This window comes from Sminthopsis crassicaudata, chromosome 4 (genome assembly GCF_048593235.1).
Source record: "Sminthopsis crassicaudata isolate SCR6 chromosome 4, ASM4859323v1, whole genome shotgun sequence".
Taxonomy (NCBI): domain Eukaryota; kingdom Metazoa; phylum Chordata; class Mammalia; order Dasyuromorphia; family Dasyuridae; genus Sminthopsis; species Sminthopsis crassicaudata.
In genome coordinates, this window is record NC_133620.1 from 365,485,359 (window position 1) to 365,768,662 (window position 283,304).

At 39.4% G+C, this 283,304-nt stretch overlaps 6 protein-coding genes, 1 long non-coding RNA gene, 7 other non-coding genes and 1 pseudogene across 39 annotated transcripts in view; 8 read left to right on the top strand and 7 right to left on the bottom strand.

Moving 5' to 3' along the window:
• Window positions 1–5,985: 5,985 nt before the first annotated feature.
• On the bottom strand, window positions 5,986–11,279 carry SUPT4H1 (SPT4 homolog, DSIF elongation factor subunit). The gene is made up of 5 exons (XM_074261910.1): window positions 10,752–11,279; window positions 8,854–8,960; window positions 6,871–6,926; window positions 6,568–6,621; window positions 5,986–6,348 (listed from the first exon to the last, which is right to left on the bottom strand). Exons 1-5 carry the CDS (start codon window positions 10,818–10,820, stop codon window positions 6,281–6,283), a joined length of 354 nt encoding a protein of 117 aa, XP_074118011.1. The 5' UTR covers window positions 10,821–11,279; the 3' UTR covers window positions 5,986–6,280.
• LOC141539315 (uncharacterized) lies at window positions 10,270–20,361 on the top strand. The gene is made up of 2 exons (XR_012481257.1): window positions 10,270–10,318; window positions 19,790–20,361. It is a non-coding gene; the product is annotated as an uncharacterized LOC141539315 (long non-coding RNA).
• On the bottom strand, window positions 12,381–101,262 carry RNF43 (ring finger protein 43). 8 transcript variants are annotated; one of them, XM_074261905.1, is made up of 11 exons: window positions 100,878–101,262; window positions 100,646–100,711; window positions 98,848–99,294; window positions 23,284–23,406; window positions 19,084–19,158; window positions 18,795–18,926; window positions 18,043–18,144; window positions 17,462–17,623; window positions 17,049–17,151; window positions 15,543–16,886; window positions 12,381–13,900 (listed from the first exon to the last, which is right to left on the bottom strand). In XM_074261905.1, the coding sequence occupies exons 3-11, from the start codon at window positions 99,097–99,099 to the stop codon at window positions 13,857–13,859; spliced, it is 2,337 nt and encodes a 778-aa protein (XP_074118006.1). In that variant the 5' UTR covers window positions 99,100–99,294; window positions 100,646–100,711; window positions 100,878–101,262; the 3' UTR covers window positions 12,381–13,856. The 8 variants fall into 8 exon arrangements, with proteins under 8 accessions (XP_074118006.1, XP_074118004.1, XP_074118007.1 ...); XM_074261903.1 differs by having other exon boundaries at window positions 98,848–99,370; XM_074261906.1 differs by having other exon boundaries at window positions 98,848–99,033; window positions 100,878–101,261.
• Window positions 101,263–103,532: 2,270 nt separating this feature from the next.
• Window positions 103,533–139,843, bottom strand: HSF5 (heat shock transcription factor 5). 2 transcript variants are annotated; one of them, XM_074261911.1, is made up of 7 exons: window positions 139,156–139,843; window positions 132,387–132,761; window positions 119,184–119,281; window positions 116,220–116,753; window positions 114,248–114,425; window positions 110,628–110,683; window positions 103,533–105,899 (listed from the first exon to the last, which is right to left on the bottom strand). In XM_074261911.1, the coding sequence occupies exons 1-7, from the start codon at window positions 139,793–139,795 to the stop codon at window positions 105,837–105,839; spliced, it is 1,944 nt and encodes a 647-aa protein (XP_074118012.1). In that variant the 5' UTR covers window positions 139,796–139,843; the 3' UTR covers window positions 103,533–105,836. The 2 variants fall into 2 exon arrangements, with proteins under 2 accessions (XP_074118012.1, XP_074118013.1); XM_074261912.1 differs by lacking the exon at window positions 110,628–110,683.
• Window positions 139,844–140,918: 1,075 nt separating this feature from the next.
• Window positions 140,919–166,219, bottom strand: MTMR4 (myotubularin related protein 4). 5 transcript variants are annotated; one of them, XM_074261917.1, is made up of 19 exons: window positions 166,109–166,219; window positions 164,840–164,878; window positions 160,720–160,809; window positions 159,892–160,008; window positions 159,447–159,529; window positions 158,304–158,464; window positions 158,076–158,172; window positions 157,423–157,536; window positions 156,668–156,864; window positions 156,317–156,445; window positions 155,522–155,633; window positions 154,673–154,868; window positions 154,217–154,402; window positions 153,940–154,110; window positions 153,652–153,806; window positions 144,131–145,547; window positions 143,753–143,863; window positions 143,449–143,537; window positions 140,919–143,325 (listed from the first exon to the last, which is right to left on the bottom strand). In XM_074261917.1, exons 2-19 carry the CDS (start codon window positions 164,840–164,842, stop codon window positions 143,148–143,150), a joined length of 3,606 nt encoding a protein of 1,201 aa, XP_074118018.1. In that variant the 5' UTR covers window positions 164,843–164,878; window positions 166,109–166,219; the 3' UTR covers window positions 140,919–143,147. The 5 variants fall into 5 exon arrangements, with proteins under 5 accessions (XP_074118018.1, XP_074118019.1, XP_074118016.1 ...); XM_074261918.1 differs by lacking the exon at window positions 166,109–166,219 and adding an exon at window positions 165,725–165,976; XM_074261915.1 differs by lacking the exon at window positions 166,109–166,219 and adding an exon at window positions 165,343–165,976.
• Window positions 166,220–167,704: 1,485 nt separating this feature from the next.
• SEPTIN4 (septin 4) lies at window positions 167,705–211,270 on the bottom strand. 14 transcript variants are annotated; one of them, XM_074261923.1, is made up of 12 exons: window positions 209,617–211,211; window positions 178,550–178,834; window positions 178,123–178,174; window positions 177,549–177,635; window positions 176,897–177,020; window positions 170,352–170,486; window positions 170,100–170,217; window positions 169,887–169,988; window positions 169,072–169,168; window positions 168,797–168,959; window positions 168,500–168,599; window positions 167,705–167,917 (listed from the first exon to the last, which is right to left on the bottom strand). In XM_074261923.1, the coding sequence occupies exons 1-12, from the start codon at window positions 209,650–209,652 to the stop codon at window positions 167,864–167,866; spliced, it is 1,353 nt and encodes a 450-aa protein (XP_074118024.1). In that variant the 5' UTR covers window positions 209,653–211,211; the 3' UTR covers window positions 167,705–167,863. The 14 variants fall into 14 exon arrangements, 7 of the variants coding, with proteins under 7 accessions (XP_074118024.1, XP_074118022.1, XP_074118027.1 ...); XM_074261921.1 differs by having other exon boundaries at window positions 178,123–178,216; XM_074261926.1 differs by lacking the exon at window positions 209,617–211,211 and adding an exon at window positions 189,867–190,247 and having other exon boundaries at window positions 178,123–178,216.
• Window positions 211,271–220,303: 9,033 nt separating this feature from the next.
• LOC141541949 (small nucleolar RNA U3) lies at window positions 220,304–220,520 on the top strand. Its single transcript, XR_012481966.1, has one exon. It is a non-coding gene; the product is annotated as a small nucleolar RNA U3 (small nucleolar RNA).
• Window positions 220,521–224,320: 3,800 nt separating this feature from the next.
• On the top strand, window positions 224,321–224,537 carry LOC141541948 (small nucleolar RNA U3). The gene has a single exon (XR_012481965.1). It is a non-coding gene; the product is annotated as a small nucleolar RNA U3 (small nucleolar RNA).
• A 5,384-nt stretch (window positions 224,538–229,921) lies between these two features.
• LOC141541950 (small nucleolar RNA U3) lies at window positions 229,922–230,122 on the top strand (annotated as a pseudogene).
• Window positions 230,123–239,115: 8,993 nt separating this feature from the next.
• LOC141541940 (small nucleolar RNA U3) lies at window positions 239,116–239,332 on the top strand. The gene has a single exon (XR_012481958.1). It is a non-coding gene; the product is annotated as a small nucleolar RNA U3 (small nucleolar RNA).
• A 3,317-nt stretch (window positions 239,333–242,649) lies between these two features.
• On the top strand, window positions 242,650–242,866 carry LOC141541941 (small nucleolar RNA U3). Its single transcript, XR_012481959.1, has one exon. It is a non-coding gene; the product is annotated as a small nucleolar RNA U3 (small nucleolar RNA).
• A 3,317-nt stretch (window positions 242,867–246,183) lies between these two features.
• Window positions 246,184–246,400, top strand: LOC141541943 (small nucleolar RNA U3). The gene has a single exon (XR_012481960.1). It is a non-coding gene; the product is annotated as a small nucleolar RNA U3 (small nucleolar RNA).
• Window positions 246,401–258,453: 12,053 nt separating this feature from the next.
• On the bottom strand, window positions 258,454–258,670 carry LOC141541936 (small nucleolar RNA U3). The gene has a single exon (XR_012481954.1). It is a non-coding gene; the product is annotated as a small nucleolar RNA U3 (small nucleolar RNA).
• A 3,523-nt stretch (window positions 258,671–262,193) lies between these two features.
• Window positions 262,194–262,410, bottom strand: LOC141541946 (small nucleolar RNA U3). The gene has a single exon (XR_012481963.1). It is a non-coding gene; the product is annotated as a small nucleolar RNA U3 (small nucleolar RNA).
• An 11,440-nt stretch (window positions 262,411–273,850) lies between these two features.
• The window catches only part of SUMF2 (sulfatase modifying factor 2), a 10,649-nt gene continuing 1,195 nt past the window's right edge, over window positions 273,851–283,304 (top strand). Inside the window, exons 1-8 of the mRNA XM_074261944.1 lie at window positions 273,851–274,212; window positions 277,570–277,726; window positions 279,636–279,750; window positions 280,339–280,383; window positions 281,088–281,238; window positions 282,144–282,199; window positions 282,444–282,528; window positions 282,731–282,881. Of these exons, the coding sequence (XP_074118045.1) occupies window positions 274,137–274,212; window positions 277,570–277,726; window positions 279,636–279,750; window positions 280,339–280,383; window positions 281,088–281,238; window positions 282,144–282,199; window positions 282,444–282,528; window positions 282,731–282,881 (836 nt within the window). The 5' untranslated portion in view covers window positions 273,851–274,136. The remainder of the gene's footprint in view (window positions 274,213–277,569; window positions 277,727–279,635; window positions 279,751–280,338; window positions 280,384–281,087; window positions 281,239–282,143; window positions 282,200–282,443; window positions 282,529–282,730; window positions 282,882–283,304) is intronic.

Genomic DNA, 283,304 nt, shown 5'->3' on the forward strand with positions numbered 1-283,304 from the left:
TCTGAAGGAATCTTTTAGCTCTTGATCATATGACCAAGAATTGTGTTTTATTGTGCAACATGATAATTGTAGAAATATGTATAGAATTGCACATGTTTAATATATTGGATTATTTGCCATCTAGTGGAGGGTGTAGGGGAAGGGAGGGAGAAAAAAAATTTGAAACACAAGATTTTGCAAGAGTAAATGTTGAAAACTATCAATGCATATGTTTTGAAAATAAAAAGATTTTTTTAAAATTGTGTTTTACATTATGTGATGATCGACTTTCATAGCCTTAGCTCTTCTCAACAACACCTAAGACAATTCCAAAAGTCTCATGATGGAAAATACAACCAGAGAAAGAACTGTGGAATCTGAATGGAGATCAAAGCAAATTATTTTTCGCTTTTTTTTTTTTTTATGGGTTTTCCCTTTTGTTCTGATTCTTCTTTCACAACATGACTAATGTTTAATATGATTACATATTTATAACATATCAGATTGCTTGTTGTCTAGGGGAGAGGGGGAGGAGCAGGAAAGGAGGGAGGGAGAAAAAATTTGGAATTCAAAATCTTATAAAAAAGTGAAGGGTCAAAACTCTCTTTACATATGTAATTGGAAAAAGTAAAATGCTATTGTGGAAAGAGATCAAGAATTGTGTTTTACCTTAATGAACTTTAGCCCAAGCTATGGATAAGTTGCCTGTTATAAAGCATCACGCATGCTTTCTTATACACCATGCAGTTGCAGCTGTGGAGACTAGCTAAGAGAAAGTCAGTGTGCAATGCAACAGGAAGAACAACAGACATACGTTCAGAGGGCCTGTGTCCAAATTCTAGTGCTTGCTACAACCCATGTGATCTTTAAGAGTTTTTTAGCAGGAGAGAAGCAAGTGGAATCATGTCAAGAGGAAAACAACCTGGAAATTGCTTGCTGACCTGTATAAATGAGGCAGGTGGACCTTGTAATCTCTTGAGCGCTAAAATCCTTTTCTCATAAGAACAGAGCAGCCATTGGTCACTGAGACCATGGACCTAGAAATGTTTTGACCTTCTGCTTCCCATTATTTCTGGTGCTCCCAGAGGCCAACATGTGCTAACCCTTTGCTCACTCATCAGCTGCAAATCTCTCCCCCGGGATGGCAGGTTGCTACCTCTGGACAGAATTCTGCACCATGTGGCCTGGGAGCTCCCTTGAGTGGGCCAGGACCGAATGATGGTGGAAGATACCGAAGACTAGAGGTAGTGGTAAGTGGGTCTCCCCCACCCTACAGAGCTCTAGGAGAGAACCCTCAAAGCAATACTAAAACCATACAGGCCATGAAAGGGAGTGGGGAGAAAGGCTGCTGGAAAAGGAAGACAGCAGGCAAGAGGAAGAGAGATTGTAGTATAATGGAAAGAGAGCATTGGCTCTCCATGATCAGAGAGGTTACTTCTCTGTACCTTAGTTTATCTATAAAGTGAAAAAGATAACAAGGTTGCTTTAAATTATGTGATCCCTCAAATCCAAGAGTCCCATGGTTTAGGCAGGCAGAAAATGAGAAAAAGGTAGCAATGAAATTAAACTGTGGACTATGGCAAAACGGGCGGCCTCTAGGTTCACAATGGGAAAATGGCCAGGAAGGCAAAGAACGAACTTGGTTAGCTAAAGGTAGGCCAGAAACATGGGACTGCAGTCTCCTGCACTTTAATCTCCCAGTTCAACTTCTATAGGCCAGGGGGAGGTGATGGATGGGGTCTCAGGGGCTAGTCCCCTTTTACCCAGACCTCAGAGCTGCAGTGCAGCGCCTGGCCCCCCATCGGGGAGGGTGGGAGAGGAAGTGGTTTGTCTCTCTGGGTGCACAGAGACTCCAGCTTGGCCAGAGCGGGGGGGCCGGGGAACAAAAAGTAAAAGGTCCTGCAGCCTAGAGCCCCCCCCCCCCACCCCTGGCAGGGTCGACTTTGAGGAAGGCAAAAGGCGAGGGAGGGCAGCAGTCCACTAACCCCATAGGGAAGAGTGGTCTCCCCCCCTCCCCTCCCCCCAGGTTGCTCACATCGTGTGGCTTTCGCTTCCTGCAGGGCTGACAGTTACTGCCCCGACACGGCACCAGGCTGAAGCAACCCAGAATGTGGTTATTTTGGGGAGGCCTCCGTGCTCCACTGTGAGCTACTCTTCTTGCCTTTCCCGCCACCTTCCACCCTCACTCCCCCCTCAATATTTCCATTTTCTGGGTCAAACATACATCTTAGAAGAGTATTTGTAGCTGGGGCTTTCCAAGGGGTTTTTGAGAAAGACAGAGAAAGCTGTTCACTCTCATTCAGCATCTGCCTCGTCCCTCCCCACCCTTTTTGCCCAAATAGCTAAGCATTGGCTGACAATCAGTTCATCTGGGAGAATTTAAATTTTCTATCTTCCTAGCTCTCTCCTAGCACCCACTTTCTTTGTTAACTGTAGTTCACAACCCCATATGGGATTTTGTAAATGATTATGGGGGGCCCCCATAATCAATTATCAGTACACGTTTGATTTATATACTTATTTTATATACCTACATACCCAGGGTTACATTAAAAATTTCTAGAGCAAAAAGAAAATGGAAATTATTTTCCATTAATTAGAAACTAGTAGAAAAAGTTTAAGAATTCCTGCCCTAGAAGACTTTGGCACATAAGCTCTTCTCAAATGGTTTTTAATTACTCCCAACTCTGTGGGAAAAAAACCTTTTCATCACTTTTAATTTCCTTCACACAGCTTTGGCTTTAAAAAAATGTTACATGTAAAAAAAATTTTAATAATCATTTTTCCAAATTCTTTGTCCCTCCTGTCCCTTCCCCAAGCCACTGATTGTATTGATTGTATATGTGAAGTCATACAAAAACATTTTCACATCAGCTGTTGCAAAAGAAAACATAAGAAAAATGCCTGAAACAAAAATGAGTTTGAAAAGTACCCCTTCGATCTGCATTCAGTTCACCAGTTATCTCTCTGAAGGCAAGTACTACTTTTCATTGTAAGCCCCTTTGAAATTGTCTTGAAACATCAGCCATTTTTGAGTGTCTTGAAGGCAAGAACTGTCTATGATTGTATCCCTGGAGCCTGGCATAGTGCTTTACAAGTCGATACTTGAAGATTTGCTCAGTTGAAGAGTGACTGTAGTTAAGACTTCTGTATCCTGGAAGGCTATTATGGGATCTGGGAAGCTACTGGAGTGTTTGCTTTCATAAACTCAAGGAGGGAGGGAGTGGTTTTTCAGTAGTGCCCAATTCTCTGTGATCCCAATTCGGGGTTTTCTTGGCAGAGATAGTAAAGTGGTTTGCCATTTCCTATAGATGAGGAACTGAGGCAAATAGGATTAAGTGACTTGTGCAGGGTCACACAGCTGATGAATGAGGCCAGATTTGTATGCAAGTAGATTAAGCCTTTCTGACTCCAGGCCTGGCACTGTTCCACTGCGCCACCTAGCTACCCCTTAGGGAGAGAATTTTAAAATTCAGCAAATTGTGCCAGTAAAGAGTGGGGGATATGAGACTATTTGAAGCAGTCACGCGTGTCAATTGTTGCCATTTTGATATTTTAACTCCAGTAAAACATTCAGCTTAACTCAGTTTAATAGGGGTACCTATTATAGATTGGAGGTCTTATATATTTAAAACTCACTTTTAAAAATATTAACTTTAAATTGATATTCTTAGTACATCACCTCTATTTCCCAGTATATATATTCCCAGGATCAGATCTCTATAGGCAGAAAGGATTATCCTCAGTGGCCTGGTCCACATGTGGAGAGATCCAGAGACCCAGAGCTCATTGACACTGTCACACAGGGATTACCCCTCTCCCCCAACTCATTCCAAAGAGTCATCCCAAAAAGGAGAAGGAAAAAAATTCAATAATTTATACATTTTAAAACAGTCTGGCATTATATGGAAAGGTTCACAATCATAGTCCTAAAGGACACAGGCAGCAGGGTTTCCAATCCCTTCTTTTTCACAGAATTCAGGCATTCTGTTGTTTTCCCATTTACATTCTAACCATTTTGCAGTTTTCTCATTTTTCAGTGCTTTGCTATGTATAATATTCAGTTTGTGTCCCAACTTGTTAAACCATTTCATAATTGATAGACATGCTTTTCCAGTTTTTTGCTACTACAAAAAGGTGCTGCTAGAAATATTTTGGAATATATGTAGGGGCATTTCTTTTTATCACTGGTCTAAACTGCTTTCCAGAAACTCATAGTTCCACTAGCAGTGTACATGTTTTCTAGAACTCATTTTTAAAACCGATACTGATATGATTAAATTCATTGAATTTATCTTTGAATTCATAGTAACTTTTTGTCATGTTTTCTTTTTGCCTTTAAAAAGGAGTTCTTATTCCAGAAGTTTAATCACATTACTAGAGTAGATTCTAATCTTCTCAGTCCTTAGTGAACTTTATGGAACAGGTGCCATCTGGGTCAAGACCTTCCCCAATTATGAGAATTAACACATCTGGGTCTTTTTGACACATCAGGCTCTCAGAGCATTACCTGCATAAGAAGGCAAACTGACTCATTAGCAACCCCAAGTGGCCAAAAGGGAACACATCTGTGCAGCCCTTACTAGATAAGGCCTCTGGAAGTTATTGTTTCACCAATCCAAGGCCCTTGAATTGTAAGACTTGAACAACGGTTGACATTAGCTGAAGTATTCTAATAGGAAAAGGGAATAGGAGACCAACAGGTTGGAATCTGCATGTAGAAAACCAAATGGTCAGGAGCTAACAGTCTATTCAATCCTAAAATGAGACGGCTAACAAGACCAGCAGGTGGTAATGACTGGTTTAAAGCTGCAAGGAAATAAGTATTGTGTAGCTATAAAATGATGAAAGGAAATGAATGCTAAGGTCTAATTTTTCTATATGGGAAGAGCTATACTAATGTGACAATCATTCCCTAACTTCTGGCTCACCCTGCTTATGGGCAGGAATAGCTTCCTAGGAAAGTCAGATGGGCCTGGATTAAGCTGTTTAATATGGGAACCCTTCAATAGCAGGGAAACCGGTTTACCAAATTATAGCCTTGATCACACATAAGTTAGTTATGGGGGTCTTGGAAAATATCCTAGCTCTACAATAGATATTAGTTATAATATTCTATAAACTGTCTAATTTTAATTTTTTCCCTCATAGCTAGTAAAAGCTGGCTTGAGGAAACTGAGAAAAGAGGGGGGTTTGGTCAGATGACAAGGCAAGGGTTGATAAGAATTGGGAATTAACTTTCCCATAAGGATGATTCCTAAGAATTTTTCTGAATTGCCAATTTGAATTACTGAGATCAAAGTATAGCAGATAAAAATGGAAAGCTACTTGATTTAAGGTGCCATTCAGACCAATTGCAAGTTACTATTATTACCAATTGCAGGTTATACCCTTATTACTACTACTGATAGGAATGAAATGGTAATTTTAGAGCTGAGAACATCAAGATTATATCATTTTTACAAATAAAGAACTGAGGCTTAGAAGTATTAAAAATGATTTATACAAGGTCTTACCAACTGTAACAGATGTGAACCTGGCTCTCTGGGGAGAATATGCAAAAAAGGGGGGGGCAGGGGAGGGGTGGTGGTGGTGGAAATAGTGTTTAAAAAAAAAAAAAAAAGAGAAGGCAGCAATCAGTAACCCAGTAACCCCCTTCTCCCAATATCCTTTAAGTATCACTTGACACTTAAATCATAGGCTTTCACTGTTGTTTTAGACTTAGGTAGTAGATTAATCCCTATCATTGGAATTCTTAGGATAAGGGCCAAAAACATGGCCATAAATAAATCAGTAGGAAAAGCAGGGCTATAAATAGTTTCTAATGAGGTGAAACCCCTCAAAAAAAAACAACAACCCCATATTGAATATGAAGATGCCAAATAGACAGCAGCCATTTAGAAGGCCCTGACAAACTGAAAACATCCTAACAAAATTAAGAATGTGGGCCTTGTTCATAGTTGAATAAAAAGAGGTCTGAACCAAAGAACTGAGCAAGAAGGGTCCTTCTGACTGAAACAGTTCACATTTATTATTATCCTCTGACCCACACATGATGGAATAAATAGTATACCCTGCCTAGACATTTCCAAAATCTTATGAATCCAACCCTCTCTCAACAACCCAGAATCCAATGTTCCTGCAATCACCCATATTATTGCTCTTGGTATCTCTCAAATGCTGAAGAATGGAGGTAGGCAGGAAAATGAGTAGTATTCTTTCAGTTCTCCAGGCCAAAAACAAAAAAACACTTCAGCCTGATAGGGCTTTGAGCAAAGAGGGTTGGACGTCATTGGGCTCACTAGGTCTTTATTGCTGTGTCTCTGGATTTGTAAACCACACCTCGGCTCTTCAGTTCCCGAACAATTCCTGCAATAAGAGAAAGCTCTGTGAGAAAGATATAGAAAGACACAGAACAAGAAAGCAAGAATATTTCAGCTATCAGATGAAGAATAGAGGACATAGAGAGGGGTCAGGCTCTAGGCAAACTCATCAAAGGTCATTATTGAGAATTACAAGTACAAATCCAGGTGGATGCTTGATGAACACCCAAGAGATGACACCCTAGGGAGAAAGGAGACAGCATACCTTGAGGCAGACGGCCAGTGACAGACACTGCATAAACTCCAGGCTTGAAGGTACCTAAAAAGAGATCAAAGGAGATGGTGAGAATATATAAGGCCAGCAGAAGAGCACAGGTTACTAATGAAGAGAGCTCTAGAACTCTATTCTGTTCTGAAGGAAAAGATGCTTCCTATACTTTTCCCCAATCTAACCTCACTGTCCTCCTGTCAAAACTCAGAAGCAAGACCAACAATGGAACCGTTTGCTCTTTGTAAACAGGAGTAGAGGAAAAAAACATTGTAAAGAGTAAGACAAGATGATACTTACTAACTCGCTGCCATTTAGAGACCCAGCTGTCTTCCGGACTCATCATCGCAATGATCCTGTAAATGAGAAGGGTATCCTGAGTTTCTCTTTGATAGACCAAAAAAAAAAAAAAAAAAAGATCCAAGGAAAATTTTTGAGGATTGAGGCTGGTCACTTCCAACTATCCAAGTCACTACCTTCACTGGTACCAGAAACACTATATTAACTCTTAATCCCAAGATCCTTTAGGGCAGGGGTTCTTAATCTTTTTTGTATCATAGCAGTCTATGAAGCCAATAGACCACCCCTTCTCCAACCTTCTTAGGATAATGATTTTAAATGAATAAAATAAATTACACACATAGTTATCAAAACATTTTTTAAAAGTTTACAAGCCCAGGTTGAAAACCTTTTTTGCCCTAGGGAACCGGTGTGATTCTTAGAGACGGATGACCAGTGTAGTAGTCAAGTCATGGCTAATAAATATGACCACTAAGCCTAGAGTTTCAGAAGGAAACTGTCCATAGTGCCCCCTATTTATATATCAACAGAATCATACAAATTGGAAAGCTTAGAGTCTCTTCACTCTTCTTTCTATTCATCCTGCGCATTCCAGCCTTATTTTTTCCTAAAGCACACATTAAATAACTCCATGCTGTTGTTCAAAAATTTCCAATGTTTCCCAATGAACCACACAAGACAAGTATACAAACTGACACCAGTCTACTTTAGTAGCCTTAGCTCATCTTACTTCAGCTTCATCTTCTTTACAAGTACCCTACAATCCTATCAAGTAGAACAATATAGCATCCCTAAAATATATCTTTATTCATCATCTTGCTTCTGGAAGCATAAAATACATGCTTCCTCTTTCCACCGCTCAATCTATTTTCTCCACTCAATTTTTCCCTGTTGACATCTTTCAAGGGCCTAGCTTCTCTACAGAACCTTTCCTCATGACTCCAGCTGGATATGATACTTGCCCTTTGAGGAAGAACTTATGAGTGTACCCCACAAGGCCTAGCAGTATCTTGCTTATAGTACAGAATACTGTATAGGGAAAGAAGGAAAGAAAACTGGATTAGAGATCAAGAGCCCTGACACTAGATATGTGAACTTGGGTAGGTCACTAAATCTCCCTGGGCCCGAGTTTCTTCATCTATAAAAGAAAGTGCACTAAATTAGAGGAATCTATTAGGTGTTTAATAGCTTTTTTTTTTTTTTTTTTTTTTTTTTTTGGTATGAGTTATTAAATGAGGACTATCTAGACCAAGAGTTTTTATCTAGAATACAAAGCCTCTAAAGGATCCCTGGGTACCTTTCACATATGATGAGGAAAAAAATGCATCTTTATTTTCATTATTCTCTAACTGGATTTTAATTTTCCTCTCAATTATTGAAAAAGAAAAAAAAAAGTTAAAAGACTGGTCTAGATCATGAGAAAGCTGGTGAAGAGAGTTAGGATAAAAAGTTAGGGAAATTGTTCAGATGAAATAATCCTAGGAAAAAAAAAATGACAAACGAGTAGTAAAGAATATAAATATCATTTGTAAACACGAAAGGATAAACTGTGGACTTGTCAACTACCATAGTTAAATCTTTTAACACAGAAGAGGTAGTTTCATCCTGGATAAACAGTTAGCCAGAGTTCTGCCCCATATGAAAACCAAAAAGCTTCTTCTGGAAAGCTTAGTCCTCTGCTCTTTGGCCTAGACAGGCTTACTTATTTCGTAGTCTTGAATACCAGCTGGGTATATAGTGAAATTATTACAGTTCTATTTGGGGGAGGGGAACCAAAGGGAGAACACTTTTACAGAGCACTTTCACCAAAAATGAGAAAGCAATAACCCTTCCTATGTCATATCTCAGATTCCTTCTGAGACTATCTATGACTTCTCTCTTTCACTAATATAAACTTGGATCCTAGTGACTTTAACTATCAGCTGATAAGTATGGGAGAAGGCAGAGAAACTACATTTGAAAGAATGCACCGAAGCTACTTACCCATCAAAAGAAGAACTTGTGCAGTCATATACCATCTCTCGATTACCTTTCATCTGTAGATATGAGTCACAATTATCACAGCCATCATACTCAAATTGGTCTATAGTCTAAAAAAATATGAAAAGGAAGCAAAGTTAGTAGATTTTCTTTCTCCCACTATTATTCCCAGGCAATATGGGCTCTGGATCCAATTCTCCAAATCTTTCTCACAACTTCAATGCTGCTTTTAATACCTGTTCCTTCATTCCCCAGGCCCAACTTAAATGGCACTCAGACTCTCTTTCCTTAATTTATATCATTTCATCCTCCACCCTCCACCCCTGTGTTCTTCAAATCTAATCCTCTTCTAAACACACCCTTTCCCCCCTCTATCACAATCTCCATCTGGATCCTTCTTTTTCATTCCTTTTCCTAGTTTCTTCATTAGCTCCAAGTACAGTAATTCAATATTCTAGCCCCCTTTCCTACCCTTCTATTTCTCATGTCTCCATATATTACTTTTCACTCTTAGTTCATTCTATACAACAAAACTAGACCATTCTATATATCCCAGTGGTCTTAGCCCGTTCCCAAGTCTGAAATCTCCATTTTACCCAATGAATTCACACCTGTCTTCTGAAACACAACTCAACTGACAAAACCCCCTCTTAAAACTTTTTGATCCTACTCTTCAGAGCTGAGGTTCCTGTTTGTACTTGTCTAATGCACTTATCATATAACCTGTGAATTCTAAGCTTCTTGTGTTTTTGTTTCTCCCACTAGACTGTAAATTGCATGAAAGGAATTATGCTTTTGCCCAATCTTTACATCTGCCCCAGGACAGTGGTTTGCCCCTAATGATTTAGTTTAACTGAACTCTGATTACATTCAATTTAACAAATATTTATGAATATCTTACATGTTTAAGTAGCTTTCCTAGGCACTGGGAATATGAAAATAAAATGAACAAAGACCTCATATTCTGCTTTCAAAGAACTCACATTCCTTTAGCATCCCCGGGGGCCAAGACTGGCTGTGTGCAAAGGCTGGGGGAGATGCGGCTCCCTGTCCCAGGACGGGCGGGCTTCAGTATGGATTTCCCCAGAATGTAAGTATGTATTGGGGGTGAGAGGAGGAGGAGTGCGTGTGGGGTCAGTTCTGGGGCGGGGGTGAATAAGGCGCGATGGTGAAGGGTTTGAAATACCAAAAAGTTAAGTTTGTATCTGAATTTAAGGGAAGTAGCTGTAAAGTTTCTTGAGTAGGGAAGAGAAGTGATTGGACCCTTGCTTTAGGTATATCTCCATTTCCAAAACCCATCAATCTTTCCCAAGGGTGGTCTTCTCTTCCTAAAGATCCCGTTACAGAAGGCATTGCCCTCCTCAGTCCCTCGGGCTGGCAACGCCCACCCCCAGTCCGCTGCTCCGGCTGCGCTTCCTCAGACACCGGTTACTACACGGGGGCATCCCTCCTCACCTCGGGCTGGACGGTGAGAACCCCCCACTCCCGCCTAGCTTCCTCTCCGCGGTCAGTGTCACACTAGATAAAGGCCGGTGACTGTCACCTCCATTCCCCTGTGGACATTCCCAGCCCTCCACCCCGACCGCGTCCCCTCCTACTCCCCCCACCCGCGGATAGGGGCCTCTCGGGGTATCGTCCCTGGCGGTCCCTCACCTCTGCCTCCCGGCCCCCTCCCCGCCGAGCCCTCCCTCTCGCCGACTCCCCTTGGCTGGTGATCTGTGGCCTTTATGCTGCCAGCTGCTCAGCACGCTGTGACACACAGTGGACGATACGCTGCCGCATTGAATTACGAAAGCTTTTTCGTGTCGGGGTAAGGAAACGTTTTCTCCTTCCCTTGGTTCCTTCTCTCCCTTCGCGCCCCCATCCCCTCAATAAACACCCTCCAAACCCCGAGCCGGTACCTTGACCAAAGAACAAAGAAGACAAGCTCGCAGATGTCGCAAATCCTTGGGAACGGTCTCTAACGCCATCGCTGTCTCCGGGAGCCACAAATACTTCACCAACCACCACCGAAAACGATTCTCAGTCTAGGTCTCATACTGCACCGGAAGTATTCTCCCGGCCCACTCCAAAGGACTTCCGGTGAGGGCGTGCCCCCAGACAGGAACTTCCGCTCGTTTCTTTCGCCCCCCCTCTGATTGCCTCGAGATGGTCTCTCCCGCCTAGAGGGCGGGGCCAAGTTAACACCTGGCTCGAGGCCTGCGCCAAGCCTGCCTGGGTTGGGCGCGCGGGGGCGAGTTGGGCTTCTGAGGCGGTCTGAAATCTCGTGGGGCCAGAGCGCGCGGGAGACGCAGCTGCTCCGTCTTCCTCAGGAAACGGAACCCGCCTTCTTTGCGCCGAATCTCCCGCCGGCCCCGCCCCTGTGCCCTGGCTTTAGGTCCCGAGGGAGACCTACACTGGTTTTGACTTCCAAGTCGATAACCGCGTGAGATTCTCATGTTTATAAATTCAGACTTTGAGACGTGGGACAACAATGGACTTTTAAACGAAGTGTGAGCTCACAGGAGTTTACACGTCGCGTTAGCACCCAGAGCCGAGAATGCCAATAGCGCCACCTCCTGGCAGGGCTGTCGGGAGGAAACCAAAGTCTCGCATACAGAGGAGCAATTTGGGAAGCGTTCAACTCTCCAGCACCTCTCCTGGCATTTACTTCCGTGTCCGTTATTTGTGGACTGTCCCAACGTGTCCAGTCTCCAGACCCTGTAAGTGTCGAGGTATCCGCCCCAGTCGCCCCCGTGACACGAGACGTGTCCTCGTCCCCTCCCCCCTTGGGCTATGGGAACCTCGGCGGCCGCCCCTTCCAGGAATAGTTCTCTACCTGGCTTTCCATGACTTGGCCCTCCCAATTCTCGTCTTCTTGAACCTTATTACGCGAATGTCCTGGTCCAGAAACCCTTCTCTAGATGGGATGCATTTTCACTGTCTCCTAGACTTGGGATGGCCTCATTTCCCCCAGTCTCAGCTAAAATCCCACCGTAAGTAGGAACCTTCCTTTATGGTTTCAGATCCCTCTTCCCATGTATACGTACAGCAGTCGGTCACCCCTCGCCTACAATGTGGCCCCGCCTTTGAGCACAGCCCCAGACAGTTAGGAGCCCCTATATACCCGTTGAAGTACATCTTGCTGTGAAATAACCAGTTAATAAATTATACTTCTCCAGGGCATAAATAGATGTACCTTTGCCCCATAAATTATTCAGACCCTATCCTTAAAACCACACTAAATTAGACGTTTTTAAATTTATAACTCACATTTGAAAAGACCTTACATCCAATTATCTCATTTGTAGCAAAATGCCAGAAAGTCTCAACCCCCTGTCCTAATTGATTTCACAATTCAGAAAGCAACTTAATTTTATTTGCCCAAAGGTAAATTGTGACTGAACCCTCAATCCAAAGGGGATTGATTCATAATAAATTCCTGCAAGCAACTCTACATCCTTTCCTAGCTCCCCCTCCATCGTCCCAGACATAAATTTCTGTTGATGGCCCTGATGACGTTACAAAACAAAAACACAAAATCAGACCTGTTATGTGGATAAATATATTAGTAAATAAATACATTTCTCAACATAGTGCCTGATTCAAGCATCTTTCTGTGTCTGGTGCAGATATAAATAACCATGTGGGTTCTGAGATGCTGCTTCTCCCCACCAATTTAGAAAGCCATAGTCTTTCCATTGAAAGTTATTCCTGCTTCCTCCACATTCCCATTCCAAAAAGGGGTAGTACCTGAGGAGAGGGGTACAAGATTTAAATTACCTCAAAGTGCCCCCACCATAACTTTTTGTCCTATTTCTACTCTTCCTTTCATACCTTCCCTACAAGTGCTGTGATTTACATTGAAGAGCTGACCTTCATGTCTTGTAGCCTCATGGATGCTATGCGTTTTGTTTTGCTCCAGTTTTGATCTCCTCCCTGTTCCTGGGAGTCATCCCTTTTCTATTTTCTCACTGTCCACTTGATGAATTCGCTCTTTTCTCCCTAGACCAGATTCTTTATGCCACCTATAGGGACAAAGGAGGGGGCAGGGAAATTCGGGGAAGATAGCTACCATGAGACACCTTTACAAGTATCGTCATTGATTTAGAAATGGAAGGAACCTTAGGGATCCTGCAGCACAAATCCTGCCTGATTTTATAGATGACAAAACAGGGCAAGGATGGTTAAGTGACTTCCCCCGGTTCAGTGCCAGAATCCCTTCTGCAACGGTGGGAGTGGAAGATTATAAAGGTCATGTTGAGGACTAGCTTTGTCAGGCCCCTCAAGACCCTATGAATCCACCCTAGGGACAATGACTAATTTAGGGAACATAATGTTAAATCCAGGACTTATCCAGTGACTTAATAATAGTGGATACCACAGATAAAGGAAGAGGTGGACAATTCGCTACATGTGTATAAGGATCCTCTCAATCCCAGTTGTCCCTTGGATAAGTGTATAATTCCCTTTTCCTCCTTCTCAAATAAAAACAATGAGCAGAAATTAATTGGGGGAGGGAGGGTTTACAGCCAAAGAGGGAAAAGGTCACATATCTCTTTGGATCCATAACTGTAACTGGGCTAATCCACACTACTACAGTGTACTCTAGGGCTTTGAATGAAGGTGGGGAATCTATAATCTTTAGTGGGCTGTAGATAAATAGCCCAGAAGTTACCCCTCAACGTGTCTGCCTTCTGGAGGTTTAATCTGAAAGAGAGTCAAGCTCATCAAAGCAGCAGCTGGGAAGTCCTGGTAGGCAGTGACTCGCTTATGCTGTGGATCTCAAGCCATCATTCCAGAGCCAAGAGCAGGAAACAAAACCAGGGAGATGGAAGAGTACTCTCAACACCATCATCCTTTTCCCCTCCACTAACACTTGTTTCAGTACAGCCAAAGAAAGGGTGTTTACTGAGTCCCTTTCTTCTCTTCAAGGGGGAGGGAAGCAGGGATTTGGAGCTGGGCTAGGTGCCAAGTCATCCAGGGCACATTGTTTTTAGAGGCCTTGAGCTGGAGCCTGTCCCATCTCACACTGCCTGTTCACACAGCTCTTCAATCTCCTCTTCTGGACCTGTATTCAGAGAAAAGGGAAAGGAGTATAAATCTCTGGAAGAAATTCCAAAAGACTGTTTTCCATGACTTCCCAGAAGACAAGACAGCAAGGCCAGGAAGCATCAAGACAGAAACTGAAACGGATGTGTAAAAGGGTGGGCAGAGAACCAAGGGAAATCTCAGGTGGGATTCAAAAAAAAGAAGATTCGTTTTCCTATTGACAGCAAAGAAAACAAGTACATGCCAGTGCCTAAAATAAATCAGTACAAGCATAACAAAAATCAATAAGCATTATATTCTTCCACTTCCTAGGCTGCCTTGTTGTCTTAGGACTCTAAGCCCAGGCTGAGTGTGGGAGGGAGCCCTCTAAGTCAGTTAACAGCTTAATGCCTTAGTCCAGGTATTTAAACTTGGGAGAAATAGCTAGGAGGAGAAATATCAGGGAGGGACTGACTTGGGAAAACAATTTTTGCGAAGCTCAATTAAAAAATTAAACCACCTTTTGCCATCTGATGATAGTGAAGAGAGATGAGGTCCCTTTTGGGACAAGTTGGATCTAGCTAATAAAACTATTGAGAGGGGATAAATAGGCCCATATTGTTTCCTTAATCTTGAAAAGAAATCCAACAAGGCAAGGGTCACACACACACACAGGCACTGTACTGGGGATACAAAAACAAAGAATGAAATGATTCCAATTTTAAAGGAGCTTACATTCTAACAGAAGACAAGTATATAACTATATATAGGATAAACAAAGAGAATAATATACAAAATAACTTAATACATAGTTGTTTAGGAGAGAGGGTACTAAAATTAGGGTAATGATGAAGTTTCATTCAGGTGAAAATGGTATTTAAGCCAAATTTTGAAGGAAGACAAGGAGTTTGAGGCAGAGCTGAGGATTAAGGACATTTCAGAAAGAAAAACATAACTACTAAGGAATAGAGATGAGAAATGGGATGTTTAGTTGGATCAGGGAGTGATATATGAAGCTAGAAAGATAGGTTGGAACTCAAGTTGTGTTCTCTTTCCTAAAATGTGTATATGTATTTATTTACATGTTATCTCTTCTAAAAACCAAAACTGTTCATTTTCAGTTGTATTCAACTTTTCATGACGCCATTTGAGTTTTTCTTGGCAGAGTTATATCCTTTTCTGGTTCATTTTACATATAAGGACACTTAGGCAAATAGGGCTAAGTGATTTGCTTAGCATCACAGAGCTAAGTGTCTGAGGCTGGATTTGAACTAGGAAAGGTAAGTCTTCCTGATTGCACGTCCAGCACTTTATCTACTACTAAAAACCAAATGCAAAAAGAATGATTTTTATCAAATTCAAGGACTGTGAGTAATCGGGGCAAAAACCAAATACAAAAAGAATGATCTTTATCTACTACTATCATCCAACTGCTGCTTCCCTAAAAAAATATAGGTACAAATTGTCTTGTGTGTGTCATCTCCTCTAAGATGTTATATATTGTGTGTATATGTTATCTCCTCTAAAACAATGTAAAGCTTCTTCAGAGCAGGAATTATTTTTTGTTTACTTTTGTAATTCTAGTACAGAGCACTTTGCCTGAAATAACAGAACACATTTAATATTTGTTGAGAGATCTATTCTCTTCTCTTTCCTACCATTCAATCTTCTAGGACACTCACCGGGCTGGGCTGTTAGTGCCTGGCAATGTGGGTAAGGACATGGCCTGTCATCCGGGACACCAGGATTCCATTCAGTGGGTCTTTCCTCAGGTGGACAAGGACTCAGTGGGTGACAATGTGTGAGGCACAGCCATACAGGCTGTGAGCTTGAATAACAGGGTCCTGAAGTATCTGATAGCAGCCTTGTTTCCAGGCCCAGAGGTCCAGGGATTAATGGGTGGGCTTCTCGAGGCCAGGGGTATGTTAAGCTAGAATCATGATGGGGAAGGACTTGCAAGTTAGGGATCACAGGAACATCCTGGGGTTGGGTGATAGAGATTGGCTCGGGGAGTCCCCTTCGTCTCCTTTGCTGGTGTCGTGTCAAGACAGCAGATCTCTGTAATCCTAAAGGGTTAGAAAGGTGAGCAGGGCTGGCACCAGAGTTTTCTTCAGGGCCATAGTGTAACTCTGTGAGGCCCTGAGTCCTTGGATAAGAGAGCTGCCTAGATGGGGATGGGGGAATAGATTTGGGGACTTTTTGAATAAGAGGTAGTGGCTCTGATTGGGGTTCTGTCCGGGAAGCTGTAAGCCTGACCTGGGATAATCCATTTTCTGGACTAGCTTTCCTGCCATGCCACTGGAAGCGTTTTTTGTAATGATGGTGCCGGTGCTTATGGTAATGGATGTGACTAGACATCTGGACATCTGATTTTGGCACCACTGAGTCCAGAGAGCGGGGCCGATAACCTATGCTGGGCTGTACCTCCTCCCGAGTCTCACCCTCAGGGCTACAGTATACCAAAGGGTCAAAGTCACTAAGGGAACTTCGGAAGGTAGAGCTGCTGCCATGGATGCCCTGAAGGCTAATGTCTGTGCAATTGACCACTGAGTCACTGGAAGAACCGTGGCAGGGCCCAGAACTAGAGTCACTGGCTGGTCCATCTGCCAGATAACCACTTCTCTCTGTACGATAGCTCTCCCCTGATCCACTGCTGTCATGTGGCCTTGACCGTCGTGGGGAAGCTGAGCAAGCTGATGGATGCTGCATAGAACAGGCTCCAAGGTGGCCCAGTCTCCAGCTAGCAGCATGGGGATGCGGAGGAGCCGCTAAGCGAGGCTGAGTGCATGCATGTCCAAGTCGCAAGGTTCTGGGTGGGCGATGAGGCCAAGAACCATGCTCCATGGAGGCTAAGAAGGGGCCAGGTCGAGGGACTTGGGCTACTGGAGTCTGTGAAATGCCCTGCAAGTATGCGGCGGGGAGATGATAGTGGGCATGACCAGGATGTTGGCGAATGAGATGGAGTCTTCTTCCAGGTTCTTGGTATGGACGTGAGGGCCTTGAGGACTGAGAAAATCGATCTCCCTCTAGAAAAAGAGAAGAACTTTAAGATTTGGTACTACTTACTTAGTTTAGGGGAATAAGGACTTCATCTCCTATACCTTCTCTCCCTCCTGGGTTCTAAGCCTAGTCAACCTTCCCCAAAACAAGTCTTTTCTATAGGGAACTTCTTGGTTCAAATAGCCTACCTATGATGTTGAACATGCAGAGTGGGCAGGTCTGGTGCTGATGTAGCCAAGGGTCCACACAAGTACGGTGGAATTCATGGCGACAGGAAATAACCCGTAGCTCCTGAATGGAATCAAGACCCAAAAGGATATAAAGTCACAAAAATATGAAGAGCCCAACCCAGAATCTCACCTTTCCACCTTAACTTCTTGCTATCCTTTCTACTACTCCCCCTAAAAAAAGAAAATGGACAACCACAGAACCTTGGGGCTTCTTCCCCAACTTCCACCATTTGGAGAGAGGAAGGAAGAACAGAAAAAGTCAATATAATCCTACCACAATGCATCATATGAAAGGTTTTCCCTACACAGATTCCCATGAAATTCTAGTCCTTCCTCAAGTAAAGTTGGGGAACTAGGGCCACCTTCCTCACCTGCCCATCTGTAAACTCTTCTAAGCAGATTGCACAGATGGGTGCAGAACTGCAGTTGCTCCCCGAATCAGACCACTGGGATTGGAGTTGTCGGCAGTTAGTCTTGTACCTTCGAGTAGCCAACTGGCTGATAGCCCAAGCTGTTCTTTGTTGCAAGGGCTCCTGAAAAGAGAACTATGGGCTTAAGAAACATAGGTATTAACTGCCCCATCAATCCCAGGACTATCGTCCATTATCTAGTTCCAGTAGCTTCTAGGACCTAATGCTGTTTTTTTTCACCCAAGAGCCCCCCCAATTGAAACCTAAACTATGATTAATTCACCACCACATTGTACTTGCAGTTACTTCTTTTTAAATCCCTCTTCATCTGTTCCTGTCTACCATACACATTCACACTGCTCATAACAGCAAATCTTCACTTCTCCAAAGGGACTGAGCTCAATGAGAGAAGTTTAAATAGTGAGTTGAGGGATTGGATTATGAACAACAAAAGCAGTTTAACCTGAACTGGAAATACTATTCATTCTACATTTGTTGCTCCCCACCACCACCAAAAATTTGTCGCTCCCCACCAATCTCACCGGCCTGTGGCGAGGGCGGCATCGGATCCGCAGCACAGAAGCAAGAATGACCACAAAAATGATGCCCACCACAGTGAGGAGTATCCACACGTCATAATCTGGCTATATAGGAGGCAGATGAGAGAGGGGAGATAACAAAAAATTTACACATTCAATTTGGGGACCCAGAAGATCATCACTACCCATTTTCACCACTGGTTCTTCCAATTGATTAACTTTGGATTGGCAAGAGGGTGTGGGTGTGGGTGTCTCTCTTCCTAGGGATATTTACCTAATGGGAAGGAGATGGAAACTATTCAGCTTTGGAGAATAAGAAAAATTATCCTTTGGAAAAGTCACAGTAAAGTACAAACGAAATGAGTCCTGATTGACTTGCACTGTGGCATGACCAAAAAACAAATAAACAAAAAACCTCACTGGGAATCAAGAAATCTAAATTCTAATCCTAGGTCTGATAGTAATTGTATGGCCTCATGAGCAAGGCTCAGAGAAGGGAAATGACTGGACCAAGATCATAAAATGAACCAACAGCAGCAAGAAGCTAAAAAGCCAGGGCTCCTGTCTCTTGAGCTGTCTTGCTATCTTTCAGTGATCATACAAAACGTAAGATCAGGGATATCATTCAAGAAAGTCACACAACAGTCCTGACCCTTCTATGTTCCTCAAAGAGGAACAATTGACAAATATCCTGGCAGAGAAAAAGCCCATTCCCAGAGATAAAGGTAGAAGATGTAGAAACACAGGACTCTCACCCAAGCTGGGGGCTCCTTCAGCTCAATTCGCACATGGGCCTTTTGGTTCTTATACACAAACTCCATCAACTTCTCAGCATCCTTGTCCCAAATCAATACCACTGGCCACCTCAGTCCCAGAGGCTGCTGCAGCTGAATGAAATAAAACATTGTCAATCATCTTGTACCTCCTCCTCAGGCCTCCCTCAAGTTCAGGGCCACACCTAGTCTCTACTAACCCTTCCCTCAAGAGGTCATGAATCTCCTTTTACTCCCTCTATCTCCCTAAAGTACCTAAAGGTGTCAGTACCTGTTCAGCAGCTGCACGGTCCTCAGTGATGTCAAAGAGGACAGCACTTGCTCCTCTTTCACCTGCCATTCGGGCCTAAAAGAGACACAAGCAATAAAGTCAGGATTCCCAAAAGGAGATCCCTTTCAGTATCTGGGCTCCAGGCACTTTCTCTGGCTGTCCTCCATGTCTTGAATGCTCTCTTTTTCCCTGTTGTTATTGTTGTTCAGTCATTTTCAGTCACATCTAACTCTGTGACATCACTTGGGGTTTTCTTGGCAAAGAGCCTGGAATGGTTTGTCATTTCCTTCTTTAGATCATTTTACAGATGAAGAAATTGAGGCAAACAGGGCTAAATGATTTACCTGGGTCACACAGCTAGTGTCTGAGGCCAGATATGAACTCATGAAATTAAACTTAAAATCCCATCTTCTACAGGAATCCTTCTCTAACCCCTCTTAATTCCAGTGCTTTCCCTCAATTAATTTCCTATTTCTCTTGTAAACAGCTTGCTTTATGAAAATTGTTTGCATGTTGTCACCCCCAATCAGATTATGAGCTCCTTGATGGCAAGACACTGTATTTTGCCTGATTTTGTATCCTTTGTAACTTCACACACAAGAAGTCCTCAAGATCTAGGCCCCATAGCAACACTGCTTCCTCAAAGGAGTATTCTCATACAAGTTCCTGAAGCAGAAGTAACTTGCTGTTTCTCTCTCTTTTCCAGGGAATGAAATTTGGGATATTCGGGCTCTTGAGAGCCAACTTCTCCTTGAGAGCAGAGCCCAGGTCCTAATTTTTTTAAGTGGTACTTTGAGAACCTAGGACAACTTTGCTTTCCTTTTCCCTCCTATGATCCTACAACAGTCCACCTTAAAAGACTCTCTCTTCTTCCACATATTCACCTGTCTCCCTTACACATACACTACTTGACCTTGGAACTCTGCCAGGCCTGTGAGCCCTTTCCTTGGCTTCAATTCAAGATAACTTAAAGGAGTCTACATTCTTAGCTCTGTCCCCTAACCCTTGTCAGATGGTAACATCAGAAGACAAGGAGAAAGGCAAATTGAGAAGACATTTCTACCCAAGCACAGACGGAAGATAATGATGAAAGGAAACTCATTTTCTTAACATAAAAAAGACAAAGAGGAAGAGAAAGAATAATACAACTAAACCTGCCCAGTACATGGAAGTTTTTTTGATGGGGATATAGAGAGGGGGAGGAATGTGTAGAGTATTGCCAGGGTGAATGTAACAGTTCCCAACTCCTCCCACTTTAGTAAATGGCTCTTTCAGTCACTACTAGCCAGTTTATATTCTAGAACAAATAATTTTATCTCAATGATAATATCTTAGTTCCATGGATTCCTTGGATCAATTGCCTTACAGGAGTTGTTAGCTATGTGGTCTGAGGTTTCCTTAGCAGCAGGGAAGGAGTTAACCTAAATGTAAGAGGTGGTGGCAGGAAGAGAAGCAAAGTATGGGGCTAGAATTTACTTAGACTTTTTTTTTCTTCCAGCTCTTTGATCTCTGTGTCCCAGGAAGAGCCTGTCAGGGCAGGTCTCTTGCCAGGCAGGCTCCACCAGGCTTTCCTCTCCCCTTAGGGGGGCCCCATTAGTGCCAGCAGCCTCTGGGCAAAGAAGCTTAGGGGTAAGGGGAGGGGGATACCTAGGCAATACCCTCCAGGACAAGAAAGAGTATAAGGAAGAAGGCATCTTTTCAATCTCACCTACTCATTCCTCCCAAGACAAAATTCTCGCCTATGGCCCCGTCCCAATTCCTCCCTCCCAAGACAAGGGCTCAGAAAGTCAATAGCCTGGAAAGTCACAAAATGCTACAAGAAGGGTATAAAGACTTAATTTAGTTCAGCCCACTGCCTCTAGGCACTAAAGTATTTTTGCAAAAAGGAAAATCTCCAGATTTCAAAATCTTCCCAGGAAGGAGATTCCTTAGGTATTCCTGGCAGATCTCCCTCATTTCAGTTAATCTATAACTCCAAAATTTAGCTTGGATCAGTCTAAGGATCTAATCAACCTTAAGGGAAGGGAAGAATGGGCTAGCTGGAGTAATATAGATAGACCAAGGACCAGCAGCTAGGGAAAAATGAGAAATTCCATTAGGAACACTATGACTCTAGGGCATATTAAAGGAATGGGGGAATCAGTCAAGAACTAAACCTACCCAGATTTCTGTCCTCAGACTACTTAGGAATAAACAGGCTTGAGGAGTCATCTTATAGGTCTAAAAAACAAGATTCCTGGGTCCTGCATTTCCTGTCATTACCCTCAAGATGAGATTCCATCTAGGCTGTATGGACTAGGCAATAGATGAAGGTATACTAGGATAGAACTACACAAGGGGGAAGGCATAGTCTTCTAAAGATTTCCTTACCATCCCCACCCTTCTTTTTGAAGGGTTGGGGTAAAGAACAGTAGAAAGTAATTATTGCAACGTTCAAACGTCCCAGCCCATTACAGCCCATAATTACAAAGTAGTAAAAAACGATCAAAGAGACTAGGATGTTTGCCAAGAGGCAAAAACAAACAGGACTTTCAGGTAGTGGATTCTCCAGGCCTAGGTTTAAGGAAAAATGCCAGTTTTGGTGACAGATGGCAGCAAGTGACTGGCGTTTGTGGATGCATAAAGCAATCAATTTCCACATCCTCCCAAAAGTGCCCAAGCAATCTCCTTCGTTTCTTCTAGAGAGAACTAGAATGAAGTCATTAAAGACCTCAGAGAAGTGAGGGATAGGGGAAGAGAAGGGAAAGAATGAATCCTCTAAAGAGGCATTATGGGAATGGAAGTTAAAAAATTAAAATCCAGGGGGCAGCTAGGTGGCTCAGTGGATAGAGCACCATTCTTGAATTCAGGAGGACCTGAGTTCAAATCCAGTCTCAGACACTTAACACTTCCTAGCTGTGTGCCCTTGGGGGCAAGTCATTTAACCCCAGCCTCAGGGAAAAAAAATTAAAATGCAGATTCATAGGTCTTCATCAAGATGGAAGATAATTTTGCTTTCACACACTAATTTTAGTGACAGCTTCTCCAGAAAAAGTACAATTAGAGCCCAGCCCACCAAAGTAGCATCTAAGAGAGTTGCTTGGCAACCTCCAGCATTATTTAGTGACCAGACCAAGGAACAGCACAGAAGATGTTTCAACAGCACAGAACAGAACTGGCCATTGGGCCAGTTCCTTTGTTTCTTTACTTTTACAAATGCAAAAGTATAAAACTCCTTTATTTCTGAGGAAGTATACTGCATTCACCTTGTAGCAGATTAACAGCACTCCACCAAAATATTATTACTTCTCTTTTACCCCATGATTCTGCCCAACTTATCTTGCTACTACATCACTTTTCGCACAAACTATAATGTCTCAGACTCTACAATGTTATCCCTCTACAATGCACTTTGGGTCTTGACTAACTTTACAAACTATTAACAACTGAATATAACCTAAAAAACTTAGTCCTAAATCCCACTTTAAACCCTACTGGTCACTTATCAGTCTTCTGGGCCCGGCTGGGCTAGGCATGGACAATACATGAAGTAGATTTTGATTCCTAAAGATTTTTTAAAACCCCATTAGCAATCAGTCTTTTCCTCTAAATTACTATAGCATTTTAATTACATGGTTCTTGTTGTATAATATTTGTCTTAGTTACTTGTAAAATTTTATTATTTCACTTACTAGATTATAAACCTCTATATGAAAGTGCCTATTTTACACCTTTTTGTATTTCTAGAATACCCTGTATGTAGCAGGTGCTAAAAATTAGTTTCCTAAGTTAGTGAATTATAGTCTGAAATTTTTCAATATGAAAAACAAGATACTAAGAGATGATGCTTCCAGCAAGCAATCTGTAAATCTGTAAATAAATATCAATTACTGTTATGATGATGATGATAACGATGATGGTTCTAAGCAAGGAGAGGGTGAGGATCCAATATGAAATCATGTCTCATCTTTGGCAGTTCTATGGAAAGAAACATGGAGCTCTCTCTCAGAAAACAGATCAATGAATGGCTACCTCTTAATTCCAGCTATGGGATAAGTTTAGCAGAAATTCTTGAGCAGGAAAAAGGGGAAAGTGGCTGACTGAATTAATGGAAGATAATGATTTCTGGAGATCTAGGTGATGTGATTCTCTCAAAACTAGGAAAATTCCAAGCACATTGTTTATGTTATAGCCCTTGTGCTGTCTGGATCATAACTTTACCTTGCTGGCCAATGATAGACAGGGACGGGGGGCTCTCCTTGGACTCTCCAGCTTGACAATGCTTATGAAACCAGGTTCCAGATTGTCATCGTCACTGGCATTGCATAGGTAAAGAGGATGGGACTGCAGGAACAAAAAGACAAATAATTTAGGGAAGTTTTGACAGTCATTAGGAAGAAACATGAATTTCAAATCCTTTGATCTTATAACCCTCCCTTACCCTCGGGAGTCTGAAGTCTTGAAGGAGCTTTGTTTATATTCTTTGTAAGCAGTGTGAACACTCTGATAAAAAGAACTGTCATTCTGATGATGGTGTGATCTGGGATTTGGAAGCAAATGAATGGAAAAGGAGAAAAGCACCAATGATAGGGGTTAGGTAAGGAGTCAATGGCAAAGCATTTTTACCTCAAGAACTCTCTTTGTTCTTTAATATCTCTCTCTCTCTCTCTCTCTCTCTCTCTCTCTCTCTCTCTCTCTCTCTCTCTCTCTCTCTCTGTCTCTCTCTCTCTCTCTCTCTCTCTCTCTCTCTCTCTCTCTCTCTCTCTCTCTCTCTCTCTGTCTCTGTCTCTCTCTCTCTCTCTCTATGCCTAAATCGTGTTGGAAATGGATTTTCTTTTCACTGGTCTCAAGAAATCCACTAGCAGTTACCTGTCCCTCATCTGCCAAGGGTTTTTGTACTTCTCTGCTTCCTTGACACATCTATGGGGTAATAATAACTAAGGTTAATGAACTGACCTGGATCCAACATACCTGCCTGGAAAAATTCCAGACAACTGCCCATCCAATGCAAAGAGCCTTTAAGCCTTAGGAGTCATCTAGAAGGTGCAATGGATAAGAGTACTTGCTGGGTCTGGAATCACCTGCAGATACTTACTAGCTAAGTTAAGATATTTAACATCAGTTTCTTCAACTGTAAACTACAAAACATGAAAATCAAGAAAGACAATAGGCACTTAATGCCTGTTTCCTTCCTTACTTCCTAAGAAAGACAAACTACAACACACAATTTGCTCTGGGCCATGCAGAGCTGTTCCTAGGCTATAGGAAACTGGGTCCAGGCCTTGTATCATGAAGGATGCTAGTGGCAATGGGCAGTGACTGAATCAGAGTCAGTAAAGAATATGGCTTTGCTGGTGGAGAAAAAAGACCCTTAAACATCTCCCCTATCACTAAGACAATCTGAACACACAGTATGACCTAGAAGTGTTTTATATCCTAAATAGCCAAAACATGGAGCTGGCTCTTAGCAAGAAATGGAGGCATTGTAGATAGTTATTCATACTTTCACACTCTCTAGAATTATCTTCGATAAGAAAAAGTTTCCTAAGCTCTGGGCAACCCTCAAATTTATGAGGATGATAATAATGACAAGCATTTGATAGTCCTTTTTATTTTCCAAAGAACTCTCCAGCTCTTAGCATCCTCACAGTGTAATATAGGATAAAAGGGACTTTAATTTTGACCCTCAGCATTTAGAAGCTAGAGAAAAGCTAGTATCTTTGCTCCTTTTAGGAAAATAAGCTGACTCAGGGAGACTGAAGGAGGTTGATGGTAGTAATGACGTGATACTGTACCAGCAGAGATATTCCTCAAGGAAAGCCAACTCCTCTGTGAGGAATATGACTCAGTGGTAAAACAGATCAGTCAGGACTCCTCACTCCCTGTGGCCTGGGAGCGCCAGCTGAGTTTGGGGTGTGAGACGCTAGGGCAGAACCCCCCTCAAGATTCTGGTGGTTGATTCCCTGAGGCGAACAAGTAAGATGGTACTAAACCTGCCACAGCTTGTATCAGCAGAGAATAGCCACTGGGCACTTAAGGTTCAGATTTAGATTTGAGGATGGTGTATGAAGAGCCTGCCCTCCAGCAAAAAACTAGGGTTTATGAAGCAAAGGCAAGACAAAAGACATTAGGTAGGGGACTAGAATCTTATATGATTAAGCAGATTCACTGACTACAGCAGGAAATATGGACCTTTACCAACATCTTTTAACAATTCATACATTTATCTGGCAGAATCTTCTAGATGAGTCAATTCCTAGATGGAATCCTGTATATTTGGAGAATAAAACAGGGCCTTAGTTTTTAATCCTTAGTAGCTGAGGAAACATACAGTGTTAGAGGAAAAGCATATCACAGATTTTTTAACATAAAGCAAATATATGACAGGAATCTCCTGGGTACACAATGAAAAGGACTCCCAGGAAGAAAAAACCCAAGTGTTTTTTCTTCTTTGTGCCCCAAGGTCTCTAAATAATGAAGATGCAAACATGATTTCCACATTGGGCAATCTGTCCTCCCAATGACACCAAAACACAGCCAAGAAAAATGACAGGGGGAAGTGAAGTTGGCAGAATGGGCTCTAGTCATCAGGGCAGGATGGGGGCCAAAAATACCTTTCCATTTTCAAAGACTAGAAAGAGCTTTTGGAACTCTATGGACTAAAGATTCCTCTGATGGATCATTTAAAAGGTCATAAAGGTTAGGAAGCCACCAATTTCCAGAGCTTGTCAGAACACACAAGTTAAGAGGGGCTCAACTAGTGGTAATGGGAAGGACTTGGCTCAAATACAGCTCCCACAGCCTATTTAACTACTCAAATGCTATAGTTCCCCTTTGTCCTATGCTTTTTCTTTGTTCTTTTCAGGCTCAGGTCTGTACTCTTTCATTTGTTTGGTTGCTCCTTTAACTCACTTTCTGTCCTATTCTCCTTAGTAGCTCAGGAACCTACCTCCATAAGGCTTTTTCTGTTACTTGAACCAATCACTCATCCCTCCATGGCTAACGTTATTATCATAAATATATGGTGAATACATATAATTCACAAAATTATCTGGGACATCTCATTAGCTATGGTGACTTCCCAAGAGGCTCACCCCTCTTATTAAACCCCACTAAACAAGTTCTTCCAGTTAGCTTGCCAATTTCTTCTCATCATGTGATCCTGTTACCTCCTCACAAAAGGGTACTCCTGGACTCAGCTGAACCCCAACCCTAATACTGATCTTATTTTGGTCTTACAGCCCAGTCCCTTCTCCAGACATCCTCTTAAAAGGGATTCTCCAAAGTCTTATCCTTTTCTCCCCCATTTTTTGCAATAATCTAATAGTTCTCTAATTTCAACAGAGATATTCATGTGGGCCTCAAAAAGGTGAGTTTACTACCTACCACAATTATTCTGCTATAATCACAAACATTAGCTTTTCATCAAAGGAACTTTTCTATTTTTCTCTTCTCAGAATTTGTATTGTCACTACTCTAAACTTCCATTACTTAAACTTAGAGCTGCTTGCCTTCTATCAATTAGGAAAACACACCAAAACCAAAGACAAGTCCTGCATCAAGGCAGTTAAGAAACAAACTCTCTTCCAATAACAACAAAATAATTCTGAGCAATAAACAAGAAAGTCAGTCAAAACTAGTGACTTCATTTAGTCTTTTGCTTAAGAGTTTAATCCTCCCTATTTACCTGGCATACCACCTGAAAGTCACTGGAAAGTCTACACTTCAAATAAGTAAGCTGTTATAATTTACTCTTGTTACATTAAAATTTATATTAATAAGCTGGGAGAGCTAATCCTAGCACTACATCTGACTCTTAATATATTATAGTCTTCATTTTCACAATTTAAACATAGAAGGAAATATAATTCCAAGCAGGAGTGGCAGGTAAAAGAGAAGAAAATTTAGGATTTCTATACAATTTGATAAATTCATATACTTGCTAGGCAGTCATGTGGGATGTAAAAATGCAGTAGTAATAAAATGATATGCCAGAGCCCAATAGGGAATAAGGTAACACAATGGAAGGTGGGATACAAAGAACATATTTCAAGGCCTTGCAATAATATAGGCACTCAACAAGTATTGTTGAAAAAAATGACATGCTTATTTATCACATCATATTCTAGAAGACACTGGGGAAGAGCTAACAGAACTAGGTTCAGTAATCCTAAAACCTGTTATTATAGAATCATAAAATTCTACAGAGCTAGGAGGGGCCCTAGAGATCATCTAAGCCAACACCCTATTTTTACAGACAAGGAAATTTAAGTCCTAAGAGGTGAAAATACCCAAATAGCTAAATGGCAGTCAGACTAGGACTAGGGTTCTTAAGAGGGGAACTGTGAACTAAAAAAAAAAAAAAATTAACTGTAATTCAATATAATTGGTTTCCTTTTAATTGTATATATTTTATTTCATGCATTTTAAATCATTATTCTGAGAAGAGGTCCATTATTGGACTGCTTCCAGGTTAAGTAGCTCTGATCTTTTAAGATTCCAGATTCAATATTTTCTCCCACCATACCATTCATTCTATTGCCATACAAAGAAATGGGTGAAAGGGGAAAAAAGACATGTGCAGGTATTTATTAATCTATCCTATCCTGATTTATCCTAGTATTCCTTATCAGAACTTTTAAAATCATAAGCAGGTTCACTTTCTCCTAAGACTCACTCATGCCTTATGGTTTTTTTCTTCCTAAGTAGCCTCAGTTACCCACCCCACCCAGAAATTCTCTCATCTATTCCCCTAGCCACAACAAAGGTAGCCTGACCCAGAAGCAGTGCTTAAGAGATACTTTCCTAGTATGTAGACTGGAGTTAGAAAGATCAAGTTATTTCCTGAAATCAGGGGGCACAGAAGCTGTGGTCCTATAAGCTACCATCAAGTCTCCTCTCCTCTGAGGCTTTATTTGCTATTTGTTTAAGTTTTCTCAATTCATTCATTATCTTTCATGGACAATGTCCCCAAGCTTTGCCACAAAACCATTTGTCTTTGTTTTTTGTTTGTTTTTGCTACCCCACACTCCACCAGACTCCTTTCTTTGGGTTCTCTAAAGGATGGCACAGGTTCCAAGAGAAAACTAAATTCCCTCAAGCAAAGAGGAAGTAAATAGGAAGTGGTAGTAAGGGCTACCAGTCTGGGTTTGTTTTGAAATCAGCTGAAAAACCAGGTCACACAACTTTGAAAATAGAGAAAGTATATATTAAGAATGTAATCTACTCCGGACAGAATAAGTACCCGAATGTATTCCCAAATGAACAGGTATTTTCTCGGGTCAGCCGAAATTGTGCCCTATAAACTGCTACTTGTTCAAAAATAGTAGTAATAATATTCACAGGAAGTCCATCCGATTCTACCATATATATTTATGTTAAATATTTTTGGAAGGATGGTTCCAAACTAAGCTCCCAAGTCCTCAGGATCATGAAAATCTGAGAAGAGCCACTAGCAATTTATATGAGAAATCTTCCACCAGCCAAGGTATTATGTGTCATCCAAACTTTTATCTAGCCAGATAACTCTTCCAGATAGATGAGCAATGAATCCATTTCTCTCATTGAGCTTAATCTGAAAAGTCAAGTCATCTTTAGGCCCCTCATCTGGATGGACATTATTTCAAAGAGTTAATCTAATAATCTAATAAGGTTGAGGCTCTGAAGTCACATCCCAGAGTGTGGCACTGCCAGCATTAACATAAACTCCATACTTCTCAAAAGAAAGCTTTGGGTTGGGCCCTTTTGAGATACAAAGTTCAATTACTCTTACCATAAGGAGACAGTTAATTGGGTTTCTACACTTAATCAAATGTATTGTATTTGCAAATATCCCTGAAAACACTTAACGTTTTATAGACTCTCATAAAAAGAATGAAGGATATTTTGAAATTTTTTGAGATAAAAGTCTCTCATGTTTGCAGTTGTTCTTTAAAAATAAAACAAAAAGGTCTCTTTCCAAAGAGATCAAAATAAAAAGAAAAGGACCTTTATGTATAAAAATATTTATGGTAGCTCTTATGGCAAAGAATTGGAAATTGAAGAAAAGCCTACCAATTGGGGAATGGCTAAACAAGCTGTGGTATATGATTGTAATGGAATATTACTTAGAATGATGATATCTAAGAAATAATAGGATTGTTTCAGAAAAATCTAGAAAGATTTATATGAACTAATTCAAAGTATAGTTAGTGAGCAGAAACTTGAAAACACTTGGAAAAACATAGTAACGAAAATATTGAAATGATGATTAACAACTAATATAATGATTCAAGACAATCCAAAAGACTCACAATGAATAATACTGTCTATAACCCAAGAGATAGCTGATGGACTCTGACCAAAGCGTAATTTTTCACTTATTTTATCTTGATTTTTTTCCAATGTAGCTAACATGAAAATATATTATGACTTCACATGTGTAACTGATGTCAAATTGCCTTCTTAATGGGGGGAAGAGAGACTAGAGGGAGGGGGAGAGTGTTATCTCTCCTATCAGAGAGGTGATGCACTTAAAATGCAAAGTAAGGCAGGCATTTTTGGATGTAAGGAATTAATTTTGCTAAAAACAAACAAACATTTGTAATGAGGGTTTTTGTTCATTTGGTGGCAGGAAGAGTTGAGAGGGAAGGAGATATATTTTTTGTAAAAACAATACAATTAAAAATACTTTTAGAAATGCAATAAAAATAAATGTAACTCAAAAATATTTATGACTACCATTTACAGAAAGAACATCAGAATAGTTAAAATTCAAGGCTGTGAAATCATAAAGACTAAGTTTGGTCCTAACAAAAGACAAAGCTCTTCTATGCAATGTGAAAGACTACATGTAACAACTCAATTTTCCCCCTATTTTGGTTATTTATACTAAACCATTTTCCTTCTTTTTCATTCTGTTAGATGATATGGTTCTCTTGGAAGAGAAGGATGTATTGGCCAATGTAGTTGATATGAAAACAAAGAAAAATATATTTTAAGATATTTGGGTTAAGGTACTAACATTTTAAAACCAAGAAATAAAATCAATCTACTCTGTGATTAAGGAGCAAAAGGAATGAAACCTCAGTCACATTATTTATCTAACTATAATATCTAGCCTATCAACTTACAACCAATAACTTTCAGGCATCCCGTAGTTGGTTTTGGTCCATTTTTGAAGAAGACCAGCAGTATCACAGGTGATGAATTGCATAAGAATTGGATTTAAGCGAGGCATAGTTGTGCAAAGTCATCAGGCTCACTCTCTTCTACAATCAACAAAATCCTGTGGCAGGACAAAAGTCAGGACAACTGGGGAAAATTCCAGATACAGGGGATGACCTGGATGTCTCTGATGCCAAAAGTCAGCCATCTTTGAAGCCAGTGGAACAACTGTTTTCATCTGCCCATTCTGCAAATCTTCACATGCTTGGGGCAGACATCTCCCAAACTAACCTACAGATTTTAATTATTCCATTGTATATATTGTTCATTCTGTATCATCATCTCACTTAAAGTGTGAAGTATCAGGATGGCCTTAGGAATTCTGGGTTTAACTTTGGTTCTGTCCATAATACTGCCTATCTAATGTGTAGCTTTGGCTGCATAGGATTGTAAAAACATCTATTTAGCCAATTTCTCTTCCTAGTAACCTAGTTAACAGTGATGGGACTGGGAATCAAAGGACAGCAGATTTAGACCTAACAGGGCCAGCAAAGGAGATAGAGTGTAAGACAGATGGGGAAAGACACTACCACTTCAATGAATTCCATGTTAGCCCAAAGGAAGACTTGAGTTGATTTTAAAAGCCAGTTACTCAATGTTTACATCCATTCATTAAGACTGGGCAGTGGACCTCAAGATACTGAGTTCAAATGCAGTTCAAAACTCGCAACTTAGCTGAATTTCATTATTCCCAAAGGATTCATTAACTGTTCATGGAATGTCCCATTCATTAAATTCATAAGTAAATGCAGACCACAATGCTAATTAGCTATCTGACAAGATAGAATCTCATCTTCACAATAAACTTTTTCCCCTGAGGCAACTGGGGTTAAGTGACTTGCCCAGGGTCACACAGCTAGGAAGTATTTGTGTCAGAGACCAAATTTGAACCCAGGTCTTCCTAACTTCAGGGCTGGTGCTCTATCCACTGCACTACCTAGCTGCCCCTCACAATAAACTTCTGAAGTTGAATCAATCCACAAGCAATATTTATTAAATGCCTACAACTGTGTTACAGGTATTGGAGACTGAAAAGATAAAAATAAAAATTCCTAATTTTGAGAATTTACATTCTAATATTGGGGAAGCATACATACAGTAAGCAAACACAAAATGCATACAAAGGAACTGGGGGAGGAAGGGAAGGGAAGGGGAAGGGAAAGGGGAAGGGAAAGGGGAAGGGAAAGGGGAAGGGGAAGAGAAAGGGGAAGGGAAGGGGAAGAGAAAGGGGAAGAGAAAGGGGAAGGGGAAGGGGAAGGGAAAGGGGAAGAGGAAGGGAAAAGGGAAGGGAAAGGGGAAGGGGAAGGGGAGGGGAAGGGAAAGGGGAAGGGGAAGAGGAAAGGGAAGGGGAAGGGAAGGGGAAGGGAAAAGGAAGGGAAAGGGAAGGGGAAGGGAAAGGGAAGGGGAAAAGGAAGGGGAAAGGGAAGGGGAAAGGGAAGGGAAAGGGAAAGGGAAAGGGAAAGGGAAAGGGAAAGGGAAAGGGAAAGGGAAGGAAGGAAGGAAGGAAGGAAGGAAGGAAGGAAGGAAGGAAGGAAGGAAGGAAGGAAGGAAGGAAGGAAGGAAGGAAGGAAGGAAGGAAGGAAGGAAGGGCCTCAATTAGGAAGCAACACTTGCAATGAGTTTTGAAAGGAGCTGGGCATTTAAGAGGTGGAATTGAGCACAAAGAGAGGAAAAAGAATGATAAATATGAGTAACAATCACTAAGCCCCTTTAGTAGTAAAATATAATTTGTGAGGAAAAGTAATGTGTGATGAGCATAGAACAATAATATTTTAAACCTAGAGCAGCTTTGTAAACAATGCAATGATAATGGAACATACGTACAGCATATATATATATATATATATGTACATATATATATATATATATGTACATATATATGTACATATATATATATATATGTACATATATATATATATATATACTTATAGATGTTAACTTTTCAAATTTAGACATTAAGTGCAGCACACAAATTTGTGATGCTAACAGTAATTTGTTAAAATCTCTTTTTTGGTGTTGTGACTCACTAGTGATTTAGTTGGCAAGCCAAAAGGCCACTTCAAGTCAAAGGTATGTTCAAACTATTTCAGATTATATTATCTCCTTACCCATTTTTATGTACTATGAATTTTTTATTTCCTAGCTGCTCAAACCCCCTTGTTTTTCTTGCTAGGCACAGATGGGAAAAAGTTCTGATAAAGAAGGAAGAATCTTTGCTATATTATCAAGTTGGCTCTGCTGAATAACAGTTCCTGTTTGTTTTTGTCAGGAGACTGAGGAGGTGCCTCCCCTACCTAGACTGAGTAGGTGAAGGAAGTACTTAAATCAGGGAGGGAAGCCAAATTCCTGGGTTGGGAAGCCACAGGTCAATGAGGATCAATGGCGGTACTTCTGATTTATACACTGTATCAAGGTACAAAGCAGCATTGCCCTTTGCCCTTGTCCCTTATTTCTGTAATGCTAATAGAGTCTATCTTCCTAAACTAAAACTATTATTTAGCATTGACACAGCATTTTTATATTAGCAAAGTGTTTTATAATTATTTATTAGCTATTACCCACTCCTCCCACCCCACCTAAATCCTCATATCAAACCATCTCAGATTAATTAAAATAGATTGTTTAAAGAGACTAAGCAACTGGATTACCTAAATGTTCAGAATTTCAAGCCCAGGATTTATCCTACTAATTAAACTAATAGAGATTTTCAAGTCAAATAAGTAATAAACAAAAAGTAGAGGAAAAGCAAAATCATTTACATTACAGATAACTTCTCTATTAAAAAAAATCACAGATTTTTCATACAAATGTTATTTCTATTTCTGAAAATAAAATATGTTTGAGCTTCATACAAGTAAAAAAAAAAATGCTGAAACATATATATTTTTTAAACAAACAACTCCCTTCAGTGAAGAATAATGGACATAAGCAGACCAGCTAAAACAAAACCACAAAAGATATAGGTCCTATACCTAAGTCAACAGATCAGATGGTTAAGGAAAGAAAATTAGAACAATCACTTCAAATACATCCCAAATTCTCCTCAAATTTTTCTCCTTCCTTTGATCCCATAAAACTGCTCATTCTCCTTTTCAACACGCCTATCTGATAGAGTGTTTCCTTATATCTTTTGTTCTTCCTTTTTTATCCTAAACACAATTACAAAATAGTTTCTTCATCTTCTAAGTTTGCCTGTCCCTTGGCCATCAACTACCATTCTACATCCATCAACTGCCACCATTCTCCTAAATTCTCGTCCTACATTTTCAACCACTTACTGAATAGTGTCTCAGATTCAATGTGTCCAAAATTGAATTTATCTTGCTACTTAAATCAGCTCTCCATTAACTTCTCCATTTCTTTTCATGGCACTACTACATATTCTCTCTTCTTTTATAACCAAATCACTTACTAATTTTTGTCACTTTTACCTCTACAATTTTAAAAATAATTTTAAATTCTCACAATGACTCATCCATCTGTTCACTTTTTTTTCTCATTTCAGTTCTACCACTCTAATTCAAAAGCCTATCTTATTTCATTTTTTTAATAATTTTCTAAACATTCTCTGCCTGGTATTTTTTCTTCCTGCACACCTGCCAAATAGCTTGCTGATCGAGTTATTAGAATTGCTTAAAACTACTGAAGATTTTAATCCCCCCCCCCTTTTTTTTTTTGCTGAGGCATTTGGGATTAAATAACTTAATAATAATAATAATATATGAACTTAATAATAAGTATATGAAGACACATTTGAACTCAGGTCCTCCTGACTTCTGGGTTGGTGATCTATCCACTATACCAACTAGTTATTTCTTAACAAATTAAACCCAATCTCCTTAGCTTCACATCCAAAGAACTTTATAATTAAAGCTTTACTACCTGTTGTTCTTCCTACATGCTCCAGTCAAACCAGGCAACAGTTTTTTTTTTTTTTTTGGTTTGTTTGTTTTTAAATCTAGGCTTTTTAGTCTGTTATTCCTTCAACTTGGAGGAGCTTTCTCCCCTTATCTAATTCTGCCAATTGTAGTGTTATCTATCACTTTTAAATTTTTCATTTGTTTTCTTTCTTGAAGAATCCCAAACCTCTCCCCTCAACATTCTAAAAAATGAAAACTAAAATATTGACAAGAAATATAATCTAGCAAAACAAATTTCCATAGTGGCCATGTCCAGAAATAAATTTCTTATTCCACATTTTAAGTCCATCACCTCTCTAGTATCTCCTATTTATCTTTCAAAAATCAGCTCAAGTGCATGACTTCCAAATTATTTCACATGTTTTATATTGTTCTTTTAGGGGAAGAAAAAAATCTTTCCATGGGATTGTAAGTTTCTTGTGGGCAGAGTCTCTTTCATTTTTATATCTCACATAGCACTTACTTTTTTATTTCAAAACCAACTCTCTAGCCACTTTTGTAGAATACTTCCTATCTACCTGTGACAAACTGGTTGGATGATGTTGAGTCACAAACTTTCAATAAGTACTCAGGCAATCCCCTAAAACTACAAACAAGCCCGGAGTTGTGATAAGTATCTGTCATCCCAGTTACCAGGTTAATTCTGATATCTCAAGTTCTGAAGTTCTGAAATGCAGTGTGCCCATCTGATTGGCTCTTAAATAGATGTGATTGCTCAGGTCAAAAAAGGAGCAATAGCAGGACAGGGCCATAGAAGGGCTCATGCTTTATTTCTAGCTTTGGCAAATTAGATTGTTTAAAACACACACACACACACCCTTATAATACAGTGCTTTTCAATACTGGTATAGGAAGTCTTCAAGAAGAGCTCCTTATGATGATGAAACTACAAATCTGATTTAGCTCCACCACTACCACCCCATAAAAATATGTAGTTGTTAAACAAATGAATGAAAATACCTTGAGCTCATCAGGGTTTTTCAGAAGTCTCTTTGATGGGATACTTAGTCCCCAATGAGCTCATTTCTGGAAGAAAATTACAAGAATTTATGTTTTTAAAAATGAACCAATTCAAATTCAGCCAATAAGAACTGCCCTTGTGTGGAACATTATAGCTACTTATGATTATTGATTAGTTGATATTCTTATTTAGTTTGTCCTCACAGAAGTAGGAAAGAAAATTCAAATTGAGATCATACATCTAGAATTGGAAGAGAATGACTAATTCAACCCTTTCATTTTATGAGGAGGAAACTGGACCAAAACAGGGTTAGTGACATATTGGAGAGTCACATTTTCAGAAGCAAGATTTAAACCTAGGTCCTCTGACTCCCCAGTCACTTCTCTTTCTGCTGTACCACACTGCCTCCACACCATTTTTGAAGCTCATAAGTTTTGAGCCAGGCTAAGCTAAGATACTTTGGCCAACTTTCACCTAATAATGCATTTATTTCTCTTTTGGCCCAGTTGGTAAAAAGGTAATAAGCACATGACATCATCTACTAGAGTGACTTGAACCCAAGGTAGTCTCATAGTGCCATATAATGTGGCACCAAGTTTCTGAATCACTTACCACAAGTACAAACATTTGCCCAGATCCAATAAAAATTATTCTATCTGCCACTGCTATTGACATAGTATGTTTAAGCCTTCTTCATTTCCCCTTTGCTTCTTTTTGATGTTATTTTTGGGGAAAGGGAGTGAGGGAAGGGAGAAAGTGGTTGAGTTTGTACAGATTTCTGTACATTTATACGAATAATTTAATCAGGACAGTATCTTTACAAGTTCTACCTCAAAAAGTAATCTAGAATCATAAATCTGGAGCTAGAAGATACACAGGAAGTCATTTTCCCTACAACACAAGGTTGCTAAAGTTGCTTCCTTATCATGCATGCATTCTCTATCCTTTCTCCATCAACAGATTGTTCCCTCTGTCAACCCCACTCTTTCACTTATTTCAATCTGTCTCTTTCTGTTTCTTTCTCACTCTGCTCCCTATCCTCTCTTCTTCCCTCCCTCCCCCCTCTCCCTTCTTTCTTTTAGCTCATTTCCATCTGATCCCTCCTTCTCAGTCTGCTTTTTGGAATCTTCTCCCAGATCGTTCTAATCTTTTGCTGAATCTATTCCTAGATCTTCCAACTTTAGATGACTCTCAGAGTGCTTCTGTTCTGGGACCTTTTTTTTTGCTTCATTATGTTATCTTATCAGTTCCCATGGACTTAATTACCATTCTCAAATCATCTTATCCTGTCCCAATCTCACATCACCAAATGCAGTTGTCCCGTAAACCTCTTAAAACTCAGTATCCAAAACAGAACTCATTTATCTTTCTCCCAAATCCTCCCTCTTCTAATGACCCTGGTTACTATGGAGGACAATACTATCTTCCACATTCCTTAGTGTCATAACTTGGATATCATCCTGGACTCCTCACTCTCACTACCTCCCACCCCCATCTCAGCTGTTGTCAAGGCTTATCTTATTCACCACCACTTTAGTACTAAGTCCTCATCACATTTTAATTACTATAATAGCCTACTGGTGAATCAGCCAGCCTCAAGTCTCTCCCCACTTCACTCACTCACTTCATTCAGCCTCTAAAATAATTTCCCTAAAATGCAAGTCTGATTATGTTATTCCTCCTATTCAACAAACTCCATTGACTTCCTTTTCCCTGTTTCTCATTCCAAGCCCCTCCTATCCTACCCTTCCAGTTTCCTTATACTTTACTCTTCAACATGTACTCTTTAAATCCAGGGGCACTTACCTCTTGGCTTACCATTTCTCAGTTGGGCACTCTTTCTGGCTGAAACCTATGCTTAGAATCTGCTCCCTTCTTCCCTCCAACTACTGAGCTCCTTGGCTTCCTTTAAGTCCCAAATTAGATCTTTTTAAAGAGTCTCTCCTTCTACTGGAAGTCTTGCCTAACCCCTCTGAATTTCAATGATTCCCCAATACTTTATCTGTTTGCATGTTGTCTCTTTCATTATATTGTAACAACCATAAGAACAACGATTATCTTTTGCCTCTCTTTGTATTACAATAGTACCTGGTACACAGTAGATGCTAAAATTTTTATTGACTTGGTATATCACAAATTATCACTTATCTTTTAGTGTGTGGTGGCAAGAAATACAGAATCACCTGAGGTGGCATATAGATATGCTGCACAGACATACATTCCCAGGGACTAATTAGTGAAGGTCCCGAAGGAGGGCAATTAATCATCATTAATAATAATAATTTCCATTTACATAGATAGCACCTACCAGGGTACTAAATACTTTGTAACTATTATCTCATTTGATCTTCACGATCTTGTGAGTTAGGTGCTCTTATTATTCTTATTTTATATTTGAAGAAACTGTAAAGTGACTTGTCCAAGGTCTCACAGCTAATATTATCTGAAGTTGTCTTCAACTCAGGTTTTCCTGACTCTAGGCCTAGCACTCTAATCAGTATACCATCTACCTGCCTACCTTTAGGCTTTGCCCACCAAATTTTGCTGAACATACACTATAATTCCAGATGGTGGTATGGGAGATATCAAAATAGTCACTTTACTGAGGGAAATTAGCTTTGTTAAAAAAAAAGACAAAAAAAAAAAAAAATACAGAGAAAGCAGAGAGGTGAACTGAGCTTGAAAAGTTGACTAAGATTTTGTAGAGGAGGAACAATTTAAGCTGGATCTTGAATTCAATGCAAACAAACAAATCAAATGTTATATTCAAGGCACTGGACAAAATTCATATGAATATGAAGATAAAAAATTTAAAAATCCTAGCTCTTGAAGCATTTAAAGTCTACTGAGGTTTGACATAGATAAGGAAGAGATAAAGAAGAAGTAGAACATCACAAGAAAAGAAATAGTGGCAGGAATGATTATGACACACAGAGAAACAACAAAGACTAGCTTACTTTAAAAGTGGGATTTATATTGGAGGGATGAGGGAGATAAACTTAAAAGGGACGATAAAGCCAGCTCACAAAGGATTTTAAAGATCAGGGTAAAAAATTAAGCCGATGAATGGTACTATTGGATTATCTGAAAGCCTCCCCCACATACATACACACACAAGAATTTGGATACCATTTTTCAAGAAATCATAAAGAAAAAAGATACCCAGGTTTCTTAGAACCAGAGGGCAAAACGAACACAATAATAATTCACTGACCAACTCAAAGATAACTCAAAATAAAAATTTCCAGTTAACATTACAACCAAACTCTAGAAAGTTCTAAAAAAAAAAAAAAAAAATTTATAAACTTTTAGAATCAGAAAAAAAAAAAAATCAAGAATTAAGAAGTCACAATCAGGATTATACAAGATTTAGTAGCAGTGAAATAAAATAGTGGCAAGCTTGGAACACTATTATTACAGAAAGCAAAGGATATCTGCTTACAAACAAAATTAAAATTAACTTACTTAGTAAAACTAAGTATAATGCTTTGGGAGAAAAATGGACCTTTAATGAAACAGAGCATTTTCAAGAATTCCTGATGAAGCTGTTTTTCAATACAAATACTGGAGTTAAGAGAAATATAAAAAGCTAAATATGAATGAAAAAATCATAAGGGACTATACTATTTACATTTTAATATGGGGATGTTATGTCCCTTCAGAAATGAATCATCATTAGGGTTCACACAGAGAAAGAGTGTTTTGGTTTGTTTTTTACATTTCAATCATTAAAAAAGGGAAGAGACAAGGAATACATTGGAAGGAAGAGAAAAAGTGTAGAAAATTATTTAACATAATTTGGGTATACCAAGTAGAATAAAGACCAGGGAAAACAGGTGAAAGAACTTCAATTTCATCTGAACTGGTTAAAAGAGGGGAAAATACACATAGCTGGGTGCAGAAATATATTATGCTTAACAACAGGAAGTAAAGCAGCAGGAGGGAGTAAGAGGGAAGGTAGATTAAAGTGGGAAATAATTGTAAGAAAAACAAACTCTTAACCACCTAAAGAAACAGGAATTTAAGAGAAAATAAAGCATGAGAATTTGTGATGGGGCTCAGAATGAAGAAAAGGTCACCTGTCAGATTGGCTAAGATGACAGGAACAAATAATGATGAATGTTGAAGGGGATGTGGGAAAACTGGCATACTGATGCATTGTTGATGGAGTTGTGAAAGAATCCAACCATTCTGGAGAGCAATCTGAAATTATGCCCCAAAAGTTATCAAACTGTGCATACCCTTTGATCCAGCAGTGCTCCTACTTGGCTTATATCCCAAAGAAATACTAAAGAAGGGAAAGGGACCTGTATGTTCCAAAATGTTTGTGGCAACCCTTTTTGTAGTGGCTAAAAACTGGAAAATGAATGGATGCCCATCATTGGAGAATGGGTGGGTAAATTGTGGTATATGAATGTTATGGAATATTATTTTTCTGTAAGAAGTGACCAACAGGATGAAGTAAAATGAGCAGAGTCAGGAGATCATTATACACTTCAACAACAATACTGTATGAGGATGTATTCTGATGGAAGTGGATATCTTTGACAAAGAGAAGATCTAATTCAGTTCCAATTGATCAATAATGGACAGAATCAGCTACACCCAGAGAAACAACACTGGGAAATGAGTGTAAACTGTTTGCATTTTTGTTTTTATTCCCAGATTATTTTTACCTTTCTTATAAATTAAGAGTCAATTCTCTATATATTTTGGAAATGAGGCCTTTACTGGAACCTTTAACTGTAAAAAATCAAACGAGATCTTAAATTAATATATATATCTCGTTCTTTATACCTAAATCATTGACCAATTTTGAGCTTATCTTGGTATATGGTGTTAAGTGTGGGTCCATGTCTAATTTCTGCCATTTCCAATTTTCCCAGCACTTTTTGTCAGATAATCTTATCCCAAAAGTTGTGATTGACAATTTTGTTTTGTGAACCTAACCTATTCCACTGATCAACTAATCTATTTCTTAGCCAATACCAAATAAATGGTTTTGGTGATTGCTGCTTTATAATATAGTTTTAGATCAGGTACAGCTAGACCACCTTCATTTGATTTTTACCTTCTGAATCCAATTCTTCCTGTGCAAAAAGAAATTCGGTTCTGCACATATATATTGTATCTAGGATATACTATAACATATCTAACATGTACAAGACTGCCTGCCATCTAGGGGAAGGAGTGGAGGGAAGGAAGGGAAAAATCAGAACAGAAGTGAGTGCAAGGGATAATGTTGTAAAAAATTACCCATGCATATGTACTATCAAAAAAAAAGTTATAATTATAAATTTAAAAATATTTTTAAAGAGATAAAGAAGCAAAAAAAAGAAAGAAAGAAAAAAGATAGCTTACCATGAGACCTTTTCAAATCCCTTTCACCTCTAAAATTCAGTGATTCTATTCTACACAAATAGAATATTCTTACAAATAGCCAGTTACCTAAGTGCCATGAACAAGTAAAAAGATAAAGTAACACAAATTCAGTTACTTTATGTATTGTATGCTTTTGACAGGGCAACAGGGAAATGTTCATGAGACTACTATAATGTAATATGATTATGAGGCAGAGACAAGTAATTTTCTTAACAGAAGCAGCTAACTCGTACTGTATAGTAAGACCAAATAAATAAAAGAAAAATTAAGCTATCAGAATCTAGGTTTCCAAATTTTCAGGTTATAATTTTTAGCTTCATTAATCTAAACTGACTCCTGGGCCGGGCTCAGATTCAGTAAAGAAAATGATCAGGGAAAAAGGGTTAACCCCACATTCCAAAAAGACAAAGTAGAAGAGAAGATGCCATATCAAATTGTATTTCTTCTTTTTCTCCACTCCACCCCCACCTGTAACTAAATAAAGAAAGTGAAAAGCACAGGCTCAAACAATTAGTGAGCAAATTCACTACATCACATTGGATAGTTCAAATTTTTCTGGAGATGATATCTCATGGCTCTATCATATTACTTCAGTTGAAGGAAGGAAGGTTAGTTACTCTTTGGTCCCTTATCTTGTCATGTCCTTCCTCATTCTTACAATTTTAAAAATTGGTCTACTAATACCTGAAAAAGATTCCACACCTTTATCCCAAACCTTGCTTATTGAAATCCTTCATAAGATCATAGGCTTAGATTTGGAAGGGATCATCATTAAAGTCATATAGTCCATTAAAACTCTTCCATTTTAAAACTGAAGAAATTGAGGACCAGAGAGATTAAATTACTTGTCTACTGTGTCACAGACGTATTAATTGGCAGAGTTGGGATTAGATTCTTCCTTGCTTTCAAAGCCCAGCCCAGGTGCCACAAGAAACTTTCAATGAGCTCTCCTAATAGAAGGAAATCTCAAATGACTCACGCCATTGTATTTGTTATATTCTAATTTTGTGTGATAATTACTGGTGTAGCAGCAATATGGTAGAGCAGAAAAAAGTTCTGATTGTAAGCAAGTCACTTGCATGTTTCTAAGCCTGTTTCCTCACTTATAAAAATGAGATACTGTCTGTATCAAACAATTGGTATGAAAAAGATCTGGGGATTTTAGGTACAAGCTTAATAATAATAATAATATCAACAGGGTCATGGGTCACAAAGCATACTAAAAATGCTCAAATTTCATTCTTAGGAGCAATGTTCAAAATCATATTGTCCTGGTCAGATCACATATGGAATATTCTCTTCAATTCTAGGCCCATTTTTACAAAGGATATTCATATCCTAGAACATGTTTAAAGAATGGTGAGATATCTGAAACCATGAGATGTCAGGAGCAACTGAAGGAAATGAGTATGTTTAATTTGGAGGAAATTCTTATGTGTTGTGAAGGGTAGGGGAGGATACTGATAGCTGCCTTACAAGTATATAAAGAGCTATCAGAGAGAACAAAAAGTAAGTCTTGGCTGGTTTCAACCAAGAAGAGAAAACCAGTTTTTGGTGGGAGGGAAAGAGAAAAGAGGGGAAGAAGAAAGTTGCAGAGACAGCTGATCTAGGAAAAACTACCTAATAAAATTTGCAATTTGTGTTGTCAAAAAATATTCTTAACAGGGTTTAGAGCAAGTTTTCTCAGTCTTCATCCTATTTGAACCCTATGCACCGTAAGTCTACTCCCTCTCCCTCTTATAGAATGTGTTTTTTTTTCTTTATTTTTCTCTCTCTCCCTCTCTCCCTCCCTCCCTCTGTAATCTTCTACCTTCTCAATTAGCAATGCCTAGTTATGTTCTGGCTCCATCCCAGACACCAAAGAACAAAGCTGCTCAGGACAGTTATCTATGTAACTTTGCAATCTTCAGATCATTAAAATATAAAGGGAAAGTTTAGACAAAGTTCAACAAGTATGAATATATTATGACTCTCATGGCAACTTAGTGAAAAATGAGTTTACATTTATTTGGATGACAGTTTAACAATTATAAAGCACTTTTACATCACTATCTTATTTGGTCCTGTGACATAGTATTACTCCTCTACTATCTACTATATTGCAGAAAGAGTTTATTAAGCCAAGGTCATAATGCTACAGAAATGGGACATGATTCCACATTTTATGACCTGCCCAGTGTTCTGTCCACTCCTCACACATACCTAAAAGTGGTAATAAAAAGTAAATAGAAACCAACAAGCATAGGAAAAAGGGTGGGGGAAAGCCAGCTTGTTTTTATGTCAAAAATAATAATCTTTCCCTCACTACCCTGTAACTCAAAATGCTCTCTCTTCTTACCTAGTATAACACCCATACCACTTGGGACTTATTATTCCTAGTTATCTTTTCTATATATGAAGATCTTAACTACTCAACTGAACTTCGACTAGAAGCTTTATTTTAAGGTTAAGAATCATGCCTTGTACTTAATTGTATCATCTATACCTATGACAATACTTTGCTCATAGTTAGTGGTCACAAATACCTGGTGACTGATTGATAAGCTGATGGGAAACAAGGGATATACTATACTGAATCAAAAGGCAGAGAAGAGTTTGGGGCTGAAGAATTTAGGGGGAATTGTACAGTTAAAAACTTTTTACAATATGGTTATAAATAAGAAAATGAAACAGCCCTGAAAAGAAATTTTTAATTGCTGAAGAGTATCTTTTTCTTAAAGAGTTTATTCCTTGTGGACTTTTTCAGCCTCCACCAGGTGCAGAACAAAAGCAAAGTAATGATTTAGTTATTGCTGCAATGTTAAAGGTTTAAAGGTCAGGCATTCAAAGCAGGGATCCATTGTATGGCCCCAACATAGCTAGGGCTCTGGCAACTCTACACAGAGCACTATACTTCCAATCACCACAGTAGGGGCCAGTGCCCGGACGCCTGGCTTCTGAGCAAGTGAGATGAAAGACTTCTTCTAATGTAATAACTGACGGCCTCTCCAGTGCCGTTTGAACTGTTTACAGACCGAGTTAACGATTACAGGCAATGTGTATCTTGGCTGGGTGCCAGAAATTCTTACCCACCCGTCAGATATTATCAAAGAGCCCTTCCATGCCTGGCTGGAGTCCTTCCAAAGCACCTCACAGAGATGCCGACACAAAAGGAGTGTTCAGAATGTGCTCTCTCATTCTCTCTCCTGAGACTTGAGCAAAAAAGTCATAGTATCAGCCTGAAGTAAGATGCTGTTAGGCCTAAATTTCCAGGACTGCTCAGAGCTTGATCAGGGTCAGGGTTAGGCCATGGTCAAGGTCAAAATGACTAAATTCCTTTCAAAATTGTTCAGGAGGTGTGGTTAAAAGCTTTTCTTCATGGCTGGCAGTTTAAGAATGATTGGATAGACACTTAAATCCCTATAGGATGAAACTGAAATTTATATGCTGTTAAGGCCTAAGAACAGCAGGACTAGAACTGATTTAAAGTTATTGGGGAGAATAAATTTTCCCCAAAAGTACAAAGTAACATCTTTATTAATTTGATGGGATAGTATAATTTCAATGTAACCCAAGATTAGGATTCTGTTCTTTCAAAATGGGAAAAAAGGATGAAGCCACTTTAAAGCAATACTTATGGTAACAAAAACTGTATTCTGAGCAGCAAGTTTAACAAATCTCGTAGGTATTTCACTTAAAATGATATAATGCCAGGTGTTCCAACAGAAGATAATAGAGACTGTTTATGATTTAGTCACTAGATTCATACTGGTCTCTTCATACATTTTTAAGTGTTACAAATGGCAGTACCTGTGATTTAAGATTTACAGAACATTTAAAAATTTAGAAATTAGTTACATTCCTATATCCACACTAAAACTTACCTCCTTCATCCGGTAATTTTGCTTCTTTGCTTCCACATGCCCAATGGTATACCATGTAACTTATCACAAAACATTCTCTATAATACAATTTGAGGTCCTTTATCCATGCCTGAATATAATTATCATAATTACATTGTATGTCCTTTAATTTCCCTTTCAGTCTGTAATGGATGTGGTCTTCTTAAATCTCCTGTCCTAACCTGCTGTATATATAATATTGTTGTTATAACCCTGACTATTGAGGGAAAAAAGAACTTCATCACTTTGAGGAGAAGTTGAATAGTTTGAATAAAGTATGGGTAGAAGGCTAACTCATTTGATTTTTTGAGATTCACTATAATGTTTTAAACTCTCAACAAAATACACCACAGCAAAGGTATAAGATAAATTTCTACAACATTCTCAATAGCTACTGGATTAAGTGCTGCAAGACAGCTTTAAAAAAAAAAAAATCAGTCCCATTTTGCTGGATTCCTATCTACTTCGAAAGATGCCTTCTTGGCAGGGGAAAAAAAATTAAAGGTTCAACTTTATAGGCCAACTTGGCCTTCATAACTTGAACTGACATTTCAGTCAAGCTAACATCTAATAAAGGAATATTTAGAGCATCACTAATCATTAGATTAATCAGATTTCTAAAGGTAAAATTTCCTTAAAGTAGATAAACATCAAGTGATGATTTAATTCTACAGTTAAGCATAATTCCCTATACGCTGGTCCTGTGCTTTTTAATTTTCGAAAAGAGAAGTAAAGAAATTTTATTTCTCCAACTATATAGATGTTAAATGGAGCAACAACAAAAAAGAAATATATCTGAAATAAAAAAAAAAAAACTTAGAGATGATTTAGAAAGCCATGTGGGTAATGGGAAAACCCAACTAAATAGAAATTCAGTGTGTAATATTGCAAAGACCAGTCCCTGATATGAAATACATAATAGTAGCAAGCATATTTACATAGCATATTCAAGATTACACATGAAATACTGTACACTGCTTGCAACCCTTACTTTATAAGAGATAAAACCAGGAGAAGTTCAAAGGAGGTCAACAAAAAGATATAAGGACTTAAGAAGATGATTCACAAGGAAGGGCAAGGGCCACCTAGATGACTACTTATGAGGTTAATAACAACAGGAAGGAAATAGGTGCAATAATTTTCTTTCCAGTAGGTATACACTTCCAGCATATGCTTTTTAAAATATACTCATGCTATCTCTTTCAACTTCAGAACTCTTAAGGAATAGCTCACATTTCTCTTTCAAATTCAATCCCAACTTCAAGACAATAACTATGTATGTGGCACTGTCTAAATAAAGTGTCAAGCATACTCTTAGAAAGCAAAATGATTCAACCAAAAGGAAAGCATCTGTTGAGCAAGCAAGGATATTAAGGAGAAAGCAAAGTTCTTTATTTATTTTCCATCTGTTGAATGGAAAAACTATTATTATGTGGAAAAACATTATATGTGATACTACTTTCTCCTTCAAGAGATTACCACTACAAATCTCTCTTTGCTTTTTGGTGGTAACTAATAAATCCTAAACAGAGAAAACTTAAGGAATGACTTCCAGACACTCAAATGATCAGTCATAATCAGCCAAAGGCTGTGAAAAGTATATTATTAATATTTGTCAAGAACATGATTCTAAGTCCCCTAGATTTAGGCATTCAAACCTCAAATTATTTCAGATTAGGACTTAACCCTTTGGTCAGGTACATCCAAAAACATTTGCCAGAAAAAAAAAATCTCTCTTTTGAATTTGTGATGGACAGATCAATGCTGTGTCTCTTGACCTAGTGAAACCAATTTTGGTTTCTTGTCAAATGAATGTGTCTCAATATTGAAATCAGAAGGTCATGAAATCAAAGAGCTAGATATTGCTCTTTTGGGAGAAAAATACTACTTTCAGATACTACCAAATTCAATGAAGAAAAGCTATGACTAGATTCCAAACCTGAGAGAAAGAAAAACAGTTCTCTAGATGATGCAAACATGGTTGTTCAAAAAAAAAAACTTTCCAAACAACCTATAGTAAGGTATCTTAAATAATCAACATGTTACGATAAAATAAAGATCAGGAAAAAAAACCAAAACTGTTGCAATTTTTTATTTTCTGCCATTTTCTATATTTGGTAAATTTCTCCAAACTCCAAGCTTTCATTTTAAAGAGGGGAAAAGGGATTTTTTTTTTTTTTTTTGGATATAAAGCTACAGCTGTCAACATGCCTGTAACCTGGAATGATGTTACCTGTAATAGCAGCCCAGCAGAAAAATGTCTCGAAATGAACAATAGCAACAGTACAACGACCTATTCAACAATATAATGATTATTTCATGTATGTATTAAATGCAGACTGTGAGCCTAGTAAAGTGCACAGCAAAGTGTACCTTTCCAAGTCATCAGAATCAAATTGTTAACTATTATGGTATAATCTACCATAACAAAGTAAGAGGAACAAGTCACACTCCACTTCCCCAAAAGAACTTTTAAGGTGAGAAAAGAAAGCAAGGGATATATTTCTTGAATGACAGAAACAGAAAATGAGAAAAATAAACAGGAGAAATGACTGAGATTAAAAGTTTTTTTGAACAGATCAACAAAAACACAGATAACAAGAGTAACAAATAACACACTGATCAGAGACATGCAAATTAAGACAACTCTGAGATACCACTACACACCTGTCAGATTGGCTAAGATGACAGGAACAAATAATGATGAATGTTGGAGGGGATGTGGGAAGACTGGGACACTAATGCATTGTTGGTGGAGTTGTGAAAGAATCCAACCATTCTGGAGAGTAATTTGGAACTATGCCCAAAAAGTTATCAAACTGTGCATACCCTTTGATCCAGCATTGCTGCTATTGGGCTTATATCCCAAAGAAATACTGAGCAGGGGAAAGGGACCTGTATGTGCCAAAATGTTTGTGGCAGCTCTTTTCGTAGTAGCTAGAAACTGGAAGATGAATGGATGTCCATCAATTGGAGAATGGTTGGGTAAATTATGGTATATGAAGGTTATGGAATATTATTGCTCTGTAAGAAATGACCAGCAGGAGGAATACAGAGAGGCTTGGAGAGACTTACATCAACTGATGCTGTGTGAAATGAATAGAATTAGAAGATCGCTGAACACTTCAATGTTGTATGAAGATGTGTTCTGATGGAAGTGGATATCTTCAACATGGAGAAGATCCAACTCACTTCCAATGATCAATGATGGACAGAGACAACTGCACCCAGAGAAGGAACACTGAGAAGTTAATGTAAACTGTCAGAACTACTTGTCTATCTACCCAGGTTACTTATACCTTCGGAATCTAATATTTAATGTGCAACAAGAAAATGGTATTTACACACATGTATTGTATCTAGGTTATATTGTAACACATGTAAAATTTATGGGATTGCCTGTCATCAGGGGGAGGGGGTGGAGGGAGGGAGGGGATAATTTGGAAAAATGAAAACAAGTGATAGTTATAAAAAAAATTACTCATGCATATATAATGTCAAAAAAATTTTTATAAATAAATAAAATTTAAACAAACAAAAAACAAAAAACAAACAACAACAACAACAAAAAAATAACACACTGAGAAAGAGAAAACATAGAGGAAATAGAAGCAGGTCAAACCCAACATGTTAAGTTTGAATTGGCAAAGAACATCAAGAAAATCAGCTGGAACCAAATATTCACAGAAAGAAAAGTCAATTGATTTTATTCTAGTCTCCTAAATTATAAGAACTAAAACCATGTGTGGAAGAGGAGACTTCTGACACTAGCCTGTGTGACCTTGGGCATTTAACTGGGCCCCAGTGTTCTTATCTGTAAAATGAAGCAGTTGTATCAGATGGCTTTTTCAGTCCTTTCTGGCTTTATCTAGATTTGATCCTGTGATCTCAGGTGTAGTTCCATTAGAAATTATCATATAACATCATAAGCAGGATTTGAGGCACAGTCATAAATCCAGAATTCACAAGGAATGTTTTTTTGCAAAAGAATATACCAATTTAGGCTCATAGTATTTTGAAATGGAAAAGATCTCAGAGAATATATAGTCCAACCTCCATTCACAAACTAGAGATAAAAGACTAGGAGTATACAGATTAAATTTGTACTAACTTGCAAGCTCAAGGATGAAACAAACTCTTGATTCCTATCAATCCAGAAAGGTTCCAAGCATGGGTCTGTGACTAAATTATATGTTTGTTGTCCAAGAACTAACTAATTTAGCCTTTTGTTTAATTTGAAGTAACAAGAAAATTCTTGTATTTTTAATATCTTTGAAAATATTCCTAAAATGCATTAGTTTGCTTATTTTTTTCCCCTTTTGGTCTTTATAAGCACAACGTGTTCTAAATATTTTTTTGACAAATCAAACTCACAGTTTACCACAGTCATCATTATCAGTATCAATTACTGAACAATAAATACTAAAATGTAGAAGACAGGATTTAATCCTCATTAACACCAGACATACCTCAATGGATCTGGGATCTCATGGACATGAAATCTTCCTTCAATCAGAAACAGGTCACTGTCCAACAGTTGCCATGGCTAAAGAATTAATCGTCCAGTGACTAACCCACAAGTGATGACTTTATATCAGATGAAATTGATTATTCGACAACAGAGTTTATCAATGAAACCATATTTGAAACTCCTCTTCAGCATAGTAAAACCTGCCAATATTTATAGTTTTGTAGCATAGTCTATGAAAATCCAGGGTCACTATTACTGACCTATCATAGTAAGTCATTAGAATGATTTTGTGGTAGGATTTTAGAAAAAAGTCCTGGAAAAAAATTTTAAACCTTAATGTTATCTTTTCATTTACCATTTTTTCACAAAAGTAAATACATTAAATAATTCTGTTCAATGAAGTCTTTCCTATAAAACATCAGTAGGGAGAAATGGACAAAAAAGTTAAGCTGTGACTAAACTTAAGTACCTAGTCACAAAGTACCCCCTTCAAGAAAAATCAAATATTTTAAGATAACACCTGATCTGCTTGCTTTGAGCACACTGTCAGAAAATTCCAAGACTGAGGACGTACAATGGATGTAGATGCTTGGCCATCTCCCTTTCTTAACACCCACTATTTAGTATCTAGAGACTTTGGCCAATAGCCTCAATAAATATATAAAGATATTGAGCACTAAAGGTCAAAAAAAAAAAAAAAAAAAAAAAAGAGGGAGAGGGAGAAAGAATACATCAAACATGCCGCTAGAAAGCTCTGGTTGAGCAACTGACCTCAAATATCACATGTCAGGCTTTCCTTTCTAATGATAACAAGGAGACTGTGTTTACCTGATAGCCTTCATTCCAAAAGAACTTGAAATGCTTTGGAGATATTCACTCATCTTCACAAGGTCTCAAAATAAAATATTTTTACTCTCATTTAATAGGACCAGACATTTTTGCTCCGATTTTATGGAAGGGAATGTAGTTTCCTAAAATCACAAGGATGATATAAGGTGATATAAGACCTGGATCCAAAATCTTGTGAATTCCAATTGTGTTAAACTATTCTCTAACTACTAAGGATTGAAAAAAATATTTGAATTTGCTTTAAAAAGGTTTATTTTGTTTATAATAATTATAATGAGGAACAGATGATATGAAAGATATGCAAGACATCGAAATCTCCAGGCAACCTAATAATAAATACCTCTTTCATTCGCCTTTCTTGCATTAAAATGAACTGCATACAAATTCCTCATGCTACCAGTATATCTAAACCACTGAAATAGTTCCAAAATAGGTCTCACTATCACATAGACTCACTATGGTGGCAACATGAACCTGGGTTCTCAAAAGTTACAGCATCAGAGCATAAACTGATAGATCCTACGAAACTAGAAAGGTTTCTAGAATGGACTGATTAAACATCTCTTGTCTAAGATCCTGTCTTTAGCTAGTTATATCCAAAAGACTCACCACCAACATTAATTGCAGGGTGATAATTTAGACAAAGCAGTTTTCAAACAAATACGAATTTCAGAGGAATTGTGCCCTGATTTGGTGAAATGACTAAGATTCTTGAAGTATTAATAAAACAGGCTTTACTATCATTTTAGCTCAGTGATATTCAAGCTTTAAATTGGGCAACAAAGTTATGAGGATGTCTAGAATTCCACAATACACTCAACAATGACTTGGCAATAGAGCAGCTACAAGACAAATTTACAGATTTTAAAAAACAAGAATGGTGTTTCATATGGCATAATATGGCACAGAAGCCTTCAGAAATCAAAAGCTGAAAAAAATTAAAGAGAAATTTTTTAGTCAGTGATTACTCCCAATGACCATGGAAAACTGTTGATTTAAAGGTCTAAAAAAACAAATAATTCACTTCATAAACAAGTAATCCTTGGGTTCTGTCACAACTCCACAATGTCCACATTGTTATTCATTCCTTTTAGCATCCTATGCTATCTATTTAAATAACCTTTTAAAAGAGGTGCTGCCGGTGCTGGACCCTCCAACATCTTTCCCCACTGCTACATAAAAACATAAATAATACTTAGTTTAAACATTTTAGGGAAAAGTCCTAATAGTCTGACAAACTCAACTTTCCTAACACTTCCTTAAATGACCACCCAAAATAAAGCACACCGTTTCAAGTAATGAGATCAAAAGAACCCAAATCTAATTCAAAGATCCTTTCAATTTCATCATTACATCATTTTATATGAGCATTACAAAAGTATGTATGTGGCTAGCTATATCATCACTGGACAGATATTTTGAACATTTTAAATTCAACAGACTGTTTTAGGAATTCAATTCTCAAGACACCAGCCCACCAGTTACAGAATAATTGAGTGATTTGGATTGAAGGAATAGAAAAAGAGATATCCATGAATGAGTAAGTCATCAGAGAAGAGCTGGGAATTATATCTGGTGACCCTTGAGGGCTCTTAAACTTTAGAGAAAAGAGAAGGAAAAAGAACCAATATACAATACAAAAGAACAATATATAATAGACAAGTCTTAGAAACCCTTTGAGGTGGTCTGTTACTACAGATATTTGCCTGGCCTATTTTGCAGCAGTTGTATAATCCTTGATTTCAATAAATTTCAAATGCAGAATTATTAAAAGAGGGACTGTGAGATTAAAAATTGCATTAAGAAGTTGTATGATACTTTATTACAAAATTGCTTTTAACAATATACCCTTAACAAAAGTCTTGAAATTTTAAAAGTTGCATTCTCCAGATTTTATAAAATGGTTGTCTTTACAAAAAGGGCATCTATTAATAAATGAAAGAAACAGAATTAAAATTTCTGTAACTGGGGATTCCAGGTCTTTAGATATATTCAGCCACATTTTTGGTGCTAAGTATAACGGCATCAAAATTTGGTTTTGGGCAGAGTTTGGCTAAGAAAGCGAATCAGACTGCTGGCAGAATGTGTAAGGCAGGTGCAGTCATAAAGACTTGACTTTTGATTTCATTGTCTCTGCCAGGACAGGTGGTTTGGTAGAAGCATGGACTTCTGCCAGGAACCTTTGATTCTTTAGAGAATTAAAAAAGATAATAGTAAAGTTGGAAACATAATGCTAAATTCCATACACTGAAGATTAATATTGCAAAAAAAAAAAAGTGGATGTTTTAAAGCCACGGTTCCTTTAAGAAAACTTAGTACAAATACACCTCAAATTAGGAGGGAAAATAGGCAAGAAAATTTGGTTGTAAGTTGGATTGTTCTTTCTAGCTTAATTACTCTGATATAAACAAGAGGAAAAACCCTCCATCTGAACCCTTGAACTTTCCCCTCTGTGCCATTAAAGTTCATAGGCTCATAGATGAAAAGGACCTTAGACATCCTCCAATACAACTCCTCTTTTTACAGGTAAAGATACTGAGGCCTTGGGGAAGTTATGTCTAGATATCAACAAACTTGTAACCTAATATCTACAGAAGAATAATGTTAACAAGTTAGCATTGCTGTGAGGAATGAGAATCTTTGGCAGCTCTTACTTATTTGACATTTAAATCCTTAACTTTAAGGTTAACTTTGTTGGAAAAATTGCTATATTTAGTGCTTTGGGAGTTTATGTAAAGCCATGATAGAACTGCCTTTAATTAAAAAAATGTATTGTAGCATATCACAAAGATACAACAAAGATTATATCTGGTATTTGGGACATATATTAGGACACAGATGATTGAAATAATCTTAACATACCAAATCGATGTTATACGTCTTTCAATATTAGCCTACCTAATAAAATTCCAAACTGTGAATGCAAAGCCTCCCATAATCTGGCTGTGACATTAGTTCATACTACACTCTCCCTTCACATTATAGTTAAACTGGATTGTTTTATCTGCTCCCTATTCATATTTTGTTGCCCATCCTTAGAATAGATGCACAACTACAATGGACATCTATTAAAGGTACAGAACTTCAAAGTTGGAAGGAACTTCAGAGACTATCCATCTAAACCATGCTGTACCTGCAAAAAGCATGCCCTCTAATGTATTTGAAAAGTGATTAATTCATCCACTGCTTAGAGACCACCAAAAAGGGAATTTCACTGAAGTTGAGCTAAGAGCTCAGAATGGCTTCTATTTGGCAGGGGAAAGGGAGAAAAACAGACATCCTAGAAAATCTGTTCAAGCAGATTACCTCTTCAGATCACCTGTTAGCTTCTAATCCAAGCAAGTAAGTATCTAACATATATAAAGCATCATTCTAAGAAGTGGAGCTAAAATAAAAAGGGAGGGGGGGGAACCAAGCACTCTGATACAAATAAAATTATTTGCATGAACTCTGAGGAGAGAAGCAATACTAATAAATCAAGAAAGGCACTTGGCACATGAGCTAAACCTTGAAGGAAACTAGAGATTCTAAGAGCCAGAGATGAAATAAACATGAGGAAATAGTCTGTGTAAAAGATAAAGATGGAATGCTGCTGAATCCAGGAACACCAAGCAGGACATTTTGGCTGTAATGGAGCACTTATGAAGGAGAGTAAGATGAAATAAATTCTTAAAGGGTTAGCTGGAGTCAAGATGTAAAAAAGCTTGAATTGACAAATGGAGGAATATTTTATTCTAGAGACAAGAAGGAGCCACTGTAAAGTTCTTGAGTATGGAATTATATGATCATACCTATCTATGCTTTAGAAAGATTATTTCTGATACCTCTGTAGAGAGTGGATTATAATGAACAAAGGCTGAATGCAGGAAGACAAAATAGGGAGTTATTAGAATAATCAAAGCAAGAAGTCAGGTCCTAAACTAGGGGGGTAGCTATGGATGGGGAAAGAAAGAAATGTGCAAGATGCTGTAGAGATAGACTCAAATGAGATATGGCAATTCATATGATGGATGAAAAAAAGAGGACAAAATCAATAACAACACTGGGATTACAAACATGAGGGAATTAAAGGGCAGTGGTAGAATTTGGGGAAAGAGGAAAATAATAACTTTGGTTCTAAACATTTCAGAGATTAAGATAAACTTATAGATTATTCCTCTGGAGATGTTTCAACACAGAGATGGTTTTAGAGCAATGGAGTTCAGAGACTCTAGGACTGGATACAAAGATAAGGGAGTCATTTACACCCAGTAACTATGAACACATATGAAACTATGAGAGCACTGGGATTGGTGAAGAGTCAAAAGAAGGTCCATGGTAAAACTTGAGTGAAACCCAAAGTGATGAAGTGGGATATCAATGATCTTGCAAAGAATAATAAGAAAAAAGAATGATTAGACCAATAAAGAGAAAAGATATAGAAAAGAGTAGTATCACAAAAGATTGTGGGAGATTATTTTAGAAGGAAGATGGGGCCAACAGGGATTATGGGGGTTGGAAAAAAGATTACTATATTTGGTCAATAAGTTAGCAAGCACCTACTGTGGGCCAAAAATTATACCAAGTTATGGGCATACAAAGGAAAAAAAGGAGCCCTAACTTCAAGGAGCTTATATTCTAATGTGACAGACAACATGTAAATAATAATAATACATATATGAGATATATAAAATATAAACAAAAAGTAATCTCAAAGTAAAGACATTAGCAATAAAGGGGCCTATATAATACCTCCTATAGAAGGTGGGATTTGAGTTGATTCTGGAAAAGATGGTGGAAGTAAAAAAGGAACTCATTCTAGGCTTGGGAGACAACACACACAGAAAAAGAGATACAGTATTATAAGAGACATAGGATAATATATTCAAGAAGAAGAGCAAAAAGGCCTTTATTAGCTAGACAGATTGGATTAATGAATGCTGAGAAAATAGTTTTCAGTTGAATGGTGATATCAAAAATGGGAGTGAAATGAGTAAAAGCAGTGGAACCATAGAACAAAGAAATTCCTCATCTTTACTAATTACCTTGCTGATTAAGTACTAATTGGACAAGGGATGGATGGCCCAAGGATTCTAGAAAGGGAAAGTGTTCTATTGGGGGACTGTGGGATAACTTTTTTACTATCACCCATCTCTTCCCTCAGCCACCACCATCCCTGTTGCAGTGCAGATGGAATACTGGTATTTCTCTCTCTCTTCCCATAGATATCTGACTTGGGCACAAAAACAATGAAAATAGCAAACAGGAACCAGGCTAAATGGATGTATGCCCATGTAAAAAAAAAAAAATAGGAACAGTAATTTTTTTTAAATTACATATACATTTTCTTCCATCAGCAAAAATTCATCTTCCCTTACTTATCCCCTCTTAACCCCCCCAACCAAAAATGAAGGAAAAACAAAATTCCTGTTACAAACATGTATAACTTAAGGAAAACAAATTTTCCATTGGCAATATCCAAAAAAAAATGTGCTTTCTTTTGCATTATGAATCCTTCACCTTTTTAACCAGGAGGTAGATGGCAAGATTTATTATTAGTACATGTTACATGTGTGTTCCACAACAATCTGGATAAATGAGATTTATTAAGGAATAAGGAAGTCAAGATATTCAACACAACACACATACATACACACATCTGAGATAATAAAATTCAGGCCACAGAGATGAAGGTAACTATGCTTCTTTTGTGCTTGGCTCAAATAATTTGAAGGTTTTCTTCTTTTTACCTGCCAAGACCAGAGTTCAGACCCTCTGGGTTCTGAGGTTTTCCTTTATAAGAGGAAATGATATCACCAATACCTCAGCGACTTAGGGAATGAAGAGAATGTGGTCACCTACATTTGGCAAAATCATCAGTGGCCTCAGGACCCAGAACATATCCTACTTCCCAAGAACTGAAATATGGACGTTAAAAACTTTCTTGCTTCAACTTTTAAAAATGTTTCCTTTTTATTCCTTAACGTAAAATACTAATAAAAAGTAATGAACTCAACAACAACGAACAAGTCAAAAACAAATAAAATTCAAATCCCGTTCAGAAAGGACTATGCAATCATTTGGATCAACAGAAAAAAGACAAAAAGATATCTTGTCCCAATTAGGGCCTTGGTCAAATTAAGTTTCTTTCTTGGCTCTGGAATGGATGTATTATTGTGGAAGCTTTATAATGTTGCAAGTTTGCATTCAGAACAGGTTCTAATCACTCATACAATCCCTTAGACCCTTTTCAAGTATCTTTTGATGTCTAACAACTGAGGATGGAATCTGAGTATCAAACAATTTCTTTGGTTGGAAGAAAAAAAGTTTGTAGGGTGTGAACATCAGGGGAAAGGAAAAGGTTTTTCTTAAGTGCAAAATAGTTGGAAACCCCCTGGGGGAAAAAATCTGTTTCACTCTTTGAGAGAAATAGACCTGCCTGTACAAGCTATTGCTATGAAGAGCCTGTTAGAAAGAGCTTTTATGTATACTGTATGGCCCCAAAGCAACAACACTGTGAGCCATTCTCTTTTCTTTGCTAGAGGAAGTTTTCCAAGTCTCATGCACAATGCAGAAAAAGTCATGGTTTAATAACAAGATATAACTGCTAATCATATGGCCCCACTGTCACTCCTCCCTGATAATTCCAGATACCTACTTGCCTTAGGACTAAAGCTTTATCCTGTCTGGTCCCATTAGCAGAGAAATCTCTGAAACCTTACTGCAATTCAGATTATTTTCTCAAATATATGACATTTCTTAAGAGTCCATACTGACTCCATGCTCCCTTTTCAAAAGAACCTAGAGAACAGAACACGATCAACTCTTTATTCCCTACAAAATTTTGAGAACTCACCTTCTCTGACAGCTTCTAAGCCTCCTTCTAAGACCTTCTCTGGTCTCTTGATAGCCTTGTTCCTCTTAAATTATTCTTCATTTTCATCATGACCTCCAAACCTTTCATTCCTCCAGTTTTCTCTGGCCAAAATCTTTCCTCTATTATCTTCATCTTTGGTTAACAGACAATTGACAGAATTACAAAATTGAAGTTTCTTCTGTGACCTATTAAATGCTATATTCTTTTCTTAGTCATTATCCCACTTGACACTTCTACAGCATTTAACACTGCTGACCCATCCTCTTCCTCCTTTTCATAACACTAGAACCCTTGTGTCTACCCTCATTTGAAAATTTCTTTTCAGTCTCTTTTCCAGGATCTCCACCCTTCTCTCACCCACTAAATATGAACACTCTCTCAAAGCTCTATCTTGGACTATTCTAAAGTCTCTATTTATAGTCTTAATTTTAATGATCATAGTAATAGCTATTAATAGCTAATATTTATATAGCACTTTAAGGTTTACAAAAAGTCTTACAAATGTTATCTCATTTTTTCATCATAATAATCCTGTTTAAACAATGCTATTATTCCCATTCTACAGATGAGGAAACTGAGGCAAAAATAGAGGTTAAGTGACTTGCTCAGAGTCACATTTGCCCAGGTAAGTGCCTGAGGCTTAAGTCAAACTCAGACCCACTACTCTGTCCATTATGCCATTAAAGTTTGATCTATTGATACCCATGGGATCAAGCAATCAAGTCTATCAGGCTTTTAAGTCCCAGTCTTTGAGGATATAAAGAAAAATAAATAAATAAAACAGACCTTGCCCATAAGCACCATTTTATTAAGGTGATATTTACTTATTATATGAAAAAATGTGATTTATGAATATATGAAATAAATACAAGGCAAAGGGTAAGAAAAAAAACTAACAACAAATAGGAAATAAGGAACAGGCTTCATGTAGAAAATTGACTGTGCTCTGACAATGAAACAAACTCAGGATTCTTAGAAGCAGAGGTAAGGAGGGAAGGCTTTTCAGGACTGGAGAGACAACCTGTGCAAAGACATGGAGTAGTACATGGCAGGTCATGTGTGAAGATCAGCACAAGCCAGAATATGAGAGGAGTAATTGTATAACGAAAATCAGAAAGTTGGAACCAGATTGTGAAGGATTTTAAAAGCCAAACAGAGTTTGTATTTGATTTTGGAGGAAATTAATTACTATTCACTGAAGAGAATGGTGACATACTTATATCTATGCTTCAGAAATATCAATTTGACATATGTGTATAATAGTATAGATTAAAGAAAGGAGAGATTTAAGGCAAAAGAATTGTTTTTTTGTTTTTTTTTTTTAAGCAGTCCAAGCAAGAAGTGATAAGGGTCTAAACTAGAGTAATGGCCATGTCAGTATAGAAGAGATGGATGTGAAAGATGTAGTGGAGGTAGAAATGCCAAAATAGACAAAATTACTATGATAGCAGTATCTAATGCCATAAAGTAATCAAGAAAGATGAGAACTGAGAAAAAGCCATCAGATTTGATAATTAAAAGATCACTCGTAATTTTGAAGAGGGTTGTTTTCAGACATAGTTCCTTCTCTGAGTATGGATAGAATTTTTTATCTAAGTCTTTCAAAGTACTCGTGGATGACTGTACTAGTAAGATAATTATTTAGTAATTTAATTGGGATGGAATTACATAAATTAGCTAAGTAAAACTTTTTTAATGTTATATTGGCTTTTTTACCTATTGAATTGACTATATATAATATAAAAAGTAATTTATGTTTAGATTCATATAAGTGGCTATGTTTGGCAGGTATACTTTATATTTTATACTGTCTAGTTATTTGAATACTGAATAATATTGCTGACAATTATTTCCTTATTTTTCTCTTTTGATTCAATTTATTTTAACTTTCTCTGACACCGTGATTAGTATCCCACATAATTTTCTCTCTCTCTTTCCCTCCCTCCCTCCCTCCCTTCCTCCCCCTGAGGCAAATGGGGATAAGTAACTTGCCCAGGGTCATACAGCTAAGAAGTGTAAAGACCGACTTAGCACCCTAGATATCTTAGAATCAACTGGAGTCAGGATAAGCAAAAGTCCTTGGTCTTTATGGGTAGAAGTGAATTGGATGGACACAGGATCTCCACCACTTCTCCGCTTCATGTATTGCTAAAAAGTGACACTGGCTAGTCTTACTCTACCCCCTAGTACCTCCTACAATTTTCTGTATACACCAAATATCGAGCCAGCACAAAATAGTGGGAAGGGCCAGTTTCCAAGCATATGCTAATCGAGTATTGTCCAATTAGCCTGAAGTGCTCAGTTGTCTGACCTCAGTACATCAACTCAAAAGTTTTTCAGCCCTTTACAAGTTAGTGTTAAGTGTCTGAAGCCACAATTGAACTCAGGTCCTCCTGACTTCAGGATTGGTGCTCTATCCACTGTGCCATCTAGTTACCCCTATCTCTCTTTTTCATTTATTTTGAAATTTTTTTTATTTTCAATATGCATATGCAAAATTTTTCAACATTGACCCTTGCACAGCCTTGTATTACAGATTTTCCTATTCTTCCCCCCATCCTCTCCCTTAGATGGCAAGCAATCCAATATATGTTACACATGTTAAAATATATGTTAAATCCAATATGTGTAAACATATTTATAAAATTCTCTTGCTGCACAAGAAAAATTAGATCAAAAAGAAAAGTAAATGAGTAAGAAAACAAAATGTAAGCAAACAGCAACAAAAAAGAGTGTGAATGTTATGTTGTGATACACATTCAGTTCCCACCATCCTCTCTCTGGGTGTAGATGGCTTTCTTCATCACAAAATCATTGGCACTGGCATCAATCATCTCATTGTTGAAAAGAGTCACATTCATCAGAATTGATCGTCCTATAATCTTGCTGTTGCCGTGTACAATGATCTCATGGTTCTGCTCATCTCACTTCCCATCAGTCCCTAAAATCATCCTTCTGATTATTTCTTATAGAACAATTAATATTCCATAATACTCATATACCATAACTTATTCAGCCATTCTCCCAATGATGGGCAGGCATCAACTCAGTTTCCAGTTTGTCATTACAAGAAGGGCTGCCACAAACATTTTTGCACATGTGAGTGCCTTTCCCTCCTTTAAGATCTCTTTGGGATACAAGCCCAGTTATGTCTCACTTTTAAAGCATTTTCTGAAAGCAACACATTGTTGAATTCATATTTTTAATTTTTCAATTTCTATTTTATGGAATACATATTACTCCTTCCCATTTTTCCTCACTCCTCTTCTTATCCTATTTATTACTCTACCTCTCCTCATTTCTCTCCTTTACTTTTTTTTATTTAAAAATTATTTAAAACAAATACAAAATACAAAATAAAATAGAAAAAGATAGAAATGGGGGGAGGAAAGAAACCATTGTCATGTGCCCACCAAAATACCAGGGAAGATTCAAAATATGTAATAATACATTTCCATTTCAAGAAAGCATATATAATAATAGAAGACATATTTATGTGGTTATTCTTCTGTTCTCTATTGTGTACTTTATACTTAATTCTTTTTTAACCTCTTTCATCACTTCCCCCAAGCAGGCTTTAATTAAGCATGCATATATTTGTGTGTGTGTGTATATATATATATATATATATTTCTACATGTATATATACACACATACATATTTCTATATACCCACGTACATACATATCACACATATAAATATACATATACACATAGACAGGCATGCCTCTAAACCAATTATTAATATGGCTGACAGTGTAAATTCTTTCTTGACTGAATATTTGTTTGATTTTGTGAAGTCCAGTCTAGCTCCCAGGAGGCCTCAGAATTAGTCAGAGTCAGGATAAGCAAAAGTTCTGGTCTTTAGGAGGAGAAGTGAAGGAGATGGACAAAGCTGCCAAGGATCCTTTCTTGATTCTAGAGTTCAGAATCTCCACACTTTTCTCCTCCTCCTCCTGAGGTCAAGTGAAGTTCTCTCACCTCTCTCACTCAACCCCCTAATCCTTCCCTATAATTCTCCTAACCCCAAGCATTGAGCTAGCATTAACTATGAGAAGAGAAATTCCAAACATGGTAATAGTTATTGTCCGATAATTAGCCTCAAGTGCTGGGTTGTCTGATTCAAGTGCACTTATTCAGAGTTTCAGCTCTTTACATGATTTTATATAAAATCAATTACTAGTTTTACTTTTTCCTAATAAAATTCTACTTCTGATCTTTGTGTTTGTATGTACCTCAATTCCTATCTCTGCTACTTTTGTTCTACTAGTTTTAACTTTATTATCTAATATTAATCTCTCCCTCATCATCCCACTCCTTTAATCTACACACTTTTCTATAACCCACCTTATCTTCTTCATAGATTTTGGAAGATGTTATACTCTTCATAGTGTATGTATCATTCCCCATTAACCCATTCCTGATGCAAGTATATTTTCAAAACTACCAGGCCTCCTCCCCTTTGGAATGCCTAAGTATTGGTTCTTCCTTTGCAACTTATTCTATAACATAATTATTTCTTTTATCTTTTCCTAATGGTTTTGCTTCTTAAGACTTAGATATCTAAATTTATATTTTCTTTGCACAGCATTATGAAAATATGGATATATGTTTAGAAGAATTTCAATGTTTAACCTATATTGGATTGCTTGCTGCCTTGGTGAGGAGACAAGAGAAAAATTTGGAACACAAGGTTTTGCAAAAGTAAATGTTGAAAACTGTCATAGCATCTATTAGGAAACATAAAATACTATTAAAACCTGAGGGAAAATTGTCAGATCATACTCAGTTCTTCTCTTTCTTTTGGACTACACAATTAATGGTGTCAATATCTTAAGACAAATGGTTTATAATGCCACATATAAAATAAGTTTTTCTTTGTTGAGCAAGTCCCTTGAAATTAAGAGTCTTTGATTTTGGCTCTTATATGTTAAAATTTTCTATTGAATTCAGGACAAGTTGAAAGTCAACTTTTTTTCATTCAATATATTTAATTTTGTTGGATATGATTATTTTTGGCCATAGGTCTAGTTATTTTGATTGTTCCAGGACCTTCAGTGTTTTACTGTAATTACTGATAAATCCTGTATAATTCTAATTGTAGTTCTAGCATATTTTAACGTGGGGTTTTTTGGTTTGTTTCTTGTAGACTGTTCACATTCTTTTCTATTTTTTCTTTTTTTATATTTTGTTATTTCTTGGTCTTTTATATCTTCACTGGCTTCTTTTTGCTCAATTCTAATTTTCAAAGAATCACCTTTTTTCTTTAAGACTGGATCTTCTTTTCTATTCTACTTGGTTTACTTCCCCCCACCCCACAATTTTGTTTTTCTTGGATGTTTTTTTTTTGTTTGTTTGTTTTTTAGTTTTTCCTCAATCTATCTCATTTGATTTTTAAAATCTTTTTGAGTTCTATAATTTCTTTCTAGACAGGTAGCCATTTAACATTACTCTTTGGGATAGGAGAGACTTTTTTTTCCTTTAACTTCAATATCCTTCTCTGAAGATAAAGACCAATATTCCCCTAATCCCATAGCAAGTATTTATGATTTGATTTGTTCTCTGTCTGCTTTTTTTTTTTAATAAGAACTTTTTTGTGTAATCATCTCTAATCCTGGGCTGAAGATGATGAAGAGAATGGTACCTCTGGCTTAAAACTCCAAACCAAGAAATTAGGTGCCCCACTGCTTTTATACTCACTTGGTGATGCTCCCAAGGCCAAGTCTCAGCAGCATATTTGGGTATGGCATGCCTTAACCCAAGTTGCTTAGGTTGTCCTGTGGTACAGGCCAAAGCTACCTCCTAATCCAGCTAACATCCTCCCCACCCCATTTCCCTCTTGCTGTTTTTTATGTTAACCTGGAGGTGTCTACACTTCACACAGATTATTAAATCCCTGTCCTAGGGTCTTCAGATCTCTGGTTGTTCCATTTCTGCCCCAATCTTGTTTGTTTTTCATCAGTCTTTGTTTGCCCTGAGGCACAATTTTTTTTTTTTTTTTTTTTTTTTTTTTTGGTGGGGGAAATCTGGGGAGCTTGGAATTTTTTTTTTTTTTTTTTTTGCTGAGGCAATTAGGGTTAAGTGACTTGCCCAGGGTCACACAGGAAGTGTTAAGTATCTGAGGTCACATTTGAACTCAGGTCCTCCTGTCTTCAGGACTGGTGCTTTATCCACTGTGCCACCTAGCTGCCCTGTACTTGGAATTTTCTGACCTACTCTGCCAGAATCCTCCCCCTTCTCTACTCTACTTCTGCTACCTTGCCTTTTATTTCTTAACTTAAACATTTATTTAAAAGCCCCTCCCTTATTCTCTGCTCCTACTTGATATTTCTTTTGGAACTTTTAATAATAAGACTTTCATATTATATATATATATACACACACATACACACACACACACACACACACACACATATTCATTACTTCTTTAGCCCAATCCTGATGAAAATACTAGACTCCCCCATACACACATTAGTTTGTTTTATATCAATTTTTTTCTTTTATGACTCATTTATGAGATTACTTTTTGTCTCCCAAAAGGTTTTTTGAGAAATACGATGGCACTCTGCTCAGTTGAAGCCTTTTTTTCAAACTATACAAATAATGACAACAATCATAATACTGCTAATCTTTTCACACATAAGTTAAAAAAAAAGTGACCTTACTAAATCTCTTATAATTCATCCTTAATGTTTACCTTATATTTTTCCTGGATGTTACATGCCAAATTTTCCCTGCTGTTCTTGTCACAAATACCTGAAATATTATTAAATGTCCATTTTTTTTTCCAATTCAGGATTATACTTTGCTGGGTAAATTACCCTTGGTTATAACTCCAGCTCTTTAGATCTACAAAATATAGTATTCCAAGCCCTACAGTCCTTCATAGTAGTAGCTAGTAGGAGCTATCTTCACTGTAGCTCCACGATCTTTTAGTTTTGTTTTTTTTTTTCTTTTTCTTGTTGCTTCCAGTATTTTCTCCTTAACCTGGGATCTCTTCCTTGTGGTATATTTTTTCCTATTTTTTGTCTTCTTGTTTCAGAACTTCAAGGCAATTTTTCCTTGATAATTTCATCACAATTTTCAGATAATCTGATTATTCTTGTATTATTTCTCCTCAATCTGTTTTCCAAATTAGGTATTTCACATTTTTTTCCATTTTTAAAAATTCCTTCTTAGTGTCTTAGAATGCCATTAGTCAGTATCCCCTTTGCCCAATCTTGTGCTCAAGGAATTATTTTCTTAAGCTTTTGATTCTCTATTTCATGTTGGTTGGCTTTTTTCGTAATTTTCTTGAATTGCTCTTTTTTTCCCCTAATTTTTCCTGTTTTACTTGATTTTTAAAGTCGAGAACTCTTTTTGTGTGTGTGTTTGGGACTATTTAATGTTTCTTAATGAAAAAGGCTTTAATTTTCCTCTGAATATGAACCCAGGTTTTTGCTATCCTGTAGTAACTAACTATAGTATTCTTCTTTCCTTGCCCATTATTTTTCCTTTATTTTGTTTTTAGCAGTTATCAGTGTAATCAAGTCCTAATACAAACATATATTCCCTTGCCTCCTTCCAAAACCAACAGCTGTCCTCTCTGCCCTTGAACTGAAACCAGGGACTCAACTCTACTTTCCCCGTGGCTGTTGCCCAAAGCCAAAAAGGGTTCCTGCTCCTCATTAGTATACTCACCAGGTGTGTGCTAGCTTCTCCCAGCTGCTACAGCCTGGAACTGTCTGGTCAGCACAGCTGTGCATATCCTCCCATAACAATGGAATCTTCTCCCATTTAGTTGTCAGTCCAGACCCCCCACCCTGTTTGTGAGATGAGATGAAAGTTCTAAGGTAGAGGCTGCCTCCCAGTCCCAGCTGACCTCAGGGCTTATTGTTTGCAGTTTCTGAAGAGTTGACCTGGAGGTGTTTGTACTTCATGGCCTTAGAAACCTGTGCCCTAGAAGGTCATGTCTTCCCTAAGACCTTTTTAAGTTAGGGGCAGCTAGGTGACGCAGTGGATAGAGCACCAGCCTTGAATTCAGGAGGACCCGAGTTCAAATCTGGTCTCAGACACTTCATACTTCCTAGCTGTGTGACCCTGGGCAAGTCACTTAACCTCAGCCTCAGGGGAAAAAAAAAAAAAAAAATCTTTTGTCTTAGGAGAATAATAGCTTTATCCCAACTTCTGTTCTTTTCCCCTGCTCTACATTCACTCTGAGACCATATTCTGTCTTTCTGTGGAAAAGATTTGGAGAGTGAAAACTTTTCTGACCTATGCTGCTATCCTCCCCAGAACAAAACCCTTTCCAAAATGAGGATTTTTTTTTTTAATGTAAAAGACATGTATATGTCTGAGAACAGTGAAGGAGGCAAGATTGAAAATTATAGATTTGGGATTATGGAGGGGACAATCTGGAGAAAATAGAAGAAAATGAAATCAAGGGTGCATGTAAAGAGGTTTGCCACCGCCACTTCTTCAAATGAGACAGAAGTGAGGGAAAAGATAGTGGAGGAAAACATCTAAATGTTGCAAGATGGGGATAAGAGAAAGAAAGAGGAGCTCTCAGCCAATGGCTTTATTTTTTTTTTTCAGTGAAGTCTGAGAAAAGGTTTTCAGCTAAGAGATTTGAAAAAGAGTTCCAGGAGAGAGTAAAAATAGAATGGCCACTATAGAGGAGGAGGGAAAAAAATCAATTAAGAACGTGCAAAAAGGTTGCCTTGGAACAGCTGAGAATATAATAAATTTATATTAGACTTAGTAAACTCAGTCAGCATAGTTTCATGACTTTCTTTACCTTCATTCAGCAGCACATGAGTTAAGAGTGAAGAAGATGGATGGTAGGAGTAATGGGGTTTAGCAAGATATGTGATAATGCATGGGATTCAGGTATCGAGAATGTCATAAAAAGTTAAGCTAAAGAAGAAAACAGGGCAAGCAGTAGGGAGAGGATGGCCTGGAAAAGAACTGAGGAATGGAGGGATTGGGGTTATGAAGGAACAGTATTTAGGGTGAATAATAGTGCTAAGGATCAAAGGGCAGTGGGAAAGATGGAACAATAAAAAATTATTAGATAATGAAATTTCAGAATTAATATGGAAGTAGAACACGTAAGGATAATAGTAAGTTCAACAGTGTGGCTCTCTATATATGACCATGTAATTAAGGGACAGTGTAGGGGTAGGTCATAGGAATTGAGAAGACTGAAGAACTTGAAAATTAGAATATTTTAAGTCCACTAATAAGAGCTTAGAAGTTGAGGAGAAAAGACTATATAACCTGGGCATTAGATTCACTGGGTAAGAAAGGAAAATACTCGCTGGTAGTTAATAAAATAATAGCTACCAGGATCTGGATTTGATGACAAATTTGAGTAACATGAATTGCAAAGGAGGAGAGACTGTGGAGTGGTGTGGTAGGGATCAGAGTAACATCTCAATTCTCCCACCATGAGTTGTGTGTTTAGTGTAGTCACTGGTTTAAATTCTTTTTTTTTTTTTAATTCATTTTTCCAAATTATCTCCTCCCTCCCTCCACTCCCTCCCCCCCCTCCATGGCAGGTAATCCCATACATTTTACATGTGTTACAATATAACCTAGATACAATATATGTGTGTAAATACCATTTTCTTGTTGCACATTAATTATTAGCTTCCGAAGGTATAAGTAACCTGGGTAGATAGACAGTAGTGCTAACAAACTGGTTTAAATTCTTAAGTGTTATCCTCTACTCTTCACTTTCATTCAAGACACATTCTTTGAAATACTTATTCTATGACCAAAGCATATGTCTTAGCAATGCAATGACTTAAAAAATATAAATTGGTGCCAAATTTAAATTCTTTATATTGTATACTTAACATTTTTCAATAAATATCCTCCATTCATTTCCAATAATAATATTATCAAAAGCAGTCCTATCTCATTAAGGCAGTACACTGAAATCTTTTGTTAGTAGCAAGAATGAGATAGAATTTATTTTCAACATTATCTTTGGAAATATGGTTCAATGTTTTGCGTTCTAACAATTTTAACACTACTGCACATAAGTAAATTATATTGAAATAAATGTGGTACATTACAGAATATCAAGAAAATTTTTAAATATTTTTTTAAATTAAAAAATTATCCCAAGCAGCTATACTGGCTGCAGTCCCTTTATATTTCCCCATGAACAAAATTTCACCAAATAAAGCCCTCAATATATAACTGCATAGCTAGGTAAATTTATTTTAAATTTTAAATTTATTGAATCCGTTTGTCACAAGTGAAGTGTTTCATCTTCATTCTTTGGGTCTTAAATTTTATCAATGAGCCGATTAGTGTCTTTCAAATTTGTTTTCCCAAGAATGTGAAAAGTACTTCTATTTCTACAAAATCTCTTTCTTCTATCCTTTGCTTTTCTCTCATAGAATCATTACCCTAAGTTCAGAACCTTATCACCTGATGTCAAATTACTAACCTGGTAATAATTGGTTTTCTCCATGCCTCAAGTCCTTCACACAGTTGGTGACTTAACCAATGTGTAGGTCTGACTATGTTAGTCCCCCTCACACAATAAACTTCAGTAGCTCCTTCTTGGCTCTAAGATCAAATATAAGTTCCTTTTTTGTTCTTATAAGCTGGCCCCACACTATCTTTCCAGCCTTATTTGCTTGCTTTCCAACATTCTACCACCCAATCAAAATGTCTTTCCTAATGTTTCTCATGCTCTTACTAGAAGCACAAATTAAAACACACAAACATGAATAAAAGAATTAAGGTGTGATACTACTGTTTAAGACCTATCACATAAAGAAAGAGGAATAGATTTATGCTGAAAATTTTAAATAAGACACTTTTGCTTGGTGCTTCTATATCATCTATGGTGAATACACAAGAGAAATGTGACTTTGCTGAGATACAGTTATATTCACTGACTATTAGGACCTTTTATGTGACCATCTATCTTCCAATTTAATTTCAATTTAATTTAATTCAATTTCTTTTTTTTTTTTCTTTTTTCTTTTGCTGAGGCAATTGGGATTAAGTGACTTGACCAAGGTTACACAGTAAGTGTTAAATGAATGAGACCACATTTGAACTCAGGTCCTTCTGACCTCAGGGCTGGTGCGCTATCCAATGTATTATCTAGCTGTCCCTAAAAGCCTCTTTTTAAAAATGAAATTTACCTTTCTGATTGGCCATACTAATTAAAATAAATGAATTGCTAACCATGAACAGAGAATTTTCTAAAATAATGAAGTATAATTAATCAAATTGTTCCTAAAAGCATGAAAGTTTTTGTACTGATAAATATATTGATTAATTTATTAATCTCATTTCTTTAAAATATTTTGGGCATATTTATAATGTACATAACATATTAGTACAACATATATTTGTTAATATATTTTATAATTATAAAACGTACCCCAAATTTTAGACTTTTTTCATCATGCACTTTCTATCAGTAAACTTTTTGAGTACATGTCCTTAATATATGTATGTTTAAGCATTTGCACTTTCTGTTGTTAAACGTTTGCTTGCATTTTTGTTTTTCTTCCCAAGTTATTTTTACCTTCTTTCTAAATCCAATTTTTCTTGTGCAACAAATTAACTGTACAAATATGTATACATATATTATATTTAACATATACTTTTAACATGTTTAACATACGTGGGACTGCCTGCCATCTAGGAGAGGGGGGGTGGAGGGAAGGAGGGGAAAAGTTGGAACAAATGTTGCAAGGGTCAATGTTGAAAAATTACCTATGCATATATTTTGTCAATAAAAAGCTATAATAAAAAATATGTTTATGAATTACATGCATTATAGAACTACCATAGTCATTATCCAAGATACACAGAAATACAGAATAAACAATGCTTTCCAAATGTTTTTATTTTAGTGGTACAAAAATCCTTTTGGCTTTCATTAAAACTATTAAAAACTCTTGGTAAAAGCAGTTTGACAATATATGCTTCATGTTTTTCAAATACTGGTTAAACAATATACAGACATAAATATAGATACAATGACATAGTGACTTGAAGGTCTGACTCTTAATTCAGTTTCTTTTCATTATTTGGTTTTTAAAGTCATGTATGGGAAAGATACCTTACATGGAGAATCAAATGCAAGAAGTATATTATTGGTTCTTTTTACTAAAATAGTATACTCATTTTTTTTCAACAGTAAATACCCGCTTTTCCAAAGGTTTTTTGTTTAAACAAGTAATTTCTACCCTCTTGGCTATTCTTACAAACCAATCACAAAATGTACTAGTTTTTACATCTTTAAGGAGTTCAAAATTTTTCATTTAAAAGACAAACTGGTTAGAAAATTGTGTTTCCAGATTTTTAGTGTGTAGATAAATATATCTATATGTGACATACTGACAACAAAAGGTTGAGTACTTTTAAGTTTTAAAAAATTATTTTTATATTCATTTGTAATCTACATCTCCTATTGCCCCTTCCAACTGAACAAAAAAAGAAAAAAAATCATAAATGTGCGTAATGGCATATCTTATGTTACTCTGCATTTTAAGTTTATCACTTCTCAGGCAGCAATCAAGTGATACATTTAATCTTCTGAACTTCATCACCATGTGGGTTCTAAAGTCTTTCAAAGACGTTTTTCTCTATGCTGTTATCATATAAATTGTTTTCCTAGTTCTGCTTCTGATGATACACTGTCCTTTTTAATCACTGATTGTTCTTTCATTCACTCATTCCAACAAACTCAATGGTTGAAACATGGGAGCTGAGATACTCCTTGCTTCCCCCACAGCCACTTCCAGGATTTCCCTTGATCACCATCATTCAGTAACTTGTCTGAGATTCAACACTGCATATATGCCCCTCAATCAAAATTCTGTTAACTTGTCTATCCTTCTCTCCAGGACTCTCCCTTTCTTTCCTCAATGAATTCAGTGTCTGGTTTACAGTGTCTGGTTTACAATCTTTCCTCCCAACTTTTCTCTCATACACATGATGCTCATACAAATACATTGCCTTTGTAATTTGCTCAGCTAACTCATTTCACTCATGTGACCCTCTCTTCCACCCCATCTTCAGATACACATGAAGATGGTCATTCACCCCCTCAATCTTGGCATCACCCACAAATGTACCATTTCCATGTTCTCAAACTTTGAGATTCCCTTAACTCACATTAATTTACTTAATTCACCACTGCCACTCACCTCTTCCTCTGCCTTGAAACCCTAAATCCTATTTTTCAGTCTCACTGTGACCTTATTTGGAAGTATCACACCTTAATTTTTCTATTCATATTATTGTTCTATAAGAAATGACCAACAGGAGAAATACAGAGAGGCAAGGGGAGAGACTTACATCAACTGATGCTGAGTGAAACGAGCAGAACCAGAAGATCATTATACACTTCAACAATGATATTGTACGAGGATGTATGCTGATGGAAGTGGATTTCTTCAACATAGAGAAGAGCTAATCCAATTCCAATTGATTAATGATGGACAGAACCAGCTACATCCAGAAAAGGAACACTGGGAAATGAATGTAAACTGTTATTTTTACCTTCTGAATCCAATTCTTCCTGTGCAACAAAAAATTCGGTTCTACACACATATATTGTATCTAGAATATACTGTAATATATTTAACATATATAAGACTGCTTGCCATCTGGGGGAGGGGGTTGGGGGAGGAAGGGAAAAAATCTGAATAGAAGTAAGTGCAAGGGATAATGTTGTAAAAAATTACCCATGCATATGTACTGTCAAAAAAATGTTATAATTATAAAATAAAATAAAATTTAAAAAAAATTTTTTTTCTATTCATGTTTGGGTATTTTAAATTTGTGCTTCTAGTAAGAGAAACATTAGGAAAGACATTTTGATTGGGTGGTAGAATGCTGGAAAGATAGTGTGGCGCCAGCTTGTAAAGGACAAAAAGGAATTTATATTTGATCTTAAGAGTTAAGAAGGAGCTACTGAAGTTTATTGTGTAAGGGGACTAACATGGACTAAACTCTACATTAGGAAAGTCACCAATTGTGTGGAGGATTGATTGGAGTTGGGAGAGATCTGAGGCATGGAAAAGACAAATCTTCAGGATTTTCTACTTTTCAGTCATCTGAATGCTTCCTGAAAAAAGAAAAGCTTTTCATTTGGTGGTCTTCTTGCATCTATCAATATTTGCCTAATACAACCACCCCAAAAGTGCAGTTTGAAGTTTTAATAAACTTTAAACAACTACAAAGCTTTGGGGACATCTCGTATTATCAATTTGGTGCAAAAGTGTCTTTCATCCAAATAAGTTAAAAGCTACTAGAGAATATGGTCCATGAATTATATTTCTTGGTTATCTATGGGTAAATTATCAGTCAGTAAGCTACATAATAAAGCTGGGAAGAGAAGAGCATCATCACCTGGAAATTAGGAAAGCCAAAAGCTTTGTAGCAAAAATGAGGCAAAAATACATATAACTGTATGACATATCTTATGTGCTTATTCCACAGTTCATTCCTATTGTCTCATTTTCAATCTTTCCTTCTCTTCTCCCTATATATTCAGATTTTCCCTCCCTCTCATGAAAATAGAACCACTTGTACAACAACAACAACCAAAAACAAAACAAACAAACAAAAAAAAACTTCTTCAATAATGTGTTGCTTCTTCTATAATCTATACTCTTCATTACTAAACCATAAAGAGTCTATGGCATTTATTCTATAATACTCCCCACCTACCCCAACTACACTATTCATAATCTTTTGCATTACAGCATTGATTCCTAAAACTCTTTCCAAAGTCACTAAGAATATTTTTAATATTCAAATCCAAATTTTTTTTTCTCAGTTCTCATTATCCATCCTGGCCTTTTTCTACTACATTTAACTCAATTGCCTGTCCTCTCCATTTTCTATTTTCTCTCAGCATGCATAACTCCTCTCTTCTGTTCTACTCTGCTTGCTTGCTGATCTTCCAGCTCCTTAAGTATAGGTGACACTCAAGACTCTGTCCTAGGCCCCTTTCTCTCTCTTTGAATGCTCAATCCACTCCCACTGCTATAACAATCAGTTTGGTCCAGATGACTTAAATCTACAATCTACTTAAATCAGATTTAGTCTCTCATGAGCTTCAATTTCAAATTTCCCATCTGGATGTCCAAGGGCGCTTCAAACTCAGTATGTCCAAAATTTATCCTCTCTTCTAAAAACTCCATTTCTCCTTAACTTACCTATTTTACAATCTCAGACACTTTTATTCTTTCTACTTTCTTACAACCAGATTAAAATCAGTTGCCAAGTCCTATTTACTAATCCAACTTCTAAAATATCTCTCCTTACTATGCCCAAAAAGTTATCAAACTGTGCATACCCTTTGATCCAGCATTGCTGCTATTGGGCTTATATCCCAAAGAAATACTGAGGAGGGGAAAGGGACCTGTATGTGCCAAAGTGTTTGTGGCAGCTCTTTTCACAGAGGCTAGAAACTGGAAGATGAATGGACGTCCATCAATTGGAGAATGGTTTGGTAAATTATGGTATATGAAGGTTATGGAATACTATTGCTCTGTAAGAAATGACCAGCAGGAGGAATACAGAGAGGCTTGGAGAGACTTACATCAACTGATGCTGAGTGAAATGAACAGAACCAGAAGATCACTGTACACTTCAACAACAATGCTGTATGAAGATGTATTCTGATGGAAGTGGATATCTTCAACATAAAGAAGATCCAACAAACTTCCAGTTGATCAATGATGGACAGAAATAGCTACACCCAAAGAAGGAACACTGGGAAGTGAATGTAAACTGTTAGCACTACTGTCTATCTACCCAGGTTACTTATACCTTTGGAATCTAATACTTAACGTGCAATAAGAAAATTGGATTTACACCCATATATTGTATCTAGGTTATACTGTAGCACATGTAAAATGTATAGGATTGCCTGTCATCTAGGGGAGGGGAGTAGAGGGAGGGAGGGGAAAATTTGGAAAAATGAATACAAGGGATAATGCTATAAAAAAAAATTACTCATGCATATATACTGTCAAAAAAATTTTATAATTATAAAATTAAAAAAATAATAATTAAAAAAAATATCTCTCCTTGTCTCCCTCCATTCACACTGCTACCAGCTTGTTTAGGTCCTTTTAGGTCCCATATCCTTTGCTACATTTTATACTTTCCATATTGCATTTTCACTTGATAATCTCATCAGCTCCTAAAGGTATTAATAATTATCATTTCCATGCAGATGGCTCCCAGATGTATATATCCAACCCTTATCTTATTCCTGAGCTTCAATCCTACCATCGTCTTTTAGACATTTCAAACTCAGTATGGCACAGACCTCATTATCTTTTCTCCCAAACATTCCCCTCTACTGAATTTTCCTATTTCTGTCCAATGCACTACCATTCTTCCAAGTGTGTTACCTCAGCATTATTACTGCACACATCTAACCAACTGCCAAGTCTTCTCCTTTCTACTTCCAAAACATCTGGCAATCTGATCCTTTTTCGCTACTCATAGAGCTATTATCTTTAATTCAGAACAATTAAGGGTCATCATCTCTTGCCTGGACTATCTTAATGGCCTCCTAATTGATCAACCAATTTTATTCCTTTGCTCTACAACGCATTCTTGACACAGATGTCTATGCTATTCCCTTACTCAACAAGCTCTAAAACCTCTGGGATAGAAAATATAAATGCTTGGCATTTAAAGTCATTTACAACTTGGTTCCAACCTATCTTTCCAATCTCATTAACAATTTAACTCCCTATTCCTTTATTTTGTGGTCCAGGCAAACTGTCCTTCAAACACAACTCTCTTTTCTGTTTTCTTGCTTTGTACTGCTCATGGTTCAATTTCCTAATATACCTTCCTTTCACTCAGCTGCCAAAATAATGGTCCTAATGAATAGTTTCTAATCATGTCACTTTTCTGCTCAAAAATTTTCAGTAGTCTTGACTATGGGATGAAATAGAAATTCCTTAGTTTGTATTTATGCACCTTTGTAATCCAATTCCAACTTGTTTTTCCAAGTTAATTGCAACATTTTTCTCTTCACATATTTATATGATCAGACCAAATTAGACTCCTAGCTATTTCTCAATCCTGTTCTCTCTTACTTCCATTCATTCTCTATTCCCACAATGTACTCCTTTCTTTTTTCATCTCTGTCTGCTGAAATCTTTTTTTTTTTTAAACATTTAGCTGAGGCACTACTATTTTACATGGGACTTTCTCTGATCCTGCAATCAGATGTGATCTCTCCTTATGTCTCATAACATTTTACAGACTATTTTATATAAGCATTACATGTTAAATGCAGTTGTTTTATTCTTTAATTTTCAAAATTATTCACCTTATTTAAAGTCTTGAATTAGAGCCTTGTTCCAAACAGCTGGAGAATTTTCATTGGATTATTTCAAGGATAAGCTTTCTTTTTTCTTTTTCTTTTTTATTCCTTCCCTATTTTTTTTTAAAGGAAGATTTCCAGATTTCAAAGTATTGTGGAAAAGGATAATATTATCATAAGTGCTCAATGTCTTTGTTTCTTTGTGTCTATAGCCTAGTATTGGGACATCAGCCTCTTTGGGGAGGCTTTTAGCTAAGTTGGGGCAGCTCAGTAACTCAAGGACTGGAGTCAGAAAGATGTGGGTTCAAATTTGGCCCCAGACACTTACTAGCTGTGAGACCTTGGGCAAGTCACTTTCCTCTCTTTGCCTCAGTTTCTTCATCTATAATATGATCTGGAGAAGGAAATGGCAAAATCATTCTAATGTCTTTGTCAAGAAAACCCCAAATGGAGTTATGAAGAGTCAGTCATAACTGAAACAACTGAACAACCATAACAATCTTCACAATTAGACAAAGTTCCTTATAAGCAAGGACTGTGTTCTCTTTCATCTCTGTATCTAGCAAAGTGTTTTATACTTTTAAAAAGATCCTAATAAATGTTAATTAATTTGAAATAAATATCTTAGCTCTATAATCTTTACTTAGTTTTTAAGTTAACAGTTAAGGAGGTCGTAAATCACACCCTAAACATTCAATCCTAATCTTCCTTTTATCTCTTATAACAGAAAGTAACTAAATTTATCTCTTACTGATCTTCTCTTCTCCCTTTCTCTTATTCCCTTCCCCCACCCCAAGAGTTCAAACCCTTCTAACCTTCTACCTGATCTATTTTGAAATTGATTTGCTTGTCTCTTGTCTCTACCCTCTCCAATTTGTCCCTCACAACTGCCAAATAATCTTACCAATGCACAGACCAGATCATGCCATTTCCCTGCTCAAAAGCCTTCAGTAATTCCATATTGCTTCTTGGATAAAATATAAATTCTTTTAGATAGGTATTTAACATTCTCCACAACTTATCTATAACTTACCTTTCAGACAATTCAACCTACTCCCCCCCCCCTTACATACTCAACATTCCAGAAAAACTAAATGACTTACTACTACTGCCTGATCTTGTTTAACTCTCTCCAGCTTCTATGTTCATAGAGATGGGCCCCTGTCTCTGGAATGTACTCCTTCTACATCGTTATTTGTTGAAATCTTTTTCTTCAAAATTAATATTAGGTGCTACCTCCCCATAAATCCATTCTGGACCCTTTAGAGGGAGAGTGAACTCTCTCCAAAATTTTTTGTAGCATTCTTCCTGAATATTTACTCTTAATACATTTTACCTTTGATCATATTTATCAATAACAAGCCTTAATTCCACTTCCACATCCCCATGTTAGACGGTACACTCCTTAAGAGCAGGGACATATCTTTTTTTTTCAAATCAGAAGGCATCTCAGATGTCATATAGTCCAAGCTATAGCTGAAAAAGAATCCTCTTTACAACATATCCGATTAAAAAATAGTCACTCAAATTTTTCTTGACATCAAACCTTAATTTGTCTCTTTGCAACATTCTACCATATTTCTATCCCCTCTGAATTTAAGTAGATCAAGCCTAATCTCTTTCCCAGGACACTCCTCTTCAAATGTTTAGTTATTCAGTTATGTCTGATTCTTCAAATAAACTCATGGATCATACTGGAATTATATTGGAAAAGATAGATACTGGAGGGGTTTGTCATTTCCTTCTCTAGTGGATTAACTGATAGTGGTCAGGGTCACACAGCTAGTTATCAGGTGGGATTTGAACTCAGATCTTTCTGACTCCGGGGCCAGCTCTCTATCCCACTGAGTCACCTAGCTGAATCTTCCTCTTCAAATACTGGGAGAATAACTATCTTACTACTCCCCAAACCCCACTACCAAGTTTTCTTTTTCCTAGGCTAAACATCCCCAGCTCCTTCAAATAATCTTCATATAGAATGAACTTGAAACTCTTCTTTACCCTGGTTGTTCCCTCCTCTGAACTCTCTTCAATTTATCAATATTCTTCTTAAATTGTGGTGTCCAAAACTGAACAAAATATTCTAGATATGGTCTGACTATACTAGAGTACAAAGGGACAATAACTTCATTATTCTTCAAATAAATGTCTCAGCCTTAGAGAGTTGCATCACACTGATAACTCACACTGAGCCTGAAGTATATTAAAATCTCCAAAGCTTTTTCAGAAAACTACTAACTGTTAACTTCTCCCCCATCCACCAACCAGTGAAGCTAATTTTTTTGAGTTCAAGCATAAGTTATTAACACTTAGTAGTAGAGAATTTAAACTAATTAGATTTAATTTACTAGCCTAGTCATGATCTTTTTTGAATTCAGATTCTGTCGTCCAGTCTTACCCTCTCAGCTTGTGTTATCTGGAAATACAGTAAGAATGCCATTGTTTGGAACAATAACCTTAGCAAAGTTGCAGAATTTAAAATACATATAGATCAACATTTTTATATATTACCAACAAAATCATGGAGGAAGAGACATAAATTCTATTTAAAATAATGGCAGAGTATTCTAGAATACTTGGAAGTTTATCTACACACATGCACACATGAACTATATGAATACAAATACAAAACACTCTTAATGGAACCATAAATCTGTTCATCTTGCATTCTTAAAGAAAACCAATGATATCACAACAGTAATGTCTTCACTTGTGCATGAATTAGATTTAAGTTAGGCAGAGATGGGCAAAACCTATTAGCCTCACTCTAGAAACTGGTGAAATACTAATAGCTCAGTGGTTGGCCAATATAATTAAAATGACAGTGCAATCTAAATCAATTTCTATCAAAGGATTACTTTATAGAGCTAGAAAAATAATGAAAAATCCATATGGAAGAACAAAAGGTGAAGAATCTCAAGTGGAGAGGCAGCTAGCTGGCACAGTGAATACAGCACCAGGCTTCAAGTCAGGAAGATCTGAGTTTAAGACAACACCTACAAGCTGGGTGACTCTGGGCAAGTCACTTAAATCCAATTGCCTCACCCCCCAAAAAAAAATCAAATGGAAAAAAAAAAGGGGAAAGAAATGACCTTAGCAATACCAGGTTATCAAACTATACTACAAAGCTATGATCATCAAAATAATTTGGTACTAAGAAGTAAAAAAATCATTTAGTGAAATAAATTTGTACATAAAACCTTGAGATAAATAAATCACCATTTTGCAAAAACTACTAGGTAAACAGTCAGGCAGAAGCTAGGTATAGGCAAACATCTCATACTATGCCAAAATTAATACTAAATGATTTAAAAATAAAGAGTAACATTGTAAACAAATTAAAAAACAAAATATATCTATCAGCCAGGCAAAAATATTCATGAACAAACATGGAACTGACAGAAATCACAGAAGATAAAATGGATCATTTTGATCATATAAAATTTTAAAGTTTTTGAATCAAAAAAAAAAAAATCAAACCAAACTACAATTAAAAGAAAAACAGTTAAATGGGAGAAAATCTTTAAAGCTTCTCTGATGGAGGTCTCATTTCTAAGATTCAAATTTATAAGACTAAGAGTCATTCAACAATTGATGAATGGTCAAAGGATACAGATCTGAAGAAATCAAAGATATCAATAGCCATATTTAAAGAAAATTCAAACCAGTAATAATTAAATGTAAGTTAAAGCAAATATAAAGCCTTATCCATCAATTTGGCAAAGATAACCAAAAAAGACATAATTGCACTACTCCAGGAGTTATTCAATTGGTCTAGTCATTCTAGAAGTAATTTAGAACTGAGCCCAAAAGACTATTAATCTGTGACTCTCTGACCCAGCAATAGCACTACTACCTTTAGTTGCACTTTATTGCTTAACACACACACACACACACACACACAGATTTACAGGAATTTTTTTCTTTTCCAAGAAGGCAGAAGGAAGTGAGAGAGAAAACAGATTTTTTCTAGTTGAAAGAAATTTGATTTATTTTAAAAGAAAATAATTCTATTTCTTATACCTTCATCCATGTCACTAAAAAAATAATAATCATCAATAACACATAGCAAATGCAAATACCTCAAGCAACAGCATCAAGAATCAGCAAGTTATCCAGTTCTTAACATAAGCCCATGTCTTCCTATCACTTCCAACACTGGTAAGATGAGAGACTTTTATATACTGCCTTGAGAAAATCTAGGTATACTAGGTCTATTCTATTCCCTTAATAAATCAATTTAGTAACCCTATCCAAAAAGGAAAGAGAAGGTATTTATGTCATCACTTGGTTTTGCAGAAACTATCTTGGCTCTCTTTGTAATCACAGTTTCCTTTTTCTAGAGTATCATAGTATCATATCATAGTATATTCTGCAATTTTCCTAGAAAAATGAAATTATGTTCACTAGCTTCTAGTCATTTTTTTTAATCAGGATAGCACTTAACTTTCTCCATGCCTACAATACTACTTCAGTTCCCCATAGTCTTTCTGAGATCACTAACAGTGGGCTCAGTAATATCAATTCTTTCAAAATACTCAAGGATAAAGTTTGTGATAGGTAAGAAATTCATCAAGGATAGCTAGGTACTTTCTCTTTTAATCCCCTTACTCAGTTATTTTCACTGTCTTTTCCAGTCTAGTTATCATTCTTCTTGACAGAAAATTTCTTTAATATGATAGACCTGCTCTGCCTTGTCCATTCTATTGTCATATAACTTGCTCCTAAAATGGCTGAGTGCATTGGGTATCCATATTGATTTCTTTACACTTCCCTTTTTCATTTTCATTGAAGTTGGTTTCATAGGGGCGCCAGAATTTCATTCTTCAGAGTTTCCCAACTCTCCTGGGCAGATTCCTTCAAGAACAGGGGTTTTTATTAATCTTTCTGAATGTCATATAACTATAAAAGCCTTTCTCAGAATGTTTTTAAATGCACAAAAAAATTCATTGCATTACAAAAGAAATTATATTGAAATGCTATTATGGAAACATTAAAAACAAAAATGAAACCTTTTCCTTAGACAATTTTAGTCCATTGGATCCTACTTAGTGTTCCTCTAAACCTTAAACTGAAGGTGTATGTCACTCTATGCAGAGTTTTCCTCTCTACTGAAAATTCTGGCAGTATTTATTTTTCCCCAAGGTTTCCATAATTTCTATCTTAAGACCAAATTCCTCCTTGATGGTAAGAATAAAATTTCCCTTTGATGATTCTTCTATCTTTTGAAGGATAAAGTTATTATTTAGACAAGTCAAGAATGTCTTAATCGTTTTGTTTTTGGAAAAGAGAAAGTTCAGAAAGATGAGGAATTGCGTGACTTTCTAGATTAAGTGCAAAAGTTGAGGTAAGAAAGAGCTGGGTTCATATTCCAGCTCACTTGCTAGCTGGATAACTTGGGAAGTCATTTAACTTCTTTCAGTCTTACTTTTCTCATCTGTAAAATGGACATAATCATAACTGTATTAAATTACCTCACAAAGTGGCTGTTAGGATCAAATGAAATAGTATGTGTAATCTGAGTTTTTAATTATCATCATGCCCAGATAATAATGTTGTGACATTTCCCAAACTCATATATTTACTTTTTCTCGCAATGATCTATGAGAGTCTAAATTCAAGAATATCAAAGAAATAAAAATAAATACTAAGTAAATAATGAATGAATGGGGTTTAGAAGTACCAGATCTAAAAGTATATTATAAGGCACTAATTATCAAATTTTATATTAAGAAATAGAAAGGTAGATTAGTGGAAGAGTAGACACAGTAGTAAATAATAATAGTAATTGTGTCTGACAAATGTAAAGATTTAATCCTTTGGGATAAGAATTTATTATTTGGTAACATCTGTTGGGAAATACTAGAAAAGAGTCTGGCAGAAATTTTGTATAAACACAAGGTCTTGCACCATTTACCAAGATATGGTCAAAATGAAAACAAGACTTAGACATGAAGGGAGCTATCTCTAATAATATAATAAATATAATAATCCTTTTCTCTGGGAGCAGATTTCTTGGGAGGCTTCTGGAGCTCCAGCCAGAGCGAAGGTAGAATCTCGAATCCTTTTCCTGAATCCTGGCTCTGGATCTCCTTCAGCTTTCCTGAAATTCTCCTGGGAAGTCTTGTCCTTATCCCAATCCAGATAATAATATAATAAAAATAATAATAAGAAAATTAAGAAGAGGAAACACATTACTATCAGACTTATGTATAAGAGAATAATTTATATGTCAACAAAAGATTGAGGGTATTGTGAGATGTAAAATGGATAATTTTGATTACAATGAATTAAAAAGGCTTTGTCCAAATCAAACCAATGTAGCCAAAATTAGAAGGAAAGCAGAAAATTGTGTGTGTGTGGGGGGGGGGAGGATTTAGACAGTTTCTCAGATTAAAGTCTCATATTTCAAAAATATAGAGAATTCTGTCAAATTAAGATGGGTATGAGTCATTTACTCAACTGATATATGGTCAAAAGATATGAAAATATAGTTTTTCAGTGAAGAAATCAAAACTATGCAGTCACATTAAAAATACTCTAAGTCATTATTCATTAGAGAAATGCAAACCAAAACAATATGTTCTTATATGTTCTAAAATATCTATAGCAGCTCTTTGAGATGGCAAAAAGCTGGAAATTGAGGGGATAACCATCAACTGGGGAATACCTGAATTAGTTATTGTCTATAATTGTGATAAAAAGCCACTGCATTATAAGAAATGATGAGCTAATTGATTTTTAGAAAAACATGGAAAGACTAGCATGCAGTAACAAAGAGTGAAATGAATAGAAACAAGACAACATTGTACAGTCAAAGCAATGTTGTTTTAATAACAATTTTAAATGACAAGTAACTTTGAAAATTATCCTCAAATCTATAAACAATATATTAAAGAAAATGCTATCCATCTCCAAAGAACTCATAAACAGATATATATGTATGTATGTAAGTATGTCTTGTCCCCCAACCCCATAAACTTATTTATTCTGTTTCTTTTGAATTAGATATACTGATTCAGTCCACAGTCAAGGTATGAATTCTATCCCACTGAATCTCTGGGAACCTGTGAAGTTATTTGTCTACTTGAATTAATTTCTTTGACTTGGGTGTGGCATAATTTTGAATATTTTTGTATAAATATTTTAAAGTCTTGGGCAGGCAAGAGAAGCTAAGGACAAAAAAAAAGTTTCAAGTTTAGTTGCTTTCCATTTACCAAGTTTTATTTGCTTTCAGCTCTACTCTTCCCCAGTAGAATCAAAGAGAATCAAAGAATGTTGAATGAGGGTCATTGCATGGGCAGATGGGAGCATGAGAACGTACTGAAATACTATAAGAAATAATGAGAAGGCTGATTTCAGAAAAGCCTATAAAGACTTATATGAACTGATGCTAAGTGAGCAGAGCCAGGAGAACACTGTACACAACAAGAAGAAGATTATGTGATACTATGATGGACTTAGCTCTTCTCAGCAATGCAGTGATCTAAGACAATTCCAATAGACTTCGATAGAAAATGCCATCCACATCCCGAGAGCACTATGGACACAAAATACTATTTTCACCTTTTTTTTTTCTTGTGACTTTTTCCTTTGTTCTGATTTTTCTTTCACAACATGACAAGTGTGGAAATGTGTTTAAAATGATTGTATATACATAACCTGTATCACATTGCTTACTTTCTTGGGGAGGCGGGGAGAGAGAAAAAACTGTAATTCAAAATCTTAGAGAAATGAATGTTGAAAAATAAAATACAATAGAAAATTTTTTAAAACCCATTGATTTAGTGGCCAAACTTGGATGGGAACTTAATAAAAGAGCATTCTACTCAAGAACAGGGTCCTAGGAATCTATGATTGACTCTGATGTGAATAAAAGTACAGAAAAGCATGTTTATCAAATTCAGTAGAAGTAAATGTCAAGTTTTAGACATGGACTTGAAAAATCAATTTTGTAAATAAAGGATAGAAAAAACAAATTCCATTCAAAATAAATACAGTATCTGTATGAGGATGTATTCTGATGGAAGTGGAAATCTTCAACATAAAGAAGATCCAACTCACTTCCAGTTGATCAATGATGGACAGAGGTAGATACACCCAGAGAAGAAACACTGGGAGGGGAATGTAAATTGTTAGTACTACAATCTGTCTGCCCAGGTTGCATGTACCTTCGGATTCTAATGTTTATTGTGCAACAAGAAAATGATATTCACACACATGTATTGTACTTAGACTATATTGTAACACATGTAAAATGTATGGTATTGCCTGTCGTCGGGGGGAGGGAATAGAGGGAGGGGGGGTAATTTGGAAAAATGAATACAAGGGATAATATTATAAAATATATATATATATATATATATAAAATAAAAAAATAAATAAATAAATACAGTATCTATTCAAGGTATATCCATGAGACTATACAAGACAATACTCTTGGTATAAGACAGACCTAAATAAGTATAGTAACATTAATGTAGTAACATTAAAAACCAATATAATGAAGATGAAAATATTTTATCAATTGATTCTGTGCTGTACTAAAATTCCAAAAGATGATGCTATAGAACTATTTTTAAAAGTTATAGCAAAATTCATTCTGTTGCTGTGATTCAGTCTTTCTGCATTTTCAACTCTTTGTGATCCCATGTCAGGTCTTTTTATTTTCCATTACCTTCCAGAATGTATATTAAAGAACAAAAGATTCTCAAATATCAAAGATAATAATAAAAAAGTAGAAAGGTAAAAAAGGACTCTATCAGTACCTGAAAGCTATACTACAAAACAGAAATTCTTAAAATGTAATATAGGGTGGAGGGGAGGGGAAGAAAGAGAGAGAAAAGTTTTGAAAGAGGAAAGGATCAAGCCTAAAATCAATCTGTGGAATACATCAGGTATACAAGATATAAAACCTAACACAGTACACCCCAAAATACCATAGTACTTTGGGTTTAAATCCAAAGACCTACCTTCCTGGAGATAGGTCTCTCACTCTTCCAAAAATTTCTGGTAAAATGGTCAGCAGAATGGGAGAAATGAGGTTTAAACCAACTTTTCATTAGCAAATCATAGGAGCAAGGAATAAAAATTACCTTTCACATCTATGCATGGGAAAGAGTTCATAACAACACAAATGATAAAGACAAAACGGACAATTTTTATTCTGTAAAATTCAAAAGGCTTTACAGAAATCTTATGTAATATAAATTAGAGTGTAAACAAATATCTTGTAGGAAAATCTTTGCAGCAAATTTCTATCAAAAAATATTCAATTCCAGGATAGATAAGGGACTAATTTATAAGATTATTTTATAATTTATAATTTATAAGATTAAGAGATAATCCCTACTGAGGGTGGATCATAACATAGCATTTTCATTCTTTTTGTTGTAGTTTGCTTAAATTTTATTTTCTTTCTTGTTTTTTTTCTTTTTTTAACTTTTTGATCTGATTTTTCTTGTTCAGCAAGATACTTTATATAAAAATATAAGCATATATTGGATTTAATGTATATTTCTACCACATTTAACATATATTGGATTACATACCATCTAGGGGAGGAGATAAGGGGAAGGGAAATAAAATTGGAACACAAGGTTTTTCAAGGGTCAATGTTGAAAAATTATCTTTGCATATGTTTTGGAAATAAAAAACTTCGGGGCAACTAGGTGGCGCAGTGGATAGAGCACCAGCCTTGAATTCAGGAGGACCAGAGTTCAAATGTGGTCTCAGACACTTAACACTTCCTAGCTGTGTGATCCTGGGCAAGTCACTTAACCCCAGCCTCGGGGAAAAAAAGAAAAAAAAGAAAAGAAAAAACTTCAATAAAAAAAAAAATGGGGGGGGGGGAAGAGAAGAGATAATCCCTAATAGATAAATGGCCAAAGAATATGAACAAGTTAATTTTCAATGCAAGAAATCTAATTTATCAACAATCATAAAAAACATACTTTAAATCACTGATAAGAGGAATAAAAATTAAATTAACTTTTGAGGCTCCTCCTCATAATGATCATACTGACAAAAATGACACAAGTGGCAAATATTGGAGGGGCTGTGGGAAAAAAAAAGGCACATCAAGTGTACTGTTGGTGGAGCTGTGAATTAGTCCAGCTGTTATAGAAAGCATTTTGGAACTCTGCCCAGAAACTTACCAAATACATGTCTGCCTTTTTTTACTTCATTCTATCACAACTAGGCCCATATATCAAAAAAAGCAAAGAAGGAAGACAAGTGTACGAACAAAAATGTTTAAGGTAGCTCTTTTGATGATGCCTTAAACTGGAAACTAAGATGTTCAATTGAAGAATAGTAAACCAAATTATGATATATGAATGTAACGAAAAAACAACTTCTATGAGAAATGATGAAAATTTTTAGAGAAAATTAGGAAGACCTTTTTGAAATGATGCAGAACAAAATGAGCATCATTTCATCACTAACAATTCATACAATAACAATATTATATCTACAAAGTTGAGAAAAACTTGAAAGACTTTTGATGGATGCTAAGAAAAATTCAGAGTGCAAAAGAAGAATGATTTAAACAAGCCACTAATCTCCTGACAAAGGTGATGAAGTTAAAAGCATGGGAGGTTTTTGTTTTGTTTTTTTTTGTTTTTTTGTTTTTTGCTAGACTATGTACTAGATATTGAGGAATTTTTTTTAATTTTGAGTTTATTAATTATGAGTAATTATTTAAAACCTGGTATTTGAAAAATAAAAATGACAATCATTCAAAAAGGAAGGAATTTCATTATAATAAAAAATTTAAGAGTTTCACAAGAGTGTTGAGACATAATTTTTGTTTCTGAAAAAAAAAATGTCAAGTATATGACAAGAAAGTAGAAATAGAGAGCAATTCGTCTTTAAAAAACTGGTTTTTTTAAAAATGAACTGTAAGCTTAATATGAGTCAGATTACATTAAGAAGAAGCATAGCTTCCATGAACTAGGATATTATGATTTCTATATATTCTGCTCTAGTTAGAGAACACATCTACAGTATGATATTCAACTCTGGGCACCAAAGTTTTTAAAAAAGCAATGATAGAAGAGATTCAGAGAAAGAAATCAGGTTAGTAAAGGGGCTTGATTGAGTCCATCTTACAGGAGAATGAGGTGAAAAAGGCTAGAAATAGTCTGAAAAAGACAAACCTTGAGGGGAATGATAACCATCTTCAGTATTTGAAAGACTCTCACTAGGGATTAAAATTTGTTCTGTTTAGTTCCCAGGATCAATGGGTAGAAAATAGAAAGTAGAAAATTTAGACTTGATAACAATAGAATCTTCCTAATAATTGGAATCAATAAAAGTTGGTTCCAAATCTCAGAAGGTGATAGTTTTACCCTCACTAAATGTCTTTAAGCAGAAATTGGATAAGTGTATTACATTTGTTGAAATATTACATAAAGATTTCTTTTCCCAGAAAGGATTAGCCTTTAAATTTTAAAATCATATGACTCTATGAAATACTATACAAAGAAGTTCTATGTATTATGATTATTTAAACAATCAGAAGCTCTTGGGCAAGTAAGATAGAGGAGAACTTTTAAGAATATCAATTTGGCAGCTGGATAAAGGATAGGTTGTAAAAAACATAGTAAATGATAAGGTACCCATCAGGAAGCCATTTAGAATAGTCTACATGAGAAGTTATGATAGTCTGAACTAAGGGTATGAGTGATCATCAGAGGACAGATATGAAGATTTTTTTAATAAATAATGAATTACTAGAATTTGGCAATTAGTTGAATAAGGATTAGGAGGACCTATATGAACTGAAGACATAAAGAGGATTAGGAGGATTTATATGAATTGAAGACATAAGGATGATTCCTAGGATATGAACCTGGGTGGCTGGAAACCTGGTGGTACCTTCAACAGAAATAGGTAAGTTACGAAGAAACACATTATTTAGTGAAAAAGATGATTTACATTTTAAACATGTTAAGTTTGATATGCTTATGAGACAATTAAGTGGAGCTAATGGAGCTGTTCAGGAGGCAGTCAGTGATGATAGATTGAGGGTTGGGATAAGCAAACTGGGAAGTCACCTGCAAAAAGATGATATTGTAAAACCAAGAGACACTGATACAGGGAAGAAAAAAGCATATAAAAACTCTTGGAATTTTAATTCAGGCAAAAAAAAATTAGATCCTTAGATCCTTACTTGGTGATGGGGGGGGGGAAGTTATGAAAAACAAGCTCTTACTAAAGTTCTTGCTATATGGGCTACATTGATTTTTATTTAAAAGACACTAAAATAAATAAATAAATAAAAGACACTGAAACCAGTCATGAATTTAAATGGTCCACAAGGACTAAAATTCAAACCACTGATGTAGATTCCTAATTGCTCTAGAAGTCAGGGAATCTCAAGCATGACATACACTGTTGACCATATAAGTATGCCACCATGGCAAGTGCAGGGGCAGGGGAGATGTACCCAAACAAATCAATTTTGTATCCTTGCTGAATATCCTTTCTGTTCAAATTTATTTCTGTTAAGTGTTAGATATGAATTTTAAAATTTAATAAATCTCTTAAATAAACTGTTAGATGGTTTATTATCTATTTTCTTGCTCTGGCTTCTCTGTCATAGCCTTGAACTGTGAGTAAGTTGCCTCACTCCACCAGTGGTAGTTCCCTTTCTTCCTACTTCCCTCCCAAGGCATATTCACAGTAAGTAGAAATCACCTTGTTTTGAAGTCTGTAGAATGATCCACTTAACAAAAAGCAAGAACTATCTGTAGAAAATAACCATAATGAGAATAAATACAAGGCAAGGAACCAACAATTGGAAGAATCCAGAAAAGTTTTTTATAGGTGGTAGTACTGGAGCTGCATCTTAATAGGTAGAGAGGAGGATGGAGGGATTTTTACCTATGGAAGACAACCTAAGATGGCAGCTGGAATGTAGAGTAAGAGTAACAGAAGAAGAAATTGTGTAAAATTTGACTGAAAGGATAGGTTGGAGTAAAATTGTAAAGGCCTCTAAAAGGTAAACACATAAGTTTACACATCTGATTCTATGTGCAATACCAACCTATTGTAGTTGAATCTGTGCTTAGCAAAAATCATTCTTTTAGTGACTGAAATTGGGACAGACTTTAAGGCTGGAAATCCTAGTAAGAAGTCTATTGAAATCAATTAGGCAAGAGATGATGAAAGCCTTGAACCAAGACTGTAGTTACAGAAATTGGATCTTAAGAGATATAATGAAGGTAGAAATGGCAATGTTTTCTAACTGATTGAAGGGAAAGTATAAAGAAAAGGTAGAAGAAATGCATACATGAAGAGCAAGAAAAAATGATAATAGCTTCAATAGAAACAGGAAAGTTTAGAAATGGAGAGGATTTGGGGAAGATAGATAATCTATTTTGGACATATTGCATTTGAGATACCTATTGGCTGTTCACTGCAAAATAATCACTAGGAAGTTGGTGATGTAGGACTAGAGCTCAAAAGCAAGAAAATTGGAATAAATATGCCTGGTAATCATATGCATAAAAATGAAAATTTTAAACAGGAGTTTGAAAAGAGACTTAAGAAGAAATGAGTAGAAAGACTATAGAGAGGAATAAGGGACACAGGGACAAAATCTTGGGAAGTACATTTATGAAGTGTTGATTCTCTTCTTAAAGAAAAACCAACAAAGGAAAATAAAAAAGAATAGTTAAGACAAAAATCCAGACATGAAACAATACCCAGAAGGAGAAGATGATGAAAAGTATCAAACAGAGCAGATAGATCAAGAAGGATGAATGCTAAAAACAAAACAAACAAACAAACAAACAAAAAAACCATCATCAGCTTTGGTAATTCAGAGATCATTGACAACTTTAGGGAGAGGAGTTTTTTTCCACTCAAGGGAAAGCAATTTACCAGTCTCATACTATCAAATTATTAGTCAAACAACAAAACTCAATACTGGCAATTAGTTTAAAAACAATATACAAATTTACTGCTAGTAGAATTGAAAACTTATAGAATCTTTTTGGAGCACAATTTGGAAACACAAAGTTAAAGGTACAAAAATAACCACATCCTTTTTCAATGCAACAATTCTAATACAGAGAATACAGCCCCAAAGTATTTCAAGCACAAATTAAAACAAGTAATCTTTTTTAACAGCAGATTTTTTTATAGCAGAATCACTTAAAATTACAAAAACCTGGGCACAACCTTATTATCTGACAAGTTAACAATGGTTAAATAAATTTATGAATTAATGGAATACTACAAAGCAATTTAAACTGATGAGTATTAGGAATACAAAAAAAAAAATACTTTTATTAATACAAAGTAGGGAGGGAGTGGAACAGAACCAGAACAGAAGAAACTTGAATGGAAATTAAGAAAAAAAATCTTGATGGCAAACCTGAAAAATCATGATGACATTCATGCTTTGAATGAATTTATATGTAAATAGATATTAAGTTTAATTAGCTATTGTGTATTCAATATTACATAATTAGTATTTTTAAAATTAAGGAAACTCCACAAATTTTCATCATCCAAATAGGACCTTAGTTATTAAACAACACTTACTGAACCAGCTATAAGGTATTAACCGGGAGCACTCTAAGATATACTCATTTTAACTTAGAAAACTGTTTCCCCCCACTAAAAGAGGATTAATTATGTATAATGGAAATAACTCCAGCCAAAATAATAATATTGTATGATCAATGTTATTCATATAAATATGAACTATCCACAGACTCTTCCTTTCCAGTGCTTAGTTTCTAAATTTGTAAAAGTCAAACCACAGAATATTTGGACTGATGAGTTTCTTATTGTGCTAAATGTTCTGAATGTATACGCACTATGTCTAATCACATTTATCTTACTGTATTATTCCAAGGTCAAATGTGAAATGATTACATTTTTTCAGTATTCCATTAATTTAGATAAATAGAAAGTTGATTATTTCAAATACTTGAAAGTATAAAAGGAGTTCAATCACAAAATCCCTAATTTTCTATTTTAAAAAATTAACCTAATTGCCAATGCTTCTTGATCAATTTCAATATAATTTTATCTATTAATTAAAAACTGATCAAAATTAATCAGGGGAAAATTAATAAAATTGAATGTAACAATGAATCAAAAGGGCCATACTGTAATTAGATGCTGATCTATTAATGTCTTCAATTATGAAAGAGATAAAAATATTATATTTTAATATGAATGGTTATCTAAAATTAAGTATTCTAGAACCTATAATCTTCAGAAATTCTGGGGCCTATAATTCCTTTCTAATGTGTCATGTACAAAGTCAAATAAGTGAAGTAACATTCTACCTATCTCCAGAACAATTAGAATTGTGTCATATTAGAACTGGAAGGGAAACATTATTATTTTGTCTGATAACTCCATCTCTCTGAAGTAAGCGGAAACTGAAACGCAAAAGGTTTAAATAACTAGAACAAGATCATATTTCTAATTTGTGGCAAAATCCGGGTGATTCTGACTCTTAATTCAGTGCTCCTTTCATTATATCACTATGCTTTGCCTAGTGGAATTTAATTTAAAAGGTCTCATTTCCACTCAGGGTTATATATCAAGTAGAAATATGATAGGATAAGGGAGTATTAAATTACAGAAAAAATTTGGAGACATACATAGATAATTCCAAATAAATGGAAACTTTTCTAAGGTCATAAACCACCACTGTCCTTAGCTACAACTGCTTTTACATATATCTGCAGACTTGATCATCAATGTTAAAAGTGATTTTTGATATGCTGTCCTTAACCTCAGTAACTATTTTACCCTGCAACTGTTTTATACTTAACCATACTATTTTAGTAATTTTTAAAGAAATACTCTTCTAGCTAGTAAGTACTTATGAGTATAGGTATACACTTCTTTATGGGAATGGGTGGTGTGACTATAGTTATTAATAGCAATAATAATATTAATGCTTAATATATATTCATAAAGGGTCAACAATATATAACAAGCAGTGATCCCACCCTTATTCTATCCTCCCTTCCACCAAAAAATAAACCACCACATAGACTACTAGCAGGTATATGAATATAGATAAGATTCATATGAGAAAAAACAAGAATATAATTATGTAGTTTTTAATTTGACCTTTATGGATAATGAGGAACCACAAAAGAGACTGTTATCTTAGGTAGGCAGTGGGTCATTGTTCTAAGTGTCACCGAGGGGAAAAACGTTAGGAGGGAAAACAAGTAAAGGAAAAAGTAGAGGTATCTTAAGAGAAAATGAGTAATGAGAATCTGAGGATAGTTAAGGATAGGTGAGGAGCATTTGAAACAAGGTAATGAAGTCAAAGAATGTTTCTAACTACTATAAAGAAAACTATAAAGTGGGAAGGTCAAGGAGAAGATGGTTTTGATGTAATATGATTTTGTGATCCCCTGATTTTAGGGGGACCTTTTATTCTGTCAATAAGTCAGTAATTCTAGATTTTCTGCCTCCCATGCCCAATTTGATTCTAACCACTCAGATAGCTTCTGGACTCAGGAAACTCCCACAGATCAAACTCTTCAGACAATAGTAAATAAGATCACTCTTCAATTCATTGCCGACTGGTAATTTTTCAGTAAAAATTTGGTCAAGAGAACCAAATTCCAGAGACCACTCCTTCTTATCTAGGAACCATAGAATTAGCATATCTATGACTGAAAGCTGGATAAAATGTTATCTCCTTTCCTCTGTTTCTCTGCTGAATTTCCTTACAATTCATCCCACTGTGTAATAGGGTTACTATTGCAATAAAACTTTGCTCCTTGACTAGGAGATGGGTTCAAGCCTGAAAATTTTTTTGAGACATCTCTCACTACTGGTCTGGAACCCCAAACTTTTGGCATTCCCCTCTTTCCCAACTTCAACAGTTTTACCCTAAAATTTTAGCAATGACATATTTAGGCAACATGGAAAAGAAAACAACATAATTGTGCAATGATAACAGACTCCAGTGAATCTATATTCTCATCAGTTTGTTTACTCTCGCCAATAATGCAGATTGAACTCATTCATGTAATATCCATCCTAAGACTGATGTTCATATTCTCCCATAAATTGGGGAGGGGAAAAGCATTACCACCCATAATCTTTTTCCTAGTAAAATATGAAGTATTTAAAATACTAATTGAAAGGAAGCAGGCAACAAAAAACAAAGATATCAAAAGCACCATTTACCATTTTTACTTTCTTCTAGCAATTTCAAAGAATATTTACAATTACAATTATAATTACAATTACAAGATCCTGTTAAATTTGTCTTATGCTACCTTAAAGGTAACAGAATGACAAAAACAAATTTAATAAATAAACAAGTCAGGGTAAAAATTAAAGAAACATCAAATCTTGGCCTTCAGGGTCCTCTTATAACTACCAAATGAAGATGAGAAAGCAATTCTTCAAGATTACTGTAGAGACATTTTTAATAATCACTATTATTTGATATAGTTCCAGAAATAATTAGGAACAGCAACAAGATGAAAAAGAAAAAAATTTACAGGAATAAAAATAGGCAAAGAAGAAAAAACTAGCCTTGTTTGCTGCTGATATGATTCAAAAAAAACTACTTAATCAACTGAGGCAATAGCTTTAGCAAAGTTGAGGGCTACAAAATATCCTCAAAATTCAATAGCATTTCTACATAATAAAAACAACACACAAGAAACAATAGCAAATAATCCCAAAATATCTAAAATATTTGGGTATCAATCTCCCAAAACATACAAAAGACTTGTAAAGATTCAATTATATAGTGTTCCTTAAATAGTTGAAGGAATATTCATTATCCTGGCTAGGCTATACAAACCAATGTAATAAAAATGATAATACTACCAAAATTAGTTTACACTCTAAATGGTACTCCTTTCAAATTATCATGGCGATACTTTACATAACTAGATAAAATTATAAATTTCATTTGAAAAATAAAAGATTCATATTATCAAGGGAAATGATGAAAGCAAGTAAGAATTAAAGGAATATTTTATAGCATTTCTATGCCTACAACTAGCTTCTCAAATAAACTGTGGTTTGTGATTCCATATGGAGTCTTATAGCAATATAAGAATCACAAAATTATGATTTATTGCCAGTAAATGTTTGATCCGTATACATATTCTATGTACTTATATAGCCAAAGTCACATAAACATTCCTCAAGTGAAAGGGGGTTACAAGTGGAAAAAGTTTAAGCAGCCCTGATCTAAACCATCTGATATTAAAGAATAGAAAGATAGATTAATGAAATGGAATAGATAAGGAAAATTCAGAAATAAAATAATTCAATAACCCAATGTTTGATAAAGTAGAAAACATAAAATTACCTGAGAAACAAATCAGTATGGCAAAAATCGGGCTCAGGCCAATACCTTATATCATATTCTACAATACATTCTAAATAGATTCATGGCCTTAATATTAAAGATCACACTATAAAAATATTTGTTTAAAGAAAAATAAATCATATAACCATTTACAGGTATTAGTAGATGTATTCTTAACCAAACATGAGATAGAGTTTATAATAAAAAATAAAACAGTAACAAAAGATAAAATAAATAACTTTGTATGAAACAGAAATGTTTCTGAACAGACAATATTAATGTATTCAAAATGAGAGGAGTGGTTGAAAAGGAAAAAAATCTTTATTATCAAATTTCTCTAATAAGGGTTTAATAGCCAAGATATAGAAACAACAAATATATTAGACTAACAGCCATTTCACAATAGGTAAATGCTCAAAGGATATAGAAAAAGTATTTCTCAAAAGAAATGTAAAGTACAGAATTATATGAAGAAATGTTCCAAATTACTATTACTAAGAGAAATGCAAATCAGAATGACTCTGAGGTTGTATCTCATATCCTAAAAATTGGCAAAAATGACCCCCAGATGGCAATGGCTGATGTTGAAAGATTGTAAATGGATAGGCACACTAATACATTGTTGGTGGAACTTTATAAAATAGGTCAAATATGCTGGAAAGCAATCAGGAATTAATGCAAATCTAGTGACTAAAATGTTCAAATCCTCTAAACCACAGACTTCATTATTGACCTTTTAATACTCCAATGAAGCCATCATTAAGAAGTTAAAATTCTCATTCACTCAAAAGTATTTATAATATCACTATGGCTAAGAATTGGAAACAAAATAGATACCTATTCAACTAGAGAATGGCTAAGCAAATTGTGGTTCAGGAATGTAATGGAAAAAAACTGCTGTGCGACACATAAAATTATGTGTGTAATGAAGATCTAAAAGTATGCAAATATATGTATCATCTGATGTAGAGTCAAGTAAGCAGAGTCAAGAAAATAGGCATGATAACTGTAACAACATAAATGGATAAAACTACAAAGCAAAAAATTAAAAGTAAATGAAACAAAGTTATAAAGATTAAGCAGTATTCAAATAAAGAAACATTAGAAGATACCCACCACAACCTACCCCCTTCATAGAGGTGAGAGAACTGCAAGTGTTGCACATTGTACATGTTTTCAGACTTTTTCCAATGTATCAATAACAAAATTACCTCTTTTCCCCTTTCCCCCTCAAAAAAAAAAAATTAACTCATATGGAATTGTCCTTTGGAAGGCAAAGTGAAAAGGATACTTGAAATAATTGTGGTGATGTAAGAAGAGGAAACATCAATTTAAAACTTATTTTTTAAAAGCCCAAGGCAATATAAACCTTGCCCTTTTTTAACTCAGAGCATATACTTTTTAAAAACTAGTGGGCAGAAATCCACAATTTGGGAAGACCTGATGAAAATCTTAGCATAATACATTTTTCAAAACTGTATCTTAGGCTTCTTAATCTTATAACAAAGCAACTCTTCAATTTCCCTTTCTTTCCCCCATGGGAGGTACCAACCTATGAGCTAAAAAATAATGATTGATTCAAATCATCTTAAAGGAGAAACAGGTAAATCAACAATGTAAGGAGAAAAAAAAAAAAACAAAACAAAACAAAAAAAAAAAAACAAAAAACCCAAGCATTTCTTAAATACCTTCTATGTATTAAATACCATATATGCTAGGCTCTGGACATACTCCTTCCCCACAAAAAAAGTCCCTGTATCTCCATGAATTTACTTTCTAAGCAAAAGAAAACATGTAGAGATATAATATAAAAACCACATATACAATAGATACAAGGTAACCTTGAATGATAAGCCACCAACAGCAGGGGGAAGGAAGAAGCTGCCTCATGAAGAAAAAGGCATTTGTGCTTAGTCATGAAGAAAACTGAGATGAAAAGAACATTGAAATGAGGAGACTATTCCAGGACAAACCAACGAAAAGGAGACAAAACATGCTATGTCATGTGTTTGACGAAAGGCAAGTAGACCAATATGGCTCACATAATACAGGAAATACGGTATTGTGGAAGAAAGCTAAAAAGTAGTAACTTGTAGTAACATACACTGGAAGTCACTGGGTTTTGAAAAGAGAGGTGACAAGATCATGCCTGCATTTTAGGAAAGTCAAATTTTTAGAGTTTTGGAATGCAGGAGATTAGAGACAGAGACTGATAAAGAAGATACTGGAATAATCCAGAACAGGAAGGATGAAGTTTGAACAAAAGTGATAGCTGTATGAATAGAGAGAAGGAGAAGAAAAAGATGAAAAAGAGAGATGTTATGAGGATAGAAAGTAAAATATTTGACAACTAACCAACAGTTTAAATGAGTGATAAAAAAAGTAAGGCATGTTATTGATGCTGCAAATCTAGGTGACTGGAAGGATGGTAGTGCCCTCTACAGCAACAGGGAAACTCAGAAGAAGCCTAAGGTATGCAGAGAGGTGGGAAGATTTTAGATATACTGGATTTGAGATGTTCATGGAATATTTTGTTTGAAATATCTAATAGGTAGTTAGTAATTCCTATGGATTTCTTTATTATTCCTACGTAGATGACTCCCACGTCTGTGTATCTCACACTGATGATCTGTTCTGAGCTAGTCATATATAACTAATCAAGAAGAAACTATCAGAGAATGCAGGACATGGACTTGGGGTATACCCACGAGTGTGATGTGGACAAGGATACAAATAAGGAGAACAGAGAAGCTAATTAAACAGATAGGAGGAGAATCAAGAAAAAGTAATGTCACGAAAATTCAGAAAGAAGAAAATATCTCAAAGACAAAATAGTCAACAGGGTCAAATATTTCAGAGAAGTCAGGGAGGAGCTGATGAGGATTGAGAAAAGGTCACTAAGCTTAGTAATTCATAAGTTGCTTTGAAAAGAGTAGTTTTGGTTGAGTGATGAGGTCAGAAGTCAGGCTGCAGAGATTTTAGGAAAGAAGAAGAGACAGTCAATCAATGGAGCCACATATTTTGAGGAGACTGATTGAGAAAGATCAGAGAAAGATAAAAATAATGATAGCAGAAAAAGTAGTATCTCTTTTGGAAAAAAAATTTTTATCTCTTTTGGGAAAAAATTTTAAGGACATGGGAGCTCTGTTTCTAAGTTGGAAAATTCTGTTGGGAAAAATTGAAATCTAGAAAGGATGATGATACTTTGGATGGCAATCTGGATCAGACAGTAGAAAAAAGACAAATGGCACAGGTAAATATGTTGGTCCTGGTGAGATCATAGCAAAGGAGGCAATAGAGAAGATGACATAAATTTTAAGATGAGTAGAAAAGCCTAAGTATCTTAGCAAATGGCCTAGATTTTCTTGCTAAACTATGAGATGAGGTCCTCAGCTAAGAGGGTAAAGAGAATTCAAATTAAGGTGTACAAAGTGCTTTATAAACATTATTGCATTTAAGCCTCACAAAAATCCTGTAGATACTTCAGGTATCAATGTCCTCACTTTACAAAAAACTGAAGCTTAGGGAAGTTAAATGACCATGGTCACATAACTAGTTAAGTGTCAGAGGTAAAATTCGAAGTCAGGTCTTCCTGATTTTAAAGAGCCAAAGACAACTGATTTCTTTAAAAGCAAAGATTTATGACATTGTGACAGTGAGAAAGTAAAATTGCCACAAAACACAACCTCAGGAGACATAAACAGGACTTCAACTTTGGTTAACCACAGTTGAGTAAACCTGAGTTGCAGGGTAATCTGATAAGGACCAAACAGCATGGCTTCCATAAGGGTAAGTCCCTTTTCATTGATGGGCTATATATCTTTGAAAGGAATTAACCAAACAATGGATAAAGAAGTAGTGGTCGATATAACTCATTTTGACTTTCAAAAGGTTTTTTGATAATGTCTCACAAAAAACAAGCAAACACCAAAAAAAAAAAAAAAAAAGCACAGAATAAGAATTGAATTCCTGTTATGGAATGAGAGGAAGTCAAGAGTAAATGAATATGAGAAATGAGGTTAAAATCAAAGTGCTAGAGAGATTAGTATTAGAATTTAACACAACTCTATTAATGACTTATAATTTATGGATAGTGAAAAAGTAGTAAGGAATTAAAAGTGATCAACAATACAAAGTTATTTAGTCTAAATTGGAATGGACTATAAAAAAGCCAGAAAGGCTGAGTAAATATAAAATAAAATTAAATTAGAAAAAAAAAAATTTTCTGGGCAAATGAAAGGGAATTAAAAACCAAAGCATCTGTTTGAGGTAATTCACTAAATTCAAAACCAATTTAAGAAATTATCAAGATCTAGAACAAAGGAAAAAAGACAAGACAAAGCAGATAGCCAATAGTGTTGCTTTCATTATTAATGGCACTGAGCTGCAAATTCAGAGTCAACATGGGTTCAAATTCTATATATGACATATACTGGCCATGAGATCCTGGGTAAGTCATAAATTCTAATTGCCCCTGGTAATTCACTACAACAGTATGATGCACAACAGATGCCTCTGTCCTTGGGAGTTCTTCTAACATAAGTTCCCCACATCCAGACAATAATAATGAGAATGATAAATGGCACAGAGAATGCTGTTGATGCTCCTTATTTACTTACCCCTTCTATTATATAAAACAGAAATGCAAGCATTGTAATAAAAGACAAAGTTAAATTTAAAAAAAAAAAGGAAACTTATTTTGTACAACATATAATTCATGGAACATGTTGCCACAGGATATTACTACCATAAAAAAGCTTAGTAAGAGTCTCAAAGGGTTCAGACACAAAAAAAGATATGCTTCTACAGTGAAAATACCTAGAATAAAAATTAAAATGGAATTCAAACCTCATGCTTTAGGAGAATCAACTAAGCACTAGCCAAGGGCAAGAAGAAAATTTTACTGTCCTAATTATGACCACAAAGCCAGCCAATTGCTTTACAGTTTCAAGGTCACATTGCTAGTTTCATTTTTTTGATCATCAAGAATAAAACTAAAGGTTAAATTAAAAGGCAATCTCTCCTCAGATAGAAACTTTACACATATAAATAATACATTTTTCATATAAAAGAATACAGAGGCCATTTCCCATGTCCATTCTCTTGACCATTTGGTTCTTTATAGCTTTTTAGTGTCCAGTACTTCTCTCTTAGAAAACTCTATACTAGTTTCTTTCCAATAAGTTTGGTTGGTTTTTATTTTCTTACCTTTTCAAAGTACTTATCAAAATTTAAATTTCATTCAAATCAATGGTTCATTCATAATAGATCTTTTTAAAAAACAAATCAAAACTGTGTTCTGAGTAGATAATGACAGACAAAATAAATGCTATTTGTTTGAGGGGGTTTTGTTACTATTTTAATATATTTGTACCCAGAGGCTGACATACATTTTACAAATAATATAATTTGTATTATATAGCAATATATATAATGATAGAATAAATAGCAAATTATTTTTATGTCTGAAGGGACACACTAAAAAATGAACAGTTCTCTGGGCTTAGTCTCCACTGTGGGATTTGAACAACTGGTCTCTGAAATAGCCCCAGTTTAGTGCATAAATGCAACACCAAGAATAGGCTAGGACAGACATAGTTAAATCTCAGAGACTTGCCTAAGAAAACTGTGTATTTAAACTAACCTTATTCATATTAAATATTAGTTATGACAGAGTCACTGATTTTCTTATTACCCTAGATTTAGAAGTCATCAAGTCCAAACTTCTCGTTTTAAAGATCAGGGGAGAGGCCCAGTGAGCTTCAGTGACTTTCCCAATCACAGATGTAAATAGCCAGGCCAGGCTTTTGAATCTAGGTCCTCTAACACCCAAGTCAATGCTCCAAAAAATCTTTGCATAGATAAGATAGGTACATTTTCATAAGGAGGCAATAAAGTAATCTTCAATAGGGACTTATTGATAGTGTGCTACACTATCAATATGCCATATGTACAGTACAATCAAGCAAAAACTGTATCACAAGATTCAAGGCTAGAAGGGACCTTGAAATTAGAATTCATTTAGATTTCTCATTTTATAGATGAGGAAACCAAGAGCCAGAGAAATTGACTTGCCCAAAGTCACATAATAGGAAGACATGGAAACATCAAACTTAGATCTCATGACTACAAATCCAGTTCTCTTTTCACTATTCCACACTTTGTTCAAATCTGACTGAATTCTAAAAGCAATAACAAAAAAAAAAAAAAAAAAATTATCATAGATGTATCACAGAAGTTCAAGGTGGTGTCCAAAAGATTAAACCTTACTTTTTTAGAGCTCACTTTAAATATAGCATAAAGTAATAGACTCAAATTAGTTGAAGTCCTAATTTTAATTTACTTATTAAATCACAGCACTCTTATAATCAATAGCAAAGGAATATCTTAAAGCTGAATAGAATACCATACTTAAAGAGTAAAAACAGTTTAAAACTTTGGCTCCTTAATGTAAGATAAGCATCCTCCTAAGAAGAAATACAAATGTGAACTTTCTTAATAGAAGAAACAGATCAAAAAATTAAAAATCAGAAGAAATTTAGTTTCAGAGGTCAATGAAGAAATGTATATTCCAAACAGATGGTAAATACCATAAAGTTCTCCTTACCTGCATCAGTTTTCCTTCAGCTGGAGTAATCTCAGCAACACCAGCAAACACTCCTTCCAGTGTGAGGTTCAGTCTTCCTGTGGGGTCCACTTTCAAAGGAATCACTCTGATAACAGCTTTCTGCTCTGCAGATCGTTCTGACTCCACCGCTGCTGCCAGTACCAGCCCTGTATGTCCAAGGCCTGCCTGCAGGGTAGCCATCAGCAGCCAGGGCCAGAGGGCAGCCAGCTGCAGCTGGTGGCCACCACTCATGCTACCAGCTGCAGCAAAACACTTTGTCCACACATACTGATCAGGAACGTATTTCCCAATCCTGCCAGCTAATATCTAAAGAAGGTTCCTGGCTCCAGGCAAAGAGGGGAAACAACAGTTTATACTGCAATTTCAAAACATACAAAGTCCTTTAAGCCCTTCCTTTCTTTCAATTCCCAAGAACAGGTGGCATTCCTGATGGAACAGAGGAATGGGGCGCCATCAATCACTTTTTCTGAAGGTGTCACAATTTCTCCCATCTTCATTCTACCTAATAAAAGAGACCACTTCTCTTGGGATTTTCCGACTTTGCTTAACAACTGAATTTCAAACCAATAGAATTAAAGAACCTTGAAGGCAGAGACTTGGGGTTTTTTCCTTTGGTCTTTGTAACATTCAAGCCTAGTATAGTAACTTCTACACAGTAGGGACCTAAGAAATACTCGTTTTTGAATTTTGTTAAACCAACAGTACTTGGTTTTTAGTCTTCCATGCACTAAGCCATCTACAACAAAATTTCATAAACTAAGAAAGAGAAAAAATCAGCACCAAAACTCATGTAGCAAGTCACATGTAGCAAGGAATCCAGTTTAGGGACGACTCTTTCCAAGCATAAAATTTCCACCAAAAAAATTCAAGAAAAAGGAGGGCAAGGTGTTGGAATACAGAAATATAAAATAAATCTTCAGGTTCCACCTCAGGGATGCCAAACAATACTACAATGAATATTTATAGAATGTTTCTCTATATTAATATCCAAAATATCTATATTTCTAGTCCCACTAAACTTGTATATTTCTTAAGAAACTATGACATCTTATTCTTTTTTGTTCTGTACTAAAGTTTGTCCTTATAATTCAATGGTCATTTTAAGTGAAGTCACCTTTTTTAGAATAACACTGATTAAACATAACTACTTTGAAAACTGGACATGCATTTGAAATGGTTGGTTTTATTTTATTCTCAAATTCAAATCCACAAATAAATCCCTGTTATTCTCACTGTCTTGGGGATTTTAGCTTCATTTTCCAAATGAAACTCCTAGCACTTTATCATGTAACCAAGATACTTTTTTTGGAAATTATCTTAAAATGCAGATCTTATGATCTATAATTCCATAAATTCACAAGAGAAACAAAAGGCTATTCCCAACACGTTTTCAAATTCCTTGGGGGGGAGGGAAGGAGAGAGCGAAGGAGGGAGAAAGGAAGGAGTAGGGAGGTTAGTCACAGGTTCTCAGCAGAACACCCAGGAAAAGCAAAAATGGGCCTGAATGATAGTGATTTATATATGCTAGAACTATGAACTTTTGAAAATTCAAACCCTTGCTTCACACAAATATAAAAATAAAAATGATATACCCCCAAATAAATAAAAATTCACCTCCCAGACACATCTATTGTATTTGGAGGTCAAGTTAAAAAACTCAAAAGTTTCCATAAATTTTGGAAAGCCAAATAAATCAGCAATCAAACATGAAACTGTTAAAAGCAAAGCCTTTTGATGAGGCAGAGAAAAAGAGTAATTTTAAAAGAAATCTGCAAACCTGTTGCGCTGTCGGCCCACAGGAATCCACAGGGGTGAAACAAATGCAATTATGTTTTTATAGATCCTGTTCACAAAAAAATGTTTCAACAGTTTAGCCAAGTACAGCTTATTCTTCCACCTTGTTACTCTACAACCAAACTGCAAAGAGCCCAGCACTAGGCAGGTAAAATACGAGTGAAATTCCACAGCCTGGAAAAATAATCCCAACCAGATCAAAGGAAAAAACTTACTCCAGGCTGAAATCTAAAGTCCCCAGGAACTCTAAAGCACTTAAAACAATCCAAAATCATTTCTGAAAAGTCTTTTCCAGATAAAAGTCCCTCTTTTTTCCCTGAAGAGCAAAAAATCTTGAGAGGAAGAAGGCAGAGTAGTAAAACACACCAACAAAAATTCACCCAGAGCAGGCTGATAACAGTATCAAACGCAAAAAAAAAAAAAAAAAAAAAAAAAAAAAAAAAATCCCAGAGGGGGAGCAGTAAATCTGAATCATGGAGTGGATTTGGAAAGTTCGGTAGGAATCGAGGGCTTCCCTTCCAGAAAAGCAATTCTGGATAAAATCCCTAGAGGAAGCCTGTGGTTTGTACTAGCTCTCGGACTCCCTCCCCTGGGACTGCAATCACTCTCTCTACCTGCTGACACAAAGTGAGGGTGGAGCACTCAGAGGCAAACCACCCCTCCTTTCCCCAGCTGGCATGCACATAGTCAGTCAGTCTCAAAATTTCTCTCCTCTCTTTCTCTCTGTTCCTCTACTCCCTCTATCGAGCCACTGGACTAATTGCATTCTATACAAATAGATACCTTCATTTAAGCAAACTATCTCATGTAAATCAGGGTCACTCAGAGAAACATCAAAGCAAAATCCAAACCTAATACAGCAAAGATGATGGTATGAGGAAATTAAAAAAAAAAAAAATGCAAAGCCAGAGAAGATAAAGGAATGAGGTTTTATAAATATGAGCTCAAAGGGCTTTTGCCTCTTTCCTTGTTGTGTCTACAAATGGTCTAAAACCAGATTTGAAGTGACTCCCTGCTGTAGGATTTACTGATTTATTGCACCCTTAAGGCTACAACCCTGGGAAGACTGACCATTTCATGCACAGATTTTCTTCAGTTCTAGCTAATTTAGACTCAGTACTCTTTTCTAAACTGTTACTTCAAAGAGCTTTCAGGTCAGACTGATGTCAGAGGTATGGAATTTAACTTACTTTTTTCTGACATCTCCTGGAGGTGAATAATACTATAGGTCAGACCTATGACCCTCAATGTAAGGTTTCAAGAGTCTGTGAATTGTCACATGATGAATGCTAAGATATGCTCAGCAAGAAAAGTGTGGGCAGTAAGAAATATAATGTTCAGCCAATCATTTCTGAACATTCTTTCACTTATAAACTATGGCCTATCATATAAACTTGTCATTAGCAGTAATGGAAATCATATTGTATCTCCTTAGAATCAATGTTGCTAGTACCAAGAAGTCATACTGAATTATTTGGATGTGGTTAACCATATTTCATCCCAAGTGTTATCAATTTCCAAGGGCAGGTAGGTGGCAAGTGGATAGAGTGCTGTACTTAAAAGTAAAGAAGCTCTGCCTTCAAATTTAACTCAGTCATTCACTAGCTAATGACCCTGGGCAACTCACTACCTCCTCTTGCCTTAAATTCACTAGAGAAGGAAATGGCAAACTGCTCCAGTATCTTTGCCAAGAAAAACCCTCAAGAGGTCATAAGAGTCATACAAGATTAGGAGTGAACCACAAAAATAGGCATCAATAATAATAGCACTTATGCCCCAGGAGGGTTATAAGGATAAAATGAGATAATATTTGTAAAGTGCTTTGTAACCCTTAAAATTCTATATAAGTGCTAATTTTTTTATTATCTTCATATCTCTGGCACCTAGTATAGCACTTAACTTACAAAAGTTTTTTAATAAATGCTTGTTGCTTGACTGATTGATTAAACTGGCTATTTATATTTGACACTTGCTTTTATATAGCCTTCCTGAGAATGATTTCAAGGTTTTACCAGGAGTACTAAAAATAGGAAAACTTTCATGGACAATCTTGCTTTAGTATGCTAATTTTTTTCGTCCAGACTTTGAGGATGTAACATACAATATATTTTTTCTATAATCCTTTTCTAAAGGGCAGAGTTAATTATTACCAAGAGAGAATTTTTATATCTTGAGTTATCTATTTTTATTTTGTATATGTGATAGTGCAACTACAAGGAAAACAAAATGTAAATTATCACATCTCTTTGGTGCACATGCTCTAAAAATCTAAAAATCTTCAGGAAGATTAAATAAAACACTGATTACTAACACATTCTGTCCCCATCTATCTTGAAACATACAAAACCTACAATTTAACATATACATTTTGTCCATGGAAGAAATTCCTAACTCCCAATAGAAATTCTAAAACTTGTAACATCTCACAGGAAGGACACCAAATACTATAAAGCACTAGAGTAAATAAAGGATGTCTTCTCACAAAGATGCATAAGGGATGTATATAAAATATAAAAATCATTAAAACAATATGCTGTACTAAAGTTAGCAAAGAAATAGAGGGTAACAATCAGAATTATCAAATAAAATGGCTGACTAAAAATTAAGCCAAAATTTTAGAATACTCTTCAGGCTCTCATGACACTACACTGAAGTACTTTAACATGGATATCAGATGAAGTATTAAGTACTCAACTTCTGTTCAAATACAAATGGGGGAATCTTTACATGTCAGTTTTTTAAAAGAAATTTACTTTTAAAAGTACATTCCCTTCTGACATTCCTATTATGAGTATGTACAACATAATAATTTGATATAGAAAAAAATCTAAGTATATATCACCATGATAAGAAAACAAAAAGACAATCTGTCTAGTTGGAACACTCACTTTATTGTTGACTGAAATACATCAGTGCGTAAGGTGCTGAAATACTGAGGTGCAAGTCAGGAGCCTTGTCAGCATGTGCCATGCACTACTGGCTAGTTCATGCAGAGACTATTTTATCTTTTGCCATTTTCCCCAAATCAATAAGGATAGCTTTAGCTGATAAGTACCATGCATGTGAGTATGGCAGGAGATCCAGCTCCTCAGCCTTTGTTGTATTCATATATAAAAAATTCGGAAAGCTGATAATGGCATTTCCTTAATTAAGCCTTTTAAAACCACCAAATCTAAATCTATGCCAAGGCTCCTGCTTGGCTCATGTTTCCAAAAAGATATCACCTCTTTCAATGTACAGATCTAAGAAAGCAAGATTAAGGGAAGGAGCATGACCTGTACAGTAATATCAGCTTTGCAACACACACCCCCCCCAAAAAAAAGGCAAAAAAAAAAAAAAAGGCAAAAAGCAAAGTTCCTTTATTTGCCAATGGGGTTTCTTTTTTATAAGTAAGGCAAACTGGATGGGACTTCAACAACTCATTTTTCCTTTGAGCTTTGCCAACAAGGGCAAATGCCCATCACATGGATACCTACTACCCCAATTGGATGGGTAGTTCACCCTTAAGGATCCACTTTCACAGCTAGACTGACTGAAGTCACTGTGGAGTTGATCCTTTTCCAGAAAGCTTAGTTTCCATAACAGTTCCAAGGTTTGTAATCAACACTTGTAAACAATGGGATCTCAGAAATTAGTTCAGGACACCCACATAGCTGGCAGAATACACCTGCCATGTCTGTACCTTTTGTTTTTAATGAGTTTCATGTTTTCAGGTACTCACTAGACAAACTGAGGCATAATTCAAGAAGGTATCTACCTATTTTAAAGGTTTGAAATCTGAAAGCTTCTAGCAGTCATGAGATGGTATTTGAGGGGATTTTGTTTTATGGGAGTTAAGTCACAAAGAATGAACAGCCAAGAATACGTCCCCTAAGGAGATAAACCTCAAAACTAGCCCCATAATCAAACCGCTCAAGTTCAGAACCCTGAAGAGGGCTAAAACAAAGATCTTAGTAGTCTGTCCCACCACCCAGAACTTTCTTAGAAGATGAAACCAAGATATAAACTAGAAAAATATAGGAAGCATAGCTTCTGCTAAATAACTGCCAACCAGTTTTCTCCGACTAAAAATTTGGGTATGGTTTTTTCTACAGATAAAGATTAAGATTTACTATATATATATGTATATATATGTATATATACATACACATATATATATATATACACACATACACATATATATCTGAATAAGCAGTCCAAGTATTGTGTTACATATCAATGCTGCTTTGCTCACATACTGTACAATCTCTCATCAGAATAGAAATATTACACATGCATCCTTTATCCTTCTATCTTTCAATATTAATACAAATACATAGCCATTAAACCCTTAAATCTACTAGCATTTATAAATACAATAATATATTAAACAAGTTAAATACTTTTCTTTAGAAGACATCTAAATAAGTAGTATATTACAGGAACCATTTTTCTTACCATTTATGATAATATATCATTAAAATCAAAGGAAAATATGAAAATGGAAGAATACTTCCATTAATGTAAAGGAATCAGCGGCTGTTAAGTGTGATGGATGGTCCTAGGTCCGGACGCCTTGCTGTTGAAACAGAATTCTGGGTTAGGAAGTAAGAGCATTTCCTGGTTAATCACTTAGAAAATTAGCTCTTTCCCAGAGCTGCTTCCCTGGAATCCCTGACCCATTTCAGACCTGTGATCTCGTGACCTTGCATGCCTTTGTTTCTCACACAATCCTCTTTAAAAAGGCCACACTGTGACTTGAAACAGATAGACTGAACTCCTCAGTGGAGTTATGCTGACTACAGTTCACAGCAAACTGGAGTAGCAAGATGACAAATCGGCACCCCCCAAAAAAAATGTTCTCCAGTACCATGGTTGTAGGCAGTTTTTAGAGGCTTCCTGATTGTAACAGACAGCCAGGGCTTTCCATTTGTACGGGATCTGGGTAGCTAAATAATTTGACCACTAGATATTGTATAGCTTGTCAAAGCAAAGAATTTGAACTGAACAGATGTAGTAAATACCAAAGTGACCAATTCCCAATAAAATTCACAAAGAACAAAAAAAAAAATTTTTTTTCTTAACACAACTGAAAAAAATCCCAACTGTGTGTCATGTGCAAGGCCAGCCTGACTCCAGGAAACTAGCCGACAGCTAGTGCACAATGTCACATTTGTCATCCATTCCTCACTCTTTTAATTCTTCCTCCTTTGGAAAGTGCTCCTGCTTGCAAGCCACATCCACCAGCAGATGGAGATCTAAAAAAGAGAGAAGAATGATAACTCACTTTCTGCCGCTTAGTCAGCACAAAGCCCAACTCTCAGTTCTGTACAGAATGATATTCTTAAGGTAAGAAGAATGAGACATTCTGCATCTGTACTTCTATGGGGAGTATGAGGGGATGGGTACGTACAGAATCAAAATGAAATGTCTTACCTGTAATACTGGCTCTCCAAAAATTATATTGCTCCATCAGATTCTCAATAATGGGGAGACCCTATAGCCCTGGAGGACATAAACACTACTAAGCAACCTGCTGGCCAAAAGGGACCATCAAAGTTTAAAATACCTCTCCTTTTGATGATGTGGACAAGACTCTTTCACCTCAGCTACCTTCTTATGAGTGAGAAGTGGTAACAGAAAGCAACATAGGGTTCAGTGTGGAATAGGCCCCCACAAATGAAGCATTATTTCCTTGATGCTAGAAAAGGAGAAGGGTGGGATAGCTACTAGTTCTTCAAAGACAAACTGCCTTCAGAAGATCCCCACTCGTGGACATTTAAGAATTACAGGGAAGGCTTATTTACATTGTCTTTAAAAGAGAAAGTGGATTTTTTATAGAGGCAATTGAGAAAGGATGACGCATGAAGACTAGAGCAAAGTAAAGCAGAGGACCGTACAGCCAGGCATTAAGGGGCACTGAGCATACAACAGAGAGCTCTAGGCCCAGGAACTGGTTTCATAACACAAAGCCAAATAATGGCCATTTTATAGGAGTGACACATTTGGAAAAAATTTATTAAGAAGTATGAGCAGAAACTGAGCAGAGATTGGGCACTATGACCAATAGCATACCCTTGCCCCACCAAGATTTAGTCCTACCAGTTTACCACATGGATAAAGTTGTAGAAATATTCTCTGTTTCACAATTTGTCCTAACAAACTCAAGTCTACTGAGAAAGACTACCTGAGGTCTTTATAATTTGCGACCGACCAAAACAAAGGGCTTTTTTGATACTAAGTTTGTGAAGTACAGCCTCATTAGAATGGTAATGTGTTCTCAGGAAACATGTTAGCAAGCAAACTGATTAAAAATAGAATTTTGCTTCCACCTTTGGCAGGACTCTAGGGTGCATTTAAACAGCACATTTGGCATGAGGTGGGTCCCTATGGTTTGATGCTCATCTTCTTGTCAGGTTCAGTCTTAGCTACCCTTAGAGAACAATCTACTTACCCACAACAGCATCTTGCAGAAGGGGAACGAGTCATCAATTTACCACTTATGGGTGACTTCAATACATCCTAAATAATAACAATAATAATAATGGTAACAACAATATCTTGTATTCACATCACATCTTTCTTCAAGTAGCTCAAAGTGCATAATAGATATGTCTAAATAACCTTCACCACATTCCTGGGAAGTAGAAAACTGAGAAGGAAGGACCCAAGGACTATCTAGTTAAGAAGCAAAGTCAAATGTTGCTCTTCTTGAAACATCTAAAAGCCATTAGTCATTCTCTAACTACCTCGGTTCCTTGTCCAAGAGTTAAGGATTAACACTGTGATATAATACACTAGAGAAATTTAAAAGAAAAGGTCACCTGGGTCACTTAATGCCCAAAAAGAAGTACTGCTTTGAAGGCAGAGTCAGAGAAGGAATGTTTTTAACAAAGGTAAAGACTATGCACATAAATGAAAAGTGGATCAGAAATTTTATAGCTATAAGTACTACTAGCTCTAATGAATGGGACTTGAAGTAGTTCTTTTAACATATAGCTCCCATAGCAACTAGAAAGTAATCCAGAAATGATAGCTTTATTACAATAAGGTCTGTTTCTTGATGAAACTGCCAATGAAGTAGTTTGGGAGCCCAAGGAAAGCTATGAATATATGAAATAGTCTAGCTGGTGTTATACCAAGTGAATATGCTTAGGTACACTCAGAAGAAAAATTTGCACATAAGAGAAGAGTTTAGGTGACACAGTAGTTAAGTTGGTTGGTAAGATGAAAGGTCTTGCATTGGAATATTAACAACATCCTTCTATTAATATACAGCTCTGGGGATATTCTGACCATTAACTTAATGAAATTTCATCCATAATCCACAAACTATAAAACATTGGGCTTTGCCTTTGACGTTCAGTTTTCTTTGTCTATGAAATCAAAAATTCTAATGGAACATGAAGCTGCATAATTTCCATTCAAACCATAAACTGCATATTTGAGTCCAGTCCAAGTGGCTGAAGTTATGCTGAAGCAAAATGTGGTGTTTAATTTTCTCATTTTTTTGGTTTTCTGAATTCATTTCATGTTTTCTTACAATGAACATGTCAAAATTTGAGGGCAGAAACTACATTACATGTGTCTATCTTTTATAGCATGCACATAGTAGGTCCTCAATAAATTCTGGATAAAACTGGAAGCATAATGTATATTCAGTGTTCTTCTATGTATAATACATGCTGATGATACCTGTTTATTAGTGACATTACTTCTCACAAAACATCTTAAAATTTCTAGCATATAGTAGGCATTTAATAAATAAATGCCTATTGACTTTTGGATATTGCATAATTGCCTAACCTGAAATGCCTTACCTTAAACAAGATGGGAGTTCAAGAAGGCACTTAAGGAAGCAGCATAGTGAGATAGATAAAAGCACTGAACTTGGAATCAGGAGAGCTGTATGATTTGAGACAAGTAATTCTGCAGACTAAGAAATTTTCCATTTGCAAAATGAAGGTGTTGAACTAAGTGAGCACTTCCAGTTCTAAGTTGCTATGATTCTATGGGAGATTAAAGCAAGGACAAGATAGGCCAACATGAATGGAGAAGCAGCAAATATTCAAAGCATTTTAGTTGCTAAAATAGTCTGTTAAATTTTAAAATGCAATAATATACTAATACTCAACAGAGTATTAGAATAGTAAGTAATGCCAATGGCACTGACATTATATAATCATAGACTTACAGAATGCTGAAAATAAAAGGTATCATGATCTAGTCCAAGCCTTCATTTTACTCACAAATAGAAGCACTGTTACAATAACAGCTGAAATCTGAATGATTTGAGCTCCTTACCAATGACTGATGATGTTTTGGCCATAGCTTTAGGAAGATTATACTTCACTCTTCTCAACAATAAACTTTAGGGCCTCAGTTTCTAAAAAGGTATAAACATGTAGTTACCCACTAATAATTCTGAAACCCATTCTAATTTGAGTTTTCCTCACTCTCTGAGTGAGATTCTTTCCAAAGGGTTGTTCTGGTCACAGATGATCAGAGTTGTGAAGATCCAAACCTAAGGGAAGAGCCTTCTATAAGACCACTAAATAACATGATCAATAAAGCCTAGGTAGTAGCTCCATCAAAAGCCTTAATTCTATAAATTCATACAAAAAATATTAAAAACAGTTACCTTTTCCTACTAAAAGAGAAATAACAGGAACAAATAGCAAAGATGAAGAAGGAAAAATTACCTTTTTTTTGAGAAATATAGGCCCTGACTTCCACAGACTAAAACAGTCTAAACAGAAGAGGGATACAACATAGCAAAAAATAATCACAAAAGAACTCACAAGAAAATAGCCATAAACAATTACAATAGGAAAAGAGATTATAAAATGAATGTTTTTACAAAATATAAAGAGAAAGTAGAAATATTCTAATTCCACACACATCTTAATACCATTTTAATGTAATAGAAATAGGTGAATTACTCAATCATTCTACAAAATTTTTTTCAAAAGAATAAAGAATCCTTCAATGCCCCTTCCAAATCCAAGAGAATCATCTTCAACAAGAAATAGTTGAGTGAGAAAGATTTTATATAGATCAAGGACTATGGGACAAAGGGAGAAAAAAAGAAATGCCAACAGAGAAATTATATGCTGAAATCGTTACTCAGATGAGACCACTAAGAAGAACCCGTTCCTCCCATCTAGCACAAGAAGGAACTGAGGTGAAAGAAGATGGCACCCCGCCAGCCTCACCCAGTCAGAGGAAGAGGTACTAAAGTATTGCTGCCCTCTTGAGGCCAATAACTTTTCAACTCTTACTCCTGGGTCCTCCTACAGCACCAAACCGTTAAATGTGAATCTGACCAGAGCAATCACTTTAGGAAAGTATTCACTATTTACTAAGGGTCAAGATAAGACTTGTTTATCTGGGGGGGAAAACCCCAGAGCTACTGCTCTGTCTACAACCCATTTATTATTCATAATACTACTAATAATATATTCTCAAACATAAAAGGAGATATATAACGTATATGTATAAACATATACACATATATACATACACATATATAGTATTCGAATTAGTATCCCCAACTTTTGTGACCTGACTTTTTGTTTTCTTGGCACTGTAGATATATTATTTAGGTCAAGTATACGTATGTATTATGGCTATATCTGAGTTTTTCCCAATACTGAAATCAAAAGTCAAATTTTGGTAATGCTTCTACTCATAAATGGTTGTGATTCTGGATGATATCAATGGCTACATCATGTATTCATACAATGTTTTTCCTCCAAAAGTCTTTAAAGACATATTAACAATATCCATGCAAAGTAGGTCAAGTTTAGGGAAGCTATTGTCCCAATATTAAATATAGCCAAACTGAGATACAGAAAAGTTAATAGACATGACCAAGTATTACAGCAAATGAGTGACAGAACTGGGATTTGAACCCATGTTTCCCAACTTCTAGTTTACTAGCCACTAACCCATTTTGCTTCACCAAAGGGATCCACAATTTGTACCTTATTAAAGAAAACTGTCCAATTTGGAGAGCTGGGACTTAAATCTTCTGGTACATCTTTTCCCCTCCAAGTCAGGAAAATAGAGTATAATGAGAATAGGAAAGGATATAGTCAAACAATAACCTTGAAAACTCACCTAAAATAGCACAGGGTCATATATAAGCATACTACTACTCACAGAAAGTGAATAAACTGCCATTACAATAACACCACCTTCCCTCAGGTCATTCAGAAAAATAGCTTCCTGAAAAGCTTCTATTCTAAAGATGTTACCCTCTTACTCAGAAGAAAATTGCCCCAACCAGGCTCCAAAGAAAGATTGGGTACTTTGATAGGAGTTAGACTATCTGAGATGCTAAGGAAATAACAGGTTTCAGATGTGCTATATGAGACTCATAATAAGATGTCATAATGTTATTCTCTTCACCATTATACTCTAATTCAACAACTCCAAGCACTATGTACATAGCCAGAAGCACTGAGAGTAGGTTGGGTGCCTATTTGAAACAAAATAGCTGGGGCTTTCAACTTGAATATACAAATTTGCACATATACAACATTTAGCATTGGTTTAAAGGGCTGAATCAATTAAATTTTGACAAAAAAAGGGGGAGGGAAGAATGAAAAATCTTTAGGTAACTATATGTCAGATTAAGATCTAAAAGTTACTCCACAGATAGTAGTATAATTATAATCGATGGAATTTACAAGTATATATTTTTTACAATATACTATACTAGCCATTGCAGATAATTTATATGCTGATCTTTTTTCAAATTGAAACATCAATTTTTCCTTCACAGAAGGTTATGCTTTCCCTAGATTGGTTTAATTCTGACAATGACCAAAAAGATATAAGGTTCCTAAGTATTCAAATTAGCTGTTAACAAACTAATAATACACTTTAAAAAGTTTTCAGCTAGAATCTGTAAGAGGGTTTTTTCTGTCATATCTATCCTTCTACCCTGATCTACTCTGGGTACGAGGTAAGAGAGATGATAATACTGTCTTGAACTAAGGCTGCTTCTTGTTTCTATGAGGCTATAAAAGAGAAGGCAACAGAGTTGGGAATGAACTGATAGACTTCTCAGTTTTCAGGGTCAGAACATAGTAAAAGGGGGCAGGGAGTGGTTTCTGGACCTCATTTTTATTCTCTGGGAAAGGGAATATCCAGGGATAGTTCCTGTTTCTACTAGACAAATCCTTCAATAGCATTTGTTCTGTATTCCTACTTCACTTAGTACTGGGCTAAGTACATAGTAGGTATTCAATAAATACTCATTAAATGAAATCTAATCACCTCAGAGGGAGCCCCCAGTGCTCATCTTACCTTTCAGTAGTCAATTCAATGACTGCTTTTTAAAAAATGCTGTAGGTTTTTTGGTGTTTTTTTTTTTTAAGGCAAAAATCATTAAAGATGAAATAATTAGACTGGAAAAAATCAGTTGAGTAGTCCTCTTAAAGCCAAAAAAAGCAATGGGAGGTTTCCAAATCTTGCACTGAACCTGGTTATTAATAAAAGACTCTTAAAGCCACAAAACCTTCATATAGCTATGCTGTGTAGATCAACTGTCGGGCTAAGCTCCGGCAAAGGAAGAACAATTAGCAAATTAATGAATTCTACTTTGATTTATGCTTCAATTCCAAAAGCTATTTAAGCAATTCAGCCGTAATTATTATAGGGCAGATCCTCCCTTGGTCACTAATAAAACCAAGTTTAGATTTTATATGTACATTTGAATTTAACAGATAATTTCATACTCAAAGCCAGTCAAGAATTTTATCTCCCAATGCCTCTAAGGTATAAAGCAATTTAAAGACTTAACAAGATGCTTAAAAATCAGGATAATTAAGAAATTTGCTAATTATTCCTCCCATGAATATAACAGTATAAAAATATTCAATTTTAAAATTCAAAGTTCCTATAATTTTGAGGCCTTTTAAGTCATACTACATAAACACTATAAACTTTCTTTTAAGATAGTTTGGATACTATACATCATTTCCAGTACATGATCTTCAAGGTTCACCTGAGAATTCTAATATGAAATCCAAAGATTGGAAGTTATGAGATCACCTAGCCCATTACCCTGCTTCTAGGCTGAGCTAAAATCGAAAAAAGTTCTGTCCTTTTCCCTTATTTTTAGTTTTTGGATTAAATCTCTAGTTTCATATTAAAATGATTTATGAAGTATGGTTATAAAGCATTGAGATTTAAAAAACACACTATAGCATAATTTACACATTGAATGAAATGCATGCTATGCCTTTCACCATAGTCAACTTGAGAGGTTCTATTACCTATTCTAATGATACTGTTATTGTTTAAAATCTTGTTGGAACTACTTTCAGGGCTACGTTCATCAATTAATCCCCTAAAATTAATTATAATTATATTTCAAGATCCAAATAAATGGACAATGAGGTTTTTGCTCAAAAGCTCTTTCACAGAAAAGTACAATGTGAACAAAAGCACTATCATGGCAAAGAAGCCAAAGAATTACAACCCATTCCTTTTACATTATAAGCAATTGCTAAAATCTTTCAGTTTCAAACAAAAAATTCTTCAAATATTACTTTGCTCTGAAACATTTTTTTATCTTTAAAAGGAACCTAGACAAAATATGTAAAGTCATTGCTATTTCTGCTTATCATTTAAAATGTGTGGCATAACCATTAGAAAAAATTGCAACATGTTTAGTTGTTTTTCAGACAATGTTTCTTCCATCAAGTTTACCTGTAACCATCATTCTCAATTAAATTGGAATGAACAAAATTCTTTGACCTTTTCGATATTTTCATCAATTTTATGGGTAGATATAATCAAACATTCTCCCTGTAATTTTAACCCTTTTTTGTAATTCTCATCTTCTTTTAAATGTCATGCTTTATTTGCAGAGTTAATTTCATGAAAAATTTCAAATTCTTTGCTTTAAGCTTCATTTTTATGGTAGCATCTACTATTATTTATTACAATAGTCAGTGTGTAAAATTAATCAACCTTGAAACTACTGTACTGAAACTGAGCAATATTCCTGTTATGAATCTTCATTTACTTTGATATAAAGCATTATCAGTCTCTTTACATTATAGTCACACTTCATATAATCCTTTTAATCAGGATATTATCCTTAACGTTCAATAGGCTCTCATTCTGAATTTAAAACTATTTCCTCCTCTATACTATCATCTGAGACTAGAAAACAACTACTTCCTGCAATAACATTTGGTTACTTGAAGAGAGTAATTAAGTTATCCCTTTAGCTCAGTCTTTCCTTATACTAAGTAATCACAATTCCTTCAGATTTTCTTGTCTTTTATTCTTTTTTTTTTTTTTGGGGGGGGGGGGAATCCTTCAATTTTTCAAATTACTAAATACCTAACAAAATGAAGAAAATAATTCCAACCTACCTTTCAGGGACAACCAATAAAAAAATAGATTCTTAAATAATAATCATGAATAATGTCAATGTCATGGGCACTGTGCAGTCCTAAATAGTAAATAAAGCTGAAGACCCAGAAAGAAGCTCATTCATTCATTTCATTTCATTTCTTGACAATTTTATTCCTGAGTTGTTGATTATGAGAAGTGTTGAAAACTTTTAAGAAATGATCCTTACCAGGGGACTTGCCCTGCTGTGAGCTGCTTCTTCGCTCTCTGTATCTGGCTGGGGTGGATGAACCTGTATCTTTACTAGGTTTGCTGGCTGGCCCCATATCTGAAATAAGGAATCCCATCTGCTCTGAAGGCAGGATATTCTCAGGTGGATTGGTCTGGCACTTTATACTGGCATCCACCTAAAACATCAAACCCACTCATTACTCTGAGCCTTTCCCTATGTAGGCATTATATGGATTTATTGTGATTTTACTTCTTTTGTCAGGGAAATTCTACTTCAGGTTCATAACCCAAGAAGTATGCTTAAGGTAGTTCTTCATCCCTAAGCAAATTTCATTTTTTTATAAATGGAGCTATCTGTATATTCAGTGAGATAAAAATATATGTATCATTTATGACGTGTATAAATAAAATAAAATATTTGTTTAAAACTGATAAAATGGATCTCTCAAAGTACCCAAGTAATCCTTGGCAAACTAAGTCACTAAGTTAAATTCTCCAATTTTCTAAAGTACACCCAGTATCTCTACAATTTTATTTCAAAGCTAAATTGCATAATGAAAAGTAACTGCCAAGCATAGCAGCTATAAACAGTAAGAGAAAAAATGCTAATTTTCTATTTTCAGAAATTATAACATTCAAAATAACCTATTTACTGAAGTAATTGCAACTTTGGGCAGGAATGTTGTTATAAATCACGAAAACCAAAACTTTTGGGCAGGGATATAAAAGCTAACAGTATAACTTGACTGGCCCTTTCTACCAGCTTATTTAAAAAAGGAAAATATAGCACAGGAAGATATCTAACAGGTCTCACTTTTGGTCTATCAAATTTACAATATACTTCAAATACAGAATACTCTGGGGCCCAACTCTCCACACTCAAAGACACATAGAAGGGACAGAATCTAAAAAGAATGTGGTACTAAAATTAGAAGAGAACTGAAAAGAGTTGCTAAATAGTTCTCTTGGGAATACCCAGCAAAAACTACAGATTTAAATTTTCAAGAACTAGATCTGGTACACAACACAAAGTAGAAATTAAGTTACAAAAAGATATTTTCATCTTGATATATTACCACTGATCAATTGTTCTTACCAACTCTGGAAAACTAAAATTTCTTGGTTTTATGGTCATAGATTAGATAATCCTTCAGTCAGTAGTCGCCCCTCAAAATTTCCAATTCAATAGAAAAATAAGATGGGAAAATATAATCTAATATACCTAACTATTCATAATATATTGAGGGTAGCCAGTTAAGTTCTATGGTAATCCACCAAGAACAAAACCCTTTCTGGGACACAGTAAAACCTATGAATAACTTCTGCAAATTATCCTGAAAAATTACTATTGATATAGTATTCAGAGGGCTACTTGTGCTTATTTACATAGTCTAAAGTATTTTCTATAACTTGGATATAAGGGAATTAGATAAAATTATAAAGTACAACTCAAAGTGGAAAATAACTGAACAGTGAAGATATCACATCAGAAATCGCGGAACAGCTAGAAATCCACATTCCACCCAAGTTAAAAATAGGAACAAGTTCCTTGGGATGCTTTCAACAAAGCTTTTGTACAGGAGAAATCAATGACATTTTTTACAAAGGTTGGATCTAAGTGATCTAAGTGGTAAAATAGTTACAAAGTGCCATCAAGGCGATGCACCTGTATTGTAAATCTGGACAAAAACACAACAGAATCTGGAGAAAGCAGCTAACCAACTCTAGCTCAAATAAGTTCCCAAAGCAAATTCCTGGTACCTTCTAGTTAATCACAATGAAAATAACAGTTGGAGAATCAGTATGATATGGTGGTTCTGAAGAATAAAGAAACTCATCTTACACACAACCAAAACCCAAATAGTTTCTTACCAAAGGGCCACTTCAGATAAAAACAAAGATTCAGTTGAACTCATTCAATTTCTATGACCTTTACTGGATTTTATTTGGTTTTCTTTTTAACCTCTTACCTGATGTGCACTGAATGGTAGCCCCTCCTGTACAAATACTACTGATGATGGAGATGGATTATGACTCAGCTGTTCCTTCAGTTTTACATGAGCTTGTTGGATAGCTCCTGCAGGTTCCTGGACTGTTATTGCAGTGGTATTTTCAACGGGTTGAGCAGTGTGGATGGTATAGATATATTCGGGTGACTGTGGCAGAGAGCAGGTAATTGCTTGTTCTGTTCCAACCACAAATGATGTAATATCTGAACCTACTGGAGTAAGTGGCTCCAGTTGGCTAGTCTGACTCGTGGAAGATGCATTGCTATTACTTGGATTTGCCAGGATATGCTGACCCCTATTAGACTGGGAAGTTGGCCCCTGATTTTCTACAGGCTCTACCTTTACCATCTCCAGTTTAGGGGATGAATGCAGCTCATCTACAATTTGAAAGACAGCTTCCAAGTTTACTTCAGTTTTCTTATTTTCATCAGTAGCACCACATGGCCAGTTAGATGGCAGAAATTCAACAGGATAGGAAGACTGCATTGGAGGATTCTGGGAAAATGGAATAAATTTCAATAGAAAAATAAAATACATCACAAGAAAAATTAATAATAAGCAAACAGTTAAGATGATAAATATGAAACAGAAATATAATAAGGTTTACTGGGAAATTTTAGATCTATTTAGCAATGAAGATGTCTTCATACAGAGTCAATAAAATAGAATTTTTCTACCACATGTGTACTAATGTGTGTATGCATATTAGGACTATTGTACCAGTGTGTGCAATATATGTATGTGTGTGTGTGTGTGTGTGTGTGCGCGTGTGTGTACCATGTACTGTACTAAAGACTAGAGATACAAAGAAGCCTTGTTCTCATGGAGATTAGTCTAATGGATCAAAGTATCTAAGGTTCCTAAGGGAAAGAACTGTCTTTCTATTCTCCACATCTAGCACAGTACCTGCTACATGTAGTTACATAATGCTTGTTGAATTGAACTGAAACTATATAATTTATTAGTATGAACTCTAGCACAGGTAGTCACTACCACCAATTAATTCTATTAACATGAAAAAGAAGTCAAGAAATAGTACTTTCTATCTATCTATCATTTCAGGAATACAGGTACCACAAAGATTTTAAGCTTATTAATTCACTGAAATTAGAGATGTGTTCACTTTACCTAAAGAGAAATGGTCTTCTGAAGCAAGATTATGAAGTATTCCTGTGTAGTAATTTGCTGTGAAGTTATACCTAAAATCTTACCCTATTGCCACTGAGTTAAATAACTCAAGTTGTCTTTTTTATTTATTTATTAAAGCTTTTTACTTTTCAAACATATGCATGGACAATTCTTTAACATTAGCCCTTGCAAAACCTTATGTTTCAATTTCCCCACCTTTTCCCCCACACCCTTCCCTAGATGGCAAGTAGTCCAATATATGTTAATAAACATGGTAGAAATATATAGATAACTCATTTTGAACAAAAAATGAAAAGAACTGAGGTTATATAGTTGATTATGAAAAAGAACATATGGATCTTTAAAGTAAAAGAAATCTGAAAATGCCAGTCCTTTGTATATAGGAGCTAAATAGGTAGATGAATGTATACAGGGAGAATAATTGGTTTTGGGGTTCTACTAGAAATAACAGAATAACATTTTAAAATCATACATTGTGTTTTTTAATTGACACTTAGAATACTCAGTTTTAAAGCAATAAAGATCATTTTCATTGTTTAGTCCTTTGTACACATTTCTTTATTTTGTTGCTTTAAGATTTATCATCGTTGATTATATATTTAATATGGTGACTTAGATCACAAGATTTATTCATTAATGAAATTAAAAGTATTTTATAATTATGGATTTAATTTTATATTTTTAAAATTGCAAACAAATTATTCTCCACTAAAATCCCAATATAATGCTTTATTATTACATGGAGGTGATCCTGGATTCTTAAATAAGGGCTATGTCAATAAAGCATAAGCTTTGGCAGGTCCTAAACAAACTTCAAGAAGAAACTTCTAGTAACCTAGAAAGAAAAGGAAAAGACTTGCCTAAGTTCAGAAATACTAATCATTAGGCTGGCTCCTCAATGATGATTTTTTGGCCATAATAATTCACAAATTATACATATATTATTAGGGTACAGAAGATGATGTTCTAGATATATATTCTAGCTGCCCTATTAGGGCATTTAGATGGAACAGTGTTGGGCCTGAAGCCAAGAAGACTCATCCTCCTATGTTCAAATCTGGCCTCAGACACTTACTATATGACTTTAGTAAGTTACTTCACACCCTCAGTTGCTCATCTGTAAAATAAGCTGGAGACAGAAATGGCAAAACGTTCCTGTATCTTTATTCCAGTATCTTTACCAGGAAAATCACAAAAGGGGTCAGACATGAATAAACAACAACAATAAATACCATCAATGATTAAAAAAAAAACTTAAGATTCCTAAAATATTATAAATTCTAAATGTACTCAACATTGATAAAACTTTTTTCTGATTGTATTTTACAAAGACCATGGAATTTGGGATCAGAAGAGATAGGGTGTGTGATACAAATCTTATTATTCACATGACTTTGGCAAATTACATCTTCTCATGAACTATTTCTTTATTTGTAAAATAGAAAGGGAGATGGTGAAATACAAGAAATCTAAAATCCCTTCAGCTCAAAATTCAATGATCCTATGAATTCCCAGTGACAAAATAGAAGAATGAATAAAGAGCCTGACTTAATAAAGACCTGATTTCAAGTCCTCCTTCTGACATACTGACTGACCATGGACAAGAAGCTTTTAACCTCCCAGTGCACCAAATAACTTTAAAAGCAAGTGCTTGTCTATATTGGTAGAGGTAGATTTCTCATTGGGAGAAATATTGCCAATGAAATCATAGGTCCAATGCAAAATTTCCCACTAGTTATAAATCACAGAGAATATTTGTTATTTTAAGGCACTCACCTGGAAATAATTGCAGTGTGCATAGGAAGAGGCAGTGGGACTGACACAGCTACTTAGGGCATCCATGTGGGTAGATGGGGAGCAACACTGTAGTACTGCTATAATAGAAACACAGGGAATACATCAACCACAGTCAGCCTCTATTAAGTAACAGTACTCCTCTTTCAATTTTGCTGTGAAATACCAAAAGTTTAATTGTATTGGGCTGTTTTAAACATAACATTTAGTCCTTTTCACAGATGTTGTTTACCATAAATAGTATAGACCTGGTTTTTAAAAAGCCACACCTGAATATTTTTAACATCACCATTTTATTTGCTATTATCTTTAAAAAATTATATTCTCATTGGAAGAGATTTTGTTCTGTTAGAATGATTCCAATGTAGAAAGCCTTGTTTTATCAGTTGCAAACATTTTAGGGAGTTATTAATAAACAAAATCTTATGCAGAAATCGTATCATACTATGGGAGCTGATCTGGATTCTCAAAGGCTATCATAATGAAGCCAAGCTCTAGAAGGTTCTAAATACATCAGAAAAGTTTTGATTGGGCCTTACCAACAAATAACATCTGCTTTCTGAAGAACACTTTACCTGGGTATGGAAAAATTCATCACCAGTATATTGGCCACTTGGTGATGAATTCTTTGGCTGTAGCCACCAAACACAGAAAAATATAAAATGATCTCAAGTCTGGTGTGTAGGCACTTTTGAAGTAATAATAGCACAAAGATCTAAAAAGGGGTTAGAGCAGAGGACATAAGTAATAAAAGTTTTTAGATCATCTTGTAACATTTACTCAATGGTTGCTGGTTCTCAAATGGGATATCTTTGTCCAAAGATGAACAAATAGACACCACTACAGAAAATGAATTATATTCATGTTAACATTTTCAGTATAAACAAAATCAGAAGGGAAAACATGCTGTAATATAAAAAAAGAGCTCGAAGCTTCTCACTGAAAAGGTAAATAGTTAAAGGAGATGTCTTTACTTTGTGTCTAGGTACAACAACAATAATCATTGTTATTGGTCGTTTAGTCAGCAGCCATTGAAATCTTTATGGTAAACATTTGCAAAAAGGCTACCAAAGGCCACCATAAAAATGAACAATTTGCAGAGCAAAAAAAAATTCTATGACAAATTCAATAAACCCCTCCAAATGAGAATTGCCATATGTTTTAATTAACCATGTCTTCAACACAAAAAAAGAAATTGGGAAGGGCAGTGAAAAATATGTTGAAAAACAGTGTTCAGGATTAAGAAATGGGAGAGACTAAAGAGTTGTAAATATGAACCACACATACTTATATCATGAATACTTTCTTTAGTAAAAGAGAAAGGCAACAAGGATATAGAGAACACTAAATATCATCACAAGAAAATGAAAATTAATGTTAAATAGGAAATGACTTGTTATTGATGTCAGAGACATTGTGAATTAGTAATGTATACTCAAGAGTACCAATCTGTTAGGATAAAGATCAATAGCAATACTGAATTAGAATAAAAATGAGGAAAACAAGATGTACAAAATAATTCCAATTTACCTCTTTAAACAAATTACTGACACTCCAAAAATGGGAAACAGATGGAGGAATGGACATCAACAGACTAATGCTATTTTCTATCAAAGTTTTAGCTGATATCAATTTTCATAACAAGACTACCAAAAGAAAACATCTCTAATCAAACACTTCATCTTCTAGAGAGACAATAACCATGAAACATTAAAAATGGAAAATATTTATAAAGATTTTTATAACAAAAAATTTTTTATCAAAGTTAGTGGAGCAACATTTAGATTCTAATACCATAACTTAGGATATGCTTTATGATGAAGTGGTATTTTAAAAAGCGAACAGCACAGAAAATATTGAGGGATTGAATCTTTAGGTAACCAAAAGAGGAAAGGTGGTGAGCAAGGGAGCATGTGACATTCTTGGAGGAAAATATCTTTGATCTTATTACCCCCCCCCCAAAAAAAAGGCAATTATATTCTCATTCTCAACCACTATCATCCACTTTCATACATTTGCATTATTCTTAATTATTATTGAAATCTGAATCTGACAATGTTGACCATCATCTCCTGGATATTCTCTCCTAGATAGGTTTTCATGACAATATTCTCTCTGGGTTCTCCTCCAGTCTGTCCTATCCCTTCCTTTGGCCTTCTCTGCAAGATTTTCTGCAAATGCTGCCTCCATTGGTCTCTATCTTTCCCTTGGTGATCTCATCAGCTACTGTGGGAATTCAATTATTTTATTTAACAGGACTCCCAAATTATCTCTGTAGCTTTCATCTCTCTCCTGAAAACCAGTCTTCCATCTCCAAGTACCTTTTGGATATTACCACCTAAATGGTATCTCAAACTCAACATATCCCAAACAACTTAACGTCTTTTCTCCAAATCCTACCTAAATTCCTTATGTGTCAAGGGATTCTCCCAATCGTTCAGTTTTCAATTCATTCAATCCAATTTTTTCATTCTTCCTCTCCATATCCAATTGTCAATTTCCTTCCAAATCACTCACATCTGTCTTTTTTTCTACTCATACCAGTAACCCTAATTCAGGTATTTACATCTTGCCTCAATTACTGCAGGAGACATCTTTTATACAGCTTCTCCCCAAGAAAATCCATTTTTTTCATACAGCTGACAAATTGATATTTCTAAATACAGATCAATATCATTTCACCTGGTCAAGAACCTGGTTAAGTCTCTGAGAGAAAAAAAGATGTCTTGACAATTTAAAGTCCTTCAAAATCTAGCTACAACCTACCTTTCTAGAACAGTATTTCTTAACCTGGGATAAATGGCCTCTTAAAAAAATTCTGAGAATTATAATTTAATACCATTTGTAATCTTATATATCTTATCTTATACAATTAAAACATTATTTCAAGAAGGAATCCACAGGCTTCACCAGATTGCCAAAGAGGTCCATGTCACATGAAAATTAAGAACTCCTATTCTAAGCTGATTACACATATATTCTCCACTTAAATTAACCTACCTGTTATTCCATGTACTAGATATCCTCCCTCCCATCTCTGTGCTCTTGAACAATCTCTGCTTTTCTCAAGTCTGGAATACTCATCTCAGTTCTCCAAGGAGAACTTTAGTTCAAATGTTATTGTTTACAAAAGATGATTCCTGAACTCCCCATCAAAATTAGTAATGGTTTCCCCATGTTCCCTAAATTACTATGCATTTACTACATATATTTTGGTATCTGTATACATGCTGTTATCTTCTGGGAGAATAAAACCTCTTTAAGGTAAAAACTTTAACTTTTGTCTTTGTATCTCTAGTACCCAGGATAGTACCCTAGCATATAGTTATAATTGAATTGTTGAATTGAATAGCCTGAAAGAATATCAGTAAACTTTGAATATATGCCTATTGTTCCGAGACATACTTTATGACATTTTACATGCAAACTCATGATGAAGTTACAGGAGGGGAACAGACAAGGCTTTCACAAATGACACTTTATTGCAAAAAATCTCTAACAACTGACTGAAAGGTGGTTAAAAATAAGATATCATTATGCTTACTATTTACAGTGTATAAAAAGGCATCTATTTCTATACAGCCAAATACTGTATTAAAAAGGTCTCTTCCAACAAGTTGTCTCCTGTGTATGTCTCAAATTCACATAAGTCTCTTTCGTAGATATCAACAAGGCAGCAACTTTGTATGTTACTCTCTGATTATTAAAATCAAGTAAAGGATAAAACAGATGAATACTAATCAAAAGTGCTTGGCGGAGTTCAAATGGGAACAGTATGTAGATGGTGAATCTATTTGTTGATGACAGTGTAAGAATTATATCAAGCTAGGAAAATTGCAAAACATGCTAAATGAAATCCTTAATTACTCAAAACAGTCTATTCATGCAGAAAAAAAAGGATGAAAAATGCCTATTTTCAAGATTATAATATGTAGGCGATCCATCAGTACACATATATTGAGACAGATACTGTACATGGACAATGAAATGAACACAGAATTGAACTGGAGGAAGAGAGCAACTTCTACCGTTTTTGAAAACTTTCATGCTTTTAAGAACCCTAAGCCTCTCCCCAAAATAAAGGCCCATCTTTTGACATTCCTCCAGAGATGCTGAATAAAGCATAAAATAGCACAGTCGAAAAATTAAAGTTACTGCTCCCTGAAAGATCAATAGAGATGCACGTGGTTGGCACAAGCAAGCTCTGATGTACTACTATCAAGGAAGAACTATACAAAGGAAGTAGTCTAAAGAATAATACCAAATATATGACCAGAAAAGTAGAATGGCTAGTCACATAGCAAGAAAAAATAAATGAGTCATCTATGTGCTTCAATGACACTTTACCTAGAATAAGATCCTCAGTTCCTTGGGTAGAGCTCTTACAGCATATTTTTACAGGAAGCCAAGAGAAGCACTAAGTGGGCAAAAGATGAAGTATATCACTTAAGGAACATCAAATGGATGAGAACACAGATCCATCAAAGTATCAAAGCAATAAGACAGCCAAAACAATCTAAAATGCTTTCAGCCATTTATCATAGAAAAACCATACCTTTTGGAAATAATTTGCAAAAGAGAGTTTTGCTAATGCAAACTTTTTTAAAACATTCTATTTGCAATTAAGACAGTGTAAAGGCCTGACTTCTTTGGAATAGTTACCAGTATGATTGTAGTTTAAATAAACAAGACGGGTCTCTCATTTACCGAATGAGAGTACAAGTCAGCTTACCAAGATGAAGTCATCAATTATAGCAACGTCTTTAGAGATGAATTATTAGCCATTCTTTAGTAAATTTATTAAATTCCTCCACCTATTTTGAATGCAACAAGTTGAAAGTAACAAGTAAAACTTCCCATATCTAGTCTTATTCAAAAAAGAAGAAAAAAAGTTCTGTGAATTTCATCAAAAAGCTTAGCATTTATTTAAAGCAATCAGTAGAAAGGAATCAAGAGGATATTAAGTCTCAAAACTATATCACCATATAAGGATGGGTCAAAGAAGCTAGAGAAGAGATGATTGGGAGGAAGGCAAAATAAAAGAGTGGGAAGAGGGGAGAAAATTCAAATCTATGAAGAACTGTCATACATAAGATTTATTCTGTTTACTTCTAAAGTGGAGCCATGCATAGAAATTAGAAAGAAAAAGATTTTGGCTTAGCATAAGGAAAAGCTTTCTAATAATGAGAGCTCTCCAAAAATAGATCAGTGAATTTCTTGTCTTTGGAAGTTTGAGTTGAGTTTATATAAACACTTGTTGGCTATAATAGTTTAATTAATTATTTCTGAGGTCCCTTCCAGCTCAGTAATTCCAAAAACAGCACAGATGTTCAGTTTTTAAAATACAGAAGACTAAAATTTTATGTTAATATTTACCTTTACATAATCCTTAAAGTATGGATTCCAGAGAAAACAAATTCAAAGAAATAAAATAAAGGGAAGTAATTTGTGATGGATTGCTAGAAGCCAGAAATAAATAGGATTTGTCTACTAACACAGAGTGGATGGAAAATCTTGGTAAAACTCAACACAGCTTCGCCCCCTCGTGGCAAGAAAAGGCTTAGTCATGGATAAGAACTTTCAATTTTATTGCAGCCATAGTCTCAATTTTATAAAAAAAGTTTTAGACTTGGAGGAAACCTTAGAAATCTATTAGTCCAACTCACCAAATTTATAAATGAGGAAACTAAAGCACTAAAAATTAAATGACTTAAGGATTTTTTTCATTAGCTATCTAAAAAATATAGATTTTTATTTTCAAAGCAGGCCTTTTTAGTTAAGATTCAAACAACAAATGGTAATTGATTATAAAAGTACTAGTAGTAACAGCATTTAAACCTCTAAATTTTAAATTTGTTTATAAATTCAAGATTTGAAAACTTCAGAGGGCAATCTAAAAATATCTAAAATGAAAAACCTGTGGGGAAAAAAAGAAAACCAAACTATTGCAATTCAATTTGGCAACATTTGCCATTTTAAGAGTTTCAATATACTTTAGGTCAGCATAAGAAATTAAATAGGAATTTGAGAAGGGTTTTGTGAAAGATACAGCTGACAGGTGAGGGCCAGCAAAGACAAAAAAAGTTTAAAAACTCAAAAATGCATTAAAAATGTTATATGTGTGTATACATACATATATATATATATATATATATATATACACACATATATGTATATATATATATATATATATATATATATATATATATATATATATATATATATATATATATATATATATATATGCATTATATAATGGCAACCCAAATTTTACAATAAGGTACTATAAACAATCCATAAAAGAAGACAAAAATCCAGATTTCTTCTCTGGTATGAAGAGAGAGCCAAAATATTTTACACAGACTTTCTATATCCTGGGAGTACCATACCCCCAACCTCCCCACAAACACACGCATACATATATACACAAATGTATAGCTATAGCCCAGTAAGAAAAATATGAAAGAAAGGCAAATTTAAATCATTTCACTAGACACAGCATGATCCTCATACATTTACTTCTTTTCTATTTTATAGTACAATGACAGATCTTATCCAAATAGAAAAAAAATTATTTTTAATATTTTTTAATCTTTTAATATCATAAAAGTATTTGCTAGTTCCATTCTTCAAAAGATATAGTAAGGATCCTGAGTAAACATTTAAATAAAAAATAAATACACCTATCTCTGTGATACATACTTTTAGTAAAGTTACTTGTCACACTAACACTTCAAATTATTTGAAAAGAAGTTTACCTGTTAAATGGTTTTCAATTCATTTAATATTGGAATCAAGGTCTTTCTTTACTAAGACTGGGAGACTCCCTGTCATGCTCAGGCCTAATCACAGGTCTAATTCCACTGCAAATGGCATGAAAGCTTTGACTAGTTTCATTTCTGATTTATGTCTGTGTTCCTCACTAAGCAACCCAGTACTCAATACTCTTTCCACGCCCAGATATTTATCTTATTAAATGTTGAACTTACTGTCAACACCCAATTAGCACAGCCCTCTGTAGCTTGGAATTGACAAATTGAGGATCCACCAGCCTCAGTCTCCCCAGGAGTTGGGATTATAGACATTTGCCACCATGCTCAGATGGGACACTATTTCACAGTGATAAAATAGAATACTTTTGTGATAGCCTTCTTCATTATCAGTGGCCTTTTTAATCTAACAATTGCAGATTTTATTTAGAATGTTCCATATTTTTCAAAGCTTTTTTACTTAACATTCATCTCTCAATAACTTCTACACATTTGTTTTTTAAAGGTTCTTATGAACACTGTAAGCATTTGTATAACTCCAAGAAATTTACTACTTTCTTTTAATTTATAAAAGATGGAAAATCAGAAGTTGAATCAGATTGTGGAAACTTTCACATAATCCATAAAAACCCCACCTTTTTTTCATTCTTAAACACTGTATACTACTATATCATCAATTTTATTTCTTACTTGTCCTTTTTAGTCTCTTCACAATTCCCACCTTGAATTCTCAAAATTAATTTTCAATTTAAAGGCTCATATCCTAGCTAATTAATTTTAAATTATCTTAAATCATAACAATTTTCTAAATTTGGTCATCAAAATCTACTCAAAATCTAATATGCATATAAATGTAGCTTTTAACTTTAATGGGTTTGCAAAAATATTATTTGAACTAGAACACATTTTGTTCTTTAAAAAATGTTATACCTGCCTAGATTTTTAATTCAGTACACAAAAACTAATTTCACTCATATATTAAATATAGCATTGCTGGAACTTATAACCTAACCATTATGTATAACAATGTTTTTAGGAAGAGAAGCCTTTTAGAATTTCAAGTTGGGATGCCAGGTTTCATACACACACACACACACACACACCAATCCACAATTACATCAGTGGGCTTCAAAACTAATGGTAGAGGTGCCCAGCAAGATAGGAACCGGGTGTGGAGAAAGTGAGGAACAGATTCTAAAGTTTCTAGGGACTAAATAAAAAGTGGGGAGGTCAATGGGGTCTTTGTTTCTCCTCCTTGTATTTCCCCTTATCCTTCCTTTCCACCTCATTGATGGGGTGGGAAGTATGACCCAGGCAGGTAGAGGAAGTAATAAGCTTATTAGCTAGATGAGTTTTTTTCTTTATGTACTTCACTCTTTAATAGAGAGGTGAAAGGGGAAAAAAATCCCCAGCAACATAGGGAAGAAAAGTAGTCTATAAATAAGTCAAATAAAGTAAATACACATGTATATGCACACACACATGTACATCTTACCTATACTAAATGTAGGTATATTGCAAATTCATATTATCTAAATTCAGTTAAGTCAATAATAGGTCAATTATGGAAGTAAGAGTTCTTCCCTTATCAATGCCATACCTCACTTCCCAAGAAGCTAAAAACCTGTTAAAGCCTTTAAATCCTTCTCACACTCTACCCCCTTCCCATTCCAAAGGGAGTGACTCTTCACTGACAAAACTGTGGCCATTCAATATAAGCTTCCTCTTTCATTCTTTCCATCTCAAAACCTCTTGACATCATATCCTAATCCCTCCTTCCTCTCCCCTTCTCTGACAAAGAAATGGCCCTTCTGCTTGCCAAAACCAACTCCCTTGAATGTTATACTTTTTTTTTTTTTTTTTGCCAAGATAATTGGAGTTAAGTGACTTGCTCAGAGTCACACAGCTAGGAAGTGTGAAGTATCTGAGACCAGATTTGAGCTCAGGTCCTGACTTCAGGTCTGATACTCTATCCACTGCACCATCTAGGTGCTCCACATGTTATACTTAATCCCATTTTCTCCCCTCTTCTCTAGGAGAGTACATCTTCAATTAACTTTTCCTTATCAACTGATTCTTAGATTAATGCCTTTAAACAAGTCTAAATCTCCCCACATTTTAAAAAAATTTTCACTAGACCCTATCATCTTCTCAAACTATCCTACATTCCATCTCCTATTATCAGTCAAACTTGAGAAAAAGTTATCTATATTTGCTTCCTCTAATTTCTCCTCTCTGCTCCCTCACTCTCCTTAACCTTCTGAAACCTGGCTTCTAATCTCATGAATCAACTGAAACTGTTCTTCAAGTTCATCTAACTAAATTGCTACATCTGATCATCTTTCAGTTATCTTTCTCAACTTATTTGCTGCATCTGACATTGTTACATTAAATCCTCCTGGATATTCTTTCTTCTCTAGAACTTTCTTGACATTACTCTCTCTTGGTTTTCCTATCTGACAACTACCCATAGTCGTCTTTGCTGGCTCATCATCTATATCAGAACTTCTTTCATTTTTTTCCCAAGGTTCTGTTCTTGGTCCTCTTATGCTATACCAGCAGTTCTTAATCTGAGATTTGTGAAATTGCTTTTTTTTTTCTTTCTTACTTTTTTTCATAATTATCTTTTAATATAATTGGTTTCCTTTGTAATCCTAAATATTTTATGTTATGTATTTTAAAACATTAGTTTAAGGAACCATCATAGGCTTCACCAGAAAAAAATTAAGAACCCCTGTTAGATTATATATTCTCTCACTTGGTGAACTTATCAGCTTCTACGGATTTAACTAGTTATCTCTATGAATTTAATTTCAAACTCTCTATATATCCAGTGCTAATCTCTCCCTGAACTAAAGATCAGGAAGCAAGCTAGAGGGCAGCTAATGAACAGAGCACAGGACATGAAGTCAGGAAGACCTGAGTTCAAATCTGGACCTATATACTTAGCTGTATGACTCTGGGCAAGCATTTAACCTGTCTCAGTTTCCTCCTCTGTAAAATGGAGATAATGATGGCATCTACTTCCCAGGACTACTATGAAAAGAAAACAAGAAAATACCTGTAAAGCACTTTGCAAATCTTAAAGCACTATTTAAATGCTAGCCACTGTTATTACCAACTGAGTGTTGCACATTTCAAATCTTAAACTCAACACACTGAAAACTGAAGTCGTCCTTCTCTAACCACCATTCTCCCCCCTCAACCAAATCCCCCCCTCTTTCAGATTTCACGATTTCTGTTGAAGACACAACCATCTTTCTTTCAGATGCTTAACTTTGGCACAACTTTCAACTAATTCCTCATTCTTCCTCATCTGACTTATCCAACCAGTTACCAAATGTCATTTCTACCGTCACAATATCTCATCTCTTCACAATATTATCTACCCCTTCTCTCTACTCACACAACTACCATCTTAACTAAGGCCCTCAATGACTTAGATCTCACTCGGAATTACACAGTCAACTTATAACTGAGCACCCTGCTTCAAGTCCCTTCCCACTCCAGTCCAATCAACACACTGCTATCAAATTAATTTTCTCTAAGTGCAGACCTGACCAACTCATCATCAAATCCAGTAGCTTGCCTCTAGGATAAAATAGAAATTACTTTTTACTTTTTAAAGTCCTACACAATCTATATTTCTACACAAAAATAATGGAGTAAAAAAAGTTAGATATACAAGATACAGGAATCAATAACTAGCAATCTACTGTTTGATAAACCCAAAGACTTCAGTTTTTGGGATAAGGACTTCCTATTTGACAAAAACTGTTGAGAAAACTGGAAAATATTATGGCAGAAATCAGTTACAGACCACATCTCACACTCTATACCAAGATAAGGTAGAAATAGGTTCTAGGTTTAATCATAAAAGTTGACATAAGTAGCAAATTAGGAAAATGAGGTTACTTATCACATCTTTGGAGAAAGGAAAAATGTATGACCAAACAAGAAATATTGAATATTATAAAATGCAAAGTGGATAATTTTGGTTACATTAAATTAAAAAGGTTTTGCACAAACAAAACCAATGCAGTCAAGATTGGAAGGAAAACAGAAAACTGAGGGAAATTTTTACAACCACTGTTTCTGAAAAAGGCCTCATTTCTAAAATACATAGAGAATGGAATCAAATGGATAAGAATATAAGTTATTCCCCAATTGACAAATGACTAGAAGATATGAACAATTTTCAGATGTAGAAATTAAAGCCATCTTTAATATACAAAATAAATCCTCTAAATCACAATTGATTAGAGAAATGCAAATTAAACAATCTCACACCTCTCTGATTGGCTAAGATGACAGGAAAATATAATTGATAAATGTTGGAGGGGATGTGGTTAAACTGGGACACTAATGCACTGTTGGTATAATTGTGAAATGATCTAGTCATTCTGGAGAGAAATTTGGAGCTATGCCCAAAGGGCATAAACTATGCACATCGTTGGATCCAGGAGTTCCATTAGTGAGTTTGCATCTCAAAGAGATCATGAAAAAGGGAAAAGGACCCATATGTACAAAAACATTTGTAGCAGCTCTTTCTGTGTGGTGGCAAGGCATTGCAAATTAAAGGGATGTCCAAAAATTAGGAAATGGCTAAATAAGTTGTGGCATATAAATGTAATGGCATACATTCTATTAAGCAATGATGAGCAGGCAGATTTCAGAAAACTCTGGAAGGGTGATAGAGTGAAGTGAGAAGAACCAAGAGAACACTGCACTCTGCAACAGCAAGATTGTGTGATGAAACACTTTGATAGACTTAGCTCTTTCCAGCAATACAGGGATCCTAGACAATTCTAATAGTTTTGGGATAGAAAATGCAATCCACATCCAGAGTCTAAATACAGATAAAAGAATTTTAATTTTTCATTTTTTTTTTGTTGTTTTTGCTTTCTCATGGCTTTTTCCTTTTGTTATGACTTTTCTTTCAGAACATGACTAATATAATTGTTTATGTATAACCTATATCAGATTGTTTGCTCTCTTGGGAAAGGGAGGAGGGAAGGGAAGGAGGGAGAAAAAAATGGAATTCAAAATCTAACAAAAATGAATGTTGAAAACAATAAAGTGGAAAAAAATATAAAATTATTTGAAAAAATTCCGGTAGCTATTTAATCAATACCAGGTTCAGTAACAGTAAACAGTGAATGCTGACACAAGTAACATACAGCAGACTTACATCTGAAAAAGCAACAAATTATTTCATTCCCATATTCAAATTGCATTCCTTTATTTTTAGCTATCTTCCTATGCTTAGTCCTATTGGGAGACAGAGATATGGACTACATGAACTTTAAATAATTCTTCTAGGTCAGCAAATCTATAAAAATATATGCTTCTAAATTCTAAAAACTGCTGCCTTCTTTTTGTTCTTTTTTTTGAAGCACTTATTCCAGGTTTTAATTATTCCTCATCATTCTACATATTCCATATATTACAAGGCAAAACAATCAAATCATCAGCATAATGTCTGCAAAACTGAAAATACATTTGAGGAAAATGGCAATAAAGTAGATAGCAAAGTAGAAAAAGAAAGCCCCCAAAACTGCTATAAGTTTTCAAATGAAAAGCCCCTATGACAGGGGTATTAGACCAGTAGGACATTAGGATCTACCAGTTCATATCAAAACCATACCAGACAGACTTAAAAGCTGGTTTATTTTATAATCTCTCTTCTTCTACCCATTCCTAGCCTCTTTTCTCGGTTCACCAAGATTCTCAAGTAGGAAGAAACTACAGAAATATTCCTCTGCTCCATTTACTAGGGGATTACCACTATCTTCTGCTCAACTTAGTTTACCCCATTCTCAAGTTTTTAGAAAACAAAAAATTAACTTTAATACACAAAAACTATTAATACTTCTAATCTAATACCCATTTTAAAGCAAAATTCTGCATTTGAAAGCATAAGGGGAACATCCTTATAGAACTACTTAAGTACTAAATGAATGTGGTTTTAATATAGTCTTACCTCATAGATGTACAGTATGTTAAGAACTAGAAGAGACATTTGAGATCATTTGGTTCAACTCTCTCATTTTTACAAATAAAAAAATTAAGGCTAATTTATAAGGCAAGTAGAATGGATACCAGGGTACCAGTATACAAAGCCTTAATTTGACTCTTGGGAGACAATTTAATAACAATGCATAAAATTTTCACTCAAAATGTATGATCTTCCAGAGCCTCTAAGAGTTATACAAAACTCAAGAAAATAGATTTTAAATATAATGCCAATTAAAAACAGGCCCTAGAAAAGAAAAAAAGACATTTTCTTAGGTATAATGGCATACTCTTTACTCTTTGTACTTGATTAAACAAAAATTTAAAGTGCATTCAAGACGATAAAAACTCAGTTTTAAAGTACCTTTCTGGAAGCTACTGAGCTAGAACCTTCTCATACCTGTTGGATAGTAGGCTTGGGAGTACTGCGCTGAGGGTGTGTAGTTACTATATTTCTGGGAGGAGCTGACCATTGTTTGAGGCCCTTGCTGAACATGAACAGATGTGGCGCTGGGCTGGAGGGTATACGTAACCTCAGTTGGAAACCTCTGCAGTACAGGAAATGGAACCCCTTTATCTGAGAAAGTGGGGGAAGTCTCCACCTGTCCTGGGTGCATCCCAAGGGAGTTCTGCCACGTTCTAGGAGGGATCGGGGTCCGATCTAAACCTTTCAGCGGGAAAGTGCTGTGGTTGTGGGATGAAGTTGATACGTAGGAATAAGGAGACAAACTATCTCGCCGGAATGACCGGTGAAACTGTCCTACGGCCACTGGTCCTGCATAAAAAAGTAAGAGCACGTTTACTAGTTTTACATGACAACAGCAGATACAGTAAAGTAAGGGTAGCAAACTGTGTTACTCTTGATCTGTACATAATGTAATTCTCAGTTATTTTGAAGACTAGCAAACTATTTCAGTATCCATAACTTAAAACTAAAAACTTGATTTCTTTAGTACCCAAAACTTTACAAGACCATTCTGTGGCAAAACACTAACACCTAGTCATAATAGGCCAAATATTTGGTGTTGAAAGCAGTTACTCAATGAAAGGGTGATGATCAGGTAAAAATTATTTCACCTGTGCTAACTCACATAGGCAGTCAGTATGTGAGCGATACACTAAGAATTTTAAGACACTTTAGATTTTAGCTGAAACTTAAAGGAAGCCAGTAGGTAGAGATGAGACTTTCTAGTGACTTGATGAATACCTTACCTAAGAAAATTGAAGATTTATTAAAATTAGGAAAAGACTAAACTCCCCTTCTTCCTTTAAAAAAAAAAAAAAAAAAAAAAAAAAAAGATTTCTAGAAGATCCAGTAATTCTTTCAGGCTATTTAGATACCAAGGAGTACAGAATGGATATGAAGATAAGCAAATTCCTACAAAAAATTAAGAAATGAAGAGATATTTAGCACACTTTTTTTAAAAATTCCTGTCCCTTTTAGTTTTGTTTTCATGAAAATTTGTGCTTTTAGAAACTTAAACGGAAAATCTTTAACCTGTTGCAGCCAGTCATCGTTCAAAACATTTCTCATACCAAATGTTCCCTTCTCCATTCTAACTGCTCCCAACTTACTCCAGGTTCCAATCATCTCAAGCTCAGACCATCAGTATAAAAGCTTCCTGTCTGATCTCCATAATACCTATTTCCTCACCCTCTATCTCAACCTCTCACTGATTCATGTCACACTTATTTTCCTTAGACATTTTCAGCATGTCATTCCACTGCTCCCTATCAATTCCATACTCTTAGTTTCCAAAGCCTAAACTTATTTGCTTTTACTTCTCAAAACTTATGGTGTGACTACTTCATCCACTGAGTCAGAACGAAATTTATTTATAAATTACAATCTTAGAGAAGTTGTCTGAAGGAGGTTCAGAGAGTTGTTAATTGTCCACAATCACACAACTAGAATCAGAGATGGAATTTGGACCTAAGTATTTGGAATATTCCAATTCCAAAATTCTATCTTCCACTAAGCTGCCACTCTACAAGTTTTCCATTTTAATCAAACAGGTCTCTTTATTGTCCTGCAAATATAATGAGGCCCTCAGCCTCATTCCATGCCTTTTTTAAAATCTTGCCGATGCTTCAAGTCCCCATTGAAACCTGTCACAACTAATACAGCCTTGGATCAATCCTTTAATCCTTAAATTATATCACTTGTTTTATGTTACTGTCTCTGCCTCTGAACTGTTTAGTCCTTGAGAGAAAAAAAAAATCATTCTTGTGCATCCACTACAACACCTGAATAGTTAGCAAGTATTCAATAAATGCTGTGAACATTTTCAACAAATGAATTACTGAATTCTTATCTTAATGAAATGTAAAAAAGATTTTTTTAAAATAATTTGTTAGAGAAATGTAATATGTAAAGCTAATACAAATCTGAGAAGTTGAAATTTTAGACTAATTTTTAAAACATTATTTGGCAAAACTATTCTAATCCCTAGGGTGAATCTTCTACACTGAGGTATCTGCCTCTATTGCTAGTAAACAAAGAGCTGTAGACAAAGAGCTTCCTTTTATGTTATTTTGGTTTGATAATCTGTAAATAAGCTAAATTCTTCTACTTCCTAAAGTAGTAACTAAAGACCCCATCATGATAACACATTCATTATCTAAACTCATTAGAGATCCTTTTTACTTGACTATAAAACTATAATCTAAAAGACTTATGAGACCTGAGAAAGAGCCAAGTTTTATTTGGAAGACTGACTTGCCTCTTTTATGTTTTAGCTAATATGCTAAATAAATAAATAAATGATGCTTCGGGGTATTTATTACATGATTATGTCTTCTCTATTGTTTGAAGACATGAAGTTGTATTACAATGCTTTTTGAAGACAGTACCTATATGGAAAATTTTATCAGTTTAGGAATTCCCTCAACCCATTCGGATACATAACTTCTGAAATTTATAATCTTAAATTAAGAGTTGACTGGCACACCAAGAAATCGAACAGCTTATAGTAGGTCACAAAGCCACAAGGCAAGGCGACCCGAGGCTTTCTGGATTCTGAGCCAGTTGTCCAAAAACTAGATTCTCTGGCAATTATGTAATAAAGAAAATAGCAAAGTGACCACCAGAGACATTATCCAGCTAATATCCTCTTCCCTCAAAGTCTAATTTCACTGAAAAGTCAAAAGTACTAAGTCAAAAGTAAAGTTACCATAATTCAGAAGAAACTGGGTTAGGCTACACTTAACCTAACTTAAAAGAATTACTATTAGGTCACTTTTCCTTCTTTTTTTTTTCTTAAAGGTTTAAAAGCTGGTTCAAGTCCTATGTCTAATATGGTTGTAGAAAGTTGAGCAAGCATTAAATCACAACTCCTTAAGGCCTTTGGAACTCTAAAGTGTAGAGGGCACCATCACCTTTGACTGACAGACTCATGGATCATGTCCAAAATCACAAGAAAACTCCCAGATATAAAGAATTGTCACAATGCTGGGGACTAGTCTGTCTACATGCACAGCTAATGCATCTATGACACAAGGCTACTAAAACCATCTCTTCTAAGATTTGGGCCCATCTCTTCTAAGATTTGGGACCATCTCTTCAATGGAAAGATTTCTTTGGGTACCCAATGCCTTCAGATTTACATGATTAAACTATATCTCTGAATCCCAAAGTATGTTTCAGATGAGACAATCTTCAACCTTCCTGGACATGTTTTAATATGATTTTAGATATAGATTCCTACCAGTGTAAGTACCAGTTTTCTGAGGTCAATTTGTAATATTTTAAGTGCTACTGACCCCCCAAATAAGAAAATTATGGACTTTTATGACTTCAAAGGCACACAATCCAACTTCATTTTGCAAATGAAGAGACTGAACAGAAGAAACAATAGAAAGCTATGATCACTTTTTGTGAAAAATCTTTTTAAAAGATTATCCTCATCCTACCTTTAAGTCCATCTCTTGAGAATTCTATTCTGACCATCAAAGTTCTGTTCTATTCAGATTTTATATATGTGTATACATATATTTATGTATAATATTAAAATATACATTATATATGTATATAATCTATACTATTCAGATTATATGTATATAACATGGAGCTAGATAGAAAGGAAAAAAAAAAAGAACAGAACTGAACAGAACAGAACATTGATGGTCAGAATAGAACTCGTAAGAGATAGTCCTTAAGAACAGGAGGAAGTACTTGTTCTTTCTCTATTAAAGATCTTTTTCAAATAAGTGGTCACAGATTTCAATTATACATACAGAGTTCTAATGGAATTCAGTTTTGCAAATATGGATCTTCAGATGTTCAGAGTCTGAACTAATTAATCTTCAGACCATAATGCCAAAACTTTTTTATGCTCTTCCTGGACCTATAATGTTCAATGGTATTGTCCTACCTTCCTGGGCCGAAGTAAGTAATAAAATGATATTTTCCTGAATGCATAAGTTAGGAAATCTACCCTTAAATTTTTTTCCTTTCAGATCTGAGTTGAAGTTTAACCAACATTTTAAAATTATGTTATTTTTAAGCACAGGAAATGAGAAAACTCATATATTGAAACACAAAGTTATACAAGTTCCATAATAGGGCGGGCAAAAGGAAAAGAACAAAAGACAGAATAAGAAAGGGGACAAGAATAAGTATTTAAACAGTGCCTACTATGTGTCAAGTGCTTTTTACAAATAATCTAATTTGGTCCTTACAAAGATGGTCTTGCATCTCCATTTTAGGGCTGAGGAAACTGAAGCAAACAAAGGTTAATTGATCAGAATCACATGGCGGATTTATATTCAGGTCTTCCTGACTACTGAATCAAAGCTGCCCATCCTTACCTATGGTTAAAATAGGAGTATTCCTAAACTTTCACAAACCTACAGCAAAACTCCATTCTATTCAAATCAACAGTCTTCCCTCCCTATAATGACCCACTTAGGGATTTCAATATTGTTCAGTTCATATTTGCCATACATTTATATGGTTTTGAGATATGAGTGGCCCAGTTAGCAATGAGAAATAATAAAGATTAGAATTCAAGTGAGAAACAGATGATAAATACCTAGATGGAGATATCACATGAATAGATATTGAAAGGAAATCCTTCTTTAAAAATAATGCAAGAATTTTTAGAAGTCTATAATCACCTAAAGAACTCCTCTAAATTAAATCATTCATTTGATGGAGGTGTTTTTTTTCTAATTAATAAAAATCTAGAAACTGTTGTTCCTTCAATTAAAAATTATTTATTTCCTGAGTGTGAGAAGTTAGAAAAAAGTCATAGAGAAAAAACAGAATGAAAACTTGAGTGTTAATATATCTAAAGAGGACAATAGATATCAGATTCCATTTCTGTGTCTATGTCAACAGAGGACCAGTTTTCCACTCACTTTTCCTTTTGTTCACCAGGTAATTGAGGCTGGGCTGGTGAGAAATCTGGGAGTTTATCAATTAATGCCTAGGTTGACACATTTCCTTTCTCTATCAGAATCAATGACCACAACGTAAGTTCTTCTAATAGAGGAATATACCGCCATTGCAATGCTATTTTTTCAACTTCATTCACTTAAGAGGCCCTAGCCCCTTTTAGAAAGCTAAGGAGTCATCAACACTTAATCCAATTACCACCTATTCTTTCAAAACCCAAGAAAATTAAGTCCTTTTTGCATAATCTAGAAGCTAATCTACTTCAGGAGCTAACTAGTCCCACAGGGTAATTCCACACTTATTACCTCCAATATTTTTTTCCCTCTAATTCTAAAAAGCACAGAAATGCCAACAGGTTAAGTCTACATTGAATGTTGTTATTCTTCTAGTTGACAGTAAAGTCAAGTTAAATTGTTTTCATTATAATCTGTTGATTTCTCCTAGATCATTTTGTTTTGTAATCTATGATCTCAATAGTCAGAGAATGGAGCTCTGAATCAATCTTGTAACTTTTAGGTTTCTGGGAATTGTGTCAGAAATGAAGATTATAAATGACTTTAAAAAATAAAATATAGTCAGATGGCATGAACCTTTTCTTTTGCAGGAATACTAAAAGGTTAGTTACATCCAGTGGCATACCCTTCCAAATAGGATGAACCCTAAAAATTAAAATAACATATGCTTTTAAGTTTAAACATGAACATTCTCTAAATGTTTTGCTTTATTGAGTAAAAGTTGCCATTTGGATCATAACCCTAGTTTGCATCTTGAGTACAGCTCCAAAATTTCAATCAATATTAAACCCTACAATTTGTCGTTAAAAGTTCAAGCAAATGATTTGTCAATGGGGATGAGGTGTAATATTCCTCATTTAAATAAAAAAAAATTACGTTTATATTTTGTTCTAAGATACATAAACAATCAACACAGTTTTTGTTGTTACCGTAAGATGCACATATAACTACCATATGTAACTATACAACATTTCTACCAAGATTTTTTGGTTCTATGCCTGTCCACTTTGTCCCAACATGTCCAAAATTCTATCGTTTTCTTTTTGCGATTTTTTCCAGTTCCCTTCCACTTTGACTTTCATCGTGTTTGTCACGTGTAACAAGCAATCCCAGTTCACATTCCTTTGTGGAAAAGAGGGCTCCTTTCAAGGTTTCTTCCTAAGAACACATAGCCTGAGAAAGATCTAAATAGCCACAGATGTATCTGAGGAAGGCCAAGGATGTGGCAACGTACAGGTAAGTCTTTTGTCAAGTCCACAATAAGGCAGAGAGGTACAGGGGTAGACTTCTGGTGAATGAATAGTCATTGATGAGTTTTGATACTTAAGCGTCTTCAGGGATGCAAGGTGTATGATAGTTTGACCACAGGAGCTGGGCTGCCACCCTTGAGAATGGGAATGGGACGGCCCGATGTCTCAAAGAGGAAACTGACATATGGAAAGAGGATACGGTGGGGCCTAAAAAGATTTGGGGGAGGGGCTGTCCTGATGTCTCAAAGGCCCTGTTAGGGTCCTGGAAGAAAGCGAGCTAGGGGAGGTCTTTGCCTCCAAGGCAAATGAGCAGAGGCCCCTCAAGGTGTAGGCGGCTTGGGGAAGCTGAGTCCCTGACCCTCCTCCTCCCCCCCTCCCTATTTCTAAGAAGTTCTCTTAGGAAAGGGCAACGACCCTTCAGACGGTTGACCCATCCCCACCCCCAACCCGGCCTGGACCAAGGAATCCCTCCGGAGCCCGGAGGCGAGGGTGCTGGAGGCCACTCACCGTGAGGTTCAGGCCGGGCCCCCGAGGGCGGGGGTGGCGGCGGCGGCTCCTGGTGCTGCAGCGGGGAGGTGGAGGCCGAGGCCGAAGCCGAGGCGGAGGTGAGCAGCAACCTCTGGAAGCGGTTGGGCGGTCGGCAGGAGACCTCGAGGCCGGCCGCCAGCTTGGCCTTGTTGGCGCTGGTGAGGCGCTTGAGGTGCACCAGCAACTGGGGCTGATCCCGTCGGAAGTGTGGGCTGTGAAAGTGGTGCAGGGGCCCGTCGCCCGCCGGCCCGCCCCCCCCGGGCCCCGGGCCGGGCCCCGCCGGACCGGGCCCCCCGAGCACCACCTTGCGGAAGCCGTAGAGGTTGAGCTGACGGATGAAGCTCGTGAAGTTGGTGGTTTTGAAGAGCTCAGGCTCGGCCCCCCCGGCGCCACCCCCGCCCCCGCCGCCCCCGCCACCCCCACCGCCGCCCCCGCCGCCCCCGCCGCCTGCCCCCGGCGGGCTCAGCAGCTCCGCCTCGAAAAGCGGCTGGTCGATGAGCAGGCCCTCGCCGCGCCCGTCCCACCGGATGGAGCGGTAGCGCGGGCTGTTCACTAACCGCCACAGTTTGGCTGGGAAGTTATTGGGGTTGATGGGCGTGGAGAGCAGTGCCTCCTCCATCGCCCTCGATGCCCGGGCCTCGCCCCGCCGTCGCCGCCGAGCCCGGCTCTCCCACCCCGTTCTCGATCCCCCCGGGGCTTCGCCTCGCCCTCCCCCCTCCTACTCCCCGCTCCCCGCCCTGACCCCCAGGAGACCGTTGGTGCGCGAGGCTTCGCCGCTCCTTCAAACCCGGCCAATGGGGCCTCGAGTTCCCTCCGCGCGCCTACTTGCTCGCTAGGGCGAACGCTCTCCGCGGCGCCCCCGCCCCCTTGTCCAGAGGGCTCTCCCCTCCCCCCAAAAGAGCTCGAAGCCGAGCGAGCCCGGGGGGCCGGGGAGGCCCAGAGCCGGTGGCCACCCGCCGCCCACCTGGCCGCGTGGCCGCTGGCCTCAGCCGCTGCAAGAAACAAACCTCGTTCCGTTAAGGAACCCAGTGTGACCCCGACCCCACCCCCACCCCCAGCGAACAAATGAGTGGCGGGAAGAAAAGGAGTGGGAGCTAGGAACGGGGTGTATGGGGAGCTTGCAAGCAAAGCCCACCAAGCTGCAGAAACATTGTGGTGTAGGGTGGGATGGGCCTGGATTCACAGAACTTGAGTTTAAATCCTCGGGTGTCCTTGGGCAGCTCATTTAATCTGTTTAAAACTCCACAAAAACAAGGAATGGAGGCAATGGGGTCAGATGTTTATTATCATTTAGAGAAGTATAGGTACCCTGTGTTGAGATTTGGGGGCCTTTGACCAGCCCAGTGTATTAATTTTAGCCACACCAAAGGCAAAATGTGAGATCGAGGTCAAATGGCAAGGGGGAGAGGGGAAACAGCCATCGTAGTTACTTGAGAAAACTCGATTCTATTCCCACAGGCTTAGTTAGAAGTAACCAGAAAAGAAAGGAAAATCCGGAACAAATGGGAAATAGCTTCTCAGGATCTTGGGTTCAATTCTCCCCTGCCAGAAGCCAAAAGAGTTGAAGTGACTTTATGTCTATCAACTGAGAAGAGGAAGTTCAAAAAAAGGGGGAGGTTGTCAATGAAGGATATATATTGCCTTGCTACTGCTCAAAGTAAGAAAACTTAAATGTTGGGGCTCTTAAGACTTAAATCCCATAACCAGAATTGTAACAAAGTAGTAAAAAAAACCCAACAAAGCAGCACTAATATAGAGATTTTATTTAAACTGTATTGAGTTTTTACAGCACATTTCATGTTTGTCACAATGCGACTAAACAGTTTGGATTTTTGGCCACATCATTACTTTACACCCACAAGAGCTCGGAAAGGAGTCTTTGATGAACATAGCTGAGCTGGAGGCCCTCAAGTGTCTCTCTTTTAATACCATGCAGTTTTAATTCACTGTATGGTACAGTCCCTCAAAACAGCCACACGGAGTGGACAGATACAGTCTCCTCTTCTCATGTATTGCCACAGTCTTACTTTTTTTGTTGTCTTGAGTTTGCAAACCATCATATAAAGTACAGAACTGTGCATGGGCAAAGTAAAATGTAAATGAAAATTAGGGCAAACAATTAAAAAGCCACTCAACTTTCAATTTAAAGGATCAGAGAGTACTTTCACAGAATTTTATGTATCAGACTACATACTAGATAAGGAGTGAACAGTTTGTTACTTTTTCAGTCACTTCAGGAGTTTCCCACATTGGAGTCTCCATTATTCAACTCTTTCATGTAAAATGTTTTTTAAAAAAACTCCATCAACAACCCCAAATCCTCTGCTACTTTGACCTAAATATACCATGTGTTTTCCTTACAGTCATGGCATTAGCACATGGTCAGAATTAAAACAGCATTGATACTTCTCTGTAGGAATCAAGAATAAGTCAGGACTTCTAATCATTCTCTTCCTAAATGCAGATCCTAGTTAGTTTTCTCAAAAATAAAAAAAGTAAAAAGTCTTGGGGATAAAATTCTAAGAAGCAACACAAAAAGTCAAAGAAACTGTTATCCCAGTCTTTCAAACAGGATCAACTTAGATATAATGCTTTGTTGTATACCCGCTAGCTTAAGAGTAAAGGAAGTCCAAGAGAAACTCCAGGAAGTGGTTTCATTATGGACCAAGGAGACTGTATCTGTACCACCAACAGATACTACAGGACATGGCTATATCACTGTATCTTTTCTTTTGGTTAAGTGCCACCGGTACATGTTACGATGAAAAGAACAGAATGTACAGTCCAAATGGACCTGCATTTCTCTCTCCAAATTTTGGTATCAATGCTATATCCTCCTCTGTTTGGGTTCCATTGTTAAGTGCACAGAAATAAACAGCAGCATTTGTTCTGAAACCCTCACATACCAAACAGTATATTCCAGGAGGTAAAAACCAAACACTAAATTCTACCCTCAAGGTGTCAAGTGTTCAGGATAAAGAGCAGTGTGACCCAGAGGAGGCAGTAGCCAAGGGAAGGGCAACATCAGAATTTTTTTTCTATGTTCATGCCAGGAGAGGATCAGGGTGTAGTTCCTGTGTTAGCACCAGGATGACTGGGAGAAGTCAGGCAAAAAGGGCACTGAACAAACCAGAAGACACCTCCAAAAATGGATTTTTATTTTCTCCCATCTCCTCATTTTTTTACAGCTCATATCCTCAGAGCTGACCACTGGGTGACTGAGTCTACTGTTTTCACAGCTCAAACACTCATCTGTATTGGGACTAGATATCAAAAGAGATTGGCTCTGCTCCAAAATGAAGTTTCACTCCTTCTGATTTCTTCTATACTTAATATCCACCATACTGCCAGCTCATGGGCCAAGAGACAAAAACAACCAGCTTCACCATTTGCCAAAGCAGTCTTCAAACCAAACTCCACAGAAAGACAGAACTAATGCAGCTACACTGGAGTGCCTCTAAAGACTGAGCCTTCATGCACAGACACAGAGCACAGAGATATGCTGTGGAGATCATCTCAGATAAGATAGGAACTCCCAGTTTGTACATTATAATCTGCTTTTTCAGGGTGGAGAAATGGAAGCTGATTTACCACTTGGAGTTTGGTTATAAACATGTCTTTCTATTGCTGTTTGGGGCACTTTGCACCAGGCAGTACCTTTAACATCATCATCTTATGACCCACCCCCCCCCCAAGGTGAAAAAAGTTGGTGTCACCTACATAACCTTAAGCCTCCAGACCTTAAGGTCTGAAGCAGGACCTTTTACACCAAGGTGAGGTTCTCACCAGTAGAGGACACTGCCAAATTTGAATTTCTCTGCTCCAGGATGATGGTACCAAGGAGGACTTCATCAAGACGATGTCTTCGAACTTTGTGTTCATGAGCCACACCAAGGAACCTTCAAAACTATACCTGAAGCAGATCCTCCCTTCAAACCTGTTGAAATTGGACAGGTAATCTCCACTGGCATTCAGCTAGAAGCTGTAGCAATGGGTTTCTTCAGATGTTGGCTCATGAGTTCCCTGGCACGTGACACTTGGATGTGTTCATAACATGAGTTACAAACAAGAACTGGATCATAGAGCTGTTGGTCAGGAATGGGCAGCTTCAGATGGCAGCATCCAGCACAGAACACATTCCCACAATTTCTGCAAAAAGATAAAAAGTTTGGTAGGGTTTAGAGATCATCAATGTGGAAAGGACAAATAAAAAAAAAAAAAGAAAAAGAAGAAAAATAATACATGGAAATGACTAACATCAAGAAATTTTACCTGCAGTGGTGTCTCCGTTTGGCCAGCCAGAATTCACAGTCACAGTTATAGCAATGGGATGCCATATGATCTGGAACCCAACGAGTCACCTAACAAAAATAAAGGGAGAAAAATTCAGTTTCTTTTCCAAGTGGATTATATCAACAAAATACAGTTTTTCCTATTTTATGGTGACTATCATTTATAATAATAGTATTTAAGTAGCACAAAGTGCCTTACATATTATCTCATTTGTATATTACTCATATGACAGATAGCAGTCTATAGTGTTGGCAAACATGTTTGTACAATATAGCAATCATACCTCAGTTTCTTTCTTATCAACAGGTTCCCAACTTGCTTCTGAAAGGCAATCCTCACTGTGATCAGAACCAAAATCCTCTGTGTCACTGCCATCTGACTCTTTCAAACATGTCTAAAGAAAATACAAAGACACAGAAGAACAGATGCTCCTTAAATTCCCAGGTAAAATCATTACCTAAAACAGTAAGATTTTTACCCTTTTGATATTTCTTGACTATCTTAATCACAGAAAATTTTAAAAAGCTTTTATATTTTACTATCCTATCCTATATTACATTATTGTCCTTATATTCCTATGAAGAAATAGGTGGTCTTCAGAACACAAAACATGAAAAAATTATGTTGGGAAACCAATTGGTTGAACAAAGTCACTACTTACAAAGTCATCCTCATAGTCCATAGGTGGCTCTGCTGGAGGGGCACAGCAGTGACGGATATCCAGCCTCATCTGGAGTTCACGAACCTGCCTCCGTAGCAGCTCTACCTCTTGTTTGTATCCCGCTTCAATTTGCCGCAATCTATGCTGGATCACATCCGTGGGAAAAGGGAGGCCATCATCATCCAAGTAAAGAGGAGGCACCGGAGAAGGGCAACTCAATGGAATAGGCTTTGTACTAGATACCTGCCTGGAGTGGCCAGATAGCCATGTCCTGTTGTTTTTTCCTGCTGAGCTAGTACAATGTACACTGGAATGCTTAGAACAAACAGGTGATTTCACACCTTCTCTCTGAACCCACTGGCCACCAACATAGGTCCCTGACCCCCGTATCTGCTTATTATTTGACCTCTTACTGCAACAGCCATAGGAAAGCAGACGCCTAGGAGTCTCCCCATTTGGGAGTGAAGTCACCATTCCCTGGAAACTGTCCCAGTTGGACCCCAAAAATGAAAATTCACTTGTCTGACTCTGGGAAATTGGCTTTCGGACCACTTCCAGTGGCCCTTTGCCAAAGCGAAGATTTTCCCATAATGGCCCATTTCTAACATTCTCTCTTTGACCAATATCTTCCTCCCAGGGGGCAGGATCCAGCTGAGTATTCAACTGTTGTTCCTGGATGATACTTGACACAGAGTCTGAAAGGTCTTGGCAAGGGGGACCCAGGAATGGGTCTACAAGAGTTTGGCAGGCAATACTTGGTGGGTTATGAAAGACACCTAAACTGTGGTCTGGAGCATCTCTGCAGGGCACGCCTGGCATGGGGTCTAGGGGAGCTTGTTCAAGAATGCCTTGATCAGGAGGGGAATCCTGAGAGAAGGACTCCGGAAGTTTAAAGATTCCATTACATTCAGAGGAAACAACCTGGGAGAGCACATTGGCAGCATTTATCTTGGGACTGTGTGCAGGTGGATATTCTCCAACACCATCATAAGTCCTACATGGCTTGTCCAGAATAGGTGGGCTTGCAGCTGGTTCAGAGTCCTTGGTTTCTTCCAAGTCTTTGATTTCAGGATTGCTGGGGTGGCTCTTTGCTTGCTGTAGTACCATGCTACTTAGTAATTTGTAACTGGGGGGATAATATTTGTGATTGTTCAAAGTATTATTGCTCAAACAGTCTTTCTGATTACTGGGCTGGAGATGAAGATGACCCAGTTCCTCCAGTGGCTGTTGAGGGCTACCTGGCCCATGTTCTGCTAAGGGTATATCTGTCCCTTCAGAATTGCTGTGCCAAAGCTCCAGGCCTGCTCTAGCCTCCTGACAGTGGTTATTTAGGTTGGGATCACTAGATGTGCGAGTCAGTGCACTGCTGGTGTCACAGGCAGAAAACAAATCATCCATGGACCTTGTTTTAGGTAACCTGTGAAAACAAGGAATAAATCAAGAAAGAGATTCATAACCAAATCTAAGATGTATAAATGATTCTACAGCCAAGTCAATCTCAACATATATTTACCCAGTACCTGCTAGGATGGTAACTAAATGTTAAGGAGATATTGTCCCATTGGAATAGACTGGTAATTTCACAGCTGTAGAGGCCTCCTGCATGAGGACCTTCCTATATTAATGCAAATCTAGAACTTTCTCTACATCTAGTCTTAAAAGATTATTGCACAAGGCATGAAGAAATGCAGTGACTTGCTTAGAATCACACAGCCAGTATGTAGAAACAGAAAATGAACCCAGGTTATCCTAACACTTAGGCTAAGCTAATTATCACCCTTCTATAGATGAGTGACTCCCAAATCTATCTCTCCAATTTCAAACTTTTTCCCTGTGTTCCAGTCTTATATTTCAATAGCTTGCTGGACAAACTCAACATGTTTCAAAGCAAATCTATTATCATTTTGGAAAAAATGCAATTTTTTCCTGATTCCCCTATTTCTATTAAGATCATCACCATTCTTAACTTCTTTGCCTCACCTTCCTCAACTATAAAATGGGGTAATAATAACAGCACCTACCTCACAAAGTGCTTGTGAGAATCAAATAAAATAATATTGGTAAAATGCTTGGCACAGTGCCTGGCACACAGTAGATGCTATATAAATGCCTATTTCCTTTCTTTCCCTCTCCAAGGGAAGGACTCTCAAAATCTTGGAGTCATATTTAGATGTGAGAGAATATGCAAAACAGTTGCAAAAATATTTTTAAGATAGATATTTCTCACATCAATCCCTTCCTACTCACTCCCACTGTTATCCACTTTGTCTAAGATACTATTCTCACCTAGCCTACTAAAACTACTTTCTAACTGGTCTTCTGGTTACAGTGCACATAGAGGTAGATAGGTAATGCAGTGAAAAGATCATTGTGCCTGTGGTCAGGAAGGCCTGATTTCAAACTCAGCCTCAGACACTTTCTATCTGTATGATGCTAAACAAGTCACTTAATTTCATCTGCCTCAATTTCTTTGAATGTAAAGTAGGAATAACAATAACCACCTTCCTCCCATGGTTTTTGATGAAGATAAAATAAGAAAATATTTGCAAAGTGGCTAGCATATATCTTTTTTAGCTGAAATTCTATAAACTAGTATAACACTTAATAGCATAGTCCTCTGACTCCCTCAAAATTTCAGCTCTAAGGCTGTCACTTCCAGGCAGAAGATGGGAGCCTATCTATCCTTTCAACAAATTTTGCCTCTTTCAAGTAGCGCTAAAGTTAGATAAGTAATATACTGAAGGAACGTGAGGTCAAGTCATAAAAAAGATAAATTGTTGTAAATAAAAAGCTATAATAATAAAAAAAAAAACTAGAAAAAAAGTGAGTGAGCTATTGCTCATTATTATTGCTGTAAATACTACTACTAATAATTATTACTAAAAAAAGAAAGATAATTTGAAAAAATTAGAGATGTTTGATTGATTTAAAGAAGAATCAGGTTGGCATGACACTGATTTCATGTATTTGAAAGGCTCTCATGTGGAAAAGGAATTTAATTTGTCCTGCTTAATCCTAAATGGTAGACTTTGGAAGAGTCTGTAGAGTTAACAAAGAGGTAAATCCAATACTTCATATTAGAGAAAAACAAGATAAAACAAAGCAAAACACTCCTAACCCATTCTCCTACTCTTAGAGTCATCCACATTTGAGATGCTGTTAGGAAGTGAGTATTCCCTCTTTAACAGAAAACCGGGATGAGTACTTTTCAAATATATGGTAAATGTATATGCTTTTCTTTGACTCACTATACATAACTGCCCTCAGAACTCTGTGAGAAAAATGCCTCAATCATCTTTCAAATAAACTATTTATTCATGTAAAAAAATAAAGTACTTAACACAGAGCCTGGCATTTAATAAAATGCTTGTTTCCTTTCCTCCTACCCACAGTCTCTTTCTTCCCTCCCCTCCCCAAATTAAACCTATATATATATATCAATGCCAGCATAATCTTCCCAAAGCACAGTTTTTCATTTTTACTTTTTTGATAAAAAAATTCAATGGCTTCTCAAGATATTATTTCATAATCTCTAATCTAATAGTGAATAGCATTCAAGATCTTCTATAACATAGCCACACTTTATCTTTCCAACCTTATTTCCAACTATTCCATTAACATGCTAGTCACAGCTCCTTAAATGCTTTCCTACCTCTATTCATGTTATGCCAATGCTGAAGATTCATATTTCCAATTTGATTCAATAAAACATATTTAGCACCTATGTTCAAGAGGTTGTGCTAAATGTATTTTCTATTAAAAAATGAAAAATAATAGTCCCTGCCTTCAAGGGGGTGAAGAGATATTATTTGTACATAAAGAGATATTATTTGTACATAAATAAGTGTGATACAAAGTAGGTTATGATAGAGGTGATAAAACTAAAAGAGTCAGACAAAGTACTATTCTAAATCTGAAGAAAAAGATCAATTTCATTTGTGAGAATCAAAAATAAAGTGACATTGATTTGACTTGGAAGGGAAGCATTTCAGACATACAGGGAAAATAGAATTCTAAATGACACATGAGAAACAGCATGAGAAAAAGCTTTAAGGTAAATAAGAGTAATTCAAATGAACCAAACATAGAATATATAAAGAAAAGTATGAAATGAAGCTAAGCATGTAGATTTAAGCATAATGATGAAAAGCTTTGAATATCAAGGTCAAGAGTTTGTATTTTATAATGTAAAAAACAAAACTCATCAATGAAACTTTAAAAACAAGAAGAGGGGGAAGTTTTTATTTTATACCATAAGTAATAGAGAATCACTAAAGATTTCAGAAGGGGTAAGATTGCATTATTATAGCTATACGTTATGAAAATGCAGGCAGTGGTGTGGGGATGAACTTGAGATAGGATTAGAGTAAGGGCATGAAGACAAATTCACAAATTATAACAATAATCTAGATGGGAAAGAAAAACTAAGAACCCATAGTAGAGTGGTTATATAGAGAGGGAAAAATGGAGATAGATTCTGTAAGTGCTAAGGGTATAGAAAGCAAAGGACTTTGCAACTAATTGGAATTATTGTATCAGAAATGGGGAAGAGTCAAAGATGCCTCCAAGATTACAAAATTCTACTTAACCTCAAAGCCTGTCTTGGGAGCTATCTTCATAAAGCCATTCCTAATTCTGAATTAAATGAGATTTCTTCCTCCTATAAACTCTTAGTAACACTTTACACTTCTCTTATTTTATATTCTTCCTTAGACCATAATAATTTATGTTCTGTTCCCCCATTAACATGATAGTAAGCACCTCAAGAACAGTTACTATCTTACCTTTTTATTATCTATAATACCTAGCCTAATTAAAGCTTTATACACATTAAGCAATTGCTAATTATCTATTGACCACAATAATCTAGTTTCAAAAGACTACATTCAAGCCTTTAGGATTAGATTTAGATTAAGAATTTACCATGTGACAAAGATTGCTGGGAATGTTGGAAAGCAGTTTGGAGGAATCTATAAACCAACACCTCATACTGTATACCAAGATAAAGTCAAAATGGACAGAAGACCTAGACATAAAAATTATATCATAAGTAGATTAGGGAAGCATGATCTATGGGTAAAAGGAATTTATGACTAACAAGAAACAAGATCACATTAAGTAAAATGGATAATATTAAGTACATGAAATTAAAGACTTTTGCACAAACAAAACTAATGCTGTCAAAATTAGAAAGAAAGTAAGAAATTGGGGGAGAGAGGAACATGTTATAGCAAGTATTTCTGATAAAGGCCTCATTTCTCAAATATATAGAATATAGAGGTAAGTTTATGAAAATAAAAGCTATTCTCCAAATGATAAATGGTCAAAGGAGATAAAGTTTTAAGAAGAAATTAAAGTTAGCAATATTCTCATGAATTTCTAAATCACTAGTGATTAGAGAAATGAAAATTAAAACAATTCTGACATATCATCTCACACCTGTCACATAAACTAATATAACAGAAAAGGAAAATAACATGCAGAGTGAATACAGAAAAACTGGGACACTAATACTGTTGATAGAACTGCAAACTAGTCTGGAGAACTATTATTTGTTCTGGAGAACAATTTAGAACTTTGTCCAAAGGACTATAAAACTGTGCATACTCCTTTACCCAGAAATAACATTCTGCGGGGTGTATTTGTGTGTGTTTGTGTGTGTGTGTGAATGTGTGTTTATATGCACATTTATAGCAGCTCTTTTTATGGTAGTTTTAAGAATTGGAAATCAAGGCAATGCCATAAAATTGTGATAGAATACTACTGTGCTATAAGAAATGAATGAGTTCAGAAAAACTTGGAAATCTTTACATGATTTCAAGAAAAGTAAAATGAGCAGAACCAGAATAACATTGCCTATAATAACAGCAATACTAAATGATGATCAATTGTGAATGAGTTAACTATTCTCAGCAACACAATGATCTAAGACAATTCTGAAGGACTTTTGAAAAATGCTATCATCTGGAGAATAGCTGAATAAATTGTAGTATGTGAATATTATGGAATATTATTGTTCTGTAAGAAATAACCAACAGGATGATTTCAGAAAGGCCTGGAGAGACTTACATGAACTGATGCTGAGTGAAATGAGCAGGACCAGGAGATCATTATATACCTCAACAACAATACTATATGATGATCAATTCTGATGGACATGGCCACCAATAGAGCACTAATGAATTTAACCAGCTACACCCAGCGAAAGAACTCTGGGAGTTGACTATGAACCACTACATAGAATTCCCAATCCCTCTATTTTTGTCCGCTTGCATTTTTCATTTCCTTCACAAGTTAATTGCACGATATTTCAAAGTCTGATTCTTTTTGTACAGCAAAATAACTGTTTGGACATGTGTACATATATTGTATTTGATTTATACTTTGACAAATTTAATATGTATTGGTCAACCTGCCATCTGGGGGAAGGGGTGGGGGGAAGGAGGGGAAAAGTTGGAACAAAAGGTTTTGCAATTGTCAATGCTGAAAAATTACCCATGCATATATCTTGTAAATAAAGGGCTATAATAAAAAAGAAAGAAAAAAGCTATCTCCAGAGAAAGAATTTATAGTCTTAATGCAGACTGAAGCATTTTTTGTTTACTTTTTTATTTTTCTTATTTTTTTATCTGTTTTCTTTCACAACATAACATGAAAATATATTTTGCAAGATTGCAAATGTATAACCTGCATAAATTGCTTGTCTTCTCAATGAAGGAAGAAGGGAAGAATTTGAAAATCAAAAAAATTTTAAAACGAATGTTTTATTGTTTTTACATGTAATTGGAGTAAAATTAAAATATTAAATTATACACACACACACACACACACACACACACACACACAAACTTTTAAAAAAGAAAGAAAATGTCAAGGAAGATATTTCAAAAAAACCCTGGATTTATATGAACTCATGCAAACTGAAGTAAATAGAATCAGGAGAACACTGTACAATGTAACAGCAATATTGTAAGGATGATCAACTATGACAGATTTAGCTGTTCTGATCAAGACAGTGATCCAAGACAATTCTAAAGGACCTGTGATGAAAAATGCTATCCACCTCCACAGAGAGGACATATAAAACTCTGAATATAAACTGAAGCATACTTTTTTAAACTTTATTTTGCTTATAAGGTTTGGGGGGTTTTTTGGTCTATGTTTTCCTTTGCAATATGATTAATATGGACATATGTTTTACATGACTTCACATGTTTAATGAATATCAAATTACCTTCTTAGGAGGGGCAGAGGGAAGAATTTTTAAAAATGAATGTTAAAATATTTTTCCATGTAATTAAAAATTATTTTATGAAATAAAAACATTAAAGATAATAATTTGTTGAGCTGAATAGTAAAGAGTAAATAATAAGAAGACAAAGACTAGCTGGATGACTGGAGAAAAAAAGCTTCATGGAGGGAGTGAGATCTGATGTGGGCTTTAAAAGCAGTAGGATTTAAAAGAAAGAGAGAAGAGGAAGGACATTTCAAATAGGGAAAAAATGACATTAAAAAAAAAAAAAAAAAAAAAAAAGACCAATCCCATTTGATTTTATACAACTAGGGTCAACATTCATGCAGTGACTCCCAAGTCTCTCCAGCTGCTTGCACCACATCTCCATATGGCTATCCCATCACACATCATCTCAAACACATTTAGCTTTTCTACATGATTTCAATGAATGTCCTAACTACTTTCTGGGGCCTACTATTTCAAACCTATAGTCATCATTAGTTCTTCTTCTCCTCATCCCTATTCCCAACCCCAAATCTTGCTGAGAATGCCTTCAATGTCTCAAATCTGATCCCTCTTTTCTATAAGCAGTATTCTAAATACCAGCTTCACATGTGCATTTGTAAAATGACCTTCTAACTGGCCTCCTTTAACTGTGATTAACTTACCACATTGCCAGATTACTCCTCCTAAAACATTATATTCATCATATTAATTACCTATTTAAGAATCTATATGGCTTCCTCTTGATTACTAAAGCAAATCTATAATAATCAATGTAGTACTCAAGATATTCCAACCATTGGAGGAATCTTCTCACTCTTTCCCATCACAGCCCCTCTAATCTGGTCAGCCAAATATCCCTTTCCCTTTCTTTTAACCTCACTCCTTCCTACTAATGGCCTAGATTATGACTAATAGTCATAATACTTTCCCTGACTAATGCCCTCCCATGATTTCTTTTCCTTGTTTTTAATTTCTACGGGTATTTTTTAGGTATGCAGACTGTAACATTCCACCACTCTTATGAGCTTATCTTTAGAATCTCCACACCTAGAAAATCTGAGAAGAACCATATTGTTTACTTCAGAATCAGAGAACGTCAGAATGGGAAGAGACCAGAGCAGCTATCTAATCCAACACAAACATAGGTCGCAAAGTCACATTTTGGGAAGTCACTGGGGTAGCAATGTGACACAGGGTATAGAGTACTGGGCCTAGACCTCAAATTTGGCCTCAGCCACATGGTAAAGTGTGTGACCTCGGACAAGACATCTCATTTCTCTTTACCTCAGTTTCCTCACCTATAAAATAAAGCTAATAAATAGTGCCTGCCTCACATAAGGTTATTATGAGGATCAAATGAGATAATCATAAAGCACTTAGCATAGTACCTGGCCCATAATAAACACCATATAAATGTTTCTTGTTAACTATCATTGTCTAGCATATTTTCTTGTACAACAATGCTCCCTTCTACAGAATGAGTAACATCTGGTTACCTGCAAGCTTCCAAAAAAGGAATCTACTCTCTCCTCCTGAGGTATTCCATGCCGTGAAAGCTGACCTTGTTGGGACATCTTTCTTGACAGCAAACCCAAGTCTGCCTTTTTATATCTTCTATACATTACTCCTGATCCTGCCTTCAGAAGCCATACAAAAGGAATCTAATTCCTCTTCCCCTTCAGACTTCAAGATTTCCCTATGCTAATCCTCAGACAAAAGAAGAATAGTTTGTCACAAGTCTGAAGCTTGGTAAGGCCGACCCAATTTGATGCTCTGCTAGTACAGCCCATAAGAGAGCAAGAACTCTACCACATCACAATAAAATATTAGAACAGGATTTTCAAGGAAGCAGGTAAATAGAAATTTATCAACTTAAAAGTTTGCTTCTCTCTGAAAGATAAATCAATACTACCCTAACATGGAGATTCAGTTCCTACAGACAAGCAGATCCTTCTCACAGCTAATGCTGGAGGACATGCCAAAAGTTCTCACAGACTCACTACATCTGACTCCCTATATCTGACTGCAGAAAAGCTATTAATGCCATGCCATCATATTCCCTTCTGCTTAAGGCTCCTCCCCTACCTTGATGTCACAGAATTAGGGAAGCTCCAGGAGATATTGTACAATGAAAGAAGACCTCAAGAAAATGCAAAATGCACCTTGAACTAGCTATGTGCCAAAGTAGTTTTCTGCCCGATTTGTTCTAAATATTGTTCTAAATATATCAAGAGATCTACATTAAGCCAAGGAAAGGGAAAGAAATAAATGTTTTTCTTACCTATCCAGAGATCGGCCAGTGAATTCCTGACTCTGAGATACTGGAGGAAGGTAAAGGTCCATGCTATCTTCCCCAAGTGTGCAAGGAGATGATGCTGGAAGGTACACAGCTGTCCAGAGGTGCAGGGCCCGCACGTGACACACAGGATGGAGGACCTGGGGAGGTAGCACAATATACCATTTAGTCACTTTTATAATAACGTTTTAATCTGCCGGCCCTTCCTTCTTCCTCCAGCACCTAGTGCTGCTTCTGCCAGGTATAACCAAAGAAGGGATGGTTCAAGCTCACCAGCTCCGAACCCGGAACATAAAGAAAGTTGTGGAAATTCTTGTTGCCTGCTCGGAGGAGGGACCACACAGAACAGGTCCTCTTATAAATGTTGCGCATCTCTCTTTCCCATGGGTTATTAGCCAGGAATGTGCCATACAGACAAGAGTACGTATGCTGTACCAGTTTTACCTGAAAGAACCAAAATAACTCATCACATCTTGGAAACCTGACTCACTGTTATCAGCCTCTTCTTAGGCCACAAGCTCCCAGAGACAGGAGAAAACTTCCAACTCACCAAGAAGGCTTCGTTAAATTCAAACAGACAGGGGAACTGTTTAAGCAGTTGGTGAACTGAATCAAGCCACTGGAGAAATACTGGGCACTGTTCATTCTGATCCTCTGCATTCTCTTGGTGACCACATCGATCACCAAATTTGTGACCAAAGTCCAGCCAATCAGTCTCCACCAGCACTTGGAAGCCCTTTGAAGACAGCAAACACTCTAAGCCACATGACCCTTCAAGGAAGGTTAGAGAGAGTCCCAGGGGAATTCCATGGGAAAAGTCCTGAAGCAAGACTCATTTATAACTACTCAATAAACATTTATAGTGAAGTGAGAAGTCTTATCTTAGACTATTTTAAAGGTTCAGTCTTGCATGTACATTGGCCCCAGGCTTTCTACCAGGAAATTTCCCGATTCTCACCAAGACATTCCTTTTTCCCCTCTCCTCTTTCCCAACCAACATCTGTACCTCCAAAGTCCTATAGTAGGGATCCAACAGGATCTTTGCCAAGGCTACAATCTGGGGAGTACGGTCCCAGCCATCTGAACAATGAACCAGAACTGGCCGACCCTCTCGGTCCACTGTGTTGGACACCAGCACTGCTGCCTTCAACATCACCGACAAGTGTTGCAGCCATTTGGTGCTCTCCAATGCCGACAGCCAGCTATTTAGATGAAGTTAGCAAAATCTGTTACTGAGGGCCCCAAGTGCCAGGAAGACTCCCTTTCAGTACCCATAGAGTCACAAATCCAACAATTCCCCAGGAAGTGCAGAAATGAAAAGATGCACCATTGAAGGCAAATAAGTAACAGTAAATCCCTATGAAGACTATACGTTTTGACTGTTCCCTCTTGCCAACTTTTGTTATTTAGGGTTCAATTTCTTAAATTGTAGGTTGTGACCTCATATGGAAGGTCTCCTAACTGAATGTGTGGATCATGACATTATGACTTGTTATCAATAGTAAATGTTTTATTTGTATACCTATTTTTATATACCTATATAGCCAGGATCATATAAAAATTTCTCAGGTGAAAAGGGGTTGTGAGTAGAAAAAGTTTAAAAAGCCATAATTTAAAAGACTACAAAATCTAAAAAAAGTTATCCCTCACCCTTCACATTTCAGACAAACTACCTGGCTAAGAAACCACACTGGGATGGCCAGGATTGGCTCATAGCAAATAGAGGTTATGATTATGAAGAGGACAAAGCTTCATTAACCAATCTAAACTTAAATTTTCAGGTCACTTCTTCCCCACAAGAAAGACATAAAGAATGAAATATGACCTGAGGCATCAGAAAGCAAGAACAACCTACTTGCTAGGATCTGGCATCTGACTGCAGACGGCTCTAAGGTACTGGAAACTGTTCCGAATGGAATGAATATTAGCCATTCCCATGAATACCACTTCACAATTGGGATAGTACTCTGCAAAGGAGAGAAGAGGCAATAAGAGCTAGTCTAGAGGAGGGTGCCCAGAGTGATAAAGGCAGTGGAAACAATGGTGTATAAGAATCAGCAAAATATGTTTGCTTTGAACCTAGAGAAAAGAAGACTTAAGAAGGAGACATGATGGGTCTCTTCATACACTTAAAAGGCCACCAAATGGAAGAGAGACTATATTTGTTTTGTATAATCTCAGATGGAAAAATTAAAAACTAGGGATGGAAATTGACAAGAGACAGATTTCAGGTCACTAAAATAAAAAAATACAGAACAATTAGATCTTTCCAAAAGTAGAATGAACTGTTTGAGGTTGAGGTAGGAGTAGAGTATGGAAAGGAGAGGGAGTTAGTTGCTCATCAAAGGAGGTCTCCAAGCAGAGTCTAGATGATCACTTGTTGAGGATATAGTGGAAATACCACTTCAGATATACATATATTGTGCTAGATGGTCTCTAGGATCCCTTTTAACTCTTGAGATTTTGTGATTCTAAAACAGGAAAACAGGAACAGGAGAGTCCTCTTGCTTCTGCTTCTATACCCTGCCTGGTAAAAGTGGGGCCTCAGAATTCTTAAAAACTGAACTTCCCTGAGCTTTCTGGACACAGAGTCAAAGTAGGTGAAGAAAAGTGAGTTGTCTGCAAGTACAAGGGAAAAGGTGGCTGGTACCTTCGCATTCACAGCCTCCACCCTTGGCCCGGTTGGCCACTGCTGCTGTATATGATCGAGCATCTAAGATGAGCAGCTTCTGGGGTGCTCCAGTACTCTCCACTCCAGAGCATGCTGTAAGAGAGGAATCTAAACACACAAGGAAAGGATACCCAAAGTAGGAAGGTCAGAAACAACTGTCCCAGTTTTTTCTTGTTCCTCTGGCACTCTCCCTCTCACTCAGCTAAAAGAGAAAGAGCCACATTATACTGAGTGATAACTCCCTCCTCCCACTCCCACACCTCAGTTTAATTCCCTGGGAATTAGGTTTAAGGTAAAGCATGCCCCTCAGTATTCAGTGCCACAGCTTACCGAAATCAGCATCACATGTTTCACTTCCCTCACTGTTCCCATTGAAGGGGACACCCCCAGCTGCCCTCACCCCAGGATCCAGGGCACAGGCTTTGGCAATAGATGTAACCAGGTACTCATCATCAGCATTGCGCCAACCCCACCAGCTGATCTCTGGCTGGCTGCAACGGGCGATAGCAGCCCCATTGCGCAAGTGCCTAGAAAGGAGAATACTGTCAACTGCTTTCAAACACAGTAAAGTCAGAGACATGTCTTAGAGAGCTCAGGGGTACCAGTGAAGCCAACCCAGAGGCAGAGAGGGACACAAGTAAAAAAGTTCTTAAACTTAATACTAATAAACTTAAAACTCTAATACTTAAAAGATGACCCTGATTCCTTAAGATTTATATAGCATGAAACCTATTAAGAGACAGGTTAGGAAGGAAGAGGATCATAGCAAGATTTCCAAACCTTCCAGTTACTATTTACTCTATTACTTCACATAGAGCAAATGTTTGAATTTTTTAAAAAGCTGACTGAATTCTCCATAAAGACAAATTTTTAGAGGAACAGAATCTCCTCCCTAAAAGACAGAATAAAAACAGAGCACAGCCCAAGGATCATGGTTCCTCGTTCATCAATCAAGCTAACCTAAAAAAGATGGCTAATGCAGGCCTGAGCTGTCTATAATTGTAGACACTTTCTCCTCCTGAATAAGAAATAAACTGCTCAGACATCAACCCTTCCTACCACATACACAAGTCCCATTTCCTTACCTGTATACCACAACAGGGATTCGCTTCCATGAACGGAAAGAAGCTACATTTTCTAGCTCTTTGTCTGTGATCCATACAGGAACCAATAGCTTCTGAGGGTAACTGGGACACAATCTGAGAAGTCAACAAAATACTCTTGAGCTGGGATTAGGAAATACAGAACACAAGATTGTAGGTCTAAACCTAAAGGGACACAACATAGTAAATGCACATAGAACACTGGACTTGGGAGTCAGGACAATCAGGGTTCAATATCCCACATCAGACATTTACTAGCTATGTGACCCTGTGTAAAGACAATAGCCTCTGAGGTACCTTTCAGTTGTGAAGCTAGACTCCCAAGATCAGAGATTTCATGGAATCTTATCTCTTTATTTTTACAGATGAGAAATTAAGTGATTTGTCCAAGGTCACATAGGTAGTGAATGACAAAGCAGGAATCCAAACTTAGACTCTTTGATTCCACATTGGATATTTTATCTTCTTTGCCACCCTGTTCTCTTCTGGGAGCAAGACCCCATTAAGTGACCACAGACTTCCCTTCCTCACCACCATATTGTTCCCCTTATCACACCATCTACAACAATTAAAGAGAATTTCCAATAAGGTGCAGTCCAGTCTCCTACAATGCTTTTCTTCCTTCTTGCCCTCACTTGTAATTGCTGTTGATGTGCGAGACTCTCCAGACGTTGTGCAGGTCAAACCCCATCCTCACCAGTTCTGCCTCCTGCCGACATCGTATGTGCTCTCCTACAAATACACACACCAACTGTCAGTATTCACAATTGTGACCCTTAAGGATGATGGAGGGAGAGAAAGAGAAGTCAGACCATCATACTACATAGAGGATACAAAAGGACCCTGACCACACATCAACCCACCTGGCTGGCAAAGGTGGGTGTGCTGCTCCTCCTCAGTCAACCCCAGGCACCAGGCATGATAGGCAAAGGCAAAAAGGTCCTCAGGTTTGGCAGGTCTTGCTGTGGCTCGGCACAGCCTTGACAACCACTCTTGGCACTGCTTGAATGTAGAAAAGTGGCACCTGCCATACAAAGAGCCACAGGTTTGGATAAGGTAAGGGGTAGTAATCTACAGGAGAGGAGGTGATTTAGAGGCCAGAAAAGCAACATGAAATGGTAGCTTGGAACTCTTGATACATGCCTCTAGAGCTACTGACTTATGCCTTAGTTCTAGTCCTCTTGCAAGAATCCTTTCCCCATATGATAGCCCCTGGTTGGTTGCCTCATGAAATCTAAACTCCTCTGATTATCTTTCTTCCCATTCCCTTGCTTCCCTCCCCCCCTCAATTTAACTTCTCCGATTGTCTTACAAAACTTTCTTTGAAATTGGGTCCTGATGACATACACTCTTATTTACCTATCCTTCTTCATGTAAATCTTCTCAAGTAAATCTCATCATCCTCCCAAACAAGCCATTCATCCTTGCTCCTAAATTTTTGCTCATTATTACTTTCTCTGCCTCTATTAGGCTCCCCTTCCAGGCTCAATTAAAATATAATCTCCTCAAGGAAACTTTCAATTGCTTCACCTGACTCTGTTATCATTAAGAGATACTCCACTGAGGTCCCTTTCTCTGAACCCCTCAAACACCAATCAATACTACACAGTTTAACATAGGAAATAAGAAAATGGAAAAATGCTAGTTCTGTATCCCCATTTAAAATATTAACATCTTGAAAGCGGGAACCATATCTTATTCTTCCTCTTAATTCTCCCTGCCACTTGGCAACTGCTCAACAAATGCCTAATGGTTGATTAATGGAGATGTCAAGCAATTCACAATTTATTATGAAAAAGTCCCATATAAATAAAAAAATTAAAACAGTTCCTTGAGAAAAGATACTGCTTTATTTTTGTTCTTAAAAACCTAACACTAGTAAATAATTGATAAAAGTCTGAGGAATTGAATTAGGCTGATTCAGTGAGAAACCTCTTGGCAGTAGAGAAGTCTGGCAAAGACAGAAGAGATAGAGCAGGGATACCCAACAGCTATACTACCCTCACCTCACCACCTTGGAATCCTTGCAGGCAATGTGCAACTGAAACATGTCCCGGCTCTCCACACTGTCAATCATTCGCAAGGGCACCTAGTAGAGAAGATAAGCAGGAAGACTGAGTTCAGGATCTAATCCTTCAAAACTTTGTCTTCATCCCTCTCAATACTAGAACAGAATGCCAATATAACAGGCTAAAAAATAGGGTGGTAGGGCATGTAATTGAGGGAATGACGTTGGCACTTAAAGAGAAAGGGACAAAAGACCTCAGATAAATTTTTTAGTGAAAGTAGAAAAGTAGTACCTGCCACTAAAGGAGCCATAGGTCTGGAGAAAACAAGGGTTAATCCATAAGAGTTGGGATCTAAGAAGGACTCCAGCCCAGCCCCACCTCATACATATAAACCCACCCTGTTCTTGTTACTTGAAATTGAAGAATGAGAATGGGAACTCACGTTAATGACTGAGTCTTTGAACTTGATGTGTAACCGGTAGTTGGAGATGGCAATAAGGGCATCAGCTGCCCGGCCTAGGAACTCTACCCCCTCCCCCTGAAGCACTGTGAAGGGTACCTGCCAAAAGTTAGACCCAGGAGTTAGAGCTAAGCCTGTCCCAATTTATCAACTCCACTCCCACAAACACACCTCTGCTCTCCAGAGCTCCCAGTGGAGGAGCTGGGCCAACACAAGGGAAGTAAGCTTTCTCCATGGTAACTTATACCAAGCAACATAGGCCCCGTAGAGAGTAGTCCCTCCCATCCCTGGGGCCAAAAGTTCCACAATAAGCTAAAAGAGTCCCCTCCCAGCTGGCCTGGGTTGGAAGGCAGATAACAAAGAACTGATCAAACAAATCTCTCCCAATCAGATTTAGTCCAAAGAGACCTCAGGGGTTATCTGGACCAATTCTTTCATTCTATAGAGGAGGAGCTAAGGTCCAGAGAGGGGAAGTGACTTCTGCAAGGTCACACTGCAGGAAGCAGCCCAGCAAAGAATGCAAACCAGATTTTGACTCCAAACCCAGGCTCATTATATTCTGCCATGCTGCCTCCTCCCAAATAAGGAGGAAACCAAGTAGGTCATAAATCAAAGGTTACCACAGCCCAGCCTGGGAAGTAAAATTTTAGAAACCAGATGGTCTCAACCCCTTTAATCCCTCTGCAGATGAAAACAGATGCCCCATAATAGCATGGCTAGCCCATGTTCCCAGACCTGGCACAAAAACCCAGCTCTCCCGACTCTTGATCCAAGGTCCTTTTCCAGGCATCTCAGCTTCCAAACTCTCACCTGCAAGTTCTCTTCTTCTTTCACTAGTTCCTTGGGGGGAAACAGATCCTTGGCTTGGATATACTCCAGGCTGGGGGGCCCCTCCTCACCCTGTGAAGGAAGCCACCACCCTGAGTTATCAGATTCCTATCCCCAGGGCTCCTTCCAGACCATAAAGTTATCCCACAAACAAAGACCATTCAGGTAAGGTCCTCTACACAGGAAGCCAAGATTTGGCAGAAGAAACCACAACAGCTCAAGGCTAATGAGCAAGTCTAAGGAAAGCATTAAAATGAAAGGCTCAGGAATTGAGAGTCTAAGTAAGAGATGCTCAAATAGAAATTTCAAAATAGTGGGGAGTGAAGGCTATCATGAAATACAATATAAGGGATGAGAGAATATCCCAAAGAGAACTCAGAGTTGACAACTGATTATAAGGAAAGAAATATCAAGAACAAGTGCCCAGAGCCAGAGAAAGAATGATAAATGAAGAAACCAAAGAGGGAGGAAAGCAGGGAAACTAGTCCTATGATTCCAGAGGCCTTGGAAGATGCTTTCTAATTATATTGTATCAAAGGTATGTTTGGAGAGATGGGGAGTTAGGGGGAACATGGGAAGCTGGTTGATCTGTTTTCTTTGTTGGGACTTAGACTGCAGGCATATCCCCATTCCTTGACAAGCAATCTGCCGGAATCCTGTTCTTAAGGGGAATTCTTGAAGAATATTCCAATATGAGCAGATGTTCTTCCCCAAGTGCCCAATAGGATAAGAGAAGAGGATATCTCTAGTTAGGAGGGGCTAGGCGACACAAGGGCACTAAAGGGAAGAAGACCTTAGAAACACTTTAATTAGGGTATGGAATATTTTGTAAAAAGATTAGGAAAAGGAGGAAGTAGAATAATCCGGAGAAGGGAGAGAGAACTATTGAATGATACAGAGCCAGAAAGGAGATAGAAGCCTTGGGCAAAGGAAAAAAAAGAAAAGGAAAGAAGGGAAAGAGTAAGCCGTCTGGGGGACAATCAAGGAGAGGAGACTGCCATGTTAGGAGAGAGAGAATTCTTGAGAGATGGAAGGGAAGAGACTGAAAAGTAGGAGATTCACTCCAGCCATAAGTACTAGGACACAAAATAGGCAGGTGGTCAAGCAGCACTAAAACAAACACGGATAGGCTGCCTAGAACTAAGGGAAAAGTAGGGGATGAGAAATGGTACCCCCTGCAGGGCGGGGCCTAGAGCTCCGCAGTCAAGGGCAGTGGCTGCAAGAGCCGCCAATAAATCTCCATCCTTAGCCTGCGGCAGTCTCTGACACGGATAGAGTGAGGTAGGATCCAGGAGAGAAAGAGTTAATTCTAGCCTTTCCTGCCCCCCCCCTCCCAAAGGTCATTGGGTTAAACTGAGGGGCAGGAGAAGGGTCCTCTCGAAACCAGCAGTCACTGGCTACAACTGAGACAGAAAGGGGATCCAGCCAAGAGAAATCCCGGACCCCAGGCCTAGCCGGCACTTACAAAGCAGCTGAGCATTGAGCAGGAGACGCGGGCAGTCAGGCTCATGGTCGCAGGCGGCTGGGGCCAGTGGGCATCTCCCCGAAGCTTTCGCCGCTGCCCTTCCACCAGCCTGGGGCACCCCCAGCATCCCGGCTACAGGACCCGCCAGACACAGCAGCGGCGGCAAGGGCAGCGCAGCGAGGCAGCGCTAAGCCAGGGGCCTCCCTCGCTCCCCTCCTCTCGCTCCCCTCCTCTCGCTCCCCTCCTCTCCACAATGGAGTGGGCCCCGGCTCCGCCCTCCACGCTAAGTAAGGACGGGAGGAAGGAAAAAGGCGGAGCCACGGCCGCTCTGCAGAGGGCTGCCTGGGGCCTCCCCTCCGCCAAAGCAGGCTCGGGCTCCACCCCGCCGCACGCCGAGGCAGGCCGTCACTAGGGACAGCTCCCAGACCAGGCGCTCCAGGGCTAAAAGAGCACCATCACAACTGTCAGAGACAAGGGGAAAGCCAATGATTGCCCCTTCAGGTCGGAGAAAGTCCCACTGGTATCAGTTCGGCTCTCCCCATTCCCTGCTAACTCATTTCCCTTTTAATCTCCCAAATCCTCCCAACCTCTATTCTTTTCTCCAAAAGAACTGCATCCAGCCCCTCACGGCTTGGCTCATCTCCTCCATTTTTTTCTCCAAAATGCTTTCTGCCCAGAAAGGCCCTTCCTCCCCTGATTCCTAACCCTCCAGTACTTTCCTTTCAATAATCTCCCCATCTTCCATCGGGCTATTTCCTTGCCCTCTAATTCCAGCCTCTCTCCTCTGGAATCACCTACACACTCTCCCCTCCAACAAAAGAGCTGCCAGTCATTCCCACTCCCAGAGCCCTTGGGAAAGGTAGCCCAGTTTGGTTTAAGGCAATCACCTCAAACCTCTGAAAATGTGGTCCTTGTGTGTTTCTGATACCAAAACCTCTGCCCTGGTGATAACTTCACCTCACCTCACCTCATATTTGTTCTCTGTTCTTTGACTCCTGGGGAAAAGTTATTTTGGGGATGAAAGAAAATTTCCACAAGAAAAATAAAAATAAAAAAGGAGCTTCCCATAAATAACAAAGAATAACTTAAAGGCTTTCAAAGTGATTTATGTTACTCATTTGATTCCTCTCTTCAACCCTGTAATGAAGGTATTACCTTTATTTTGCAGAAGGGGACTGAACCTTAGTCAGTGCTCTGACTCACCCAGCTAATAAGTGTCAGAAGCAGAATTCAAAACCAGCTCTGTTCTGAATCCAAAGCTAGCTCTTCTCTAGGAGAGGCTGCTTCTGAACAAATGAACTGATCCCCTTCAGATCTGACAAGAGAGGTTAGCAAGAAAGAGGGGAAGTAGGGAGTAATAATGAAAAGGTTTACAAAATCCTTCTGAACTAGAGTGAAGGGCAGTTGGAGCCTCAAGTTCTTCTCTGCTTTTAGCCTTTAAGGCTACTGAGAAGAAAGAATATAGGAAGTAACCAATTGATAAGCACCCTCCTTTTCATTCTATTGTCTCACCTCTCAGGGGCCAGGTATCCATGTAAAAATGATGGCTGAAAACTTAGGGAAACAGATAGGGCCAAAAATAAAGAGAGGAAAGATAGGAAACAAGGAATGGATAAGTCTCCCTCCATGGAAAGAAGCTTTAGTCAGAAATTTCTATCAAGCCTCTAAAGCAACACCTGAGCACCCGGTGCTAAAGGAAGAACTGAAAGTATTCTCACCAACTCTATTCCCCAATACAAGGGAAATTTTACCCTGAAAAGGGAAGAGAAAACCAGAAGTAAAGGAACAGTTTGATCTAGAAAGTACCTAAATCCCCTACTTCCCCCTCTTCCATCCTTTTCATTCTATTGTCTCATCTCTCAGGGGCCAGGTATCCATGTAAAAATGATGGCTGAAAACTTAGGGAAACAGATAGGGCCAAAAATAAAGAGAGGAAAGATAGGAAACAAGGAATGGAAAACATAGAAAAAGACTAAGATAAACCATTCCAGGAGGATTCTAGTAGAGCTCTGAATTAAGAATTATTGAACACCCCATTAGTTCTATCCCAGGTGACAACTGAAGGAGCACAGATGTTTTGAAGTTAAATGAAACTGTGGAACCTCTTCGATTCTCTCCCACATAGCATCAGATGCTGCCAACATCTCACAAAGTAAGAGTCACAAAGAGCACCAAACTAATAATAAAGCTGCACCCAGACCAGAGTGTAGGGAGGAGCCCAGACTCAGGAAATTCCAACAGGGATGCAGGGCAATAAACTGGACAGCCAAGAGAAAAGCTGATGGCTATCAAGCGGTACTTGGAGGGCTAGGTAAAATGTGGGTTTCTGGAAATAATCTACCTGATCCCAATATGGTCCTTCCCTTAGATGCTTCTAGGGTGGAGTCCCAGGCTCATCTCTGAGGCTAAAGATCAGGCAAAGAACTGAAGGGAAACAGTTAGAAAGAAGTGGGGAGAAGGGGAAGGCAGGAGCTTGGAGGTGGGATGGCAGGGGAGAAGCAGGGAGGCTATCTGGAGCTCAGACTCGGGGGCTGCCTTTGACTTGAGCACAAAACTGGCCAGGGAAAAGACCTGTGATAAACGAGAGGGCTTTGAAGGAGCCAGGTTAGAGAGAACCATAGGGTTGTGCATACTCACCATCCTACCGTGGTGAGAGTCCTGGCTGCCTGCTTCTCACTGTAAGGAGAGTAAAGGGAAGGTCAGGATCAGGGGCCCGAGCTACTTTTCTCATCATACAGTCAGCCCTTCCCCAAACCTTCTCCTCCACCCCGGAATCCAGCGTCCCCGTGAGTCATTAAGCCCCAGCTAAGGTAATGGAGCTCTAGCAGACACAAGCTGAAAGGCCAAGTTCCTCTGTCCTATTCCGCAGGGTTTGCTCCCCAAGCCTAGGGTAGAGATTCATTTCACCCACCGCTACCCGGCCAGCAGGGGATGTCCAGCCCAGGCCTCCAGAGGAAAACCCTAGGGCTCCAACCCCTATTCCTGGAATGAGCGGCCACCCCAGGACCTCAGGGGCTGAGAGCCCCAAGGGAAGTGACACTTCCCAACCCCGGCTCCCTCCTTTCTCTCCGACAGCCCCACTAGTATAAACCCCACAGGTCTGGGGGCCTGGCGTCCGTGGGACTGGGAGTAGCACACACCTGACCTATTTACTGCGAGCAAAGTCCGGGACCAGAGCCTGGGACCAGAGGGCAGCCGCACGGGGAGGATTGGCCTGGCTCGGAAGCGGGAGGCACCGGGAGGAGGGCACCACTCCAGCTCGCAGCGGGCTGGGACTAGCCGCGGAAGAGAGCAAGCAAGCCCCCTTCGACTGGGTTTGGCGACAGTTTTCAGGATGAAGGCTCCCTTCCCAAGCCCGCTCCGAGAGACCAGCAGGGAGAGAGGCAGCATTCATCCCCCACCTGCCCCCAAATTCAGGGTACCCTTGCTAAAGAAAGCCCTCCCCCCACCGCAGGAAGCCTTCTAGGAGAAGGGCCTCGGAGGAGAAGACGCTCCCATCCCTCACGGCCTGATCCCTCTCACCCGCTCCGACCTCCCTGGGCACCCAGGGCCTCCCCAGGACCCAAAGCCGCCCCTGGGGAGGGGCAAGACTGCGGCCCCTACAGAAGAGAAACAGCGAGGGTAGCCCGACGGGCGAGGAACCGCGGCCAGGCCATGCAGCCGGGGACTCCCCCGCCCTCCTCGCCCTGGGAACCCGGCCAGTTCAAGGCTTCCCCGGCGGGACGGGCACCGGGTGGGACGGAAGCCCGGGCGCCCAGGTGCCCAGGTCCGGGGGCGGGGCCTAAAGCCTCAGGGGGCGGGGCCTACAGTGACAGGGGGCGGGGCCCTAAGGAAGATCGTGGGGGCGGGGCGGGGACGTAGCGGTTCCCGGGCCGAACAGGCTATGCGCGGGACGCAGTGACTCACCCGGGCCGGGGCCGCGTCTGCCCGACCCTCCGAGGCCGCGTTCCCACCACTTCCGTCTCCTGAAGCTGCTGAGGCCGCGCAAACGGGACCCTGCCACGGGGCCTCTATTCCCCAGCCAATCATATCCTCGCTTGTGCCCGCCCTGGCCAATAGCCACGCTAAGTCCCTCCCCGCCCACACCGCGCAGCCGTCGCCCTCCCTCTAGATACTGCTCATTGGCTCTGATGGGCAGACGCCTTCCCGACCTTCAGCCTATCTGGTGCTGACAGAAAAGACGGTATCCAGAGAGAGGAGGTACGGCGGCCAAAGAAGAGAGAGAACCAATGGGAAATCACAGCGCGTCCCTGCGGCAGCCAATGAGAAGGCAACAATGGAAGGACTGCCGTTCTGGGAACCGGAAATGAGGTTGATCCGTCGTCTACCAGCTGCGCCATGAGAGGCGGGGTTTTAACAGCCATCTCCAGAAGCTCCCGGATTGCCCGGTAGTTCCTCGCGCGCCTTTTCTACGCTTTTGTGTTTCACCTTTTCCGCCCCAGGCTCTTCCCGTCGCCATGACAACTGAGATTAATCGAGTGTGGCAAAGAAGAGAAGGAGCCCAGGAGTTCAGCCTGGAGAACTGAGGCCTAAATCCCAGGGAGGAGGAGCGTGACCCATTCCCCTCCCAGGGATTTACGCCGCCTCCCCTACCCTGCCGCGCGTGCCCATCGTCTCGGAGTCCGGCGTCTGCCTCGCCCCTCCCCCCACCTCTTCTGACGCTCCCAGTGCCTCCTCCAAGCCTCGCTCTGCTCTCCTCATCTTCCCCCTCTATAAACTGCCTTTCCTCCCCCACGGTCCTTCCATCTTCCCCTTTTCTGTCTCCTTTTCTTCTCTCGCCTCACCTCCTCCGGGTCCTCACCCCGCTCCCACCCAACTCCCCGAGTCAGGGGGCGCAATGGCCGGAGCTCTAGTGCGGCCTCGTGTGGGTCCGGACACGTCCTTAAACCTCTGGCTGCCCGGTTCTCTTCCGCTATAAAATGGGGCCTCGCCTCAAAGGGTTGTTTTGAGGATCAGATGATAGACTCGTTTTAAGAAGGAAAAAAGAACCCACTTCTATGGGGACCGACCCTAAGCAGGCTCTGTATCCCCCTCCTCTCCGCTTGCTCTTTCACTATTTAACCCGGACGTTGCCGAGCCAGGCAGACCCTGGGCAGAGATCCCCGTGAGAGGTCCTTCCGGACGGGCAGCTCTGCTCAGGATTTCCTTGTGGGAGATGGCGGGAGAGTGGCGCTCCCTGCGGAACCCTGCGTGTGGTGGTACAATAAGTAACCTGTGCTGAAGAGGAATCGCCCTGCTGTGGTAGGGGGAGGGCCTGAATGTGTGAGGGACATGATGAGATCATACAAATTAAAATATATTTCAAAATCACTCGTACATTCACCTTACCTCTAGTGTCACGCCTCTGACTTCCTACCAATGCTCCTAGTCTTGTCCCCACCCTTCTGCCCATTGGGAAAAGCGAGAGTGGGTAGTCCAGATTCCCAGCAGCCCCAGGCCTCGGCCCGAAAAAGGCTGGGGGTCCCAGCTGGGAAGTGCAGAGTGCAGTGGTGGGAGCCAAGGTCAGATTCCGATTCATTAGACTTTATTTCTTTTGAGTCTCTAGGGAGGCAGCAGGGACATAAGGCGAAGTGGCAGTAGCTTGAGGGGCCAGAGCAGATCAAGAGCTGGGAAGGACCGGGAGAAAGAGGAGGAGACATACATCCAAGGCAAGGGAACTAACTAGTTCTTCTTCTGTCTCTGAATTTTATACAGCATCTCCTGCATCCTTCGCAACTGAAACAGACAAGCATATCCATCTGAGTCCCTGCAATCTCTGCCTCCTCAGACAAATCTTTTGTGGCAAATTTAGAAGCAGTCTTGTGCAGCGCTTCTCAGAGGTCAGGATCTTTTCAAGAGTTTGAGGTTTCAAAATTATTTTGATAACATTAAGATGTTTTCATTCTTCAATATGGTAAATGTTAACATGTATAAACCAAAAAATATTATCTGGGAAGGGGGCTTATTTCAAGGGATTCTGAGACCAAAAATATTTATCTAGTCCAACCCTTTCACAGAACTCAACTCACAAAGGCACTTGGACAAACTCATTTTCATGGCAATCCCCTCCCTATCCTGCAAAAAGAACCCTGGCCAGAAGGTTATTTGGAGGCCTAATTATGGTTCTCACATATGAAGTAAAAGCCCTGCGCGGGGAGGGGGGGGGGGGGGGTCAGAGATGCTACAGATCCAAAACCTTTCCACTATTGAAATTCAATGCTGGTTTGTGAGAAAATAGTGTTGAAGTTCCCACCAGGTGGAGGATTTGAACTGCCTTGGACCATACAACCCAATCCCATTATCCCATCCTGCTCTCACCTCCTCATCTTTCTCCCGGAGCAGCTTCTCAGCCTCTACATCAACCCCAGACAGGAATGCTGGGATGGCGAAGTCAGTAACACTCTCCCGAGTCAGCTTGCTGAGAGGTCAGGGGAAATGGGTGCCAGTGAGGGCAAGGAGACGCCAGGCCCCTGCCTGGATTCGGCCCTAGGGCCTGAAGGAGCGGGTGTGGAGGGCCTGCTCCCATCCACACCTGCCAACAGCTCGGCTTGGGCTCCTGGGGTTGGCTCTTCCCGTCCCGTCTGCCCTCCCCCCAGGCTCCCTTCCTGGCCATACTTGCGATTTCTTTCCTTCACCACCATTCGAGTCATGCTCTGGATGCATTGTGCCCGATAGTTCTCATAATGTATTTCCCTTGTCACATCCTTAAGATCCTGCATGTGGGTGCGTACCAGCATGGTCCTCAGCTTCACAAAGTCGCAGTGCCCTGGATTTTCCACTGCATAGCAAGGCTGGGAATCAGCCTAGCTTGAGGCTGGGGGGAGGGGGGAGGCACCTGAGGGCAAGGAGGACCCCTCCCTTCCCTGCCCCACAAAACTCAAGAGTTTTACCTTCTACAATACCCCAAGGATAGAGCCGTCCCCGAACACGCCGTCCTTTGGCCTCCACCACGGTGTTGCTGCCGATGACAGCAAAAGGGATACTGTCCTAGAAGAAGGTAGGGTTCCCATCAGTGCCTACCAAACCCGATCACCTGCTCTTCTGACCAGAGTGCTTTAAGTAGCAAGACCTGGTGCACCCAGACTCTAAAATGATCTTGAGTCCCTCCCAGGTGTGTGTTGAACCAGTTCTTACTGACTGGTAAGAGCCAATTGTTAAATTTTCAGGGTGAGCATTTTCAGTTCAGTAGCTTTCAGTTGTACCAACTCCTCATGAGCCCATTTAGGGTTTTCTTGGCAAAGATACTGGAGTAATTTGACATTTTTCCTTCTCCAGCTCATTTTACATATGAGGAAATGGAGGCAAACACTGATATGCCCAGACTCACAGAGCTAATAAGTGTCTTAAGTCAGACTTGAATTTAGGATGATGAACTCAGGCCTGGCACTCCATTCACAGCACTACCTAGCTGCCTATTTATACCTCAAAAATTGCAAATGCTACAAATTAGGGCTTAATTTATTATTTTGTTGATTTTCTAGACTTAAGAAAATAATGGAGAAAGTGTTAAATTTAAGTATGTTTGTGTACATTTTCCCTTATAAAAAGCTAATGGTTTAGCATTTACCAGAATATCACTACCCCTTCCCCACCCTAACTGTTAACCTTGCTACAGACCTACACTTCAGCCCACGAGGAATGGGATGTGCTTCTGAGTAGGGAGGGATGGGCCTAGGCTAACTACACTCATCTCAAAGATCTCCACCTTCAGGGCCTGGTCCTGTAACTTGAATTCCTCATCTTCATCAGAGTCACAGGCTGGGAATTGGTAGATCTGGATTCCAAAGTGCTCGATTTCTTCTCGAATCTGAACAAAAACACAAAGTGGAGGAATAAGAAGACAGAAGGGCATGGTTCTCAGAATCTGTACCTCCCTTCTTATCCATCCCATCCACTAGTGCCCCACCATCTACCTCACCTTTCGTTTCTTGTGCTCTACTTCACAGGGTGTCAATGTGTCAGCCTTGGCCAAGATGGGCACAATGTTGACTCGATGATGCAGGGCCCTCATGAACTCCACATCTAAGGGTCGGAGCCTGGGGAGTGGGATGGAGAGAGATGGCTCCTGGGCCAATTGTGCTATATAGCTCTCTCCACTCTAATATCCCAAACCTAGGTGACTCCAAAGGAACAGAGGCTTTATTCAGTGCCCCAGACATAGGAAACATACCCATGGCCAAAGGGAGAGATGAAGTAGAGACAGCAGTGCACCCTGTTATCCTGAATGTTCTTACGGTTGAGGCCACTTTCATCCCGGAAATACTGTTCAAATTGCTGGTCGATGTAATCTGCCACTGGCTTCCAACTGGGGCAGGATTGCACAGACAAAAGCATGGAGGTCTCATGAACAGTTGTTGGTTTATGCTTTCCACAAACAAGTATTAAATGCCTACTATGTATAGAGCATTGTGTTCCTACTATATATGTACCCTGAAGCTGATGGGGGTCAATACTGAGTGGAGCCCAGGGACCCACCCTATGGCTTAAAGCAATAAGTACCATTTTGTCCCCTTGTATTCTGCTTGCAATTTATTTTATTGATTTCTCATTAAGAAGTAGGCAGTATGATTTAGTGGACAGAGGGCCAGCCTTGAAGTAAGCCAAAGAAATTTGGTTTCAGGAACTACCTCTTACACATGCTACATATATTTATACATACTACCTATTGTGAGCAAGTACTTAGTCTTAAACTAGCCTATATAATTCTGAGGCCATAGACTATAGATTAATAGCTAATTTGTATTAATAGTGGGAGTGTTCATGGTAGGAAAAAACTATACCACTAAGATGACAGTTATGGAGAAAATAATTTTATGGAATTGGATAAAAACTCAATCTAAGACTGATATGTGACAGATATTTGCTCTGTGTGGCAAAGAGAGTAGGCAAGGAGAAGGAAGAGGAGGAAACATGACTGTCATAGACAGACACTAATGAGGAGCCCCCAAGCCCAGGTGAGCCCTGAGCTGTATGATTAAAAACATTGGCCTTCTTGCCTTTGCTCTCACTATTCTCTCTGCTCTGTCCTCTTTTCCTCCTATCTAGAACAGTTACCACTGAAATGACTTTTTGATTTATAGTGACATACATGATGTCACAGAATCCTTACCACCCTGTAAAACAGTTATTTATATCTCCATTTTGCAGAGGAGGTAACAGATGAAGAAAGGTTAGGTGACTTGTCCAGAACCTTTAAGGCAACTTTTGGGCATAGATCTGTTGGTATTCTAGATATATGACTCATCATTACACTGAACTACCTCTAACCATGCTCTAAAACCCAATTCCAAACCCTTCTAACTTCATCTAGTCTGAAATGATTCCCTCATCAGGTCCATACTTTAAATTCTCTTAGCTCTTACAACAATTTGCACTTAATTATATGCAATTTTGGATGGTATTCTCATGTGCTCATTACAATTGTAGTCACAGAATCTAGTGGAAAGGACCTTAAATATAATCCAATCCACTCCTTTCCCTTTACAAATGAAAAAACTGAGGACTAAAGAGATCAGGTGCCAGAATCACAGGATTTTACAGTTGGAAGGGATCTTAATAGACATCTAATCCAACTCCTGCCCAAAATAAATCTGGCCATGACACACTGGATAAAGAGCCCATCCAGCTATTACAACCTCTGTTTGAAGGCCTCCTCTCTTTCAAACCATTTCACTTTGGGACAATCAGCAGCTCTATTCTTAGAAAGTTCTTCCTGATATCAAGACTACATTATCCTCTCTGCTTCTTTAACCCATTGCTCCCGATTCTGACCTCTGGAGGAAGAGACCAAGTCTAATTCCTCTTCCATATACAGTCTCTGCATCAGCTAGTCTTTTGTAGATGAAATATTCCCAGTACCTTTTATATATGACACACTCAGAGCCTTTTGCCATCCTTGTTGCCTTTCAGGCATATGTTCCAGAGCTTTATGATTTAGGGAAGAAAAAGGAAAGGGCTTAGAAGAGGGAAGGCTTCAGGGCATATTGGTAAAGTGACAAGGTGATCTGTGAAGGAGCAGAGTTTTGGAGAAAAGTCCAGATTCATAGACCTCAAAAGGACTATTATATGGCTTCAGTAATATAAGCTTTAAAGCACTATAAGGATGTTAGCTTTTATTGGCATCCCTCACACACTTCCTAGAGCAAGAGGAGATAAGTGTGGCTGTAGGGTTTAGGGGAAAGAGTTGATTTGGATTGATTTCAGTCTGTATCCAGTGGGCAAGGTGATTAACTCCTCTGTGCCTCGGATTCCTCATTTGTAAAATGAGGATAATAATCCTCATAGAACTTATTTCATGTTTTTGTTGAAAGAATCAACTAGCAGTACAAGCAGCACACTTTGCAATCCCTAAAACACTCTATGAAAGTTATTTGATAATAGATCATCATCATCATCATACATATCCGGCACTGGGCTATAGAAGTACCAGCCCTGACAAAGCTTCCAATATAGGCTAGAAGACAAACTGCATGGATGTAAAATAATGAGCAATAATCAACCAACCAATCACAAACACCTCAGACATATCCTGTGGAACCCAGTACAAATTTATTTAATCTCTTCAGTGTTCTATACAACTCTCCAACACTTCAGGTTACAATATGAAGTCTGGCTTCTATCTGTAGAAGTATTCTTACCACCAATGAGTTTCCTATACCAGTAAAATCACATTCTCTCTACTCATCCCTTATTCCTATAGCTATATGCCAGGCATTGTCTAGGCACGGGGGATACAAATACCTCCCCCCAAAAAAAGATTCCTTTTCTTAATTTGCTTAAAGGCAACACAGGTTGGGCAGTAGGAACTCAGGGTAGCAAAGATTATTAGAGGTCAAGGAAGAAGAGAGTGTGTGTGTGTATAAAATTTAGGATCCATGAATGTGTGGATATACACACACACACACACACACACACACACACACAGATAGTGAATACATATACATAAATACACATATCCTCACTTCCATAAATGTGACTATTGCACAAATAAGTCACTGAAGTATCTGGAAAAAACAAGGATAGGCAAGTTTTATGTATGGCAAGGTCCTCACTCAAAAAATCAAGATTATACAAACTTCTCAGCCTGTCATTTTAAATCTATTTACATTCTACCTGAAGCCTACCATTGCAAACTTGTTTTATATTTTCTTTCATAAACTTTATCTTCATTCCTAGAATGTTAATTCCTCTTTCCCAAGAGGCTCTTAGAATTGTCTTCTTTTAAAATAGCTCGGCATTGCCTCCTCCATGAACCTCCTTGGATTCTGAAATTAACATTCTCTCCTTCCTCAAATTACTTTGTATTTATGGATCAGTGTACATGGATTTTTGCTGTATCCTCTGTAGAAGGCAAGCCCTTCAAGAGAAGGGATTGGGGGGGGGGGGAGGGTTGTTCTTTTATTTCCTCAATGGATTCAGTACCTGATTCACAAAGTCCTTTTCTTCAGCTCCTAATACTGATGCTTCCTCAAATACTGTTCCATTGTCTACTCAATTACCATGATCTAGTCTTCCATTCCACTTAACTATACACAGATGGTTATATCTTGATCTTGCCATTAATTTGCCACCTGTTTCCCTATTTAAGAACTTTGAAATTCCTTCATCTGATCATAATCATTTATAATCCTATCTTTCCCTATGCCTTTTGACCCTCAATCCTATTCTTTGCCCTGGCTATGACCTAGAGATCATAGTCATATGACTATATATAGAGTTACTCCCTCTAGTTCTTTTCTAGCTATCACTTCTGCACTGGCTTACCTCCCTGCAGCTGGTGACACAGGAGTTAGAAAGTTGGACCTGAAAATGGGAATATCTAAGTTCTGACCAAGTCATTTAACCTTTTTACCCCAACATCCTTAACTGTAAAATGAGGATAATAATAGCACCTACCTCGAAGAATGATTTTGAGGGTCAAATGAGATAATTTTTAGTTGTTTAAAAAAATTGCTCAGCACATATAAGGCTATATATGTATATATACACATTTCAAATATATGTATATATATGGAAAAAGAATAAGCACATCCTTTTTCTCTTCCCCATCTCAATCCTTTGGTGAAGTAACTTCACTACACTATCCTCTATTCTTTAATAGTGTGCCACTTTGTCCAAGTGTCATGTCAATCCCTAAACTTGGATAACTCCCATCACCCCCCCTTCTTCATTCCTTTTCATGTACTATCGAATAGAACTGGAAGGAATCATGGAACTATACTGCTGGCCCCATGTCAAATTTATGTTGACTACATTATCAATGTGGAAATATGTTTAATATGATTGGACCTGTATAATCTGTATCAGATGGTTGTTTTAGAGGATGGGGAGGGAAGGAAAGAAGGGAGAAAGATTTGGAATTCAAAATCTTATTTAAAAATGAATGTTGAAGGGCAGCTAGGTGGCGCAGTGGATAGAGCACCAGCCCTGAAGTCAGGAGGACCAAAGTTCGAATTTGGCCTCAGACACTTAACACGTCCTGGCTGTGTGACCCTGGGAAAGTCACTTAACCCCAAATACCTCAGCAAAAAATAAATAAAATAAAATAAAATACTGTTAACAAAAACCCCCACGAAATTTATATTTTTCTAATCTTAATTGAACTGTAACTGCAATAAGACAAGTATTCTGTTCCTCCCTAATTGTGTCACTCTCCATAGCAACTTTTCCAAACCTTCCCATCTCTCATCAAGCCTCTCATGGCATAATCTCCTCCCCTTCCTCCCAGGCTGAGGACCATACTTCATATTACACCCCCCCAAAATTGAGGCTATTCTTGAAGAGCTTTTTCTTTTCCCCTCCGCCTCATCTATCATTATTCAGATATCTTCTAGTACTGTCTTCTTCCTTCACTCTGATCTTGTGTGAAGAGTTTCTTCTTCTTATCAATGCCAACTCAACACATACCCTTGATCCCATGTCCTTCTTCAGATTACTGCCCCCATCCAAATGTTCTTTCAAATTCATCTCTCCTCCTACTGGCTCCTCCCTTGCTATCTCTAGACATACCCAAGTCTCCTCCAGCCTTGTTTTTAATAAGGATTTTTACCCTTATTTTATCCATCCTTTCTGTCATCTTACACATTCCTTTGTTTGATGTATATGTTGTGTTGTGGTGTGAGTGCTTGCAGAACCTTTTTCAGGGCTGCTCATCCATTATGATGTCCATCTGATTCACCCAACTCTTACCTGTGGTCCCAAGAACCGTAAACTTTCTCTCAGCAGATGGCTGAACCAGGTTGAGGGTAACCAATAGGCCTCAAACCTAGTGAGTTAGAGGAATGTCTACCATAAGTATTTGAAGACTTTCCCTGGTGAAATAGGTGGATGACAACAATTTGTTCCAGTGGCCCCAAAAGTGGCTGAGTGCTTAAAGCTTGGTCAGACACTAAAGTCACCTTGACTTTCATCTTGCCGCTGGATGGCAGTGACTGGGACTGAAGAATTTGTGCAACTATGCACAAAGACAAGACTTCAGCCTCGTCAAAAACAAAGGACAAGCAACATTTCTACCTTCACAACTCCTGTATACACACTCTGTCATCCTAGTATAGGCCCTTATTGCTATCTCTCATTTGCACTACTATAGTAGTAGTCTTCTAACTGATCTCTCTGCCTCCAATTTCTTCTCTAATCCAATCCATTCTCCATTCAACTCTCAATGTGGTTTTTCCTGTTCCATGAACTTGAGTGGCTCCATATTACATCCAGGATCAAATATGAAATCTTCTGTTTCTTTTCTACCTTTCCAGTCTTTTCACACCTACAATCCAGCTAAATGTATCCACCATATGTAATGACATTTCATCCTCCATCTCCAAGCCCTGCACAAGCTTTCCCACAGATTCTCTTGGCCTCCACCCTTGTTCCTTTTCAAGACCCAGCTCAAATCTCATTTTCTGCAGTAGACTTTTCTAGCTATTAGTGCCTTCTCTTCTCACATTACCTTCCATCTACTCCAAACATAGCTTCTATGTACCTACTTATTTACATGTTTGCTTCCTCCATTGGAATACATAATCCTTGAGGGCAGGAAGTGTTTCTGCCTTTCTCTGAATTCCCAGCATCCAGAATAGTGGTGAATTAATGCTTAATAAGTACACCTAGTAGATGATATGCCAGTAGTAGGCACATAATAAATGCTTATTAAATTTAATTTAGTTGGAGCACAGCTTCATTTGAAAATTTTTTCTTCAGGGCCTGGAGATTAAACAGATTAATAATACCAGGTCCTTTTTCTTGGCCACTCCCTTTTCTGCACATCCCTCCCTCTCCCCCAACTCACAGTTATTGTTCAGTTGAGAAACCATATGGCACAGTAGAGAGAATGACAGACCTGAATTTGGGAGAGACCTGAATTCAACTTCTGGCTCTGACATCTACTAGCTGAGTGATCTTGGGCAAATCACTTTCATTTATCTGAGCCTCTGAAAAAGGGAGATGAAAGAGTTGCACTACCTAACACACAAAGGTGCTTTTAGGATATAATTATTGCAAATCTCGAAGCACCATAGCACAGACATATGAGATGCATGTGTGTCCCAAACCAGAGAGACAAGGCTTGAGGCACAAAGTTGCTTGAGACCTACCCCTGTAATCGGACCCATCTCCCTTTTCCTTCTGGATCCCATTCCCTCCCTTCTCCCCTCCCTACCACCTCACCCTTAATGAGAAGATTGGGGGTGGGGAGATAAGATCGCTCAGTGAGAGCTGTACCACTCAGTGTTGTTCACAGCATCTCCAAAACCTGGTGTGTCCACGACCGTGAGCTTCAGCTTGACACCTTTCTCCTCGATGTCCACGGTATGTTTAGTGATCTCCACTGTTTGCATGATCCGTTCTGGAGAAGGGGAAAACTGAGGCCCAAGCAGAGGCAGGGATATGTACCCCAAATCACACGGGCCTCATCTGGACCAAAATCCAGGTGTCCAGCCTTACTGCCCAGACTTCCTCGCCCTCCTCCGTTTTCACCCTTATCTGGGTGCCTTTTCTATGGGAACCAGCAAGCTGCATGATTCCCAACACAGGAAATGCCGGTGGCTGTTGGCTTCAGCCCCAGCCTCTTGCTCCAGGATTCTCTCTCTCTCTGGATTCCCGGAATCCTTAGGGGGTCAGAGACCCATTTAAGAGCACATGACTCTGGCCCCTGCCCCCTCTCTACTACCCAGCTAAGAACTGCCAGATTGGACAGGGGTGACAACGGGGAAATATTAGCCCTCTCTAAGGACTTGGAGAGATCATGGCATGAAGTGGAGAACTCAAACCATGGAGGTTCTGTAGGGGCTCTAGTTTCCTGAGAGAAGTGGTAGGTCTGCCTGTTTCCCTCCCTTGCTGCATCTAGCTAACCCATTCACTCCCTTTTGCTCACCTTCAGAATTCAATAATCTTCGGTCCCGGTACATGTCAGTGAGGAAGAGGCTGTTGATAAGAGTGGATTTGCCCAGCCCAGACTCTCCTGGTAGGGAAAAAAGGCAGAGGCACCCATTTAGGTCTGGGAAACAATAAGGAGACGTCTTCCTAAACTAGGCATATGGTAGGGTAGGGTAGGGATAGAGTGGAAGGGAACTAGAAATAGTTCTTCTTCCTATTCTGACCAAAACTATTCTAAGTTTTAAAAAAGCATCTTAGAATGCATCTAATCCACCCATTTATTTACAAAGGAAAAAGCTAAGGCCTCTAAAATAGGGAATGACTTGCCCACACCCATCTTAATATTTGGACAGCAGAACCAGAGCAAGAACTCAAGCTTCCTACTTTCCTGTTTAGGATGCTTTTCCTTGTACCATTCTGTCTGCAATGCACAACCCTTTATCTACTTATCTGATGTCTCCCCTTCCCCACCCCACCTTTTCTACCAATAATTTGGGGCACTGTGGCCTTGATGCTCTCCTAATATCCCTACCTCTTTTTCACCATGGGAGACCCCCCAGTCCCTACCATACCTGCCACCATGAGGGTGAAGTCAAAACCCTTTTTCATAGATTTTCGATGAACCTGGTTGGGAAGAGTGGCAAACCCCACATATTCTTTATCATCCTGTCAGAGAGGAAGTACAGCCTTGTTTAGTAAAGGGAGTAGCAAGATTCCCTGAACCCAGAAGTACCCTCCTCCCACTTGCTCACAATCTTGGAAAGCAGCTGATCATAGTTTCTCATTGGACCAGCTCTCCTGGCCCTGCTGGCTCTTTCTAGGAAGCCCAACTTGATCCATCCAGGGAATAGTAAGGGACCTGTTGGGATCCCAAGATGGAGGGTCTACCCAGCAGGAACAGAAAATCCCCACTCTTCCTTAAGCTCTTCTATATCCAGCTATGCTGCATACCCTCCCATGTCTTCCTTAGCCCTCCTTTGGGGAATGGGAACATCCCACCTCAGAAGAGTCATAAGGGTCCAGCCTGCCCCAAGGGCTCCGAGGCCTGCTTGAGGTGCTGAGCATGCTTGAGGAAGAGATGCAGAGGTGAGCCTGACTTTCTGTCTGGAACCGAGAGGAGGTTCTGCACTCCTTGAGCTCTGCCTCTTCACAGGGATCCAGGAGAGCAGGGAGGCGCATTTGGGAAGGGCATATTGCCTCTGGATGGGGCACATCACCCCCAGGGAACTCTTTAACAAACACCGCCAGCTCGGCCTCCTCTGTGTCTTCTAGGAACCGCTTAATCTAGTGGGGAGAAGAAGGATGAGAGGAGAGAGGAAGGGCAAGGAGCAATGAGAGAGGGGAAGGGAGAAAAGAGAGAAGGGAGGGAAAGAGATGGGAAGACCAGGAAAGAAGGAAGAGCTCATTTTAAAAAGTAAAGAAAGTAGGTGTTCCTCACCATACATACTTCTCCCTAGCCCTGGACAAATCTTTCCCTTTCTTGTTCTCCCCACCCCATTCCTTATACACATATACCCTTTATAGCTCACCACACTACTGATGCCTGGAATTCTGAGGCCCAGCAGGATCATGAGGACCTATGCAGACCTACCTCCCCCCACCACACATGAGAACACCCCTCAGAACTAAAGAGATGGGGGATGAGAGGCACTGGACATGACTGAACTCAAATATCATCCTAGAGACCCGAGGCAATTATTAAGAGAGACATGATTGCTAGAAGTAAGCCAATCAGCAGAGAACGTGCCAAGGGATCAGAAAAGGAATGGAACAGTCTTGGTTTTGAAGAGGTCTTCAGAGAGAGAGTGGAATAAGACCTTCTTCTCCAAGTTGGGTTAAAGTTAATTAAGTTCCCCTGCTCCTGAGCCTCTGGCTTTGGAAAGGAACTCGGCTAGTAGCACAGAAATGTTCCTGGGAATGAAAGTTTCAACCAATCATATAAAAATCCCAGGAATTTCAGTCTCCATTTCAAGGTCTCTGACACAAAGACCTGGAAAAAGCACAGAGGGGGAATAATTCAACATGCCAGAGGTAAAAGCTGCAGGGACTACAAGCTTCCCTTCCTGTGGGAGAAGGAGCTTGGTGAAGGCTTAGGAAACAGTCCTGCCTTTAGTTGTGCTGCTAATTTAATAGTTTGGGATGGATATCACTGAGTGTGGCTAACCAGCCAATTTACCCAGACCCTAGCTGGTGCCAGGGGGGAGTTCTGGACCAGAGAATATCCTGCTCTGGATGGCAATGCCTACAGTGAAGCACCTTCTTTGCAATCAAACACTCAGGGAATGTGCCCCTGGCAAAGAGTAGAGCTGAGCTGAAGGTTAATATACACAGGCCTGCCCCCTAAGTCCCAACCCAGCCTGGGGGGGCCACATTCCCAGACACCACCCTTCCCCCTTTCGCCACCACCACTGCCCTTCTTTGGTGGGCAGTACCCTGTGCCAAGAGCCTGGTGGTGCTGGGCACAACCCTGCCCTACGAGGTCCACGTGCCATCTTCAGACAAAGGACAAAGGCCTCTGGGCCTATGTCATCATGGAAACTAACACTCTCAAAGGACCTGGGCAGAGATGTGGGAGGTGATTCCAGAGCCCCTAATGATCAGAGCCTAGAGCCATGAGCAGGTAGAGCTGTCACCCAAGAATCCCCCTTCTTCCTGTCCCCCTCTCACAGTTGAGGACTGAAGGAGAAAGACCTAGTGAGCCAGTTCCCAAACCCCACTGCTTCTCAGTTCTATGTAAGGGGCAAACACTGTAGGAAAGGAGTCCCCAGGCTCTCCAGGCTTAAACCCCTACAACCTGCCTGTTGCTATGACCACCAGCGACCTTGGGGGAGGGGAGGATGGGAAAACTGAGGGAACTGCATCCCTAAGACCATTTGTAGCTGGATTCCAGAATGTGGGAATTTATTGATAGACAGAGGCTGGCTTGGGGGTAGGACTTGACCTAAAAAGGCTCTTTCCATCCCTGATACTTGTGATGCCCCTGAGAGAGGAAGGGGGGCAGGGGGTGGACAGCAGGCTCGGTCTGGCAGGCAGCCCAAAATCCTGGGGAATTCCTATGAGGACCTCGTTCTATCCTCCCTCCCAGCCATGCTGTGACTGAGCAGTCAGGCCTGATGAAGGGGTTAGAGAGGGAACGAAGGGAGTGCGTGTGGGAGAGATATGGCAAAATTGCCAGGTCTGACTTGGGTCTGGCCTCAAAGCAGACTCTCTTTCCCAAGGGATGGAAGGGAAGAAAAAGCAATAAGCATTTATTAAGTATCTGTTGTGTGCCAAACACTACTTAGCACTTCACAAATGCCTCCTTTGAGATTCACAACACCCTGTGAAGGGATGCTATTGTCCCTGTTTCACATGAGGGAACCGAGGCAGAGAGAGGTCAAACGACTTGTTCAGAACCATCTCAGGATAAATTGAAAATCAGGTTGTCTTCCTGACTCAAATGTTCTGTTCACTGTGCCCCTAGCTATCTCTAGAAAGGGGGATGCCAAGGAAGATGGCCAGCTCTGAAGTCCCCTAACAAGGCTGAGGAAGAACCAGGCCCAGAACCCAAGAGGCCAGATTTAGGGTTCGTTTTTTGTGTTTGTTTTGTTTTTTTTGGTTTTGGACTGTCCTCTTGTCCTTATCCACCGGGCATCACAGCTTAGTCTGGCTTCCTGGTAGTAATGATGGGTTTAGTAGTGAGGAGGTAGGAGGACAGGAGACAACAAAATGATTTGTTCTCTGCTTTGGAAATAATTAGTCTGGATATAGAAAGAAATGATGGACTAGGAATTTTCCCCAAAGTTAAGCCTCTGGGCTGTCACACTTGAGTCAGTGGCCAAATTATCTCCTCGCCTCTGTCTTCTCATCTGAAGATGGTGAAGAACTACCATTTATGTAGGGCTTTGAAGCACTTTATCTCACCTAAACTTCCAAAAAATCCTGTGAGGTGGGGAATACAAATATTTATTACTCAGTTTTTATCTAAAATAATGAAACACTTGGACTGTATGGCCTTAGAAGTCTCTGCCAACTCTAGACCTGGGTCCTCCCCACATTTTACAGATGAGGAAATGATCCCATAACTTATAAATACTGAAGGCAAAATTTGAACCCAAGCCTCTACAGACCCTAAGTCCAGGATGCTTTGGACTATAAAAATGAATGGGGAGGACTATTTGCTGAAGTCTGTTTTCCAGTTCTTCTAATCTCTAAGCACCTTACCAAATCTCTGAACCTATCCTCAGCAGCAGAATTCCCATCTGATCCCAGCAGAGGCGATCATTCTCCCAGGCTTCAAAGCTCCCTGTCAGCAAGTGCTGAATCTAATTTTATCTTCTAGGCAAGCAAAGTTCTTCAGACATACCCAGCTGTGTCCCAATGCTCTTATTTGCAATCTGGCTGCCCCTGCCCCTTCCTTTCCCTTTCTTTTTGATCCTATGCCTTTGGCAGGGACTAGCAAAGCCTGTGGAATGTCTTTCTCCCCACTCTTCCCTTTTCCCTTTAGTCCCCTTAGCCAGTCCCTCATCCCGCCCCACCCTTCCCAGACAACTCTGCACCCCACCCTCCGAGGACTGCAGCAGCAGTATCACTTGGCTTCCCTGTAGTCTCCTCCTCTGATTGGCCACCCCACGATGCTCTGCCTCCTGTTTATCCCTGGTGGGCACAACACAAGCTTCTTGAGTCCCACTGGCAGCATTAATTTCTATCTCAGATCAGTCTCAACCATTACCCATCTTAGGACATCGAGGTCCAAACAAAGAGCCTACCACAGCAGGAAGTGATAAAAATCTCCTAGCCCACACCCTATTCCCTAGCCCTACTCCTTGGCCCAAACCCACTCCTACATTCCCTCCCTCCTTTTTTGCTCCTGTTCCAGTTTCCCCTAATTTCAATAACCAAAGAGGCACAGGAAAGCTGCCCCCCTGATTCCCTAACCTAGGCTGAGAAGTTTTGGGGAACAATTAGCTTTCTTCCTTAGTGACCCCTTATGTCCTCTAAGCAGAGAGATGTCTTCTCTTCCCAAAGACTGATTTTCTTTAGCACAGAAGTTCTTAACCTGAGGTCCATGATTTTGCTTTTTATTGTTTAATATTTTGATGACTATTTTTGAACATGGTTGATTTTCCTTTATAATCCTACATATTTTATCTTAGGTATTTAAAAAACATGATTTTGAGAAGCGGTCTGTAAGTTTTTCAGAATGCCAAAGAGGTACAGAGATTCCATAGGCCTTTATCTTGAGAATCCCCTCTGGAATTTCCTAGTCCCTGTAACATACTGATGCTGAGGGTATGATGCCAGGGCCTATCTTATTCCACAAGGACAGCAGGGGAAAAGAAAGGTAAGAAAGGGGAGAATTTACCTTGGCTAACTACTAGCTTCTTTCCCTCTAGGAAGTCCTTAAGATTGAGGAAATCAAAGCATAAGGTCTGTGTAGAATAGCCAGCTACTCCCAGAGCTATACATGAGGGGGGAAATGGAGAGAAAAGCCTGGAAGACATGAGTTTCCAGTATGACAGTTAACTGCTCCCTGTGAGTTTTTGTACAGGTCTTAGTGTCAGGGCTTAATCTGTTTTTCTGGATGTGAAATGGGCTTTTCCTTCTCTCAGAGGGAATCTAGGGAGATAAAGCCAAGGCTATCTCTGGCAGGTTGAATCTAGAGAAGGAAAGGGTAGTTGTTAAAAGTAAGATTCTGAAATTCCCATTTCACCAGGAAGGAGAGAGATGAAGCAGTGAACCAAGGTAATGGTCAAATTCTCCAACTGGGAAGATAAAAGTGTTGCCCGAGAGTTTGTAGGTCAACTCTTGAGGGGCTAAATAGGCTTCCTAAGAGCTCTCTCACCATACTCCCACCCCCATCTCTCACTGGCTGGGGACTGAACTGGTTGGAAGGGCCAGGACCTGAAATGAACTGAGTCCAGTGTGTGGCCAAGAACGGTCCCCCTCTCTGGCCCCAGCCAGGCTTAGAATCCAGGACAATCAATGTTCCCCCAGGGTTCCCACCACTGGGACAATCAATGTGTCTGTCACTCTTACAGGGACAACAGGAGGAAGGGAAAGGACACCACTTTGCCACTGCCAGGGCCTCCACTGAACAAGAGAAGGTCATAGGGTTGAGAGCCTTCCGGGCCAAGCCTGAAAAAAGCTTGACAGCCCATTCCGGGGTCCCAGAAAGTGCTTATTCTTTCCAGACCTGGAAACTACAGATTCAATGGGGTTCTCAGACACTGCCCTTCTGGACACTGCCTGCAGTTCCTATCCCACTGTCAGGAGCTGGTTCCCAGTTCTGCTGTAAACTCTGTGCTCCAGCCCTCAGCTCATCACTTACCCTTTCCAAAAGAGGGAGTACAAAAAACTTGGGAGGGGGTGGTGGTGGTGGTCAAAAGAAGAAGAAAAAGGGATGTATGTGTTTCCTGGGCTTGGAAGAAGCAACTAGAGCCCTGAGAAGCACCCAGAAGAACTGGACTTCCTTTTAACCATCAGTTAACCTTACCCATCTCCCACCTGGGGTTATTTGCTGAAAAGGGGAGTTTGACTAAAGTCCAGAGAAGCAAGTTGGTGCCTATGGCACAAATTGGGCTGCTCCAGGGGTGGCTTAGAGGGGAAAGATTATGTTTCTCTTCCCCAAGAGAACTAGGCCACAGAGAGTGAGCTCATGAACATAATCGTGAATCGACCCTCATCTGTCTAGAAAGGAAAGAGCTAGTATTTGCATGTGAAGTCCTTTGGAAGAGTTGTGGCTGGGGGGAATGGAGGTGCCAAGAATTCCAAGGATATAACATTTTTTTCCTTCACTTGGGGAGTGGAAAGACGGGAGCTGAAGTAGAAGCATCATAGGGTTTAGAGAAGAGATCCTAGAGATCATCTAGTCTGACAGACTCATTTTACAGAGAAAGGAGTTGGAGCCAAGTCAGGTAAAATTGTCTTGTCCAAGGTCACAAAGCTAAGTCATTAATAAAGGCAGCATTTGAATCCAGGTCCTCTGGTTCCAAATTAATTGTTCCTTCCCTGAATATCTAGGCAATGTGGCATCATAGCAGGCTGGGCTTGGAATTAAGAGTTCAGATTTATATTCCATCTCTTTGAACCTCAGTTTCCTCTTCTATAAAATGGGAGCAATATTCCTACTTCCTTCTTCACAAGTTATGGAGAAGAGCTATATAAAACTATGTAAAATATCAAACAATTATTGCTCCATTGTGTCCACTGGCGATAGTGGAGGAGGAATCGCAGTGAGAGCCCAAAGGGACTTTAGAGGTCAAATGCATCATTTTTACGGATGAGGAAACTGAGGGCCCAGAGAAGTGCCAGGATTTGCCCAAGATTACGCAGGCACCAGGTGGCCTTTTTTCCGCACCGGCTTCAGCCCCGCCTGCCTAAAGCTCCTAAGCTCTCCGGTCGCTGCTGCCGTGCTTCCCCTCCCCCAGCATTCTCATCTCCTAGTAGCCCCGACAGACCCTCTCTCCCAGTGCCAGCTCGCACTAACTCCGGGCCTCTTTTTCTCCTCTCCCTGCTAAGCCCCAGGTTTCCACAGTCAGCATCCTGTCACCTTTCTCCTCTGCTATCCTCTCCCTGAGCGTCCGAACGGTACCGGCCGGCATTCCTTGGGGGTCCGGGGAGGGGGGGGGGAGGCAGCCGGGAGAAAGAAACTTGAGACAGCGCCCCGCGGCAGGATGCCACCCTGGCCACGCTCGTGTCCACGACGGGCTGGGGTCAGGCCCGGCAGGTCTCGCTCCCGGGCCCCGCATCCCCGCAGAGCGCAGCCAGCCCCCCATCGCGCTGTCCCAAGCAATGGACCCCCATGACCAGCCCAGCCCCACTTAACAACAGCCCGGACCCGCCCAGAGCTTGTCCGCCTTACCATGGCCGCAGCCCTGCCCGGGCCGGCTCCTCCTGGACAGCACCCGAGCTCTCCCCGCTGCTAGCTGCGCTGCTTGCCTCCCTGCCTGCCTGCCTGCCTGCCTGCAGACCAACTCCGCATCGCCAACTCCCCCCCCCCCCACCCCTGTCTCCTGCCGCCTCGGAGTGGGGACCGGCTGGAGGAGGAGCCAGTGGTGCCGGGTGGGCGGGATGAGCCGGCCCCGAGGCGGGGCCCTTTAGCTAGGAGCTCCCCGAGAAACCTCCACCGGGGGCCTGGGGGCGGCCCTTGTCCGGGACAGGAGTTGAGTCTGCGGCCTGGGGGCGTAGCAGGAGGCCGGGGCTGCTGGTTCGCGTTTTACAATTAAGACCTGAAAGGGATTTTAGTGATAGCCTCAATTCCCTGGTTTCACAGAAGGGGAAACTGAGGCCCAGAAAAGTGAGGTGATTTCCCGAAAGTCGCATAGGCGGTCAAAGAAACGAGTGGAGCAGGCGCTCTGACCCCTTCTCCAGGGTTCTCTGCACCTATTTCCTGCCGACTCCCTAGTGGACTGAAAGGCCCTCCCCTCTAAACCTTTTCCCTGCACCCTAGAACAGACCTGAAAAATAGGTGAAGGTTGGACAAATCGCTTTCCCTTGCTCTTTCCCCCCAAAGAAACAATCAACAATACACATTTTACTCTCTCGTATCGAGAAGGGCCAGAGGATTGCCCTCCTTCAAATAAAGGTTTTCTAAATCAGAAAGCTAAAAAGAGAGTCTGGACAGTTGCTCTCAAGGCGAGGTCTCCTGTAAGAGCCCTAATTACTGGGGATTTGCTTCTTAACCACCAGTGGATCAACCTCTTCTTCCTTTGGGACTTCTGGAAGCGTGTGGGAAAGGTCTTTGGGAAAAGTTTGTCTTATTAAGCCCTGCTTAAACGGTTGCTGAACTAAGCCTCCTCATTCACACTGCTGCCCTGGGGCCCCAGAAAGGCGGGTGAGCCGCAATGGGGACAGCTGCTATACTGGCTTTAAGTCCCAAAGGATCAGAGCGGTCAGAGAGGAGCAGGACCTCAGGAAGAAGGGAAGCAGGGAGCCGGTTAGATGCTCCTGAGTCTAGCGCCCAAGGCGAGGATTCTGCCCGTCCCTCCCAGAGGCAAAGAGAGAGAGGGAGGGGAGACCTGGATGGGGGAGTGTGGCCCCTCCCTCCTGGCAGCCCTCTTTCTGGTGGCAGATTGTCTAGAAGAGCTGAGCATGTCCTACTATCATCCCTGCCCCCGCTAAACCCCAAGGCTGGCCAGTCTGAGACCTAGCATCCCGGCTCTGACAGTGACACCGAGAGCCCAGGGACTTTTTCGTCATCCTCACAACCTGGGAGGGGGAGAAGGGAGGCACCACAGCCTCAGCAGATGGCAGGCAGAAAGGCCAGAGGACTAAGCAGCAGGAGAAGGATTCACGGGGAGCAAAAACACGGGGACACGCAAAGGATAAGGAGGAGGCTTGGAAACATGCCCAAGAAGATATAGGGCTGAATGGTGTAGTGGAAATCTCACTGGAATACAAATCAGATGCCCTGGGGCCAGTGCCAGCTTAGATATTTTATTAACGACATGATGTGGGCAAATTACCTGGACAACAAGCCCCTTCCCCACCTGGGAAATGGACTTTGAGATTGCTCGGAACACAAAGACATTAAATAACCTTCCCATGATCACACAGCTAGTGTGTCCATGGCATGACTCTAAGGCTGGACTTATTCCCTGTACCATCCTTCTCTTTGCAAATCATTAAAGTAATGCGCAAAAAAGGAATTCCTACGCTCCCCCCTAAAAAGTAGAGGCAGGTAATTGGGCAGATCACGTGCCCTTCCTAAGTCTGTTTTCTTCATCTTTAAAATGGAGATTAAAAAAACAAAAACACAGCACTGAGCTAAGAGTCAAAAGAGATGCTGGAAACTAGTGCATCTAACCTCCTCATTTTACAGCTAAGCAAGCTAATAATGGCACTAACATCATAATTGTTCATAGCGTCAGAGATTTAGAAATTCTCTAATCCAACCGATCATCTTATAAATGAAGGAATTGAGAAGTGACCGATACAAAGTAATTTGCCAAGGCAGTCAGTAGCAGAGCTGCTCAATTAGCTCCTCTGGTTCCCAATCCAAAACTCTCTCCATTGTATCACATGACTCCCCAGAGGATGAAATGAGATAATGTCCCTGAAAGGATTTTGTAGCTAGCCATAGAGTGCTATGGAAAATGGAAATGGCCCTAAGTGACTCTATTCAGGCAGGTCCTGTAGGTTCTTTTAAAAGACTTTACCAGCCAGAAGCTCAGAGGATAAAGAGAATCAGAAAGTAAGACAGACTTAAAGATCCAGACAGAACAGAGCAAGCAAAAGCCCCAGAGAGAAGGGTGGCTGGTCTTCTCCCAGCTTTCTGAGAACTGGAAAAGCTAGTTTCCAAGGAAAGTTCCAGGAATGGGGAGAAAACCCAAGGTGAGAGTCCAGAATCTTGATCGAGATGAGAAGAAATGTCATGACATCGAAAGTTAAGGCTCAGATATAAGAGGAGAAAAAAAGCTGAAGTGGCTGAATTATGGTAAATCAACAGGAGCAAAGATTCAATGAAGGAAGATACCTTAGAAATCATCTAAATCCAACCCTTTTCATTTGGCAGATGAGAGGCAAAAGGGCCCCAGAGACATTGAATGACCAGCTCAACATCACACAGACAGACACTAGCAGAGTTGGACTTAGATCTCAGCCCCATATTCAGTATTCTTTCTATTGTTCTGAATTGATTACTATTTGCTTTAATAATAAATGATGAATATGTGAAATTTAAAGAAAAACCTTGTTAGGAAGCAAAGCAAAGAAAGTAGAACCAGGAGTTACTGAAGAAAAAAAAAAGGGGGGGGGGATAAATTAGAAGTAATTACAATGATGAACCAATTTTGACCCCAAAGAGAGATGAAGCACTTCCTTCTTTTTCAGGTGACAATTTTGAGTCAGGAGTATTGCCTACGCTGTCAAACAAGTTTAGTGTGTTGATTCTAATTGTTTTTGTTTCTTTATTTCAAGGGCCTATTTGGGAACAAGGTATCTATCTGGGAATGAACCAACAAAAGGTATTGGAAAAAAAAAAAAAAAGAAGGAAGAAAGATGGGGAGGAAATAGGAAGGAAGGAAGGAAGGAAGGAAAGAAGGAAGGAAGGAAGGAAAGAAGGAAGGAAGGAAGGAAGGAAGGAAGGAAGGAAGGAAGGAAGGAAGGAAGGAAGGAAGGAAGGAAGGAAGGAAGGAAAAGAAGGAGGAAGGGAAGAAGGGAGGAAGGGAGAGAGAGAGGGAGGAAAGAGGGAAGGAAAGGAGGAAGAGAGGAAAGCTAAAGCCCAAGACTCAGCAGGGGAGCAGGAGCCAAGGGAGAAGAGTTGAGGTGTTAACCAGAATAGCCAGCAAAGTCAAAATCCTTGAGAAGCAATGAAATTAAAGCCTGTCTGAAGGCCGTAGGAAAGGAAGCAGCAGCTGCTGCCAGGCCTGAATTTTAAGCCCTGGGATGCACAAAGCCCACTTTTAGTCAGCTGGCTGCTGGCCTCAGAGAGATTTCAGATCATCATATAAAAATACCTCCAAGCACTTCCACCTGGTAGCTGGCACAGACAGTGAGGGACTGGTCTCCATAGTTGCTGGCGCCAAGGGTGGGGGTAGGGGCAAGAGAAGCACACAGTGTAGTGGGGAGGCCTTTCTTGTGAGAGATGGACCCTCTTATGAGATCCTCCTTTTTTTCCCCCTCTCTTCTCTTAACCCTGGGCCAAAGTCCAAAATTGGACACAGAAACCTCTCAGAAAACAAGTGAATAAGTTATGCTTGTTAGTTCCCAGCTGTGCCCGGTATCCTGCTCTCTGCCACGGTGAGCACCTGCTGCCCAAGGCCTGGATGAGCCATGTGTTCAATTGAAAACTGGACCTGGGCTTGCTTCTGAGGAAGATGGAGCTCTGAAGGATGATCATTACCCTGGTAGTATGTCTCTTGGGAAGATAATCCTGGGACCCCAGCAACTACAGCTCATTTTCCAATCACACTCAAATCCCCCTGACCATAAGTCACAAATGACCTTTACCTGCAAGCTGGCTCTGCTCTAATAAAGATAGTGAAAGATCTTGAGAGAACTAATACAATAGCCTCCTAATTTAGCATCTATATCCCATATCCCTTCTACCATCTTTCACCCAAAGGCCAGAATAATCTTTTAATTCATGGTCTGAATTTAACACTTAAAAATCTTCAGTGGTTCTCTTTAGAAGATTACAGGATAAAATGCAAACCCTGTTCTAAGGCTTCAAGTCCCTCCAGGATCTTGCTTCAATCTACCTTTCCAGCTTTATTCATAGTTACTTCCCTCTCTGCACACTATAATCTGGTCAAAGGGACTACCAGTATTTCTGATTTTACCCTCCTTCTCTCTTTCCTCCATCCCCCATCTCTAGAATAGCCTCCTTTCATACCTTTGGCTGTCGAAAGCCTTCAAGACTCTGTGGAGGTGCCAATTCCTCTACAAAATGGATACCTTCTCCTCCCTTGACTCCAGAGACACCATTCTCATATTTCCTACCTCTCTAACCAAGCCTCTGTCTGCCTGAATAGCCCTTTGTCTTCTTCATCATGGATGTTCCCCAAGGGTCTGTCCTTGGCTCTCTGCTCTTCTCTCTCCTATCTCCCTTAACAATCATTCAATCTCATGATTTTGACTCCTACTCCTTTGCAGATGAATTCCAAAGCTCTATCTCTAATCTCTAATCTTAATCTATCTTTAAGATCCAGATTTACAAATCCAACTGCACATAGGACAGTTGGATATCCAACTGCACATAGGACAGTTGGATACCCAACTAGAGGTATCACTGGTATCTCAAACACAACATGACCAAAACTGGGTTAATTATTTTCACTCTGAAACCTAATCTTCTTTCTGGTATCATTATTTCTGCCTCTGGCACCACATTTCACACAGTCTCTCATGCATTAAACCATGGAATTATCTTTTACTCTTTCCTCTTTCTCACTTCTGAAGTCTAATCATTTACCAAACCTTGTCCTTTCCACCTCTGAAAAATCTCTGGCATTTGTATTAAAGGTAAATGTTTAATAACTGTCTCTCAAACAACAACAACAATTTATGTACAAAGATGTCTTTTTAAAATTTAAATTACCTCAACATTTTCTCCATCCCTTTATTAAATCTAAACAATGAACAAAACAATGAATCAAGTTCTGATTTATAACATTTTCTCATTTCTGAGATGTAAATTCTCACCATGAAAATGTAACAACTAGCTTTCAAGTGTTGGATCTAGCTGACTCTAGAAGACTGGTTGCTCCCTCCTTTTTATGCTCGCTATTACTACACTAGTAATAGGATCTTCATCATCATTCTCCTGAACCATTAGAAGTAGTCTCCTCTCTCTGTCTTCCAATCCATCTTCCTTCTAGCTCAAAGCTTCTTAAACTGTGACTCACAACCCCATGTGGGGGCTCTTAACTGAAGGTGGAGGTTGCAAAATTATGATTTATTGTCAACATGTGTTTGATGTGTATACCTATTTTATGTACCTATACACCTGGGGGTCACATAAAAATTTCCCAGGTGAAAAAAAGAATTGAGAGTGGAAAAAGAACACTGTAACTAGCTGACATTGTTTTCAATACCCAGTCCATCTTTCTGGGTATGGCATTTCAGTGGTTCCAATTGCTTTCTGAGTTAAAATTCAAACTCCTTTGTCTATCATTCAAAACTCTCCACAATATGGTGCTGCTCTTCACTTCTAGCCTTATCTCAAATTACCCCTACCATGCACTCTCTGTTCCAGCAAACATAAGTTACTTTCTGCCCCCTAAACATACTAAGTGCCCACCTCTATATATTTTTATTCTATTGTTTCATATATCTATATTTTCTCACTTAGCCCAGTTCCTGGCACATAGTAGGTGTTTAACAAATACTTATTGATTTGACTTGCCTCTCTCTTCTCTTTCCTATCCATTAATAACAAATTATAGAATCACAGGTTCTCAGAATTGGGAGGAGGACTTAGAGGCCATTAATCCATCCCTGAAGTATTCCCTCTACACCTTGTACCTCAATAATGGTTGTCCATCCACAGTTCAAAGACTGCCAATCATGGGGAAGGTACTATCTTCTATGGCTACTTTTGCCAACACTAATTATTAGGAAGATTGCTCTTTTATTGAGCCTTCTACTACTGAAACACCACTTAATCCATGAAGCCTTTCCTAATCTTCAAGTCTGGCAAAGAAATTAGAAAAGAATTTCTCCTCTCATTTTACAGATCTCTAAGTGATAGAGCAAGGATTCAGACCTGTTCTTCTGGCTCCAATTCAGTGCTTTCCCCCCAATACAATGAAACTTCCTTCTCAGATGTCATATAACACTTTGTCTTGCACCTCTCTAATGCCTTTATCAAGTAATGTTGTGTGTGATAGTTTTAAGGATGGAGTGGGGAGGAGGGGGGAAAAATTGATTTACCCTCCCCCCAGAAAGCAAGTGATAAGATGTTCAACCAATCAATTAAATCATAGATCTGAGATTAAATGTGAAAAAGCCACAGAACTGAAATGAGAATGAACAAAAATTGTATCTAAATAGGCTGAGGAAACTAGGCCACATGCCAGGGAATGTCTCTAAATTATCAAGCAAAATGAGGAGCTAATTTCCAGAAATTAGAGCATGTGGTATCAAAGCTAAAAACCCTTACTGCTCTGTCTCTTCCCCCTACCTCCTTTGGTTTGATAATAGTTTGTGAGTTTCTAAAGGTCCAGAAGATTTTGGATTTCCCATCTTCCCATCAAAGGTGTCCCAACAGAATTCCCAGATCAGATAATGGCAATATTTTCATCAGGAGCCAAAGGCAGATGGACACAAATTCCCCATGGAACACTTCCTTGAGCACCTCCCAGGAAATGAAATTGAAAAGGAATTCCAGAAACCAAGAACTATGAGTTACCTCTTAGCCAAATGTACTGCAAACTTGAGTCCATCTTTTGCCAGATTCTGTATGTACTTGTATGTGAGTGTAGGACAAACTTTGGGGGAAGAAGTTTTATGCCAACTTTATACCTTCCTTTGTAAAATCTTGTATCTCTTCTGTCTGTTTTGTATATTTCTACATATCTGTTTTTCCCTGTTAGAATATAAGATCCTTGAATTAATAGGCCCAGTGCTTCTAATAGGGCAAAGAAAAGACAAATGTCCTTTTAGAAACCCACTGCCTAGAAAGATCTTGGAAAGAGTTATGATTGGAGAGTATGATTTGTTCTATTTTGATAGTTTTAAGGGAAAAAAGAAAAGAGAAACAAAAAAGAAAAGAAATAAAGCAGAAAGAGGAGGAATTTACTATCTCCAAAAACTGGGGCACAAAAAAAAAAAAAAAGAGTTTATAAGAATGGAGGATGGGACAGAGGAGGGAATCACTTGGATTTCATGCTTATTCAATCCATAAAAGAAGAAGAATTGAACATACACACACACACACACACACACACACACATAGAGTTTGGCCTAAAAATACATTGAGGTCATCAGGGAAACATTAAGCCAGGGAGGAGAAAAAATATAGTTTAAGATGGAAGGAAGATAAAGTCAAGGAGAAAATAGACAAAACAAAAAAATTTTGGAAGCTGGATTTATATATAATTTATATAACATATAAATTTATATATAATTTAACATATATTTTCACATATTTAACATGTATCGGACTACAGGCCATCTAGGGAGCACAACTACAAAACTAAAGAATTTAAACCATCAGAAATGAGAAACTATAAGCATGAACTTCCAATTAAAAAATTCCAAGAAATCAATAATAAAACCTTTTTTAAAATTAGAGTTGGATGTCTTCCAACACAAACAAAAGTATGATTCATAACAGCAAAATGTCTAAACTTTCTTTTTTATGCCATATCAGTGCAGCAATGTTTCTCAGTCTTAGGAATTGAATAGAATCTGATGGACGCTGGGAGCAAGGGAGGAGGGAGTCTCAGTTGGGAGGACACAGGGAGCAAGTGAAACAATTAGGCTCTTAAGTTTACAGGATTTGGAAAAGACCTTTGCTAATAAATGATAAATGGACTGGAAACATTTGCCACTGTTCTATGTCAGTTTGTGGACCCACTGGTCTGTGGCTGAGCAGCACTGCTGAGACTTGAGGACTGCTCACAGTTCAAATGTGCTCATACCTGAAGGAACTCGTGGCTTCAATAAGTCAAGTGCACAAATTGAATTGGATTCTGTCTGATTTTCAGACCTTTTCTCTTCTGATATCAAATCTTTCTGCTTCATCCCAACATCACCTTTGTGCTCACCCCAAGGTATGATTATTTCTGGTACCCAGTCATAATTCTCATCTGGATACCACTTCCTGCCTGTGGCTTCTCAGGTCAGCAAGACGTGGAAAAAGGCTTCTTAGCATAACTAACCCAATTCTTTTAGCACATCTCTAGTTACCTTTACATTATACATTCTCTCCCCTCTTATGCCCAGGATAACCTAGCTGAGCATAACAGAAAGCCCCTAGTATAATATTAATGGCCTAATATTTGTTCAGACCTTTGAAGATTGAAAAGCACTAGTGTTAGTCTCATTTTTTCCTCATAACTTTGTGAGATAGATGCTGTTATTATTCCCATTATACTGATAGGGAAACTGAAGCCCCGAAGACTTATATGATTTACCCAGGATCATTCAGCTAGTAATAATTTAATATTTCAACTTAGATCCTTCTGATTTTTCCACTATACTATGTTAGCTCACAAGTCCTAGCCTTGGCAGAGGCAGAGCAGGGGATGGATTCAGGGTACAGAGTAAAACATATTTTTAAATCATGGACAATTTGGGAATTTGTTTTATATAACACGACATATTTGTTAAAAGGATGACTTTTCTTTTTTGCTTTTCTTTTCCAATGGTGGGGAGTGGTGAGGAAGAGAACAAGGATTTCTGCTCAAAAAAAAAAAAAAAAAAATTAATGTTTTTTTTAAAGAGATAGCAGGGAGGAGGAAATTCATTCTAGGCATAGAGGGGACCTCCATTAAAGAAAACAGAGAAACAGGAGATGGAATATTGTAAAATCCAGGTAAACAATAACTAGGTCATTTAGCCAATCTACCTGGTAGTCTCATAACACTGTAGTTTAAAAAAAAAAAAAAAAAAAAAAAAAGATTCAAAAGTTCTCAATGAACCCTTTCTGACTCAAACCAGTAATTAATTAGAGGACTGAGTTCCATATGAAGTGATTATTCCACTGCAGATGACAGGAAGATTTGAGTTCAAATCCAGCCACAGACACTAGTTGTATGACCCTGTACAAGTCACTTAACCTTATTCCCTTTAATTTCCTTATCTGTAAAAAACGATCTGAAGAAGGAAATAGCAAACTACTTCAGTATCTTTGCCAAGAGTCATAGTCAGATGCAACTGAAGGACAAAAAAAGTGTGATTATATTAGTATATATAGGAAAATTATTTAGAAAAAAAAAGAAAAGTGTTTATTAAGCATTCGCTGAAATGAAGGAATAAAGTACACATAATACACAGTAGCAAGTGATTTTAGTAACTTTGAACTTGATAAATGTAAAGATTTAAGCTTTGGGGATAAGAATAGACTACTAGTTAAAATTATTGGAAATACTTGCAAGCAGTCTGACAGAACTTGGGTGTAGACCAATATTTTATACCATTTGTCAAGATAAGGTCAAAATGTATGTGTAACCTAGATATAAAAGGAGTACCATAAGAAAATTAGAAGAACATAGAAGATATTACCTATCAGACTTTTGGACAGCAGAAGAATTTATGAATAAATAATAGAAAGAGAGCATTGTGAAGTATAAAATGGATATTTTTGATTATATATTTTTTTAAGTTTTGTACAAATAAAACCAACACAGCTAAAATTAGAAGGAAAGCAGAAAATTGGAAGAAAAAAATTTAGATAGTTTCTCAGAAAAAGATCTCATAACTCAAATATATAGAGAACTGTGCTAAATTGCTAAGACTATAAGTCATTCCCTAGTTGATAAATGGTCAAAGGATACGAATAGGCAGTTTTCTTATGAAAGAAATCTAAATTGTTTGCTTCAGTTTCCTCATCTTTAAAATGAGTTGGAGAAGGAAATGGCAAAACATCTAGTATATTTACAAAGAAAACTCCAAATAAGGTCACATATATAATCATATGAAAATTTTCTCTAAATCATTTTTGACTAGAGAAATGTAATTTAAAACACCTTTGAGTTATCTCAAGTCTGTCAGATTGGTTAAAATGATAGGAGGAGAAATGTTAGAAGGGATGTGTAAAAATTGGGACACTAATTCACTTTTGGTGGAATTATAGACTGAGCCAACTTTTTTGGAATTGTGCCCAATGAAGCATAAAAATGGGTATACCCTTTGACCCAGCAATCCCAGTATTAGGTGTCTGTTTCCCAAGATGACCAGGGGAAAAGGAAAATAATTTATATATTTTTTAAAGATTTATAACAACTCTCTTTATGGTGGTAAAGAACTTCAAATTGAGGGGATGCCCATCAATTTTTGGAGAACAGGTAAACAAATTGCGCTATGTGATTGTGATGGAATACTATTGTGCTGTAAGAAACAATGAGCAAGCTGATTTTAGAAAAACATAGAAAGACTAGCATAAAAGAATGAAAAATGAAATGAGCGAGAAAAGGAAATGAAAGGAAATGAGCAGAACCAAAAGAACACTGTATATAGTAACAAATATTTTTTGAAAAACAACCAAGTTATTCTGAGTATTATAAATATTCAAATCAATTACAAGGGACCTGTGAAGGAAGATGCTATCCACCTTCAGAGAAAGAAGTGATAAATAAAAGTCTGCATAGTATATTTATAAATCTATGTCAAATGGTGGCCTTCTCTAGTGTGGGTAGGGAGGCAAGACAGACTTTAAACTTTAAAACACAACAAAAAAAAGTAAATTAAAAAAAAAAAAAAAGAATCTATTAGTTGTGGAATAGAGGACTGAATTTGAAATGCCCTGCCCTGAGGGAGTTTATAGCTAGCATAACTGGACTTTGTGTCTCTAACCAAGCCTCCTCCTTATTATTAAGCAAATTCAGCCTGATAGGACTTTTTCAAAACACTAAGAATAAAGGTCCATGAGATGCAGGACAGCTGCTTCTGTCCAGTACATGAACAAGGAGTTATGTCCCTCACTCCCACAGATGACACCTACCCATGTCCCCTAGGCCCTGTTCCTTTTCAAAGCTGCAAATGGCATCTAGAGACTTCAGGAACTGCCTGACATTCTACCCTCAGGCCAGATTTTCATTCCACCCACAGCCAACAGCTGCCTGTCCCCTCAGGTTGACCCAATAAGTGCCAAAGCTTCCCTAGTTAAAGGTCCATGGGCACAGCCTGGGGATCTTGGCTACTCACTCATCCAGTTGTTAATTGGCTCTGCTGAAGGCATCTGAATGGGGCAGTAAGGAAGAACTGGGGAACACCATGTCCTAGCTATTTTCCCAGATCTCCCACAGGCCTGATATTTCAGGCCTGGTAAACAAGTAGACCCAATAGACAATAACTGAAGCATCAGATTGAATAATGGGGGATAGAATACCATTGGTATTGGAAAAAGTGTTTTGCTAAGAGATCTGACTGATTGGGACATGGGAGGTAGCTATAAATATCTTTTACTAATCTAAGGCATCCTGGGAGGCTCTGCTGCCTCCAAGTGCTACCTAAACCAGGACTAGACCTACTATGTTTTAGGTCTTTAGAGATACAATGATCAAAAAAATGTGAAACAGAATACTACAAGCAAATTAGGAGAGCAAGGGATAGTTTACCTATCAGATCTTTGGAGAAGAGAGAAGTTTATGACCAAAGAACTAAAGCACATTATAAAAGTGGACAACCCTGATTACATTAAAATAAAATGTTTTTGCATAAATAAAACCAACACATCCAAGATTAGAAAGGAAGCAGAAAGCTGGGAGAAGAAATTTTATAGTCAGTGTTTTTGATAAAGGCCTCCTTTTAAAAATGTATACAGAAATGGGTCAAATTTATAAGAATACAAGTCATTCCCTAAATGGCAAATGTCAAAGGATATAAACAGACAATTTTCAGATGAAGAAATTAAAGCCATTTCTAGTCATATGAAAAAAATGTTCTAAATCACTATTGATTAGACAAATGCAAATTAAAATAAGTTTGAGGTACCACCTCACACCTCCCAGATTGGTGAAGATGACAGGAAAAGAAAATGATAAATGTTGGAGAGAATGTGGGAGAATTGGGACACTAATACATTGTTGGTGGAGTTGTGAACAGATCCAACCATTCTGGAGAGCAATTTGAATCTTTGCCCTAAGGGCTACCAAACGTGTAAACCCTTTGATCCAGCAATGTCACTACTAGGTCTGTATCCCAAAGAAATCATAAAAGTGTAAAAATGCTTATAGCAGCTCTTTTTGTGGTAGCAAAGAATTGGAAAATGAGTAAATGTGCATCAAGTGGCAATGACTGAAAAAGTTATGGTATGTGAAGATAATGAATTATTATTGTTCTAAAATAATGATGAACAAGCTGATCTTAGGAAGGCCTGGAAAGATTCACATAAACTGATGCTGAGTGAAACAAGCACAACCAGTAAAACATTATACACAGTAATGACAAGATTGTGCGATGATCTACTATGACAGACTTAGCTCTCCTCAGCAGTTCAGTAATCCAACACAATCCCAATAGACTTTGGACAGAAAATGCCATCTGAATCCAGAAAGAGAACTGTGAAGACTGTATGTAAATCTATACATGCTATGTTCACTTTTTTTTTCTTTTTCTTTTTTTTTTCCTCTCATGGTTTTTCCCTTTCGTTCTGATTTTTCTCTCCCAACTTGATTCATAAGGAAATATATATATATATATATATATATATATATATATATATATATATATATATATATATATATATATATATATATATATATATAAAATGAATATACATGTCTCACAAAAAAAAAGTTATTTTTACATGTAACTAAGGAAAATAAAAACTTTTTTAAAAGGTTAAAAAAAAAAAAAAAGAAAGAAAAAGAAACATTCCCTGACCTTAAGAAGCCTACATTTTAATAAATGTTAATGTTGATTAATTCTCCCAAGAGGTAAATTTATTTAAGTTGCACTTGTGTTACTGTCACAAGCACAAATGTAGCCATGGAGATTAAAGTGGATGTGAGGGAATGTCTGAAGTCAGATTTGATGTCCTCCTAACTCTGAGGGTCAGCGATTTATTCACTGAGCCACTTGATTACTTCTCTGAAAACCAATTTTAATCCCTCCTTCTCATGACAGCCAATCACAGAAGACAGCTACAGACGCACCCCACCCTTGCCTACAGCCCCACAATTCTCCCTTCAGATTAATCATTCCCAATTCAGCTGATGATTACATGAAGTGAATTCAAAGCTTTTCCCTAACATGGGTGCCCTCTTCTGGTTCCCAGAATTGAATGCATCCTTTACATGAAATCTGGCTAAGAGTACTGTACAATGCAATTATCACTTCCCAGTTCCTGAAAGCTATCCCCTCCTCTCTCAATATAGTCCAAGATTGCCCCAGTTTAAGGCTGCTAAATCATACTACTGACTCATAGTGAGTTTGCGGTCCATTTAAATTACTATGCTAGATACTATTTTTAACTTTTTTTTTTTTTTCATGTTTTTTCACCTCTTTAGCCTGTTTTTTTTTTTCTTTCACAGTATGACTAATATGGAAATATGTTTTATATGATTGCACATATATAATCTATATCAAATTACCATTTTCGTGAAGGGGAAGTGAGAGAGGGAAGGAGAAAATTTGGAACTTAAATTTTTTTAAAATTTGGATGTTAAACATTTTTATATGTAATTGGAAAAAAGTAAAGTGATTATTGTGAAGAAATTAAGGGCCTTGTAAACTTTTAAGTATTATTAAAGTGTGTTATTATTCCTACTTCTCTTCTTTTCCTAACTTCCCCATCCCCATTATCCAATCAGATGTAAAGTCCTAATCATTCTATTTCTTTATTTAAAAAAATTAAATACTATGTTATGATCACTTCAGCCTCCATTTTCCAGCTGTCTGTCTGGCTGCTGTCTGCTCTCTGTGTCTTTCTTTTTCATCTCACTAGCTACCAAGGAGGTGTCACTATGCTTTCTCTGTAGAAGAGAAGATTCCCATATCCTCATATCTAGTTCTTGACTCTGATCCAGTTTCACACATCCAACAGTCTCCTGAATATCTCCATCTGAGATGTCCCACAGGCCTATGAAAGTCAGTATGTCCTTAGGAGAACTCATCTTTCTTCCTGAACTTAACCATTCTGCTCACACATTTCTATCCAATGCACCCTAATTTTTTAAGTTACCCAGGCTTACAACCTAGCATGCTTGCATTCTAGACTTTTCAGTTTCCCTCATTACCCATATCTAATCAAATACAAAATCTTTCTCAGTCCGGCATCCAAAATATCTCTTGAATCAGTCTCCTCAAACTGAAACCAAATTGATTAAACCTAAAATATTGGTCTATGTCACTTCCCTGCTCAAGAAATGTGGTGATTCATTATTACCTTTAGGATATAAAATAAATTCTTCTCTTTGGCATTTTAAATTAAATCAATCAATTTATCAACAAACATTCAGTAAGCTCTTAGCACCAGGCTTTGGGATACAAAGAGAGAAAGTCCTAATGAGAGATACATTGTGACCCCAACGGAAATTTCTTTATTTTTAAATTTTGTTATTTTTGTGTTTGCAACCTAGCTTCCCAGGATGATTATGCAACACTTCCAATCATATACTCTACATTCTAGGAACAAGCTAGCCTATTTGGTAATACTTAGAGATAACATTCCATCTTTTTACCCCAAGTCTTTTGTACTTTCTATACCTAGAACAAATTCCCTCCTGACCTAAGTTTTCTTGGAGCCTCTCCCTCCCTTCAGAGTTCAATTTAAGTGAGTTAAGGCTTCCCTCTCACAAAGTTTATCCAGGCCTATTATCTTCCAAAATGTTTTTTCCCAGACATTGTTTACTGAAAGTTGTTCTTTTATTCTGGGTTCAAATTCAACCATCTTATTGAATCCAACTATCTTTGGTTGGATTCCTAGGTTTGTTCAGCTTTGCTGCCTTATTACATTCTTAGCACAGAATAGGTACATATTAAAAGCTTGTGGTATTGATCTGAATTCCTTACCTGCTTAGGTAAATCAATTAAAAACTGAAAGGTACCTTGGAGATACCAACTTCTTCAAAAAGCCTTTCTGATACTTCCAGTTATTAGTAGCTTCCCCTATTTTCTGTTACTGCTAGTCTGTTGTGACCCCCTTTGGAGTTTCCTTGACAGAAATACTGGAGTGGTTTGTCATTTCCTTCTCCAGCCCATTTTACAGATGAGGAAACTGAGACAAACAGTTAAATGACTTTCCCAGGATCACACAACTACTAAGTCTCTAAGGCCTAGTATTCTATCCACTGGGCCCCCTAGTAGCCTGCTTTTTGGTATTTACATATCTTTGAACATGCTATTCCTACCACATCTAATAGAACATAAACTCCTTAAGGGCAAGTACTAGGCTATTTTTATCTTTGTATCTATCCCTAGTTAGCATCATACTTGCTATTTAGTAAGCACTTTATCAAATTAATTGCATATGCTAATTAAATTAAATTAATTGCCTCCTCCTACAAAGGTTTTCCTAGACTTATTTCCCAAAATGTTTCTGCCCAAATATTGTTCACTGATAATTGTCTTTTTATCCTTCAGGCCATTGAGGTTCACGTGAAAGGGTGAAAGCTCTGTTATTGTAGTTGTTGAAGTTCTTACCATCTATGATCCTTCAGGATAATGATGTGGAAAGATCATTAGATCAGAGCCAGTAGATTTGGGTTCAAATTCTATTGAATCCAATCATCTTTGATTAGATTCCTGCATTGGTCAGTTAACTTTGTTCACTTTTGCAGACAACTGTTACATCCTTAGCATGCAATACTTGTATATTAAATGCTTTTAGTATGAAACTAAATTTTTTATCCTGTTAAAGTGATTCGTAGAATTAAAAACTGAAAGAGACCAAAGAAATTAACTATTCGAACACATTCATTTTACAGATTAGAAAGCTGTGTCCCAGAAAGGAGAAGAAATTTGTCAAAGATTACATAGGTAGTAGAGGCCAGAATTTCTGAATAATTAAGAAATTGTCTGCTATAAAGGTGTCAAATGTATGTCTAGCCAGCTATATGCACCCACAAGACTGAGTCCAAATCAAAATATAAATGGAAAATATTTAACAAAACAAATAAAAACAAAATAAAACATAGCAATACATATTTTTAAGTCAATCCAATGAGGTCTTTTCTATTTGAGCTTGATATCAAAAACATGCTCTGTCACATCATAACTTTCCTAAAAAGTTGTTTTTTGCAAAACTACCCAAAGAGATTCTAGGGTTTTAAACTTTAAACTATAAACTACTAACACCACTAACTACTAACATCCACTACTAACACCATCGCCCCTTTTTTAGACTCTCTTAATTTTTCTCAATTACATGTAAAAAAAAAAAAGTTTAACATTTATCTTTTGAAATTTTGATTTCCTAAGTATTGCATTATTGCACTTGTATAACCTACATCAAACTGTTTACCATCTTAGGGAAGGGGAAGATGGGAAGGAGGGAGAGAATTTAAACTCAATTTTTAAAAAATGAATGTTAAAAATTGTCTGTATATAATTAGGAAAAAGAAAAACGTTCTTTTATAGTTAAAAAATAAAATTCTGATTTCCAGTTCTTTTCTCCCCTTTTCCCCCTTCTTCCTTGAGAAGGCAAACAATTTGATATAGATTATACATATAAAACATATTTCCATATTTGCTATGTTGCAAAAGAAAACAGAGAACAAAATTGTTCATTTTACAATCTTTTAATGTTTTCTATCTCTTGTTTGGTCATAGAGTCTTCCATAAATCTGACAAATAAAATTTTCCAAGCTCCTCTAATTTGCTTTTGATATCATCCTTTATGTCTAAATCATGAACCCATTGTGACTTTGTTATGATATGTAGTGTGAGATATTGTTCTATACCTAGTTTCTGCTAAAATGCTTTCCAGTTTTCCCAACAATTTGTCAAAGAGTGAATTGTCCCAAAAGCTTGGATCTTGCAATTTATCTACTGCAAATGACTACAGTCACTTAATACTGTGTATTATTTACCTAATCTATTCTGCTGATCAACCATTGTTTCTTAGCGCATACCAGATAACTTTGATGATTACAGCTTTGTAATGCCCTTTGAGATCTGATATAGCCAAGCCATTATCCCTCATTGCTTTGTTTTGTTTTGTTTTGTTTTTTCCTTAATTATCTTGATATTCTTGACCCTACCTCCCCACCTCCACCCCCCACACACAGGACAAACACTGAGTTGGGTATCATCAAATCTGCTGAAAGGAAGATATTTTCTCTGGTTCCCCAGTGCAGCTTTCATGAATAAATCACAAATGGAGTAAGGAGTGAAGTCAGTCCTATCTTCTACTTGTAGATAGAAGAGTCACCAGTAGAGTCATCAGGACTTCTAGGCAGATGGCCCCAAAGCAATCCCATTCATCTGATTCTACAATCTTAAACCAAATTAGGCCGCCGGCCATTCTATTCCCAGATTTCATAGCTCAGTGAAGCCCTCTAAGACCTTTCTGTTGAATTTTTAAAAAGTGTTTGACTAGTTCCTTCCTCTGTCAAATGAAAGTGTTGAACTATATCTGTTCTTACGATTCAAGCAAAATAATAATAATAATAATCAGGAATGTGTTTTCCTTGATCTCAGTGAACTATCCTCTAGGAAGATTCCAGGTATCAGCAGAAGGTGGAGCATTATAATAAAAATCACTTCAGGCACTAGGAGGAGACAGTTTTTTTCTTAAATAAAGGATGGAGGGTCATCCATTATATTATAATAATTAAAGACATAATATGTCTTTAAGCCAAAGGTCAAAAAGTACTAGAAATTGAAATTCTAAAAATTGTGTTGGGTTTTTCTTGTTTGTTTGTTTGTTTGTTTGTTTTTTTTTGCTTTGTTTTTTAGAAAAAAAGAGATGAGGGGGAATAGATTAGGGAGGGGGTCATTCTATCTGATCTCTACTATGCAATAAATAATGCCTGAGGTTCTACCTAAAAATTACTCAAGATTTCCATAGAAAAGACAACCAAGGCCCATGGAGAAAACCCTATGACTCACCCACATATAGTCCTCCAACCTGAGGGGAAAGTAGTACCTGAACATAAACCAGAGTCCCAAATTTGGAGTCAAGTCGACCAGAGGGCTCTGCCTTTAGCCAGCTTTCTGCCTGTGACGATGAAAGTGGGGCTTTTCCTCATTTAGAGGAGCAGGCTCGTCCCTTCTCTCAGGAAGAGGGTATTGGGACCACCTATATGATAGCTGGAATTCTATAGTGCCAGAGGTGAAAAAGAGTCACAGCTGCTTGAGAAAACTCTCCTCCCTTTTCCTGGGCAGATTCTGCAGCTGAGCAAGGCAGAAGAATTATAATTATTGAGATAGGATAAGAGATATTTTAGGAAGGAGCTTTCCTGCTGCCAAGGTTTTTTGGTTTTTTGGTTTTTTTAAACTTGCAAAACAGAAAGAGTAGAGGATAGGAGAAAAGGGAATATACAACAGAATAAAGACTCTGGTCCAGGAGAAATATCATAAGCGGTGTCTTCTAAAAGTCTTTAATTGTTTAAATGGTATTTAAGACTTTTAGGACATCCTGTATACAGAATGCAAGAATGAATTAGCTGTTTCCTCCACTGCCATCAGTAAATGGTGACCTACATCAAGGTCGCTGATGGTACTTCCTTGACTAAAATCTTTATACTCCTGGGGGAGGAAAGTACTCCCCCAATCACTTACTATCTCTGCCTCTCACAGAGGCACTTGACTATAGACTCTATCTTAGTATTATTTAAATATTTCATGTGTTGTTATCTCTTTTCATGAACTATAAATTCAAGGACAAGTCTACTTGCCCCTCAAAGTCCACATGTTCCAATTGAGGGTTTTTTTTATCTTTCTTTAAAAAACAAACTATCTTTTCTTATCCTGACTTTTTTCTTTTTTTGCTGAGGCTTGGGGTTAAGTGACTTGCCCAGGGTCACCCAGCTAGGAAGTATTAAGTATTATCTGAAGCAGGATTTGAACTCAGGTCCTCCTGACTTCAGGGCTGGTGCTCTATCCACCTGGATGCCCTGTGAGCCACCTCGATGCTCCATGACTTCTGTACTTCTATGTTAGAAGTACCACTATGCATTTTAGAAATTTGGAGCGTAGTGGTTATCATGCTAGACAAAATAAATCAAGAAAGAGCTGCCTCTGACACTTACTAGTAACACAAGCTCTGCTGAATAACAAGTTCTGAGAAGTTCTTCAAAATAGGGATAATATTTGTTCTATCTACACAATATGTTGACTATTATAAAGAAATTAAGCTCCTTGTATACTTTTAAGTATTATTAAAGTGTGTTATTATTCCTATTTCTCTTCTCTTCCTAACTTCTTCATCCCTAATATTCAATCAGATGTGAAGTCCTAATCATTCTATTTCTCTAATTACTTTCTAATTGGTCCTCTTCTTTCCATTTTCCCAGCTACTACTCCGTTTTAGGGCCTTATCCTATCTCTTCTAGATTATTGAAATAGTTTCCTACTCACCTCCCATAGTCTCCATGCCCTTCTCTCTCTAGGAATCAGTGTGATTCTATGGAAAGGATGTTGTATTTGGAGTCAAAGAACTAGTTTGAAGCCCAGTTCCTCTCCTCACTCTACCTGTGTGACCTCAGGTACCTTGTTTAATTCCTCTGGGATTCAATTTCCTATAAAAATGAGGGAATTGCAAAAAGAGGACCATGGGAACGGAATATGGATCACAGCTTAGTATTTTCACCTTTTTTGTTTGCTTGCTTTGTTTTGCTTTCTCATTTTTACCTTTTTTATCTGATTTCTCTTGTGCAGCATGATAAATGTGGAAATATGTATGGAAGAATTATACATGTTTAACATATATTGAATTATTTGCTATCTAGGAAAGGGAAGGAAGAAAATTTGGAACACAAAGTTTTGCAAGGGTAAATGATAAAAAACTATCTTTGCATGCATTTTGAAAATAAGCTATAATTAAAATATAAAAGAATGAAAAAATGAAGAAAAAAATAAAATGAGGGTATTGAACTAGATAGCTAGATATTCTGTAAGTTCCTTTTGGGATAGTTAGATGATACAGTAGATAGAGCACTAGACTTGAAATCAGGAAGACATCTTCACGAGTTCAAATCCAGCTGCAGATGCTTACTAGCTGTGTGACCCTGGACAAGACCCTGTTGTCCTCAGTTTCCTCATCTGTAAAATGAGCTAGAGAAGGCAAAGGAAAACCATCCCAGTATCTTTGCCAAGAAAACCCCAAAGAGGGTCAATTAGAGTTAGATCCAACTGAAACAAATGAACAGCAATAACAAGAGTGTCAAGAGTTAAATAAAAAATTCAGACCATCAACAAACTTTGGCAACTTTGTTCTTTGAATGATCCCAAAACTACCTCTGTAGAGGAGAGTTTCTCAGAAATGTAGCTAAGGCCATGAGGAGCAGGATCCTATCTCTAAGAGCGCATCCATGGAACAAGTAAGATTCTAATCCACTTTTTTTCTTTTTTTTTCCTTTACCCATCATCCAATTATGATTCTCAAAAATTCAAATGAATGATTTGGGAGTAAATATAACAGATAAGCTATTGGTTTTTCATCAATCACCATCCCATAACCCCACAAAAGCAAAGGAATATCCCTAATACTCTATTTCCTTACTTCCTGTCTTTCTCCTATCTCCTGGTTCCCTTGGCCTCCTTTAAGACTAAAATCAAGTCCTGCCATCTGTATGAGGCCTTTCCTGATCCCTTTAGCTTCTAGATAGTGCCATCCTTCTGAAATTACTTTCCCCTTACACTATTTATATATCTTGTATCTACATATTTACTGCATATTTTTCCCATTTGGAGATGAGTCCTTGAGCACAGGGATCATGTTTTTTGTCTGTGTTTGGAACTCTTGGCATTTAGCACAGTGTTAAATACATAGTAAATGGTTAATAAATACTTTTTGAATGTCTGATCTCACACTTGTCAGAAGTAACATTTTTACTGAAAACAAGAGGAAAACTAGAAAGCCTTATTTGAAGAGGCTATCTGAATGCAGACTTAGAAGGCCACAGTATCCTTCCTACTGCTAGTACCCCTGAACAAAACAACCTTTGAGAAATTTCATTTGGACAAATGAGCTTGTATATGGGTTTTCTTCTTAACCCCCTCCAAATCCTTCATTTGTAAAGATTGAAATATACAAAACTGCTTAAGTCTCATTGTAAAACTCAAAAAAAAAAAAAACCCCAAAAAAAAACAAAACCTCCTTCAAAGCATTACAGAGAGTGGTCCCAGATGATCAGAGTAGAACCCAGGGAAAAGATCTTATTGTAGCATTTTGCTAGTTAGAATAGAGTACATTAAGCCAGAAAGCTCTTCCAAAGAAACCTGACAGCAGAGTCAAATGATCTCAACAAGGATTCTCAACTTGCCCTGTTTCTCTTCTGTTCAAGAGCCTTATAGGAATTTCCACTTTCCCAGACAAATCTGGGGCAACTATCCTCCATCTTAGGAAAATAGGGGAGACCTCTCACATAATTTATATTTATTTTACCTCTCAGCCCTCTCAGCCTGGAGATGCCTCTGTCCTGAGGCCCTGATATTCTGATGGGCCAGTCCCTATCCCAGACCACCATTTCATGTGTGACCCCTATCCCTTGTGCCCTCTTCCCTTGATTTTTAACTCCCCATTATAGATGATCTTCCCCCCATTAGAATGTAAGTTCTTTGAGGGATAAGGACTATCCTCTTTGCTTTTTAAAAAAATCTCCCCAACATTTAGCAGAATGTCTGGCACATAGTAAATACTTTATAAATGCTTTTATCTATCTATTCACCTATCAGTCCAGTTCTCTATTAAGTGAGATGCTACTTCTTATATCTGGGGTAATAATTTTTTTCACCCTAGGGGAATAGGGGAGACCCTTCATACAACCCAGTTCTCCACCAACTGAGAGAGCAAAGGAAGGGACAAGGGAAGGTGGAAAGGGGTAGAGGATGTGACCTTACCTCATCATCTGTCAAAATGGAGAGTTTAGAAGATGGGCAGTTTCCAAGGGCCACAAAGGGAGTTCAAACAGCCGGTGGACATAAAAAGGGGGGGAGGGAGGATAGAATTTTATTTATAATGTTTTATAAAACTTCAATATCTAGCAATAGAGCCCAGGCCCAATTCTCCTAAATTAGGTGGCCCCCAAGGGAAGGCCCTCTCTTCTCCTACTGGAGGGAAAGATACTCTTCAATAGTATTTTTAATGCATCCTCCAAGACAGTCTGGTCCCTTTTTTTCCCATCTCCTTGAATTTACTGTGGGGAGGTAGTACAGGATTATGAAATTTTCAAGGTTTCCTTTCATCCAAAATTCTCTAATAACAGAGCTTCTAGTATTCACTGGGCAGGTACCTGTGCTCCAGGCCACAGAAAGTTCAGGAGGTTCTGAAAGCAACAACTTGGGCCACCTGCATTTACAACTTAAGTCTAAACTAGAGATAGCATGATGCAGTAGCAAAAATGTCAGACATGCAGATGGAGGATCCCAGTTCAAATATAGATTTTTGCCATTTTAACCTATGTGACCTTAAGCCTCTTAGCCTCCTTGGACCTCAGTTTCTTTTGGAAAATAATAGTGGATTGGACTAGATAAATTGGAAATATCCCTTGCAACTCTATATATTGCTAAGGTCCAATGAGAACAAGAAGAATCAGAGGAGGCAGAATCCAACCAGAAGAAAAGCAATATCTCTGGATGGCCACAAAGGGCAGTGGAGGGTATGGCTCATTCTAAGTGTTTAAAGATAATGCAACCATCCTATCTCGCCTTTAACTCCAAATATCCACACATCTGGAAGGAAAGGGAAAGGGAATGAAGCTAATCCTCTCCTGCTTCACAACCAAGTTGTTGAGGTCTACTAATAATCTCTTCAAATGTGTTAACTAAAGAGATTAAAGTTGAGAAATATTAGATTACTTTGTCCCCCTTCCCCCTGACTTTTCCATTTTCCAGAGAAGGCAAATACATTTGCCCAAATCCACACATATAAGAAATAGCAGAATCAGAATTCCAACCCAGACTCTCTGCAAATCCAGTACTTTTTCCACCACACCAAGCTATGTTTTCTCCTTAATTTTAATATCCTTTAATAATTGTCCTTGAGGATAAAAATCCTTGGGTCAAATTTGGGTCAGATATAGGTGGGGACCTTCATATCTCAACACATAGGAACCATCTTGTTATACTTTAAATGGCTCCCTGAAATAAGTCACATAGATTGTCCCAATCTCTCCTCCCACACCCATCACTATCCCCACTTCCAAATGACAAAAATGGGCCAAAAACACAAACCTTTCAACCACCAGATGACCCGATTAAGCATCTCATCGGTAACATCTGAAAGCAACAGAGAAAATCGTTGCTTTTCTTCTAGCACCAGATGGTAATCCCCACAACTATTCCAGTCCCCTTCATTTGGCCCATTGGATTCTGCCCATCTTTTACCTTTATCCACCAAAAATACACAAAGAAAGGTAACTACAGTTGAGAAGGTTCATCCATATCCTTCCATTTTTTCATACATCAAGCCCCATCCCATTGCTTTTTCCATCTTATCTCTAAGAACATCCACATGGAAGACTTGATTCTCCATAATACCCTTAGCCCACCCCAGTTCAGTCCCCAATTTCTAACTCTGTGAATCACATTTTAAGACCAGACCCAATATTTTAAATATCTAAGAAATTTCATTTCCTCTGGATCCAGGGAGCAAGAGGGATGAAGGTGGAGCCAGTGCCCTTGGAAGAAATTGACTTTTCTTTCAGCCAACTCTGATCCAAAGCAAAGAAGTCACAAGAGGGGCTGGTTGGTGGCTCATGCTGGGGGAAAGGAAGGCAGCCCACTGTGATCTACTGCCGTCTGTTCCCACCCACCAGTGTCCCGCCTCACTAAATTGGGGCTTCGCCTAGGCAGACTTCTTCAAAACATACCCAGGAAGAAAGCACTAAACCTTTGAATGGTTCCATCCTCCATGCATTCAGGCGACTCCAAGGGCTGCAAAGCAGACTTCAGCAAATCCCTGGATGAAGCTCTACTTGAAGGCTTACATGGACACTGTGGTTCAGGAGAAGTTGCCTTCTCATTCTGTATGATTAGTTCTTCACAGTAAGCGGAGGCTATCTCTATCTGGGACATGAAAAGGTCTAGATGAGATGACCTATGTTCTGTCTGCGGGAGGAGTGTCTCGCACTTGGGAGGCTCAGGAGGTTCTGGGTGGAACAGGATCCACCATGAAGACTCAGGGCCATACTTGGGCAAGGACCTGGGTGGAAGAGGACGCGGAGTTAATTCTGGCTCTGTAACGGCAGCAACCTTTGGGGGGACTTCAGAACACGGTGGCTTAATTGGAGGTTTGTGGCAAGGATCGCTCGTTTGCCTGCAGGGACACGGAGAAGAGGATGACTCTGACTCTGTTAAGATGGTGACCCTCCGTGAGTCTCGCCCCGGACGAATGGTCTTGATAGCTGACTCTGCCTCCTGGCATATTGCCACCCTGGTGGTGGGAGATGGAACCTGCCTTTGAACTGTTTCAATTTCTGATCGGCCTATGACTTTTTGTGAATGATCAGGATCCTTTCGGAATGAAACCTTCACAGCTGACTCTACTTCTAAAGACCCCAAGTTTCTGTGGGATGCCTTCGTTTCTGCATGGATTGTGCTTCGGGTACTTGGATGAATGTCTTGCACAATTCTTTGGGTTGGCTTGGTCTCCAGCGCAGTATGGGCTGCATCTGAGCAGGGTGATTTCCTTGAGACACTTTTACCCTCAGAATAGACCAAATTCTTTTTGATATCAGTCTGGGTGCACTCATCCTTTGGTTGAACTGAACGCCTTCGAGGGCTTCGGACCCCTTGAGGGTTTGTAACCCTGGAAGGTGGTGGTTCCACGTCCCATTGAGTGCTCGATATAGTAACCGATTCCTTCTGAATCGAGCACGGTACTCGGGAAGAGATTTTGGCATCTGAGGGAAATAAGCACCGATGGCTCTCTTGCCTTGGGGCAACCATATTTTTCTGTGTTTGATCCTGTATTGTTGGACTGTGGGTCCTAAGGGTGCTACCATGGCAAGGACCATCAGATCTCATCTGTACTCTCCCTGGTGGGGCAAGCAAATTCACATGGGAAGCTGTGCTGTATTCAGGTTTGCGTTGAGGTGAGCCATGACGGGTCGCTTCGGCCTTTGGATGGCTAGAACCAGAATCAAACCCTTGGGGAGAGCAAGCTCGGGAGAATTCAAACCCATACTGGGGGGAAGCAGCTCGAGGGGTATCTATCCCTCTTTGGGAGGCAACAGTTTGACGGCTTTCCATTCCACGTTGGGGGGACATGCTCCGGTTCAAATCTGCACCTCTGTGGCCAACACAAGGGCCTCGCTGGGTGACTTCAGACCCTCGCTGCATAGGAGCAGAAACTTTAAGCGGGACTTTAGTCATCTTGGCTGCCTGAGACATGGAGCCTTTCTGGGTAGAGCCCATGTTTCACTCTCTGGATTAGGGGCCCTGCTGCATGTGAATCTTTACTCTCAGTTTTAAGAGCTGCTGATCTTGACTGTTGTTCCCAGAGAGGCTCAATCATCGGTTCCCTTAGCTACCTCTCTTCCTAGTGATGTCACAAAGGAGAGAGCTTTCTAGTGAAACCCCCAAGCCTCCAACTCGTTTTGTGCTGGAGAAGAACCTCAAAGCTCATAAGAGAATTGAAGCATTGGAGGAGGGGGATTGTCTTTGACATTTTCCCATCAAGGGCATGGGTGGGGGCAGGGCAGGGGCGGGAGGGGTTCTGTGCAAGTTTGGATCTTCTTGTTGCATTGTGAAGACTCCAGGTTTCCCTTCCCTTCCCCAAATAATCAAATGCTACGAATTCTCTCAGACTTTCACACAAAAAGGGGACCCCGAATAGGGTCAAATCCACAAACTCTATAGCATTAATACTCCCCTATATAAGGAATGAATACCAGTGGGGTGTAGTGGAATCTGAAAGGTTTGGGTTCAAGTCATCCTGGCTAAACAAGTCATTAGTGCCCCCAACCAACTTTATTACAGGTTGTTCCAAAGCATCTTGTGATAGGGGACTTTCCGTATCAGTGATTCCTTAACAGTTGCTTTTATAACCTAGTCTATCCCATTCCACCATCAGTTTACACGAGTGAGAAGGGGTTTTTTTTGTTTGTTTGTTTTCATTTTTACTTTTCAGAAAGCTTTAATAATATATATGACAATAGTACGTAAGTACTTATACTATACAAGTACAAGGTAGGTACTTGATGAGTCTTCCCAGATGACAATTGACTGTCCCCAGAAGGAACAGCCACCAGAAACTTGATAGTCCAAGTGTCATAGTGTCATACTAAGTGATCAGTGAGCAAGGGAAATTATATTCTTTGGCTAGTTTGGCTGCCAGAACAAACCAGGCCTCAGGAGAGTACCTAGACAAGGAGAACTTTATTGGTTATGAATTCTAGAAAGGTAGTCACCAAAGTTTTTTGACTCCTTGCCAATCATGTATATGTATTTAGTACATACACACATATATAATATATATACAAACATATATGCTACATATAGCTATATACTATATATAGTTATCATATATGCATATATATGTATACACACATGTTACTATGGGCACCATGTGGTATCTATTATAATGTTTAAAAATTACATTCATCATAAAACTTATAAACATAATAGATATTGTAAAAGGAGAAGATAAATGTAAAATTAGTATCACTTGAGAGTCACTTCTGTTTAATTATCAGCTCTGGAACAGCTCTAAGTTATCTTCAGAATAAGAAAGGAAAAGTTCAAGAGCCCAGGAATTTGTTTTAAATAATCCCTAAGTCATCAGGTCTTCTGGTTCAATAACCAGAGAAGGAAAGGAAGTAGGCTCCCCTAAGCTTCCATGATGAGTCTAAAACTAAACTGAGAATATTAGTGCATGCTCCAAGGAATGGTCCCAAAAGCCTAGTTCATATCTGCATTACAACAATAATTCAAATAAACTGGAGGGCAATCTGTGGGCCTTAGGTGCATATATAGTCAATATACATGTGAGAGGTATCATAGCATGGTAGATAAAGAGTTGATTTCAGAGACTGGAGGACTTGAGTTAAAGTTCTCCCTCTGTTTCATACTTGCTCTGAATGTGTTCCTGGCAAATCACTTAATTCCTCAGCACTATATAAAGAAAAACTCTGAGATGAAAAATTGCAGAGGTTTTAACATGTATTGATAGAGGAAGTTTCCTCCATCTTCTATCCTATAAATATAAATATAGATAGAAAGAAGAAGAGAAAGATAAGTTCTTATCATTTTGCTATTGTTTGCTTGAAGACTTGTTTTATATCCAAGGGCCATGGCAATAGGTTCATCTTGGGCTTATTTGGTACAAGGCTGGATCCACAGTGGGAGCTTAATAAATTCTTAAATTCAATAGGATGCCTTTCCTCTCATCTTGAGATTTGCTGGAAGATGGCTATATATTAATTAAGAATTTTGAAATTTGGAAGGCTGAGACAAAAGTTAGGGATCAATGGTGCTGAATAAGAAGGATTTAGAGGAAAAGCAATGAAAATGTGATCATGAGCAAAAAAGTTTGTGCTTCCTCTTAGCTTGAGATATTTTTGGCTAAAATAAGAATTCTAACAAAAAAATTAATATTATGTTGTTAAATAAATGTGGTTGAGAGTATAGTATGTAGGTAAACTGAAAATGATATGAGACTTGCACTACCAAATACATCACTTAGTAGGAACATCCTAAACATGCTAGGACCTTTCAGAAATATATATATTTATATAATTCTAACCCTCCCAGTCCTTTTAACAATTCTGGCAAGGACTCCTGATGTCCACTAGGATCAAATATGAACTCCTCTCTTGGCTAATACAAGCCCAGCCTTATATGAAAAATGTACCTTCTACCTAACTTGCCAGCAGTATTACCTTTTACTCCTCCCCAACATCCAGGCCACATACAAAAGAGACCTGTCTGCTAATCCTTAGAAGTAACAAGATGTTCCAACTTCCTCACCTGGCTCTTTGTTCTAGGAAGCCTCTCCTTCCTTTCCTCTAACCTTTGGAAATGAGCCCTCTGCAAGACTTGGTCAATTCAAGCGTCAACTCTGTCCCTTTCCTCATTCCATGAACTGGCAATTACCTGCCCTTCCATTACTAGCAATTTCATCCATAGATATTCTCCTTTGATTCATCTATAAAGATCTCTCATTGACCAATCCTCCATTATGCTTTTTTTAAAAAAGAAATCAAATCCTATTAGACAAATATTATAATGTGAAAGAGGTAGCCCTGTTTTAGGGGATAGAGAGCTAAGCCCAGAACTAGGAAAACCTGGATTCAAAATCTCTCTCTGGTTGTATGATTTTGGGCAACTTACTTAAACAGTGTTCTAGGCAATTCTATTAGTCTATAAGCAACAACAACAAAAAAGTACAGATTTACTTTGGTAGAAGGAAGTTCCTCATCAAGAATTCCTCATATCAATAAAATCACAGGTCCAATTCTTCCCTGTTCCTACAATATGAAGGAAAGTGAACTTTTATTGATTGGCGAAAACAAAATTGTATAGACTCCCCAGAGATCCAGTAGCAAGAAATTTCAGAAAGGTCAAAAGAGAAAACATTCATAAAAAGAGGTGAGGAATGAATGTAAGTGAGAAATTCAAGTTTTCCCATGTAGAACTTTTAAAATCCAGTTGCTAAGGTAGAAAAAACTGATGATGGAAATGGAGAATTTATTCAAAGATACAGACGCTGTGACAGATAGAAAAACAGATTTGAACACAAAACTACTGAAGTGAAGGGAAATGTGGCAGAAAGGAAGCAAAGGACAATAATATTAAAAGAACACATGAATTCTATGCAAGTCAAAAATCTGACTTTGAAGACAGAATGTAAAAAGATTACATAGATTAAAATTTCTGTAATCTGGGTATTTGGCAGATATTGCTCCATTTCTTTTCATAATTCAGTTTTGCAAACTCACAGTTGTCTAGAAAAGCTTCTGTTAATTCTTCTTATTTCTTTGATTCTTAAATAACCTCTTTTCCCCCCATTTTACTTTTTTTTTTTTTTTTTTTTTTTTTTTGAGGCTGGGGTTAAGTGACTTGCCCAGGGTCACACAGCTAGGAAGTGTTAAGTGTCTAAGACCAGATTTGAACTCAGGTCCTCCTGAATTCAAGGCTGGTGCTCTATCCACTATGCCACCCAGCTGCCCCCTGCCCCATTTTACTTTTACCAAAGCTTATTTGAGTATTATTGATGCTTTTTTAAAATTAAGGAATTGATGCTTTTTTCTTTTTTAATTTAATGATTAGTTCTTGTTCTTTAAAAAAAAAGTCTTAGATTGTGCTATTTGAGTTTTTTCTATCTAATATTTGTCAATATTTACTTCTTGAGTTTTATTTATTATTTGGTTATATAGACTTTTTCCTTTGGCAAATGCTTGAAAGAAAAAATTTTCCCCTTAGGTTATTTGGGTTAACACCAAAACTTGGGCAAATAACTATCAACCAATTGAAAACTGGCCATAAGTATATCAATCAAATAAGAAAACTCATGGATAGAGATTCAATCAACTAGAACAGAAATATGTAAATTGTGTTGTTCATTTTTTTTCAGTTGTGTCCCACTCTTGGTGATCCCTTTTGGGATTTTCTTGAGAGAAGTACTGGAACAGTTTGCCATTTCCTTCTTCAATTCATTTTACATGTGAAAAAACTGAGACTTTCCCAGAGTCACACAGCTACTGAGAGTCTGAGTCTTGCCACCAATACCTGGCACTCAGTAAATGCTTGTTGACTGAGTGAAGATAATCATAACTTCACAAGGGCTGCCATTTTAAGGCTATTTTAAAGAAATGTGTAAAGTTAATAAGAAATGATTACATTTCTTATCATTTCATTATATTTCAATTCAATATAGATTTCATTATAACAATAATGAGATCAGGGTAGCAATTCCTAGTTCAAAATACATGTGACAAATTCACAATGGCTATTCTCTTTATTTAAAAAAAAAAAAAAGATTTATTTATGAGAAGTTACAGACTGAATAAAGAGGTAAAACAGCTACCAGGAGTGGTAAATATGAAATGGATTTGGGAAAACAATAGAGTTACCAAGGAAAGAAGTTTGAAGGAATTCATTTAAGAACTATAAGATAGCATGGGAGCATGAGGAAGGGAAGAAAGACTCTGACAGCTCAAATGGAGTGATCAAGGAAGAGCCAGGTGGAGTCCTCCTGGCTGACCAGTCTCAGACCATAATCAATATCTCAAATATTGTTTTAAAATGCTCAGAGGTTGGAGGGATAGACAAGGGAGATTGATAAAAAATTCCATCCTTACATCACTCTATACAAAAAAGATAGTCTGGGATTTGGTTAGCTTCTTCCTGACAAGGGAAGAGAGTAAGCTAATTTCAAAGTTCATATCAAAATAGATGAGTGAACCTAATTTTTTTATAGGCTAAGATCAAACTTTGTAATTATAGATCAGAGGAACCTAATAGTCACATCAAAGACAGTGACTTACTTTTAAAATGGACACTTTGCTTTTGAAATAACCACAGCTGGCAAAACCAAAGCAAACAAACGGACAAAACAACCAACCAATAACAACCAAAAAAAAAAAAAAAAAAGGTCATTTGCTAGCATCTGGTTTAGGAGGAACATATTACACAGTTGCAAATTGATGATGGGAGCTTTGGAAGGCTGAGCAATAAATCTGTGTTGTCATGTTGAAGTATTACAACATGATGAGAAAATGGATGCAATTAAATGAAGCTGGGGAATATATTGGTCACATCCCCAGAAAACATAGGTAATATACTGGGCAATTATATGGACATAAAATTTTGACAATTTTATAATAGTGCATATAATCAATCACTTTATTTCTTCTTTTAACCAAAAGAGGATTATTTTTATAAGATTATTATTATTTTTTATTTTTTTTCCGCTGAGGCTGTGGTTAAGTGACTTGCCCAGGGTCACACCGCTAGGAAGTGTTAAGTGTCTGAAACCAGATTTGAACTCGGGTCCTCCTGAATTCAAGGCTGGTGCTCTATCCACTGCACCATCTAGCTGCCCCATAAGATTATTATAGATATGACTTTTTAATTTTACATCTTATTGGTTAGAGAAAGATATTGACCATTTTATTTTTAGATTTATTTTGTTTTCCTTTTCTTAGTGATATAGAATTATTATAACTTTGAAAATTAAAAAACTGACTTAAAATATCTTAAAATTATATAAAGTAAAATAATTATTAAAATATTTAGAATATTGATCAAAGTTTTGTTATGCCACAGTTTCCTTTAATTGTTATGCCTTAGTTTCCTTTAATTGTTCTGCCTCAGTTTCCCTGAATTATTATGCCTCAGTTTCCCTAAATTGTTCTACTTCAGTTTCCTTGAATTGTTCTGCCTCAATCCTCCTGGTTGCAATCCTCCTTCCTGACCATTAGAACTGATATAAATTAGGACCAAGATAACTAGCCCTGACCATCAGCATTCTATAGAGCCATAAATTGTAGATAGGTTATTTAGAGATAGGTAAGCAGATCTCCTACTTCAGATATTTTGGCTGCTAGCTCCTCCTAAGTTATCAGAATTTATGGTGCTCCCCCCCAATCTGTCATTACCGAATTTATGGTCCCTTCTTGAAAAGTTCCTGCTCACCAGTGCTCTCTACCTTCTGCCTTTGTTCACCTTATTACTGAAGTCCTATAAAAATCCCTGGAATTCTTCACTCATTACTGGATACTTTGAGACTTATTCAGCCCTGGGGGCAACAGGGATCTTGTACTCTCTATTCTCTACTTTTCCTCAGTTTCTCCAACATTACATTTTTAAAAATCTGTTTTATCAGCTTATCTATTATTGTCTCTTAGATTATGTATTAGACTACTTAGGGGTTAAATAATATCTAAATTACAGATTGAAAAGCAGCCAAAAGAATTTTTAGCTTGGATCAAAGATAAGCTACTGGCCCATGAGTAAGTAAAATGAAGGGATTTAACGGTAGCACCTTTTCCCAGTTTTGTAGACAATGATTCACTGAGAAATGTGTAACAGCAGAGGGTATGCACTCTCATTTCTATGGCTTCAGCTTCCAAAAAGTGTATAAGGAAGTGTTATTTAACCTGGTTTACCCATTGGAGTTTTATATCCCTATCAGACTGTACTTCTTCACTTTAGATGACTTGAGAAGATTTCATCTGGAGATAAATACTCTACACATGAGACTGGGGCAGATCAGTTCAGGCCTTCACTGTCACAACCACCCATCCAGTGAGTATGCTGTGATAACCTCATCCAAATAGTATCTTGGCCTTTAAAACCAATTATCCAGGGTAGATTAATTTAAAGAAATGGGGTTTAAAGGAGGGAGGCACCTAATAAGAGAGAAAAAAACACGACAGCCGCAACCATCAACTACATTATGTCCATTGTAGAAATGCACTGAGTATACCAGGCCTCAGACTATATTTTAAGACTATATTGTCAAAACTATCTGTTAATAGGTAAAAAATATAAAAGTAGATAGATAGTGGAACATAGTAAACATACACTATGTAGCAAATTGTGTTTGTTAAATATAAAGATTTAAGCTTTGGGGATAAGAATTCATTATTTGGAAAAATTGTTGGGAAACTTGGAAAGTAATCTGGCAGAAATTGGACATAAATAAGACATTATCTTATACCATTTACCAAGAAAAGGTCAAAAATAGATACATGACATATATATATATATATATATAAAACAAGAAAATTAGAACATGGAACACATTACTGATGACACTTATGGAAAGGAGAAAATGTAAGCATAAAACAAAGGATAGAGAGCATTGTGAAGTTTAAAAATGGATGATTTTGTTACATTAAATTAAAAATGATTTTCCATCAATAAAATCAAGATAGTCAAGATTAGAGGGGAAAAAAGCAGAAAATTGTGGAAAAAAAAAATTTATAGACAGTTTCATTTTTCTTAACTCTCTACTGTCTGGCTTCTAACCTCATCATTCAATGAAAGTGTTCTTTCCAAGGTTACATTGAATGATCTTTCCTTAACTTCATCCTTCTTGGCCTGTCTACAGCCCTTCACAATACATCAGTTATTCTCTTCTCCTTGATATTCTCTATCCAGTTTTTAGGGACTTTACTATCTTGTGGTTCCCTTTCAACTTATTATTGTGGGTCTTCTCCTATTTTCTCTCTGTCCTATTTGATTTCGTGATCTCATTAGTTCCCATGAATTTAATTATCATTTCTAAAGAGATAATTTCAGAATGTGTTTATTTAATCCAAACCTTTCTTCTAATCTCCCATCTCCAATAAACAGTAGACATCAAATCAATATGACCAAAACTGAACTTATTTTTCCTTTTTATCGTTGAGAAGACCACCATTTTAAAGTCACACAGAACTACCACTGAAGTATCATCTTTGACTCCTCACTCCCTCACACAGAAATCCAATCTCTCCTCACTCAAGCTTTGCTAATTCTAACCTCAGCAAGCTGCAGAATGCTGCTCCTTCCCTAGTGGGACCAGACCGAGAGGGTTTCATTTCCTGTCTCTTCTTTTGGTCTGCCGTCAGCTCTCTCCTCATCACTTACCTGGCCTTTCCCTCCTCACTTAAATTCCATCAGAGCTTGGATAAAGAGAAATGGGAAAATGGCATCTGGATCCTTCCCCCTCTAGTCCTTATTCCCTCTTCCTACAGTTCAGGACCAGTTGCCACCAACAGCAGGAAAAGTGGGTCTACATTGTGTGCAATCCATCTTACCCACTGATAGTCCAAGGGGTTGACCAGCATTGTGTGTCCTGTCTCCTCTCCCCGCCTCCCTCACCCTGTACTCCTGCTTCTCCCCCCATCCCTCCCACCCCCATGCACTTCATCCTCAGCCCAAAACAAGCCCCCAGCCTGAGCCTCCTTGCCCCCAAACTGCCTCCCCCTGTGCCTTTGCACAAGACTCCCCTCCCCCTCTCCTGGAATCCTCTCCTTCTGGATTCCATCTTGCCTCTGGGGACCCCAAGTTCCTACCTTGGCTAAGCTCAAGGGCAGCATCTCCCAGAGGCCTTTCCCATTTTCCCAGTCAGGAGGGATCCTGTCTTCTCTCCATTGGTCTCTGATTTCAGCCCTTTTCCTTTGCAGAAGGGAAGGCTGTCAGTGACAGGGGCCCTGTGTATAGATGGGGGGTTGGGGGAGGAGGTACCTCTGTGCTGTGCCTGACACAGGAGGGACCCTCCCCCAATGCTGCCCCATTGACTGATGTTCCCCCACCCAGGTGCTCACAAAGGCCCCAATGAAGAGTGCTTTCCATGTAATCTCATCAACTCCTCAAGGTGCAGGGACTATGCTAATGAGGAAGGGTGTGACTGGAAGGGCTCAGACAGCCTCCCAGTGGGGGGAACCTGGTGGCCATTGAGCTTTGTATCCCCTGTCTGGGCCTGAAATAGGCCCCTGGTGGGGACTGATGAGGAGCTGGGGGGCTCGAGGGGGAAGGCTGGCAGGTGAGGAAAGGTGACCATGAGCAGAAGGGCCGTGGGCCCGGCAGGGCTGGGGGCGGCGTGGGGCTGTGAGTTAAGACTATGAGTTAAGACTTTCAGGGATCATTTCTATAGTATGTGACTAGAGAATTGTGGTTGAAGTTGTAGCACGGAGGTAACCACGAGGAGGAGCTGCAGCGTTCTCTTCTGAGCATGAAGCCGGCTTGTGATGCTGCTTCTCAGCAATTGTCACTTGCTATTGATGATTGTTCTACCCTTACTTCGGTTTGGGTGAGAGGAAGAAGTTGCAAGCTGAGTGGCTTCTCTCTCATCAACTTGTTCCTGAAACTTAAAAAGTTAGCTGTTTTCCTTACCTTGCTTTCTCCTCCAGGAACCTACTTTTCTGATTGGTTCAGAACCTTGGGAAAGGAAATAACTGTAGTAGCTTTACTTAGTTGAATTGTGGATTAGACAAAGGAGGAAAGCTGGAGAAACTTATGTACTTACATAGAATTGTTAGGTTTGTTTCTCTTTGTCAAGTTCATGATGAAGGGAATTAGGGCTTGGCTTGTCCTTTCTACCCTGTTCTCATCTTCTACAACATGTAGTCCCAAACTAGGGACCAGGTTCTCAGGAGATTGGTCAGGCAGCACACAGACTTTCTACCTTCCAGAGGCCTCAACTCATTAGTTTTCTTTCTTTTTTTTTTTTTTTTTTTTTTTTTTTTTTTTTCCATTTAGAAGTATTATCATTCCTTATGTATAATGCTTCTTTTGGATGGGTAAGATGAAAGGTATTCTAGGAGAAACTTAGCTTCTTTGGTAATTAGGTTTAAAAAAAACCCTCAAATTAGCAGCTTAATAGTTTTTAATAAACTAATAAAGATCAAAATGATTATAATTTTATTTTGGATATGACTGTTTTTACACTATCCCCAAGTCTGCCATCAACCCCCAACCCCATTACTTTTTCAGAATAACACCTCTCCTTCCATTGCCTTCTCTCACTTCCTTGGCAAGAGTTTTATCTCCTACAACTACACACCTGTCAGATTGGCTAGAATATAGGGAAAGATAATGCAGAATGTTGGAGGGGATGTGGGAAAAAGGGACACTGATACATTGCTGGTGGAATTGTGAATACATCCACCCATTCTGGAGAATGATTTGGAACTATGCTCAAAAAGTTATCAAACTATGCATACTCTTTGATCCAGCAATGTTATTACTGGGCTTATATCTCAAAGAGATATTAAAGAAGGGAAAGGGACCTGTATGTGCAAGAATGTTTGTAGCAGCCCTCTTTGTAGTGTAGAAATATGGCCTGGAGAGACTGACATGAACTGATGCTGAGTGAAATGAGCAGGACCAGGAGATCATTATATATTTCAACAACAATGCTGTATGAAGATCAATTCTGATGGGCGTGGCCTCTCCAACAATGAGATGAACCAAATCAGTTCCAAAGGAGCAGTAATGAACTGAACCAGCTACACCCATCAAAAGAACTCTGGGAGTTGACTATGAACCACTACAGAGAATTCCCAATCCCCCCATTTTTTTCCACCTGTATTTTTTTATTTCCTTCACAGGCTAATTGTACCGTTTCAAAGTCCAACTCTTTTTGTACAGCAAGATAACTGTTTGGACAAGTATATATATATATATAGTTTAATTTATACTTTAACATATTTAACATGTATTGGTCAACCTGCCATCTGGGGGCAGGGGAGAAAGGAGGGGAAAAATTAGAGCAAAAGGTTTGGCAATCGTCAATGCTGTAAAATTACCCATGCATATATCTGGTAAATTAAAACTATTAAAATAAAAAAGAGTTTTATTTCCTCATTGGGGTTCCAAAACATCGGTTTCCCTAGAACCTCTCTCACCTCTGAGACTGCCCACTTCTCAGCCTTCTTGGTTGATTCTTTGTATCAAGGTTGTATCAAGGTTCCTTTCATTTTTCTTAATGGAGTCAGAGTGTATACTGTTTCCCTTGCTCTATTGTCTTTACTCGCTGTCAGCACTCATACAAATCCCGTCCTGTTTCTCTGAATTCTCATGTCCTTGTCTCATCCCTCCTTTGGGGGAATGTCTGTAATATCCAGCATTGCTAACTCCGGTTTCCTTCCTGCTTCTCTGACTCCCTCCTTCTTTTCTATCTTCCCTGTCTGCTCGCTGCTTCTTTGTTGCCTACATGTATGTCTCAGTGTCCCATCTCCACAGCAAACCCTCACTTAACCTTCTCTCCCCAGTGATTGTCAATGCATTTGTCTCTTGCCTTTTTCTGGCTAAAATCCTGAAGAAGCCCCTGCTTCTTCTGCTTTATTAACTCTCCAGTTCCAACCTCATCATTCAATGACGCTGCTCTTTCCAAAGTTACAATGAAGGGTCTTTCCTTAAGCCTCATCTTTCCTGACCTCTCTGCAGCTCTTCCCACTCTATCAGCTATTCTCTTCTCCTTACTCCAGTGTTTAGGGACTCTACTCTCTCCTGGTTCTCTTCCAACCTGTTATTCTGGGTCTTCTTCCATTTTTCCTCTGTTTTATTTGACTGCATGATTTCATCAGTTCCCATGAATTTGTTTCCACGCAGATAATCCTAAAATATGTTTATTCAAGCCAAACCTTTCTTCTTTTTTTTTTATTATTTTCTTTCTTCTTTCTTCTTTCACCTCCAATTTACCAGTAGACATCGTAAATCAACATGACCAAAACTTTCTTTTTACTGTTGACCACCATTTTGACAAAATTACCACTGAAGAGTCATCTTTGACTCCTCACTTCTTCAGACACCAGTCCAGTCTGTTATCAAGTTTTGCCAGTTCTACCCCTCAGATATCTGCAGAATATGGTCCCTTCCCTAGAGTGACTGGAACAAGAGTATTTCATTTCCTTGTTATCTGTTCACATGTTTTCTCTTCTACTATCTCCTCATCTTCTATCTAACCTCTCCCTCCCTTCCCTGCAACCACTTACATTCCATCTTCTCAGATCTTTGATTGAGAAAAGTGGGAAAATGGCATCTGGGTCCTTCCCCCCTCTAGTTCTTATTCCCTCTTCCTGCAGTTCAGGACCAGTCACCAACAACAGCGGGAAAAGTGGGCCTACATTGTGTGCAATCCATCTCACCCACTGATAGTCCAAGGGTTGCCCATCATTCCCCTCCCCCATTGTGAACAAGTACCCAGTGGAAGCAAAGTTGCTGCCTCCCAACCTGACTCCAGCTGGCAGACCCAGCTCCTGCACTCTCCCTGGTCAAGAACACTCAGTAACTCTCAACTGCTGCCAGCATCCAAGACCAAACCCAACCTTTGCCATGTCTGGCATGACATCACCAAGCCTGGCTCAGCCTCCTTCTCTGCATGATGACACACAGTCCCCCCTCGGTCAAACCTCACCATGTTCTCCACCCTCAGCCCCAAACCAGTCCCCAGCCTGAGCTTCCTTGCCCCCAAACAGCCTCTCCCTGTGCCTTTGCATAAGGCCCCCCTCCCCCTCTCCTGGAATCCTCTCCCTCTTGGTTCCATCTTGCCTCTGGGGACCCCAAGTTCCCACCCTGGCTGAGCCCAAGGGCAGCATCTCCCAGAGGCCTTTCCCCGCTTTCCCATCGGGAGGGATCGTCTCTTCTCTCCATTGGTCCCTGATGCTCAGCCCTTTTCTTTTGCAGAAGGGAAGCCTGTCAGGGACAGGGGCCCTGTGTACAGACGGGGGTGGGGGGGTAGAGGTCCCTCTGAGCTGTGCTCTTCCACGTGGGCTCTAGAAAGTGCCTGACACAGGAGGGATCCTCCCCCAATGCTGCCCCATTGACTGATGTTCCCCCACCCAGGTGCTCACAAAGGCCCCATGCAGAGTGCTTTCCTAGTAATTTCAGCACCTCCTCCACGTCTAGGGACTATGCTAATGAGGAAGGGTGTGGCTGGAAGGGCTCAGAGTCTCCCAGTGGGAGGAACCTGGTGGCCATTGAGCTTTGTATCCCCTGTCTGGGCCTGAAATAGGCCCCTGGTGGGGACTGATGAGGAGCTAGGGGCTCGAGGGGGAAGGCAGGGAGGTGCAGAAAGGTGACCATGAGCAGAAGGGCCGTGGGCTAGGCAAGGGTGGGGGTGGTGTGGAGCTGCAAGTTAAGACTATACTTTCAGGGATCATTTCTATAGTATGTGACTAGAGAATTGTGGCTGAAAGTGTAGCACGGAGGTAACCACGAGGAGGAGCTGTAGCATTCTCTTCTGAGCGTGAAGCCGGTTTGTGATGTTGCTTCTCAGCAGCTGTCACTTATCATTGATGATCGTTCTTCCCTTCCTTCGGGCTGGGCGAGAGGAAGAGAAAGCAGGCTGAGTGGATCCTCCCTTTTTCACTTGTGTCTAAAAGTTGACAACTGCTTACCTTGCCCAATTTTTCTTTTTTTGTTTCTTATGTTACTGTATGTCACAACTATGTTTATGTTGCATTATGACAGCTCAAGATCTTGCTTTGGGCTTTCTGGCTTTCTCTCCTCTATGGTAGCTCATGTTCTAAACTAGAGAAGAGACTCTGAGGAGAATGGTCAGTCAGTGAAGGCACCTAATGCCTTAATTTGGTCCCAGCTCATTATTTAGTCTTTCTTCTGTGTTTGTTTGTTTCTTCTTTTTTTTCATTTAGGAATAATATTATTTCTTATATGTAATAGTTCTTTGGGAGATGTAGTTGAAAAGTATTCTGGGATAGGTAATGTAAAAAAAAGTAAAGAAAATATCTCTCAAAATAGCAGCTCACTTTGTTTTTTATAAAAGGATTAATAATGATATGAGCAAAACAACAAAACACTTTCCACACAAATTAAGTCTGATCTAACCAATTGAAAAAATATTAAGTGCTCTTGGATGGGGCAAGCAAATATAATAAAGATGATAATACTCCCTAAACTAATCCACTTACTTAAAGCTATACCAATCAGACTCCCAAGAAGTTATTTTAATGACCTAGAAAAAAATAACAACAAAGTTCATGTGGAAAAACAAAAGGTCAAGAATTTTAAGGGAATTAATGAAAAAAAAAAAAAAAAACAAAAAATAACTCAGATGAAGGTGGCTTAGATGTACCAGATCTAAAATTATATTATAAAGCAGCGGTTACCAAAACCATTTGCTATTGGCTAAGAAATAGACTAGTTGATCTGTGGAATAGGTTAGGTTCACAGGACAAAATAGTCAATAACTTTAATAATCTAGTGTTTGACAAACCCAAAGCCCCCAGCTTTGGGGATAATAATTCACCGTTTGACAAAAACTGCTGGGAAAATTGGAAATTAGTATGGCAGAAACTAGGCATTGACCTACACCAAGATCAGATCAAAATGGGTTCATGACCTATGCATAAAGAATGAGATTGTAAATAAATTAGAGGAACATAGGATAGTTTACCTTTCAAACCTGTGCAAGAGGAATGAATTTATGTCCAAAGAACTAGAGATCATTATTTATCACAAAGTAGAAAACTTTGATTATATCAAATTGAAAAGTTTTTGTACAAACAAAACTAATGCAGATAAGATTAGAAGGGAAGTAATAAACTGGGAAAACATTTTTGCAGTCAAAGTTTCCGATAAAGGCCTCATTTCCAAAATATATAGAGAATTGACTCTAATGTATAAGAAATCAAGCTACTATCCAATTGATAAATGGTCAAAGGATACAAACAGACAATTCTCAGATGAAGAAATTGAAACTATTGCTAGCCATATGAAAAGATGCTCCAAGTCATTATTAATCAGAGAAATGCAAATTAAGATACCACTACACACCTGTCAGATTGGCTAGAATGACAGAGAAAGATAATGCTGAATGTTGGAGGGGATGTGGGAAAACTGGGATACTGATACATTGTTGGTGGAATTGTGAAGGAATCCAGCCATTCTGGAGAGCAATCTGGAATTATACTCAAAAAGTTATCAAACTGTGCATACCCTTTGACCCAGCATTGCTACTACTGGGCTTATATCCCAAAGATATCTTAAAGAAGGGAAAGGGACCCACATATGCAAGAATGGCAGCCCTTTTTGTAGTATCCAGAAACTGGAAACTGAGTGGATCCCCCTCAATTGGAGAATGGCTGAATAAACTGGCATATGAATGTTATGGAATATTATTGCTCTGTAAGAAATGACCAACAGGATGGATACAGAGAGGCTTGGAGAGACTTACATGAACTGATGCTGAGTGAAGTGAGCAGGATCAGGAGATCATTGTATATTTCAACAAGAGTACTCTATGATGATCAATTCTGATGGACGTGACTCTTTTAAACAATGAGACGAACCAAATCAGTTCCAACAGAGCAGTAATGAACCGAACCAGCTACACTCAGCGAAAGAACTCTGGGAGATGACTATGAACCACTACATAGAATTCCCAATCCCTCTAATTTTGTCCGCCTGCATTTTTTATCTCCTTCACAAGCTAACTGTACACTGTTTCAAAGAGTGATTCTTTATGTACAACAAAACAACTGTCTGGACATGTATACATATATTGTATTTAATTTATACTTTAACATATTTAACATGTATTGGCCAACCTGCCATCTGGGGGAGGGGGTGGGAGGAAGGAGGAAAAAAATTGGAACAAAAGTTTGGCAATTGTCAGTGCTGTAAAATTACCCATGCATATATCTGGAAAATTAAAACTATAATTAAAAAAAGGATTAACAATGGAAATGATTGTAATTTTGCTTTGGATATGACTGGTCTTTACTGAACCCCATCTCTGCCATTGTTTTTTCCCCCTATTTTCACTTTTCCTCTAATTCTAAGGGACTAGAGCAACTTTCTTTTAATATTTCTCAATTTAAGATATCTACAATTGTATATAGATGTGTGTGCATCTGGTTAAGGTGTTCAGATAGTCTAAATGATTCTTGAATTTCTTCCCCTTCATCTAGCTGCTCTGAAATACCTACATTTACTTTGATTTTTTTTCAGTATTTTATTTTGATATTTTTTAATTGGCTCCTAAAATAATTAGTTTCTTTTTCGTCCATTCTAATTGAATACACTTAGGGACTATGGGGGGGGGGAGGGGGGGAGGGTAGCAGGTGCCAGTGCAGGTAAGCTGGTCCTTACATTCTGTGAAGAACAATTATTTTATCTAGACAAAAGTTAGGTTTGAACATCAATCTAAATCTATTATCCTGAGAAAGATCAAGGACCAAAAGGATTGTCAGTTTTACAAAGAAAAAAAATCCTTTCTTCCACAGATTTCTGTGGCTCTGAATAACAAACCAAATTGCATTCAGAAGCAAACTGGGAGATGAAAATGGACAAGCCTAGATAAATGAAAAGGGAATCTTAATCTAGCAGCAGTTTAAGAACATCACTTAAAACAGGAAGAATAATACAGGTCAGGCCAGTTGTCTTTGATGATCATTCTACTCTTGAAGGGTACCTTATATAGCAGCCACAGTTACTTCTTCCTAGACTTTTATCTCCTCATTTGGGTTCCAAAACATTGGTCTCCCTGGAAACTCCTCTCACCCCAGAGACTACCCACTTCTCAGCCTTCTTGGCTGATTCTTTATGTCAAGGTTCCTTTCATTGACCTTAGTGGAGTCACAGTGTATACTGTTTCCTTGGCTTGATTGTCTTTACTCGCTATCAGCACTCATGCAAATCTTGCCTTTTTCCTCTAACTTCTCCTGTCCTTGTCACAGCCCACCCTTCCTTTGGGGGGAGATGTCTGTAATATCCTTAAAAATTCCTTAAACCTCTTCCTTCCTGACCTCTCTGAAGCTTGCTACTTCCCCTCAATTAACCTTTTAGGGCTGCTACTCTCTCCTGGTTTGCTTCCAATCTATTATTCTGGGTTTTTTTTTTTTTTTTCCTCTCAATTCTTTTGGACTGCATGAGATCAAGAGTTCTCATGAATTGAATTATCATTACCATACAGATAATTGTAGAGGGCCAGAACTCTGGAGAAGCATACTTGAAACAAGGTGTTAACTCAGAGGAATTGATAAGACACTGGTTATCCAGTTTAGGGATTAATAGTTCTCTGGTTCAGTACATGTATTTAGTACTTAATGTAGTCCTACCAGATGATTGACACCTATGATGATGTAATTATAATAGAATATATAAGAGCCAACAAGGACTGGACAAGAGACCTTCACTCCATCTCCCCTCACCTTGGTGGATGGCCTGTCCTCTGTCATTTCTCCACTGCAGACCAAGGATCTGAAGCGCCTCCAGAAAGCAGCTCGGCCCCAGGCAAGGAGACAGACTGTGAAGGAGATTTTATCCCTGGCTGTTCTCATGGTGATTACTTAGCTGAAAGGAAGGCTGGTCCCAAGACCTCCAGAAAACCGACCAGAACATTACAGATAATCCTGAAACATGTTTATGCAAGCCAAACCTTTCTTCTAATCTCCCATCTCCAATGTACCAGTAGACATTTTAAATTGGTATGACCAAAACAACTTATTTTTCCTAAAAAACTTTTTCCTAACTTTCTTTTTACTGTTGAGAAGACCACTATTTAAAAAAATCACACAAAATTACCACTGAAGTGTCATCTTCGACTCCTCACTTCTTCAAACACCAGTCCAATCTGTTCTCAAGCTTTGCTAATTCTACCACTCAGATATCTGCAGAATATGGCCCCTTACTTAGTGTGACTGCAACTAGAGTATTTCATTTCCTGTCTCTTCTTTTCATCTGTTTTCTCTTCTACTATCTCCTCATCTCCTATCTAGTCTCTCCCTCCCTTCCCGGCAATCACTTTACATTCTATCCTCTCAGGCCTTTGATATAATGATAAAATAAAATGGCATCTGGCTCCTTTCCCCTCTTCCTGAAATTCACTCCCAGTTGCCACCAACAGCAGGAAAAGTGGGCCTACATTGTGTGCAATCCATCTTACCCACTGATAGTCCAAGGGGTTGACCAACATTGTGTGTCCTGTCCCCCCTCCCCCCTCCCTCACCCTGTTCTCCTGCTTCTCCTCCCACCCCTCCCATCCCCATGCACTCCACCCTCAGCCCAAAACAACCCCCCAGCCTGAGCCTCCTTGCCCCCCAAACAGCCTCTCCCTGTGCCTTTGCATAAGGCCCCCCCTCCCCCCCTCCTGGAATCCCCTCCCTCTTGATTCCATCTTGCCTCTGGGGACCCCAAGTTCCCACCCTGGCTGAGCCCAAGGGCAGCATCTCCCAGAGGCCTTTCCCCATTTTCCCAGTCAGGAGGGATCCTGTCTTCTCTCCATTGGTCTCTAATCTCAGCCCTTTTCTTTTGCAGAAGGGAAGCCTGTCAGTGACAGGGGCCCTGTGTACAGATGGGGGGGTTGGGGGGGTAGAGGTCCCTCTGAGCTGTGCTCTTCCACGTGGGCTCTAGAAAGTGCCTGACACAGGAGGGACCCTCCCCCAATGCTGCCCCATTGACTGATGTTCCCCCACCCAGGTGCTCACAAAGGCCCCATGCAGAGTGCTTTCCCTGTAATTTCAGCACCTCCTCCACGTCTAGGGACTATGCTAATGAGGAAGGGTGTGGCTGGAAGGGCTGAGACAGAGTCTCCCAGTGGGAGGAACCTGGTGGCCATTGAGCTTTGTATCCCCTGTCTGGGCCTGAAATAGGCCCTTGGTGGGGACTGATGAGGAGCTGGGGGGGCTCGAGGGGGAAGGCTGGCAGGTGAGGAAAGGTGACCATGAGCAGAAGGGCCGTGGGCCCGGCAGGGCTGGGGGCGGCGTGGGGCTGTGAGTTAAGACTATACTTTCAGGGATCATTTCTATAGTATGTGACTAGAGAATTGTGGCTGAAAGTGTAGCACGGAGGCAACCACGAGGAGGAGCTGCAGCGTTCTCTTCTGAGCGTGAAGCTGCTTCTCAGCAGCTGTCACTTACCATTGATGATCGTTCTTCCTTTTTGGGTTGGGTGAAAGGAAGAGGACGCAGGCTAAGTAGATCCTCCCTCATTCACTTGTGTCTCAAAGTCAGAAAGGAGTCCTCCTAGAACTTTACTCATTTCTTCCTTACCTCAGCTCTTCCAGAAATGCCTACTCTGCAGTTTCTCATTTCCCCTAGTTACCCCTTTTTTTCCATTTATCCTTTCTTTGGTGGAAGTGGGAGGCCAGCTTATGTCACTAACATTTCCCCAGGACTCTACAAAGATGAAAGATAAGTCAAAACCCTGTTATATTTAATATATATTTAATACTTTAATATATATTTAATACACATATATTTAATACTTTCTTCCTAGCTGAGGGGCAGTCTCTGTCGTGCCCATGTCGCAAAGCCCTTGATAAGTTCAGTTTCCTGAGCTGGAAAATCAGCTAGAGAAGGAAATGGCAAACCCCTCCAGAACTTTCAACAAGAAAGCTCCAGTGGGGTCAGACACAACACCAGGACCTGAGAACCAGGCCCAGAAGGGACTCTGAGTACCTGCGGTAGAGGGGCTCTGTGAGAGTGAGGGGAAGGCAGAATGAGGAGAAGCCCAGCCTGGGACTGGGAAAGTGTCGGACAGTTCTGCTTCTCTGAGGCTCTAAGCTGCCCCCACTGACTGACTGGAAGCCATCCTACAGGGCTGAGAGGGAGGGGACACCCCTGAGCTAGAACATAGCTGCTTCACCACACTCCTGGCTGGCTGGGCGGATGGAAGGAGCAGTTACCCATTCTGGCACCCAGCAGCCCCCACCTGCACACACACACACACACACACACACACACACACACACACACACACGTATTAAAATGGATCAAAAAGAAACTAATGACTTTATGAGCCAAAAAAAAAAAAAAAGTATTAAAATCAAAAGACTGAAAAAAATCAGAGGGAATGTTAAGTATCTGAAAGTAGATGGTCTGTGAAATAGGTGATGGTGAAGAGAGTTAAGAATCATCTAGACTCGATGAGCACCATGATCAGGTACACACGTGCAAGGGGAGCTATTTTAATTTGAGAAATCTTTTTTTTTTTTTTTTTTTTTTTTTTTTTCCCTGAGGCTGGGGTTAAGTGACTTGCCCAGGGTCCCACAGCTAAAAAGTGTTAAGTGTCTGAGACTAGATTTGAACTCAGGTCCTCCTGAATTCAGGGCTGGTGCTCTATCCACTGCGCCACCTAGCTGCCCCCAATTTGAGAAATCTTAAAAGAAAATTTCTCCAAACCTTAGAATCAGAGGTCAGAGTGGAAATAGGAAGAAATAGAATCCACTGAAATGAAAACTTTCAAAATCAAGGAAGATGGAGAGGAACAAGTAAAGGAAAGAAGGGGACAGAGCAAAAAGGAGGAGAAGAAAGAGGGAAGAGGAGGGAGGGAGGGAGAGGGGACAATGGAAGGAGAAATGTCTTATTCTGAAAGAACAATAGGATTGGGGGTGATGGCAGAGACAGGGGTTAGAATAAAGACCAGTCATATCCAAAATAAAATTATACTCATTTCCATTTTAAATTATTTTATAATAGATTTTTATGTTTCCAAATACATGTTAAACAGTTTTCAACATTCACCTTTGTAAAACCTTGTGTTCCAAATTTTTCTCCCTTCCTCCCCCACTCCATACAGCAAACAATAAGTTAAACATGTGCAATTCTTCTAAACATATTCCCACATTTGTCATGCTGCCCAGGAAAAAATAGAATCAAAAAACATGAGAAAGAAAAAAAAAACAAGCAAAGAAAAAACAACAATAAAAAGTTCAAAGTACTATGCTTTGATCCTCGTTCTGTCACAGCAGTTTTTTCTGTGGATGCAGGTGGCTCTCTACATCACAAGTCTGCTGGAATTGCCTTGAATCATCCCATTCTTGAAAAGAGCCAAGTTCATCACAGTGGATCATCACCTACTTCTTGTTTCTGTGTACAATATTTTCTTGGGTCTATTTCCTTCTCTCCGAATCAGTTCATGTAAGTGTTTCCCAGCTTTTCTGAAATCATCCTGTTAATCATTTCTTATATAACAAGAATATTCCATAATATTCATATACCACAATTTATTCAGCCATTCTCCAATTGATGGGCATCCACTCTGATTCCAGTTTCTGGACATTACAAAGAGGGCTGCCACAAACAAATCCCAGTAGTAGCACTGCTGGATCAAAGGGTATGCACAGTTTGATAACTTTTTGAGTTCCAAATCATTCTCCAGAATGGTTGGATTCTTTCACAACTCCATCAACAATATATCAGTTCCCAGTTTTCTCACATCCCCTCCAACACTCATCATTATTGTTTCACTTCATGTCAGCCAATCTGACAGGTGTGTAGTGTTATCTTAGAGTTGTCTTAATTTGCATTTCTCTGATTAATAATGACTTGGAGCATCTTTTTATATGACTAGAAATAGTTTCAATTTCTTTGTCTGAAAATTGTCTGCTCATATCCTTTGACTATTTATCACTTGGAGAATGGCTTGATTTCTTATAAATTAGAGTCAATTCTCTATATATTTTGGAAATGAGGCCTTTTTTAGAACCTTTGACTGTAAAAATGTTTTCCCAGTTTATTGCTTCCCTTCTAATCTTGTCTGCATTCGTTTTGTTTGTACAAAAACTTTTCAATTTGATATAATCAAAATTTTCTATTTTGTGATTAATAATGATCTCTAGTTCTTTAGTCATAAATTCCTTACTCTTCCATAGGTCTGAGAGGTAAACTATCCTACGTTCTTCTAATTTATTATAATCTCATTCTTTATCCCTATGTCATGAATTCATTTTGACCTTATCTTGGTCACTACTCTATTTCTTAGCCAGTACCAAATGGTTTTGGTGAACACTGCTTTATAATATGATTTTTATATCTATTAAAGGTAGGCCAAATTTGGTTTTGTTTTTTGTTTTTGTTTTTCATTAATTCCCTTGAAATTTTTGATCTGTTTTTCTTCCAAATGCATTTTGTTATTTTTTTCCTAGCTTCTATAAAGTAATTTTTTGGCAGTTTCATTGGCATGGCATTGAATAATTAGATTATTTTAGGTAAAATTGTTCTGGCTTGTCCTACCCATGAGCACTTGATATTCTTCCAATTGTTTAGATCTAATTTTAATTGTGTGAAAAAATGCTTTGCAATTGTGTTCATATAGGTCCTAGCTTTCTCTTGGCAGGTAGACTCCCAAGTAATTTATATTATCTACAGATATTTTAAATGGGATTTCTCTTTCTCTCTCTTGCTGCTGGACTTTATTGGCAACATATACAAATGTTGATGATTTGCATGGGTTTATTTTATAACCTGTAACTTTGCTAAAGTTGTTAATTGCTTCTAGTAGCTTTTTAGTTGATTCTCTAAGTATACCATCATATCATCTGCAATGAGTGATAAATTTGTTTCCTCATTACCTACTCTAATTCCTTACATTTCTTTTTCTTCTCTTATTGCTAATGCTAACATTTTTAGAACAATATTGAATAGTAGAGGTGATAATGGGCAATCTTAATTTACCCCTGATCTTATTGGGAATACTTCTGGTTTATCTCCATTTCATACAATCCATATTGATGATTTTTTATAGATGCCACTTATTAGTTTAAAAAATACTTCATTTTTCATGTGCTCTCTAGTATTTTTAATAGAAATGAGTGTTGTATTTTGTCAAATGTTTTTATACATCTATTGATATAATTGCATTATTTATTAGTGTGATTATTGATATTGTCAGTTATGCTGATAGTTTTCCTGATATTGAACCAACTCTATATTCCTGGTATAAATCCTATTTGGATAAGTTGCTATAATCTCTTTGCTAATATTTTATTTAAGATTTTTGCATCAATATTCATTAGGGAAATTGGTCTGTAATTTTCTGGCCCTTCCGGGTTTAGGGATCAGCACTATAGTAGTTCCATAAAAAGAATTTGGTAGGATTTTTTCAAATCATTTATATAATATTGGAATTAATGGTTCTTTCAACATTTGGTAGAATTCACTTGTAAATCTAGCCCTGGAGATTTTTTCATAGGGAGTTCATTAATGGCTATATTCCTTTCTATCCCCATTCATTTTTTTCCAAAGGTCTATCATATCTAACTTTTCTAAAATTCTATTTACCTCCTTAATTTCTTATTTATTTTGAGGTTGGATTGATATAGCTCACTCATAGAGGGAGGTTGAGATCCCCTTATAATATAGTTTTGCTATTTCTTCTTGCAACTCTCTTAACTTCTCCTCTAAGAATTTGGATACTGTACTACTTGGAGCATATATTAACATATACCCTTGATCAACATTGTACCCTTGATCAACATATAGCTTGCTTCCTTATCTCTTTTAATCATATTTATTTTTGCTTTTCCACTCAGGATCACTAACTTTTTTTTTTAATTTTGTTTTGTTTCTTTATTTAATTTGAAGTATAATTATTCTGCTCCAGTCTTTTACATTTGCTCTGTATGTATCTCTCTACTCCAAATATGTTTCTTAAAAACAACATGTTGTAAGATTCTGACTTTTAATCCACTCTGCTATCCATTTCTATTTTGTGGGAATGTTCATCTCATTCACATTCACATTTAAAGTGACTAACTGTATTTCATAGCTTCCAGTTTTCCCCAAGATATATTTTTTCTCTCCTTTCACCCTTTCCCTCCTCACCAGTGTTTTGCTTCTGACTACTACCTCCTTCAATCCAACTTCCCTTTTTTCAGTCACCCTTTTAATCCTTTTCTCCTTCTACTTTTGCCCCCTTGTATCAGTGTCCCCTATTTCCCCTTTTACTTACCTAAAGCTTAAGACAAAGTTCTATACCAAAGCAAGCATCTATGTTATTGCTTCTTTGAGCCAAATTATGAGATTAAGGTTCAAATAATAATCATACCCCTCTTGTCATTCTCTTAACTGTAATGTGACTTTTATGCCTTTTCATATTATGTAATTTTTTCCCATTTTATTTCCCTTGTCCTCTTCTCCCAGTAAAATCCCTTTTCCACAACTAATTTCTTTTGTATATCAGCACATTAAAGTAAACTTATAGCTGCACCCTTTAAGTATAATGTTTCTAACTAACTCAAAATGATACAATTCTCAAGAGTTACATGTATTATCTTCCCAAATAGGGATACAAAGATTTTAACTTTAAAAATGTAGGGTTTTTTTCTTATGCTTCTTTTTAGTCTTCTATTTGATAATCAACATTTCTGTTTAGTTCTAATCTTTTCTTTTTCTTCTTTTTAAACAAATAAGGTTTTTTTTCATTTTTCAAAATACATGCAGATAGTCTTCAAGATTCATTCCTGTAAAACTTTTGTCTTTCAAATTTGTCCCTCCCTCCCCATCTCCCCACAACATATAATAATCCAAACATGTGTAATTCTTCTAAACAGAATTTTACATTTATCATGCTACACAAAAAAATCAAATAAAAGGGAGAAAAATGAGAAAAAAAGACCACAAGCAAACAAGAAAGATGAAAATATTAAGTTGTGATCCACATTCAGTACCCATAGTCCTCTCTCTCTAAATGCAAATAGCTCTATTACAGGTCTATGGGAATTGTGAAGGATGTAGAAGACCCTTACTCAAAATGACTACACAAAGATCATTCAGTAAAAAGGAGAAAAGGTCTTTTATTGAAAACCTCCGGAGGATGGGTGAGCCGTCCCATCTCCAGATAAGAAAGAGTTCGGGTTGGGCGAGAGGAAGAGGACGCAGGCTGAGTGGCTCCTCCCTCATTCACTTGTGTCTCAAAATCAGATGGAACCCTTTGCTTTCTCCTCCAGAAACCCATTTTCCAGGCCAACTCAGAAGAGCCTGGTGAAAGGCATAACCTCAGGCAGCCAGAGGAGCTTCCCTTCATTGAGTGGTTGGAGAGATGGAGAGATGGAGAGATGGAGAAACAGAAACAGAAACAGAAACAGAAAGAGCCGTGTGGCTCACCCCGGGTGGGGTGGACAAAACTGCTGTGCCTCTGGTCTCCCCTTGGAGTCACAGACTGCACTCTTTCCCACCCTCTCTTGTCTTTCCTCACACACTCCTACCAGTCTGGCCCTTTCCCTCTACCTTCCCCGTCCTTGGCACAGCCCCACCCCTCCTTGGGGGGGGGGGGGGAGATGTCCGTCCTATCCAGCAAGGCTCAGCCCTCCTTCCTTCCTGCTTCACTGACGCCCTCCCTCTTTTCAGTCTTCCCTCTCTTCTAGCTGCTTCTTTGCTGTCCACAAACCTGTCTCTGTGTCTCTCTTCCCCAAAGGTCCCTCCCTCAATCCTTCTTTTCCCAGGGACCGTCATCCCGGCTCTCTCTTGCCTTTGCTGGCTAAAGTCCTGAAGGCGTCCTCGGCTTCCTTCATTTTTGCTCGGCTCTCTCCTGGCTGCCTTCCAACCCCACCGTTCCACCAAACGGCCCTTTGCAGAGTTACACGAAGGTCTTTTCTGAAACCTCCTGCTTCCTGACCCCTCTGCCGCTCTTCACACTGTGTCACAAGTGTTTCTTCACCTTGATACTTCTCCTGGCTCCAGTTTGTAGGGACTCTCCTCTCTCCTGGCTCTCTTGCAACCTCTTATTCTGGGACTCCTCTTTTCTCTCTATCCTTTTTAACTTTACCAGCTCCTGAGCTCCCATGAATTTAACGACCATCTCTATGGAGATGAGTTTACAATGGACCTATCTAATCCAAAATATTCCCCCCCACCCCCGCACCCCAATCTGCCAATTCCACTTTATCGGTAGACATCCTAAGAACCCATGATCCAAACTTTCTTTTGACCGTGGAGGAGACACCACGTTAAAAGTCACGCAAAATCACCAGTTAAGTGTAGAGGGCCACAGACAGTGGGGGAAGTCTGGGCGAGGGAGAAGACCCTGCAGCCCTCAGGGAATTTGCTGACAATGTCTGGTTGGGCGCTCACTTCCCCTTTGGGGTGTCTCAGTTTTTTGAATGGGGGGGTGGGGTGGGGTGGGGCAGGGGAGCATGACAAACTGTGTTGTACTTGAAGCAGAGATACTTGCAGCAAAGAGGCAACTCCAGAATACTAGCAAGTCCTTACAGTGCAGTCCACATCACAAATAAATTTGGGAGGGCTAATCCCTCAGGGTCTCCCTGGACCCACCCAAGAGGTGCCCAGACTGTCTAAGAGCTTTGCCTCCAGGACGTCTGCTTCTGTTCAGGCTGCCCGCCGGCCATCAGGACTCTACTTCCTCCAATCTTCCATCCTGTGTTCCACTGAGTATCCCTGCCTCGGCTCGTTGTCAAGGAGGGGAGGGAGGCTGCCCGCCCAGAGCCAGAGGCAGGGAGAAAACTACCTACCCCATGGGCGCCTGTCCCTGCCCGGGATACACACAGCCGGCTCCCACACAGACCCCGATCCCGGACGAGCCCCCAACTGGGAGGGATGTAGAAGACCTTTACCCCCAAAAAGCTACTCAGAGATCAGTCAGTAAAAAGGCAGAAAAGATGTTTGTGGAAAACCTCCGGAGGATGGGTGAGCCGTCCCATCTCCAGATAAGAAAGAGCAAGTTCCTGGTAGGAGGGCGAAAGAAGTAGTAAGGATACACAGCTTTTATACAAGAGATTACATCACAAGGAAGAGAGCTTTGGGAAGCGGAGGGGGAGGCATCTAATTGGTCGTTGCTATTCGGAGAGATTGAAATGGAAGGTTTCCGTGCCTAAGTTGGGGAGCGTTGAGAAATGGGTGCCCTCTCCCCTCATTGAATGTTTAACATTGGCGCCAAAGGCAGACTAGAACGGAACGCTTTGTTTCCCTGATTCCGAGAGGAATCATCCATCAGACCTTCAAACTTCACCCTAGTGAGCTGACCCCATTTAAACCAATAGTCTAAATATTGGTCACAGTGAACAAGGATGAATGTTCTCATTTCTGGTTAAGGAAACATATCTAAAGTTTCAAAAAAATGCTGGCTTGCACATACCGTACTTATGCAGGTCACAGAGACATAGAGATAATAAAATACACAGAAAAAGAATGTAAACACTCCTGTAAGTTCTTCACTTTATCTCTCCATTCCACACCCTCCCAACCTGACTCCAGCTGGCAGACCCAACCCCTGCTCTCTCCCTGGTCAAGAACATTCAGGAAGTCCCAACTGCTGTCAGCATCCAGGACCAAACCCAACCTTTGCCATGTCTGGCATGGCATCACCAGGCCTGGCTCAGCCTCCTTCTCTGCAGGATGATACACGTCCCCACTCGGCTGCCCTGCCCCCACCCCCACCCCCGAAACACTCCACCCTCAGCCCAAAACAAGCCCCCAGCCTGAGATTCCTTGCCCCCAAACTGCCTCCCCCGGTACCTCTGCCCGTGGCTCCCCCTCCCCCTCTCCTGGAATCCCCTCCCTCTTGATTCCATCTTGCCTCTGGGGACCCCAAGTTCCCACCCTGGCTGAGACCAAGGGCAGCATCTCCCAGAGGCCTTTCCCCGCTTTCCCATCGGGAGGGATCGTCTCTTCTCTCCATTGGTCCCTGATGCTCAGCCCTTTTCCTTTGCAGAACGGAAGCCTGTCAGTGACAGGGGCCCTGTGTACAGACGGGGGGTGGGGGTGGGGGGGAGGGGAGAAGGGTGGGTTGGGGGGGGGTAGGCAGTGGGGGTGGTAGAGGTCCCTCTGAGCTGTGCTCTTCCACAGGAGCTCTAGAAAGTGCCTGACACAGGAGGGACCCTCCCCCAATGCTGCCCCATTGTCTGATGTTCCCCCACCCAGGTGCTCACAAAGGCCACTTGCAGAGTGGAGGATTCCCAAGTACTTTCCATGAAATCTCATCAACTCCTCAAGGTGCAGGGACTATGCTAATGAGGAAGGGTCTGGCTGGAAGGGCTGAGACAGAGTCTCCCAATGGGGGGAACCTGGTGGCCACTGAGCTTCGTATCCCCTGTCTGGGCCTGAAATAGGCCCTTGGTGGGGACGGATGAGGAGCTGGGGGGGCTCGAGGGGGAAGGCTGGCAGGTGAGGAAAGGTGACCATGAGCAGAAGGGCCGTGGGCCCGGCAGGGCTGGGGGCGGCGTGGGGCTGTGAGTTAAGACTATACTTTCAGGGATCATTTCTATAGTATGTGACTAGAGAATTGTGGCTGAAAGTGTAGCACGGAGGTAACCACGAGGAGGAGCTGCAGCGTTCTCTTCTGAGCGTGAAGCCGGCTTGTGATGCTGCTTCTCAGCAGCTGTCACTTGCCATTGATGATCGTTCTTCCCTTCCTTCGGGTTGGGCGAGAGGAAGAGGACGCAGGCTGAGTGGCTCCTCCCTCATTCACTTGTGTCTCAAAGTCAGATGGAACCCTTTGCTTTCTCCTCCAGAAACCCATTTTCCAGGTCAACTCAGAAGAGCCTGGTGAAAGGCATAACCTCAGGCAGCCAGAGGAGCTTCCCTTCATTGAGTGGTTGGAGAGATGGAGAGATGGAGAGATGGAGAGATGGAGAGATGGAGAAACAGAAACAGAAACAGAAACAGAAAGAGCCGTGTGGCTCACCCCGGGTGGGGTGGACAAAACTGCTGTGCCTCTGGTCTCCCCTTGGAGTCACAGACTGCACTCTTTCCCACCCTCTCTTGTCTTTCCTCACACACTCCTACCAGTCTGGCCCTTTCCCTCTACCTTCCCCCGTCCTTGGCACAGCCCCACCCCTCCTTGGGGGGGGGGGGGAGATGTCCGTCCTATCCAGCAAGGCTCAGCCCTCCTTCCTTCCTGCTTCACTGACGCCCTCCCTCTTTTCAGTCTTCCCTCTCTTCTAGCTGCTTCTTTGCTGTCCACAAACCTGTCTCTGTGTCTCTCTTCCCCAAAGGTCCCTCCCTCAATCCTTCTTTTCCCAGGGACCGTCATCCCGGCTCTCTCTTGCCTTTGCTGGCTAAAGTCCTGAAGGCGTCCTCGGCTTCCTTCATTTTTGCTCGGCTCTCTCCTGGCTGCCTTCCAACCCCACCGTTCCACCAAACGGCCCTTTGCAGAGTTACACGAAGGTCTTTTCTGAAACCTCCTGCTTCCTGACCCCTCTGCCGCTCTTCACACTGTGTCACAAGTGTTTCTTCACCTTGATACTTCTCCTGGCTCCAGTTTGTAGGGACTCTCCTCTCTCCTGGCTCTCTTGCAACCTCTTATTCTGGGACTCCTCTTTTCTCTCTATCCTTTTTAACTTTACCAGCTCCTGAGCTCCCATGAATTTAACGACCATCTCTATGGAGATGAGTTTACAATGGACCTATCTAATCCAAAATATTCCCCCCCACCCCCGCACCCCAATCTGCCAATTCCACTTTATCGGTAGACATCCTAAGAACCCATGATCCAAACTTTCTTTTGACTGTGGAGGAGACACCACGTTAAAAGTCACGCAAAATCACCAGTTAAGTGTAGAGGGCCACAGACAGTGGGGGAAGTCTGGGCGAGGGAGAAGACCCTGCAGCCCTCAGGGAATTTGCTGACAATGTCTGGTTGGGCGCTCACTTCCCCTTTGGGGTGTCTCAGTTTTTTGAATGGGGGGGTGGGGTGGGGTGGGGCAGGGGAGCATGACAAACTGTGTTGTACTTGAAGCAGAGATACTTGCAGCAAAGAGGCAACTCCAGAATACTAGCAAGTCCTTACAGTGCAGTCCACATCACAAATAAATTTGGGAGGGCTAATCCCTCAGGGTCTCCCTGGACCCACCCAAGAGGTGCCCAGACTGTCTAAGAGCTTTGCCTCCAGGACGTCTGCTTCTGTTCAGGCTGCCCGCCGGCCATCAGGACTCTACTTCCTCCAATCTTCCATCCTGTGTTCCACTGAGTATCCCTGCCTCGGCTCGTTGTCAAGGAGGGGAGGGAGGCTGCCCGCCCAGAGCCAGAGGCAGGGAGAAAACTACCTACCCCATGGGCGCCTGTCCCTGCCCGGGATACACACAGCCGGCTCCCACACAGACCCCGATCCCGGACGAGCCCCCAACTGGGAGGGATGTAGAAGACCTTTACCCCCAAAAAGCTACTCAGAGATCAGTCAGTAAAAAGGCAGAAAAGATGTTTGTGGAAAACCTCCGGAGGATGGGTGAGCCGTCCCATCTCCAGATAAGAAAGAGCAAGTTCCTGGTAGGAGGGCGAAAGAAGTAGTAAGGATACACAGCTTTTATACAAGAGATTACATCACAAGGAAGAGAGCTTTGGGAAGCGGAGGGGGAGGCATCTAATTGGTCGTTGCTATTCGGAGAGATTGAAATGGAAGGTTTCCGTGCCTAAGTTGGGGAGCGTTGAGAAATGGGTGCCCTCTCCCCTCATTGAATGTTTAACATTGGCGCCAAAGGCAGATTAGAACGGAACGCTTTGTTTCCCTGATTCCGAGAGGAATCATCCATCAGACCTTCAAACTTCACCCTAGTGAGCTGACCCCATTTAAACCAATAGTCTAAATATTGGTCACAGTGAACAAGGATGAATGTTCTCATTTCTGGTTAAGGAAACATATCTAAAGTTTCAAAAAAATGCTGGCTTGCACATACCGTACTTATGCAGGTCACAGAGACATAGAGATAATAAAATACACAGAAAAAGAATGTAAACACTCCTGTAAGTTCTTCACTTTATCTCTCCATTCCACACCCTCCCAACCTGACTCCAGCTGGCAGACCCAACCCCTGCTCTCTCCCTGGTCAAGAACATTCAGGAAGTCCCAACTGCTGTCAGCATCCAGGACCAAACCCAACCTTTGCCATGTCTGGCATGGCATCACCAGGCCTGGCTCAGCCTCCTTCTCTGCAGGATGATACACGTCCCCACTCGGCTGCCCTGCCCCCACCCCCACCCCCGAAACACTCCACCCTCAGCCCAAAACAAGCCCCCAGCCTGAGATTCCTTGCCCCCAAACTGCCTCCCCCGGTACCTCTGCCCGTGGCTCCCCCTCCCCCTCTCCTGGAATCCCCTCCCTCTTGATTCCATCTTGCCTCTGGGGACCCCAAGTTCCCACCCTGGCTGAGACCAAGGGCAGCATCTCCCAGAGGCCTTTCCCCGCTTTCCCATCGGGAGGGATCGTCTCTTCTCTCCATTGGTCCCTGATGCTCAGCCCTTTTCCTTTGCAGAACGGAAGCCTGTCAGTGACAGGGGCCCTGTGTACAGACGGGGGGTGGGGGTGGGGGGGAGGGGAGAAGGGTGGGTTGGGGGGGGTAGGCAGTGGGGGTGGTAGAGGTCCCTCTGAGCTGTGCTCTTCCACAGGAGCTCTAGAAAGTGCCTGACACAGGAGGGACCCTCCCCCAATGCTGCCCCATTGTCTGATGTTCCCCCACCCAGGTGCTCACAAAGGCCACTTGCAGAGTGGAGGATTCCCAAGTACTTTCCATGAAATCTCATCAACTCCTCAAGGTGCAGGGACTATGCTAATGAGGAAGGGTCTGGCTGGAAGGGCTGAGACAGAGTCTCCCAATGGGGGGAACCTGGTGGCCACTGAGCTTCGTATCCCCTGTCTGGGCCTGAAATAGGCCCTTGGTGGGGACGGATGAGGAGCTGGGGGGGCTCGAGGGGGAAGGCTGGCAGGTGAGGAAAGGTGACCATGAGCAGAAGGGCCGTGGGCCCGGCAGGGCTGGGGGCGGCGTGGGGCTGTGAGTTAAGACTATACTTTCAGGGATCATTTCTATAGTATGTGACTAGAGAATTGTGGCTGAAAGTGTAGCACGGAGGTAACCACGAGGAGGAGCTGCAGCGTTCTCTTCTGAGCGTGAAGCCGGCTTGTGATGCTGCTTCTCAGCAGCTGTCACTTGCCATTGATGATCGTTCTTCCCTTCCTTCGGGTTGGGCGAGAGGAAGAGGACGCAGGCTGAGTGGCTCCTCCCTCATTCACTTGTGTCTCAAAGTCAGATGGAACCCTTTGCTTTCTCCTCCAGAAACCCATTTTCCAGGTCAACTCAGAAGAGCCTGGTGAAAGGCATAACCTCAGGCAGCCAGAGGAGCTTCCCTTCATTGAGTGGTTGGAGAGATGGAGAGATGGAGAGATGGAGAAACAGAAACAGAAACAGAAACAGAAACAGAAACAGAAACAGAAAGAGCCGTGTGGCTCACCCCGGGTGGGGTGGACAAAACTGCTGTGCCTCTGGTCTCCCCTTGGAGTCACAGACTGCACTCTTTCCCACCCTCTCTTGTCTTTCCTCACACACTCCTACCAGTCTGGCCCTTTCCCTCTACCTTCCCCCGTCCTTGGCACAGCCCCACCCCTCCTTGGGGGGGGGGGGAGATGTCCGTCCTATCCAGCAAGGCTCAGCCCTCCTTCCTTCCTGCTTCACTGACGCCCTCCCTCTTTTCAGTCTTCCCTCTCTTCTAGCTGCTTCTTTGCTGTCCACAAACCTGTCTCTGTGTCTCTCTTCCCCAAAGGTCCCTCCCTCAATCCTTCTTTTCCCAGGGACCGTCATCCCGGCTCTCTCTTGCCTTTGCTGGCTAAAGTCCTGAAGGCGTCCTCGGCTTCCTTCATTTTTGCTCGGCTCTCTCCTGGCTGCCTTCCAACCCCACCGTTCCACCAAACGGCCCTTTGCAGAGTTACACGAAGGTCTTTTCTGAAACCTCCTGCTTCCTGACCCCTCTGCCGCTCTTCACACTGTGTCACAAGTGTTTCTTCACCTTGATACTTCTCCTGGCTCCAGTTTGTAGGGACTCTCCTCTCTCCTGGCTCTCTTGCAACCTCTTATTCTGGGACTCCTCTTTTCTCTCTATCCTTTTTAACTTTACCAGCTCCTGAGCTCCCATGAATTTAACGACCATCTCTATGGAGATGAGTTTACAATGGACCTATCTAATCCAAAATATTCCCCCCCACCCCCGCACCCCAATCTGCCAATTCCACTTTATCGGTAGACATCCTAAGAACCCATGATCCAAACTTTCTTTTGACTGTGGAGGAGACACCACGTTAAAAGTCACGCAAAATCACCAGTTAAGTGTAGAGGGCCACAGACAGTGGGGGAAGTCTGGGCGAGGGAGAAGACCCTGCAGCCCTCAGGGAATTTGCTGACAATGTCTGGTTGGGCGCTCACTTCCCCTTTGGGGTGTCTCAGTTTTTTGAATGGGGGGGTGGGGTGGGGTGGGGCAGGGGAGCATGACAAACTGTGTTGTACTTGAAGCAGAGATACTTGCAGCAAAGAGGCAACTCCAGAATACTAGCAAGTCCTTACAGTGCAGTCCACATCACAAATAAATTTGGGAGGGCTAATCCCTCAGGGTCTCCCTGGACCCACCCAAGAGGTGCCCAGACTGTCTAAGAGCTTTGCCTCCAGGACGTCTGCTTCTGTTCAGGCTGCCCGCCGGCCATCAGGACTCTACTTCCTCCAATCTTCCATCCTGTGTTCCACTGAGTATCCCTGCCTCGGCTCGTTGTCAAGGAGGGGAGGGAGGCTGCCCGCCCAGAGCCAGAGGCAGGGAGAAAACTACCTACCCCATGGGCGCCTGTCCCTGCCCGGGATACACACAGCCGGCTCCCACACAGACCCCGATCCCGGACGAGCCCCCAACTGGGAGGGATGTAGAAGACCTTTACCCCCAAAAAGCTACTCAGAGATCAGTCAGTAAAAAGGCAGAAAAGATGTTTGTGGAAACCTCCGGAGGATGGGTGAGCCGTCCCATCTCCAGATAAGAAAGAGCAAGTTCCTGGTAGGAGGGCGAAAGAAGTAGTAAGGATACACAGCTTTTATACAAGAGATTACATCACAAGGAAGAGAGCTTTGGGAAGCGGAGGGGGAGGCATCTAATTGGTCGTTGCTATTCGGAGAGATTGAAATGGAAGGTTTCCGTGCCTAAGTTGGGGAGCGTTGAGAAATGGGTGCCCTCTCCCCTCATTGAATGTTTAACATTGGCGCCAAAGGCAGATTAGAACGGAACGCTTTGTTTCCCTGATTCCGAGAGGAATCATCCATCAGACCTTCAAACTTCACCCTAGTGAGCTGACCCCATTTAAACCAATAGTCTAAATATTGGTCACAGTGAACAAGGATGAATGTTCTCATTTCTGGTTAAGGAAACATATCTAAAGTTTCAAAAAAATGCTGGCTTGCACATACCGTACTTAAGCAGGTCACAGAGACATAGAGATAATAAAATACACAGAAAAAGAATGTAAACACTCCTGTAAGTTCTTCACTTTATCTCTCCATTCCACACCCTCCCAACCTGACTCCAGCTGGCAGACCCAACCCCTGCTCTCTCCCTGGTCAAGAACATTCAGGAAGTCCCAACTGCTGTCAGCATCCAGGACCAAACCCAACCTTTGCCATGTCTGGCATGGCATCACCAGGCCTGGCTCAGCCTCCTTCTCTGCAGGATGATACACGTCCCCACTCGGCTGCCCTGCCCCCACCCCCACCCCCGAAACACTCCACCCTCAGCCCAAAACAAGCCCCCAGCCTGAGATTCCTTGCCCCCAAACTGCCTCCCCCGGTACCTCTGCCCGTGGCTCCCCCTCCCCCTCTCCTGGAATCCCCTCCCTCTTGATTCCATCTTGCCTCTGGGGACCCCAAGTTCCCACCCTGGCTGAGACCAAGGGCAGCATCTCCCAGAGGCCTTTCCCCGCTTTCCCATCGGGAGGGATCGTCTCTTCTCTCCATTGGTCCCTGATGCTCAGCCCTTTTCCTTTGCAGAACGGAAGCCTGTCAGTGACAGGGGCCCTGTGTACAGACAGGGGGTGGGGGTGGGGGGGAGGGGAGAAGGGTGGGTTGGGGGGGGTAGGCAGTGGGGGTGGTAGAGGTCCCTCTGAGCTGTGCTCTTCCACAGGAGCTCTAGAAAGTGCCTGACACAGGAGGGACCCTCCCCCAATGCTGCCCCATTGTCTGATGTTCCCCCACCCAGGTGCTCACAAAGGCCACTTGCAGAGTGGAGGATTCCCAAGTACTTTCCATGAAATCTCATCAACTCCTCAAGGTGCAGGGACTATGCTAATGAGGAAGGGTCTGGCTGGAAGGGCTGAGACAGAGTCTCCCAATGGGGGGAACCTGGTGGCCACTGAGCTTCGTATCCCCTGTCTGGGCCTGAAATAGGCCCTTGGTGGGGACGGATGAGGAGCTGGGGGGGCTCGAGGGGGAAGGCTGGCAGGTGAGGAAAGGTGACCATGAGCAGAAGGGCCGTGGGCCCGGCAGGGCTGGGGGCGGCGTGGGGCTGTGAGTTAAGACTATACTTTCAGGGATCATTTCTATAGTATGTGACTAGAGAATTGTGGCTGAAAGTGTAGCACGGAGGTAACCACGAGGAGGAGCTGCAGCGTTCTCTTCTGAGCGTGAAGCCGGCTTGTGATGCTGCTTCTCAGCAGCTGTCACTTGCCATTGATGATCGTTCTTCCCTTCCTTCGGGTTGGGCGAGAGGAAGAGGACGCAGGCTGAGTGGCTCCTCCCTCATTCACTTGTGTCTCAAAGTCAGATGGAACCCTTTGCTTTCTCCTCCAGAAACCCATTTTCCTGGTTGACTCAGAAGAGCCTGGTGAAAGGCATAATCTCAAGCAACCACACGAGCTTCCCTTTATTGGATAGTTGATTATCTTGTCAACCTCATAAGCTTAAAGAAATGGTCCTTGCTGCTACCTGAGAAGTATCCCCCACTTAGTGATAACTGTTTTTTTTGCATACTGTTTAGAACAGAAATTCCTTTATTAAGACTGGTAGTTCAAAAAAATTTTGATGAAACATTATTAATTAGAGAAATGCAAATTAAGACAAATTTGAAGATACCACTACACACCTGCCAGATTGGCTAGAATGACAGGTCAAGATAATGCAGAATGTTGAAGTGTATGTTGCAAAACAGGGACACTGATACATTGTTTGTGGAATTGTGTATAGATCCAGCCATTCTGGGGAATGTTTTGGAACTATGCTCAAAGAGTTATCAAAATGTGCTACCGTTTGATCCAGTAGTGCTACTACTGGGCTTTTATCCCAATGAGATCTTAAAGAAGGGAAGGGGAGGTCCAAGTTTTCAAAGCCTTCTAGAGAGGAGTAACAGCAATAAAATCTTATCTGCTTAATGCTGCCTGGGAAAAAGAAGTTTTGCTAGTGACCATGAAACATTCAGCTAGAAGGAAGAAAAACTTAAAAAAAAAATAACCTATTTGTTTGCTTCTGAATTTGGGTAAGTTGTTAACATTATGGGTTATGTTTGCTGGACATATAGGTTTTATAGAGTTATTTAGCTATTTACTGTGTTGTGACTCAAAATTTCTGAAGGGAAAAAGAAAGGAGAATTATGGTGATTTATGAAAGATTGATTTGTAGGAGCAGCTATAGGTTTGAAGGGTTTTAGGAGTGAGGAAAAAGAAGAGGTGGGAGTAAGACAAATGGAAGAGGATCTTTTGTTTTCAAAGGTAAAGATTCAACTCCCTCCCCCCCCTCAATGCTTCTGCTACTTTAGCAATGGAGCATCCAGTAGAAGGGTTGTTAAAATGCGTTTATAGTATGTAGCTGAGGGAAAGAGAAGAGTTAAGTAGGAAGAGAAAAATGAAGGATTTTAGTGGAAGGATTTCTGAGTGGGAACAGGAAAGAATCTTTTGAGCAGATTTAGCTCACCTTCTTTCCCCCTTCTTTTCCCCCTACTAAGTGTGTTCCAGCCTTTTTTTATCAAGTTGCAGCCGGCTGACAGGAGCAACTGTGATTTTAAAGGGATAGCCTACATTTGTTTTTGTTTTTGTATTTTTGGATACATAATGATTTCCTTGGTTAAGGACCATAGTCATAAATGTGATCTATAATTTGATAAAGTTATTTTTAAAAGTTTAATTGATGTTTTAAAGGATCTGAGATTCTTTTATGTGGTATTAGGATATTCTGTATAAGTTTTTAATTGATTGTATTGATTGTATGCTCATCATTTAAAGGACTTCTGAAAATAATAGTTTTTTCTTTGTTCTTTTGAAAATGTTTCTGTTTTAGGCAGTATGTAATTTGGAATTTTTATATGTATTAGGTATTTTAAAGCAAAATGATTTGTATAATGTTCGACTTATGACACTGCCTACAAATTTCTTACTGTTATCAATATAAGTTCATGGTAAATACCTGTTTAGAATCTATCTGGAACTTTGTTGGAATTTGTTATTCGAGATAAAATTTGTTGGACTTGTAATTAATATTTGTAGAGAGTTTTTAGACTCCATCCTCTGATGGTTAGTGGGACAATTACCTGTGTATAACTGGGTTAAGGCTACTTTATCCTGTTTCCTGTATTGCTGAAGGATCAGTTTTTATATTATGTTATAATCATATCTCTGCATTTTTTTCTCCTCCTCTGCCTAATAGGAGTCAATGGTCAGTAGAAATTGTTAATGCAATTCAATTATGTCATACCTTACTGTTTCCAATTTGGTTATATGTAATCATTGTATCCTAAATACTTAGGCAAATGAATGTTTACCTGATCATCTATCCATTACTAGACATTTGTGTCTGAAGTTATTCAGGTTTTTAAGGTTTCTAAATGAAGAGAGGACAATTAACAATGGTCTGTGAAACTTACTGCTGTTTTTATAGGGACTATAGCTGACAGCCGTTTGGCTGTCCTGTAAGACAAACATGTTTCTTTCCATGGGCAGCTGTTGGCCAGTCCATTTTGGCCTCCCCACATTTTGCAGCAGTCCTTGTGGACCTGTCTTTCTATCTCAGACTGTCTTCGCCCCTGATCAGCATGAAGCAGTTTTGCATGAGATGCTTTGCCCCCTGCCCCTGATGGACTGATATGGGGAATTGGAAAATGGTTAATGAATGACTGTTAAACCCTGAATGGGTCAATTATTACTGTGTGTTGATATGGGGATGGAAATTGTTAAAATTGTGTAACTCCTGCTGTTATGCTTGAATGATTTTTAGGAAATCCTACTGTGATATGTATAGGAATTCATTCTTGGGATTAATATGTGAGATGGTTATTTGACAGTTTATTTGCTTTTTTTTGAGGGGGGAGGAGAGGGTGATTCCATTTGCCTGAGAGAAAAGGGAGGGAAGAAGAGATAGGAAATTGGGGAAAGAGGAAGAAGGGGACCCCCTAGTTTCCTATTAACTTTGCCCTAGATACTTCTGCCCACCTCCTATCTCACTAGTTCAGATTGAATTAGAAGTCCTTTAAGAAGTCCTTTTTTGTTTTTACTCCTTGCTTAAACCTACTCAACTATGATTTGCTGGTTATGTTTTAAACTTTGAAATCCCTTATTTTGTTGGAGTTGCTCTGGCAGACTCAGTGTTTAGCATTTTTTTAAACAACCAGAAATCAGACACCTTGGGACTTGGCAGTCTCCAGGCCTGTAAACCCAGGTTCTTAACTGGTATCTCAGCCTTCTCAAAGGACGTTTCAGGCCCTTAAGTCTGGAGTTTGCCTGCCTTGATGGTCTAACTGTGCATACTCTCATAGCTCTGCTCAGAAATCTATATCCTGGGTGGGGACAGGGGGAGCTACTCCAGGCCTCACCCTTCTCCCCTGGAGTGGGGTACCCCTCTGAATGGGCAGCACGACTGTCTTGAGCTCTGCTGCTCCCTATATAAGCAAGAGGCTGAGTTAAATGCACAAATGACTGCAGACCACCTAACACAATGAACTGTCCATCTCGAACTGGATTCTCTGGCTGAGATGGTGCTCCATCTGTCAAGGTGCAAATGGGAGCCTTTGGGGTTGTCAGACTTTCCCTTGGCATACAAGTTCTTGCATTTTTCTACTTCTATTTTGATTTATTGCCTCAAATAGCATTGGTTCTGGGGCCTTCCAGGTATCTAGGGGAAGGTAATTCAATGATTTGAACTCTTGTGCCACAGTTCCCTGAATGGCCCTGTGTGGAAAGGTGAAGAACTTACAGATTAAGCGCATATTGATCAGAGACTGCTAGCTCACGTAAATCAGGCCTATAGGCCCCAGGCATGTGAAGGCCTAGGCTGTATTCCATTGTCCAAAGAAGAGATTGGGAACATATATGTGGCATTCCACTGACTAAATAGGGGAATGCAGACTTGTATGACTAATCACAGCACATGGAGGGTGGGATTTTGGAGGTTCTTTGTCTGAAATGTATAAAAGCTTTGAACTTTTTCAAGAGTGGTTTTCTCCTGCTGTGAATTTGGCTCACAGATCAGGATGGGGTCCTTCTCGAGATTCTAATAAATAATTCTGCTTTCTAAGAGTGATCTCTGAGGTTTTTTTTGTCCCCAACAGCCCTACTTCAGTTTCCCTGAATTGTTTTGCCTCGGACCCCCTGTTTGCAAACCCCCTTCTGTTAATTCGGACTGATATAACTTAGGGCTAGTTACTTGTACATGTGCCAACTCGAGATAAGGGGAATTTAACAAAACCTATGGACAACCAATCCTCCTACAGGCCTCGAGATCCTCCTCGCCAGGGCTGGTGTCACATTGTAGAAGGATGTGTGAATCTTTCAAAAGCCTTGTGCTATCCTTGTTTCAATACTGCACTCTCTAACTCACTTGGGGAGACTCCCTTATAATGATCTGCTTCTCCGTTTCTTTTCTTTGCCTGGAATGGATTCCATCACTGAGACTGCTGCCCGTGGAGGCCTGACCTGTACCAAAGCAAACCCCTCCCATCGCCCCACTGTGCCTGCCCCCAGAGTTCACCACAGGGAACACTGGTAAGTTGATTTCTTGGACTTGGAAGTTCAGGTTCAAGGACATCTTTTGCTTTTTGTTGACACCTTCTCAGATTGACTGAAGCCTTTCCTGTGAAGCCTGAATCTGCTTTGGTAGTGGCCAAGAAACTTGTGACTGAGATTATTGCCCAGTTCAGACTCCCTTCCTCCCTCAGGTCTGACAATGGCCCAGCTTTTGTTTCTAATGTTGTGCAGTCCCTGGCACAGGCCCCAGGGTTCAAGGGCATCTGCATTGTGTCATGGACTACAGGGTTCGGGTCAGGGAGAAGGCAAGAATAGGATACTTAAGGAGCATATTTCTGAGCTCCAGTTGGGAACTGGTGAGACCCGAGTAGGAGCCTATTCAGTGCTCCACCCCCATTGTTCCCCCTATGGGCAGGATGGCTCTTATGATGTTGCTAATGATTCCTTTTTCGAGTCCCTACAGGCTCTCCAGGACACCTGGGCAGCATCCAGGGCTCGCTATCACAGCTCTATCCAGCCTCTCCCATCACAGCCTGCTGGACCAGACCTCCAACCGGGGGATTGGATCCTGACCAGAACATTTCCTCGTGGCTCTGCATTGGAACTCCGCCGGACCAGCCCTCACCAGGTCATTGTCTCTAATTCCTCAATAGTGAAGGTGGCCCACTGTAAAGCATCCTTCACATGTGAGGCCTTGCCCTGCCCCCAACGCACCTGCAGGACCCGGCTCAGGAAGATAGTGTTTTTGTATCTTATCCCCTTTTATGGCCTGAGCCTCCTTCTTGCTTCCCCCAGCCTATTGTATCAGCCCAGCTGCTATTCTCCCCATGTGTGGGCGCTGATGAGAACTACTGGGGGAGGTAGAGGCCCAAAATGAGAATCACGGGCAGCCATGGATCTATGCTGGCTCTTGGGAAGGACCTGGGGTATCAGATTTTATGCAGCAGGAAGAGATTTGGGAGCCCTGCTCACAATCCAAAGGACCCTCCCAAGAAAAAACATCCCCATAGGCCCTAATGGAGTTATTAATCCCCCTCTTTCACCCCTGAGATCAGCCACAACCACTTCTCTTCTGGAGGTAAACCACAACAACACCTCCTCAGCCTCCACTCCCCCAGCACCGCTGCCTCCCTATGAGACCTTTATGTCAGCCCTTGCTGGAATACACCTGCTGATAAACCTGACCAGCCCCAGCCTCGCCACAAGCTGCTGGCTCTACCTGGACCCGCCCCCCCCACCTTGTGAGCATAGGCACCACATGGGGGACAGAGGCCCCCTTCATCCTGAATCTCTCAGCTAAGGATCTGCCCCCAGAGTGCACTGCCCACGTTCCCAGGTTAACTTTGGGGAAGGGTGAAGCAGGTGCATCAAATCAAAAGGTTATAACCTGGAGCGCTCCCCATACAAAAAGGACTGTGTGGTAGTTACTAAGGTTCCCCCACACAAAACTCCCTAATACGGACCCCAACAGGGTCCTACCTTTGCATGCACTATGGGATTAACCCCTTGTATCAGTGAATTCGTTTTGGCCTTGGAAGAATCCCCGGAACTTTGCCTGCTTGTGTACATGCTCTCTCAGGTCTCTCTGTATTCTGAGGAAGGAGCTGAAGAACATTTTAGTCTATTAGGCAGGGCAAGGAGGGCTCTCCTATTCTAGTTCCCCTCCTAATTGGGTTGGGGATAGCAGGCTCCATGGCTGTGGGGACTCCTGCCCTGGTCCAGGGTGACAGCTATAAGCCCTGAGTTCCCAGGTGGACTTGGGATCAAATTTCCTTCTTGGAGAACTCCCTAAACTCCTTGGCAGAGGTGGTTCCACAGAATCATCAGGGATAGATTTTCTCTATCTTAAACAAGGAGGGGTATGTATGGTCCTTTGGGGCAGCTTGCTGCTTCTATGCTAACAGCTCTGGGGTGATAAGAGAAAACATCTGTTCAACTTGAAGCAGAGATACTTGCAACAAAGAGGCAACTCCATAATAATAGCAAGGTGCTCAGAGCCAGCACATGCGAAGTATGCTCTAGTGAAGTAATTGTAGGAAGGGATTTAAGGCTGAGGGAATGTGAAATAAAGGGACTCTGTGTTTAACCTCCCCATGGGTTCCTGCCTCTTTACTCCTTAACCAAGATCCAGGACTCAGCCTGGGACAGACAGATCCTCCAGAGAGCAAGTCTGGATCCTACACTGAAGTGTCATGTTGGACTCCTCACTCTCTCACACAGAAATCTCTTCTCTTCTCCAGCTTTGCCAGTTCTCCCCTCAGAGAGCTACAGAATGGGGCTCCTTCTCTAGTGGGACTAGACCAAGAGGGTTTTGTTTCCTGTCTCTTCCTTCCGTCTGTTTTCTGCTCTCTCCTCATCACTGGACTGGCCTTTCCCTCCAATTACTTACATTCCATCTTCTCAGAGCTTTGATAGAGAGAAGTGGGAAAATGGCATCTGGCTCCTTCCCCCCCCCCAGTTCTTATTCCCTCTTCCTGAAGATCAGGACTAGTTGCCACCAACAGCAGGAAAAGTGGGCCTACATTGTGCCCAATTCATCTCACCCACTGATAGTCCAAGGGGTTGCCCATCATTGCCCTCCCCCATTGTGGACAAGTGCCCAGTGGAAGCAAGGTCATTGCTTCCCAACCTGCCTCCAGCTGGCAGACCCAATCCCTGCTTGCTCCTGGTCTAGAATATTCAGTAACTCCCAACTACTGCAAGCATCCAGGACCAAACCCAACCTTTGTCATGTCTGCCATGACATCACCAAGCCTGGCTCAGCCTCCCTCTCTGTATGATGACAAATGGCCCCCCTTGTCCTCCCCCATGCACTCCACCCTCAGCCCAAAACAAACCCCCAGCCTGGGCTTCCTTGCCCCCAAACTACCTCCCCCTGTGCCTTTGCACATTGTTCTCCTTCCCCCTGTTTTGGAACCCTCTCCCTCTGGATTCCATCTTGCCTCTGGGGACCCCAAGTTCCCACCCTGGCTAAGCCCAAGGGCAGCATCTCCCAGAGGCCTTTACCCATTTTCCCCATTGGGAGGGATTCTCTCTTCTCTCCATTGGTCCCTGATGCTCAGCCCTTTTGCTTTGCAGAAGGGAAGCCTGACAGTGACAGAGACCTGTGTACAGATGGGAGGCTGGAGAGAGGAGGTCCCTCTGTGCTATGCTCTTTCATCTGAGCTCTAGAAAGTGCCAGACAGGAGGGACCCTCACCCAATGCTGTCCCAGTGACTGATGTTCTCCCACCCAGGTGCTCACAAAGGCCACGTGCAGAGTGGAGGATTCCCAAGTGCTTTCCATGTAATCTCATCAACTCCTCCAGGTCCAGGGACTATGCTAATGAGGAAGAGTCTGGCTGGAAGGGCTCAGACAGAAGTCTCCCAGTGGGGGGAACTTGGTGGCCTTTGTATTCTGGGGACGGGGTTGAGAGAGGTCCGTGGTGGGGATTGATGAGGGGCTGGGGGGCACTGCTGTGTCTGATATCAAGAGAATCTGGAACAGTCTTTTCTAGATCAGGGTCAGCTTGTCCTTCTTGCATGTCCCAAGCAGGACCCAGTCTCCAAGCTAGAACTTATGTATCGTGAATCCTAAGGGAGGAGTCTGAGCCCTTTTAGTTGTGAAGTTTTCAAATGTTACAGTAAAGACATGAAATATTTCCTTAAAAACAAATCCTTGGTTTAAAATATTGGATCCAAGGAAGAATTTTGAATCCCTTTTGGATAAAGGTGACCATACAATAATTCATAAGGTGATAATCCCACATCTCTTCGGAGTTATGTTCTATTCTTAATAAGGAAAGGGGAAGGCACTTGGTCCAGGACAATTGTGTCTCAGTCAAATTAGTCAGTTGCTGTTTAATTTCCTTATCCATCCTTTCCTTCAAGTAATTTAAGGGATCTAATTTCTTTTTCCCTTCACTTTCACAATGACCTAAATATTTTACCTCACATTTCACAAATTGCAATTTGTCTTAAGAAATTCTCAGTCCCTGTGCTCCTAAAGAATTTAACAAACTGATAGTGACTTGGACAAAGTGACTCTTTTTCCTCCCTGCCACAAGAAGATCATTTACATGTTGTAAGACTTTTAACAGTAAGAAATTTATCCCAGAAAATTTGCACAATTCTTATATACCCAAATAGATGTTGAATCTTGAATAAGTTGAATATTATACCAATCATTTTGCTGAAAAATCCCAAACTACATATTGTTCACAACAAAAACATTTTCAAAAGGAAGAAGGCAAAAACTATTATTCTTCCTTTCAGATAATTTCAGAGTTCCTTTCAGATAATTGGCATCAATATAGTTAATTAAAACTTCCTATTTTCATATAAAAGCATCTGAAAAGTTCTTGAAAACATCAATTAAACTTTTTGAAATAACTCTTTCAAACTATATACCACATTTCTGATTATATTCTTTATTTTTATTTATTTATATTTTTAATTTTTTTTAATTTTATAATTATAACTTTTTTTGACAGCACATATGCATGGGTAATTTTTTACATTACCCCTTGCACTCACTTCTGTCCCGATTTTTCCCTTCCTTCCCTCCACCCCTTCTCCTAGTTGGCAGGCAGTCTTATTCATGTTAGATATGTTATAGTATATCCTAGATACAATATATGTGTGCAGAAGCGAATTTCTTCTTGCACAGGAAGAATTGGATTCAGAAGGTAAAAATAACCTGGGAAGAAAAACAAAAATGCAAACAGTTTACAATCATTTCCTGTTAGGATTACTAGGTGAGAACTCAGGTTGTCTGGACAGTGACAAGGTGAGAATTCAGGTTGTCTGGACAATTACAAGGTGAGAACTCAGGTTGATTTGATAGAAGGAGCAAGCTCATTGGCTGAAGTGGTTCTTCCCAGAAGCCCTTGCATTATCTCATGCCCATTCTCTGGGAGGATAAAAGAGGACAGCACTCCAGGAAGAGGAGAAGACTCTGCGCTACATCTGGTGATTCTGTTTGTGTTTCTGCCTCTTCCCCTCCTTCTTCCTCCACCTCTGAAGGTGGGGTTGATGTGGGCCGGTCAATAATCTGTTCTCTAGGCAGGGTTGAAGCTTCTTCAAGAGAATCATACCATAATTCCTCATTTAAATCTTCTTGCTCTAGGGCAAGATCTTGATCTTTCCTTTTTTCCTCACACTTCCTCCTCTGTTCATTTTTAAAACTTTTCCTTCTCCTACAACTTGCTTGATAGTTTAAGGCTAATTGAACTATGTTGTAGATATAAAATACCTCTGCAGAAATTGAACGAGGCCCATTTTTTTGCATGAAATTCTTTCATTTCATATCCCACTAGCTTCCATTTATCTACATCTATCTTTTCTTCCTCTAAGAACCAAGGGGATGTGCATCTTAATGCAGCCAAGAGTTTAGCAATCTGTACCCAGGTTACAAGTAAACTCTGCTCCTCAATTGTCTTGATTATACTCTCTATAGTACCACTCCTGAATGGGGGTGGAGCTGAGGTTGCTTCTGGGGCTGGGGTTGAGTCAGCTGAGGTCCAGCGATTGAATATAGCTAACATCTGCCCCATTTCAGCTATAAGAGATTCCTGGTTTAGCCCTTAACAAGTTAAGTTCCTTATTTATCTATTAGCACGCTCACTTAATCTTTAACAAAGTTTCCTCGTTACTCACGGTTCTGGATCAGAGAGACTGAGATCTGGATGGGAGGCTTTTCCACTGGAATCAGGACCGTGTCTGGGCACCAAATTGCGAAGGTCTGGTCTAGCTCCTCTTGTCAGGATAAGCAAAAGTCCTTGCCCCACGTGTGGACGCCAAATGTAGCGAGCTGTCGTCTCCAGAAGCTGCTGGATCGCTCTCTGGGAAGAGATCTGCTGTGTCTACTCAAATCTTTTGGACAGATTCTTCTTCCTGAACCGTTGTCTCCAGGCAGTTGCTGTTAACTCTTGTCCAGAGAAGTGACTTCCCTTCCTGCAGAGAGCTGCATCAAGCCAGATGTAGTGCAGAGTCTTCTCCTCTTCCTGGAGTGCTGTCCTCTTTTATCCTCCCAGAGAATGGGCATGAGATAATGCAAGGGCTTCTGGGAAGAACCACTTCAGCCAATGAGCTTGCTCCTTCTATCAAATCAACCTGAGTTCTCACCTTGTAATTGTCCAGACAACCTGAATTCTCACCTTGTCACTGTCCAGACAACCTGAGTTCTCACCTAGTAATCCTAACAGGAAATGATTGTAAACTGTTTGCATTTTTGTTTTTCTTCCCAGGTTATTTTTACCTTCTGAATCCAATTCTTCCTGTGCAAGAAGAAATTCGCTTCTGCACACATATATTGTATCTAGGATATACTATAACATATCTAACATGAATAAGACTGCCTGCCAACTAGGAGAAGGGGTGGAGGGAAGGAAGGGAAAAATCGGGACAGAAGTGAGTGCAAGGGGTAATGTAAAAAATTACCCATGCATATGTGCTGTCAAAAAAAGTTATAATTATAAAATTAAAAAAAATTAAAAATATAAATAAATAAAAATAAAGAATATAATCAGAAATGTGGTATATAGTTTGAAAGAGTTATTTCAAAAAGTTTAATTGATGTTTTCAAGAACTTTTCAGATGCTTTTATATGAAAATAGGAAGTTTTAATTAACTATATTGATGCCAATTATCTGAAAGGAAGAATAATAGTTTTTGCCTTCTTCCATTTGAAAATGTTTTTGTTGTGAACAATATGTAGTTTGGGAAAACCGGAGTTAGCAATGCTGGATATTACAGACATCTCCCCCCCAAAGGAGGGTGAGACAAGGACATGAGAATTCAGAGAAACGAGACGGGATTTGTATGAGTGCTGACAGCGAGTAAAGACAATAGAGCAAGGGAAACAGTATACACTCTGACTCCATTAAGAAAAATGAAAGGAACCTTGATACAACCTCGATACAAAGAATCATTCAAAAAAGCTTAGAAGTGGGCAGTCTCAGAGGTGAGAGAGGTTCTAGGGAAACCAATGTTTTAGAACCCAAATGAGGAGCTAAAACTCTAGGATTAAGTAACAGATGGTCAACAACTGTGGTTACTGTATAAAGCTCTCTTCCAGGAAAGAATAGAATGATCATCAAAGGCAACTAGTGTGATCTTTATTATTCTCCCTATTCTACCTGATGTTCTTAGACCACTGCCAGATTAAGATTCCCTTTTCATCAATAATTAAGGTCTTGTCAGTTTTCATCTCCTGGATGTTAAATAGTTTTCCAGTCTGCTTCTGAATATAATTCAGAAATCTGTGGGAGAAAGGAAATTTCTTTTCTAGTAAAACTTTCAAACTTTTTGGTCCAGACCTTTCTTAGGACAACAGATTTAAGTGGATATCCACCCAAACTTCTGTCTAGATAAAATCATTGCCCTTCCCAGAATGGACTTACCAGGGTTGGCAAACCTGCCGCTCACACACACAAACACACTGCCCCTAAATGTGGTTCATTGGAATGAACTCAAAAGGAACTAATGGCTTTATGAGGCAACAGAAAATATTGAACTCAAAGACTGAAAAAACAGAAGCAAATCTGAATATCTGAAATGAATTGACTTAAAAAATGGATGAAGGGGAAGAAATTGAAGATTTCATTTAGAGTCTCTAAACATTATTACAAAAAGCACATACAGAATTATATATCTAAAACTGAGAAATCTTAAAAAGAATATGGCTCTAAACCTTTAGAATTAGAATACAAAATGGAAAAAGGCAAATACATATAAGGGAAGCTAAAGTTCACTGAGCTCTGAATCAATCAGAAAAATTGCTTATGGAGAAAAAAACAAACTTGCAGTGGAAAGCAAAAGGTTTCATCTGACTTTGAGACACAAGTGAATGAGGGAGGAGCCACTCAGCCTGCGTCCTCTTCCTCTCGCCCAACCAGAAGGAAGGGAAGAACGATCATCAATGGCAAGTGACAGCTGCTGAGAAGCAGCATCACAAGCCGGCTTCACGCTCAGAAGAGAACGCTGCAGCTCCTCCTCGTGGTTACCTCCGTGCTACACTTTCAGCCACAATTCTCTAGTCACATACTATAGAAATGATCCCTGAAAGTATAGTCTTAACTCACAGCCCCACGCCGCCCCCAGCCCTGCCGGGCCCACGGCGTTTCTGCTCATGGTCACCTTTCCTCACCTGCCGGCCTTCCCCCTCGAGCCCCCCCAGCTCCTCATCCGTCCCCACCAAGGGCCTATTTCAGGCCCAGACAGGGGATACGAAGCTCAGTGGCCACCAGGTTCCCCCCATTGGGAGACTCTGTCTCAGCCCTTCCAGCCAGACCCTTCTCATTAGCATAGTCCCTGCACCTTGAGGAGTTGATGAGATTTCATGGAAAGTACTTGGGAATCCTCCACTCTGCAAGTGGCCTTTGTGAGCACCTGGGTGGGGGAACATCAGTCAATGGGGCAGCATTGGTGGAGGGTCCCTCCTGTGTCAGGCACTTTCTAGAGCTCACGTGGAAGAGCACAGCTCAGAGGGACTTCTACCACCCCCACTGCCCCCCCCTTCCCCCCTGCCCCCCCCCACCCCGTCTGTACACAGGGCCCCTGTCACAGACAGGCTTCCGTTCTGCAAAGGAAAAGGGCTGAGCATCAGGGACCAATGGAGAGAAGAGACGATCCCTCCCGATGGGAAAGCGGGGAAAGGCCTCTGGGAGATGCTGCCCTTGGGCTCAGCCAGGGTGGGAACTTGGGGTCCCCAGAGGCAAGATGGAATCAAGAGGGAGGGGATTCCAGGAGAGGGGGAGGGGGAGCCATGGGCAGAGGTACGGGGGGAGGCAGTTTGGGGGCAAGGAGGCTCAGGCTGGGGGCTTGTTTTGGGCTGAGGGTGGAGTGTTTCGGGGGTGGGGGGGTGGGAGGGTGCAGGGCAGCCAAGTGGGGACGTGTATCATCCTGCAGAGAAGGAGGCTGAGCCAGGCTTGGTGATGTCATGCCAGACATGGCAAAGGTTGGGTTTGGTCCTGGATGCTGGCAGCAGTTGGGACTTCCTGAATGTTCTTGACCAGGGAGAGAGCAGGGGTTGGGTCTGCCAGCTGGAGCCACGTTGGGAGGCCATGATCTTGCTTTCACTGGGTACTTGTCCACAATTGGGGAGGGCAAAGATGGGCAACCCCTGTCACTGGATAAGATGGATTGGGCACAATGTAGGCCCACTTGTCCTCCTGTTTGTGGCAACTGGTCCTTAACTGCAGGAAGAGGGAATAAGAACTTCAGGGGGGAAGGACCCAGATGCCATTTTCCCACTTCTCTCAATCAAAGATCTGAGAAGATGGAATGTAAGTGGTTGCAGGGAAGGGAGGGAGAGGCTAGATAGAAGATGAGGAGATAGTAGAAGAGAAAACATGTGAACAGATAACAAGGAAATGAAATACTCTTGTTCCAGTCATTCTAGGGAAGAGACCATATTCTGCAGATATCTGAGGGGTAGAACTGGCAAAACTTGATAACAGACTGGACTGGTGTCTGAAGAAGTGAGGAGTCAAAGATGACACTTCAGTGGTAATTTTGTCAAAATGGTGGTCAACAGTAAAAAGAAAGTTTTGGTCATGTTGATTTACGATGTCTACTGGTAAATTGGAGGTGAAAGAAGAAAGAAGAAAGAAAATAATAAAAAAAAAAAAAGAAGAAAGGTTTGGCTTGAATAAACATATTTTAGGATTATCTGCGTGGAAACAAATTCATGGGAACTGATGAAATCATGCAGTCAAATAAAACAGAGGAAAAATGGAAGAAGACCCAGAATAACAGGTTGGAAGAGAACCAGGAGAGAGTAGAGTCCCTAAACACTGGAGTAAGGAGAAGAGAATAGCTGATAGAGTGGGAAGAGCTGCAAAGAGGTCAGGAAAGATGAGGCTTAAGGAAAGACCCTTCATTGTAACTTTGGAAAGAGCAGCGTCATTGGATGATGAGGTTGGAACTGGAGAGTTAATAAAGCAGAAGAAGCAGGGGCTTCTTCAGGATTTTAGCCAGAAAAAGGCAAGAGACAAATGCATTGACAATCACTGACTGGGGAGAGAAGGTTAAGTGAGGGTTTGCTGTGGAGATGGGACACTGAGACATACATGTAGGCAACAAAGAAGCAGCGAGCAGACAGGGAAGATAGAAAAGAAGGAGGGAGTCAGAGAAGCAGGAAGGAAACCGGAGTTAGCAATGCTGGATATTACAGACATTCCCCCAAAGGAGGGATGAGACAAGGACATGAGAATTCAGAGAAACAGGACGGGATTTGTATGAGTGCTGACAGCGAGTAAAGACAATAGAGCAAGGGAAACAGTATACACTCTGACTCCATTAAGAAAAATGAAAGGAACCTTGATACAACCTCGATACAAAGAATCAACCAAGAAGGCTGAGAAACGGGCAGTCTCAGAGGTGAGAGAGGTCCTAGGGAAACCGATGTTTTGGAACCCCAATGAGGAAATAAAACTCCTACCAAGGAAGTGAGGAGACAAGTGTTATTCTGAAAGAATAATGGGGGTTGGGGGTTGATGGCAGACATTGGGGGTAGTGTAAAAACTAATCACATCCAAAGTAAAATTATAATCATTTTGGTGTTTATTAACTTATTAAAAGCAAAGTTTGCAGCTATTTTAAGAGTTTTTTAAAAACCTAATTACCATTATGGTATATGAAGGTTATGGAATATTATTGCTCTGTAAGAAACGACCAGCAGGAGGAATACAGAGAGGCTTGGAGAGACTTGCATGAACTGATGCTGAGTGAAACGCGCAGAACCAGATCATTATACACTTCAACAACGATACTGTACGAAGATGTATTCTGATGGAAGTGGCTCTCTTCAACAAAGAGAAGAGCTAATCCAATTGATCGATGATGGACAGAATCAGCTACACCCAGAGAAGGAACACTGGGAAATGAGTATAAACTGTTTGCATCTTTTGTTTTTCTTCCCAGGTTATTTTTACCTTTTGAATCCAATTCTTCCTTTGCAGCAACAACAAAATTCAGTTCTGCACATACATATTGTACCTAGGACATACTATAACATATTTAATATGTATGGGAATGCCTGCCATCTATGGGAGCGGGTGGAGGGGAAAATTAGGAACAGAAGGGAGTAAAAGGGATAATGTTGTTAAAAATTACCTATGCATATGTACTGTCAAAAAATGTTATAACTATAAAATTAACTTTTAAAAAACCCTAATTATCAAAGAAGCTAAATTTTTCCTAGAATATATTTCGTGAAACCTTACATATGAGGAATGACAATACTTGTAAATGAAAAAAAAAAGGAAGAAAGAAAACTGAAGGGAAAAAGTTTATGTACTACCTGACCATTCTCCTGAGAACTTACTCCCTAGCTTGAGACTACAAAGTAAGAGCAAGCCGTAATTTCTTTCACCATCAATTTTATAAAAGAAAGAAACCCAACAAATCTACATAAACATAAAAGTTTCTTCAGACTTGTCTCTGATAGTCATCACCCACATCCAATAAGGGCTTAGTTATATCATTTTCGCTAGACTCTGGGTAAACTAGAAAAGAACACTTCTGAGAAGAGAAAACACCTGAATAAGGCAAGCAATTATCACCTAACTTTTAGACGTAAATGAACGGGGGAAGGAGCCACTCAGCCTGCGTCCTCTTCCTCTCGCCCAACCCGAAGGAAGGGAAGAACGATCATCAATGGCAAGTAACAGCTGCTGAGAAGCAGCATCACAAGCCGGTTTCACGCTCAGAAGAGAACGCTCCAGCTCCTCCTCGTGGTTACCTCCGTGCTACACTTTCAGCCACAATTCTCTAGTCACATACTATAGAAATGATCCCTGAAAGTATAGTCTTAACTCACAGCCCCACGCCGCCCCCAGCCCTGCCGGGCCCACGGCCCTTCTGCTCATGGTCACCTTTCCTCACCTGCCGGCCTTCCCCCTCGAGCCCCCCCAGCTCCTCATCCGTCCCCACCAAGGGCCTATTTCAGGCCCAGACAGGGGATACGAAGCTCAGTGGCCACCAGGTTCCCCCCATTGGGAGACTCTGTCTCAGCCCTTCCAGCCAGACCCTTCCTCATTAGCATAGTCCTTTATTAGCATAGTCCTTCATTAGCATATACCTTATTCTTTGTTGACTTGTTGAGATCCTACACACCCAGTGATATTTAAAGCACTTTGGTGCCTCTGCCGGGCACTCGGCATTTGTTAGAACCTGGGTGGGGAGACCGAGTCTAAAAGAATCTGCATCTATGAGTCAGCGCGCGTTTAATGCCCTCTCAGCGTCAGCCACTTTCTAGAGCTCAGAAGGAAGAGTACCCCTCCCCCATCTCCACGTGGTCTGTGTCACTGACGACCTTCCTTTCAATATAGAAGTGGAAATCTGCGGAGCGCTGATAATGAACGCGCGATAGAGAGAATCTCTCCCAACTGGGAAACCGGGTAGAGATTTTTTATGGAACCTTTAGTAGGGCTCAGCCTTTGTGGGAGTGTGGGGTTTCCAGGCAATCCCAAATCAAGGTACTGAAGCGGAGGGGCTGCAGTCAGGTGACCGGGGAAGTCAGGGTGGGAGAAGCTTCACTTCTAGAAGACACTGTGTGTGTGTGTGTGTGTGTGTGTGTGTGTGTGTGTGTGTGTGTGTCTGGGTGTGTCTGGGTGTGTGTCTGGGTGTGTCTGGGTGTCTATGGGGGTGGGGGGGGACTGGAGGATATGCAGCATCCCTCCTCTGGTTTGGGCACTTTCGGGTCCACGTGATCACTGGATGAACGAATTTTCTCTTTCCTACCAAAAAAGGTTCTCTGGGCCACCGATGAGGTCCAAGAGCAGAGCTGGATCCTGGAGGGAAATGGACTTGTGTATGAATGTCTGCTTGGGAATCGGGAGGACGTGAGCTCCCCCCATCGCCCAGAGGGAATCCTGCAGGGCGGCAGAGGGCCAGAGGTCTGATGTTCTATGGACCGAGCCTCTTCTCTCTCCTGTGTAAGGCGAGAATTCCGTGCCTCCGTTCTTAGTAATCTCATTTTATTTTTCTTCAGTCCCAGGTTTTCCTTTCCTCGAAATCTGCCTTTCCAATTAATTCCAGATTAGCAAGAACATCCCGGAGCTCCTCAGGAAAAGTCCCATCCACCATTTCTCATTCAAGGCTCCATGCTCTATTCTGTCTTCTTTCTCCACTTTAATGGCTGTTCTTTCATCCAATGTACTATAATATTTCCATGGGAACCCGGTGGCTCTAGAGGAGAAACAGGCTGTGATTCCGCAGAGCCCTCCCCCACTCTGTTGTCCCCTTGCATGTCTTGGTGTGCCCCCTCCCCCCCCCTTCTGGAGAACGAAGGACAAGTAACCATTATCTTTTCTCCTCTCCTACGTCCCTGAACCGTTCCATTGTCTCCCCATTGGCACATAGAGGTAACCCCCATGGGAACAGATGCAGGGGCAGCGGCAGTCAGGCAAGCCAAAATGTGATCGCTTTAATTTCTATTGTGAAGTAACCCTTTGTTATCTTTTGGGCTTTTCCACATCTCTTAAGTGTCTGGAAACTTGGCAACTCCTTCCCATGGAGGTCCCGGTGATGGTTTGTTGAGTTTTCTCTGCAGTAACAACAGAAGGGGGCGATGGTTACAGAAGGCTCTCTGTCGGGCCTTCCCAGAGATGGAAAAGCCTTGATAGATGGGCCAGAAGTAACTACTTGGTGGTGGAGGGCAGAAGTTTTTGTTTTATTTTGTTTTTGCAATATAATGTTCTTATTGTAACCCTACTACACATGACCCTGACTTGTAGTAACTGCAAGAAGCATGTGATCTTCAAGGAGCCCTGAGGTTTCTCTTCCTACTGCTCACCTCCTCACCTTACAGTTCCTACTCTAAATCTCAAAATTCTTAGCATATTTTTTCCCAGCTTCCTTCTGCAGCCTCTCCTACCCCCATTTTTAAAACAGTATTAACAGTAATACCACTCTTAATTATTAATAATAATTATTAATAATAATAATTTTTAATACCACTCTTAAGTATTAAGAGTAATATCAGCCACTGAGTCATGGTGGACCTCTAATCAGAAGAGGGTAAGAAACTCTCCTGTCCCCAAACAAACCTGCCAGAGTTCCTAGTAAAATATTAGGTTTTTTTCCTTTAATGATCAAAGTGCCTCAAACTAGAAATTTACCTATACTTCTGATGATTAATCCTACAGATATATCAGAATTAATATTCTTCAACTTCAAAATCAAATGTAGGTGATTTAACCGGAGCTTTTGGGCTAAAACCAGTGTATAAAGAAAGTGGTTTGATACTTTTATTTTTATTCTTCTTTAAAGCTTGTTTCTCAAACAAACAAAATTTGTTTCTCCAATTTGACAGCGAGACAGAATATTTCTACACCACCCTCTGCTCTGTTGCATGACTCACCAGAGTAACGAAAGGCTAAAAACCATCTGGCCATTCCCATTGCCTTGCCGAGCCACGGGCATGTCTCCATTTGTATGGTTGGCCCTTTTTGCACCAAAAGTCCAACGTCTGCCCTGTCACTCTCTAGGGTTTCCCCCTCTTCAACCCCAGCAGATTTTATGCTCTAGGAAATCAAGTTTCTCTGTTGGGAGGATCCAGTTTGAGTTCTTCTCTCTCTCTCCTGCTATGAGAATATTCAAGAAGCCATTATTACTACTAATTATTATTTTTATCAGTCTACATTAGGGGGTGTGGAGTGTTCAAGGAGGACCAGCAGCTCTGATGTGAGAGCTTGCTCTTTTCAGGGTTGCTCATCCACCTTTGGTGTCCACCTGACACTTAAGTCTCACCTGTGGCTCCAAGAAGCTGTAGCTTCACAGTGGTCACACCATGGTAAATCAGCAAATGTATCAAACCAGGTGGAGGATAACTAACAGACCTCAAGCCCATCGGTAAATAAGGGGGGTGTCTACCCCAAGAATGTGAAGCCTTTTCCCAGTGGAACAGGCAAATGGAAATTTGCTCGGGGGTCACGGATGTGGCTGAAGGGGGCAGTGTGGAGTGCTTAAAGCTTGATCAGACATTGGAAAATACCAAGGTCATCCACCCAATCCTGAGATATCTCCAAGTCATCTGATTTTTGTTTTGCTGTTGGACTTTGAGGATTCTGGAAGAGAGCATGAGGATGACAATTCCATGCAATTCTGCCTTACCTAAATGCAATTCATCCATGATTTAAGATATCACTGTGACATCATTGATGTTCTTAGAAAGAAAAAACAAAGAGTCCTGAACAGGATTGGACTCCTGACTCCAGATTATGCAAATCAGGAGTTATCCAAGTGGTATAGCAAACCTAATTATTATTTCTGGGTCCAAGTCGAACTAGAATTGAGGAGGGAATCCACTTAACTTTTTTCTTCAGTGAATTTTGTTGTTGTTGTTGTTGCATTAATCCATTTATTTTGAATGTTAGCTGGAAATATTAATGTGCTATGGTACAGAAAGACAATGGTTAACAACAAGAGTAGGAATCAGAAGCAATGGCAGGTGTTGCAGGAGAGCCCCTTTTAATCACCCTGTCTTATGGGAACAGCTTGATGCAATCTCCTTTCTGAAATAGAACTATTAGAATTTAAACAGTTTCAGCTGCTTTAAATTATTTCATTTAAATTTCAAAAGTCTCAGCTATTTTATGTGGAGTGTGTTTGACCACTGTTGGAGCAATTTTACATATAGATTCTGTTGTGAAAAGGAGATTCAATCTTTAAAAGCAGTTAAGGTCTAAGGGTCTCACCAAAGCTTCTTGAAGATGGGGAACAAGGAAGTCACTAATGATTCTGGGGACAAGTTTTGAGATAGGGGTTTTGCTCTTATGAAGCAGTTGCTCTCTTTTAGAAGAGAGCTTTGTCATGGAGTGGCAACAGACAATACCTAGGAGACTAAGGCAAGATTTTGTAGACTTTTGAGATACCCAATAAGATTTTATATTCAATTTTTAAAGCAAACAGGAGCCACAACTCCTTTCTTTTTAACATTAAAATTTCAAATTTAAAAATTTCTTTTTAATTCATTTTTTAAAATGTGGTTTTATTTTCTCTGCCTGCCATCTCCTCCTCCTTATCTCCTTGAGAAAGGAAAATAAAACAAAAATATTTTACAAATATTTATAGTCAAGAAAAATTGTGTTAAAAAAAATCCTCAATTTGCTTTCTTAGTCTATCATCTGTGTATCTGGAGATCCATAAGATGTTTCAACATGAGTCTTCAGTCAATTAAAACACTCTTTGTCTCCATAAAACTAAATCCTCTAACATTCAAGACTGGAAATAGGCTCAACAAGGAAGTATGCATTTTTTGGATTGGTAACAAGAACATAATATTGGAAATGCTCTGTATCATTCACATATAAGGACAAATTTTCCCATGTCCTTAAATTGTAGTCTCTCACTGGTCACTCCTACTTTACAGGAAATTAAAGCTAAAGTAAGCATTAACATGTAAGCTGCTGTCATTGTCAATACTGTCAAAATTTAACCCCTAATTTTATGTGAGAAATATCTATGGGAAAATGAAAAAAAAAATTCTTGTACATATATATCAGGTATAAACAGAGTTTGAGATCTGACCATACTCATTCTTAGATCATCCAACCTCAATCTGCTGCTTGACTCTTCGAAGTGTTAAAAACTTAAAATTGTATTAGGACTCTTGATACATCTTATATTTATCATTTCTAACATTTAGAGCATTCTAGGAGTGTGGAAGGAACAATATTATAACTTCTTTCTCTATGCAAGTTAGACTAGTTTTTCCTTTAGTGGTATTGACATCCTCCTGAAGATTTGGTCTGTCAATGTCATTAATAAAATCTCATTTATCAGAAAATAATATCCAAGCATACTTCACAGTCTTGCCAATGTATCCTCTTCTTATATATCTCAGTATTCTCCCAGAAACCAGGTCTTCATTGTCTTCAGTGTTGAGAAGTATTAGCTAAATAAACTATTTCATAACACACATACATACACACGTGTATATATGCCATTGCTTCTGATTCCTACTCTTGTTGTTAACCATTGTCTTTCTGTACCATAGCACATTAATATTTCCAGCTAACATTCAAAATATATATATAATATGTTTAAATACTTAAAACCATTTTATTGCTTGAGTGTATTTTATACCAAATTTTTTTTATTTAATTTATTTTTCTCAATAGTATTTTATTTTTCCAAACAAATGTAGATAGTTTTCAACATAAATTTTTGTAAGACTTTTTTGTTCCAAAATTTCCCCTAACTCTTCCTTATCTCTTCCCTTCCCAAGATAGCAAACAATCTGATATAGTATATACATATATACTCATTTGAAACATTTCCAAAAAAACACAAGAAAGAAAAAACAAACAACAAAAAAAGTTGAAAATACTATGCTTTAATCCATATTCAGTCTCCACAGTTCATTCTTTGGATACAAATGGCATTTTCCATCTCAAGTCTATCAGAATTGTCTTGAATCATTACATTATGAGAAGAGTCGAAGTCCATCACAACTGATCATTGTTACTGTGTACAATGTTCTTTTGTATTAGACAAATAGTTTAACATTAGTGATATATTTATGATTTTATTTTCTGATGGACTGATTTTTATTAATATTTATTATTGATATCAATTTTTGTTAATAGTGATTATTGGCACTGATATTAATATTGATGTTTTAAAATTAGAGCCATATATATATATATATATATATATATACATACAGAGAGAGAGGTCTGATTTTTCTTGCACAATGTGACAAATATGGAAATATGTTTAAAATGACTGTTCATAGGGGTAGCTAGATGGCGCAGTGGATAGAGCACCATTCCTGAAGTCAGGAGGACCTGAGTTCAAATATGAGCTCAGACAATGAACACTTCCTAGCTGTGTGACCCTGGGCAAGTCACAACTCCAATTACCTCAAAAAAAAATTATTGTACATGTATAATCTATACCAGGTTACTTGCTATCTTGGGGAGGAAGAAGGGAAAGGAGAGAGGAAGAAAAAACTTTGGCACTCCAAATCTTACAAAAACGAATGTTAAAAACTGTCTTTACATAAATTGGAAAAAAAATACTATTGAATTTTTTTCTTTTTAATTCTCTGATTCTATGACCTCTTTGGGCCCTGGTTTTACTTATTATAGAACAGAGAGGTTGATATAGGTCAATAAAATTTCTTCCAGCTCTAACATCCTATGATTCTTTTGTCATTGCTCTAATTAGAGCTATAGCTGTTAATTTATCTCTGGGCTTTTGCAGCAGACAGCTAATGATTTTCCATACACTCTTCAATCCATTTGCTGCACAGCTGTCAATTTGATTTTCCTAGAGCACAGATCTGTTCAAGCTGAAATGTGCCTGACCTCTTTACCATATTTGACTCCATTTGCTCCTCTTCAACGCCAGAGATTTTTAGGACACTATTTTTTTCCTTTTTCTCATCCTACTGATCTCATCCTACTCCTCTTCCCTCTGTTGTTGTTCAGTCTTCTCAGTTGTGTCCAACTTTTCATGACCCCATTGGGGATTTTCTTGGTAAAGACACTAGAGTGCTTTGCCATTTGCTTCTCCAGCTCATTTTACAGATGAAGAAATCGAGGCAAACAGTATTCAGTGACTTGCCCATGGTCACATAGCTAGTTAAGTGTCTGAGGCTGGATTGGAACTCAGGGAGATGAGTTTTTCTGACTCCAGGTCCAGCACTGTGTCATCCAGCTGCCCCCTTCCCTTTGCTGGATCATTGTCTTTGCCAGGTCAAAGTGTGGGTGTAGCCCAAGATTCTAATTGGTACCTCTTTTCACCCCTTTACTCTTTCTTTAGGTCAGGGATTTTTGGGACAGAGTTTTTAAAAATAGCATTTTATTTCTCAAAATACAATTTTCAACATTCACTTCTGCAAAACACAGTATTTCCAATTTTTCTCTCTCCTCCCCCCCCCAAAAAAAACAGCAAACAATCTGATAAAGGTTAAAAATGTGCACTCCTTTTAAACATATTTCCATATTTGTCAAGTTGTACAAGAAAAAAGTCAGGGCAAAAGAAAAAAAAAAAAGGAAAAAACAAACAAAAAAGTGTAAATGCTAAGCTTCAATCCACATTCAGTCTCCCATAGTTCTCTCTCTGGATGTGGATAGTATTTTGCATCACAAGTTCCATTGGAATTGCCTTGGATCACCACATTGCTGAGAAGAACTAAGTTTATCATAATTGATCATCACATAATCTTCCTGTTACTGTGTACAATGTTCTTTTAGTTCTGCTCATCATTTCTTATAGAACAATAATATTCCATTCCATTCATATACCATAACTTATTCAGCCAGACTCATAAAATTTGGAAGGACAAATCATCTTGTTTATGTCCCTTATTTTATTTTATTTTTACAGGCTGGGGTTAAGTGACTTGCCCAGGGTCACACAGCGAGGAAGTGTTAAGTGTCTGAGACCAGATTTGAACTCGGGTCCTCCTGAATTCAGGTCTGGTGCTCTATCCACTGCGCCCCCTAGCTCCCCTATATCCCTTATTTTATAGAAGAAACTAGGAGATTGGAATTGGGGCTGAGTTTGGTATTATCAACACTGTTCTGGTTTAAGGTTAGTGTTGAGAGTCTAATTAAGGGTATCCTGGAAATGTGGACATGAGCAAAATCTACCATCTAAACTAGACAAGTTTTTCTTTAAAAGTTATTGAAACTGTGATTTCAGTGACTCAGTATTAAGCCTCCTGCTTGATCTTGATATTGCTTTTTTGTGGCCTAAATATACAAGTGAGCTTGGGGGTAGAAGTTCCCCTCTGTCTCTCTCTCTCCTTTGTCCTTCCCTCCCTCCCTCTCCCACCCCCCTCCAGGGGCAACACAGAGGCAAGCAATCTGAGGTCAAATGAATCAATGCTGTGTCCTTACTATTCTTTCTCTGCTATGACTAAGAAAAACATTTATAAATGTTAGACAGTCTACCGGAAAAACCAGGCCAACTTGAAATGGGTATGTGCCCTATTTTACAGAAAAGGAAAGTGAGACCAAATTTCCCCAAGCCTACAGAAGTTACAACTTGCAGTTCATGTTCCATTTTTCATCTCCCACACCTTAATTTAATTTAATTTCAACCATCCTTAGTTTCATTTATAAAATGAGAATGGTAATAACATCTACTTTATTTTTTTAATGTTAATTGTTTTATTTTATTTTTTTATTATGGCTTTTTATTTACTAGATATATGCATAGGTAATTTTACAACATTGACAATTGCCAGACCTTTTGTTCCAACTTTTCCCCTCCTTCCCTCCACCCAGCAAGCAGGTTGACCAATACATGTTAAATATGTTAAAGTATAAGTTAAATACAATATATTGTACACATGTCCAAACAGCTATTTATCAGCATCTACTTTAGAGGGTTGTTGTGAAGATCCAGTAAGACTCTCTTTTGTCCCCATTTCTCATCCTCCTCGGGTTTTGGATGGGATTACAGGTAAGTGTTAGCGCTGAGGACTGAGTGTGAGATCAGGGTTCACTGCAGAGTTTGTATCAGGTTTGTGGTTGGGATTATGAGATTAGGGTCAAGTTTAGGGTTGTGTTTGGGACAGGACTGAGGCTGGAAGTGAGTCTGTATTTTTGCTTGATGGTGGGTGTCCCTAGAAGTAAAAAGTGTAAATAACTACCATGTACACCTGAAAGTTTACGGATCTCATTGCTAATAGCCTACCTCACCTCAATCCTTCCATAACACTGCTTGCGGTTCTGACTGATGTTATTTTAAAATCCTGTTTGTATGCACTGATTCATAAAGAAGTGTGTATTTAAAAAGTGGATGTAGATATAAAAATAAAACACATAGATGGAAGGAAAACTTCTCCCCATATGTGTAAGCAATTAAAAAATCATATGTGGTGGTGTGAGAGTGTATGAGTGTCTGTGAGTGAGAGTGTGTGAGAGTATGTGTGGGTGTGTCTGTGAGTGTATGTGTCTGTGTGTGAGAATATGAGTGTGTGTGTGTGATTGTGTGTGTCTGTGTGAGAATGTGTGAGTATCTGTGAGTGTGAGTGTGTGAGAGTATGTGTGGGTGTGTCTGTGAGTGTGTCTGTGTGTGAGAATGTGTGTGTGTGATTGTGAGAATGTTTGTGTGTGTGTGAGAGAATGTATGTGAGTGTGTGATTGTGTGTCTGAGTGTCTGTGTGTGACTGTGAGTGTGTGTGTCTATGAGTATGTCTGTGTGAGAATGTGTGTGTGTGAGAATGTATGTGAGAATGTGAGTATGTGAGAGTGTGTGTGATTGTGTGTCTGTGTGAGAATGTGTGTGATTGTGTGAGTGTGAGTCTGTGTGAGAATGTGTGAGTGTGAGTTTGTGAGTGTGTCTGTGTGAGAATGTATGTGTGAGTGATTGTGTGTGTGATTGTGTGAATGTGAGTGATTGTGTGTGTGTGTGTGTGAGAATGTGTGTGTGAGTGATTGTGTGTGTGTGAGTGTGAGTGTGTGCTCTATCTCCAGATGATAGAAACAGACAATTCTCAGAGGAAGAAATTGAAACTATATCCACTCACATGAAAGAGTGTTCCAAATCACTACTGATCAGAGAAATGAAAATTAAGACCACTCTGAGATACCACTACACACCTGTCAGATTGGCTAAGATGACAGGAACAAATAATGATGAATGTTGGAGGGGATGTGGGGAAACTGGGACACTAATACATTGCTGGTGGAGTTGTGAAAGAATCCAGCCATTCTGGAGAGCAATCTGGAATTATGCCCAAAAAGTTATCAAACTGTGAATAACCTTTGACCCAGCAGCGCTACTACTGGGATTATATCCCAAAGAAATACTAAAGAGTGGAAAGAGACATATATGTGCCAAAATGTTTGTGGCAGCTCTTTTCATAGTGGCTAGAAACTGGAAGATGAATGGATGTCCATCAGTGAGAGGATGGTTGGGTAAATTGTGGTATATGAAGGTTATGGAATATTATTGTTCTGTAAGAAATGACCAGCAGGAGGAATACAGAGAGGGTTGGAGAGACTTAAATCAACTGATGCTGAGTGAAATGAGCAGAACCAGAAGATCACTGTACACTTCAACAACAATACTGTATGAGGATGTATTCTGATGGAAGTGGAAATCTTCAACATAAAGAAAAACCAACTCACTTCCAGTTGATCAATGATGGACAGAGGTAGCTACACCCAGAGAAGAAACACTGGGAAGTGAATGTAAATTGTTAGCACTAATATCTGTCTGCCCAGGTTGCATGTACCTTCGGATTCTAATGTTTATTGTGCAACAAGAAAATGATATTCACACACATGTATTGTACCTAGACTATATTGTAACACATGTAAAATGTATGGGATTGCCTGTCATCGGGGGGAGGGAATAGAGGGAGGGGGGGATAATTTGGAAAAATGAATACAAGGGATAATGTTATAAAAATATATATATAATAAAAAAAAAAAAAAAAGAAAAAGAAAGATGCCAGGACCAGAGGTGGCTGTTGGCGGGCAGGAACCCTTACATGGCCGGAAGGATACCATGTGTTGGCGGGAGGGCTCCTGCAATGAGGGCGCTCCAGTTCACCTCTTTTATACCCAAAAGATGATGGGCAATACCCCTAAGTTCTCGGTGGACTTTTCAGTTAGCTCAGATCAGTGAGGGCTGGGGGAAGCTGAGCTGATAGTGAGGCTGGGCCCGTATATTCAAAGGATGTCTTTGACCAGGATTTGTGAATCAAGGTCAGCCATGGGTTGGGCAATTAGAAAGGAATCTTAAAGGGACCTCAACCCTCATCAATTCCTCCCTTAAACAGTTGAGAATTAAATTCATTTAAGAAAAAAAGAAAATTTGGGGCAGTGTCCTTCATTTAAAGAAAGGTTGAAGATTTTCTCCAGAGATCTTCAGAGTAGCGGGGTCCCCTCCTCCTGTTCCCCACTCAAACCATCGCCTCCAGATGCATGTGGGAAAAGGGGCGTGTATCTCCTCTTTAACTGCTTCGAGCTGACAAGGGCCTCAGAGATTTGGGGTTCCAGGCCAGGAGGTGAGGTGTGGGGGATGGCAGCAGGACATCGAGGGGGTGTCCCGGTCAGTGTTCTCCAGGCTGAAAGGGCTGCAGAGCCGGGAGTGAGCCTAGACTCCTCCCCCCTCCTACTCCAAAGGCAGGACTCTGCACTAGGCTGTGTCCTGCTCCCAGTAAGTGGGCGGGGTTCGGCGGTGACGGAAGGGCAGTGAGAACCGACTGACGGGGAGAAAAGCCGGCCGCGTGCTCCCTCTGATGCCTCCCCGCTGTGACTCTGGACCCTCCCTTCTGTTCTTCCCGGGTCTTGGTCAAGGCTCTAAAAGTGTCAGTTGCAACCGACTGGTCCATGTGTTTGGGGGGAGGGGGGATTAGCTCTGCTGCTTTTTACCTTCCCCAGGCCCCGGACCGCGGCCTCAGCAGCGTGACTTAGCGTGACGCTCCTGCCTCCCGAGACCGGCTCAGGGCCCCTGGTGGGCTCCCCAGTCCGGCCCAGAGTGTCCCCGCTTCCCGGGCTCTGTGGGCCCCGCCCCCCGGAACTGCGTAGTCGCGGGTGCTGTAACCCTTCCCGGTCACTCCGGCCATGGGCTCCGCGCTCCCGGCCCTCCTCCTGCTGCCGTCCCTGGGGCTCGCGTTCCTGGGCCTGTGGCCAGAGCCAGGTCAGTGCCGAGGGGAGGGCGGGCGCCTGGGCGGGAGATACCCGCGGGCCTAAGCCCCGCCCCCAGCCTGAGCGCCCCAGTCCCAGCTCTTCCCCCCTCCCCCTATTTGTAACGCACCTGACAGAGCTGGAAGGGACCGTAGAGGTCTCCAAGTGCAGCTCCCCTTTTTACGGAGCGGGAGCCCGAGGCCGGGAAGGGGCGGTCACTCACTCTGTGAGCGGACCTGGAGACCCGTACCCGCAGACTCCAAAAACGGACGTCCGCGTGAAACCTCCGAGCGGCGGAGCGCGGCTCGTGTGCGACCTCGGACCGCTTAGCCAGCGAGCGTCTCGGTTTCCAAAGGGGGATTTTAACCGCGCCGAGCTCCCGGGTGGAGGGGCTTTGCGTGCACGTCCTCGTTTTCTCCCTTTTGGAGATACGGTCGCTTTGGATGTTGCTACTTTATACTTAAGAGGGACTAGAACATGAGACTGCTCGCTATCTGTGCATGTCCAGACTCCTGGCTTTGGAGATCCTCCCCCGCGTCTCCTCCTCCGAGTGACCGTTTCTCGAGTCCCTCCCGCGCTCCCTTTGCTGTCCAGACACTGAGGCCCTGCTCACAGAGGCTTAGGACGTCCCCGCCCTGGCGCTCTGCGTGCTTTAAGTGCAGTTCAGGGCACTTCACTCTCACTCTCACCTTTATTTCCCCCCAGCCTCAATAACACTTTTTTTGGAAACTTGCAGTGACCATATAAATATGATCTGTTCCGGTTATCTGTGCGCCTCTTGGGTAGTGAGCTCCCTGGTACCCTGTCTAACCTAAACTATACTTTTTTCCTAAGCAAAATATTTTATTGATAATCTTTTATATTACTGTCAGTTTCCCACGACTCCTTCCCCTATAGAACTGTCCTTTGCAACAAATTCTGTCATATTGTTCAGTTGTTTTTCTTTGTGACCTCAACATGGACAACTTTATAGAATGGGTATCATATGGCTCATCTTCTCAGGAGGCCGGAGAGGGATTAGAGGGAGAGAATATGAAACTCTAAATTTAAAAAAAAAATGTTAAAATAATAAACTTATTTTTAAAAAGAGACAAATGGAATTAAACTTTGTGCCTACTGTACCTAGCACAGTACTCAAGCATACTGTAGACATTGAATTAATGTGTATGAATGGATAAATGAATTTCCCCTTGCATTATATTTATTATATCATAGCCCAGGTTAGTTCTGTATTTTTAAAAATTAATTTTATAATTATGCCATTTTTGGACAGTACATATGCATAGGTAATTTTTTACAACATTATCCCTTGTACTCCCTTCTGTTCTGAATTTTTCCCCTCCTTCCCTCCACCCCCTCCCCTAGATGGCAGGCATTCCCATACATATTAAATATGTTATAGTATATCCTAGATATAATATATATGTGCAGAACTGAATTTTGTTATTGTTGTTGTTGCAAAGGAAGAATTATATTCGGAAGGTAAAAATAACCTGGGGAGAAAAACAAACAATGCTAACAGTTCACACTCATTTCCCAGTGTTCCTTTTCTGGGTGTAGCTGATTCTGTCCATCACTGGTCAATTGGAGTTGGTTAGCTCTTCTCTGTGTTGAAGATTTCCACTTCCATCAGAATACATCCTCATACAGTATCATTGTTGAAGTGTATAATGATCCCCTAGTTCTGCTGGTTTCACTCAGCATCAGTGATTTGATTTAAGTCTCTCCAAGCCTCTCTGTATTCCTCCTGTTGGTCATTTCTTACAGAACAATAATATTCCATAATTCATATACCATAATTTACCCAACCATTCTCCAACTGATGGACATCCATTCATCTTTCAGTTTCTAGCTACAACAAAAAGGGCTGCCACAAACATTTTGGCACATACAGGTCCCTTTCCCTTCTTTAGTATTTCCTTGGGGTATAAGCCCAATAGCAGCAATGCTGGATCAAAGGATATGCACATTTTGATAACTTTTTGGGCATAGTTCCAGGTTGCTCTCCAGAATGGTTGGATTCTTTCACAACTCCACCAACAATGCATCAGTGTCCCAGTTTTCCCACAGCCCCTCCAACATTCATCGTTATTTGTTCCTGTCATCTTAGCCAATCTGACAGGTGTGTAGTGGTATCTCAGAGTTGTCTTAATTTGCATTTCTCTGATCAATAGTGATTTGGAACACTCTTTCATATGAGTGGAAATAGTTTCAATTTCATCATCTGAGAATTGTCTGTTCATATCCTTTGACCATTTATCAATTGGGGAATGGTTTGATTTCTTATAAATTAAAGTCAATTCTCTGTATGTTTTGGAGATGAGGCCTTTATCAGAACCTTTAACTGTAAAAATGTTTTCCCAGTTTGTTACTTCCCTTCTAATCTTGTTTGCATTAGTTTTGTTTGTACAAAAGCTTCTTAATTTGATGTAATCAAAATTCTCTATTTTGTGATCAATAATGGTCTCTAGTTCTCCTTTGGACACAAATTTCTTCCTCCTCCACAAGTCTGAGAGGTAAACCATCCCATGTTCCTCTAATTTATTTATGATTTCGTTCTTTATGCCTAAATCATGGAGCCATTTTGATCTGATCTTAGTATGTGGTGTTAAATGTGGGTCCATGCCTAGTTTCTGCCATACTAATTTCCAGTTTTCCCAGCAGTTTTTGTTAAATAATGAATTCTTATCCTAAAAGTTGAGATCTTTGGGTTTGTCAAATACTAGATTGCTATTTTTATTCACTTTCTTGTCCTGTGAACCTAATCTATTCCACTGATCAACTAGTCTATTTCTTAGCCAATACCAAATGGTTTTGGTGACTGCTCCTTTATAATACAGTTCTAGATCAGGTACAGCTAGGCCACCTTCATTTGATTTTTTTTTCATTACTTCCCTTGAAATTCTCAACCTTTTGTTCTTCCATATGAATTTTGTTATTTTTTCTAGGTCATTAAAATAGTTTCTTGGGAGTCTGATTGGTATAGCACTAAATAAATAGATTAGCTTAGGGAGTATTGTCATCTTTATTATATTCGCTTGGCCTATCCAAGAGCACTCAATGTCTTTCCAATTATTTAAATCTGACTTTATTTTTGTGGCAAGTGTTTTGTAATTTTGCTCATATAATTCCTGACTTTGGTAGATATATTCCCAAATATTTCATACTATCAAGTTATTTTGAATGGAATTTCTTTTTGTATCTCTTGCTATTGGATTGTGTTGGTAATGTATAAAAATGCTGAGGATTTATTTTGTATCCTGCAACTTTGCTAAAGTTCTGAATTATTTCTAATAGTTTTTTTAGCAGAGTCTTTGGGGTTCTCTAAGTATACCACATATCATTGTTAGTTCTGTCTCTCAATTTGCAGGCAATGGACAAGATGACAGCATGGTCCAGCTATCAGGTGGGACATTCCAAATGGGGACAAATTCCCCAGATGGCAAAGACGGGGAAGGGCCTGCTCGGGAAGTAACAGTAAAGTCCTTTGCCATTGACAAATACCCTGTCACCAACAGAGATTTCAGGTATGGCATCCACTCTTCTGGTCAAAGTACTCTCTCATTAATCCTCTTCTTTCTTAATCCACATATCTATGGCAAAGAACACTGAAAGGTTTTTAAAAAGCACGTTCACATTTATCATTTCATAACAGTATAAAGAAACTTGTTTCCCTCCTTTTGTAAGACAAATACATGAACTCGGGATGGATAAAGCAAAAAAAGAGAACTATAGACCATTATCACTAACAACTATCAATTAAAAATTTTTAGGATTTGGATAAGGAAGTTGGGAAATTTAAGGGACTTAAATGAATGCATGAATAGGAAAAAAACAACATTAAATGCTGGAAAAAACTAAAAAATGTAATAGTGTTATCATCTTACAGTTTACATTCTAATTGGGGAGACACTATCTAGAGGGAAGTGGTAGCCAGGAAAGGAAGTTTTGGTCTGGGGAATGTTAGGTTTAGTAAGTAGAACCATAGGACAACCATTTTGGGAAGCAATGGTGATACCAATTCAGTAACTGAGAGCAGGAGATGTGAGTAGGATGTGATATGCATGGACCGACAGAATAAATGGCAAGATGTCCTAGGTGGACAGCTGGGGTGGTTGGTGCCTTGTGGGTAGAGTGGGCTACATGGGCTTTTACTCATTCACCAATCAACACAGCTTAACTCAAGAGTAGAAATTCTGAAAGAGCACATCAACTGTCCCAGGGACCAAAAGTCCCTTTGAACTTGCCAGAGCTCACATAGAGAATTCATAGGAAAGAAGCCAAGTATCCTGACTGATTGGCTGACTGGCTGGTATATTAACATGAGTACATCCCTGAGGGACCTGGGCAGACATCTACTAAGCAAAAAATCCTTGTCAATCCAGAAGTCAGGAAGAATAAGAAGGAATATATAGATAGACTAACATCTGGACTGAGGGGTTGATGCACCTTGGCTCTATCAGAAGCTTGTCCAGATTTCACAGAATCTCTCTAGGGAGAAAGAAAAAGGCCATATCAGGGATTCAAATAATTAGCATATTTAATGTTTAAAAATAAAAATATCCATAATGCCCTCATACTTTTCCATCTCGATTAATACCCTCCACACACATATAATATCTAAAGGGTTTACAAAATCCTTTCCTTTTGTCCTGCTTGTATTATTATTCCCATTTCCCATTTTTACCTTAAATAGGGCAAGAGACTTGCCAAGGCCAAAAACAGCTATCAAATGATTAAATTGGAACTTGAGTCTTGAGTTCTCCTAGGAGTTCTCTTCATCAGCGTTATTTTAATGACCTGCCATTTAGCCTCTGAGAAGCAGCTCAACTGTTGCCTCTTTCATGGAGTTTTTCCTAATTCCCTTTTTTTGCACCCCATTCTCAGCATGATTTTGAATGTACACACACACATACACACACACAAATGGAAAAAATTATCAGATACTTCCCCTCTTCTCAAAAAAAAAAACCTTCGTTGTGTTCAATCATGTCCAATTCTTTGTGACCCCATGGACCACAGTACACTTAATACCATTTGTTGTCAATGGCTTTTTTGTTTGTTTTGTTTTTTTTTAAACAAAAATACTAGATCAATTGAGTCATTTTTTCTTCCAGAAGAAAACAAGAGTTCAGGGTCACACAACTAGTGTCTAAGGTCAGATTTGAATTCAGGTTTTCCTGACTCCAGGCCCAGCATTCTTATCCTATGAAATATCTAGCTGCCTCTAAAAACAAACAAACCAGTTCAATAAACCTCAGTCTTCTCTTTTGATTGTTCTCGTGATTCATGCATCTCTTTTGCTCCCATGACCTTCTACATTGTGTTATATTTATTTATGCACATCTCTCATTTCCCAAACCAGACTGTAAGATGTTTGAGGGCAGAACCAGTCTTAGTCCTCTCTGGATCCTCACAGTGGATTTCTCCTCCCAGGGAATTTGTCAGGCAGAAGAAGTACCAGACTGAAGCTGAATCATTTGGGTGGAGTTTTGTCTTTGAAGACTTAGTGTCTGATGAGCTGAAAAAGAAAGTGACCCAGAAGCTGGAGGTAAGGGTTCAGTGGTGGTGTTGTGGGTGAGTAGGTGGAAAATGGAGCAGGACACAATGAGCAGGGCAAGAGCTAGGGAGGACCATAGAGGCAGGGGTGGCCCATCATGAAGAATCAGGTCTTAGAATCAGGCACAACTGAGACTGAGGCCTAAACTCTTCTTTCAAATGATTCCTCAATTCTCCTGCTCCTAACATGTTTATGATTTCCCATGAAATCAAGGGTTAGAGAGAAAGAACACACAGATCACAAGAGCTCCCTGAACCCATTCCCATTTTTTCAACTTGGAAGAAAATAAAGTGATGAAAAGCGAAGAACTCCATGGGATAGGAAAATGAAAAAGGTCATCTGGTCTAGACCACCCTATCTGGACAAGCTTGTCTTGAGGGGAGCCTATCCAGGTACAAAGCAGCAGCAGCAAGATCTTTGGGAAGGAGAATGCACCATTTGCACTCTCCTATTTGTGTCCCCAAGGCTTCTGGTGCTGGATAAGTTCGGGGCGGGGATGAGAGGTGAGAGGCTAATATGGGAGAGCAGGACAGCTCAGCTCAAGAGCTGCGGCTCAGTTGGTTCTTGTCTTGTTTGCAGTCTGCACCCTGGTGGCTCCCAGTGGAGAAGGCGTTCTGGAGGCAGGTGAGCGTGGCTTCTGAGCTGGAGGCAGATAGGCTTGACCTCCGATTTCCCTTCTCCCTAACTTCTGCCCTGTGTGGTCCCATTTTGGAGGCCTGACCTCCTTTCCCAGAAACAATAACCAGTGTGGATGACAGAATAATTCAGGTGAAGTATGTGAACCAAAGGAATTGGGTTTAAATCCTAGCTGTTGATTAGAAATGTGGCCTGAAGCAAGATAATTTTTTAGTCCCCAGTTTCTTTCATGAAACAAGGATCATTAGGGTCCTTTCCAGGTTTAAATCCTGTTATTCTGGGACTAAATAGCCAAACAGGCATTATTCTTTCTTATCCTAGTCTCCTGATGTCCTGATTTGAAACCTGTCGCTTCCTGCCTATGTGACCCTGGGGAAGGTTCTGTCCTTTTCCAGGTGCCATGTGCATCATTGCACCTGAGTCCGGAAGCTCCAAAGCTGTGACCCTTCCTTGTCTCCCTGTTTTCCTCACCTGCAAGATGGGAGCAACAATACTCCCATGACCTAAGAACAGGATGGCTGTGCCAGAAGCACTCAGGAAGCGTGAAAATGCTATGGAAATGGGTTTTTGGCACCTCCTTTCTGTTGCCCCCCCCATCCCTCAATACTTTTTCTCTTCTATTCTGTGGAATGGTGAAAGCCTGGCCTAAATACATCTCCAGGTGTCTCCCCTCTCCCTTCCTGCCCTATCAGCCTGCAGGTCCAGGCTCTGGCATCCGAGAGCGTTTAGACTTCCCTGTGCTACACGTGAGCTGGAATGATGCCCAAGCTTTCTGTGCCTGGCAAGGCAAGCGGCTGCCTACTGAAGAGGAGTGGGAGTTTGCTGCCCGGGGAGGGCTGAAGGGTATGTCATTCTTTCTCCACATGAAGGGATGGGGAGCAAAAGTGCTAGGTTTGGGCCAGAGGAGCTGTGTGACATTTGGCAAGAGCATCTGAGCTGCACCCATGGATGCTTTGCCTCCCCAAGAACAAAACCTTGCTGGGCAGTCCAGCCTTCCAAAGGCATATGCTTAGGGGGCTGGTGTGTAGAGTTTGATAGGCAGAATCTTGTGGATTCTTTTATATCCATTCCCTTCTCTCCCCTCCCACGGCCACACCCTCTTTCTGCCTTTTATACCTGTGTGGTCCCATTGTGGAGGTAGGTGAGTTTGCTTGACTTCTGAGCTGGAGGTAGGTGAGTTTGGCTTCTTAGTTCCCTTCTAACTTCTGCTCTATGAGGTCCTATTTTGGAGGACTGACCTTTCCCATAGGAGTAGTTGGGAATCTTCTGGGTAATTGCTCTCTCTCCCAAACTATCTCCTACACATCTGGCAAAATCGTCTTCCTAAGGCACCGGCCTAACCTTATCACTGTCCTACTCAGACACCTTCACTGGTACCCTATTGCTTTCAGAGAAAAAAAAAAAAAAATCTGTACTTCTTAGCCTGGTATGTAAGGTTCTCCATAATCTATATCCAGTTGAATTGAAGAAAGAACGAGGACAGATAACATCCTCTCCATCCCTCTTTTTCCTGATCCTTCCCTCTTTTTCTACTTCTTCCTTTCTTTCCTTTTACCTTCTCTTCCTTCCCTCTGCTCCCCAGCCTCCTTTCTTCTCTGCTTACTCATTACTTCCCCTTCAACTCTCCTCACATTTACTTTTTCCCTCTTTCCTTCCCCCTTTTTACCATTTCCTTCCTCTTGAATTTCTTCCTCCCCTGATTTTTTCTTTTGTCCCTTTTCCTCATCTCCTTTCTCTCTTTTTGGCAGGCCGTGTATACCCCTGGGGAAACCAGTTCCAACTGAACCGCACCAACCTGTGGCAGGTAAGATTCGCCATACTTCCCTCTACTGCAGCAGAGGTTCCTGGGGCCAGGAAGGCCTCCCATCTCCCTTTTCATTCTGGCAGACTCCCAGAACTTCAGGGTGGTGGCAACCGAGTACTGAGGTGGGAGCTCCTAGGTCTGAAACCCAAAGTTAGCCCTTCTCCCAGGGAATGGCTGGGCAGCCTGGCCCTGACCTGCCTGTTCACTCATGGGAAAACAATGATCCTGACTTCTTTCTTCCCAGGGCAAGTTCCCCCAGGCTGATACAGCTGAGGACGGTTTCCATGGAGCATCGCCTGTAGATGCTTTCCCTCCCCAAAACAACTATGGTAAAGCCAATTAGCACATAGTACCACAGATTCTCAAGCTTTTTTTTCCCCATGTAGGACTTACTCCTACATGCCCCAACCCTGGGAGTCCCAAATTATTCTAGGAAGAGAAAATCTTCAAAACTTCCCTGGAGAGGGGATGGGGGTGGTGTTGGGCTGATATAGTCTTGACTGCTGAGCCGGGTCTGCCACCATTCATCAGGACTCTATGATCTCATGGGCAACGTGTGGGAGTGGACAGCATCCACATATGAACCTCCCATACCTGGCCAAGACAGGAAAGTTCTGAGGGGAGCATCCTGGATTGACACAGCAGAAGGCTCAGCCAACCACCGAGCCCGAGTCACCACCAGGTAAGAACATGACTCCTGTTCCAGGGGAAGAAGAGAAGGGCCTGGAGTGTCTTGTAGAAGTAGTAAGAGAAAGGGTGCTGAACTTGGAGACAAAGAACCCAGTATGAAGCTTGGATTAGCCAGAAAGTCAGGAAGCTTAGAATGCAGGGCCTTCAGATCCCATGTGATGTTGTTCTGCCTTCTGATCCTCAGTTCACTCTTGTCCAAAGTGGCTGAGTAAGGGTTTAGTCAGTGGTCATATCACCACATTTAGAGATAGTAGCTGGTTTGATCCCCTAACTTAATAGATGAAGAAACTGAGACCTAGGGAGGTTAATGTAATTTATATGATCTTAGGGATCACCTAGTCCAATCTCATTTTACAGATAAGGAGATTGAGGCCCCAGGAAACCAAGGGAACCCCAAGGACAGATAAACAGTGAG

Bases quoted from the DNA above. Each gene is read 5' to 3' on its own strand.
- SUPT4H1 (XM_074261910.1), bottom strand. From the start codon at position 10,820: ATGGCGTTAGAGACCGTTCCCAAGGATTTGCGACATCTGCGAGCTTGT. The intron at 8,961-10,751 runs GTACCGGCTCGG...ATATTTTTTTAG, and splicing joins TTCTTTGTTCTTTGGTCAAG to ACTATAGACCAATTTGAGTA. The intron at 6,349-6,567 runs GTATGCTGTCTC...CTCTTATTGCAG, and splicing joins CACTGGCCGTCTGCCTCAAG to GAATTGTTCGGGAACTGAAG.
- RNF43 (XM_074261905.1), bottom strand. From the start codon at position 99,099: ATGAGTGGTGGCCACCAGCTGCAGCTGGCTGCCCTCTGGCCCTGGCTG. The intron at 18,927-19,083 runs GTACTGACACCT...TATTTCATTCAG, and splicing joins ACCGTGCAGCTGCTGAACAG to CTGCAGCAGCCTCTGGGACT. The intron at 17,624-18,042 runs GTGAGATTGGTG...TTCTCTTTTCAG, and splicing joins GCCGCCCTCGCCACAGGCCG to GAGCCCTTGCAACAAAGAAC.
- HSF5 (XM_074261911.1), bottom strand. From the start codon at position 139,795: ATGGAGGAGGCACTGCTCTCCACGCCCATCAACCCCAATAACTTCCCA. The intron at 116,754-119,183 runs GTGAGTGCCTTA...CCATTTTCCCAG, and splicing joins CACACTGCAATTATTTCCAG to AATCCTCCAATGCAGTCTTC. The intron at 114,426-116,219 runs GTAAGAGGTTAA...TTGATGTTTTAG, and splicing joins TACCATTCAGTGCACATCAG to GTGGATGCCAGTATAAAGTG.
- MTMR4 (XM_074261913.1), bottom strand. From the start codon at position 162,247: ATGAGCCTGACTGCCCGCGTCTCCTGCTCAATGCTCAGCTGCTTT. The intron at 153,807-153,939 runs GTGAGCTTGAAC...CTACCTCCCCAG, and splicing joins ATGTTCCGGGTTCGGAGCTG to GTCCTCCATCCTGTGTGTCA. The intron at 143,864-144,130 runs GTAAGTAGTGAC...TATTTTCTTTAG, and splicing joins TGGACTATGAGGATGACTTT to ACATGTTTGAAAGAGTCAGA.
- SEPTIN4 (XM_074261919.1), bottom strand. From the start codon at position 211,162: ATGGGCTCTACCCAGAAAGGCTCCATGTCTCAGGCAGCCAAGATGACT.